Source organism: Epinephelus lanceolatus, chromosome 14 (assembly GCF_041903045.1).
Source record: "Epinephelus lanceolatus isolate andai-2023 chromosome 14, ASM4190304v1, whole genome shotgun sequence".
NCBI classification, from domain to species: domain Eukaryota; kingdom Metazoa; phylum Chordata; class Actinopteri; order Perciformes; family Serranidae; genus Epinephelus; species Epinephelus lanceolatus.
The window spans coordinates 7,471,134-7,691,985 of record NC_135747.1 but is presented as its reverse complement, the minus strand read 5'-3'; the positions used below and the strand labels follow the sequence as shown (position 1 = coordinate 7,691,985).

The 220,852-nt window shown below is 42.5% G+C and overlaps 3 protein-coding genes across 3 annotated transcripts; all 3 read left to right on the top strand.

The window, feature by feature from the left end:
• The first annotated feature begins 40,919 nt into the window (after positions 1-40,919).
• On the top strand, positions 40,920-98,304 carry LOC144466904 (uncharacterized). Its single transcript, XM_078174826.1, has 38 exons — positions 40,920-41,229; positions 53,291-53,405; positions 53,970-54,602; positions 56,303-56,899; positions 58,283-58,876; positions 66,160-66,783; positions 66,879-67,466; positions 67,583-68,188; positions 68,726-69,307; positions 69,919-70,521; positions 70,613-71,215; positions 71,570-72,163; positions 72,345-72,929; positions 77,366-77,959; positions 78,194-78,793; positions 79,058-79,651; positions 79,886-80,485; positions 80,750-81,343; positions 81,578-82,177; positions 82,442-83,035; positions 83,270-83,869; positions 84,134-84,727; positions 84,962-85,561; positions 85,826-86,419; positions 86,654-87,253; positions 87,518-88,111; positions 88,346-88,945; positions 89,210-89,803; positions 90,038-90,637; positions 90,902-91,495; positions 91,730-92,329; positions 92,594-93,187; positions 93,422-94,021; positions 94,286-94,879; positions 95,114-95,713; positions 95,978-96,571; positions 96,806-97,405; positions 97,670-98,304. Exons 2-38 carry the CDS (start codon positions 53,321-53,323, stop codon positions 98,302-98,304), a joined length of 21,657 nt encoding a protein of 7,218 aa, XP_078030952.1. The 5' UTR covers positions 40,920-41,229; positions 53,291-53,320.
• Positions 98,305-98,574: 270 nt separating this feature from the next.
• Positions 98,575-133,002, top strand: LOC144466903 (uncharacterized). The gene is made up of 40 exons (XM_078174825.1): positions 98,575-99,097; positions 99,362-99,955; positions 100,190-100,789; positions 101,054-101,655; positions 101,893-102,481; positions 102,746-103,339; positions 103,574-104,173; positions 104,438-105,031; positions 105,266-105,865; positions 106,130-106,723; positions 106,958-107,557; positions 107,822-108,415; positions 108,650-109,249; positions 109,514-110,107; positions 110,342-110,941; positions 111,206-111,807; positions 112,045-112,633; positions 112,898-113,491; positions 113,726-114,325; positions 114,590-115,183; positions 115,418-116,017; positions 116,282-116,883; positions 117,121-117,709; positions 117,974-118,567; positions 118,802-119,401; positions 119,666-120,259; positions 120,494-121,093; positions 121,358-121,951; positions 122,186-122,785; positions 123,050-123,643; positions 123,878-124,477; positions 124,742-125,335; positions 125,570-126,181; positions 127,280-127,861; positions 128,126-128,719; positions 128,954-129,553; positions 129,818-130,404; positions 130,651-131,245; positions 131,510-132,103; positions 132,338-133,002. The coding sequence occupies exons 1-40, from the start codon at positions 98,575-98,577 to the stop codon at positions 133,000-133,002; spliced, it is 23,847 nt and encodes a 7,948-aa protein (XP_078030951.1).
• A 270-nt stretch (positions 133,003-133,272) lies between these two features.
• On the top strand, positions 133,273-198,661 carry LOC117251369 (uncharacterized). The gene is made up of 75 exons (XM_078174824.1): positions 133,273-133,795; positions 134,030-134,629; positions 134,894-135,487; positions 135,722-136,321; positions 136,586-137,179; positions 137,414-138,013; positions 138,278-138,871; positions 139,106-139,705; positions 139,970-140,563; positions 140,798-141,397; positions 141,662-142,255; positions 142,490-143,089; positions 143,354-143,947; positions 144,182-144,781; positions 145,046-145,639; positions 145,874-146,473; positions 146,738-147,339; positions 147,577-148,165; positions 148,430-149,023; positions 149,258-149,869; positions 150,968-151,549; positions 151,814-152,407; positions 152,642-153,241; positions 153,506-154,099; positions 154,334-154,933; positions 155,198-155,791; positions 156,026-156,625; positions 156,890-157,483; positions 157,718-158,317; positions 158,582-159,175; positions 159,410-160,021; positions 161,111-161,692; positions 161,957-162,550; positions 162,785-163,384; positions 163,649-164,242; positions 165,604-165,609; positions 169,140-169,751; positions 169,916-170,539; positions 171,771-172,352; positions 172,480-173,088; positions 173,188-173,522; positions 177,344-177,422; positions 177,583-177,728; positions 177,830-177,922; positions 178,032-178,085; positions 179,401-179,472; positions 179,595-179,621; positions 179,730-179,774; positions 179,948-180,001; positions 180,100-180,162; positions 180,450-180,515; positions 180,640-180,693; positions 180,788-180,823; positions 180,924-180,986; positions 181,252-181,314; positions 181,552-181,614; positions 181,946-182,008; positions 182,518-182,568; positions 183,711-183,746; positions 183,885-183,947; positions 184,255-184,317; positions 185,499-185,531; positions 185,644-185,680; positions 185,791-185,802; positions 185,907-186,400; positions 186,537-186,639; positions 187,702-188,403; positions 188,549-188,651; positions 188,748-188,803; positions 189,406-189,666; positions 189,881-189,967; positions 191,767-191,952; positions 194,792-194,851; positions 195,783-195,968; positions 197,834-198,661. Exons 1-75 carry the CDS (start codon positions 133,273-133,275, stop codon positions 197,872-197,874), a joined length of 27,195 nt encoding a protein of 9,064 aa, XP_078030950.1. The 3' UTR covers positions 197,875-198,661.
• The last annotated feature ends 22,191 nt before the right edge of the window (positions 198,662-220,852 follow it).

Sequence of the window (220,852 nt, the reverse complement as noted above, 5' to 3'; positions counted from 1 at the left end):
AGGCCAGTTGGGCTTAGGCACCCAGTCACATGGATCCTATGTTATAGGAGAGACAAGTGATGCATGACATCAGAGCAATTAACTCAGAAGTGACAGCCCTTTGTTAATACCTGCATGTAAGTCTTGTAGGAACAAAAAACATTGGGAGGTCTGTTTAAAGTTACAGCAGCAGCATAGGAATGCAAAGCCTTCAAAAACATTTTTTCTGAGTTGATAATTGATGCAATGTTGATTTAAGGGTACTAAGTGGTAGAATAAAGTTGTAAGACTGCTGTTTGCTCAGTGGGCGGGTCGCCCTTCTTACTCAGAGAGCAGTAAGGTTCCTCAGATGAAGCCAAACATTTACACACGGGATAACAACTTGGAAGACAAAGTTGCAATTGTTTTTATGTGTCGAGGTCATTACAGTTACTCTAATGTGATGTGAGAGCAGAGTTGGAAGAAGTAAGCATGGTCATCACAAAGGAAACTGCATCAGTTGTGACAAAATGTACTTTTAAAATCTGATTAGGGCAAATTTGGAAGAATACAACTGAATTTGAAAATCAAAATGACTGAATTGAGAGAACTTGTCTTTGTTCATTTATTTATCTCATTCTGCTCTCATAAACAAAAGGATTTACTCCCATTTTCTTCCTCCCTACAAAAGGTTGATTTTAGCCATGTGACCCATCCAGCAGTCCAGCTTTCATGTTTGCTCAACCAGCAGGCCCAATCATCTTCAAAGAGAGTATAAACAAGAACACAGTCTTTTATCTTTTATTTTAATTTTTTCTACACTTCACATTTTTGTGAGTTAAATTACATTCTTGTGTTTGAATGTGTACAGTAGTTATTTTTATTCAAAAACAATAAAGACTGAGCTGGTACTCAGGGCAGTATCCTGCTTACTGAAGTAACCTTTGGCATTTGTATTTTCAGCTCAGGCATGGCAGTCTGAGAAAAAAAACAACCCAGTCTGACACAGTCCTGTCTTTTCTTTTTTTTTTTTTTTTACATCAGGTGCACATGTAAGGCACAACATAAGGTACCCTGTAGAGTTTTTGTACACCAGTGGTGCTATCAAGCAATATCAAGCAATCAAGCCTTCTGAATGACAATGCAAGCTGGCGTGTTGACCTTCATTCATAGAACAGATGGTTACCTTCTGTAACCATCTGTTCTATTTCATATCAGGTCAACACACCACCATATGGGTCAACTGAATAGCAAATAAGATCAGGCAGCAGGTGTAGTGAGGCTAAAAACACTCAGGACAACAGTTCACTGATCAGAACAGATTTTGTCTTTATTGAAGAAAAAAATAAAGCCTCAGGGGACAACAGCCAAGACCGACGAAAGTCACCTGCTGCAAAGGAAAACACCGTCCACCTTTTCTGTTCCCCTTTTTATGAACAGAATAAGGCCCATATTAAACACAACCACCGGGTGAACACTAACCCTGAAGCCATGACCCCGCATGGCAGGAACCACACACCTCACTGTCCTGCTTGGACAGGACAACAGAGACTGAGCTATCTCCTTGCACAGCCACAGATCGTCAGGTGCTGGTAGGCAGCAGGAACGTAAATCATAAGATATGCAAAAAAATCCTCCGCACACTGACATAGACTTTACTATCGAACTTTAATGAAGGGAACAACGCGTTCACCTCATCAGGACCTGATGAGGTGAACCTGATGACGCTAAACGCGAAACGCGTTGTTCCCTTCATTAAAGTTCGATAGTGAAGTCTATATCAATGTGCGGAGGATTTTTTTGCATATCATACAGATATAAATGTTTAAACTCTTGTCAATTTGGAGATGCTACACATTGTTAGCTCAGTTAGATTCTCCATGCTTCACTTGAAACAATGAGCACTATAAAAGTCATTCCAAAATCATTCCAATTTAATGGCATGATGAGAAGAAAATGGTGACTCCCTTCCTCTGAAGCGGTCATAAAGTCTGAATACGTTTCCATTCCTTGATTACCTGGTAAGTTATTCATATTCCTTTAGTCTGTAAGGGCCCACTGATAAAAAAGAATGAAAAGGGTTTGTCATATGAACTAATCTAAGTTATAACAGGATAAAGTGGTGCTGGGTCAGTATGTCGGGTACCACAGAGTGCTGTAAAAAGAGTGTCATAATGTTCTCTCTCTAATGCCTTGTCTGTTGGAGCTAGATGAAATGAATGATTTGCAATTGATTTGTTACTTGAAGCCTAATTTTTATATAATATTCATACTGGTTCAAATGATTTGATCCTTTTTTCCATCTTTGCTGAGCAACACTTTTGTGTAAAAGGAATTAAAAGCCTCTCTCATATAGATGCCTGTCCCAAATGTGAGCCTGGTGACTTCAGTGATTCAAGCAAATAATAGCCTAAGCTACTAATTTAAGTTTTACAGTAATTCTTGTTTCCACCACAACAGAAGTTTCTCATTGACTTTGCATTGGCATTGTTTCCTGTTTCCATAACACAGTTTAAATACATTTTTTGCCACCCACCACATAATGTGTTGTTAAGAGTTTAGAGTATCCAGTGGAGTAGATGTAGAGTATCCATTTCACATATTTCAATGAGACCAGGCTGGATCGACAGTTAGTAGCAGTAAAGCACAAAGAAATGTAGCAATGTGCCACAAAAGGCAGCGAAAAAGAGTGGATACAAACATGGATACAAACAGTAAACAATTTTAAATATATAAAAAATGGTTTTGCAAATGTTTTATGAGGAAGAAAATGCATTCAACCTGTTTGTTGGACCTCAAGGATTCCTTCTACTCCACTACATGGAAACACTGCATTGTTTTTTAGAAATAAAACTCCACAGTTCTGTGTTACGGAAGTGCACTGAAATGAATTCACTGAATGTGAATTATGCAAGAAATCAGAAACCTGTGTAAACAACTGTCATGTTTATATGTTTTTGAAGGCAGATGTCTTGTGTAATTTATAACAGTGGTTCCCAGGCGGTCCAGCCACGGGGTCCAGATTTCTCCTTAGTTATTAATTCAAGGTCCACACAGTTTAATACATTCATCGTCATACTGGTGTTTGGCCATGTCATCGATATAGTTTGCTGTCTCTGTCAAGTGGTTGTTCAATAGTCACTCACTCCGCAGCATGAAACAGCACTTCAAAATAAAAGCTCTGTGCTGAAAATTTACTGTATTTGAAAATAAAGTGTGTTTTGTACAGAGGTGACACATTGGCCAGTCACTTGCAGTCCATTCAGAATGGACCTGTGACTCACTTTTTAAGTCACATGTATGTGTCACACGCACTGAACTGTTCAGAATCATAAATGTACAATAACTTTTCTTAATACCTTTAAATCAAATTTAATTATTGATGCATTACTGTTGAGGCATTCAAGTCCCGACAATGTTCACAATGTTTACCTATAAATACCTACTAGAAGTCAAAGCTTTAAAAAACAAGCATGTTGATAGGACCGTATTTACCAAGTTTCTGAAAACATTTGACATTTTAAGATAGCTGGTGATGATTTAACTTGCCAGATGAGTGGAAACCTCCCCAAAACAACAAGAACTTCAAACAGTCTTTGAATTCCATGAGAAAAAACACTACAACAAAGGTTTGGCTTCAGCACAGTCAGTTCCTGCAGTTATCTTCTGGTGTGTGTTAGCATTAAATTCCTCCCATATTATGTTGGACATCATCCAGTGCAAACAAGCTAGTGTATATAAAAATCCTGGACTTTGCACGATCAACAGGTCTGTATGTTTGATTTCCACTTTCCCTGTACTGACCTGCAGAACCAGAGCTATTTAAAGGGATAGTTTAGATTTTCTGCAGTGGGCCTGTGTGGGGTACTTATAAATACTCAGGGTATTACAAACAGGAGTTTAGAGAAGCGACAGGAGTGCCAAAGCAGAGCTAAGCAATGTACTGTTGTGGATGGGTGCAGCAGCAGAATTTATTTTAGCCACCTTAAAAAGTCCCAACTAAAACAAGTCTCACCTAAAAAAATCAAAAACAGCTAAAGTGTGCACTATATTGAAAATATTTTCCTCAATTTACCTTTCCATCAGACATCCCTCTCTGACAGGGAAGCCATTCGTTGCTTCCGTTCCCCAACCATGCACTCATCAAAACCATCAGACTCCACTGAAAAAAAAAAAACAGTAATTTTGGCTTGTTGAACACAGAAGCTGCTGGTCTACCACTACCTCCATCAGTTAGTTTATTTGTGTTCGTGTTTGACTTTGATCAATTTGATCTAACCCTTTAAAACACCAAATTTACACAACAGCACAAACATAACCATTTAATTACTCAGTATAGCCTGGCTTTGAAGAGAGTGTTAACAGCTGGGCCAGATTATCCAGTGGGCATTCTGTGCACGTGTCCAGGGGCCCACGCCACTTGAAGGCCCATGCAAGCAGCACCAATAAAAAAACAAAACAGGAGTTCTTTTCAAAAAGGTCATAACACAATACATAACCAATAAGAACCACATTCATATTTTTTTAACCTAAACAGTATGATATGATTGGTCAGATACATCAGTGGCAGTCTGTGTTGCATTTGACCCTGCTACACCGTCCAGATAAATCGTCTCTCCCAAACCGTGTCAGCCAGGTAATGTTAGCCAGCCAGGCCACAGCTGCAGTAGTTTGGAAAATGAATGAAACAAGCAGCAAAAGTGTGTGAAGGAGAAAATGAGATAAAGAAGAGAGGGAGCCGTCACTATTAAGAAGTGTGCCATCAGTTGACACATTTTTCATTAAAGAGTAACTAAACCCCCAAACGACTTTTTATTAGTTGAAAAGCAATGTATTTGGGTATTTAGTAGTGTTGTTGGTTGATTCAGGTCCAAATCTTGACATCTGAGTGTGAATTCGACATATTATGTTAATAAAAAATATATCCATAGTGCTTGCCTCCTACAGGTTGAAACCCGGCTATTGCAATTGAATTTTGCTATTCGCTGTTCTGGTGCCAAGTGACGTATATGAATCACAATGAAAAGTTGTTAATAAGATGAGGTGCCTACAGTTAGCACTTACAGCAGCCAGCACAACCAGAGGCTAACTGTGGCAGCAGCTCATAGTGACTGGATTTACAAGACATCTGACCTGGTTCTGTGGCTGTGGAAAGAGGAGAGGAGGAGATCATCAGACAGATACAGAGTCAGCCACTGGAGAGCAGATGAGGAGAACAAGAGAGAGGTCGACATATATTATCCATTGTCAGATACTTGAAGCAATTTAGGCAAGTTTGGTTAGTCTACTTTCAATGGTTACCTTCAGTGGTGGAATGTGCTTTACTGAAATATTGACATTTTGTGCTTCGTCGTACTCCACTACATCTCAGGCAAATATTGTTCTTTTAACTCCACTACATTTGATTGATAACTTTAGTTACTTTACAGATTTAAATTATAAATAAATTAAAAATCAACTAATAAATTATGATCTATATAATTGTAGGTTCTACCCAGCAGTAGGCTGTATGAAGTGTTAAACCTAAAAGTCCCCCAATTGGGGACTTTGAGAGCAACTTTGCAAGCACAGTGTGAAATAATACACTGATCACGAACAATATAGTGATAGTGTACATCAAATTAAACAGCAGAACCTGGGCTACAAGGCTGTAAAAACCCTTTTTACATGCCCCAAACACAGCTCAAACAACAACTAAATAAACAACAACAACTAATTCCAACAACTCCATACAGCACAGATATCCCGACCCACTTGGTATATTTTGGGCTCTAACTCAACCACACATTATGCAAAACACATGCCGTTCATCTCAAATGAAAGCTGAGACTCCGCTGTTTCCACACATATGCCAAATCACTCTAATCCAAACCATCAGAGAGCTAGAGGCCAAAGAACAACAGAAATCTTTTCGCCAAAATATGTTGTATGTAATATCTCTCTTACCTTGTTGTTTTTGCCATGAAAAGCACATTCTGTCGTTGAATCACGCTTCATTTCCATTTTACCGGATGTGGTCCGTCATTCAAATGAATCCGGGTGGAAAAAAGGTTCCGGGGAAAGCATAACATTAGGTGCGTTTGAGATGAGCCAGGCCTGCACAGATTCAATCACCGGAGATTGGCGCACAATGCATGCCGGTTAGTTTTGTGTCCGACTTCATCCCGACTTGCTCTGACGTACTACAAAAGTGGACGGCGATAAAACCGCGAGAGCGAGGTGGCCACAGTTTTTAGAGCCAGGCGCTGCAGTTGCTCTCCACCGACTGCACCGCCTGGCTCTCACCTGTTCTAACAGCTGATTGGTTTAGATGTCGACTTAACAATATGATGTTTTAGATAAACTACTCATTTTTGTTGAATTGTAGAGATTAAGATTGTATTTGTCTGATCTGAAGGTTTATTCTGTGAACAGAAAACATGTTGTGTGACTGATGGTGAAGTTTAGTTGTCAGAGACTAAATAGGCCTACATTCATCATAAACTATACAGAGTATACTGTATATTAATATTGGACTGTTTTAATTATTGAAGTCCTATTTAGCAACACAGAGACTGGTGGTCAGTAGGATGTGAGGATTCTTAAAATAACATAATACAACATGTACAGATGTGAAGCCCTGACTGTATCTGACTGAGCCTTAATGGAAGCTGTTGTCTTGTATTTCTTTTCCTCTGAAAATATGAACCTTATAGTCAAACACAATTTATTCAGCCTGTGTAGTTGAGGGGACAGATCAAACTGATATGATGCTGATTTACAGAATTCATGTCAAATGGAGGATAAACCATGAACATAAACTACAGATCACCTGAATAAACTAATCTATCATAATTAAAACAACTGAAGACTGAAAACAAACTGATATATGGGTCTGATCACTTTTTTAATGAACTGACATCATTCCAGACAGGATGTTAGTGTGTCTGGGACTTCCTGTACGGACGGAAGACTGCTGGAAACTGTTGGGAAACTGTCCGCAGCTTTTTGTCACCGCCCCCCGCTGCAGCTGCCTGCTCTCGTCTACTTTACAGGAGAGGCGCAGTTCATCTCGAATGAGCCTTATGACCACTCACAGCAGCTGACATCACCCCAAAACTCGTTCTGCTGACTCTGATTGGCTTACAGTGCTGTCAATCTCGTTTTGGTGGGTATACCGTCATTCTATTGGCTCTAACAAATCAAACGAGGTGTCAATCACTCGAATCGGCCAAGCCGTCACAGAGATACGGGCCTCCAAAACTCAGAATAGAAACTCAGGTTCAAATATAGTAGGTGTATATTGGTCAGTTTGGAGTGGGAAATAGTGGAAAAAAACGAAACGGACAGTTGTATGTGTATATCCTAAACATCAGTAGGGATTTACAGAAACAAAAAATGAAAGATATAGGATTGTACATGACAAAAATCACATGCAAACATGGTGCAATTTTGGAGAGCTCACCTGAATTTTCTGTACTAAAACCTCTCTAATATTGTTCTGCTTCACTTTATCAGAATCAACCTTTGCAGAGTTAATGTTCACATATTGTACTATGATTTGATAGAGGTTTAGAGCTGCAGCTGCATCATTCCAAAGGGATACTCATCCTGAAAATGCTTTTTTTTTAAGGCGAACCTCAAAATATTTCATTTGTGCTGTGTGCCATCTTCATTTACTCTTCACATATAACATATATAAAATATTAAAAGGTTAAAAATTAGCTCCACCTTTAGCAGCTGCAGCATTAAAGTAATGACCACATTAATGAATGAATGAATATAATCCAATAATATGTGTGATTGAAGGGATAATTGAAATGACCCAGTCTTGCATTGTACCTCTTTAATACTGTTCTTTGTTAAAGAAGAGTACAGTACAAGAATACAGGATTTTAACATGCATTCTAGTATTTTTACACCAGTATTTCTATTTTACTTAAGTAAAAGAAATACTTCCTCCACCACTGGTTACTTTTAATTTTCCATATGAATTAGAACTGTTTTGTCCTGTATGCCATATATATATATCTATATATATATATATATATATATAGATATATGTGCATATAAATATAGATATAGATATATATATAAGACATTAAAGAAAGAAAGAAAACCTGACCACCACACCAGGGGCCCATCAGACTTTTGTGCCCAGGGGCCTGTAACATGATGATTCGGGCCCATGGACTGTATATACAGATGAATGACATGACAGCTCCCCAAAAGGGAAGCTGATACATCTTCATTGCCTCCTGGTGCCTGGCTGCAGAAAAGGTCATAAAGCCTGCCCCTTCCATGTTAGTGAATGGGACATGGGCCAAACAAAAAACTCAAAGTACATGTCAAATACTTCTTTCCCCAAAGATTCTTAATCCAGCTGCTGTATGTTCAAGTGTTTTTTGATAAGTTTTGTTTCAATTTGTTATTTAATGTTATAAAACAGGGATTTTTTTTTTCTGGGATATTTTTGTTTCACTTCTGTACAGTTGGGGTAAGTGGAGACACGTCATTTATCTTTATGGTCAATCTATGTTTTGGACTGGGTAAAAGGTTCCAGTTCCCAATCGAAAATCGCTGTCTAATAGTACGGTAAAGCAGTGAAAATATTCTAAATATAGTGCACACTTTCACAATTGAGAGTGACTTTTTTAGGTGGTACTATTTTTTAGGTGGTTAAAATATGTTTTGTTGCTGGCCTCTCCAGCCTGCTTCATTCAGACTAGTGGTGTGCCAACTGACATCCACTGTATGTAATAAACTTACTGTTGATTAGTACTTCATACATCTCCACTTCAAAAGATCCAAACAATCCCTTTAAGGCAACTTGAGACAAAGGAGATGCATCTCATGCAATACATCAGTGCTACAGAGCCCCCAGTGTCACAGTTTTCATTTTCTTGCAATATTTTTTACATTATGTGTTGGTCCAGTCAATTCAACATACATTGCCAATTCAGGGAAACGGTCTGCAGATACTACTCAAGGGAAGCAGGTTTTGACACTGTACATGATGCATTTACCCCTCTCAAAAACGGGAACTCCAATGGCATACAGCTGCTGGCTGCAGCTGCTCTTGTTGTACCATGTGAAGCTGTGGCTACAGCTGTGGATATGGTTATTGCACAGGCCACGTCTGCATTTGTGGTTGAATCCGTGATGCTATGGATATGGTTACAGTAGCTGTACTGTTATAATGCTATACTGCTCCAACAACGAATTGTAAAGCCACACAGTTTTGAAGACATGACAGTGTTACCAGTACACCCCAGGAATTTAGCAATCCAGAAGCTTCATTACAACACTAGACAAGCAGCCCAAAGACCAGAGGAAAATATTGCCATTTTAAGTTTCTGCAAGACAGGAATATGTTACATTTGCACGCTTCATACGTATGTGTCATGTCAACATTTCTAAAGTTGGACTGTATATAAGCTGACTTTGTCATCTGTAGGGGGAAGGGATGGTGGATGGCACAACACCTCCACACATTCTAACACCAGCCTCATCACATATCGACATTTGGTCATTAACCTTCCACACCCACATATGACATGCAAGATACAAGCACTGTGAGTTTTCAAAATACACTTCTGCTTACACAGGAAATGTACAGTTTGCACACAGTCTCTTTCAAAATAAATGCACTACGTTGATATAGCACTGTGAATTGATGTTTTTTTTTCTTTCAACAACAATGCACATGGTTATGTTTAGCCAACACACACACGGTTGGGTTTAGGCAACAAAAGCACGCGGTTAAGTTTAGAAAAAACAGAACAGGGCTTGGCTTAACATTCAAATGGTAAGTGAACATCGGCCTCCTGGGTGAAAGTTGGTAGTAGTTTGACCCGTTCCCCACCCCTCCCACCAGCCCTGCTTGGACTTTTTGCCCCCCTGCCAGGTGCCATCAAACAATAACAGTGACCTGCCACATATCATGAAGATGTGAAAGGACTTTTTTTTCTCCTTTGGCATCTGATGCTGAAAGTCACTGCTCAAGCTCCACTATTAGATGACTTTGGAATGAGCCCATGTTGGACACCCAGATGCCTGCCAAGCTGCAGACCACTGTTCAAGACCAACAACAAACAAAACAGGTGGTGCTTTGATTAGTCATTGCTGTCTTTCTAGGGGCACCAAATGTGGGCATTTTGTAACAACCCGAGTTTCTGTTTCTATAGGCTTTTAAGGCACAAAAAGCAGTTGTATTTCCAAAGCCGCTTCTGCTTTTTCTGATCTTTTTCTAGCCAAGCAGTGTTTGTGTCTAAATCTAACCACAAGTTAACCAGCATTGCTACATGCTAACACACAAAATGTAACATAACCCTGGTTTGCAGGAACGTACAATGCCAACCTTTTTTTTCTGATAATTGGGATGAGCTCAACATTGTCACTTTGTTGCACACACACTCACTTGTGCGGTGCTCACAACCAGTGGCTGTCTACTACTGAATTTAAAGTACTATATCATAATACAGCTCAGCCTTTCTCTATTGATCATGGTCTTTTGAGGACTATGTAGTGGGCATGTGTATAGGAAACCTTTGGCCAACTGGTTTTAAATTCCCAGTTGGTGTACACACTGCACGGACCCAAACACAGAGAACACACAAGACAGTGATAGCAGCTTAAGTACCTCTAGCTAACAAATCACGCTTTGAGTTTTTATAAATCTTTATTGTTTTGTTCAACTTAACTTAACGTTAACTTAACTTTTATTCAACTTAATCAACCTTTAGATTTGTAATGATCAGTAAAATGGAGATGGTACAGATGAAGATCTGATATACTTGTAGTCCTAAACCCCTTTCACAACTGGTTTAAACTAGATCTTTGATACAAATGTGGGGCCAAACATTTGAAATGAGTGAAAGAATTTAACTCAACCCCAAAATTTTATCAACATTTTGTTCTCTTGACCAGACATTATGTGAAGTATTTTCCCTATTGTGAGATTAGGCTCTTTTAGTATAAGCATTCACTTTGATATGGACCTGCTCATTATCTCCTCCTGGTTTATCATTGGAATTTTGGCCCTCCTCTTCAGTAATCATTGGAAAGCAGGAAAAAGGCCTCTTTCAGTGCAGTGCTGTGATGAAGCAACAGGAAATGGTCACTCCCCCCCCCCCCCCCCTCCAGAAACCAGCCACACAAAGGGCCACACAACATTTTTCTGTACGCAGTAAAACACCATCCCATTGTACGTGTTTTATACTGAGTGCCTGAAAAGTTTTTGGTTTTGTCATAAATCTGACTGTTTCCAAGATATTGCACTACACGGCAGGTGGAAACTGGTGGTAATATTGTGGTCATCAACCTATTTGAACTATTGCATCGCACTTAAATCACACTTAAAAGTGAAGTAAGTCTGTGGAAAGAAACAGAGATATCAATTTTATAGTCAAAGCTTCTTTGTGTGTTTTCTAACAGGGATTATGGAGCCAAGGGTTTTATGGGAATCCCCCATTTAAAAATGTTGGAGGCTTTACGCTGGATAAGTTTCCTTTCACACATCCAGATGGGCACTGCTGGCCAGCAATGCATTTTTTTCTTATGTGAAAGCTGTTTGGACCAAATGACAAAGGCTTATTGTAAAGACAGCTTTAGTACTGCAGCACACATGGGTCTTTTACAGAGTGTCACATGTTCCCTATAATAAAGGAACAACTAAAAATGTCACTCTTTTTCTCTTTCTGGTGTGAAAGTTTTTTTTGTTCGTGTTGACTATTCTGAGTGTGAAAGAGGAAAACAAAGACCAACAGAGGAAGTGGAAATCCTCTTCAGTGTAACTGGTCTGAGGCATCAGTCAAATGACAGCATCAATCATTCCATAAAATGACCAATTACAGCATATGTTTATGTTCAAATGACGAAGCCCTCTAGCGGCAGCAAGAAATATGAATCTGCATCTGTCTAAAGCGAAAACATAGGACACTGAGATGGCAGAACACTGTCTGATTCCTATTTCCTAAAGTTAGTGTTGGTTTCTTTAAACCTTGACTACAATTTTTTCCCAACCCTGACCAAGTAGTTTTTGTGGCTAAAGCTAAGTTAACCTTAACCATAGCAGTGTTGGATCAGAAAACCTTTAGTTTTGCTCACAAATGACTGAAAAATTATGTTGTTGTACCCAACACAGTCTCACTCTGAAGTTGTCGAAAACCAGCGCTTGGTCAGTAACTTCTGGCGTGAAACACTAACGCATGTTGGCATGATACGTGGCCAGTCAGCGCAGCCAGTCGCTATTATTGTTTAATGACACCGGGTGGCATCAGGGGGAAATGCGACAAGAAAACAACAAAAGAAAGGGGGTGAAAAGTCTGAGTAGGGCAGGTGGGAGTTGTAATGGATGGGTCCAACAGCCACCGATTTTCAATGAGGAGATCAGTGTTCACTTCTTGTTTGAATGTAAAGCCAAACCCTGTCCTTTTTTCCCTAGAGCCAACCGTGTGCATGTGTTGGCTAAATGTAACCACATGTGTTTGTTGTTGAAGGAAAAAAAACGTCATTTGCAGTGTTGTACCAATGCAGTGTGTCTATTTTGAAAGAGACTGTGTGTAAACTGTACATGTCCTGTGTTAAATGGAAGTGTATTTTGAAAACAGACAATGCATGTGACAGGCTGAAGTTGACACGGCATCACAGAATGTCAACAACAACGAACAACAACACTCAGGGTACCTTGCACATCATATCTCGACATGGAAAGTCCATGACCAAACATCGATATGTGATATGTGAGAATGTGTTGTTGTACCCCTAGGGACGTCTAGAGGGCATCTGCAAAAGATGTATTTTTTCCTTCAGCTTGGTCGACTTATACTTAAGTACTATAATGTACTGTTTAAGGACCTTTAATATTAGATACCAATGATTCAAACCAGGCCTGAGTATGATTGACCCTTCCTACTGCTCAGCTTTCACATTGGTAATGTTGTTCTGTACATGAGTACACTTGCATTATTTGTGTATATTGTTATATAATGAAGGACACCACAGCAATCGCAAGATTGCAAGTCCATACAATAAAGTCATCCTCAGCATTATACCTATTATAGTTTATATTTTGATGACAATGTCAAGAGCAACCCTCTAGCCTGCTCTCCTTTATCACTCATGGCTGTACAGCTCATAGGATGACACTGACATGTGCTGCCCACATTTGCAGAAAGAGGGGACCGGTGACGTTGAGAAATACCTTAGCACCTCTACTCCTCAACTGCTACTTCAGCTATGTAGATGTCCACTCCACTGTTTGGGTTTTCACATCTGGTGTGAACCACACCAGATGACACATGAACCGTACTTCATACCACCTTTTCAAGTGTTTGGATCAACGAACCATGCACGGGTATAATACACAGTGTTCACACATGACAAACAAACTAGACTTTGCTGTCAGGTCCCTGTGTTACAGCCTCCTTGATATAGTTTGTTGTGTTGCCAGCCTTGATAAAGTCGTGATGGCTGGTATTGTTTTATCCTTGTGAGTGTGTGTCATCTTAGCAAAATGTGGTCCCAGGGACAAAAATTATAACAGGAAGTACCAAAGAAGCCATTTCGACTAATTTACCAGGTGTTTATATGTCTGTCTGTCTGTCTGTCTGTGGATATATTATTTTGTCACCCAATAGCGTCACATCCGTGCATGATGTTATCTAGAAGTTTACAGGTGTGTAGTTAAGATCAAAATGAAGACCGACTTCAAAGATGTGTGTGGTCCAAGCAAGCAAGGCAGAGGTAGGGGGGTAGGATGTAGGAGGTAGGGAAGCAGCCATTGGGCCCCCACGTTATGCCCTTAGCCCACATTCATTTGAAGTAGTGAATTGAGTGGAGTGATCCCATCACAAGAAGTTGCCTATTTTCATTTTCCATAAATGCTTATCCTGTTGGGGGTCACAGGGGGCTGGAGCCTATCACAGCTGACATTGGTCAAGAGGCGGGGTACACACTGGACAGGTCGCTAGCCTTTCACAGGGCTGACACGTAGAGACAGACAACCATTCACTCTTACACCTATGGCCAGTTTAGAGTCACCAATTAACCTGGATGTCTTTGGACTTCCAGACTTAGGTTTAAAATAGGTCTGTCCATTCAGACTTATACAGCTGACAGCACTGTCTTTAAAACAATGTGAAAGCTAAAAAGTGACTCTTTTCTACACTGCATTAGGTCAGGTAATAAAAGCTTTTTCACTGAACTGTGGGAGTAACAGGGACACTCAGGGCTCTATGTCTATACCCTGCATGACGTAATGATGACAGGACACTCCCAGTATGATTGGAGTTACATGCAAATGAAGTAGAATAAAGCAAGGTGAAATTGTTTTTTTTGCCATCTGAGGATGAGTTCTGTTTTAAGTGCAGCAACCTCAGTTGACAATAATGGGATTGCATCAGCAAAACCAAACTATGAGTTGGAAATGCTCAACACTTAGATACTAAATATTGTGACTAAACACTTACAGTAAAGGAATAATAAAACGTTTTGGGAAACATTGCTTCCTTGCCTAGACTTAGATGACAAGATTGATACCACTCTAATGTCTGTGCAGCTAAGTACACAACTATCAGCTGGCTAGCGTCGCTAAGCATAGAGACTGAAAACAGGCAAAACGCAGGACTGTGCTGATATAAAGAGTAATGAGTGGTTCCTACTAGACGTAACTGCTTAGACCTGAAAACCCTCCTCTTCAGTTTATCAGGTTCCTTTAGCCATTGGCACATATGAATGACATCTGCACCTTTGAATTTGAAATGCAACACAAATGCACAGCACCATTACGTGCAAAGATTTTCCTTTACCTTGAACCAGATGCTGCACGGTCCTGTATATATCAAAATGGTCAGGTTTAACAAAGAATTATACCAGCTTTGTGTTGAAAAAGACATGGTGTGGGATGGGGAGATTCTGGGAATGCAATTTAATTGGAAAAATCTTTAAATTAAAAATTCCCTTTACACTGTATTATCACACGTCCTCAGGGTCTGCTGTTCCCACCAATGTTTTCTCCACAAGGTTAGCGGGGGCAACAGCTGTGTGCATCATCATGTTCTTTCCAAGTTCTGGCAAAAGGGCCACAAGATCTCTTGCAGTGATCAAGCTGTGTGTGTTGTTTCAATTCAAAAATTGGTGAGCAACCAGCAAAGGGTAGCAAAGACTGGAGTAATGAGGTCTCATCTCTTAGAGAGTGTGAACAGGCTGGCAGCAGCACTCTGCACTGATTGGAGACGGGAGATATTTCTCTTGCTGAGTCATGGATAAAGGGAGATACAGTATGAGCTTGGAAATAATGCAAGCACGAATAAATCTCTTCATGCAAATAAAAGAACACCTAATCTTGCTGATACACCTTAGCCGAAGAAAGCATACTAGGTCTAAATATCACACTATTATGGGCCTCAGACTTAAAGGATGATTACTCTGTTTTGCAACATGGATACTATTTTCAGAGGTTTGACCATAATTACCATCAGTCATGATTACATTATTCTCACCAGGTTAAGTACTGACTGAGATCTGGGAACATGACAGTATTGCTAAAAATACATCAAATGTAGAAAGAAACATGAGCAGTCAGATGATCAAACAGGTTTTAAACAACCCTCTTAGGTTGGCCAGATGTATTTGGATGAAAAAACAAAAGGTGTAAAATAATTGCATAAACTGTCCATTGTAAACATCTGTCACAATTTACAGACTTCCTGCTTCCATTATGACCTGCCTTACTTGTCATGTGCACACACAGATTGTGTATTATAGTAACCAATTATTACAAGCACTTAATACACTAACTTTGGGTTTTATCTACAAATAGTTGTTTTTAAGTTGTTTTAACCCTTTGGGCCCTAGGCGTTTTTGGGGTATTTTTTACTGCCTTTACTTAAGCTCATATCACAGTCATTATAAAGGCTACATACACATGCTATATCTTGTTTTTTTCAGGACAATCTGGGCTAGCCAGATTTGCCATCATTTTGTGTCCTTCTATGTGCCTGTATTTTATATTAATTTTTATATCAATGAAAAAAACAAATCTTTGTTACTAAATTCTTACATTTTTACATGTATCTCAGCATAGCAAGTTGGAAGTTGACATATTCTGCCATATATGAAGAGGGGAGACTCTCTGGAATCTGGCAATATAAGAACCACGATGGTGGGACATTGTGTCACTTCACAGCTGTCCAAAACATGTGGTTTGTGCCAGGTGGAAAATGATTGCCAGTATTTTTTCATTATTGCAAGAAATTCCATTGACTCATTCACAAGTCAAAAATGTGTTTTATCTGAAAGAAACATGCAATATTTACATCTAAGATCATAGAAAAATAGTCAACCAAGTGCAATAATGTCCTCCAAGATAATATTTGCCACTTTGTTTGCAGTAAACAAAGTTTGTTGTTGTTGGTGGGGGGGCACGTGTCCCCCTCAATGTATATGGTGACTACGGCCCTGTCATGCATGCATAATTAGGCTACAGTTGTCTAGGTGCGCAAAGGTGAAGTGCGCTGGTCTTGTCATACAAAGTTTGATGGAGTGTCAACTGGACAATATGGAGATATTTGCATCTTGAAAGCAGGACTACAAATGTGGATAGACAGGGAGAAACACACACAAGCTTAAGACGTGGTAAGATACGATATTTCTCACTATATGAAGTGACTGATAACAAGATCTATATGATGGATCGTAAAGAAATTCGTCAGGTGTTTATTTTGTAGACAATCTGTATTTACAGTGTGATGGGATGACAGCACAATGATATGTGGTATTGTAAAGCTCTGCTCCTGCTCTTTCATGTGATATGCGTGGCATTTCTGTGCGAGCCTGTGTTCGGGAGTAATCCATCCAAGAGTAATGTGTGTGCAAAGCTGCACGAAAGCTCTGTTATTCATGATTTTAGTGTAACTTTATCATTTTTTTTCGCTGTGAAAACATTGGACTACCGACAAGTGGTCTTGGTCTTGTCGGAAAGCTGTGATTCTGCTGTTTCACATGATATGCGTGGCTTCTCACTATGACGCACGGTCGCGGAGAAAGTCAATAGAGAAGAACAGGTGTGAATTTGGACGCACTATGCGTCGTTCGGGCCCATAGGGTTAAGAATATAGCTTTGGGGCCTGAGTCCACATAGTGTTTTTTCTGAGCATCAGTGTCTTTTTTTTCAATTGTTCCCAATGAGGAGGGAGCATATGTGGCTGCATGTGGCCGCCTGGAGAAATGGCACTGCACTCAGCTTTTTTTTTTTTTTCATTAAGAGAACTCAGCTTTTGTAATTTAGAGCACTCTGGCTTTTTGTGCAGCCACTTGTTGCGCTTCTAGTTGAGAATCTCTGAGTCTTTCAAAAAGGCACTGGTGTAGTCCCTGTTGCTCCTTTAGCCACTGTCGATCCTGAGCTGTATATATCAGTCAAAAATGATCACAACAAACACAGAAAAGCCCTTTTGCTTCATCAAAAAAGCGCTCAGCGCTGGCATAAAGGACTCCCACAGTGCCCTACCAGCACTTGTCTGCCAGAGAAAAACTCTATTTGTTACAAGCTGCCTGCTTGTTTGATTGGCTGAGCTTCTTGCCTTGTGGGCAACCTGGTCTCACTCCAAAGTCGTCGAATATCGGCATGGTCAGTGACTTCCGGTGTCAGAGAGCGCCGACAAAAGCCGCACTTTTAAGTTGGTGTGATACACGGCTGGTCGCTGTTATTCTGTAATGGTGCCGGGGGTGTCAGGGGGAAACGTGGCCGGACAACAATGTCAGTTAAGGGGGTGGAAGTCCGAGTAGGGCGGTGGGAGGGGTGGTGGATGAGTCCAGCAGCCACCAACTTTTACCCAGGAGGCTGGTGTTCACTTCTTGTAAGATTGTAAAGCCAATCCCTGTCCTTTTTACCTAAACCCAACCATGTGCTTTTGTTGTCGAAATCCAATCACTTGCGTGTGTTGGCTTAATGTAACCACGTGTTTGTTGCTGAAGGAAAAAAACGTCAGTTTGCTGTGTTGTACCAATGAAGTACGTAAGTTTTGAAAGAGACTGTATGCAAACTGTACATTTCCTATGAAAGCAGAAGTGTATTTGGGCTAAATGTTAAATGAAAATAATTCTAAAATTAAAATGAATAAGTTAATAATATAATTTAAAAATTCTTTTGAAAATTGATATAGGCTCAAATTACTTATTTGTTGCTAATGAGTATACTGCATTAAACCTTTTCTGTCCTGTACTGGGCAGACAGACTCAAAAACAACCTCTCAGCAATGAGTCTACATATTAATCGATATAGCTAACAAGTTAGCAAACAGTCAGATACTGACGCATAAAGACAGACAAACAGGAGTATCTCTTTGAAGTCCAACATTCATGATGTGGCACTTCGTCAGTAAAATATCTTGGTCTCCTCACTCAGATAACCATCACAGTAAGCTAAAAGTTGCTGGAAAAAAAAAAGTCAGTTTGCTGTGTTGTACCAATGTAGTACGTGTATTTTGAACAGTGTTGGGTAAGGGTTACTTTAAAAGTAATCAAAGTACATTACTGCGTTACTTTTAAAAAAAAGTAACCAGTTACTTTACTGCGTTACTCCCTGAGTAAAGTAACTCAATTACTTTAAAAGTACTTCCAACGTTACTCCCTGAAAAGTAACTCAAGCACTTTTAAAGTATTTTTGAGTATTCTACATTTCCTATTGGCCAATGGACCACAGGGCGCTAAGCCTACATTTTTTTGTCTCCAAAATTAAAGTTAAGGACCACTTGCCCTTCACTGAGATCCACTTCTCCCATCACAGCCGTCACTTTGACCAGTAGAAACACAGAACGATCTGCTGCCGTAGACAACTGTATGACAACAACACCCCAGCGTTTTTAATATTTCCTCTAGGGATGTTACCACACAGAGTAAAAGGGGGAAATGATGGTGTGAAACAGCAGAGGCACTTTGTCAACCCGCTGAGTTAACGTTACTGTCATTAGCATCAAGCTAGCAAACAATGTTACATCCTCACAGTCGGACATAAAGTAATAACATTAACAAATAGCAGCGGGGCTTTTACTCACCACAACTGCAGAGGCTCCCAGCTTCATTTGAAACAGACTACATTATAGACGCTCCGTTATTTATTAATCCCTCTGTGTGTTTATATTTACTTTTTATCCGCTCCATTGTCTTTGTAAAGTTAACATATTGCACCGTCATTTCAAACTCAACAATTGTTTCAAATTAAAAGCCCCTTATAACCTTGGCTGAGAGAATCATAGATATATATACATAGATGCTGCATTCAACGGTGCTCCTCATTGGAGCGATACATCAACGTGGCCGCCATCTTGCCCAGGTGGAGCCGCGCTGCCTAATGCATGTATGTCTATTGAGGCAGGAGATTATTTATGATTAAAATCATCATTACTCGCTGAATTCTCAACCGATTTTCATGCGGTTTGGTTTGTTTGTTACAATTGTCAGACATGTAGTTATGATACAGGATACTTGGTTAAATAAAAAATGCAGCTTTTCATACCAAAATATTTGATCTTATGTAGATAAAGTAACAGTAATAGTTCTACAACACATTTAAACTAAACTTTCCCCATGTAATAAATATAAATAAAAGTAAATAAAAATAAATAAAGTAACTGTCCTGATCTGGTCCTAATGCCAAATTAAGCTAACGCTATGTCACACAACTTAAAGAAAAAAGGTTAACCTTTATATAATAACGTTATTACTTATAAAATTATGATGCTTTGTCAAACAGCTATGTCGGCGAATGTGTTATTCCAAATTGTCAACTATCTGCTTCATGGCACCAAAGTGACATAACGCAGTATAACGTTAGTAGTTAACTTGTGGCCTGAATTGTAACGTTAACTACAAATTGGAACTGCGTTTTTCTGACACACTTATTTTGTGTGTAGTTTCCCAAAAAACACAGATAGGAGACGAGCATGGGTAGCAGCAGTGTGGAGAAAGGACTTTGTCCCGAATGACTCCTCAGTCATCTGTAGCTGTCACTTCAGACCTGAGGGCTTCGACAGGACTGGGCAGACTGTCCATTTTAAGGGATGGAGTGACTCCTTCTGTATTCAATTTTCCCGAGCATCTCTGCAAAAAATAATATTACTGTACACTGTGTATATTTTTTTGTAAACATGACCTAATAATGTAAACAGTTCTGTGTCCAGGCTCCCATGGGCACTGTGGTGTTATACATATGAGATTAAAGCAAAATTTTGTGTAAACATGCAACTCTAAGTCATTTATTTTCACTTGTACAAAACCAACATTTGTTAATCAGAATGTGTAACTACACTGCAGCTCGGCACAAACCTGCTGATACACTATTTTTTGCACATTGTGTGACTTAAAATGTGACTAAACATTTATAGCTAATCAAAATTAATAATTAAATGACATCATGGTGGGCATTGTACATCTAGTAAGAAAAAAAGAATATTTATTACATGGGGAAAGTTTAGTTTAAATACGTTGTAGAACTATTACTGTTACTTTATCTACATAAGATCAAATATTTTGGTATGAAAAGCTGCATTTTTTATTTAACCAAGTATCCTGTATCATAACTACACGTCTGACGATTGTAACAAACCAAACCGCATGAAAATCGGTTGAGAATTCAGCGAGTAATGATGATTTTAATCATAAATAGTCTCAACCGATTTTCATGGCAGGCAGATGGCAGGCATAAATATATATACGTAGATGCCGCATTCAACAGCGCTCCTCATTGGAGCGATACGTCAACGCGGCCACCATCTTGCCCAGGTGGAGCTGCGCTGCCTAATGCTGACGCTTTTAGGTGACTACAACAACATGTCGGCTGGCACATGACTATCGAAGCGAATCGTGACCAATATTTAAATTAAAATGCATTTGCAGAAATGCTTTTTCATTTTAAGAATGTGGCTGCATTATTTGACTCATAAATAAATAATCATCAGTCATCCTATTTGCTATTTCATTTTCGTGGTCTGCCCTGCAAAATAGTGCCCATAATTCGAAAATGAGTTGGCAATCTGATAGGTTTAACGTTATCTCCGTTATTAGAACCAAACGACAGCTGTTGCTGTTTCGGAGCTGAAGGACCAGCGTTCTAAAAGTAACGGAAGTAACTGATGTCTTGTTTGAAAATGTACTTAAGTATTTGATTACTCAAACAGCAAACTAACGCGTTAGGTTACTTGTTACTGCAAAAAGTAACCAAAGTACTCTTACTTTGTAACGCGTTATACCCAACTCTGATTTTGAAAGAGACTGTATGCAAACTGTACATTTCCTATGAAACCAGAAGTGTATTTTGAAAAGACACAATGCATTGAAAAGGATGTAGATTGACATGATGTCTGGGAATGTCAACAATAGAGGCAGGAGGATACCCAATATATTTTGACATGAAAGCTGACTGACGAAATAGCGATATTTGATGAGTTGGGATGAGAATGCTTTGATTATTTCCTCTAACGCAGATGCAGAACATATCATTCGTGTTAGTTAGCCATTGGCTGTAATCTTTGTGGTGTGTTCAGGTGCAACTCTTTGGCTGAGACACAACGTTAGAAGACTTAAGAGTCGCCACTAGTTCTTTGATGTTGGTTTAGTGTGCCTGGGCCTTAACTGTGTGGAACTGTAAAGTTGGGTATTGACTCTCATTGAGATTGTCTGTGTGATCAGATTCAAAGCACAACTAAGGATCATTTATTTTATGATAAAAATTGAAACTACGGGCAAAGGGGGTTTCACGTGGTCCAAGTGTTAATGGGTATGGAATTACAAAATTTCCTTGAGAAACCTCAAAGCCATTTAATATTCTTAGTATTGGGTCACCTGGAAAATGGGGACACCACTTAGGTCAGTTTTCAGCTCATACAAAAGAGGAGGATGAAGGAGGAGGAAGAAAGAATAGAGATGAGGACTGGCCGTCTAATGGATGTGCAGTGACACACTGAAAAACCACAATCACAACAAATCATTTATATGATGCAGAGAAGCCAAGGTTAGGTCACTGAAACCCAGTTACCCAAATTGGACAATGACCTTTTGCCATACAAAATACCACCATCCTGAAGTGGCTGTTCTTTGTTATATACTGTACAACACTGTGTGTAAATGCAAATGTAGGTCTGGAATATGGCAATCCATTCTTTCAAAGTGGTGTTTACTTTACTCCCATGTTGAAGCATTTGTCATGCCTCTTCCATTATGTAACAGCTGCTCCCACAAGTGAACCTGTAAAGCAGAACATCCAGAGTCTTAAACATTATTCCGCTCTGTCAGAAAGCTGGCTACCTCCCCTCTACCACACTGTGCATCTCGCTGCATAGTTCAGGCTTTTTATGATTACCCATGCTACAGATTGTAAGTTACCTTTTGTGTCATGACAGTGAGTTGGATGCTCTTTTAAAATGAGTCATGTTTGGCTGCAAACTTTGTCCAGTTGCAAACAGCTGGTTCAGTATCCATGTCGCTTAACTTTAGTTGCAACAAATTTTGCACATTAACAAAATCACATGGAGGGTTAAACTATGTAATGCTTCAGAATTGCGTAACTATCAATTTCAAACATGTCAGCACACAAGTCTGGTTGTCTAATCCCCCGTTATCCCCCCACAGTGGTGTGAAACACTGTCAGCACTGTACTTGACATTAAGAGAGATGGGAGAACAAAACTGTTAGCCTGATGAGCATAAATTATTTCCAGATGTCATGCAAACCAACTAATTTATCCAAATCATGGAAATTATAACTTCTCAAGGTAAATACCACTCATGGACTAAGGGTGGAAAAGGCGACGGTATAGTGAGTCAGCCCCTAAACATCTGCATCTCTGAAGGGCCTTTTCAGGACAGCTACGGACTATGAGACAGAGTCCGACCACGTTTCCATCTTGAATCAAGCTGAAAATGTATTCTCATTCATGAATATGTACGTATGTAATTTATTGTGGAGTAGTCATGGCAACTGGCTACAGCATTAATAGATTCCAGCTGTCAATTAAAGACACCCATAGAGAGTTCAATGGTGGGCATTGTTCAGCCAGATTGGTGAGTCAGAGGAGCACCGGAGGCGGGGGGACTGTGCGGCTGCACTTGGCAGAGCAAGAGGGAGATGTGATACACCAGAAGCAAGTTACAGCAACGGTTAAGTGTTGGAAAGACATTCAGTCCCAGCCTCTTTGTGGGGACGAGTGGGAGCCAAAGAAACAGCAGCTACTTTTTTCGTGGAATAGACATTTGTGGAAAGCTTGTATAATAAACGTAGGTATGCCCTTAAGTTATCAGAACCAGAAGTTACATTTTACCTAAATAAAAACCACTGATAACAGAACATTAGTAGTCCACAACATAGTTTAGAGGGATTTGTTCCTGATTGTGAAATGATAGTATCTGGTCCTGTTTTTGAGCTTACCTCCCAGTGAGATTGAGTGGGTGGTGTGGGAAGAAGGTGTGGTCAGTTACTCCATCGTTTTCATGTAAGAAGAGGTGTAACAGGGTCTGAGGTTGGCCATGGGAAAACTAAGAGAGGAATATTCCAGAAGGGCTTTCCAAACCCAAAATGGGATGGAAATATGTGTGCATCACGTGACTGACCATGTTAGTGGGCTCTTTTGCTCAAAGCGGTTTGTTAAAAAAAATACTGTTGGAGCCATGTGAATGTATTTCAAAGAGAAATTATTGAGTAATGACACTTGGACAGAGATGACTGGTTCCTTCAGATTTAGGGGCTTGCATATTCTGCAGCCTTAGTAATCCTCTTATCCAAATAAAAGCCCAGACAACAGACACATTAAAGTTAAATCTTTTATTTTAGATAATGGTTTCACTTTCGGTGTTGATTCTGTTGTGTTTAGCATGTATGCCTAGTTACTAAAGTGTCACCTACAGAGATTTCAACAGTTTGATAAGTTTAGTGCAGTGACGCTGTGCAACATGGATCTGATAGACTTTAGATGTATGCAGACTGTATGATGACAGTGCCTACTGAATTGCAAGCTACGATGTACGATGCAATATCTTCCCATACTGAGTGCACAAGGATACTGCACCAATTATTACTTTTTTAACAGTGAAGCACAACATAGATGGTCACACTGTTAAATTTTTGTGGGCACAATATACTGCAGTGCGTCTGTGTGTTTGCTAGCTGCTAGGTTGCTCACCTGGCACTGGCAGCTGCAACTCTGCCGCTAATTCCTTCCATATTTCATCCTTCTTTACGTGATCATGGTAAGAGCTGAAGGACTCATCATACAGGCAAGTCTTCTGCTGGCACAACTCCACAAGGTCGTCTTTGCTGAATTCTACACATTTCTTTTAGCATGTTTTGCCTCCATGGCAAGCTGCTCACCATCTATTTGTTTGGGTTTAGCACCAGTGCATCATTTCATGCTGCTTTTCTATTGGTTGGTTAGCAGACGTAGGTTGTAACAGCATTTAAATTTGACACTGTCAGAATTTTACCCCAGGTTGTCTTAAAATCGCAAGACTGTGACAACAGCCATCTTTGAACCTCTTTCACTGTGTGACGTAGGATGATCGTTTTAGAGCCATGACCAAAGATATTGCCACATTTCTTTAATGTTTCGCCTGGGATAGTCCAAAACTGCACAGTGTGCACTGGGCTTGAGATGGCTAAATGTTTAAATGGGGTTTCAAAAGAGGCCAGGGGTGCCCCAAGATTTATTGTTGTTCATTTATTGGAAAGACCTTAGAATTGCATCTCTGCTCTTTGCAGATGATGTGGTTCTGTTGGCTTCATTAGAGTGTGACCCCAGCATGCATTGGGGTGGTTTGTAGCTAAATGTGAAGCAATTTGGATGAGTGTCAGTACCTCCAAGTCTGAGGCCATGGTTCTCTGCTGGAAAATGGTGGATTGCCCCCTCCGGTTTGGGAGTGAGCTGCCTCAAGCAAAGGAGTTTGAGTATCTCAGGGTCTTGTTTACAAGTGAGGGTAAAATGGAGCTTGAGATGGTCAGGCAGTTTGGTGTGGCATCGTTAGGTAGTGACAGAAAGAATGAGATTATGGATACAAGTAGCTGAAAGGAGTTTCCTCTGCAGGTTGATTGGGTAAGGAGTTCAGACATTCAAAGGGACCTTGGAGTAAAGCCACTGCTCCATCGCTTTGAAATGGGCTAGTTGAGGTGGTTCTGGCATCTGATCAGGATAACTCCTGGGCACCCCCTGTGGATTTCTGGGCACACCCAGATGGTAGGAAGCCCCAGGGTTGACCCAGAACATGCCTGAGGGATTATAAATCCCATCTGGCCTGGGAATGCCCCCAGGTGGAGCTAGCAGTGCTGGGGAGAGGGACATCTTTAATACCTTGTTAGCCTGCTGCCCCTGTGATCCGGTCTTGGATAAGTGGATGAAAATGGATGGATGGACTTGGATGGATGGTTGTATTTTTGAATTCTAATTGATGATGCACTTGAACAACTTGTTTGAAGGCATCAAGACATAAGAAAAGTTTGAAAAAGACCCAGAGTGAACTAAAATGCTTTAATTTCTCTTTGTAAGTTTGTATAACTTGACTGTTTTGGAGTGTCTGCACATATGTGGCCAGCCAGATGACGATCCAGGTATGTAGCTGAGAGGCCACGTCAGTGTAATGTCCACCAGTGTGGATCATCTGGACTGCTTTGTGTCATTCCAAAATATCAGTGTTTAATCTCGATAAGAGTTAGGGTAGGGAAATCAAAGGAAATGAAGGATGGTATGCAGCTGTGCTCCTCATGTGTGCAACACATTTCCATTATATAACTCCTTGTGGGCCTAAAACATTTCTTCTTTTGATTTTTTCCCCTCTTGGCCAGCTGTTAGGCCTGTCTGCTTCCTATTTAGCTTTTGTCTTTCAAAAATCTTTCATTTCTTAGTGACCCCATAGAGGGTGTCAAAAATAATGGCAAAAAAATCATTAGTCTGTGTTAATCACATAGGCTCAAAAAGGACATATGTTTTTGTTTATCTACAAAATACAAAGAACGGTCTGTATCTGAATGTGTTAGCTCTCAGCGGTGAGCTGTACTGCACCTTTTTTTACTCTCTTTATGACTGAAACTGACTTTATTTAGTTTATGAATGCTCGGTGCACATCATGGATTATTAACATTCATCCATGTTTTTCCAATTATTGTTGCCATTGTTTGTTTCACAAACAACATGCCTAAATAAAAGACATTAAATCCCCAAAACAGAGGTAGGTGGGAGCCTCCCACTGTGCAGAAATAGCTAAATAAAAGACTGTTTTATGCCTTCCGCCTACCTCAGTAAAGATTACATGTTTCAGTGTTTGTCTGTAACTTCCTCAGATGTTAAAATGCTGAGCTTTGAAGCTGGAGATGATGAAGCAGAAAAAAGGACAAGGCACATGGCTCTCCCTGATCATTATTGCTGATCTGAGATTATACAAATATTTGAGATAAAGCACAGCTTTTGGAGGATATGAGATTAAACAGATGCACAATTTGATGAGTACATCAGCAACTGAATGTCAAGTCATTTGGCAGATTTAAGGGGCTGGCTTCTTCCCTGCAGAGGAAATGGCCTGTATAAATAATTTTTAGCTGTGTTTCTGTCTATGTCCCTTAGCAACGGCTCACAGACAGAGACACACATACACACAGAGAAAAAACAACCCGGTGTCATTCCGAAGTCTTTGACTACCAGCAATTGGGCAATGACTTCCGGCATTAGACACAGATTAAAAAAGCTGTCCTTTCACATTGGCATGATACCTGGCCGGCCATTTTATAACGGTGCCTAGTGGCATCAGGGCGAAATGCGGCCAGACAACAATGTGCAGTAAGTTAAGGGGCCAAAAAGCCCAAGTAGGACAGGTGGGAGGGGTGGTGGATGGGTCCAACAATCACTGCTTCACCGTTCACTTTCTGTATGACTGTAAAGTCAAACCCTGTTATTTTTTTCGAAACCTAACCACATGCTTTTGTTTTCTAAACACAATCATGTGCGTGTGTTAGCTAAACGTAAACCACATGCGTTTGTTGCAGGAGAAAAATGTCAATTTGCAGTTTTGTACCATTTACCTCATTTATTTTGTATAAAAACTGTACATATCCTGTGAAAACGGAAGGGTAGTTTGAAAACACACAGTGCATGTAACAGGCTGAAGTTGACAGGACGCCCCAGAATGTCAATAACCAGTGCAATCCGGGTACCTTGCATGACATGTCGACATTGGCAAATTCATGACCAAGCATTGATATGTAACGAGGTAGGAGTGAAAATGTGTTGGAAAAATACATACATATATATATTTCAAAAACTTATATTATGCATAACCAAGCACCAACGTAGAGAGTTTCAAACCCACATTTCTAATTTGGTACTTTGTGAGGACCCTGACTGATTAAATGCATTCCCTAACCTTAAAGAAACAGTTCAACTTTCTGCAAAATACATGTAATTGCTTTCTTGCTGAGAACAAATAAATGGTAGAAAATAAATGGTAGAAAATATGAAGCTACCCAAGGGCGTAAGGTTGCCACTGAACATTAGAGACATGTCTCCATCAATATTTTGAGAAGACAGAATTTTCCCTTCCAGTATTTGAGTCAACTCATTGGCATTATGCCAATTAATTGCGTCGCGTTTTGTTTCGATACGATATTATATATACAATATACTCTATTGTAGAGAAATTTGTCTCTGACTCAGGAGCTGCACCAGTATTGCTGCCTTACAATAATAGTCCAGAAGCAATGAAAAGCATACACCATAGTTAAAAAGAACATAAAAACACAAACCACACATAACAGTATTGCACATCAGACACTCATGTATTGCACATAACACCAGCACACAACAGGGCACCATAAGCAAAACACAACACAACCTCTAAGCATCAGGCAACATTATTTATAATCTTAATTGAGGTTGGTACAAATTATTTTTTTTAATGGTTCAGCTTAAATCTGGGCATCCTGTATCATCTACCCAAGGGTAAAAGCTTGTACTCGGTATGGAGAATGTGGGAAGAGTCAGACAGTATTCTCTGTGCTTGTCTGAGAACACACTATTCATACAGTGTCCGGAGGGAGTGGTGTTCTAATTGGTGTTTCAGTAAGGGACAGTTCATTTTAGTTTTCAATATGGGTGATCTTGCATTATGCCTGATAAAAAGCATTTTCAGTTAGTTTTGGTATTCCACCTCTGCTGAAGAGCAGGGCATGGCCCCTCTTGTCTAGAGAGAGTCCCAAACAGGGCTTTGTGTCTGTCAGACAGTCTGAAGGGACGACTACCATATCAGCAGAGCAGTAACGTAATGCAGAGCAGACTATAAAGCAGGTAGATTTTTTTTTTTTAAACATTATGACTTTATTGTCATTAGATTACGAGTTTAATCTCATAATATTACAACTTAATTTGCAACTTCTCAGAGAATGCAGATATGCTGGATATGTTTAAAATGTGCAGACAGTTTTGAACTTGAGCAGAAGTCTTGCTGAAACACATATATGCTCGTAAAATCCAGCGGTTTATGGACTAAATGAAATTAATGAATTGTTTATTATCAATGTGAATCGGTGCCACATGCACATTTAAAGAGGTGACTTTCTCAAACTAAAGACACAAAGTAGGACGTAAAAGTAAACAATCACGCCTACATGTGTGCTGACTCAGCAGAGATAACATTAAATGAAAAAAGTTGATCTATAGGAGGATAAATATTTGAAAGCAATTCAGAATGTCTGAGAGCTGTACTGCATCATATTCCAATGTATTTTTATATTTTGCATTGTTACCTATTGCCTCTATTTTGTGTTTTTCTTTACATTAAAAAATATATTTCCACTATAAATCACCACATGAAACTTCACCAGAATGCAGTGAATGAAGTGTTTGATGCTCAAAATGTCCTGGGGGAGGGCCAGACCACCCACTTAATTGGTGTCGCCACCAGTGTTGAGGTAAAACCTACTCCTGTGAAGATACCACCAGCAGCTGCTTAATTTAGCACAAGACTGGAAATAGGGAACGAGTTGCATGGCTTTGTCTAGAGGTAACAAAATAAAATTCCATTTCACCTGCACATGGCTGTGAAGTGTGAGTTAATATTGTTTCAATACCCAATCCATCATTGTTTCACTGCAACCCATTGCCTCACATTTCCTATCATAACTGAGTGTACATAGTCCATAACTGAATTTGGATGTCAAAGTCAGACCACCATTAACTATTAAGGTATTTATCTTAAAGCAAAACATGTTAAACACAAAAACATTTAAAATAATAGGTACTAATATCAACATAAACTCAGAGTTTTGATTTTGTAACGATAGTGCTACTGTTGACTCGTAATAGAAGTCGTATCATTATTCTATTTTCAGCCCTAAAGCTAAAACCCAACGTCTGGCCAAAATGACTTCACTTGACAAAAATGTTGCTATCTTAATGGTCGAAAACACAAATTGGTTTACACAAGAGTAGCAAAACACTCATGCACCCAAGTACAGTCTATACACAGACACACACATTCGGACACAACAAGAGAGGGACAACGTAGACAGCAAAAAAGGCAGTTTTCAAAAAATGCCTGGTTGGCAGGAGAGTTAAGTTTCTGTTTCCCCACTCAGGGAGGACCAGTGTGTTCCCCCTCTACTGTCTTCCGCCCTCAATCCCCACTCTGCTCTTCCTACCAAGGTCATCTGTAAGCAGTTTGCTTTAACACCTGAACACACGCGCACACACACACACACACACACACACGCACACGCACACACACACACACACACACTCGTACATCTGGTGCATCTGTCAGAGTTATGAGCTACATCCAATTCTGTATCTCCTTCCTAATGGGAATAGCAGCCCCGGTGACAGCATTAAGGTAAACTTTGTAAGAGTACTCTACAACTGGAAAGTGGAAAGTCTTAATAGGAGGAAATATGCAGATAATCTGTTACTGCCTAGACAGCTGTAACTTTGACATAATGATTTGCTCTTTTTGTGCTCAGAATGGGGAGCTGTGTTCTCAATAAAGAAAAACCACTGACTGCTGTTGCACCCTGCATGCATTCATTTTTATAAAAGAAGTCCCAGCGAGGGCAGTTTAGAGTAGGAAACACAGATGTCACCACTGATTCATAAAGAGTTTTACAAAGAATGATTTTTTGTTATGAATTGTGGCAGCTTAGTGAAAAATGTCTTCTTCCTTGGTGTCCATTACAAGTCCCCTATACAACACATCAACTAACATTTAACACATTTAAAGAAGTATTTCACTGCTGGAAAGTCTTTTCATAAAACTAGCTGTCCTGCCATCTAGCCATTTGTGACTGAGGGAATAGAAAGAGCAGTATTGGTAACACTTCAGAATCTTCACATTTTTCAAAGGTCTCATGCTGAGTAGCCAGCCAGTGATAGGAACTATAGTAACAGCATGGGAGGACGTGCTCCGTTGTGGTCAGCGCTCGGTTCAGTTTGTCTTTTGCTAAGCGATATTTATGCATACATACAGATATACAGATACAGATAAAGTTGCTGGACCCATCCAAATAAACAGTTTGATAGAATTTCACATCTTTGCTGAGTAAGAGTTTTGTATTAAAGTTATAAAAGGTCTGTCCCATATAGATGCCTGTCCCAGATAGACCTATATACTGTTTAAGTTCAATGTTTGAAACAAATAAAAGCCAGAGGTATGAATTGGAGTTGTATGGTTACCAGGCCATAAGCATTTTTTTTATGTATATGGGGGATATGAATAAACCACTGTGCTCATGTAAACACCATACCTCAAATATGATTATAACCAGGATAAGCCTCATAAACAGGTTATTATTATCAGTGTAAATGCACTCATTGGGTTTGCTGCGTTTGGAGCTGACAAGCTTTGAATCTTTTTTGGGACAAATAGAATGAAAGCCCTTGAGCCTCATAAGGCTTAATTTGCCCATCTCTAACATAAACAGGAAAAAATAAAGCTGAGGGCAAATAGGATTATAACAGCTGATAAGACCATTTCAACTAAACTACAAATAAGACAAAACAGGACAATCAGTCTATCAGTGTAAATATTTCAGCAAATAGCCAAAACAAAAAGCACATACAAGCTAATAAACTCAGATACAACTAAATGCTTTTTATATCACACTCTTATCCCTTTTGTTTGACTATTTAAACTAATATATAGTAAGGGATTGGTAGGAGCCAAGAGATATTGCAAAGAAGAAAGAATGGACTGAGGATTAGAGGGGAAAGGATGTGATGTCTTTGGTTGAACTTTCTCATAATTGCAACATTATTTGTTGCAGCATTGCAATATGGTCTTTTGAGGCCCATTGTCTGAAAAAGTGATATTTTTTCAGCCTCTGTGATAAATTGTTTCCTGTACAAATGTCTCTGCAACATTATGTTCATGTTTCACAGCAAACTGCAAGAATTTGAACTGAACAATGCAGATTAGCAACAATGGCCCAGATATGCATGGTACAACGTAATAAACATCAAATGTGCTAATGAGCAAACAAAATATATATTCATAGGGCACTTGTTAATGTACTTAAGTAAATGGTATTCCGTTTTCATTTGGCACTATTACAAGTACACTCAATTCTACTCTTGTGAAAAAGACCTTTCACTGTACAAACCTAGAATAACATGAATATTTGTAGAAATAATATACATAAAATCTGTGAGGGGAAATCACTGCTTAACGTCACACTCAAATTGCCATGTACACAACAAAAAGTGGCAGCATGGTGGTGCATTGTCAGCATTGTTGCCTCATAGTTAGAAGGCTTGTGGTTCGAATCCAGGATTAGGTAGCCCCTCTGTGCAGTGTCTGCGTGTTCTCCCCTTGTCAGCATGGGCTTTCTACTGGTACTCCGGCTTCTTCCTACAGTCCAAAGGCATACAGGCTAGGTTAATTGGTGACTCTAAATTAACTGTAGGTGTGAATGTGAGCGTGAATGGTTGTCTGTCTCTATGTGTCAGCCCTGTAATAGTCTGGTGACCTGTCCAGGGTGTACCCTGCCTCCTACCCAACATCAGCTGGGATAGGCTCCAGTTCCCTCATGACCCCCAACAGGATAAGCGGTTACGGAAGATGAATGAACAACAAAAAGCTTCCTAAGCATTAGCTTGACCTCCATCTTCCTGCCGAGCGAACTTAGAGATATTACTCAGCATTTTACTCCGGACGAATGAAGCCTAAGATCTGGCCACTTATTCAAGTCAGGGCTCACCAGAATTGCCTTTAGATAAGTTCCATATTTAGACTGATGCCTTGGCTTGTAGGTCCAGATGTGATCGCTATATCCTACTTCAGGAAATGAACAGTAGCTTGGGCTTTTGATATGGCCAAAAAGTAACTCAAAGACTTGCCCTCTCTACATGCTTACAGTGCAGATTCTATCGTTAAGTCACATCTAAGACACTAGATATCACAATAGATTTTGTTCACTTTTATTGTCTTGTTATTGCTAAACTGATCAGTACATTATGTACTAATGCGGAGTTAGTACCACCTCTGCAATTCATAGTAGAAGAGACCGTAGGTCCTGGAGTAAAAAAACAAAAAAATGCTTGTTTCATAGGAGTCTCATATTTTCATGAGTCATTGGGCGGTACTGAGTCAAAGTCATTCAGAAAGTGGAAAGTACAGCACATATGCCAGTCAGCACTATACCATGCAGGATATGAAAACCACAGAAAAGATTTGACTATGATTTTGTGCTTCAGCCATCCATGTTACTGGTCTTTTGTCAAACACAGCAGACCAGTATGATTACCCAAACGGTTATTAGAAGCAATGTAGACTATTCTGTTGGATTGAAGCCGACTTGGGGCTGTGTAGTGTCTAGTGCACCACATGCTTGCGCTGTCATAAGAGACTGAACAATAATGCTTGTGTGATCCAGCTCAAAAGAAAAAGCAGATCACCTCACCAGGCGTATCACTGGCTTTCATTTAAATTCTCAGCAGACCTCTGGTGTTCTTTTGAACCTGTCCAAAACTGAATATTTGGCATCTGACCTCCTATCCTGAACTCATCCCTGCTAGAGGTCAGTGTACACACATTTTTGACTCTTCTCACGTGCTGACATTGATTGAATCATGCTGTCATGTTGATCTCAGATTACAGGAATTTTTGAAGAATCCTACCTTTTTGTGAGGCCAGAAAGTTACAGAATGTAGGTAAAACCTACACAGTGTTAGGGCTGTCACGATATATTCTAAATTTGAATTTACATTTCGAATTTGAAAAAAAAATGGACCTTCGAATGTGAAAATTGATATTCGATTGTGGAGAGAGAAAAAAAACACCACCGTAGCTGTCCTCTTTGCAAGTGGGCGTTGGCATCAGACGCGCATTTCTCCACGCTGGTTGACAAGCGGTTCTGCTCCCAGCTGTTGTCTCCGTCACCCGGCTTGACACATTCGCTCACGGCTTGCGCAGAAAATAGACCAGACGCCGAAACGATCGCTGCAGGGCGCGAGCCGGTCATTGTCCGGTGGATCGAGGCTATTCGCAGCGCTTCCGCTGGTGGTGTGGTCACAGGTCAGAGAGGGGGGGCGAGCGAGAGGTCCGCGGTCGTTTATAACGTAATGTTATAGATAATTGTTTTATGTGTTTTAATGTGTAGGTATGGAAATGTTTTCAAAAACGTTTATGTTGAAATAAAAATACCTACAGGTAGTTATGTTTCATATACAAGTATGTTTCCTTGTATTAGTTTGCCCTCTTGTGGACATAATGCGGAAATTTTTTTTTCCGAATGGTTCGAACCTATGAGATATTTTTAGAAGGAATATTTGAACGTCATTTTTGAGCAATTTTGACAGCCCTACACACTGTACAGTGTGCATCATTGGTATAGTGTACATTGTATTTGCTTAACTAAACAAAACTAGACTAATAACATCAAAATTTACAAAACTTCATTTTTTTTTAAACTCAACTGCTTGTTTAGACTTTTAAAACTTAGTGAATTTGCTTATTAGGGGACCCAAAGGGCTGAAGCCCTATATTTTATTATTGTAAATAATTATTAATTTCTTATTCTTTTTTTCATATTCCTGTGAGACTGTACATCAAAGTCACATGATTTCACGTTTTCACCAATGAAGCTGGTACCTAATACTATTCAACAAATATGACCCCAATCAACTTGTCCAATATACATGAAACTTGATACAGACATTTATCTATAATCACTGTACAAATTTGCCTCAAGAACCACTGGGCTAGGGTTGCACATTGCACCCATATAGGATGAGTCCTTTGCAGCAGTCAACTCTGACTTGTGGCCCTTTGCTTCTTTGCTGCATGTCATCCCTACCCTCTCACCCAACCTTCCTGTCTGTCTGCAGCTGTCAGTAAAGCCAAATTACCCCAAAGAATAATCTTTAAAAATGGAAAAGAACCACTTAAGTGAACCTGACTAGAGTTTCCATAATGTTTGATTTGATATAACCAATTTGACTGTTTAGTTTGGTTCTTTTGGACTGTGATGAAAGCTTTAGATTGAACCCTGGTATGAACTAAACAACCGAGACCACATTAAAAGTTGGGTCAGAGTTACAAGTGAACTCGCATGCAGTTTGTTTGTGGTGTGAACATTGGCTTTAAAAATAAGGGACATAGCTACTGCAACGTCACCCATTGGTTTGTGGTTTGTGAAGTGACCATATTTGAGTGAGAGGGTGGCACTGCAGAGGAGTGACGCCAGATTTCCACTGGATGCGTGTCCGCTGGTTATCCGCTGCGTGCTCCGCCGTCCGTCAATACCCACCGGCTGCGTTTGCTGTGCGGTGCAGCTCCGCCGGAAGACATCTCGGTGCACTGCCATGATTAATATCTCCTCGTCCATGGTGTTCACGGGGTGAAATGACGTCTGAAAACCTCTGACCTGTTGACTTCAGGCCTGCCTCTGCCCATTATGTAGTTTTCAAGGTGTAGTGCAGGGAAATATGATCCGCGTGAACACTGTGTATTTTGTTTTGAAAATTAACCGGATGTTTTATTGTGTTTCTGTGCACGACTTCCTGCCCCGCACGATCTGCTCTGTGCTGAATTGCTGCGTTGTGCTCTGGTGTCCGGCAAAAATAGAAGTCCTGCGTATCTGTTGCGGAGGGCTCCGGAGTGCCGGAGCTGAGACGGAGCCGGAACGCAGCACAGCCGCAGCCGGTGGAAACACACACATTGACTAGAATGGAATCCTATCGGCTCCGTTGCCGTGCCAGAGCGCAGACGCAACCAACACGCATCTGGTGGAAATTGGCCTTGAGGGGTTGATCTGACTGAGAAGCTGAGGACATCATCAGCAGACAGCTTGTCACTCAAAGTGGCCTGTAGTTACGTGTAATTCTAAACCTTAATATGATTAATGTGAATGGGTGAGTTATATATAAATCACTTCTGTACAGTTGTCATGAAGTGGGAAAGTAGTTCTATAGACCATTTTTTTGTACCAGGTTGTAAATATATTTATTTCTGCTGTAAAATAAGGCATTTTAACATGGGGGTCTATGGGGACTGACTCAGTTCCAGAGCCAACCTCAAGTGGTCATTAGTGGAACTGCAGTTTTTGGCAATTCCATGTTGGCATTTTTCAGCCCCGGAGGCTGCTGCTTAGTGTGAAAGCAAAAAGGATTAGCACCCAGATTTTATGACAATAGATAGGCTCTATGTTATGTTATATTATGAATTTAAAAGAAATCCATCTACAGGAAGGGGCGGCAGTAGCTCAGTCCATAGGGACTTGGGTTGGGAACCGGAGGGTTGCCTGCTCGAGTCCCCGTCCAGACCAAATATGGAGCGTGGACTGCTGGCTGGAGAGGTGCCAGTTCACCTCCTGGGCACTGCCGGGGTGCCCTTGAGCAAGGCACCAAACCCCCCAACCACTTGGGGTGCCGGACCAAGGCAGCCCCCTCACTCTGACATCTCTCCACTTTGTGCATGTATAGGTTCCTATTTCTGCATGTGTGTGTATTTCAGACCTGTGTGTTAATGACAAAAAGAGTGAAAAAAAAGAATTTCCCCTCAGGGGGATTAATAAAGTATATAAATAAAATAAAAATACAACTTGAATTAACTCGTAATCAAAAATCAATAACTTGCTCTCATGCTACTCATAAAACCTTGAACAGAGGACAAGGATAGAAGTACTGTTGTCAGTATAATGTTCCTATGCAGATTAACCTGATATGCACTTTACCTTTCTACTAGGACGCAGGACGCGTATGTTGTGTCACGGCTGAAGGAAGGCAGCTTTATAAAGGAAAAAAAATTGCTCAGTGTTATTCTCCCTTTTTTAGCACCTCCTTCTGTTGAGCATGTACCACTACTGTGAGTATTAATACTTTCCTCATCAGACACGGTTGAAGTGAGGTAAGGCCAATCTATCTCCACCCATTTATTTGCTTATGCTGCAATGGAAATAAGTGTGTTGATGGAATCAACACATGCATTTTCCTCAAACTGGCCAGTGAACAGTTTGTTCCTAATGGTAACGTCTTCACAGGCAAGGAAAGCAACTTCCAGAAACCAGATTGAATACTCCAGTTATGTGGAGGGGAGTCTCATGCTTTTATTTGAGAATAGAATAAACACTGAGTGTGTATTCACGGTTTTATAGAGCTTAAAGACACATTTCCTATGCTTTTCATAATTTCCACATACTGTAGAAACATTGTGACATTACAGCCACACCCAAAAACATCATCTGGATGCTTCAGAAAATGTCCATTTGTTCTAGTTTTTATCTTAAAAGTGATAAAAAAGAAGTTGAACGATCTTCATTCATCCTAAGTCACATACCTGTCTGTGTTATCAAAGCTGGCAGTTATTAATAAGAGAAACAAGAGTGAGGGCAGCTTTTAAAAAAGCATCACAGGAAACAATCTGCACTTTCATCCACCCACATGAAGTCACCTTGGTGGCATGCATCAGAGAATCCCTTTACCACAGATGTCAACTCTGCTATGCCTTGACATATCAGGTAATTGTTAAAAGCTGTAAGCGTGACATTAACATCAACCAACAATATTGTTATTAGTCCTTGTCCCATTGTGAATGTGAAAGGTTTTGATTTTGTAGGGTCTGTGTTGAGTTAGTGTGCACTCACAAGGGAACGTACACGTATGTGAGACTTGTTTCCTAAATGATGACGGAATATTTGGATGTAGTTGATCTGCCCGATTCTTGCTTTGATCTCAACTTACAACATAGATCAACATATTATATAAAAAGTGATACTCAGTTTTGAAACAAAAGGACAAACTTAGTCACCAATCATCATTAAACAAACATTTTAATTATTCAGCATAATGGGCCAATCTAGTTGCTTATCACATTTTCTCTCAGAACATATACCAGCTTGTAACTCAATGAATATTACAACACTGGTTGCCTAGCACCACCATAACAGTGCAATGCTTTGCAGGAAATATTGAAGGGGTTTGAGTAATGACCTACAGACAACAGAACATGGATGCAGTGGGCCAGTGTTCTAATTACTTCCATATGGTGCATTTTGGAGCCTCTTATAGGCATGTAAGAAATACAGTGCATATGCCAAGATGGTTCTGCGGCAACTCAATCACTAGGAAAAATCTGAAGTGATTTAGACCACACTTTTCTTGAAGATGGTTAATTAATGCAGCCCTAACGCCAGAAAAAAATGTCACCATTGCAAACCATGGATACGTTACATTTGAATGTTATTATGTCATGGGCACATTGAAACGTTCTATTTCTACAATGTTGTGGTTAATGTGTGGTTAAATTAAGGCCTTAGAACAACTTGATTATGGAACAAAAACATGTTTTGCCTTAAAATACCTGGTTTTAAGCCAACAATCTCTGCTGGAAAAGCAGCAATGTCTTGGTACAAACAATCGCTTTTTTGTGTCACTATCCCCACTGTAGAAAACAGCAACAGGTCGCTACAAAACACGCATGTTTGGTGCCTAAAAAGCTGCTGGAAACACAGCAATGACTCACTAAATCAAAATCAGTTCTGTTGTTTGTTTGTCTCAAACAGTGGTCTGCAGCTTGGCAGGCATCCTGCTTACATAAAACACTCTGCCATCCCCTCGAGCCCTTGCTGACAAAGTCAGCTCATATTTGACTTCACTTTAGAAATGTTCATATGATGTGTATGAAACATGCAAATGTAACGTTTCCGTGATTTGCAGAAATGTACAAGGCCAAAATTTTCTCCTGGTGACTGGGCTGTTGGGTAACAGAGGTTACTTTGCCTGAAAATCAACTGCTGTTAGAACTCAGCTTTCGACTTTTATTCACACTGATGTGAGGAAGTTGATTTCACAGCATACTGACCTTTGGGACCAAAGTCTGTTTTTGCTCACTGACAGAAAAATGCTGTTGCAACCCTCCCTTTATTTGGCCTGAACTTATACTGCTGAGGACTCTCTTCCTGTTGACAGATACTGTAATAAATTGGGTAGTCCACTGTGTATATATATATATAGATATATATAGATAGATAAAAACATGCATGCTTTTTATACATTCTATTAATGCTTTAAAATATACACTAATGTTCTTGTTGATATTATATGCACAAGGTATGCACATGAATACAGCAGTCAAACTGTGTTTTCATTTCATAAGAATAAGCTGAAATGTTTAAAGCTGCAGCTGGACCATGCAGCAGAATATACCTCAAAACACATATACAATATATGTCAAATATATATATCAAATATGTTAGCAGCAGACACAAAGCAACATTAGCATTCATGTGAGAATGTGTTATTGTGTGCCTGAAAATTGTGAGGAAATTATCTTTCCCTCCTTTAGCTCTTTTTTGGTCTCCACCATCTATGGACTGAAATGTTTCTTTAGATGCTCAATGCTTCATTATGTTTACCAGCTAGTTGCTAACTTTCTCTGTTTGCTGCCCAGTGGTAGGGAAGTATTGTGTAGTATGTTTATTTAAGCTTTTTTTTTTTTGCTGCAAACAGCACCCCAATGTGGCTGGAAACAAAGTTGATGAGAGCAAATTTGCAGCCCAGAAAACCAAAACAATGAGCACAAACTGGCTAAACGGTTTTGTTGGACTAAAGGAAACTGCAGGGCGCAGTGATGAATCTCTGTGGGTTCATCATTACGAACATCCTTTTCAACATTACACAGCCATCCGAAGACTTATTATTTTTTGTTTTGTATACCATGGCCAGGGCATCCTCTGACAACACATCAGCAGCCCACTCAAAACTGAATGATTTTAGTATACATGCTGGAATTTGACTATATTCTTTCTTTAGCTGTTCTTCCCAGTGTGAATGCACTACACTTTTATATACAAGGTTAATTCACAGTATGCAGTTGGGACACAGCTCCAGTCTCTCATGTACTCCAACATGTGTTTTTTCCATTAGCTAAATCTAAACAAGGCCCATATATTTTGCAATGTTTGGCTGTGTGAGAGTGTTAGTAATAAAAATGAACTCATATGTAATAGGCTGTGTTTGTTGAATGCTAATTTTATTGTTGTGGGGCAGTTACATTCATGGCACTGTGTCATTTCTCTTACTTAACAGCATTCACATTTTCAACCTCTGCCAGAGCGCTGTCGTGCAAATTCCTTCGTGGGAGATTTGTGAGTTGATTTGTTCATTTGGTAAGACTTCACAGATTGGTCCACAGATAATACAGATCATATTTATCAGCTGATGAGACAATTGGATATAAATTGACAGATGATGTAGTCAGTCATTAATCAGCTCAGTTGCCAGAAGAAAATGTTGCCACTGTACATTTCTACACACCACTGGTAGATCACATTTGGAAGTTCATATCTATCATATGAGCATTTTTTAAAGGATGTAGCAGATGAAATGACCTTGTCATTGGATGATGGATGGCATGACACCTAGGTGAGGTGATTGCAAAGCTGTAGACCTCTGTTTGAGACCAACAACCCTGGCTTTTGTGCCACTGAATGTGGGTGTATTGTTAGCAACTTGTTGACCCCTTTTCTTATGCCATTTATGCTGCCAAACATAGGTGTTTTTTTAGTTACCCATTATTGCTTTTCCAGCGGCTTTTGTGCCAACGAACGTAGGTGTTTTTCAGAGACCCATTGCTGCTTTTCCAGCAGCTTTTGTGCCGCAGAATGTGGGTGTTTTGTCAGCAACTTGTCGACGCTTTTCTTGTGCTTTTTATACTGCCAAACATAGGTATCTTTTTTTAGCAACCCTTTTACTGCTTTCCCAGTGGCTTTTGTGCCACCGAACATGGGTGTTTATCAATGCACTGCTGCCATTTTTCCAGTGGCCTTTGTGTAGTTGTACACAGGTGTTTTTCAGCAACCTGTTGCCGCTTTTCCAGTGGTCTTTTTTTTTTTTTTAATGACCATGTTTGCTTTTTCCAGGGGCATTTATGCCACAGAACGTTGGTGTTTTCTTTTAGCAATCCTTTTATGTTTTTCCTGCAGCATTTGTGAATGACATTTTCTTTTTCTAACATGGCAAACTGTTTTGTTTTGTACCTAAACATAACCAAATATTAATGACAGGTAAATAATTTTCATTGCTACATGGTAACATATCCGTGGTTTGCAGAAACGTACAATGCCAACATTTTTTCTGGCGATTGGGTTGTATTAATTAACCATCTTCAAGACATATGTGGCCTAAATTACTCTACCAATTTATGCTAGTTACTCAAACCACAGTATGCTTTTACTTAAGTGTCATTATAGTGTAACAATGAACATCCAAACAATGAAATGTAAGGGAAAAGGACCCACAGAGGTAGAGGGAGAAATGGCAGAATGTAGGAAAAGGTAAGGAGAAAATCCCACTCCAGATTTGTGACATCATCCTCCCCAGTGCTCACATCCAGACCAAACAGGGCTATGTGTCTGGTTTTCATTTACTACCCGCTCACCCTCTCCTCTCCTCTTCTCACCCTCCTCTCTTTCTTTTTTTCCTCTCTTCAGAAAGTGGGAGGAGGAAGAAAGAGGTGGCAGCACTCCAGAAGTTTGGAAGTTTGTCCCATCCCAGCCTTGAACTCAGCACCACAGCTCGTCTGGTTTGAGACCGGGAGTGTGTCTGTCTCTTTCTGTCTCAACCATTTCCTCCCTTCACTCAGGACCTCTTTCTCTGCACATCTCTTATCAGTGACCTTATCACAGCTTTGCCCAGGCGCCTTCCTCTGGGAGGTGCTGGAAAAGCCAGCAAGGGGAATTTACCCAGAGGATAATGACCAAAAGTCCTTTTACATAACTAATATTACTTTTTTCTTCAAAAACAAATACAGTGGAGTACAGCTGCTTCAGCTCAGGGTAAGTTTTGAATTTGCAATGTTCTTTAGTTGATTTATGTTGCAGAAAGAGGATTCTGCTTGGTCTTTACAAAGGCACACTTTATTTATATTTTTTTAAAGACTGACCTTGATTGCACTGTATGTTGATTCTAAATAGTGCAATGACCTTAGCAAAGTTTCTAGTCATAACATGTAAGCTTATGATGGGTGTCATAATCACAGGGCTGCACAGAGATTTTGGCTTATAGGTCATAAATATCAGAGAGCATGCGTTTAGCAGCATGAGTGAAACCTATACTTTAGTGGTGAGAGAGCTGCAAGGGCAAGAGGTGAGCCGCACTTAGGGTGAAGGAGGAGACCTCAGCAATGTTATGTACGATGCATGTGAGTGTAGAGGGATGTGTTCCAGTAGTCTCTTTTTCTCTTCAAAAAATCTTAAAATGCTTTGCTTCTGTTTGACATTCTTGGTTTGTACAGAGTTTAATTAACTGCATAGGTCTGAAATAAATGTGGTGAGATAAAAGTAAAATCCCCAAGACGCTACTTCTGAAGTCTCAAGTTGTGATTCCAGATCAGTGTTAGAGCTATGAACCTGTAAGGACAGAAATGTCATTTTATAAAAACTTTGTGATGTACTTTCTATGGTAGGTTGTGGATTTTGTGTAATTAATCTGTCACATAATGCAAAAGATTATTTTAAGTCTCCTATCTTAAGCCGCTAAATATGCTGTATGTTATGTCAAGATTTACGAAATGTCAGTGATCATCTTCCAATGGCTCATTTTTTCACACTGTATTCGTATTCTGGAAGGATCTGTTGGACATTCAATCAAATCTAAATAGGGAATCTCTTGGTAATGGTACAGTCACATCCAAATGTATAAAATCTCCACACCCACATGTGAGCTCTAAAGAAGAGTAGTTGGATGGGTAGATGTTTCCACTGCAGCAGTAGCCCAAAACCACACCCTCTCTGAAATGAGTGCACGAGTGGAAAAGTGTGGAGAAGTGTTTTCCACACTACTGGCCAGAAGAATCAGGAGAACCAGGATTTTTTTTTATTCCATTGGACAAAAGAGGTGGGGTGGGTGGGTGGTGGGCTGCACTGTTAAGTGAACCAGGTGTGAGCCATTAATCTTCCTACATGACTGTAAAAACAGAGACAGAGGAGTTCAGCTGTGTCTTCATTGCTGTGTGTGCATGTGGGATTTGATGCACAAATTAAGTTATTTTATTGTGACTCCCAAGTCAAAACATAATAAAATTACATTGGAATTAAATCTCATGAGCTGCTGCCTTTACACAGTTTTATGTTTGCATGTAATCTGTTGCTATGATACAACAGAACCTGGTCATTTTTCAAAAGCGAGAGGAAACTTGGTGTGCGCTCCAGATTCGGTTTTATGTGTTTGAAATATTTTCACATAATTTACTACCAGCCTTACGACAATGCAACAGCTCCCCATCGAAGCTAATATCTATGTTGTTACTGGCAGAGTTACATCAGGAGGATTTTTAACAAAGGGTTTTTGGATATACTGTGTAAATCAGCATTAGTATGTTTTATGACTACTGAACTCTGTCCAGGTTTTTTGCCTTTTTCCATGATGCAGCACAGATGTCTGGAAGGTTGGAACATTTGTCAGAAAGGTCTAGCCTCAGAACTACTGCTCCAATGTTCTTTTTTAAGGGAACATGCGCAATACTGTAACTGCAACCACGTACATGCAATTATCCATGTCATGCCCCTTTTTTTGCCACCTGGGAAAAAGTCAACAGTAATCCAGCTGTCCTTTTGCTCATGGCCAGTCTTTCTATAAAATCTCAGGCAAGTCTGTAAATCCATTATGAAGTTATGTGCCTTTTTGCGATAGGCCCTTCCCATTTTTGCCAAATTGCAGAAACATAAAAACTTATGTTTACACCTTCACACACTTTTCCTCCATGCCAGATTATTTGCTCCTAGGGCAAAAACTTTGCCAGCCAAGAGGTGGGGAAATTTTTGTCGACTGACCAAAAGAGTGACCTATAGAGTTGGTGGTTGCAGCTACAAACCATCTATAATTACAACTCGCAAGGGATGTAAGTCAGGAGTAACCATTGACACTACTGTGTATGTAAGCACCAGGTCCATGGGTTGTCAGGTTTTTGTTAACGTTGATAAGAGATAACAGGACCCCCACTTGGCTAAAAGGTGTATCAGGGGAAAAATCTTAGAAATGAACTTGTCCAACTAACTGATCTCACTGAGCTGTTCCCATAGTATATTCCATCTTTGCTACAAGCCATCCCCATGTGTTTCTCTCCAATCCTAACCAATTGTGCATGAGTGTCACATTCAAAACTCGAACTCAGCCTGCAGGCTGACATTGGCCACGATGCTTAAACACACATCTGCTAGGTGTCAGACGGACTAATGCACACCAGCTGTGAGGAGCTGCCCGCCCGGCCTGCCTCCCCCTCCCTCTTTTATACTTTATCATTGATCCTCCTCTCATCTGTGCCACATATGTCACGTCACATCCTTCCAGTTGGAGGGTTGGTTGGGTGTGCAGGTCTGCACCAGTGAGTGGCAGTGTAGAGTTGTCTCACTCTCAGACGCTGCATTATAATGTAGAAATGACTCATGTCCCCCATGACTTCACTTATTTTACTGATCTCTCAGCTTCAAATTTGTCAGCGGTTGGTGAAGTGATGTCTTGTGCACAGAAAAAAACAGGTCTTTAGAATTTATTGATGCACATTAGCATAAATAACTGTTGCTGACAGTATAATTGATATGTACAAGGATTTCAGTCTGTAATTAAGTGTTAAGGGAGCTGCTAATGTTGAGCCAAGTTGACTATGACCCATGAAGCCCAGAGCGTAACGTGTGGTTGGACATTAAGGTTTCTTATTAGATGCGTATCATTTTGGACAAATTCCACTTGCTTAATGTGAACTGTGCAACGACACAATTAAAACAAAAATGAAATAATACTACACAGCGTCTACAGGTGGTAGGGAACATATTTAACATCTTTAATGATGTAATTTCAGCTGCACTGTGGCTGAGGAGTTGGTTGCCACAAGAAATGCAGCTGTGCCACTGTGACAGGATCTCCATTATGCTCACATGCAACTTTTTTGGTGTTGGAAAATATTTTTGGGGGGCAAATGTCACTGCCCCTGTTGGATGTCTGTGTCTGTATTGGCAAAATGTTCACATGTAGACATCACACTATGTCAGAAATTCTTTTTTTGAGTAAAGCAAGTGTTTGTTCAGGGTGTATGGGAAAGGTCTGTATTTCATTGTAATTTGACTTATAGAATCTAGACTTGAGTTAAAGCAGATTTTTTGGCCACTTGTGGCAGTGGAAACCAGCTGTGAACACAAAACTTTTAAGCTGATATGCAAACTTGTCAGCAAACAATTGTGTTTTTACACATTTAGAGCTAGATTAGTGTTTGTTTAGAGTAATGTTTCTGACCACCTGATGAATGTGAATTCATCTTTCACTCTCCTTTGTGCTCTGGTCCCCACTAACTGAAATGTCAGTGTGAGTAGTTTTTTGTCTTGTAGCTTTTGCTCAGTATAATTTAAGGGACACCTTTTAAAACTCTGTATTTAGAGTATCTTAACCAATGTGAACATTTACCAATTGCAGCCACCCTTTGTGCACAAAGACCTTTTCTTCTTTTTTTTTTTAGCAGCTTTTGTTTTCTATCCTAGGAGGTCTGCTTGGTGTAGCTGGTGTAACATGCAGTCAATTATACTGCTATCTGTCATTGAGGTTGATGAAATTTTGTGCTGTGCTGCACTGTGTGTGTTTATGTATGTGCATGTTTATGTGTGTGTGTGTATGTGTGTGGTCTTTGCTGTAAATGATTGTGTGAGGTCCAGCTGGGAACATGCTTCTAAGTGCTCACAGGCACATTGCAGCGTTTATATTGCTGTGTAAATGCAAACTGACAGTATTAACAATAAATACTAATAAATACTAATAATAGCCTACCTCTGAGCGAGATATGCTGTTATATGCGCCATACGGTGCAGCGTGTTCTGCTCACTGTATAACATAAACTGCTTAATGCTTAAACGACGAGTTCCCATTGAAGCCAGTCACCTTAATGTGGTGACTGAATAAATGATGACTCAGCATATCATAGTGGCACACAAGTGGACCTCAGCAGATGAAAAAACAAACAAACATGCTAACAGATCATGACTCATCTTTTAAATCTATTTGTCATGGTAAGCCATCATGATGTTTTACATATAGTTGTCCGCTCTGCTAAACGGCCCAAACATGCGCTTTAATAGATGTACTTGGATGGGCCATGCAGGCTTAGTGCTCATTTATACTCCCTTTATGTATGAAAATAGATACATCTGTTTCAAACGTTGTAAACGTCACTGCCCTCATACTTCCATGCATCCTTTATGATGGCAAAGATACAGCCATAGATGGCACTAGAGGGCGGAGTCAAAAGCTTCTCATAGAAACAGACAACGCAATGGAGGCAAGGTTGTAGTACTGTACATTTAAACAGAGGCAGCGTTGTAAATACATACATTGCAACATGTGGATGGAGGATTCTTTTCACTATAAACACCAATTCAGTACGGTCTTCAATTTTTTTAAATGACTCGGTCGTATCTCACATGAACTACACTACACTGCCTCTATGATCTCTGGTAGTACTGCTCCATTTTTATCCCTAACCATAAATAATTTTCAGGAAACCTGCACAAATATGGACAAAATATTCATTTCAAATGTTCAGAATCAACATGTATTGAAAAGTCAATATTTTTGACAACACCGATATGGAATGAGCGTAAAGCAGCACAAAGACTGATGCTAGTTGTTACTGTCACTTTCTGATTCATCTTCAAACAAAAATGTAATAATTTTAAAGATGTTCGTCACATAGGGGCTTTGGGTTTGGAGGGATGGCAGTATTGAGGCTGTGACCTGTATCTCACATGCGGCTGAAGTATATGGAACATGCAGTGAGTGAGAGAGAAAGGTTTTCTGAAAGGACAAGAGCTTAACAATGGACTTATTGAGTTCCTTTGGAATGCCAGAAGCATGTTTGGTACAGATGATTTGGGCTGAGACCTAGTGATCATTTTTGGGAGGTGTTTGCCAGAGAGTTTATGTAATAATCAAATTCATCAGTGAGGAAGTTTTCCCTACAGTTTGTGAGCTCCTTCTCTCTGCTGTTGCACTGTCCCTGATAATATTTTGCAGACATACTGGATCTTAAAGCTGCATGACAAATTGTATATTAAAGCTGCACTTATCAACATTTCTTATTCACAATGGATGAAAGACAACATGTAATGTGAAAGGGGTGGCTCGTAGTGATGAAGCCACACTGAATTATCAACCAGCTCTGCAGTTAATTATTCACAACTGAGCATTTCTGCATCTCTTGTGTCCTTTTATTTTCACTGCTTTGGTTCACTCTCTTTGCTCTAATGAATCTCATGTCCAGCAGCAGCAGCAGCAGCAGCAGCAGCGGCAGCAGCAGCAGCAACAGGCAGCTGTTTCAATGAAAAAAACCCACTGTGCATGACCTACCCACCACCAAACTGCTGACAGACAAAGTTAACAACTAGGTGGTGAACATAGTTGAGCTTCAGCTAAAGAGCCTGATGCTTCCGTCAGGAGTTGGTGAAGACCAAATTGTTGCTATAAACAGAGGACCAAACAAACACAAGTGTTTCTCTATGTCTGTTGCTAACATGTTTGCCATAACAACTTGCATAAGAAATAAATGCAGCTTTAAGTTAGTGAAATCATTTGGAGATGGCTTATTTTTTTACTTTCACTCTTAATTTTCTCACTTTTGTAACTCCCCTTGCTGCCATTGTTTTGGCTGCTTGTATCAGGGAAAACAGGACTCCACTGTGCTACTGTGTTTTCCTCTGTGGTGGTGAGGGGAAGCCATAGTGTTGACACATTGGCCAGGCCTGGCAAACTCTGCAGTGGCTTTTGAGTGACCTGAAATCACATGAGCATGAGTGGAGAACACAAACATCTGTTTCAGTATCCAAGAGAGCTTAGATTTCCTTGAAATAAAGGAACTTGGTGATTTAGGTCCTATATCTGGAGAGTGACAGCACTGGGGGGCTGAAGTGAAACATATGTCTAACTGCAAGTTGCAATATTTTCTCCAAGTGCTTAACATGTTTGTTTTATAAGGCAATGCTTATCACAGAAAGTTCTTAAATGCAATCATGATCTTGTCAGCACCATAAAATGACCCCACCCAGTTCACAGTGGGCAGACACTGAAATTTTGTGTGCCATAACTTTGCAGCTGCCTTCTAATATTTTTAGTTCAGTAATTTTCCTCACTCTTAAAGTTGTTTGTTAAGTGTGTTTGGTCAGTGTGTTTTCATTATCACACTGATGTGCCTGTCTAAAAATTGAATACAAATGTCATTGTTACTGCTTTTTTCCTCACCAGATCAGAGTTTGATTTTCATCTGCAAAGTGCAGTCTACATAAACAGTAGACACAGCAAAGTATAAACATGGAGACTCAACGCCTGCAGTGTTGCATTAAATTCAACAGCCGTGTGTTTATAATTCATTATTGCTGTGTATTGTGGATGGCTTTGATTCAAGCCTAGCTGACCCAGGTTTTCCTATACCCATGAAAGGGTCTCTTTTACTCCACAGCAAATAAATCCTTTAATTTCAATAGGATTGAAGTCTACATTTGGTAAGATCAGAGGGTCCAAGAATCCACTGTAGCCAGATACATTTTTTCCACAACTGAGAATATGGGTTTTAGTTGTTTGCGAAGATTTAGAACAAAATGAATTTTAGCATGATCTAATTTGCATTCCGGCATAAAACCTGTGCAGCCTGTGCCTTGTGTTAATTTGGTCTATGTTTTATTTGCTTGTCAGAATTTTCTCTCTCTTAGTCTTCATTTCAAATTGCTGCAATGGTAAGCCCAATTAGTGTTTCAATTATAGCACTATTCAAAAATTGAGTTTGCTGTATTGAAGAGGTAGCCTAAAGTTTAGGGAAGCACTGGAGGGTTGCCAGTCGGATCCCTGGAACAGTAGAATAAGTCTGGATGGGGAGGTACCCTTGAGCAAGATTGTGAACCCCCAGCTGCTCAACCCCAAACATATTGGGTTGCAGTTGCCCTGGGATTATTTGTTGGAGTGTTTTATTTTGGGTATGCCCAAACAGCAAAAATGAGCCACCCCCACAGCTTGGTATAACACTCAGCTGACCCATAGGCAGGTAAAAAACCCTACCAGCACCTGATGTCACCAGTGCAGTAGAGATCATGTCCAACTTCACTGAAAATAATTGATGGGCTAATCTGAGAAAGCACAAAATGGGAGGGATAGAATTAAATAATCATACTGTAAATTAGGCAGTCTCCCAAGCTTTTTCACTCACACAGACTTGGGTATCTGTTCTATATTATCTAATTCTTGTTGTGTCTTATTCATATTCCATTAAATAACCTGATTAAAGATAAATGAACAGTGCATGTGCTATTTTGTTCTAGAAAATCAGGATCTATCATAGTGTGTTATCCCTACAATCTCCACTAGAGGGCATTAGTCCTTTTCAGCCATGTCCCAGTTGTGCCTCAGTGTCTATGATACCCTCTTCCATCATTGTAAATTCATAATGGAGAAAGAAAGCATAGCTTATTATCATTCCTTTTCTGGCACTTCAAAATGCAAACTCCTTGCACATTGTTGAAAACCTCATCTTCTTTTATTGCCAGTGAAGTAGTCATCTAGTAAATCTGTTATTACCTAAATACCACTTTGAGCTCACTCATTAGAGCTGCCCTTCAACGCCAGCAGGCATAAGACTGACATAAAGACTGTTAAAGAGATTCCTCTGGGACTTTAAGAGTTATTCACTGCCCCATCATTAGCCTAATGGTAAAGACTTCATTCGTAATTGGCCATATGTGCCATCTAACACAATTTTATTTTTCAGGATCCCCTTTTTATTGTAGTTAAGTCTTTAAATGCTTGTGTGAAAATCATTCCTTATAGCAGGGTGGCGAAGCTGCCACATCACAGTGGGGAGTTTGGGTTTATTTGGGTGGCATTTCTTTTTCTCACATCAGAGTTTTGTAGTTTTAAGTTTCCGTCAGTGTAATTAAAATGTAATTGCCCTGGCTGCTTTTTTTTCTGGACCCATATTATCACCTCAGGGTGGTCTGAAATTGAATAAGTTATGTGTGTTTTTGTGCTCTTGACATGTATCTTTGTGAGGACTGTGGTGAGTTTGAGGCCTGTAGGAGTGAAGGAATTCCTCACTTCTAAGAGGGCTGTTTGAGGGTTAGTTTTAGGCTAGAGTAATGACTTGAGTTTACCATGTAGCTGCAATAGTTCACTGAAGGGATACAGGCTAGGGACTGGTATGGTCTAAGTATTGAAGTACAAATGTGTGTGTTTGAATCTTTATATTTATGTGTGTGTGTGTGTGTGTGTGTGTGTGTGTGTGTGGTAACAATTGTGCTTGTGACCTGAAATTAGAGAAATGGTTAGGTGAGACAACAGAGGTTACACACAGTATTTAAAATGTAAGTTAGATTTAAAGTTTGAAATATTTCTTGTACAATAGGCTTAATAAATAAGCATGAAAACCTGCATGTTCTCTCTGTCTTCTCTCAGGGTTACATACATATTGTACATGCATACCTTCTCAGTAGTGGGCCACATATGACCTTCCTTTCATTTCCTGTGACATTACCTAACATCACAATGGGGGAAAATCTGAATAAATAGAAAACACACACCCCTGCTGTGAAACTGGACTTTCCAGTCCAACACCCCTCTTAAGAACACTTTATTTTGTGAGCTGGAAAATTCCATCCTTGCCAAGCAGTTAATTACTAAAGCACATTGGCTGGTAGTTTTAACAGGTGGTTTTGATCATTACCACTCTGTGCTTCAGGTCTGCTACTGATACACCAGCACACACTGCTGCTCCCTCATATACAAACTAAAACTAGAAGGTTAAAAATGTCTGTTATCAGAAGTGCTTGAGACTGGAATTTTTATTTATTTTCATTTGTTTTTATTTACTTATTTTTCCTTTGAAACATTGTGGCCTTTATTGACAGATATCATGTCTGTTTTAAAGCTTGGCCAGGATGTGCAGGATTGCTGCTGCCTTGTGTTAATGTGAAAAATGCTCCAGCCACAAAATGATCATTTGTGCAACAATTACTTGTCCTGCGTTATGTTGAATTTGTGAAGAAAACATTGCTTTTCTTGCATGCTTCCAGGGTAAACAAAGAATCCAATTCATGATAAATTGGAGTAAAAGCAGTCTGTGTTTAACAACATGTCTATATCTATTAACAAACTCTCACACAACTCATACAGTAAAATCCAAGTTTCATATATCCAGTGATATGCTCAGTACTGTCCAAATATTTTAGCTAAAGCCTTGGTATTTAAAAGACTCCTGCATAAACAGTCTCGTGCACAGATTCTCCATTCATCATAGAGGCATGCAGTGTTGGGTAAGGGTTACTTTAAAAGTAATCAAAGTACATTACTGCTTTACTTTTTAAAAAAGTAACCAGTTACTTTACTGCATTACTCCCTGAGTAAAGTAACTCAATTACTTTAAAAGTACTTCCAACGTTACTCCCTGAGAAAAGTAACTCAAGCATTTTTAAAGTACTTTTGAGTATTCTACATTTCCTATTGGCCAATGGACCACAGGGCGCTAAGCCTACATTTTTTGTCTCCAAAATTAAAGTTATGGACCACTTGCCCTTCACTGAGATCCAATTCTCCCATCACAGCCGTCACTTTGACCAGTAGAAACACAGAACGATCTGCTGCCGTAGACAACTGTATGACAACAACACCCCAGCGTTTTTAATATTTCCTCTAGGGATGTTACCACACAGAGTAAAAGGGGGAAATGATGGTGTGAAACAGCAGAGGCACTTTGTCAACCCGCTGAGTTAACGTTACTGTCATTAGCATCAAGCTAGCAAACAATGGTACATCCTCACGGTTGGACATAAAGTAATAACATTAACAAATAGCAGCGGGGCTTTTACTCACCACAACTGCAGAGGCTCCCAGCTTCATTTGAAACAGACTACATTATAGACGCTCCGTTATTTATTAATCCCTCTGTGTGTTTACATATTTACTTTTTATCCGCTCCGTTGTCTTTGTAAAGTTAACATATTGCACCGTCATTTCAAACTCAACACTTGTTTCAAATTAAAAGCCCCTTATAACCTTGGCTGAGAGAATCCCTCCATTTTCTAAATAGGCTTTTATTCTGAAACATTTGTCAGAACTTCCTGTGGAAGATACAGTAGCTTGATAGTTTATATATGGCGCTTCAAATGTAGCTCCTGCCATCTGCTGACACTTTTAGGTGACTACAACAACATGTCGGCTGGCACATGAACAGACACAGTGACTCAAATAATAGTCAAAGTAATAAAAATAGGACAAGAATAACTCGATGACATCACACACGCCGTGAAAGACGACCGGGGATAATTGGTTGAGTACCAGCGTGTAGCATGGGGTCCATGTCATTGGTCCAACAGCCCATCTTATTTTTGGCAATAATCCAAAAGCCAATGGAAAAATCCCATAGGCTTTTTGATTAGGGAACCTGGGAGAAGCTAACTTCCAAATCGGCCTACAGAAAACGTCATCTTTGGTGGACTATTCCATCACCATGCACACAAAGAGTATAGAAGCACATCAAGAGACAGATCCGCCCCTCTTTCTCACTCCAATTCAGCCTGAAATCCGATCAAATGGTAAAACTAACCTGTGCTGTTTGAATATAACAAGATTATGTGACTGTATTGCCTATTTCTCGCCTAGCCTGGAAATCCAGACCCAAATCTAGAAAGATTTAGGGTCTGGCCATGAGTAATGAAAATGGCCCAACTCGAGGGGCAGCACCAAGCATTTGAAAATATCACTGCACGCAACTGGATAACACTACGACCAATCAGAACAATACATGGGGTGATGTATACACTTAGCTACCAGCGGAGCTAACTGGTAGATTAGACTCTTGCCGTAACAGGTCGGCAAAACAGCAAAAACGTCCTTCTTGCTAAGGAAAGACTCGAGCGCTGTCTTCTGTTCCTCTTTTAGAGATAAAGCCAAATCTAACTCGTTCATTGTAGTGGCTAAAGCCATTTCAACCAACTGGCGTTCATCCATAGCCATCTTGCAATGTTTACTGACTGATTCTGGACTTCGTCAGTGCTGTCGTCATCTGTTTAGCTTGCCTCTGGCCCGCCTATATCAGATACACTGATGTGATTGGTGCAGCTCGGCCCCAGTGGCATGGGTAATGAGCATCATTACTGATTGCCAGAGTGACTCGCTGAGCAAATTCAAATTGTGCTCTTGCGAGAACTCTGGATTTCCTACAGTGTTTAAAGAAACACATTTTAGTGCCCTGTTCAATAGTAGTGAGAGTTTGTGAACAGAAAGTGGGTGCCATACTGCTCAGTGAAAATGGAGGTTGGAGATGAAACGATAAAACTAAGCAGCATTAATAAAATATAAACTAAGATTCTGTCACTGAGTTGCCTTTTTTTTTTTACCTCAAATGTTTTCAGAAACACATTTTAGCTTACTGTTTAACTGTAATACAATACAAGATCAGTTCTTGGCAGCTGGCTGCCATTGTTTCAAACAGACGTGTTCACACCGTCACCCACCATCTGGTGTGGCTCACTGCATTCTGGTGGTTGTAGTTTTTCTCCCTCTTGAGCAAAAGCCTGCTTTTTTCTCAGTTTTTTTTTTTGTCAAAAGTATTTGCGTATTTCTACTGCATAGACATCCTATTTTTATTAAAAGGCCATCTATCCAGCAGTGAACTACTTCTTTAACCTTAAACCCGGCCTAGTTTCCACTGGATTGAGCATTTTTATGTAGATTGTGTGCTGTGTGGACACACAGTAGGAATTGTATTATAATAATTATGTAACAACAGTTGACTCATTTGAAGTGTGACATGTTGGTCAGGTCTTGTGATATTAGGATAGAGCAGCTGGTTCATATTCATATTTGTTTCTGGTCTCACAGGTGCCCCCTTTGCTGTTTTGGTGATAGACGATGAGGAGGCATCGGTTGTTACCGCTATGTGCCCTCCTGGGTGTCCTGTTCGCAGGACTCCTCCCTAACCTTGAGGCTCAGGAAGGTAAGTTGAACTCATCTCAGCTGCAGTTAGCAGGGTGTGCTCATTTTGCAGATGATCTGTCTGCTTGTAATGGTTTTTCCAGTTTTCAGCAATGCTCAGTGGGATACATGAATTTTTTCACATATATCTACGGCTGCATCTGGTCATACATTGCAAAGAAAGAGCGAGATTTATAATATTCTAAGCAAACCAAAACATTAATATAGATGAAGTAAACACATTTTTTTCACTTCTAATGAGCAGTGTTGGTAAACTGTCTATTTTTCAGTTATTGATTACTGTAATTATTATTATTATTTTTTTTCAATCTGAATTATAATGTGTATCCCAATATTGGACAAAAGTTACAAAAGACGCCTCAGGAGTTTTTGAGTACTGAGTCCAGTCAGATGCTTTTGATAAATAAAGCAGAATGATGCTGTCAAACTTAGAATTACCCTTAATATTTTAGTTGTATTGTGCAACGGTATTAGTGTTAAGCACTTAAACAATACTTTGGTACCAAACACCAAAGCACCTTTTCACTGGTCTTCACTTTTGTCCTCCAACCACTCTCCTTCGAAGATTGTGCACAAGGGTTTGGAGCTGACATTTACTTTCTAGTGGATTCATCCTGGAGTATGGGAGTGGAGAACTTTGAGCATGTCAGACAATTTCTATACAGCTTGATACAATCACTGCACCACGTTGGAGGGGACAGATTTAAATTTGCCCTTGTGCAGTACAATAATAAGCCTCAAACTGAGTTCCAGCTCAACAGCTACCCAACAACAAAGGGAGTCCTGTCACACATCAATGCTATGCCGTACCGTGGGGGGGGCACCCGGACTGGCCTGGGCCTGGATTTCCTGATTCGTACACACTTGACCACTGCTGCGGGCAGCCGTGCTGTTGAAGGTGTGCCTCAGGTGGTGGTGGTGCTAACAGACGGGCGCTCCCAAGATGACGTGGCCGAACCAGCTCAGGTGCTGTGGCTGGCAGGCGTGGAGGTGTTTGCAGTTGGAGTTCAGGACGCAGTTGACTCGGAGCTCAGGGAGATGGCTAGCAAGCCTCATGACACTCATGTATTCAGTGTAGACTCTTTTCTGACTTTGCGGGATATAATCCAAGATTTAGTAGTGGGGCTTTGCGGTGCAGTGACGCAGTCAGGGGGTGGTCCTGTGGCAAACGAGGCCCCCGTGGCTGGAGGAGGGACAGGTAATGAAATGGGACCAGTGTCACTACCATTACTAACGTGTCTACATGTGCAGGACGAAGCTGCTGCATATGTGGCCGTGACTGGATTTTATTATTAACACAATCAAGTATTTTTTAACCACAATAACCTTTCCGTGTCCACCTGCAAAATTAACATCACTTGTTTTGTCTTACCACACTTAATATGACCCTAATGCTTTAAAAATCACAATAAGATCTGCATGTGATTGACATTCTGACAGCCTCTAAAGTATAAAAAGGTGCTTTTACATTTGATAGTGATTTGAGTCCTGTGTTGGCACACAGCCATAACCTCATTCATAACTTAAGACAACATCTTTAGATAATGCTTGTTTGTATTAGACACAGCTGTAGGTGAGAGGACACAATACAGACAGCAACAGAATAACATTGTAAAATCAAGATATTGACACCTCAGACTGACATTCCTTCAGAAAACCTTTGGAAAAGAAAATGGACTCGAGGATGCCTTGCCTCTTAAGACGTCACAAAATCAATCAATGAGCTTTTAACAAGAGCTAACCATGCACCACTGCTTGTGTGTCTTGCATTTCCTGTGTTTGTCTTTATCAGTCACAATGTCTATCTGTGTAAAATATGTGCAATATTCTGTATTTGAAACAGTGATGAACCTGCTTGGACTCATCCTTGACCTGCAGAAGTACTTTGAGAATAAATGTATATATAGATGCCCAGTAATTATATGCGTTATGTTACAATAAGTAACTGGGAGTTGCTGGAATATTTCCTTGAAGCAGCTCCGTAATACATTTCCTATGAAACTACATACATAAAAAATGAAGTGTCCCAAAGATGGCATTATCTTTGCCAGTATACATGATTCAAATTAGAATGAATTAGAAACATCACTTATGTACAAATTTTACTCTTTTTACATGGAATCACATGCAATTTTTTCTCAAGTACTGTAAACTTGTAGGCCCCAAGGATATGCCACAGGGTCATGACTGGTCACTTAATCTGAGGTCCATAACAAGAGTCTGCATGGAATGGCTGAACTCAATGGAGCTTACAGTATAAAAGGGATACAAACCACACAGATTTAATAAGGATTTTGTTATAGGTTTAAAGATAAAACAGTGTAATATTTCTTTTTATGCATTGTTTTTCTTTTGACTTGCAGTTGTCATCATAGTATGATCTTATGATAGAGAACCCTTGGTTTTAAATAAATTTTATTCTGAATATTCCCTGACCAATTATGCATGTTTTTGAACTTTTTCCTCTGCAAACTGATTCTGTAACAAATAATGATTAAGTTTTAATAAATTGTTTTATACATATTTAATTTTTAAATTAATCATTCTGAACAATTAAAATAATTTATAATATTTTTTATACATCTTTAATACTATTACAAATTTTCCCTTCTTAAGACTCTATCTATCTATCTATCTATCTATCTATCTATCTACATTTGGGAAAAGAAGAAAAAAAATGAACAAATGACATAACTTTAGGAAATCTCCTTGGTTCAGCCTACATGCAGTATGATGTGTTTTGCAATGTTGTTATTGATTTGTTCACTTTCAGTGTTACTTGACACATGCAATGATATGCTAGCACGAGTTCTTTGATTGGATTCTTTGTCTCTGTCTCACCATGTTAACGCTTTCACAAGTTCCATTTTGTTTTGTTTTCTCTCTTTCTCCTTAAAGCACAAGATTCAGCCGACCTAATATTCTTAATTGATGGATCACAGAACATTGGAGCAGCAAACTTCCCCTATGTGCGTGATTTGGTTGTGAGAATCATTGAGCAACTTGATGTGGGCAGGGACACTGTTCGGGTGGCTGTGGCCCTGTACAACGGCAGCCCAGACATAAAGTTCTATCTAAATAGCTATGACAGCAAGTCATCAGTCCTGGAAGCGGTGAAGGGCCTTGCCTACTCAGGGGGCGACGAGTCTAACCTGGGGTACGCCTTGGAGGAAGTGGCCAGTAGCCTTTTGAGCCAATCTGCTGGGGGCAGGGCAGACGAGGGTGTGCCCCAGATGTTGGTGGTTATCAGTGCTGGGCCATCCACTGATGATACTGGTGCTGGTGACCGGGCCCTTAAGAGGGCTGGTGTTATCACATTCGGCGCAGCAATTGGTGACACGGCCACAACAGATCTGGAAGCAGTTGCGACAGATAAAAGTTTTGTCCTGTCAGCCTCTGATTTCAGAGCACTGTCAAGCATGGGTGACCAGCTGCTCCCATACATTAACGGGGTGGTCCAGCGCACCATTATAGTTCAGAATGAGTTCACAGAAGGTATGTAACTTTTCTGTAAATGTTGACGAGGCAATGTAGTTGTGAAAAGGGACTTAAAAAAGGAAAAGAGCTCATAATTATTAGAATATAGCATGCCAGGTAAGATATGCTTGTGCTAAACTTGAAATTGCTATATTCTCAATTGTAAAAAGGTGCAATTTACAGCTGTGGTAAAAACACATTTAAAGCAGGAAATACTAACTCTTGTTAGTGTTCCTTACTTGGAATTTGACTCAGCTGCTGCAAAGGTACAGATTTACATACTTCGATTAATCTATTGAAAAGAGACTCAAGTCAAAGATCCGAAAATCTGCATAGGATTGCTGAAGTGGTTGTGTCCAAATCACATCACAGGGCATATGTGATATATTTACTGGATATATATATATATATATTCCATGATAAATCTTAAAAATTTTGTAGTTATAAGATCCTGCATTCGAGATGAGATTAGACTTTGGGTGCGTTCCTAAATTACACCTTACACTCTACACTAAAATGAGGACACTGCTGCTCGAAGTAACAGAGCTTTGTATTTCTACATGAATTCACAAACAATTAAGATCATACATTAACACTCTGCTCCGTCTCCCCAGCTGGAGTGCCAAGAGTGCGCTCTGCTACTCTGAGAGCCGAATAACCAAACAGTACGTTCCAACACCGCTGCAAATTTACAAACAGTCCAATTTGTTCCAGAGTGCGCTCTAGCACTGAGTTTTTCCGAATGCACCCATAATCAATCCCACAAGTTAACAATTCTGTTTGAATGCAAAAAGCATGCAGCTTACTTCTGAATACTTCTTGTTGTCAGCCTGTGAGAAAGAGAACAATCACTGTAATGGTGAGAACACCCTTCAAGTATATGACCCACCTATATTAGGCCTTATAAAATTAAATTTACGAACTATACGAAAGACCTAAAAATAGGATTTAGCAGGTTAAAAAAGCTGAGCTCAAGTGTCACTTTCAGGCTATGTATTTATAATGCCCATTTTGTTTATTAACTATTATTACTGAGCATTTCTATTCACATTCTAAGCTTAATTTATACCTTTAATGGTACAATATATCTTCATATAACATCATAGCCATATGCATATGTCTAAACATCAGTTAATTTTTTAAATTCTGAGTGCAAATATTATTTTATACCTTATAAGAACGTCTTTAAGATGTACCATTTAGAAGGTGACTATTTTTTTCTCTTATGTCAATATCTGTTTGCACATATTCCAAATAATCTAATATAGATATAAAATATGAATCTTATTATAGAATATATTTGGTGGGCTTTGTACGCCTTTGGTACTTAAAGATTTATTATTGTAACATCTCTCAAAATCAGTTTTTATTCTCATATTAATGTTTTTCTTTTCTTTTCAGTCCTGGCAGTCGGAAAAAGAGACATCATTTTCCTGATCGACAGTACAATGGGTGCCACCATCATCAACTCCGTCCGTGAATTCATCAAGCGGTTTGTCGACATCATGCCAATTGGTCCAGACCAAGTTCAAGTGGGTGTGGCCCAGTTCAGCAATGTCCCTCGACTTGAGATGGACCTCAACACCCATGGATCCAAAGAAGAACTAGTTGCGGCTTTGGGCACTATCAAACCAAGACCCGGACAGACAGTCAACATTGGAGCAGCTTTGGACTTTGTGCGGACAAACATGCTGCGGTCTGAGAGAGGCAGTCGTCTTCAACAGGGTGTACCCCAGGTTTTACTGTTGATGACAAGTAAAAAGTCCAGTGACAGTGTGGATGCACCTGCTTTGGCCCTGCAGCGAATGGGTGTATTGACTTTAGCTGCAGGCTCCAAAACTGCTGATGAGCAGGAGTTGAGACGCATTGCCTTTGCTGACAGTGTTGCATTCGCGATGAGGGACTTCCGCATGTTGCTTCGCAACCCAAAGGCAATTATTGATGCGCTCTCCACTCTAGCCGGGGTGGTGGTAACTGAAGTACCCACCGAACCAGGTAACGCTTTGTGTTCTATACACATTCAGTAATTTTAAGAGTGATTCAGTGAATTAACTAAGTGATGAAATGGAAATTTACAGATGAGTGACAAGTTAAAGAAAAACCTCATAACCTAATAAATATGGGGAAAAACAACAAATGCAGATGCTTCCGAAGGGTACTGCATGAAGAAATTAAACCATTAAATTCCTGCATGCTCTTTAATGTATGAAAAACCCAACTAAACACAACTGGGAAACTCTGGATCAACTTATTTGACAGCATTTTCTGTCACTACCTTTTGGAAGAATGGCGGCCAATGAAACAGCAGATTAGAATACTCAAACATGTTCTCATTCCAAGCTGTCACATATTGCTGCTTTGTCAGTGGCCAGGTTCAACTATTTTGCCTTAAGGCTAATTTATACCCCCTTTGCATACGAAAATAGATACGTCCGTTTCAAATGTTGTTAACGGGCCCTCATACTGCCATGCGTTCTTTATGATGGCATGGATACAGCCAATAGATGGCACTAGAGGGCAGAGTTAAAAGTTTCACACAACAAACAAGGCAACGGTGGAGGAGGTCATAACATTGTACTTTTAAATGAAGGCAGCTTTGTGGACAGCAATGGTCTGTGCAGCAATTACATACATCCTGACATGTGGACGGAGAATTCTTTGTACTGTTTTCATCATATATTATTCTATATTACTTATTTGTTCCATTTCGCCATTAATTAAATTTCTTTACCATGTCCTACAGTCCTATCTTGCTTAAAATATGCTGCACTGCCTCCATGATCTCCTGTAGTACTGCTGTTTTGTCCGTATCTGTAAGCTTTAAGAACACGTGCTCAAATACAGACAAAATAAACGCAGTTTATGGACAGAAGGCTCCCTCCGTCACCATATCTCACATTGAGCAAAATGAGCCCCTACAATACTGCATTTTTATTTTTAAACTTTTCCAGAGTCCAGTGAGTTGACACCTCTGCTGTGTCATATCCATTCGTACCTATAGTTGTACCGTGCTTATCACAATCATGATTACTCTATGTGTGCATCCTTATAGGGGGATATGTTGATGACAAAAAGACTCTCTGTATTCAGTTGGCAGTGTTTTTCTATCTTGTCAGTGTGTGAAGTTTAGTTTGACTCTTAAGGAAATACTTTAACTCTCCAACTGACTATTTGTATATCAACTACTCTACCTGTGGTACATTGGATTTGTGAAGAAAACTTTATTTTGCTCGGATGCCTCTGGTGAACAAAAAAAAAATCAAACAATATATACTTTATTTTTTTATTTTATTTTATTTATTTATTTATTTTTTACACATGTGAAACATGAGAACTAACAGTGCAATACAAGTGACCAACAATAGTGGGATACAAAAGATCAGCCTGAAAACAGCAAAATGTCAAGAAGAGAGAAAATCCTTGATGAATTGAAATCATAGGGGTCTGTGTTAAACAACAGCAAAATTATGTCAAGTGTAAATGGATGTTTGATGTAGTTTTGCTGTTGTTAAACATGGTCCCCAGTGACTTCAATTCATCAATAATTTCCTCCAGTTTGGGGATTTTTCACAAATGCAATGTTAAACAGGGAGAGAAATGGGTGTATAATTACATTTGGGGGGAAGGATTCCTTTAAGTCCCTTTGGTTCTTCATATAACAGACATCAGCTGTAAGCTTTAAGCTGTTTTGATTTATTATTAATTTAATCTATATACTCGCTAGCAGAAACTGAACAGTTCTTGCTGCTTTAGATTAAAGCATACTAAGCATACTGCTCTGAGACCTTTATCATAAAGCAATTTCAAGAAAGCCAAGATTTACTTTGTTATCTGTGGTATATCTCAATAAAAACCGACCTACCTTACTAGATAAGAAAAAAACAGTGAGTGGGTAATTTTAAATATTCCAGAAAGGAACAGGCACGGGGAGCTCTACAGCTGAAGAGCTGGAGTTGACAAGTTCTTACTGCAGTTTGTGTAAGCCAGCACATGTTCAGCACACTGTGGAGTCAGTTGCTCATGTTTCAGAGTGAGTACCCCCTTCCACCACCTGAACCTTGTCACTCATCTGTAAGGAGAATAGCCTCTCTGCAAGCTGAAAGTTGCAGTGGGCCTAAGTGTTGTTCACTATGGGAGGGAGGGGCTACACATTTTATGAATTGTCTCTCACTGGTGAAGAGAATAGCAAAAATTTGATGACTGATGCTGATGGCTATAGGCAGTAAACTTGTAATATAGGCCTAGTGTGTTTGCTGGCAATGTCTAACATTGCAGCTAGCGCTACCTTTGCTGCATCATCAGCTTAGTTATAGTTATACATAGGCCTATACAGTTTTCGGGCATTTCCTGAAACAACAGATGATGTCGTTTTTGAGTTAAGGGTGATTTTTTTTTTAAAAAAAATACTGCAAGCTACTCTGCTTTCTGTTCGTGACACGTGTCAGGTTAACTTGTTCAATGTCTCTGTAGCTAAAGTGCTAGTTAGTTAGTTGAATGTACTGACCTATAGCATTCAGCATCTCAGAGATTTCTGTGTTTCCATGCTGAGAGACCGTGTCCTCCCAATATGGCAACTTTGTTAGTAGAGTTTCTCGACTAATTATAACGCGCTAGGTACCCTTCTCCATCTGTTGTAGATGTTCCAGGACAGCTTCACTTTATGCTTGTTACGCGCAAACTGTATTTTCAAAATACACTTCCGTTTTCACAGGAAATGTAAAGTTTCTACTCATTACATGCCTACAGTCTTTGGTAATGCTTTCTATCTATAATGCATTACAAGGGCATTCATAGTGAATTATAATGCATTTGTAATGTTCTATGACTGCACTCATAAACACACATAATGCTTCCTCATGCAATATATCAACAGTCATAAAACATTATAGATGTGACTTATAATGAATTACAGGTGTCAAGTGTCTTATGGATGCTCTTGACGAGTTACAAACTAGAGGCTGGCTGATGGGGCTTATAATGCATTTTACCTATACTCGCCTATACACACCTAAACAATCAACTGTAGTAAGGACTCATAGTATGTTAAAATAGTCCATGCCAGTTATAATTGTATGTGTTAAGTAAAGTGAAGAACATATTGATGCATCTACAGTGGTGGAAAAAAGTTTTCGGACACCCTTAAAATTTTACACAATCTCAAATATTGTCATGAAATATTTGTGGAAAAATCTTTTTTGTGTTTCAAAAGGTGTGGCTGCATTAGACAGATACAAACAAATACAAATTATATTTTTTTGTTTATTGTTTACAAGAAAAACTAACAAAACTAAATTCTTGACAGTTTCAATATGTCAGTTCTCAACATTGTCGGTATCAAAGTCAACAAATAACAGAGAATGTGTTCAAAACTGAACAAAAAATAAATAAACCATCACATCATCAAATTAATATTTATTAGTCCTGCCGTTGGCACATAGCAGAGCTCTAATCCTGACTGGCATGTTCCCCACGAGCCTTTCACACTGTTGAGGGGTAATCTTGTCCCATTCTTCTTGAATTACTGCTTTTAATTCTTCTAAATTCTTTGGTTTATGCTTTGAAACAGACCTTTTGATAATCCACCACAGATTTTCAATGGGGCTCATGTCCGGGGATTGAGCTGGCCACTCTAAGACCTGGATACTATGCTCCTGCAGCCAAGTTCTACTGGCCTTGGATGTGTGGCAAGGGCCATTATCTTGTTGAAACATCCAGTTTTTACCTCGACGGAACAGTGCACGCGCAGAAGGGAGCATGTGGGTTTCGAGAATGGTACAATACTTGGTAGAGTTCAATGTGCCATCACAGACAGTGAGATGACCAACACCAGCAGCACTCATGCATCCCCAAACCATGATACTGCCTCCACCATGCTTGACAGTAGGTACTGTACATGCTGGAGATAATGCTTCGCCTGGCCTTCTGCGTACCCTCACATTAGTAGGAGGAAGATAAAGCTGGAAACTGACTCATCTGACCACAAAATCTTCTTCCAATTCCTGGCTGTCCAGTTCTTGTGTGCCTGGGCCCAACGACGCCGGGCTAACCTCTGTCTGTCTTTGATTAGGGGCTTCTTGATAGCCTTGTAGGACCTTAAGCCATGATCTAAAAGTCGGCCACGTACAGTGCGGAGGGAACACTGGACACCAGTTTGGTTTGACCACTGCTGCTGAAGCTCCTGTGATGTCATTTGGCGGTCATTTCTTGCTGAAGAAACCCTTGGACGCCCAGATCTTGGTTTGTCTTCCAAGCTGTTGGTTCGTCTGTATTTCTGCAGAGTGTATCCAACTGCTGAAGGACTGCATCTGCACTTCCTGGCTATCTGGCGGCAGCTGTACCCTTCCTGGCTGAGAATCTTTATCTTCAGGCGTGTTTCCTGCGTTAGGTTCCTTGTTTTAGCCATTTTTGTGTCTGAAGAACTTTCAAATGTGCTGGCTTTATGTAGACATGAAGCTTGGCAACAAAAATTGTGTCTTTTAATAAAAAGAATGACCTTCATCACTGGTACCAAAATGATCCAATACTCAAAATCTCTTATGTATTTTCATGGAACCAATCAATTTTAAGTTTTTAATGGCTTTTTTAGGATTTATTTAGTATTTTGGCTGTGACTGTACTAAAAGAAATTGCACTTGAAGACCTAAGAGTTATTCTTAATGCAATATTTCACAAATGCATGGGGTGTCCGAAAACTTTTTTCCACCACTGTATATAGGCTAATGCACTGCATTAATAATGCATTTTAAAATACTAAAGTCTGATACCCTCTCACACCTAAAGACAATGGGGTCTAGTTTTGCAGACCGGGCGAGGCGGGGGCACAGTGCACCTGCGCTTCGCCAACTGGGTGTGGCCAGGCGGATTTTGCAAGTTTGGCACACCGTGCGTACTGGCGCAGCTACTCCTCTTTCCCACCCTCGTCCCTCCTACCTGCGCAAGTCGGAAAGAGGGAGGAGAGAAGGCGTGGAGTTTGTTTTACACACATCACACCAATCAAATGAGCCCCTCTATCCTGCCTGATATTCTGGAAACCTGCCTGTGAGGTTTTGGTGACGTGTGCGCACTGTCCGCCGTCAGCCAAACTTCGGCTTACACCGGCTGTGCTCCGCCTGCGCTGACAGTAGACATGGTTTCAGCTGGCGAGCTTTTAGCGCACCTTCGGGGAAGCCTTTTGGCATGAAACTGTCACTGCGCCAAGCTGGATCTGTCGACACCTCCCCCTGCTGCGTCGCCACACCCATCTCAGCGCATCTTGGTCTGTCAAACTGCCAAACTGAGCACGCCTTGGGTTGCGTTGCTCAAAAATAGCTCTGCGCAGGGTTCACCACCCTGTGCCACCCTGCGCTGCGCCAGGAAAATAGAGCCCAATGTGTCATGAGTCAGAGTTTATAGTCACAGAAGCAGATTTTACAAAGACTGGGGATCTTGGACAGAAATGGTTGGTTGCAGCCCTCGACATCCCCAGTGCTAGCTATAGCATATAGCATGGTTACCTAACTAGGTACTTGTAAACTAACGTTAGCTTCTTGAATGTTTACTATTTACATATAAGCCAACCATACATTTCAGCTGAAGATTTCTAGCCTCACTCATACTAATGGTTACATGATGTGATTTTGAAGCAAGTAATCTTTACTTGAAACATACTGTATGGTTTGCTTATAAGCTAATAGCAAACAATCCAGTAGCGTATTGCATATTTACAGGAAATTTTGAGGGCTGCAGCAAATTCTGTCCACTTTTTTCCTTCTCCTCTCTATTGTGGCACAAATGTGAGGGAATGTTAAAGAAAGCAGAGTTGTGGAGTGGAAAGGAATGCCTCTTTGGCATGTCCTCACATTTGTGCATTGATAGCGTTGTGAAGGAAAGAAGTGGAAAGAAATTGCTGCAGCCCCTGAAATCACCTGTAAGTATGCTATATAGCTAGCTAGCTAACCACTGTAGGGGCTACTTGCAAGCTATTGTGACCTACTTAAATGTTTGCTAGTAGCTTACAAGCTAGTTGTACATTTCAGCTGAAGATTGCTGGCTTCAAAAATTACATCATGTAACCATAAATATGAGTGAAGCTAGAAATCTTGAGCTGAAATGTATGGTTAGCAAACATTCCAGTAGGTAACCTTAACTTACAAACAGCATTGTTTGAAATGGGGAAAGTGTTTAGCTAGCTTGCTAGCTACTGCAAAACACATACTTCCTGGCAATTTTGAGGGCTGTAACAACTTGTTGAAGCTAACAATCTAGCAAATAGTGATTATGCAAGATACCCAGTTTTTACAAAATCCATCCAATCCTAAAAACTCTCAGACTCATGACACATTGTCTTAAGATGTGAGAGGGTGTTTTGAAATTATTTTCAAAGTATTCTAGTGTATGGTTGGCATTAATCACTTTTGAAGCAGCATTGATTCTTTTAAATACATGAAAAGGTATCACACTTTACTTAGCACCAACAATGAAATGTTATAATGAAGCATGCATAGATGCATCAATATGTTCTTCAATTTACAATGATAACTTACACTGCATGGACTATTTTAACATACTGTAGCGTCCTGTCTGGACGGATGCGTTGAATGAACAGCAGGACTGACCTGCCTGCAACTGAGTGTTGATTCAAGAACAGACTTGGTAACTGTTGGCTGTAACCACGCCATACAAAACACACATTAGCCTCACTTGCTAGGTCCTGCTGCTTCTCTCCCCTGCCCCGGAACAACAACAACGTCACTTCCTGCCTGCTTAGAACATAAACACCTCTTTTTACGTTATTTCCTCGTACAACAAAATCAAGGATTAGGTTTATAAAAAAAAAAAAACCTACAGAACTTGTCAACATTTTATATTATGTTGTTGCTGACAGCGTTACAAACTGATGCCGTCTGGCAGCGTTACAAAGTGACAATCCCCTGCAGCATATCATACCGCCGCGAAAAGTGCTTTTTTGCGTCAAGGTCTGATGCCAAGATCACTGACAAAGTGGTGGTAGTTCATGACATGGGAATGAGAACAGGCTGGAGAGACAACAGAATCAACTTTTTCAGTGCTGGGCAGTGCTAAATGTGTAGCCTCTTCCTTAACTCAGCTTCCAGTGACAGGTTCTTGTCAGGAAATGCTCAAAACAAAAAACCTTAAAGCATTAACAGATAACAATTTCAGTGGACTTCATTTTACATTTTAATATGTCACTAAAAGTGCTACATCTTCTAGGTCCTGAAAGTAAATGTACATGGTATTACATAAAGGATAATCTGTTTTGCCTTTGTGCTTTTCCCTAGTGGTGGAGATAACAACAGTGCAAACTCAAAAAGTGGTTCGAGACATTGTCTTCCTCATGGATGGCTCTAACTACATTGGCAGCAGTAACTTTCCCTATGTGAGAGACTTCATAATCAACGTGGTCAACCAGCTGGATGTACGTCCTGACAGGGTCCAGATTGGTTTCCTGCAGTTTGCTGAACATCCAAAAACTGAATTTTATCTGAACTCCTACAACAACAGGCAAGATGTTGTGAATAAGATCTCCCAAATCAGGCTGACTGGAGGTTCAGTTTTGAATACAGGAGCTGCCCTGGATTATGCCCTCTCCAACATGTTCCAGCCATCAACTGGCTCACGCAGGAGGCAGGGAGTCCAGCAGGTGTTGGTTCTGATCACAGGCGGTCCGGCCCAAGATGAGGCTAAAAGAGTAGCTGATAAATTGGCTCTGGCTGGTGTTTTGACCTTCACAGTCAGTTCTGGGCAAGCCGATGAAGGACTACTGAGAACAGTTGCCTTTGTTCCAGATTTAGCTCACCATGAAGCAAGCTTCTCTGATTTACCAGCTATGGCTGAACTGATCATGCCAAAATTGATAACAGTGGTTGGAGATACAGATGTGACGGAATTCCCTGAGGAGACTGGTGAGTTTTGTACCTCTGTTTCTGTTAATGAACTAGATGTGTGTATGTATATATAAAGTTTTGCTTGGTAACATTTTTTTAAATTTTTATTTCAGTTGTTGGAGCTGAGAGGGATGTTGCCTTTCTCATTGATGGCACAGAAAATGTTCGAGCAGAATTTGGCTACATCCGGGATTTCATCATTAAAATCATTGAACCGCTTGATGTTGGGATTGACAAAGTGCGAATATCAGTGGTTCAACACAGTGAGAGGCCAACTCCAAGTTTCTACCTTAACAGTTATCAAACCAAAGAGGAGGTGATAAATGCTGTCAACTCAATGTCAGTGGCTGGTGGACGCAGCCTAAACACAGGAGCTGCTCTAAAATTCATGAAGGACACCATCTTGTCTGAAAGGCATGGTAGCCGGGCTGCACAAAATGTACCGCAGTTCCTGATAATTTTGGCTGGAAGCAGGTCCAGGGATAACGTGAAGGATCCTGCTGGTGCACTGAAGACAGAGGGAGTCGTACCGTTTGGTGTTGGTGTCAAGGATGCGGACCCAAAGCAGATTGAGGCCATTTCACACAACCCTTCCTTTGCCTTCACCGTGAGGGAATTCAGTGAACTTAGCAGCGTACCACAAAAGCTTAATAACTACGTGAGCCTTCCAAGGGAGGAGCTGGCCATAGTTCTACAGCAAGGTAAGTGAAATCTTTTTTCTGAGTGGCGTGTTGCACTTGCATTAAGAAAAACAACACTTCTGCTGATATTTTTGCTGCTTTATCAGAATAACTGAATGTTATTTGTTGTGTCTTAGTACAAAGCAATGCTGCAAAAAGAGATATTGTCTTCCTGCTGGATGGCTCTGATAATACAAGAAATGGATTCCCAGAGATAAAACTCTTTGTTAAGAGCATAGTGGAGAGCCTCTCTGTCAGTGAAAACCAAGACAGAGTATCTGTGGTTCAGTTTGCTGATAACCCTGAGGTCAACTTTTATCTGAATTCTCACAAGGCAAAGAATGACACTGTAAATGCCATAGATAATATAAGGCACAAGGGTGGGAGGCGCCTTAATATTGGGAGAGCTCTCCAGTTTGTGAGGCACAATGTCTTCACATCTGCCACGGGCAGTAGACGACTAGAAGAAGTGTCCCAGATTTTAATTCTTCTAAGTACTAAACCATCCACTGATAATGTGAGAAGCGCAGCTTTTGCTCTTAAAGAACATGGCATTGTGTCAGTGGGGGTTGGAGTAAGAGATGCCAATCTTTCAGAGTTGGAAATAATTGCCTTCAAACCTGGTTTTACATACAAGGTCACTGATTTCTCAGAGTTGCCCTCACTCCACTCACAACTTGTTGCAACACTGAATATAAACAAAGACACTGAGGAAACCATAACTGGAATCTCTGATTTAGTAGGTAAGAACATCACACAGGAATATATGCCTAAAATTTGAGTACATCTTTACATTATCTGTCTTCAGAATAACCCTTCTTTACTTTCTTTAATACTCTTTCTCACAATAATATTCAGTATACTATACATTTCTAATCTAATGATAAACAGTTATGAATTTTTTGGCACATTTCTGTTGCATAACATGGATAATTACCCTTATTAGAAAATCAGTTCTGTTTGATAAAAGAAGTGTTCTGTATTTCCTACACTTTCAAGAATGTCGCCCTCTTTTATACTTCTTTCAAACTGTCCACATCGATGTAACTGTGAAAATGAGTCAAGAAATTCTTTCATACATCTTTCTGATAAAAAGATGGTTCTCTAGCAGTTTGACTTGAAATAACACTTTCAGAGCAGCGGCTCATCTTTCTTTCCATGCTCAGTTCATTCTTCTGAGCTTGCTCATGCTTATAAATATGCATGAGTGTAGAAAAGTCTTGAACGCACAGTCCGTGAATTCTCTTTTTGTCTTTCCGTGTATCACCTTGTTGGCACAGGGAGCGATAAGAGGGACATAGTGTTTCTCCTTGATGGGTCGGATGACTCCAGAAATGGACTACCCGCTATTCGTGAGTTCATCAGAAGAATGGCAGAGGAGCTAGACATTAGCGAAGATAAGGTTCGAGTGGCCGTCGTACAGTATAGTAATGACACCATGGTTTACTTTAACCTAAAAACTCACAGATCCAAAAAGGCTATCATCTATGCTGTTAGAAGTCTACGTCATAAAGGAGGAAGACCTCGGAACACTGGAGCTGCTCTACAGTATGTGCGAGACCATGTTTTCACAGCTTCATCTGGGAGTAGGCGCCTGGAGGGAGTCCCTCAGATTCTGTTTTTATTGACTGGTGGAAAATCCAATGATGATGTTTCAAGAGCGGCATTAGACCTAAAACAAATAGGTGTTCTATCTTTCGCCATTGGAATGAAAAACACTAAACAGGGGGAGCTTCAAAAAATTGCCTTCTCCCCCAGATTTCTTTTCAACCTTCCTGTCTTTGGTGAACTTTTGTCCATTCAGCCAGAGATAGCTGCATTTGTCCAGGCTGAAATAAAAATTGAGCCTCCCACTGTTGTAGGTAAGATGTGTCACAGATTCATATTTAAGAATCAAACTGACTCGCCACTTATGATTTAATACATTTGGCCTTTCATAGTTTGAATTTCAATGAAACTGCATCATCTTCTGAAGAATGTCAGTTGATCAGTTTCATGGTTCTCAAACGGTCTCCACTGGCTAGAGGCAACCTATTGGTAATGCTGTTTCTTGTTTGGCTCTCATCCTTTTTCTTCTCTGGAGTCTTTTCTTGACAGCCCCACATCAGCAAATGTAATGCTCTTCCTTGAGCCAATGATAATCACATCATTGATGGAATATTTAGAGTTAAAGAATATTGAAATCTTTTTCTCAGCTTTCTCCATCTTTCTTTTGTGAAAGAGGAATATGCTCCTTATCTTGTAGTTCATGTAGTCATTTCCAAGTTTCTCAATAACTTCTTCATCTACCAGTTGTCTTAAATGTTCTTGCATCTAACACCCTGTTTATTACTGAAATTTGTTTGAATTTCAATTACTAGCTCTTTGGCTTTGCTAGCCATCAAATGTTAAATAATTGCACCACAATATACTGTATTTTAGCTTATGTATTATCTGTCTGATTCTTAAACAAGATTTTCCTATTCTTTTCTAGTTGAATTAGAATCCCCACAAAGAGACATAGTGTTCCTACTGGACGGGTCAGATGACACACAGAGTGGCTTCCCAGCAATTAAAAATTTTGTCCAAAGAGTGGTAGAAACACTCAGTGTTGGAGAGAACAAAGACCGTGTGTCTGTTGTCCAGTATAGCAGAGATCCACAGACACATTTCAGTTTGAACACTTACAAAGACAAACAAAAGGTCCTTGCTGCTGTCCAGCAGTTGAACCATATCGGGGGCAGACCCCGCAACACTGGAGCAGCTCTTGAGTATGTGAGGAATAATGCTTTCACTGATTCTTCTGGGAGTCGGCATCAGGATGGTGTCCCTCAGATACTGATTCTGTTGAATGGGGGAAGATCTCAAGATGATGTTGCAAGTGCTGCTGTGGCTCTTAAACAGGACAAAGTTGTTCCATTCTGCGTAGGAACAAGAAATGCAGACATACTCGAGCTCCAAATGGTTGCACATAACCCTTCCTATGCTTTCTCTGTGCTTGGGTTTGATGATTTTGGGAGCATCCATCAACAACTTGTGTCATTTGTTAAAAGGGTGCCCCGACAGCTGCCAAGACAAAAACCACAGAATGAATTAGGTAAGACTATCTATCTATCTATCTATCTATCTATTTCATAATGTTTTTTTCATTACTAAATAACTGACCATCGTTTTTGTGTCTGTTAAAGTTTCTACAGATCAAACTGAATCCATTCAGCGTGATATTGTATTTTTACTGGATTCCTCAGATGAAATGCAAAATGACTTTCAGGCAATGCTTGGCTTTGTTGAGAGAATGGTGGACAATTTCAGCGTGGATGAGAACAAAGATCGTGTTTCAGTGGTGCAGTACAGCAGAGAACCCTCTGTTGAATTTTTTCTGAACACATTCAAAACAAAGCAAAACGTTGCTGACAATGTGCAAAATCTGAGGCATAAAGGAGGCAGACCCCTCAATACTGGCACAGCCCTTCAGTACATCAAGGATAATGTTTTGACTGCCTCTTCAGGAAGTAGGCACCAGCAAGGTGTCCCTCAGATTGTGGTTCTCTTTACTGGAGGACAGTCCAGTGATGATATCAGAAATGCTGTAGAAAACTTAAAAGGAATTGGTGTGATGATATTTGTAGTGGGAATAAAGAATGCAGACATCCTTGAGATTCAGTCTATTTCACAGGATGCCAGTCATGCTTTCTTTGTGGCAGACTCCAGTGATCTGTCAGGCATTGAACAACAAATACTTTCTGTCATCAAGAAGCCTGAAACCCCGGCTATCAAACCAGCATTGTTCGGTAAGAATGTAGACATTACTGACTTTGTGTTGTACGCCATGTGCATAACTTCACAAACTGTCAGATTGATGTTAACCTCAAGTCATTCATTCCAGCTGAGGGTGAATGATGGACAACAACAGACTTGTGGCCTTTTGGTCATGGTAACTGTGTAGGCTTTGCTTCATGTTGTTTTGTTAGTTGTGGTCAATCCTGTCAAGCAAAGAGTTGTGCTGCACTGTTCCAGTGCTGGGGATTGTGTCATCAGAAATGTTGAGCAAGTTTGGCACATGGAGGTTGCTGAACATTTGCAGGAATGAAAGTTTTCATTACAAATTTCATCATCAATTTGTTTAAATGCTTGTGTGATTACAGATCCCAACAGAAGAGACATTGTATTTTTGCTTGATGGAACTGATGATTCTCAGCGAAGATTCACAGCTATTAAAGATTTTGTGCAAAAAATAGTGGCGGACCTAAATATCGATGCGAACAAAGATCGCATGGCTGTGGTGCAGTACAGCAACACGGCAGAGACTGATTTTAACCTAAGACGTTATTCAACAGAGGATGACATTCTTAATGCAGTAAGAGGCCTAAGTCACAAAGGAGGCTATCCTCACAACATTGGAGCAGCTCTCCAGTATGTGAGGGACCATGTATATACTTCTGACTCAGGAAGTAGACTTCTTGAGGGAGTCCCACAGATACTCATACTACTGAGTGGTGGAAGATCTGAAGATGACATAAGAATCCCACTCAGAAGGCTGAAAGAGACTGGTGTCATTTCGATTGCCATTGGAACATCTGAAGCTGACACTCTAGAGCTGCAGACAATATCTCATGAACCTAATTATGCAGTCTCTGTTACTGATTATGAGGAGCTTCCCACTGTTAAGCAGAATGTGTTGTCATTTTTAAGAGATGCTTCCCACCATGTAGAGCAAACGGCTCCCACAAAGGATTCTGGTAAGATGCATTATTTTAACCCTTAAGTTAAAACATTATTTTTAGTAAAGACAAGAGGGGAATGGGCTCATAGTGGACTGAAATGATTTCTATGACTGAATTACATGGTACTGTGACTATAGATACTAACTTGCAGAAAATCTCATTATCTTTGTTTTTACATCTTTTGTCATTGTTGCAGATTCTGAGAAACATGATATAGTATTTCTTATTGATGGATCATATGACTCAAGAAATGGCTTTGAAGAGATACGAGGCTTTGTTGAAAAAGTGGTTGAAAGTTTAAATGTAGATGAGAACAGAGACCAAGTGGCTGTTGTTCAATACAGCCGTGATGCCACAGTCAATTTCTACCTGAATTCCTATTCATCAAAGAACGATGTGCTCAATTCCATTAGAACAATAAGGCATAAGTTGGGGAGACCTCTCAACGTTGGCAAAGCACTTGAGTTTGTCAGAGACAATGTCTTTGCTGCTTCAGTTGGAGGCAGACGTGAAGAATCAGTTCCTCAATATCTGTATGTGTTTAGTGGTGGGAGATCAGGGGATGATGTCAGAGGACCAGCACAGTCTCTCAAAGAAAATGGGATAAAGACTTTCACTATTGGAACAAAGAATGCAGATACATTGGAAATGCAAACCATCTCTTTCACGCCAGCACATTATTTTCATGTCACAAACTTTAACATTCTGCAAAGCATACATCCATCTGTGGAAGCCACAATGAGGGGTGCTCATGAAACAACTGAATTTCCCACTGTCATTGGTAAGACAGAGAAAAATAATTTCATCGTTTTAGAGATCATTTTTTCTATATGGTTGTAGAAGTTGGGGAAAATTAAAAATGTTTCTGTCTACAGCAAAAGCTGGCTTTGTAAAATGTTTATTTGTATTCATTTCAGACACTTCCACAATTGCAGAATTAAAACTGCAGAGTGCCGATGTTGTTTTTCTCCTTGATGGATCTAATAATATGCAAGGAATTGAAAAACAAATTTTGGATTTTGTCAGAGAGCTTGTCAAGCAAATGGAAATTGGGCCTAGCAAAGTGCAAGTTGCTTTGATTCAGTACAGCACAGAGCCCACCACTGATTTTCTCCTGAACACGCACTCTCTCAAAGACGATATCTTGAATGATTTAAGTAATGTAAATCTGAAAGGGGGGTTCACTGTGAACACAGGTGCAGCCCTTGATTATGTGAAGAACAATGTGTTCACTGCTTCAAGCGGAAGCAGAGCTCAGCAGGGTGTCCCACAAATACTTATTCTCTTAAGTGGGAAAAAGTCAGAAGATGATGTCTTAGGTCCAGTGGACAGACTGAGGAAAGCCGGAATTGTCCTTTTTGGTGTTGGAGTGACTGATGCAGATAGGGAGGAGATGGAGCAATTAGCTCACACCCCTCGAGCAAAGTATACCATCAAGGAGATTTCTGAATTTCCTCTTGTGAGAGAACAGTTGCTGTCAGACATTGCATCTCACAAAGGCACTGGTGTAGGTGAGTGAAAATAAGAATTAATTTTACTTAACTTTATTTCTTAAAATTTCTATCTTTCTTTAAAAGGCACATCTAATAATATCTATATCCAGTATATTCAAATGTTGTAAACTACATACTATACCAACAGAAAACAGATTTCTGTTAAATTGTTAACTAACACAATTTACATGATTGTGGACTTTTCTAGGTTCAAGCTCCAGTGCAAATAGAGATGTTATCTTTCTCATTGATGGATCTGATGATGTCAGAAGTCGATTCTCTGCCATACGTGAATTTGTTGCAAACATTGTTGACAGCCTTGATGTGAACCAAGGAAAAGATAAAGTCGCTGTTGTACAGTATAGCAACAATGCTGAACTCAATTTCAATTTGAATACTTACAACACAAAAGCTGATGTTCTTAAGCATGTTGCAAGCTTAAAACCAAAAGGCGGAAGGCCTCAGTATATTGGGGCGGCACTGCAGTTTGTGAGGGATAATGTCTTTGTTCCAAATGCTGGAGGACGACATCAGGAAGATGCAAAGCAGATACTTGTTATATTGGCTGGTGGAAGATCTAGAGATTCTCCACGAGGCCCAGCAAGTATGCTCAAGGCTGCGGGGGTTGTTACATTTGCAATTGGGTCAAGACTGTCAAATTCAGCTGAGATGCAAGTCATTTCCTCTGACCCAAAGTTTGCTTACTCAGTCCCTGACTTTGTAAATCTCCCTCGTGTTCAACAAAGTTTGATGAATCATCTTACTCAAATGGGGGTTGAGGAGGAAGCTAAAGCAGGTAAGAATTTAGATTATTTGATCAATTATTTAAATCATCTTTGGGTGTGATATATTTATTGTGAAATTGTGAATAACATCACACAAATTATATCCATTTTTTTGTTAACAGAGCAAAGTGATGAAAAGGGAAGAGACATAGTTTTTCTTTTGGATGGATCTGATAATACCAGAAATGAATTTTCAGCCATTCAGGATTTCCTGTACAAAGTAATAGGTAGATTTAACATTGGACCAAATGAAGACAGAGTTGCTGTGGTTCAGTTTAGCAATGTGGCACTAGCCAATTTCTTTTTGAATTCATTCATGAGGAAGGAGGATGTTCTAACAGCTGTCAGAAGACTCTCACACAAAGGTGGAAGACCTCTGAAGACGGGTGCAGCTCTAAAATATGTTAGGGACAATGTATTCACAGCTGCCTCAGGGAGCAGATACACTGCAAATGTGCCACAAATTCTCATTGTTTTAAGTGGTGGACCATCATCTGACAGTGTAGAGTTGCCTGTTGCTTCTCTAAAAGAAAGCAGTGTCACAATATTAACCATTGGAACAAAAAACTCTGACCCCAAGGAAATGGAGAAGATATCACATGCCCCAAGCTACATCATATCAGTTTCTGAAGTAGCAGAACTTACAAATATACAAGAGCAGGTTGTAGGGGCAATAACAGAAGAAAAATTGAAAAATGAAATTTCAAAATCAGAAGTCACTGGTAAGAATGATCCCATAGATACTGTATACTGCATGATTTATTTTATACCCAAGTACACGTAGTTCAAGTACACATCTAATTCATGTTCAGTTTGCCATTTTAACATGATCTCAATGCATGGATCCTCATAAACACTTACTATTAGGTATTATTTGTGTCTGTTACTCTGATACACAGAAAGAGGTGTCCAATACCAGGGTCAGAATCACCAATATCAATACAGAGACCAATACTGCTAAATTATTTGTCAAACATTAACCATTTTGTTTAACTCTCCTTCGTTAAATATAATTAAACTCCAGGCCTTTTGTAGAAGAATAGAACCAGTGTTTCGTGTGTGAATTATATGAACTAATCAGGGGATCACTGTGCAGACGCATAAAACATCAGCAGAAAAGCAAAGTGCAAGCTCTGTTTTTTTCTAATACAGTATCAACACAACACAAGATATAACAGAAAACTTAGTATGCTACCACCCCAAATGGAGACTGAATGTGAATGACACTTTTCTATTGTGGTCCTGAGAGCTCAACATGCTGCAAATAACAACAAGACACAAACAGGCACAACACAAGCAAATAAAGTTCTCATCATCTCCTCCAATTTGACAACACGTGCAGTATTTAGAAAACATCACATCGTTGTCAGCACACGAGAACATCAATTTGATGACACAATTGGCAGCACTTAAAAAAAAGTTCTGTGAGAAGCCCACAACACAGCAGAAGCTGGTTCCAGGGGGCACTAAAAAGAGGTGCGCACAACTATGACATCATAGACTGTATTTGACGATGGATGATGCATCTACACTTCCCCTCAATGTACAAAAATGAATCTGCAGTAGTGATCTCAGCTGTCAATTTCCTGCCCAAACACCCTTTCGTTCCAGCTGTGAGCAGTGCCATTGATTGCAAACACACTGATTAGCACACATAGCTGTCAGTCAGGATGTCAGATGTCCCCTTCTTATAGTATCAAATAACTAAATAAAATCAAACGAATGAAAAATGAACAATTGGACATACAGCAGTGTGATAAGAACACTGTAAAATGACAAAAACCATATTTAATAAAATTTATTTGAGGTGTACTTTGCGTTATTAGTTTGGCTCGTGTCCCAACTGCAAACATGGAGAGGGCAGGGTTTGTAGTAGTCATGTTTGGATGCAAATTCAACTGTATTAGTGTGTACACTCAGTTCAGGTCATCCAGTTCCACTTTGACAAAACAGTTGTGCCAGCATTAATATAGGAAATGTTGTAAACCTTGAGGTTAGCTTTCATTGTGTGACTTTTGCATGGCAAATGTTTGACACATGAACCTAAATATGTCTCAAATTCTATGTTTCCCTAGTGGAGAGACAGACACTAGGAAGGGATGTTGTGTTCTTGCTGGACGGATCCAATGGCACTAGAACTGAATTCCCAGCTATGCGAGATTTTGTCCACAGACTAGTAGAGAAACTCAGTGTGGATGACAGCAAAGACCGTGTCTCAGTGGTTCAGTACAGCAGAGATCCAGCTGTCCAGTTCTATCTGAACACGTACACCACAAAGGGCGAGATCCTTGACACTGTCAGAGGTTTGAGGCACAAAGGCGGAAGACCCCTCAACACTGGAGCAGCTCTCCAGTTCTTGAGGGATAACGTCTTCACGGCCTCTGGCGGAAGCAGGCGTCTGGAAGGAGTTCCACAGATCCTGGTATTGCTAAGTGGTGGAAGGTCTTTCGACAGTGTTGATGCACCAGCCTCTGCTCTCAAACAGCTGGGTGTCTTGACCTTTGCAATTGGAACCAAGAACTCTGATAGCAGAGAACTGCAGAAGATATCCCGCGATCCCAGTTATGCTCTGTCTGTGTCTGAATTCACTGACCTTCCCAGTGTCCAACAGCAACTTCAGTCCTCCGTGGAGGCTGTGGTTGCTGAAGTCACCTCAGAACCACCAACTGTACTTGGTATGTTGACAAGCACAGCTTCTTGCTGGCCTGAAAGTCTACCTGACTTGTTTCACCTAGACTGAGGAAAAGCATTTGAGTGCAATATACATGTTTAGCTTCACGTGCGCATTTAAATAGAGATGGTGGTGTGCTTTCCTTTGGTTACAAATTGAAATAGGCAATGCTAGATGTTTTGACAAAAATAGTCCACCACTTGATGATGAGTCCAGGAGCGTACTTTTGGCAAAGGTTTTTATTTTTTCTCTTCCTGTCTTTTCTCAGTTGACACTGCCAAAAAGGATATCGTATTCCTTCTGGATGGTTCTGATAGCACAAGGACTGGCTTCCCTGCCATGCGTGATTTTGTTGAGAGGGTGGTGGAGAAGCTCAATGTGGGAGAAAACAAAGACCGTGTCTCTGTAGTCCAGTACAGCAGAGATGCACAGGTCCATTTCAATCTGAAAAGATACACCACAAGAGAGGATATTGTGGATGCGCTCAGAGGGCTGACACACAAAGGGGGCAGACCCCTCAACACCGGGGCCGCTCTCCAATATGTCAGGGACAGCGTCTTTACAAACTCCTCCGGGAGTAGGCTCCTGCAAGGCGTTCCACAGATGTTGATCCTGCTAAATGGTGGAAGGTCTTATGACAATGTAGATACCCCAGCGTCTGCTCTCAAACAGCAGGGCATCTTTGTGATTGGCATTGGAACAAGGAGCTCTGACAGCGGAGAGCTGCAGAAGATATCACATGAGCCTAGTTACGCTCTATCAGTGTCTGAGTTCACTGACCTCCCCAGTGTCCTAGAACAGCTCTCCTCTGTAATGAACAGAGTACTAACGAGGGTCACGCCCATGACACCAACAGTAACTGGTAAGAAAGTGACAGATTTTTACAATCCAACATTACGTTAGGATGCAAATTCAACAGTTTGAAAGTGTACTTCACTAAGCTGAGATCAACCAGTTCCACTTTGACAAAACAGTTGTGCCAGAATCAGTAGAGTTAATGTTGTAAACCTTGAGGTTAGCTTTCATCGTGTGACTTTTGTATGGCAAATGTTTGACACATGAACCTAAATATGTCTCAAATTCTATGTTTTCCTAGTGGAGAGACAGCCACTAGGAAGGGATGTTGTGTTCTTGCTGGACGGATCCGATGGCACTAGAACTGAATTCCCAGCTATGCGAGACTTTGTCCACAGACTAGTAGAGAAACTCAGTGTGGATGACAGCAAAGACCGTGTCTCAGTGGTTCAGTACAGCAGAGATCCAGCTGTCCAGTTCTATCTGAACACGTACACCACAAAGGGCGAGATCCTTGACACTGTCAGAGGTTTGAGGCACAAAGGCGGAAGACCCCTCAACACTGGAGCAGCTCTCCAGTACTTGAGGGATAACGTCTTCACGGCCTCTGGCGGAAGCAGGCGCCTGGAAGGAGTTCCACAGATCCTGGTATTGCTAAGTGGTGGAAGGTCTTTCGACAGTGTTGATGCACCAGCCTCTGCTCTCAAACAGCTGGGTGTCTTGACCTTTGCAATTGGAACCAAGAACTCTGATAGCAGAGAACTGCAGAAGATATCCCGCGATCCCAGTTATGCTCTGTCTGTGTCTGAATTCACTGACCTTCCCAGTGTCCAACAGCAACTTCAGTCCTCCGTGGAGGCTGTGGTTGCTGAAGTCACCTCAGAACCACCAACTGTACTTGGTATGTTGACAAGCACAGCTTCTTGCTGGCCTGAAAGTCTACCTGACTTGTTTCACCTAGACTGAGGAAAAGCATTTGAGTGCAATATACATGTTTAGCTTCACGTGCGCATTTAAATAGAGATGGTGGTGTGCTTTCCTTTGGTTACAAATTGAAATAGGCAATGCTAGATGTTTTGGCAAAAATAGTCCACCACTTGATGATGAGTCCAGGAGCGTACTTTTGGCAAAGGTTTTTATTTTTTCTCTTCCTGTCTTTTCTCAGTTGACACTGCCAAAAAGGATATCGTATTCCTTCTGGATGGTTCTGATAGCACAAGGACTGGCTTCCCTGCCATGCGTGATTTTGTTGAGAGGGTGGTGGAGAAGCTCAATGTGGGAGAAAACAAAGACCGTGTCTCTGTAGTCCAGTACAGCAGAGATGCACAGGTCCATTTCAATCTGAAAAGATACACCACAAGAGAGGATATTGTGGATGCGCTCAGAGGGCTGACACACAAAGGGGGCAGACCCCTCAACACCGGGGTCGCTCTCCAATATGTCAGGGACAGCGTCTTTACAAACTCCTCCGGGAGTAGGCTCCTGCAAGGCGTTCCACAGATGTTGATCCTGCTAAATGGTGGAAGGTCTTATGACAATGTAGATACCCCAGCGTCTGCTCTCAAACAGCAGGGCATCTTTGTGATTGGCATTGGAACAAGGAGCTCTGACAGCGGAGAGCTGCAGAAGATATCACATGAGCCTAGTTACGCTCTATCAGTGTCTGAGTTCACTGACCTCCCCAGTGTCCTAGAACAGCTCTCCTCTGTAATGAACAGAGTACTAACGAGGGTCACGCCCATGACACCAACAGTAACTGGTAAGAAAGTGACAGATTTTTACATTCCAACATTACGTTAGGATGCAAATTCAACAGTTTGAAAGTGTACTTCACTAAGCTGAGATCAACCAGTTCCACTTTGACAAAACAGTTGTGCCAGAATCAGTAGAGTTAATGTTGTAAACCTTGAGGTTAGCTTTCATCGTGTGACTTTTGTATGGCAAATGTTTGACACATGAACCTAAATATGTCTCAAATTCTATGTTTTCCTAGTGGAGAGACAGCCACTAGGAAGGGATGTTGTGTTCTTGCTGGACGGATCCGATGGCACTAGAACTGAATTCCCAGCTATGCGAGACTTTGTCCACAGACTAGTAGAGAAACTCAGTGTGGATGACAGCAAAGACCGTGTCTCAGTGGTTCAGTACAGCAGAGATCCAGCTGTCCAGTTCTATCTGAACACGTACACCACAAAGGGCGAGATCCTTGACACTGTCAGAGGTTTGAGGCACAAAGGCGGAAGACCCCTCAACACTGGAGCAGCTCTCCAGTACTTGAGGGATAACGTCTTCACGGCCTCTGGCGGAAGCAGGCGCCTGGAAGGAGTTCCACAGATCCTGGTATTGCTAAGTGGTGGAAGGTCTTTCGACAGTGTTGATGCACCAGCCTCTGCTCTCAAACAGCTGGGTGTCTTGACCTTTGCAATTGGAACCAAGAACTCTGATAGCAGAGAACTGCAGAAGATATCCCGCGATCCCAGTTATGCTCTGTCTGTGTCTGAATTCACTGACCTTCCCAGTGTCCAACAGCAACTTCAGTCCTCCGTGGAGGCTGTGGTTGCTGAAGTCACCTCAGAACCACCAACTGTACTTGGTATGTTGACAAGCACAGCTTCTTGCTGGCCTGAAAGTCTACCTGACTTGTTTCACCTAGACTGAGGAAAAGCATTTGAGTGCAATATACATGTTTAGCTTCACGTGCGCATTTAAATAGAGATGGTGGTGTGCTTTCCTTTGGTTACAAATTGAAATAGGCAATGCTAGATGTTTTGACAAAAATAGTCCACCACTTGATGATGAGTCCAGGAGCGTACTTTTGGCAAAGGTTTTTATTTTTTCTCTTCCTGTCTTTTCTCAGTTGACACTACCAAAAAGGATATCGTATTCCTTCTGGATGGTTCTGATAGCACAAGGACTGGCTTCCCTGCCATGCGTGATTTTGTTGAGAGGGTGGTGGAGAAGCTCAATGTGGGAGAAAACAAAGACCGTGTCTCTGTAGTCCAGTACAGCAGAGATGCACAGGTCCATTTCAGTCTGAAAAGATACACCACAAGAGAGGATATTGTGGATGCGCTCAGAGGGCTGACACACAAAGGGGGCAGACCCCTCAACACCGGGGTCGCTCTCCAATATGTCAGGGACAGCGTCTTTACAAACTCCTCCGGGAGTAGGCTCCTGCAAGGCGTTCCACAGATGTTGATCCTGCTAAATGGTGGAAGGTCTTATGACAATGTAGATACCCCAGCGTCTGCTCTCAAACAGCAGGGCATCTTTGTGATTGGCATTGGAACAAGGAGCTCTGACAGCGGAGAGCTGCAGAAGATATCACATGAGCCTAGTTACGCTCTATCGGTGTCTGAGTTCACTGACCTCCCCAGTGTCCTAGAACAGCTCTCCTCTGTAATGAACAGAGTACTAACGAGGGTCACGCCCATGACACCAACAGTAACTGGTAAGAAAGTGACAGATTTTTACATTCCAACATTACGTTAGGATGCAAATTCAACAGTTTGAAAGTGTACTTCACTAAGCTGAGATCAACCAGTTCCACTTTGACAAAACAGTTGTGCCAGAATCAGTAGAGTTAATGTTGTAAACCTTGAGGTTAGCTTTCATCGTGTGACTTTTGTATGGCAAATGTTTGACACATGAACCTAAATATGTCTCAAATTCTATGTTTTCCTAGTGGAGAGACAGCCACTAGGAAGGGATGTTGTGTTCTTGCTGGACGGATCCGATGGCACTAGAACTGAATTCCCAGCTATGCGAGACTTTGTCCACAGACTAGTAGAGAAACTCAGTGTGGATGACAGCAAAGACCGTGTCTCAGTGGTTCAGTACAGCAGAGATCCAGCTGTCCAGTTCTATCTGAACACGTACACCACAAAGGGCGAGATCCTTGACACTGTCAGAGGTTTGAGGCACAAAGGCGGAAGACCCCTCAACACTGGAGCAGCTCTCCAGTACTTGAGGGATAACGTCTTCACGGCCTCTGGTGGAAGCAGGCGCCTGGAAGGAGTTCCACAGATCCTGGTATTGCTAAGTGGTGGAAGGTCTTTCGACAGTGTTGATGCACCAGCCTCTGCTCTCAAACAGCTGGGTGTCTTGACCTTTGCAATTGGAACCAAGAACTCTGATAGCAGAGAACTGCAGAAGATATCCCGCGATCCCAGTTATGCTCTGTCTGTGTCTGAATTCACTGACCTTCCCAGTGTCCAACAGCAACTTCAGTCCTCCGTGGAGGCTGTGGTTGCTGAAGTCACCTCAGAACCACCAACTGTACTTGGTATGTTGACAAGCACAGCTTCTTGCTGGCCTGAAAGTCTACCTGACTTGTTTCACCTAGACTGAGGAAAAGCATTTGAGTGCAATATACATGTTTAGCTTCACGTGCGCATTTAAATAGAGATGGTGGTGTGCTTTCCTTTGGTTACAAATTGAAATAGGCAATGCTAGATGTTTTGACAAAAATAGTCCACCACTTGATGATGAGTCCAGGAGCGTACTTTTGGCAAAGGTTTTTATTTTTTCTCTTCCTGTCTTTTCTCAGTTGACACTGCCAAAAAGGATATCGTATTCCTTCTGGATGGTTCTGATAGCACAAGGACTGGCTTCCCTGCCATGCGTGATTTTGTTGAGAGGGTGGTGGAGAAGCTCAGTGTGGGAGAAAACAAAGACCGTGTCTCTGTAGTCCAGTACAGCAGAGATGCACAGGTCCATTTCAATCTGAAAAGATACACCACAAGAGAGGATATTGTGGATGCGCTCAGAGGGCTGACACACAAAGGGGGCAGACCCCTCAACACCGGGGCCGCTCTCCAATATGTCAGGGACAGCGTCTTTACAAACTCCTCCGGGAGTAGGCTCCTGCAAGGCGTTCCACAGATGTTGATCCTGCTAAATGGTGGAAGGTCTTATGACAATGTAGATACCCCAGCGTCTGCTCTCAAACAGCAGGGCATCTTTGTGATTGGCATTGGAACAAGGAGCTCTGACAGCGGAGAGCTGCAGAAGATATCACATGAGCCTAGTTACGCTCTATCAGTGTCTGAGTTCACTGACCTCCCCAGTGTCCTAGAACAGCTCTCCTCTGTAATGAACAGAGTACTAACGAGGGTCACGCCCATGACACCAACAGTAACTGGTAAGAAAGTGACAGATTTTTACATTCCAACATTACGTTAGGATGCAAATTCAACAGTTTGAAAGTGTACTTCACTAAGCTGAGATCAACCAGTTCCACTTTGACAAAACAGTTGTGCCAGAATCAGTAGAGTTAATGTTGTAAACCTTGAGGTTAGCTTTCATCGTGTGACTTTTGTATGGCAAATGTTTGACACATGAACCTAAATATGTCTCAAATTCTATGTTTTCCTAGTGGAGAGACAGCCACTAGGAAGGGATGTTGTGTTCTTGCTGGACGGATCCGATGGCACTAGAACTGAATTCCCAGCTATGCGAGACTTTGTCCACAGACTAGTAGAGAAACTCAGTGTGGATGACAGCAAAGACCGTGTCTCAGTGGTTCAGTACAGCAGAGATCCAGCTGTCCAGTTCTATCTGAACACGTACACCACAAAGGGCGAGATCCTTGACACTGTCAGAGGTTTGAGGCACAAAGGCGGAAGACCCCTCAACACTGGAGCAGCTCTCCAGTACTTGAGGGATAACGTCTTCACGGCCTCTGGCGGAAGCAGGCGCCTGGAAGGAGTTCCACAGATCCTGGTATTGCTAAGTGGTGGAAGGTCTTTCGACAGTGTTGATGCACCAGCCTCTGCTCTCAAACAGCTGGGTGTCTTGACCTTTGCAATTGGAACCAAGAACTCTGATAGCAGAGAACTGCAGAAGATATCCCGCGATCCCAGTTATGCTCTGTCTGTGTCTGAATTCACTGACCTTCCCAGTGTCCAACAGCAACTTCAGTCCTCCGTGGAGGCTGTGGTTGCTGAAGTCACCTCAGAACCACCAACTGTACTTGGTATGTTGACAAGCACAGCTTCTTGCTGGCCTGAAAGTCTACCTGACTTGTTTCACCTAGACTGAGGAAAAGCATTTGAGTGCAATATACATGTTTAGCTTCACGTGCGCATTTAAATAGAGATGGTGGTGTGCTTTCCTTTGGTTACAAATTGAAATAGGCAATGCTAGATGTTTTGACAAAAATAGTCCACCACTTGATGATGAGTCCAGGAGCGTACTTTTGGCAAAGGTTTTTATTTTTTCTCTTCCTGTCTTTTCTCAGTTGACACTGCCAAAAAGGATATCGTATTCCTTCTGGATGGTTCTGATAGCACAAGGACTGGCTTTCCTGCCATGCGTGATTTTGTTGAGAGGGTGGTGGAGAAGCTCAGTGTGGGAGAAAACAAAGACCGTGTCTCTGTAGTCCAGTACAGCAGAGATGCACAGGTCCATTTCAATCTGAAAAGATACACCACAAGAGAGGATATTGTGGATGCGCTCAGAGGGCTGACACACAAAGGGGGCAGACCCCTCAACACCGGGGCCGCTCTCCAATATGTCAGGGACAGCGTCTTTACAAACTCCTCCGGGAGTAGGCTCCTGCAAGGCGTTCCACAGATGTTGATCCTGCTAAATGGTGGAAGGTCTTATGACAATGTAGATACCCCAGCGTCTGCTCTCAAACAGCAGGGCATCTTTGTGATTGGCATTGGAACAAGGAGCTCTGACAGCGGAGAGCTGCAGAAGATATCACATGAGCCTAGTTACGCTCTATCAGTGTCTGAGTTCACTGACCTCCCCAGTGTCCTAGAACAGCTCTCCTCTGTAATGAACAGAGTACTAACGAGGGTCACGCCCATGACACCAACAGTAACTGGTAAGAAAGTGACAGATTTTTACATTCCAACATTACGTTAGGATGCAAATTCAACAGTTTGAAAGTGTACTTCACTAAGCTGAGATCAACCAGTTCCACTTTGACAAAACAGTTGTGCCAGAATCAGTAGAGTTAATGTTGTAAACCTTGAGGTTAGCTTTCATCGTGTGACTTTTGTATGGCAAATGTTTGACACATGAACCTAAATATGTCTCAAATTCTATGTTTTCCTAGTGGAGAGACAGCCACTAGGAAGGGATGTTGTGTTCTTGCTGGACGGATCCAATGGCACTAGAACTGAATTCCCAGCTATGCGAGACTTTGTCCACAGACTAGTAGAGAAACTCAGTGTGGATGACAGCAAAGACCGTGTCTCAGTGGTTCAGTACAGCAGAGATCCAGCTGTCCAGTTCTATCTGAACACGTACACCACAAAGGGCGAGATCCTTGACACTGTCAGAGGTTTGAGGCACAAAGGCGGAAGACCCCTCAACACTGGAGCAGCTCTCCAGTACTTGAGGGATAACGTCTTCACGGCCTCTGGCGGAAGCAGGCGCCTGGAAGGAGTTCCACAGATCCTGGTATTGCTAAGTGGTGGAAGGTCTTTCGACAGTGTTGATGCACCAGCCTCTGCTCTCAAACAGCTGGGTGTCTTGACCTTTGCAATTGGAACCAAGAACTCTGACAGCAGAGAACTGCAGAAGATATCCCGCGATCCCAGTTATGCTCTGTCTGTGTCTGAATTCACTGACCTTCCCAGTGTCCAACAGCAACTTCAGTCCTCCGTGGAGGCTGTGGTTGCTGAAGTCACCTCAGAACCACCAACTGTACTTGGTATGTTGACAAGCACAGCTTCTTGCTGGCCTGAAAGTCTACCTGACTTGTTTCACCTAGACTGAGGAAAAGCATTTGAGTGCAATATACATGTTTAGCTTCACGTGCGCATTTAAATAGAGATGGTGGTGTGCTTTCCTTTGGTTACAAATTGAAATAGGCAATGCTAGATGTTTTGACAAAAATAGTCCACCACTTGATGATGAGTCCAGGAGCGTACTTTTGGCAAAGGTTTTTATTTTTTCTCTTCCTGTCTTTTCTCAGTTGACACTGCCAAAAAGGATATCGTATTCCTTCTGGATGGTTCTGATAGCACAAGGACTGGCTTCCCTGCCATGCGTGATTTTGTTGAGAGGGTGGTGGAGAAGCTCAGTGTGGGAGAAAACAAAGACCGTGTCTCTGTAGTCCAGTACAGCAGAGATGCACAGGTCCATTTCAATCTGAAAAGATACACCACAAGAGAGGATATTGTGGATGCGCTCAGAGGGCTGACACACAAAGGGGGCAGACCCCTCAACACCGGGGCCGCTCTCCAATATGTCAGGGACAGCGTCTTTACAAACTCCTCCGGGAGTAGGCTCCTGCAAGGCGTTCCACAGATGTTGATCCTGCTAAATGGTGGAAGGTCTTATGACAATGTAGATACCCCAGCGTCTGCTCTCAAACAGCAGGGCATCTTTGTGATTGGCATTGGAACAAGGAGCTCTGACAGCGGAGAGCTGCAGAAGATATCACATGAGCCTAGTTACGCTCTATCAGTGTCTGAGTTCACTGACCTCCCCAGTGTCCTAGAACAGCTCTCCTCTGTAATGAACAGAGTACTAACGAGGGTCACGCCCATGACACCAACAGTAACTGGTAAGAAAGTGACAGATTTTTACATTCCAACATTACGTTAGGATGCAAATTCAACAGTTTGAAAGTGTACTTCACTAAGCTGAGATCAACCAGTTCCACTTTGACAAAACAGTTGTGCCAGAATCAGTAGAGTTAATGTTGTAAACCTTGAGGTTAGCTTTCATCGTGTGACTTTTGTATGGCAAATGTTTGACACATGAACCTAAATATGTCTCAAATTCTATGTTTTCCTAGTGGAGAGACAGCCACTAGGAAGGGATGTTGTGTTCTTGCTGGACGGATCCGATGGCACTAGAACTGAATTCCCAGCTATGCGAGACTTTGTCCACAGACTAGTAGAGAAACTCAGTGTGGATGACAGCAAAGACCGTGTCTCAGTGGTTCAGTACAGCAGAGATCCAGCTGTCCAGTTCTATCTGAACACGTACACCACAAAGGGCGAGATCCTTGACACTGTCAGAGGTTTGAGGCACAAAGGCGGAAGACCCCTCAACACTGGAGCAGCTCTCCAGTACTTGAGGGATAACGTCTTCACGGCCTCTGGCGGAAGCAGGCGCCTGGAAGGAGTTCCACAGATCCTGGTATTGCTAAGTGGTGGAAGGTCTTTCGACAGTGTTGATGCACCAGCCTCTGCTCTCAAACAGCTGGGTGTCTTGACCTTTGCAATTGGAACCAAGAACTCTGATAGCAGAGAACTGCAGAAGATATCCCGCGATCCCAGTTATGCTCTGTCTGTGTCTGAATTCACTGACCTTCCCAGTGTCCAACAGCAACTTCAGTCCTCCGTGGAGGCTGTGGTTGCTGAAGTCACCTCAGAACCACCAACTGTACTTGGTATGTTGACAAGCACAGCTTCTTGCTGGCCTGAAAGTCTACCTGACTTGTTTCACCTAGACTGAGGAAAAGCATTTGAGTGCAATATACATGTTTAGCTTCACGTGCGCATTTAAATAGAGATGGTGGTGTGCTTTCCTTTGGTTACAAATTGAAATAGGCAATGCTAGATGTTTTGACAAAAATAGTCCACCACTTGATGATGAGTCCAGGAGCGTACTTTTGGCAAAGGTTTTTATTTTTTCTCTTCCTGTCTTTTCTCAGTTGACACTGCCAAAAAGGATATCGTATTCCTTCTGGATGGTTCTGATAGCACAAGGACTGGCTTCCCTGCCATGCGTGATTTTGTTGAGAGGGTGGTGGAGAAGCTCAATGTGGGAGAAAACAAAGACCGTGTCTCTGTAGTCCAGTACAGCAGAGATGCACAGGTCCATTTCAATCTGAAAAGATACACCACAAGAGAGGATATTGTGGATGCGCTCAGAGGGCTGACACACAAAGGGGGCAGACCCCTCAACACCGGGGCCGCTCTCCAATATGTCAGGGACAGCATCTTTACAAACTCCTCCGGGAGTAGGCTCCTGCAAGGCGTTCCACAGATGTTGATCCTGCTAAATGGTGGAAGGTCTTATGACAATGTAGATACCCCAGCGTCTGCTCTCAAACAGCAGGGCATCTTTGTGATTGGCATTGGAACAAGGAGCTCTGACAGCGGAGAGCTGCAGAAGATATCACATGAGCCTAGTTACGCTCTATCGGTGTCTGAGTTCACTGACCTCCCCAGTGTCCTAGAACAGCTCTCCTCTGTAATGAACAGAGTACTAACGAGGGTCACGCCCATGACACCAACAGTAACTGGTAAGAAAGTGACAGATTTTTACATTCCAACATTACGTTAGGATGCAAATTCAACAGTTTGAAAGTGTACTTCACTAAGCTGAGATCAACCAGTTCCACTTTGACAAAACAGTTGTGCCAGAATCAGTAGAGTTAATGTTGTAAACCTTGAGGTTAGCTTTCATCGTGTGACTTTTGTATGGCAAATGTTTGACACATGAACCTAAATATGTCTCAAATTCTATGTTTTCCTAGTGGAGAGACAGCCACTAGGAAGGGATGTTGTGTTCTTGCTGGACGGATCCGATGGCACTAGAACTGAATTCCCAGCTATGCGAGACTTTGTCCACAGACTAGTAGAGAAACTCAGTGTGGATGACAGCAAAGACCGTGTCTCAGTGGTTCAGTACAGCAGAGATCCAGCTGTCCAGTTCTATCTGAACACGTACACCACAAAGGGCGAGATCCTTGACACTGTCAGAGGTTTGAGGCACAAAGGCGGAAGACCCCTCAACACTGGAGCAGCTCTCCAGTACTTGAGGGATAACGTCTTCACGGCCTCTGGTGGAAGCAGGCGCCTGGAAGGAGTTCCACAGATCCTGGTATTGCTAAGTGGTGGAAGGTCTTTCGACAGTGTTGATGCACCAGCCTCTGCTCTCAAACAGCTGGGTGTCTTGACCTTTGCAATTGGAACCAAGAACTCTGATAGCAGAGAACTGCAGAAGATATCCCGCGATCCCAGTTATGCTCTGTCTGTGTCTGAATTCACTGACCTTCCCAGTGTCCAACAGCAACTTCAGTCCTCCGTGGAGGCTGTGGTTGCTGAAGTCACCTCAGAACCACCAACTGTACTTGGTATGTTGACAAGCACAGCTTCTTGCTGGCCTGAAAGTCTACCTGACTTGTTTCACCTAGACTGAGGAAAAGCATTTGAGTGCAATATACATGTTTAGCTTCACGTGCGCATTTAAATAGAGATGGTGGTGTGCTTTCCTTTGGTTACAAATTGAAATAGGCAATGCTAGATGTTTTGACAAAAATAGTCCACCACTTGATGATGAGTCCAGGAGCGTACTTTTGGCAAAGGTTTTTATTTTTTCTCTTCCTGTCTTTTCTCAGTTGACACTGCCAAAAAGGATATCGTATTCCTTCTGGATGGTTCTGATAGCACAAGGACTGGCTTCCCTGCCATGCGTGATTTTGTTGAGAGGGTGGTGGAGAAGCTCAGTGTGGGAGAAAACAAAGACCGTGTCTCTGTAGTCCAGTACAGCAGAGATGCACAGGTCCATTTCAATCTGAAAAGATACACCACAAGAGAGGATATTGTGGATGCGCTCAGAGGGCTGACACACAAAGGGGGCAGACCCCTCAACACCGGGGCCGCTCTCCAATATGTCAGGGACAGCGTCTTTACAAACTCCTCCGGGAGTAGGCTCCTGCAAGGCGTTCCACAGATGTTGATCCTGCTAAATGGTGGAAGGTCTTATGACAATGTAGATACCCCAGCGTCTGCTCTCAAACAGCAGGGCATCTTTGTGATTGGCATTGGAACAAGGAGCTCTGACAGCGGAGAGCTGCAGAAGATATCACATGAGCCTAGTTACGCTCTATCAGTGTCTGAGTTCACTGACCTCCCCAGTGTCCTAGAACAGCTCTCCTCTGTAATGAACAGAGTACTAACGAGGGTCACGCCCATGACACCAACAGTAACTGGTAAGAAAGTGACAGATTTTTACATTCCAACATTACGTTAGGATGCAAATTCAACAGTTTGAAAGTGTACTTCACTAAGCTGAGATCAACCAGTTCCACTTTGACAAAACAGTTGTGCCAGAATCAGTAGAGTTAATGTTGTAAACCTTGAGGTTAGCTTTCATCGTGTGACTTTTGTATGGCAAATGTTTGACACATGAACCTAAATATGTCTCAAATTCTATGTTTTCCTAGTGGAGAGACAGCCACTAGGAAGGGATGTTGTGTTCTTGCTGGACGGATCCGATGGCACTAGAACTGAATTCCCAGCTATGCGAGACTTTGTCCACAGACTAGTAGAGAAACTCAGTGTGGATGACAGCAAAGACCGTGTCTCAGTGGTTCAGTACAGCAGAGATCCAGCTGTCCAGTTCTATCTGAACACGTACACCACAAAGGGCGAGATCCTTGACACTGTCAGAGGTTTGAGGCACAAAGGCGGAAGACCCCTCAACACTGGAGCAGCTCTCCAGTACTTGAGGGATAACGTCTTCACGGCCTCTGGCGGAAGCAGGCGCCTGGAAGGAGTTCCACAGATCCTGGTATTGCTAAGTGGTGGAAGGTCTTTCGACAGTGTTGATGCACCAGCCTCTGCTCTCAAACAGCTGGGTGTCTTGACCTTTGCAATTGGAACCAAGAACTCTGATAGCAGAGAACTGCAGAAGATATCCCGCGATCCCAGTTATGCTCTGTCTGTGTCTGAATTCACTGACCTTCCCAGTGTCCAACAGCAACTTCAGTCCTCCGTGGAGGCTGTGGTTGCTGAAGTCACCTCAGAACCACCAACTGTACTTGGTATGTTGACAAGCACAGCTTCTTGCTGGCCTGAAAGTCTACCTGACTTGTTTCACCTAGACTGAGGAAAAGCATTTGAGTGCAATATACATGTTTAGCTTCACGTGCGCATTTAAATAGAGATGGTGGTGTGCTTTCCTTTGGTTACAAATTGAAATAGGCAATGCTAGATGTTTTGACAAAAATAGTCCACCACTTGATGATGAGTCCAGGAGCGTACTTTTGGCAAAGGTTTTTATTTTTTCTCTTCCTGTCTTTTCTCAGTTGACACTGCCAAAAAGGATATCGTATTCCTTCTGGATGGTTCTGATAGCACAAGGACTGGCTTTCCTGCCATGCGTGATTTTGTTGAGAGGGTGGTGGAGAAGCTCAGTGTGGGAGAAAACAAAGACCGTGTCTCTGTAGTCCAGTACAGCAGAGATGCACAGGTCCATTTCAATCTGAAAAGATACACCACAAGAGAGGATATTGTGGATGCGCTCAGAGGGCTGACACACAAAGGGGGCAGACCCCTCAACACCGGGGCCGCTCTCCAATATGTCAGGGACAGCGTCTTTACAAACTCCTCCGGGAGTAGGCTCCTGCAAGGCGTTCCACAGATGTTGATCCTGCTAAATGGTGGAAGGTCTTATGACAATGTAGATACCCCAGCGTCTGCTCTCAAACAGCAGGGCATCTTTGTGATTGGCATTGGAACAAGGAGCTCTGACAGCGGAGAGCTGCAGAAGATATCACATGAGCCTAGTTACGCTCTATCAGTGTCTGAGTTCACTGACCTCCCCAGTGTCCTAGAACAGCTCTCCTCTGTAATGAACAGAGTACTAACGAGGGTCACGCCCATGACACCAACAGTAACTGGTAAGAAAGTGACAGATTTTTACATTCCAACATTACGTTAGGATGCAAATTCAACAGTTTGAAAGTGTACTTCACTAAGCTGAGATCAACCAGTTCCACTTTGACAAAACAGTTGTGCCAGAATCAGTAGAGTTAATGTTGTAAACCTTGAGGTTAGCTTTCATCGTGTGACTTTTGTATGGCAAATGTTTGACACATGAACCTAAATATGTCTCAAATTCTATGTTTTCCTAGTGGAGAGACAGCCACTAGGAAGGGATGTTGTGTTCTTGCTGGACGGATCCAATGGCACTAGAACTGAATTCCCAGCTATGCGAGACTTTGTCCACAGACTAGTAGAGAAACTCAGTGTGGATGACAGCAAAGACCGTGTCTCAGTGGTTCAGTACAGCAGAGATCCAGCTGTCCAGTTCTATCTGAACACGTACACCACAAAGGGCGAGATCCTTGACACTGTCAGAGGTTTGAGGCACAAAGGCGGAAGACCCCTCAACACTGGAGCAGCTCTCCAGTACTTGAGGGATAACGTCTTCACGGCCTCTGGCGGAAGCAGGCGCCTGGAAGGAGTTCCACAGATCCTGGTATTGCTAAGTGGTGGAAGGTCTTTCGACAGTGTTGATGCACCAGCCTCTGCTCTCAAACAGCTGGGTGTCTTGACCTTTGCAATTGGAACCAAGAACTCTGACAGCAGAGAACTGCAGAAGATATCCCGCGATCCCAGTTATGCTCTGTCTGTGTCTGAATTCACTGACCTTCCCAGTGTCCAACAGCAACTTCAGTCCTCCGTGGAGGCTGTGGTTGCTGAAGTCACCTCAGAACCACCAACTGTACTTGGTATGTTGACAAGCACAGCTTCTTGCTGGCCTGAAAGTCTACCTGACTTGTTTCACCTAGACTGAGGAAAAGCATTTGAGTGCAATATACATGTTTAGCTTCACGTGCGCATTTAAATAGAGATGGTGGTGTGCTTTCCTTTGGTTACAAATTGAAATAGGCAATGCTAGATGTTTTGACAAAAATAGTCCACCACTTGATGATGAGTCCAGGAGCGTACTTTTGGCAAAGGTTTTTATTTTTTCTCTTCCTGTCTTTTCTCAGTTGACACTGCCAAAAAGGATATCGTATTCCTTCTGGATGGTTCTGATAGCACAAGGACTGGCTTCCCTGCCATGCGTGATTTTGTTGAGAGGGTGGTGGAGAAGCTCAGTGTGGGAGAAAACAAAGACCGTGTCTCTGTAGTCCAGTACAGCAGAGATGCACAGGTCCATTTCAATCTGAAAAGATACACCACAAGAGAGGATATTGTGGATGCGCTCAGAGGGCTGACACACAAAGGGGGCAGACCCCTCAACACCGGGGCCGCTCTCCAATATGTCAGGGACAGCGTCTTTACAAACTCCTCCGGGAGTAGGCTCCTGCAAGGCGTTCCACAGATGTTGATCCTGCTAAATGGTGGAAGGTCTTATGACAATGTAGATACCCCAGCGTCTGCTCTCAAACAGCAGGGCATCTTTGTGATTGGCATTGGAACAAGGAGCTCTGACAGCGGAGAGCTGCAGAAGATATCACATGAGCCTAGTTACGCTCTATCAGTGTCTGAGTTCACTGACCTCCCCAGTGTCCTAGAACAGCTCTCCTCTGTAATGAACAGAGTACTAACGAGGGTCACGCCCATGACACCAACAGTAACTGGTAAGAAAGTGACAGATTTTTACATTCCAACATTACGTTAGGATGCAAATTCAACAGTTTGAAAGTGTACTTCACTAAGCTGAGATCAACCAGTTCCACTTTGACAAAACAGTTGTGCCAGAATCAGTAGAGTTAATGTTGTAAACCTTGAGGTTAGCTTTCATCGTGTGACTTTTGTATGGCAAATGTTTGACACATGAACCTAAATATGTCTCAAATTCTATGTTTTCCTAGTGGAGAGACAGCCACTAGGAAGGGATGTTGTGTTCTTGCTGGACGGATCCGATGGCACTAGAACTGAATTCCCAGCTATGCGAGACTTTGTCCACAGACTAGTAGAGAAACTCAGTGTGGATGACAGCAAAGACCGTGTCTCAGTGGTTCAGTACAGCAGAGATCCAGCTGTCCAGTTCTATCTGAACACGTACACCACAAAGGGCGAGATCCTTGACACTGTCAGAGGTTTGAGGCACAAAGGCGGAAGACCCCTCAACACTGGAGCAGCTCTCCAGTACTTGAGGGATAACGTCTTCACGGCCTCTGGCGGAAGCAGGCGCCTGGAAGGAGTTCCACAGATCCTGGTATTGCTAAGTGGTGGAAGGTCTTTCGACAGTGTTGATGCACCAGCCTCTGCTCTCAAACAGCTGGGTGTCTTGACCTTTGCAATTGGAACCAAGAACTCTGATAGCAGAGAACTGCAGAAGATATCCCGCGATCCCAGTTATGCTCTGTCTGTGTCTGAATTCACTGACCTTCCCAGTGTCCAACAGCAACTTCAGTCCTCCGTGGAGGCTGTGGTTGCTGAAGTCACCTCAGAACCACCAACTGTACTTGGTATGTTGACAAGCACAGCTTCTTGCTGGCCTGAAAGTCTACCTGACTTGTTTCACCTAGACTGAGGAAAAGCATTTGAGTGCAATATACATGTTTAGCTTCACGTGCGCATTTAAATAGAGATGGTGGTGTGCTTTCCTTTGGTTACAAATTGAAATAGGCAATGCTAGATGTTTTGACAAAAATAGTCCACCACTTGATGATGAGTCCAGGAGCGTACTTTTGGCAAAGGTTTTTATTTTTTCTCTTCCTGTCTTTTCTCAGTTGACACTGCCAAAAAGGATATCGTATTCCTTCTGGATGGTTCTGATAGCACAAGGACTGGCTTCCCTGCCATGCGTGATTTTGTTGAGAGGGTGGTGGAGAAGCTCAATGTGGGAGAAAACAAAGACCGTGTCTCTGTAGTCCAGTACAGCAGAGATGCACAGGTCCATTTCAATCTGAAAAGATACACCACAAGAGAGGATATTGTGGATGCGCTCAGAGGGCTGACACACAAAGGGGGCAGACCCCTCAACACCGGGGCCGCTCTCCAATATGTCAGGGACAGCATCTTTACAAACTCCTCCGGGAGTAGGCTCCTGCAAGGCGTTCCACAGATGTTGATCCTGCTAAATGGTGGAAGGTCTTATGACAATGTAGATACCCCAGCGTCTGCTCTCAAACAGCAGGGCATCTTTGTGATTGGCATTGGAACAAGGAGCTCTGACAGCGGAGAGCTGCAGAAGATATCACATGAGCCTAGTTACGCTCTATCAGTGTCTGAGTTCACTGACCTCCCCAGTGTCCTAGAACAGCTCTCCTCTGTAATGAACAGAGTACTAACGAGGGTCACGCCCATGACACCAACAGTAACTGGTAAGAAAGTGACAGATTTTTACATTCCAACATTACGTTAGGATGCAAATTCAACAGTTTGAAAGTGTACTTCACTAAGCTGAGATCAACCAGTTCCACTTTGACAAAACAGTTGTGCCAGAATCAGTAGAGTTAATGTTGTAAACCTTGAGGTTAGCTTTCATCGTGTGACTTTTGTATGGCAAATGTTTGACACATGAACCTAAATATGTCTCAAATTCTATGTTTTCCTAGTGGAGAGACAGCCACTAGGAAGGGATGTTGTGTTCTTGCTGGACGGATCCGATGGCACTAGAACTGAATTCCCAGCTATGCGAGACTTTGTCCACAGACTAGTAGAGAAACTCAGTGTGGATGACAGCAAAGACCGTGTCTCAGTGGTTCAGTACAGCAGAGATCCAGCTGTCCAGTTCTATCTGAACACGTACACCACAAAGGGCGAGATCCTTGACACTGTCAGAGGTTTGAGGCACAAAGGCGGAAGACCCCTCAACACTGGAGCAGCTCTCCAGTACTTGAGGGATAACGTCTTCACGGCCTCTGGCGGAAGCAGGCGCCTGGAAGGAGTTCCACAGATCCTGGTATTGCTAAGTGGTGGAAGGTCTTTCGACAGTGTTGATGCACCAGCCTCTGCTCTCAAACAGCTGGGTGTCTTGACCTTTGCAATTGGAACCAAGAACTCTGATAGCAGAGAACTGCAGAAGATATCCCGCGATCCCAGTTATGCTCTGTCTGTGTCTGAATTCACTGACCTTCCCAGTGTCCAACAGCAACTTCAGTCCTCCGTGGAGGCTGTGGTTGCTGAAGTCACCTCAGAACCACCAACTGTACTTGGTATGTTGACAAGCACAGCTTCTTGCTGGCCTGAAAGTCTACCTGACTTGTTTCACCTAGACTGAGGAAAAGCATTTGAGTGCAATATACATGTTTAGCTTCACGTGCGCATTTAAATAGAGATGGTGGTGTGCTTTCCTTTGGTTACAAATTGAAATAGGCAATGCTAGATGTTTTGACAAAAATAGTCCACCACTTGATGATGAGTCCAGGAGCGTACTTTTGGCAAAGGTTTTTATTTTTTCTCTTCCTGTCTTTTCTCAGTTGACACTGCCAAAAAGGATATCGTATTCCTTCTGGATGGTTCTGATAGCACAAGGACTGGCTTCCCTGCCATGCGTGATTTTGTTGAGAGGGTGGTGGAGAAGCTCAATGTGGGAGAAAACAAAGACCGTGTCTCTGTAGTCCAGTACAGCAGAGATGCACAGGTCCATTTCAATCTGAAAAGATACACCACAAGAGAGGATATTGTGGATGCGCTCAGAGGGCTGACACACAAAGGGGGCAGACCCCTCAACACCGGGGCCGCTCTCCAATATGTCAGGGACAGCATCTTTACAAACTCCTCCGGGAGTAGGCTCCTGCAAGGCGTTCCACAGATGTTGATCCTGCTAAATGGTGGAAGGTCTTATGACAATGTAGATACCCCAGCGTCTGCTCTCAAACAGCAGGGCATCTTTGTGATTGGCATTGGAACAAGGAGCTCTGACAGCGGAGAGCTGCAGAAGATATCACATGAGCCTAGTTACGCTCTATCAGTGTCTGAGTTCACTGACCTCCCCAGTGTCCTAGAACAGCTCTCCTCTGTAATGAACAGAGTACTAACGAGGGTCACGCCCATGACACCAACAGTAACTGGTAAGAAAGTGACAGATTTTTACATTCCAACATTACGTTAGGATGCAAATTCAACAGTTTGAAAGTGTACTTCACTAAGCTGAGATCAACCAGTTCCACTTTGACAAAACAGTTGTGCCAGAATCAGTAGAGTTAATGTTGTAAACCTTGAGGTTAGCTTTCATCGTGTGACTTTTGTATGGCAAATGTTTGACACATGAACCTAAATATGTCTCAAATTCTATGTTTTCCTAGTGGAGAGACAGCCACTAGGAAGGGATGTTGTGTTCTTGCTGGACGGATCCGATGGCACTAGAACTGAATTCCCAGCTATGCGAGACTTTGTCCACAGACTAGTAGAGAAACTCAGTGTGGATGACAGCAAAGACCGTGTCTCAGTGGTTCAGTACAGCAGAGATCCAGCTGTCCAGTTCTATCTGAACACGTACACCACAAAGGGCGAGATCCTTGACACTGTCAGAGGTTTGAGGCACAAAGGCGGAAGACCCCTCAACACTGGAGCAGCTCTCCAGTACTTGAGGGATAACGTCTTCACGGCCTCTGGCGGAAGCAGGCGCCTGGAAGGAGTTCCACAGATCCTGGTATTGCTAAGTGGTGGAAGGTCTTTCGACAGTGTTGATGCACCAGCCTCTGCTCTCAAACAGCTGGGTGTCTTGACCTTTGCAATTGGAACCAAGAACTCTGATAGCAGAGAACTGCAGAAGATATCCCGCGATCCCAGTTATGCTCTGTCTGTGTCTGAATTCACTGACCTTCCCAGTGTCCAACAGCAACTTCAGTCCTCCGTGGAGGCTGTGGTTGCTGAAGTCACCTCAGAACCACCAACTGTACTTGGTATGTTGACAAGCACAGCTTCTTGCTGGCCTGAAAGTCTACCTGACTTGTTTCACCTAGACTGAGGAAAAGCATTTGAGTGCAATATACATGTTTAGCTTCACGTGCGCATTTAAATAGAGATGGTGGTGTGCTTTCCTTTGGTTACAAATTGAAATAGGCAATGCTAGATGTTTTGACAAAAATAGTCCACCACTTGATGATGAGTCCAGGAGCGTACTTTTGGCAAAGGTTTTTATTTTTTCTCTTCCTGTCTTTTCTCAGTTGACACTGCCAAAAAGGATATCGTATTCCTTCTGGATGGTTCTGATAGCACAAGGACTGGCTTCCCTGCCATGCGTGATTTTGTTGAGAGGGTGGTGGAGAAGCTCAATGTGGGAGAAAACAAAGACCGTGTCTCTGTAGTCCAGTACAGCAGAGATGCACAGGTCCATTTCAATCTGAAAAGATACACCACAAGAGAGGATATTGTGGATGCGCTCAGAGGGCTGACACACAAAGGGGGCAGACCCCTCAACACCGGGGCCGCTCTCCAATATGTCAGGGACAGCATCTTTACAAACTCCTCCGGGAGTAGGCTCCTGCAAGGCGTTCCACAGATGTTGATCCTGCTAAATGGTGGAAGGTCTTATGACAATGTAGATACCCCAGCGTCTGCTCTCAAACAGCAGGGCATCTTTGTGATTGGCATTGGAACAAGGAGCTCTGACAGCGGAGAGCTGCAGAAGATATCACATGAGCCTAGTTACGCTCTATCAGTGTCTGAGTTCACTGACCTCCCCAGTGTCCTAGAACAGCTCTCCTCTGTAATGAACAGAGTACTAACGAGGGTCACGCCCATGACACCAACAGTAACTGGTAAGAAAGTGACAGATTTTTACATTCCAACATTACGTTAGGATGCAAATTCAACAGTTTGAAAGTGTACTTCACTAAGCTGAGATCAACCAGTTCCACTTTGACAAAACAGTTGTGCCAGAATCAGTAGAGTTAATGTTGTAAACCTTGAGGTTAGCTTTCATCGTGTGACTTTTGTATGGCAAATGTTTGACACATGAACCTAAATATGTCTCAAATTCTATGTTTTCCTAGTGGAGAGACAGCCACTAGGAAGGGATGTTGTGTTCTTGCTGGACGGATCCGATGGCACTAGAACTGAATTCCCAGCTATGCGAGACTTTGTCCACAGACTAGTAGAGAAACTCAGTGTGGATGACAGCAAAGACCGTGTCTCAGTGGTTCAGTACAGCAGAGATCCAGCTGTCCAGTTCTATCTGAACACGTACACCACAAAGGGCGAGATCCTTGACACTGTCAGAGGTTTGAGGCACAAAGGCGGAAGACCCCTCAACACTGGAGCAGCTCTCCAGTACTTGAGGGATAACGTCTTCACGGCCTCTGGCGGAAGCAGGCGCCTGGAAGGAGTTCCACAGATCCTGGTATTGCTAAGTGGTGGAAGGTCTTTCGACAGTGTTGATGCACCAGCCTCTGCTCTCAAACAGCTGGGTGTCTTGACCTTTGCAATTGGAACCAAGAACTCTGATAGCAGAGAACTGCAGAAGATATCCCGCGATCCCAGTTATGCTCTGTCTGTGTCTGAATTCACTGACCTTCCCAGTGTCCAACAGCAACTTCAGTCCTCCGTGGAGGCTGTGGTTGCTGAAGTCACCTCAGAACCACCAACTGTACTTGGTATGTTGACAAGCACAGCTTCTTGCTGGCCTGAAAGTCTACCTGACTTGTTTCACCTAGACTGAGGAAAAGCATTTGAGTGCAATATACATGTTTAGCTTCACGTGCGCATTTAAATAGAGATGGTGGTGTGCTTTCCTTTGGTTACAAATTGAAATAGGCAATGCTAGATGTTTTGACAAAAATAGTCCACCACTTGATGATGAGTCCAGGAGCGTACTTTTGGCAAAGGTTTTTATTTTTTCTCTTCCTGTCTTTTCTCAGTTGACACTGCCAAAAAGGATATCGTATTCCTTCTGGATGGTTCTGATAGCACAAGGACTGGCTTCCCTGCCATGCGTGATTTTGTTGAGAGGGTGGTGGAGAAGCTCAATGTGGGAGAAAACAAAGACCGTGTCTCTGTAGTCCAGTACAGCAGAGATGCACAGGTCCATTTCAATCTGAAAAGATACACCACAAGAGAGGATATTGTGGATGCGCTCAGAGGGCTGACACACAAAGGGGGCAGACCCCTCAACACCGGGGTCGCTCTCCAATATGTCAGGGACAGCGTCTTTACAAACTCCTCCGGGAGTAGGCTCCTGCAAGGCGTTCCACAGATGTTGATCCTGCTAAATGGTGGAAGGTCTTATGACAATGTAGATACCCCAGTGTCTGCTCTCAAACAGCAGGGCATCTTTGTGATTGGCATTGGAACAAGGAGCTCTGACAGTGGAGAGCTGCAGAAGATATCACATGAGCCTAGTTACGCTCTATCAGTGTCTGAGTTCACTGACCTCCCCAGTGTCCTAGAACAGCTCTCCTCTGTAATGAACAGAGTACTAACGAGGGTCACGCCCATGACACCAACAGTAACTGGTAAGAAAGTGACAGATTTTTACATTCCAACATTACGTTAGGATGCAAATTCAACAGTTTGAAAGTGTACTTCACTAAGCTGAGATCAACCAGTTCCACTTTGACAAAACAGTTGTGCCAGAATCAGTAGAGTTAATGTTGTAAACCTTGAGGTTAGCTTTCATCGTGTGACTTTTGTATGGCAAATGTTTGACACATGAACCTAAATATGTCTCAAATTCTATGTTTTCCTAGTGGAGAGACAGCCACTAGGAAGGGATGTTGTGTTCTTGCTGGACGGATCCGATGGCACTAGAACTGAATTCCCAGCTATGCGAGACTTTGTCCACAGACTAGTAGAGAAACTCAGTGTGGATGACAGCAAAGACCGTGTCTCAGTGGTTCAGTACAGCAGAGATCCAGCTGTCCAGTTCTATCTGAACACGTACACCACAAAGGGCGAGATCCTTGACACTGTCAGAGGTTTGAGGCACAAAGGCGGAAGACCCCTCAACACTGGAGCAGCTCTCCAGTACTTGAGGGATAACGTCTTCACGGCCTCTGGCGGAAGCAGGCGCCTGGAAGGAGTTCCACAGATCCTGGTATTGCTAAGTGGTGGAAGGTCTTTCGACAGTGTTGATGCACCAGCCTCTGCTCTCAAACAGCTGGGTGTCTTGACCTTTGCAATTGGAACCAAGAACTCTGATAGCAGAGAACTGCAGAAGATATCCCGCGATCCCAGTTATGCTCTGTCTGTGTCTGAATTCACTGACCTTCCCAGTGTCCAACAGCAACTTCAGTCCTCCGTGGAGGCTGTGGTTGCTGAAGTCACCTCAGAACCACCAACTGTACTTGGTATGTTGACAAGCACAGCTTCTTGCTGGCCTGAAAGTCTACCTGACTTGTTTCACCTAGACTGAGGAAAAGCATTTGAGTGCAATATACATGTTTAGCTTCACGTGCGCATTTAAATAGAGATGGTGGTGTGCTTTCCTTTGGTTACAAATTGAAATAGGCAATGCTAGATGTTTTGACAAAAATAGTCCACCACTTGATGATGAGTCCAGGAGCGTACTTTTGGCAAAGGTTTTTATTTTTTGTCTTCCTGTCTTTTCTCAGTTGACACTGCCAAAAAGGATATCGTATTCCTTCTGGATGGTTCTGATAGCACAAGGACTGGCTTCCCTGCCATGCGTGATTTTGTTGAGAGGGTGGTGGAGAAGCTCAATGTGGGAGAAAACAAAGACCGTGTCTCTGTAGTCCAGTACAGCAGAGATGCACAGGTCCATTTCAATCTGAAAAGATACACCACAAGAGAGGATATTGTGGATGCGCTCAGAGGGCTGACACACAAAGGGGGCAGACCCCTCAACACCGGGGTCGCTCTCCAATATGTCAGGGACAGCGTCTTTACAAACTCCTCCGGGAGTAGGCTCCTGCAAGGCGTTCCACAGATGTTGATCCTGCTAAATGGTGGAAGGTCTTATGACAATGTAGATACCCCAGCGTCTGCTCTCAAACAGCAGGGCATCTTTGTGATTGGCATTGGAACAAGGAGCTCTGACAGCGGAGAGCTGCAGAAGATATCACATGAGCCTAGTTACGCTCTATCAGTGTCTGAGTTCACTGACCTCCCCAGTGTCCTAGAACAGCTTTCCTCTGTAATGAACAGAGTACTAACGAGGGTCACGCCCATGACACCAACAGTAACTGGTAAGAAAGTGACAGATTTTTACATTCCAACATTACGTTAGGATGCAAATTCAACAGTTTGAAAGTGTACTTCACTAAGCTGAGATCAACCAGTTCCACTTTGACAAAACAGTTGTGCCAGAATCAGTAGAGTTAATGTTGTAAACCTTGAGGTTAGCTTTCATCGTGTGACTTTTGTATGGCAAATGTTTGACACATGAACCTAAATATGTCTCAAATTCTATGTTTTCCTAGTGGAGAGACAGCCACTAGGAAGGGATGTTGTGTTCTTGCTGGACGGATCCGATGGCACTAGAACTGAATTCCCAGCTATGCGAGACTTTGTCCACAGACTAGTAGAGAAACTCAGTGTGGATGACAGCAAAGACCGTGTCTCAGTGGTTCAGTACAGCAGAGATCCAGCTGTCCAGTTCTATCTGAACACGTACACCACAAAGGGCGAGATCCTTGACACTGTCAGAGGTTTGAGGCACAAAGGCGGAAGACCCCTCAACACTGGAGCAGCTCTCCAGTACTTGAGGGATAACGTCTTCACGGCCTCTGGCGGAAGCAGGCGCCTGGAAGGAGTTCCACAGATCCTGGTATTGCTAAGTGGTGGAAGGTCTTTCGACAGTGTTGATGCACCAGCCTCTGCTCTCAAACAGCTGGGTGTCTTGACCTTTGCAATTGGAACCAAGAACTCTGATAGCAGAGAACTGCAGAAGATATCCCGCGATCCCAGTTATGCTCTGTCTGTGTCTGAATTCACTGACCTTCCCAGTGTCCAACAGCAACTTCAGTCCTCCGTGGAGGCTGTGGTTGCTGAAGTCACCTCAGAACCACCAACTGTACTTGGTATGTTGACAAGACCAGCTTCTTGCTGGCCTGAAAGTCTACCTGACTTGTTTCACCTAGACTGAGGAAAAGCATTTGAGTGCAATATACATGTTTAGCTTCACGTGCGCATTTAAATAGAGATGGTGGTGTGCTTTCCTTTGGTTACAAATTGAAATAGGCAATGCTAGATGTTTTGACAAAAATAGTCCACCACTTGATGATGAGTCCAGGAGCGTACTTTTGGCAAAGGTTTTTATTTTTTCTCTTCCTGTCTTTTCTCAGTTGACACTGCCAAAAAGGATATCGTATTCCTTCTGGATGGTTCTGATAGCACAAGGACTGGCTTCCCTGCCATGCGTGATTTTGTTGAGAGGGTGGTGGAGAAGCTCAGTGTGGGAGAAAACAAAGACCGTGTCTCTGTAGTCCAGTACAGCAGAGATGCACAGGTCCATTTCAATCTGAAAAGATACACCACAAGAGAGGATATTGTGGATGCGCTCAGAGGGCTGACACACAAAGGGGGCAGACCCCTCAACACCGGGGCCGCTCTCCAATATGTCAGGGACAGCGTCTTTACAAACTCCTCCGGGAGTAGGCTCCTGCAAGGCGTTCCACAGATGTTGATCCTGCTAAATGGTGGAAGGTCTTATGACAATGTAGATACCCCAGCGTCTGCTCTCAAACAGCAGGGCATCTTTGTGATTGGCATTGGAACAAGGAGCTCTGACAGCGGAGAGCTGCAGAAGATATCACATGAGCCTAGTTACGCTCTATCAGTGTCTGAGTTCACTGACCTCCCCAGTGTCCTAGAACAGCTCTCCTCTGTAATGAACAGAGTACTAACGAGGGTCACGCCCATGACACCAACAGTAACTGGTAAGAAAGTGACAGATTTTTACATTCCAACATTACGTTAGGATGCAAATTCAACAGTTTGAAAGTGTACTTCACTAAGCTGAGATCAACCAGTTCCACTTTGACAAAACAGTTGTGCCAGAATCAGTAGAGTTAATGTTGTAAACCTTGAGGTTAGCTTTCATCGTGTGACTTTTGTATGGCAAATGTTTGACACATGAACCTAAATATGTCTCAAATTCTATGTTTTCCTAGTGGAGAGACAGCCACTAGGAAGGGATGTTGTGTTCTTGCTGGACGGATCCGATGGCACTAGAACTGAATTCCCAGCTATGCGAGACTTTGTCCACAGACTAGTAGAGAAACTCAGTGTGGATGACAGCAAAGACCGTGTCTCAGTGGTTCAGTACAGCAGAGATCCAGCTGTCCAGTTCTATCTGAACACGTACACCACAAAGGGCGAGATCCTTGACACTGTCAGAGGTTTGAGGCACAAAGGCGGAAGACCCCTCAACACTGGAGCAGCTCTCCAGTACTTGAGGGATAACGTCTTCACGGCCTCTGGCGGAAGCAGGCGCCTGGAAGGAGTTCCACAGATCCTGGTATTGCTAAGTGGTGGAAGGTCTTTCGACAGTGTTGATGCACCAGCCTCTGCTCTCAAACAGCTGGGTGTCTTGACCTTTGCAATTGGAACCAAGAACTCTGATAGCAGAGAACTGCAGAAGATATCCCGCGATCCCAGTTATGCTCTGTCTGTGTCTGAATTCACTGACCTTCCCAGTGTCCAACAGCAACTTCAGTCCTCCGTGGAGGCTGTGGTTGCTGAAGTCACCTCAGAACCACCAACTGTACTTGGTATGTTGACAAGCACAGCTTCTTGCTGGCCTGAAAGTCTACCTGACTTGTTTCACCTAGACTGAGGAAAAGCATTTGAGTGCAATATACATGTTTAGCTTCACGTGCGCATTTAAATAGAGATGGTGGTGTGCTTTCCTTTGGTTACAAATTGAAATAGGCAATGCTAGATGTTTTGACAAAAATAGTCCACCACTTGATGATGAGTCCAGGAGCGTACTTTTGGCAAAGGTTTTTATTTTTTCTCTTCCTGTCTTTTCTCAGTTGACACTGCCAAAAAGGATATCGTATTCCTTCTGGATGGTTCTGATAGCACAAGGACTGGCTTCCCTGCCATGCGTGATTTTGTTGAGAGGGTGGTGGAGAAGCTCAATGTGGGAGAAAACAAAGACCGTGTCTCTGTAGTCCAGTACAGCAGAGATGCACAGGTCCATTTCAATCTGAAAAGATACACCACAAGAGAGGATATTGTGGATGCGCTCAGAGGGCTGACACACAAAGGGGGCAGACCCCTCAACACCGGGGCCGCTCTCCAATATGTCAGGGACAGCGTCTTTACAAACTCCTCCGGGAGTAGGCTCCTGCAAGGCGTTCCACAGATGTTGATCCTGCTAAATGGTGGAAGGTCTTATGACAATGTAGATACCCCAGCGTCTGCTCTCAAACAGCAGGGCATCTTTGTGATTGGCATTGGAACAAGGAGCTCTGACAGCGGAGAGCTGCAGAAGATATCACATGAGCCTAGTTACGCTCTATCAGTGTCTGAGTTCACTGACCTCCCCAGTGTCCTAGAACAGCTCTCCTCTGTAATGAACAGAGTACTAACGAGGGTCACGCCCATGACACCAACAGTAACTGGTAAGAAAGTGACAGATTTTTACATTCCAACATTACGTTAGGATGCAAATTCAACAGTTTGAAAGTGTACTTCACTAAGCTGAGATCAACCAGTTCCACTTTGACAAAACAGTTGTGCCAGAATCAGTAGAGTTAATGTTGTAAACCTTGAGGTTAGCTTTCATCGTGTGACTTTTGTATGGCAAATGTTTGACACATGAACCTAAATATGTCTCAAATTCTATGTTTTCCTAGTGGAGAGACAGCCACTAGGAAGGGATGTTGTGTTCTTGCTGGACGGATCCGATGGCACTAGAACTGAATTCCCAGCTATGCGAGACTTTGTCCACAGACTAGTAGAGAAACTCAGTGTGGATGACAGCAAAGACCGTGTCTCAGTGGTTCAGTACAGCAGAGATCCAGCTGTCCAGTTCTATCTGAACACGTACACCACAAAGGGCGAGATCCTTGACACTGTCAGAGGTTTGAGGCACAAAGGCGGAAGACCCCTCAACACTGGAGCAGCTCTCCAGTACTTGAGGGATAACGTCTTCACGGCCTCTGGCGGAAGCAGGCGCCTGGAAGGAGTTCCACAGATCCTGGTATTGCTAAGTGGTGGAAGGTCTTTCGACAGTGTTGATGCACCAGCCTCTGCTCTCAAACAGCTGGGTGTCTTGACCTTTGCAATTGGAACCAAGAACTCTGATAGCAGAGAACTGCAGAAGATATCCCGCGATCCCAGTTATGCTCTGTCTGTGTCTGAATTCACTGACCTTCCCAGTGTCCAACAGCAACTTCAGTCCTCCGTGGAGGCTGTGGTTGCTGAAGTCACCTCAGAACCACCAACTGTACTTGGTATGTTGACAAGCACAGCTTCTTGCTGGCCTGAAAGTCTACCTGACTTGTTTCACCTAGACTGAGGAAAAGCATTTGAGTGCAATATACATGTTTAGCTTCACGTGCGCATTTAAATACAGATGGTGGTGTGCTTTCCTTTGGTTACAAATTGAAATAGGCAATGCTAGATGTTTTGACAAAAATAGTCCACCACTTGATGATGAGTCCAGGAGCGTACTTTTGGCAAAGGTTTTTATTTTTTCTCTTCCTGTCTTTTCTCAGTTGACACTGCCAAAAAGGATATCGTATTCCTTCTGGATGGTTCTGATAGCACAAGGACTGGCTTCCCTGCCATGCGTGATTTTGTTGAGAGGGTGGTGGAGAAGCTCAATGTGGGAGAAAACAAAGACCGTGTCTCTGTAGTCCAGTACAGCAGAGATGCACAGGTCCATTTCAATCTGAAAAGATACACCACAAGAGAGGATATTGTGGATGCGCTCAGAGGGCTGACACACAAAGGGGGCAGACCCCTCAACACCGGGGCCGCTCTCCAATATGTCAGGGACAGCGTCTTTACAAACTCCTCCGGGAGTAGGCTCCTGCAAGGCGTTCCACAGATGTTGATCCTGCTAAATGGTGGAAGGTCTTATGACAATGTAGATACCCCAGCGTCTGCTCTCAAACAGCAGGGCATCTTTGTGATTGGCATTGGAACAAGGAGCTCTGACAGCGGAGAGCTGCAGAAGATATCACATGAGCCTAGTTACGCTCTATCAGTGTCTGAGTTCACTGACCTCCCCAGTGTCCTAGAACAGCTCTCCTCTGTAATGAACAGAGTACTAACGAGGGTCACGCCCATGACACCAACAGTAACTGGTAAGAAAGTGACAGATTTTTACATTCCAACATTACGTTAGGATGCAAATTCAACAGTTTGAAAGTGTACTTCACTAAGCTGAGATCAACCAGTTCCACTTTGACAAAACAGTTGTGCCAGAATCAGTAGAGTTAATGTTGTAAACCTTGAGGTTAGCTTTCATCGTGTGACTTTTGTATGGCAAATGTTTGACACATGAACCTAAATATGTCTCAAATTCTATGTTTTCCTAGTGGAGAGACAGCCACTAGGAAGGGATGTTGTGTTCTTGCTGGACGGATCCGATGGCACTAGAACTGAATTCCCAGCTATGCGAGACTTTGTCCACAGACTAGTAGAGAAACTCAGTGTGGATGACAGCAAAGACCGTGTCTCAGTGGTTCAGTACAGCAGAGATCCAGCTGTCCAGTTCTATCTGAACACGTACACCACAAAGGGCGAGATCCTTGACACTGTCAGAGGTTTGAGGCACAAAGGCGGAAGACCCCTCAACACTGGAGCAGCTCTCCAGTACTTGAGGGATAACGTCTTCACGGCCTCTGGCGGAAGCAGGCGCCTGGAAGGAGTTCCACAGATCCTGGTATTGCTAAGTGGTGGAAGGTCTTTCGACAGTGTTGATGCACCAGCCTCTGCTCTCAAACAGCTGGGTGTCTTGACCTTTGCAATTGGAACCAAGAACTCTGATAGCAGAGAACTGCAGAAGATATCCCGCGATCCCAGTTATGCTCTGTCTGTGTCTGAATTCACTGACCTTCCCAGTGTCCAACAGCAACTTCAGTCCTCCGTGGAGGCTGTGGTTGCTGAAGTCACCTCAGAACCACCAACTGTACTTGGTATGTTGACAAGCACAGCTTCTTGCTGGCCTGAAAGTCTACCTGACTTGTTTCACCTAGACTGAGGAAAAGCATTTGAGTGCAATATACATGTTTAGCTTCACGTGCGCATTTAAATACAGATGGTGGTGTGCTTTCCTTTGGTTACAAATTGAAATAGGCAATGCTAGATGTTTTGACAAAAATAGTCCACCACTTGATGATGAGTCCAGGAGCGTACTTTTGGCAAAGGTTTTTATTTTTTCTCTTCCTGTCTTTTCTCAGTTGACACTGCCAAAAAGGATATCGTATTCCTTCTGGATGGTTCTGATAGCACAAGGACTGGCTTCCCTGCCATGCGTGATTTTGTTGAGAGGGTGGTGGAGAAGCTCAATGTGGGAGAAAACAAAGACCGTGTCTCTGTAGTCCAGTACAGCAGAGATGCACAGGTCCATTTCAATCTGAAAAGATACACCACAAGAGAGGATATTGTGGATGCGCTCAGAGGGCTGACACACAAAGGGGGCAGACCCCTCAACACCGGGGTCGCTCTCCAATATGTCAGGGACAGCGTCTTTACAAACTCCTCCGGGAGTAGGCTCCTGCAAGGCGTTCCACAGATGTTGATCCTGCTAAATGGTGGAAGGTCTTATGACAATGTAGATACCCCAGCGTCTGCTCTCAAACAGCAGGGCATCTTTGTGATTGGCATTGGAACAAGGAGCTCTGACAGCGGAGAGCTGCAGAAGATATCACATGAGCCTAGTTACGCTCTATCAGTGTCTGAGTTCACTGACCTCCCCAGTGTCCTAGAACAGCTCTCCTCTGTAATGAACAGAGTACTAACGAGGGTCACGCCCATGACACCAACAGTAACTGGTAAGAAAGTGACAGATTTTTACATTCCAACATTACGTTAGGATGCAAATTCAACAGTTTGAAAGTGTACTTCACTAAGCTGAGATCAACCAGTTCCACTTTGACAAAACAGTTGTGCCAGAATCAGTAGAGTTAATGTTGTAAACCTTGAGGTTAGCTTTCATCGTGTGACTTTTGTATGGCAAATGTTTGACACATGAACCTAAATATGTCTCAAATTCTATGTTTTCCTAGTGGAGAGACAGCCACTAGGAAGGGATGTTGTGTTCTTGCTGGACGGATCCGATGGCACTAGAACTGAATTCCCAGCTATGCGAGACTTTGTCCACAGACTAGTAGAGAAACTCAGTGTGGATGACAGCAAAGACCGTGTCTCAGTGGTTCAGTACAGCAGAGATCCAGCTGTCCAGTTCTATCTGAACACGTACACCACAAAGGGCGAGATCCTTGACACTGTCAGAGGTTTGAGGCACAAAGGCGGAAGACCCCTCAACACTGGAGCAGCTCTCCAGTACTTGAGGGATAACGTCTTCACGGCCTCTGGCGGAAGCAGGCGCCTGGAAGGAGTTCCACAGATCCTGGTATTGCTAAGTGGTGGAAGGTCTTTCGACAGTGTTGATGCACCAGCCTCTGCTCTCAAACAGCTGGGTGTCTTGACCTTTGCAATTGGAACCAAGAACTCTGATAGCAGAGAACTGCAGAAGATATCCCGCGATCCCAGTTATGCTCTGTCTGTGTCTGAATTCACTGACCTTCCCAGTGTCCAACAGCAACTTCAGTCCTCCGTGGAGGCTGTGGTTGCTGAAGTCACCTCAGAACCACCAACTGTACTTGGTATGTTGACAAGCACAGCTTCTTGCTGGCCTGAAAGTCTACCTGACTTGTTTCACCTAGACTGAGGAAAAGCATTTGAGTGCAATATACATGTTTAGCTTCACGTGCGCATTTAAATAGAGATGGTGGTGTGCTTTCCTTTGGTTACAAATTGAAATAGGCAATGCTAGATGTTTTGACAAAAATAGTCCACCACTTGATGATGAGTCCAGGAGCGTACTTTTGGCAAAGGTTTTTATTTTTTCTCTTCCTGTCTTTTCTCAGTTGACACTGCCAAAAAGGATATCGTATTCCTTCTGGATGGTTCTGATAGCACAAGGACTGGCTTCCCTGCCATGCGTGATTTTGTTGAGAGGGTGGTGGAGAAGCTCAATGTGGGAGAAAACAAAGACCGTGTCTCTGTAGTCCAGTACAGCAGAGATGCACAGGTCCATTTCAATCTGAAAAGATACACCACAAGAGAGGATATTGTGGATGCGCTCAGAGGGCTGACACACAAAGGGGGCAGACCCCTCAACACCGGGGTCGCTCTCCAATATGTCAGGGACAGCGTCTTTACAAACTCCTCCGGGAGTAGGCTCCTGCAAGGCGTTCCACAGATGTTGATCCTGCTAAATGGTGGAAGGTCTTATGACAATGTAGATACCCCAGCGTCTGCTCTCAAACAGCAGGGCATCTTTGTGATTGGCATTGGAACAAGGAGCTCTGACAGCGGAGAGCTGCAGAAGATATCACATGAGCCTAGTTACGCTCTATCAGTGTCTGAGTTCACTGACCTCCCCAGTGTCCTAGAACAGCTTTCCTCTGTAATGAACAGAGTACTAACGAGGGTCACGCCCATGACACCAACAGTAACTGGTAAGAAAGTGACAGATTTTTACATTCCAACATTACGTTAGGATGCAAATTCAACAGTTTGAAAGTGTACTTCACTAAGCTGAGATCAACCAGTTCCACTTTGACAAAACAGTTGTGCCAGAATCAGTAGAGTTAATGTTGTAAACCTTGAGGTTAGCTTTCATCGTGTGACTTTTGTATGGCAAATGTTTGACACATGAACCTAAATATGTCTCAAATTCTATGTTTTCCTAGTGGAGAGACAGCCACTAGGAAGGGATGTTGTGTTCTTGCTGGACGGATCCGATGGCACTAGAACTGAATTCCCAGCTATGCGAGACTTTGTCCACAGACTAGTAGAGAAACTCAGTGTGGATGACAGCAAAGACCGTGTCTCAGTGGTTCAGTACAGCAGAGATCCAGCTGTCCAGTTCTATCTGAACACGTACACCACAAAGGGCGAGATCCTTGACACTGTCAGAGGTTTGAGGCACAAAGGCGGAAGACCCCTCAACACTGGAGCAGCTCTCCAGTACTTGAGGGATAACGTCTTCACGGCCTCTGGCGGAAGCAGGCGCCTGGAAGGAGTTCCACAGATCCTGGTATTGCTAAGTGGTGGAAGGTCTTTCGACAGTGTTGATGCACCAGCCTCTGCTCTCAAACAGCTGGGTGTCTTGACCTTTGCAATTGGAACCAAGAACTCTGATAGCAGAGAACTGCAGAAGATATCCCGCGATCCCAGTTATGCTCTGTCTGTGTCTGAATTCAATGACCTTCCCAGTGTCCAACAGCAACTTCAGTCCTCCGTGGAGGCTGTGGTTGCTGAAGTCACCTCAGAACCACCAACTGTACTTGGTATGTTGACAAGCACAGCTTCTTGCTGGCCTGAAAGTCTACCTGACTTGTTTCACCTAGACTGAGGAAAAGCATTTGAGTGCAATATACATGTTTAGCTTCACGTGCGCATTTAAATAGAGATGGTGGTGTGCTTTCCTTTGGTTACAAATTGAAATAGGCAATGCTAGATGTTTTGACAAAAATAGTCCACCACTTGATGATGAGTCCAGGAGCGTACTTTTGGCAAAGGTTTTTATTTTTTCTCTTCCTGTCTTTTCTCAGTTGACACTGCCAAAAAGGATATCGTATTCCTTCTGGATGGTTCTGATAGCACAAGGACTGGCTTTCCTGCCATGCGTGATTTTGTTGAGAGGGTGGTGGAGAAGCTCAGTGTGGGAGAAAACAAAGACCGTGTCTCTGTAGTCCAGTACAGCAGAGATGCACAGGTCCATTTCAATCTGAAAAGATACACCACAAGAGAGGATATTGTGGATGCGCTCAGAGGGCTGACACACAAAGGGGGCAGACCCCTCAACACCGGGGCCGCTCTCCAATATGTCAGGGACAGCGTCTTTACAAACTCCTCCGGGAGTAGGCTCCTGCAAGGCGTTCCACAGATGTTGATCCTGCTAAATGGTGGAAGGTCTTATGACAATGTAGATACCCCAGCGTCTGCTCTCAAACAGCAGGGCATCTTTGTGATTGGCATTGGAACAAGGAGCTCTGACAGCGGAGAGCTGCAGAAGATATCACATGAGCCTAGTTACGCTCTATCAGTGTCTGAGTTCACTGACCTCCCCAGTGTCCTAGAACAGCTCTCCTCTGTAATGAACAGAGTACTAACGAGGGTCACGCCCATGACACCAACAGTAACTGGTAAGAAAGTGACAGATTTTTACATTCCAACATTACGTTAGGATGCAAATTCAACAGTTTGAAAGTGTACTTCACTAAGCTGAGATCAACCAGTTCCACTTTGACAAAACAGTTGTGCCAGAATCAGTAGAGTTAATGTTGTAAACCTTGAGGTTAGCTTTCATCGTGTGACTTTTGTATGGCAAATGTTTGACACATGAACCTAAATATGTCTCAAATTCTATGTTTTCCTAGTGGAGAGACAGCCACTAGGAAGGGATGTTGTGTTCTTGCTGGACGGATCCGATGGCACTAGAACTGAATTCCCAGCTATGCGAGACTTTGTCCACAGACTAGTAGAGAAACTCAGTGTGGATGACAGCAAAGACCGTGTCTCAGTGGCTCAGTACAGCAGAGATCCAGCTGTCCAGTTCTATCTGAACACGTACACCACAAAGGGCGAGATCCTTGACACTGTCAGAGGTTTGAGGCACAAAGGCGGAAGACCCCTCAACACTGGAGCAGCTCTCCAGTACTTGAGGGATAACGTCTTCACGGCCTCTGGCGGAAGCAGGCGCCTGGAAGGAGTTCCACAGATCCTGGTATTGCTAAGTGGTGGAAGGTCTTTCGACAGTGTTGATGCACCAGCCTCTGCTCTCAAACAGCTGGGTGTCTTGACCTTTGCAATTGGAACCAAGAACTCTGATAGCAGAGAACTGCAGAAGATATCCCGCGATCCCAGTTATGCTCTGTCTGTGTCTGAATTCACTGACCTTCCCAGTGTCCAACAGCAACTTCAGTCCTCCGTGGAGGCTGTGGTTGCTGAAGTCACCTCAGAACCACCAACTGTACTTGGTATGTTGACAAGCACAGCTTCTTGCTGGCCTGAAAGTCTACCTGACTTGTTTCACCTAGACTGAGGAAAAGCATTTGAGTGCAATATACATGTTTAGCTTCACGTGCGCATTTAAATAGAGATGGTGGTGTGCTTTCCTTTGGTTACAAATTGAAATAGGCAATGCTAGATGTTTTGACAAAAATAGTCCACCACTTGATGATGAGTCCAGGAGCGTACTTTTGGCAAAGGTTTTTATTTTTTCTCTTCCTGTCTTTTCTCAGTTGACACTGCCAAAAAGGATATCGTATTCCTTCTGGATGGTTCTGATAGCACAAGGACTGGCTTCCCTGCCATGCGTGATTTTGTTGAGAGGGTGGTGGAGAAGCTCAATGTGGGAGAAAACAAAGACCGTGTCTCTGTAGTCCAGTACAGCAGAGATGCACAGGTCCATTTCAATCTGAAAAGATACACCACAAGAGAGGATATTGTGGATGCGCTCAGAGGGCTGACACACAAAGGGGGCAGACCCCTCAACACCGGGGTCGCTCTCCAATATGTCAGGGACAGCGTCTTTACAAACTCCTCCGGGAGTAGGCTCCTGCAAGGCGTTCCACAGATGTTGATCCTGTTAAATGGTGGAAGGTCTTATGACAATGTAGATACCCCAGCGTCTGCTCTCAAACAGCAGGGCATCTTTGTGATTGGCATTGAAACAAGGAGCTCTGACAGCGGAGAGCTACAGAAGATATCACATGAGCCTAGTTACGCTCTATCAGTGTCTGAGTTCACTGACCTCCCCAGTGTCCTAGAACAGCTCTCCTCTGTAATGAACAGAGTACTAACGAGGGTCACGCCCATGACACCAACAGTAACTGGTAAGAAAGTGACAGATTTTTACATTCCAACATTACGTTAGGATGCAAATTCAACAGTTTGAAAGTGTACTTCACTAAGCTGAGATCAACCAGTTCCACTTTGACAAAACAGTTGTGCCAGAATCAGTAGAGTTAATGTTGTAAACCTTGAGGTTAGCTTTCATCGTGTGACTTTTGTATGGCAAATGTTTGACACATGAACCTAAATATGTCTCAAATTCTATGTTTTCCTAGTGGAGAGACAGCCACTAGGAAGGGATGTTGTGTTCTTGCTGGACGGATCCGATGGCACTAGAACTGAATTCCCAGCTATGCGAGACTTTGTCCACAGACTAGTAGAGAAACTCAGTGTGGATGACAGCAAAGACCGTGTCTCAGTGGTTCAGTACAGCAGAGATCCAGCTGTCCAGTTCTATCTGAACACGTACACCACAAAGGGCGAGATCCTTGACACTGTCAGAGGTTTGAGGCACAAAGGCGGAAGACCCCTCAACACTGGAGCAGCTCTCCAGTACTTGAGGGATAACGTCTTCACGGCCTCTGGCGGAAGCAGGCGCCTGGAAGGAGTTCCACAGATCCTGGTATTGCTAAGTGGTGGAAGGTCTTTCGACAGTGTTGATGCACCAGCCTCTGCTCTCAAACAGCTGGGTGTCTTGACCTTTGCAATTGGAACCAAGAACTCTGATAGCAGAGAACTGCAGAAGATATCCCGCGATCCCAGTTATGCTCTGTCTGTGTCTGAATTCACTGACCTTCCCAGTGTCCAACAGCAACTTCAGTCCTCCGTGGAGGCTGTGGTTGCTGAAGTCACCTCAGAACCACCAACTGTACTTGGTATGTTGACAAGCACAGCTTCTTGCTGGCCTGAAAGTCTACCTGACTTGTTTCACCTAGACTGAGGAAAAGCATTTGAGTGCAATATACATGTTTAGCTTCACGTGCGCATTTAAATACAGATGGTGGTGTGCTTTCCTTTGGTTACAAATTGAAATAGGCAATGCTAGATGTTTTGACAAAAATAGTCCACCACTTGATGATGAGTCCAGGAGCGTACTTTTGGCAAAGGTTTTTATTTTTTCTCTTCCTGTCTTTTCTCAGTTGACACTGCCAAAAAGGATATCGTATTCCTTCTGGATGGTTCTGATAGCACAAGGACTGGCTTCCCTGCCATGCGTGATTTTGTTGAGAGGGTGGTGGAGAAGCTCAATGTGGGAGAAAACAAAGACCGTGTCTCTGTAGTCCAGTACAGCAGAGATGCACAGGTCCATTTCAATCTGAAAAGATACACCACAAGAGAGGATATTGTGGATGCGCTCAGAGGGCTGACACACAAAGGGGGCAGACCCCTCAACACCGGGGTCGCTCTCCAATATGTCAGGGACAGCGTCTTTACAAACTCCTCCGGGAGTAGGCTCCTGCAAGGCGTTCCACAGATGTTGATCCTGCTAAATGGTGGAAGGTCTTATGACAATGTAGATACCCCAGCGTCTGCTCTCAAACAGCAGGGCATCTTTGTGATTGGCATTGGAACAAGGAGCTCTGACAGCGGAGAGCTGCAGAAGATATCACATGAGCCTAGTTACGCTCTATCAGTGTCTGAGTTCACTGACCTCCCCAGTGTCCTAGAACAGCTCTCCTCTGTAATGAACAGAGTACTAACGAGGGTCACGCCCATGACACCAACAGTAACTGGTAAGAAAGTGACAGATTTTTACATTCCAACATTACGTTAGGATGCAAATTCAACAGTTTGAAAGTGTACTTCACTAAGCTGAGATCAACCAGTTCCACTTTGACAAAACAGTTGTGCCAGAATCAGTAGAGTTAATGTTGTAAACCTTGAGGTTAGCTTTCATCGTGTGACTTTTGTATGGCAAATGTTTGACACATGAACCTAAATATGTCTCAAATTCTATGTTTTCCTAGTGGAGAGACAGCCACTAGGAAGGGATGTTGTGTTCTTGCTGGACGGATCCGATGGCACTAGAACTGAATTCCCAGCTATGCGAGACTTTGTCCACAGACTAGTAGAGAAACTCAGTGTGGATGACAGCAAAGACCGTGTCTCAGTGGTTCAGTACAGCAGAGATCCAGCTGTCCAGTTCTATCTGAACACGTACACCACAAAGGGCGAGATCCTTGACACTGTCAGAGGTTTGAGGCACAAAGGCGGAAGACCCCTCAACACTGGAGCAGCTCTCCAGTACTTGAGGGATAACGTCTTCACGGCCTCTGGCGGAAGCAGGCGCCTGGAAGGAGTTCCACAGATCCTGGTATTGCTAAGTGGTGGAAGGTCTTTCGACAGTGTTGATGCACCAGCCTCTGCTCTCAAACAGCTGGGTGTCTTGACCTTTGCAATTGGAACCAAGAACTCTGATAGCAGAGAACTGCAGAAGATATCCCGCGATCCCAGTTATGCTCTGTCTGTGTCTGAATTCACTGACCTTCCCAGTGTCCAACAGCAACTTCAGTCCTCCGTGGAGGCTGTGGTTGCTGAAGTCACCTCAGAACCACCAACTGTACTTGGTATGTTGACAAGCACAGCTTCTTGCTGGCCTGAAAGTCTACCTGACTTGTTTCACCTAGACTGAGGAAAAGCATTTGAGTGCAATATACATGTTTAGCTTCACGTGCGCATTTAAATACAGATGGTGGTGTGCTTTCCTTTGGTTACAAATTGAAATAGGCAATGCTAGATGTTTTGACAAAAATAGTCCACCACTTGATGATGAGTCCAGGGGCGTACTTTTGGCAAAGGTTTTTATTTTTTGTCTTCCTGTCTTTTCTTAGTTGACACTGCCAAAAAGGATATCGTATTCCTTCTGGATGGTTCTGATAGCACAAGGACTGGCTTCCCTGCCATGCGTGATTTTGTTGAGAGGGTGGTGGAGAAGCTCAATGTGGGAGAAAACAAAGACCGTGTCTCTGTAGTCCAGTACAGCAGAGATGCACAGGTCCATTTCAATCTGAAAAGATACACCACAAGAGAGGATATTGTGGATGCGCTCAGAGGGCTGACACACAAAGGGGGCAGACCCCTCAACACCGGGGTCGCTCTCCAATATGTCAGGGACAGCGTCTTTACAAACTCCTCCGGGAGTAGGCTCCTGCAAGGCGTTCCACAGATGTTGATCCTGTTAAATGGTGGAAGGTCTTATGACAATGTAGATACCCCAGCGTCTGCTCTCAAACAGCAGGGCATCTTTGTGATTGGCATTGGAACAAGGAGCTCTGACAGCGGAGAGCTGCAGAAGATATCACATGAGCCTAGTTACGCTCTATCAGTGTCTGAGTTCACTGACCTCCCCAGTGTCCTAGAACAGCTCTCCTCTGTAATGAACAGAGTACTAACGAGGGTCACGCCCATGACACCAACAGTAACTGGTAAGAAAGTGACAGATTTTTACATTCCAACATTACGTTAGGATGCAAATTCAACAGTTTGAAAGTGTACTTCACTAAGCTGAGATCAACCAGTTCCACTTTGACAAAACAGTTGTGCCAGAATCAGTAGAGTTAATGTTGTAAACCTTGAGGTTAGCTTTCATCGTGTGACTTTTGTATGGCAAATGTTTGACACATGAACCTAAATATGTCTCAAATTCTATGTTTTCCTAGTGGAGAGACAGCCACTAGGAAGGGATGTTGTGTTCTTGCTGGACGGATCCGATGGCACTAGAACTGAATTCCCAGCTATGCGAGACTTTGTCCACAGACTAGTAGAGAAACTCAGTGTGGATGACAGCAAAGACCGTGTCTCAGTGGTTCAGTACAGCAGAGATCCAGCTGTCCAGTTCTATCTGAACACGTACACCACAAAGGGCGAGATCCTTGACACTGTCAGAGGTTTGAGGCACAAAGGCGGAAGACCCCTCAACACTGGAGCAGCTCTCCAGTACTTGAGGGATAACGTCTTCACGGCCTCTGGCGGAAGCAGGCGCCTGGAAGGAGTTCCACAGATCCTGGTATTGCTAAGTGGTGGAAGGTCTTTCGACAGTGTTGATGCACCAGCCTCTGCTCTCAAACAGCTGGGTGTCTTGACCTTTGCAATTGGAACCAAGAACTCTGATAGCAGAGAACTGCAGAAGATATCCCGCGATCCCAGTTATGCTCTGTCTGTGTCTGAATTCACTGACCTTCCCAGTGTCCAACAGCAACTTCAGTCCTCCGTGGAGGCTGTGGTTGCTGAAGTCACCTCAGAACCACCAACTGTACTTGGTATGTTGACAAGCACAGCTTCTTGCTGGCCTGAAAGTCTACCTGACTTGTTTCACCTAGACTGAGGAAAAGCATTTGAGTGCAGTATACATGTTTAGCTTCACGTGCACATTTAAATAGAGATGGTGATGTGCTTTCCTTTGGTTACAAATTGAAATAGGCAATGCTAGATGTTTTGACAAAAATAGTCCACCACTTGATGATGAGTCCAGGGGCGTACTTTTGGCAAAGGTTTTTATTTTTTGTCTTCCTGTCTTTTCTTAGTTGACACTGCCAAAAAGGATATCGTATTCCTTCTGGATGGTTCTGATAGCACAAGGACTGGCTTCCCTGCCATGCGTGATTTTGTTGAGAGGGTGGTGGAGAAGCTCAATGTGGGAGAAAACAAAGACCGTGTCTCTGTAGTCCAGTACAGCAGAGATGCACAGGTCCATTTCAATCTGAAAAGATACACCACAAGAGAGGATATTGTGGATGCGCTCAGAGGGCTGACACACAAAGGGGGCAGACCCCTCAACACCGGGGTCGCTCTCCAATATGTCAGGGACAGCGTCTTTACAAACTCCTCCGGGAGTAGGCTCCTGCAAGGCGTTCCACAGATGTTGATCCTGTTAAATGGTGGAAGGTCTTATGACAATGTAGATACCCCAGCGTCTGCTCTCAAACAGCAGGGCATCTTTGTGATTGGCATTGGAACAAGGAGCTCTGACAGCGGAGAGCTGCAGAAGATATCACATGAGCCTAGTTACGCTCTATCAGTGTCTGAGTTCACTGACCTCCCCAGTGTCCTAGAACAGCTCTCCTCTGTAATGAACAGAGTACTAACGAGGGTCACGCCCATGACACCAACAGTAACTGGTAAGAAAGTGACAGATTTTTACATTCCAACATTACGTTAGGATGCAAATTCAACAGTTTGAAAGTGTACTTCACTAAGCTGAGATCAACCAGTTCCACTTTGACAAAACAGTTGTGCCAGAATCAGTAGAGTTAATGTTGTAAACCTTGAGGTTAGCTTTCATCGTGTGACTTTTGTATGGCAAATGTTTGACACATGAACCTAAATATGTCTCAAATTCTATGTTTTCCTAGTGGAGAGACAGCCACTAGGAAGGGATGTTGTGTTCTTGCTGGACGGATCCGATGGCACTAGAACTGAATTCCCAGCTATGCGAGACTTTGTCCACAGACTAGTAGAGAAACTCAGTGTGGATGACAGCAAAGACCGTGTCTCAGTGGTTCAGTACAGCAGAGATCCAGCTGTCCAGTTCTATCTGAACACGTACACCACAAAGGGCGAGATCCTTGACACTGTCAGAGGTTTGAGGCACAAAGGCGGAAGACCCCTCAACACTGGAGCAGCTCTCCAGTACTTGAGGGATAATGTCTTCACGGCCTCTGGCGGAAGCAGGCGCCTGGAAGGAGTTCCACAGATCCTGGTATTGCTAAGTGGTGGAAGGTCTTTCGACAGTGTTGATGCACCAGCCTCTGCTCTCAAACAGCTGGGTGTCTTGACCTTTGCAATTGGAACCAAGAACTCTGATAGCAGAGAACTGCAGAAGATATCCCGCGATCCCAGTTATGCTCTGTCTGTGTCTGAATTCACTGACCTTCCTAGTGTCCAACAGCAACTTCAGTCCTCCGTGGAGGCTGTGGTTGCTGAAGTCACCTCAGAACCACCAACTGTACTTGGTATGTTGACAAGCACAGCTTCTTGCTGGCCTGAAAGTCTACCTGACTTGTTTCACCTAGACTGAGGAAAAGCATTTGAGTGCAATATACATGTTTAGCTTCACGTGCGCATTTAAATAGAGATGGTGGTGTGCTTTCCTTTGGTTACAAATTGAAATAGGCAATGCTAGATGTTTTGACAAAAATAGTCCACCACTTGATGATGAGTCCAGGAGCGTACTTTTGGCAAAGGTTTTTATTTTTTGTCTTCCTGTCTTTTCTCAGTTGACACTGCCAAAAAGGATATCGTATTCCTTCTGGATGGTTCTGATAGCACAAGGACTGGCTTCCCTGCCATGCGTGATTTTGTTGAGAGGGTGGTGGAGAAGCTCAATGTGGGAGAAAACAAAGACCGTGTCTCTGTAGTCCAGTACAGCAGAGATGCACAGGTCCATTTCAATCTGAAAAGATACACCACAAGAGAGGATATTGTGGATGCGCTCAGAGGGCTGACACACAAAGGGGGCAGACCCCTCAACACCGGGGCCGCTCTCCAATATGTCAGGGACAGCGTCTTTACAAACTCCTCCGGGAGTAGGCTCCTGCAAGGCGTTCCACAGATGTTGATCCTGCTAAATGGTGGAAGGTCTTATGACAATGTAGATACCCCAGCGTCTGCTCTCAAACAGCAGGGCATCTTTGTGATTGGCATTGGAACAAGGAGCTCTGACAGCGGAGAGCTGCAGAAGATATCACATGAGCCTAGTTACGCTCTATCAGTGTCTGAGTTCACTGACCTCCCCAGTGTCCTAGAACAGCTCTCCTCTGTAATGAACAGAGTACTAACGAGGGTCACGCCCATGACACCAACAGTAACTGGTAAGAAAGTGACAGATTTTTACATTCCAACATTACGTTAGGATGCAAATTCAACAGTTTGAAAGTGTACTTCACTAAGCTGAGATCAACCAGTTCCACTTTGACAAAACAGTTGTGCCAGAATCAGTAGAGTTAATGTTGTAAACCTTGAGGTTAGCTTTCATCGTGTGACTTTTGTATGGCAAATGTTTGACACATGAACCTAAATATGTCTCAAATTCTGTGTTTTCCTAGTGGAGAGACAGCCACTAGGAAGGGATGTTGTGTTCTTGCTGGACGGATCCGATGGCACTAGAACTGAATTCCCAGCTATGCGAGACTTTGTCCACAGACTAGTAGAGAAACTCAGTGTGGATGACAGCAAAGACCGTGTCTCAGTGGTTCAGTACAGCAGAGATCCAGCTGTCCAGTTCTATCTGAACACGTACACCACAAAGGGCGAGATCCTTGACACTGTCAGAGGTTTGAGGCACAAAGGCGGAAGACCCCTCAACACTGGAGCAGCTCTCCAGTACTTGAGGGATAACGTCTTCACGGCCTCTGGCGGAAGCAGGCGCCTGGAAGGAGTTCCACAGATCCTGGTATTGCTAAGTGGTGGAAGGTCTTTCGACAGTGTTGATGCACCAGCCTCTGCTCTCAAACAGCTGGGTGTCTTGACCTTTGCAATTGGAACCAAGAACTCTGATAGCAGAGAACTGCAGAAGATATCCCGCGATCCCAGTTATGCTCTGTCTGTGTCTGAATTCACTGACCTTCCCAGTGTCCAACAGCAACTTCAGTCCTCCGTGGAGGCTGTGGTTGCTGAAGTCACCTCAGAACCACCAACTGTACTTGGTATGTTGACAAGCACAGCTTCTTGCTGGCCTGAAAGTCTACCTGACTTGTTTCACCTAGACTGAGGAAAAGCATTTGAGTGCAATATACATGTTTAGCTTCACGTGCGCATTTAAATAGAGATGGTGGTGTGCTTTCCTTTGGTTACAAATTGAAATAGGCAATGCTAGATGTTTTGACAAAAATAGTCCACCACTTGATGATGAGTCCAGGAGCGTACTTTTGGCAAAGGTTTTTATTTTTTGTCTTCCTGTCTTTTCTCAGTTGACACTGCCAAAAAGGATATCGTATTCCTTCTGGATGGTTCTGATAGCACAAGGACTGGCTTCCCTGCCATGCGTGATTTTGTTGAGAGGGTGGTGGAGAAGCTCAATGTGGGAGAAAACAAAGACCGTGTCTCTGTAGTCCAGTACAGCAGAGATGCACAGGTCCATTTCAATCTGAAAAGATACACCACAAGAGAGGATATTGTGGATGCGCTCAGAGGGCTGACACACAAAGGGGGCAGACCCCTCAACACCGGGGTCGCTCTCCAATATGTCAGGGACAGCGTCTTTACAAACTCCTCCGGGAGTAGGCTCCTGCAAGGCGTTCCACAGATGTTGATCCTGCTAAATGGTGGAAGGTCTTATGACAATGTAGATACCCCAGCGTCTGCTCTCAAACAGCAGGGCATCTTTGTGATTGGCATTGGAACAAGGAGCTCTGACAGCGGAGAGCTGCAGAAGATATCACATGAGCCTAGTTACGCTCTATCAGTGTCTGAGTTCACTGACCTCCCCAGTGTCCTAGAACAGCTCTCCTCTGTAATGAACAGAGTACTAACGAGGGTCACGCCCATGACACCAACAGTAACTGGTAAGAAAGTGACAGATTTTTACATTCCAACATTACGTTAGGATGCAAATTCAACAGTTTGAAAGTGTACTTCACTAAGCTGAGATCAACCAGTTCCACTTTGACAAAACAGTTGTGCCAGAATCAGTAGAGTTAATGTTGTAAACCTTGAGGTTAGCTTTCATCGTGTGACTTTTGTATGGCAAATGTTTGACACATGAACCTAAATATGTCTCAAATTCTATGTTTTCCTAGTGGAGAGACAGCCACTAGGAAGGGATGTTGTGTTCTTGCTGGACGGATCCGATGGCACTAGAACTGAATTCCCAGCTATGCGAGACTTTGTCCACAGACTAGTAGAGAAACTCAGTGTGGATGACAGCAAAGACCGTGTCTCAGTGGTTCAGTACAGCAGAGATCCAGCTGTCCAGTTCTATCTGAACACGTACACCACAAAGGGCGAGATCCTTGACACTGTCAGAGGTTTGAGGCACAAAGGCGGAAGACCCCTCAACACTGGAGCAGCTCTCCAGTACTTGAGGGATAACGTCTTCACGGCCTCTGGCGGAAGCAGGCGCCTGGAAGGAGTTCCACAGATCCTGGTATTGCTAAGTGGTGGAAGGTCTTTCGACAGTGTTGATGCACCAGCCTCTGCTCTCAAACAGCTGGGTGTCTTGACCTTTGCAATTGGAACCAAGAACTCTGATAGCAGAGAACTGCAGAAGATATCCCGCGATCCCAGTTATGCTCTGTCTGTGTCTGAATTCACTGACCTTCCCAGTGTCCAACAGCAACTTCAGTCCTCCGTGGAGGCTGTGGTTGCTGAAGTCACCTCAGAACCACCAACTGTACTTGGTATGTTGACAAGCACAGCTTCTTGCTGGCCTGAAAGTCTACCTGACTTGTTTCACCTAGACTGAGGAAAAGCATTTGAGTGCAGTATACATGTTTAGCTTCACGTGCACATTTAAATAGAGATGGTGATGTGCTTTCCTTTGGTTACAAATTGAAATAGGCAATGCTAGATGTTTTGACAAAAATAGTCCACCACTTGATGATGAGTCCAGGGGCGTACTTTTGGCAAAGGTTTTTATTTTTTGTCTTCCTGTCTTTTCTTAGTTGACACTGCCAAAAAGGATATCGTATTCCTTCTGGATGGTTCTGATAGCACAAGGACTGGCTTCCCTGCCATGCGTGATTTTGTTGAGAGGGTGGTGGAGAAGCTCAATGTGGGAGAAAACAAAGACCGTGTCTCTGTAGTCCAGTACAGCAGAGATGCACAGGTCCATTTCAATCTGAAAAGATACACCACAAGAGAGGATATTGTGGATGCGCTCAGAGGGCTGACACACAAAGGGGGCAGACCCCTCAACACCGGGGTCGCTCTCCAATATGTCAGGGACAGCGTCTTTACAAACTCCTCCGGGAGTAGGCTCCTGCAAGGCGTTCCACAGATGTTGATCCTGTTAAATGGTGGAAGGTCTTATGACAATGTAGATACCCCAGCGTCTGCTCTCAAACAGCAGGGCATCTTTGTGATTGGCATTGGAACAAGGAGCTCTGACAGCGGAGAGCTGCAGAAGATATCACATGAGCCTAGTTACGCTCTATCAGTGTCTGAGTTCACTGACCTCCCCAGTGTCCTAGAACAGCTCTCCTCTGTAATGAACAGAGTACTAACGAGGGTCACGCCCATGACACCAACAGTAACTGGTAAGAAAGTGACAGATTTTTACATTCCAACATTACGTTAGGATGCAAATTCAACAGTTTGAAAGTGTACTTCACTAAGCTGAGATCAACCAGTTCCACTTTGACAAAACAGTTGTGCCAGAATCAGTAGAGTTAATGTTGTAAACCTTGAGGTTAGCTTTCATCGTGTGACTTTTGTATGGCAAATGTTTGACACATGAACCTAAATATGTCTCAAATTCTATGTTTTCCTAGTGGAGAGACAGCCACTAGGAAGGGATGTTGTGTTCTTGCTGGACGGATCCGATGGCACTAGAACTGAATTCCCAGCTATGCGAGACTTTGTCCACAGACTAGTAGAGAAACTCAGTGTGGATGACAGCAAAGACCGTGTCTCAGTGGTTCAGTACAGCAGAGATCCAGCTGTCCAGTTCTATCTGAACACGTACACCACAAAGGGCGAGATCCTTGACACTGTCAGAGGTTTGAGGCACAAAGGCGGAAGACCCCTCAACACTGGAGCAGCTCTCCAGTACTTGAGGGATAATGTCTTCACGGCCTCTGGCGGAAGCAGGCGCCTGGAAGGAGTTCCACAGATCCTGGTATTGCTAAGTGGTGGAAGGTCTTTCGACAGTGTTGATGCACCAGCCTCTGCTCTCAAACAGCTGGGTGTCTTGACCTTTGCAATTGGAACCAAGAACTCTGATAGCAGAGAACTGCAGAAGATATCCCGCGATCCCAGTTATGCTCTGTCTGTGTCTGAATTCACTGACCTTCCCAGTGTCCAACAGCAACTTCAGTCCTCCGTGGAGGCTGTGGTTGCTGAAGTCACCTCAGAACCACCAACTGTACTTGGTATGTTGACAAGCACAGCTTCTTGCTGGCCTGAAAGTCTACCTGACTTGTTTCACCTAGACTGAGGAAAAGCATTTGAGTGCAATATACATGTTTAGCTTCACGTGCGCATTTAAATAGAGATGGTGGTGTGCTTTCCTTTGGTTACAAATTGAAATAGGCAATGCTAGATGTTTTGACAAAAATAGTCCACCACTTGATGATGAGTCCAGGAGCGTACTTTTGGCAAAGGTTTTTATTTTTTGTCTTCCTGTCTTTTCTCAGTTGACACTGCCAAAAAGGATATCGTATTCCTTCTGGATGGTTCTGATAGCACAAGGACTGGCTTCCCTGCCATGCGTGATTTTGTTGAGAGGGTGGTGGAGAAGCTCAATGTGGGAGAAAACAAAGACCGTGTCTCTGTAGTCCAGTACAGCAGAGATGCACAGGTCCATTTCAATCTGAAAAGATACACCACAAGAGAGGATATTGTGGATGCGCTCAGAGGGCTGACACACAAAGGGGGCAGACCCCTCAACACCGGGGTCGCTCTCCAATATGTCAGGGACAGCGTCTTTACAAACTCCTCCGGGAGTAGGCTCCTGCAAGGCGTTCCACAGATGTTGATCCTGCTAAATGGTGGAAGGTCTTATGACAATGTAGATACCCCAGCGTCTGCTCTCAAACAGCAGGGCATCTTTGTGATTGGCATTGGAACAAGGAGCTCTGACAGCGGAGAGCTGCAGAAGATATCACATGAGCCTAGTTACGCTCTATCAGTGTCTGAGTTCACTGACCTCCCCAGTGTCCTAGAACAGCTCTCCTCTGTAATGAACAGAGTACTAACGAGGGTCACGCCCATGACACCAACAGTAACTGGTAAGAAAGTGACAGATTTTTACATTCCAACATTACGTTAGGATGCAAATTCAACAGTTTGAAAGTGTACTTCACTAAGCTGAGATCAACCAGTTCCACTTTGACAAAACAGTTGTGCCAGAATCAGTAGAGTTAATGTTGTAAACCTTGAGGTTAGCTTTCATCGTGTGACTTTTGTATGGCAAATGTTTGACACATGAACCTAAATATGTCTCAAATTCTATGTTTTCCTAGTGGAGAGACAGCCACTAGGAAGGGATGTTGTGTTCTTGCTGGACGGATCCGATGGCACTAGAACTGAATTCCCAGCTATGCGAGACTTTGTCCACAGACTAGTAGAGAAACTCAGTGTGGATAACAGCAAAGACCGTGTCTCAGTGGTTCAGTACAGCAGAGATCCAGCTGTCCAGTTCTATCTGAACACGTACACCACAAAGGGCGAGATCCTTGACACTGTCAGAGGTTTGAGGCACAAAGGCGGAAGACCCCTCAACACTGGAGCAGCTCTCCAGTACTTGAGGGATAATGTCTTCACGGCCTCTGGCGGAAGCAGGCGCCTGGAAGGAGTTCCACAGATCCTGGTATTGCTAAGTGGTGGAAGGTCTTTCGACAGTGTTGATGCACCAGCCTCTGCTCTCAAACAGCTGGGTGTCTTGACCTTTGCAATTGGAACCAAGAACTCTGATAGCAGAGAACTGCAGAAGATATCCCGCGATCCCAGTTATGCTCTGTCTGTGTCTGAATTCACTGACCTTCCCAGTGTCCAACAGCAACTTCAGTCCTCCGTGGAGGCTGTGGTTGCTGAAGTCACCTCAGAACCACCAACTGTACTTGGTATGTTGACAAGCACAGCTTCTTGCTGGCCTGAAAGTCTACCTGACTTGTTTCACCTAGACTGAGGAAAAGCATTTGAGTGCAATATACATGTTTAGCTTCACGTGCGCATTTAAATAGAGATGGTGGTGTGCTTTCCTTTGGTTACAAATTGAAATAGGCAATGCTAGATGTTTTGACAAAAATAGTCCACCACTTGATGATGAGTCCAGGAGCGTACTTTTGGCAAAGGTTTTTATTTTTTCTCTTCCTGTCTTTTCTCAGTTGACACTGCCAAAAAGGATATCGTATTCCTTCTGGATGGTTCTGATAGCACAAGGACTGGCTTCCCTGCCATGCGTGATTTTGTTGAGAGGGTGGTGGAGAAGCTCAATGTGGGAGAAAACAAAGACCGTGTCTCTGTAGTCCAGTACAGCAGAGATGCACAGGTCCATTTCAATCTGAAAAGATACACCACAAGAGAGGATATTGTGGATGCGCTCAGAGGGCTGACACACAAAGGGGGCAGACCCCTCAACACCGGGGTCGCTCTCCAATATGTCAGGGACAGCGTCTTTACAAACTCCTCCGGGAGTAGGCTCCTGCAAGGCGTTCCACAGATGTTGATCCTGCTAAATGGTGGAAGGTCTTATGACAATGTAGATACCCCAGCGTCTGCTCTCAAACAGCAGGGCATCTTTGTGATTGGCATTGGAACAAGGAGCTCTGACAGCGGAGAGCTGCAGAAGATATCACATGAGCCTAGTTACGCTCTATCAGTGTCTGAGTTCACTGACCTCCCCAGTGTCCTAGAACAGCTCTCCTCTGTAATGAACAGAGTACTAACGAGGGTCACGCCCATGACACCAACAGTAACTGGTAAGAAAGTGACAGATTTTTACATTCCAACATTACGTTAGGATGCAAATTCAACAGTTTGAAAGTGTACTTCACTAAGCTGAGATCAACCAGTTCCACTTTGACAAAACAGTTGTGCCAGAATCAGTAGAGTTAATGTTGTAAACCTTGAGGTTAGCTTTCATCGTGTGACTTTTGTATGGCAAATGTTTGACACATGAACCTAAATATGTCTCAAATTCTATGTTTTCCTAGTGGAGAGACAGCCACTAGGAAGGGATGTTGTGTTCTTGCTGGACGGATCCGATGGCACTAGAACTGAATTCCCAGCTATGCGAGACTTTGTCCACAGACTAGTAGAGAAACTCAGTGTGGATGACAGCAAAGACCGTGTCTCAGTGGTTCAGTACAGCAGAGATCCAGCTGTCCAGTTCTATCTGAACACGTACACCACAAAGGGCGAGATCCTTGACACTGTCAGAGGTTTGAGGCACAAAGGCGGAAGACCCCTCAACACTGGAGCAGCTCTCCAGTACTTGAGGGATAACGTCTTCACGGCCTCTGGCGGAAGCAGGCGCCTGGAAGGAGTTCCACAGATCCTGGTATTGCTAAGTGGTGGAAGGTCTTTCGACAGTGTTGATGCACCAGCCTCTGCTCTCAAACAGCTGGGTGTCTTGACCTTTGCAATTGGAACCAAGAACTCTGATAGCAGAGAACTGCAGAAGATATCCCGCGATCCCAGTTATGCTCTGTCTGTGTCTGAATTCACTGACCTTCCCAGTGTCCAACAGCAACTTCAGTCCTCCGTGGAGGCTGTGGTTGCTGAAGTCACCTCAGAACCACCAACTGTACTTGGTATGTTGACAAGCACAGCTTCTTGCTGGCCTGAAAGTCTACCTGACTTGTTTCACCTAGACTGAGGAAAAGCATTTGAGTGCAATATACATGTTTAGCTTCACGTGCGCATTTAAATAGAGATGGTGGTGTGCTTTCCTTTGGTTACAAATTGAAATAGGCAATGCTAGATGTTTTGACAAAAATAGTCCACCACTTGATGATGAGTCCAGGAGCGTACTTTTGGCAAAGGTTTTTATTTTTTCTCTTCCTGTCTTTTCTCAGTTGACACTGCCAAAAAGGATATCGTATTCCTTCTGGATGGTTCTGATAGCACAAGGACTGGCTTCCCTGCCATGCGTGATTTTGTTGAGAGGGTGGTGGAGAAGCTCAATGTGGGAGAAAACAAAGACCGTGTCTCTGTAGTCCAGTACAGCAGAGATGCACAGGTCCATTTCAATCTGAAAAGATACACCACAAGAGAGGATATTGTGGATGCGCTCAGAGGGCTGACACACAAAGGGGGCAGACCCCTCAACACCGGGGTCGCTCTCCAATATGTCAGGGACAGCGTCTTTACAAACTCCTCCGGGAGTAGGCTCCTGCAAGGCGTTCCACAGATGTTGATCCTGCTAAATGGTGGAAGGTCTTATGACAATGTAGATACCCCAGCGTCTGCTCTCAAACAGCAGGGCATCTTTGTGATTGGCATTGGAACAAGGAGCTCTGACAGCGGAGAGCTGCAGAAGATATCACATGAGCCTAGTTACGCTCTATCAGTGTCTGAGTTCACTGACCTCCCCAGTGTCCTAGAACAGCTCTCCTCTGTAATGAACAGAGTACTAACGAGGGTCACGCCCATGACACCAACAGTAACTGGTAAGAAAGTGACAGATTTTTACATTCCAACATTACGTTAGGATGCAAATTCAACAGTTTGAAAGTGTACTTCACTAAGCTGAGATCAACCAGTTCCACTTTGACAAAACAGTTGTGCCAGAATCAGTAGAGTTAATGTTGTAAACCTTGAGGTTAGCTTTCATCGTGTGACTTTTGTATGGCAAATGTTTGACACATGAACCTAAATATGTCTCAAATTCTATGTTTTCCTAGTGGAGAGACAGCCACTAGGAAGGGATGTTGTGTTCTTGCTGGACGGATCCGATGGCACTAGAACTGAATTCCCAGCTATGCGAGACTTTGTCCACAGACTAGTAGAGAAACTCAGTGTGGATGACAGCAAAGACCGTGTCTCAGTGGTTCAGTACAGCAGAGATCCAGCTGTCCAGTTCTATCTGAACACGTACACCACAAAGGGCGAGATCCTTGACACTGTCAGAGGTTTGAGGCACAAAGGCGGAAGACCCCTCAACACTGGAGCAGCTCTCCAGTACTTGAGGGATAACGTCTTCACGGCCTCTGGCGGAAGCAGGCGCCTGGAAGGAGTTCCACAGATCCTGGTATTGCTAAGTGGTGGAAGGTCTTTCGACAGTGTTGATGCACCAGCCTCTGCTCTCAAACAGCTGGGTGTCTTGACCTTTGCAATTGGAACCAAGAACTCTGATAGCAGAGAACTGCAGAAGATATCCCGCGATCCCAGTTATGCTCTGTCTGTGTCTGAATTCACTGACCTTCCCAGTGTCCAACAGCAACTTCAGTCCTCCGTGGAGGCTGTGGTTGCTGAAGTCACCTCAGAACCACCAACTGTACTTGGTATGTTGACAAGCACAGCTTCTTGCTGGCCTGAAAGTCTACCTGACTTGTTTCACCTAGACTGAGGAAAAGCATTTGAGTGCAATATACATGTTTAGCTTCACGTGCGCATTTAAATAGAGATGGTGGTGTGCTTTCCTTTGGTTACAAATTGAAATAGGCAATGCTAGATGTTTTGACAAAAATAGTCCACCACTTGATGATGAGTCCAGGAGCGTACTTTTGGCAAAGGTTTTTATTTTTTCTCTTCCTGTCTTTTCTCAGTTGACACTGCCAAAAAGGATATCGTATTCCTTCTGGATGGTTCTGATAGCACAAGGACTGGCTTCCCTGCCATGCGTGATTTTGTTGAGAGGGTGGTGGAGAAGCTCAATGTGGGAGAAAACAAAGACCGTGTCTCTGTAGTCCAGTACAGCAGAGATGCACAGGTCCATTTCAATCTGAAAAGATACACCACAAGAGAGGATATTGTGGATGCGCTCAGAGGGCTGACACACAAAGGGGGCAGACCCCTCAACACCGGGGCCGCTCTCCAATATGTCAGGGACAGCATCTTTACAAACTCCTCCGGGAGTAGGCTCCTGCAAGGCGTTCCACAGATGTTGATCCTGCTAAATGGTGGAAGGTCTTATGACAATGTAGATACCCCAGCGTCTGCTCTCAAACAGCAGGGCATCTTTGTGATTGGCATTGGAACAAGGAGCTCTGACAGCGGAGAGCTGCAGAAGATATCACATGAGCCTAGTTACGCTCTATCAGTGTCTGAGTTCACTGACCTCCCCAGTGTCCTAGAACAGCTCTCCTCTGTAATGAACAGAGTACTAACGAGGGTCACGCCCATGACACCAACAGTAACTGGTAAGAAAGTGACAGATTTTTACATTCCAACATTACGTTAGGATGCAAATTCAACAGTTTGAAAGTGTACTTCACTAAGCTGAGATCAACCAGTTCCACTTTGACAAAACAGTTGTGCCAGAATCAGTAGAGTTAATGTTGTAAACCTTGAGGTTAGCTTTCATCGTGTGACTTTTGTATGGCAAATGTTTGACACATGAACCTAAATATGTCTCAAATTCTATGTTTTCCTAGTGGAGAGACAGCCACTAGGAAGGGATGTTGTGTTCTTGCTGGACGGATCCGATGGCACTAGAACTGAATTCCCAGCTATGCGAGACTTTGTCCACAGACTAGTAGAGAAACTCAGTGTGGATGACAGCAAAGACCGTGTCTCAGTGGTTCAGTACAGCAGAGATCCAGCTGTCCAGTTCTATCTGAACACGTACACCACAAAGGGCGAGATCCTTGACACTGTCAGAGGTTTGAGGCACAAAGGCGGAAGACCCCTCAACACTGGAGCAGCTCTCCAGTACTTGAGGGATAACGTCTTCACGGCCTCTGGCGGAAGCAGGCGCCTGGAAGGAGTTCCACAGATCCTGGTATTGCTAAGTGGTGGAAGGTCTTTCGACAGTGTTGATGCACCAGCCTCTGCTCTCAAACAGCTGGGTGTCTTGACCTTTGCAATTGGAACCAAGAACTCTGATAGCAGAGAACTGCAGAAGATATCCCGCGATCCCAGTTATGCTCTGTCTGTGTCTGAATTCACTGACCTTCCCAGTGTCCAACAGCAACTTCAGTCCTCCGTGGAGGCTGTGGTTGCTGAAGTTACCTCAGAACCACCAACTGTACTTGGTATGTTGACAAGCACAGCTTCTTGCTGGCCTGAAAGTCTACCTGACTTGTTTCACCTAGACTGAGGAAAAGCATTTGAGTGCAATATACATGTTTAGCTTCACGTGCGCATTTAAATAGAGATGGTGGTGTGCTTTCCTTTGGTTACAAATTGAAATAGGCAATGCTAGATGTTTTGACAAAAATAGTCCACCACTTGATGATGAGTCCAGGAGCGTACTTTTGGCAAAGGTTTTTATTTTTTCTCTTCCTGTCTTTTCTCAGTTGACACTGCCAAAAAGGATATCGTATTCCTTCTGGATGGTTCTGATAGCACAAGGACTGGCTTCCCTGCCATGCGTGATTTTGTTGAGAGGGTGGTGGAGAAGCTCAATGTGGGAGAAAACAAAGACCGTGTCTCTGTAGTCCAGTACAGCAGAGATGCACAGGTCCATTTCAATCTGAAAAGATACACCACAAGAGAGGATATTGTGGATGCGCTCAGAGGGCTGACACACAAAGGGGGCAGACCCCTCAACACCGGGGTCGCTCTCCAATATGTCAGGGACAGCGTCTTTACAAACTCCTCCGGGAGTAGGCTCCTGCAAGGCGTTCCACAGATGTTGATCCTGCTAAATGGTGGAAGGTCTTATGACAATGTAGATACCCCAGCGTCTGCTCTCAAACAGCAGGGCATCTTTGTGATTGGCATTGGAACAAGGAGCTCTGACAGCGGAGAGCTGCAGAAGATATCACATGAGCCTAGTTACGCTCTATCAGTGTCTGAGTTCACTGACCTCCCCAGTGTCCTAGAACAGCTCTCCTCTGTAATGAACAGAGTACTAACGAGGGTCACGCCCATGACACCAACAGTAACTGGTAAGAAAGTGACAGATTTTTACATTCCAACATTACGTTAGGATGCAAATTCAACAGTTTGAAAGTGTACTTCACTAAGCTGAGATCAACCAGTTCCACTTTGACAAAACAGTTGTGCCAGAATCAGTAGAGTTAATGTTGTAAACCTTGAGGTTAGCTTTCATCGTGTGACTTTTGTATGGCAAATGTTTGACACATGAACCTAAATTTGTCTCAAATTCTATGTTTTCCTAGTGGAGAGACAGCCACTAGGAAGGGATGTTGTGTTCTTGCTGGACGGATCCGATGGCACTAGAACTGAATTCCCAGCTATGCGAGACTTTGTCCACAGACTAGTAGAGAAACTCAGTGTGGATAACAGCAAAGACCGTGTCTCAGTGGTTCAGTACAGCAGAGATCCAGCTGTCCAGTTCTATCTGAACACGTACACCACAAAGGGCGAGATCCTTGACACTGTCAGAGGTTTGAGGCACAAAGGCGGAAGACCCCTCAACACTGGAGCAGCTCTCCAGTACTTGAGGGATAACGTCTTCACGGCCTCTGGCGGAAGCAGGCGCCTGGAAGGAGTTCCACAGATCCTGGTATTGCTAAGTGGTGGAAGGTCTTTCGACAGTGTTGATGCACCAGCCTCTGCTCTCAAACAGCTGGGTGTCTTGACCTTTGCAATTGGAACCAAGAACTCTGATAGCAGAGAACTGCAGAAGATATCCCGCGATCCCAGTTATGCTCTGTCTGTGTCTGAATTCACTGACCTTCCCAGTGTCCAACAGCAACTTCAGTCCTCCGTGGAGGCTGTGGTTGCTGAAGTCACCTCAGAACCACCAACTGTACTTGGTATGTTGACAAGCACAGCTTCTTGCTGGCCTGAAAGTCTACCTGACTTGTTTCACCTAGACTGAGGAAAAGCATTTGAGTGCAATATACATGTTTAGCTTCACATGCGCATTTAAATAGAGATGGTGGTGTGCTTTCCTTTGGTTACAAATTGAAATAGGCAATGCTAGATGTTTTGACAAAAATAGTCCACCACTTGATGATGAGTCCAGGAGCGTACTTTTGGCAAAGGTTTTTATTTTTTCTCTTCCTGTCTTTTCTCAGTTGACACTGCCAAAAAGGATATCGTATTCCTTCTGGATGGTTCTGATAGCACAAGGACTGGCTTCCCTGCCATGCGTGATTTTGTTGAGAGGGTGGTGGAGAAGCTCAATGTGGGAGAAAACAAAGACCGTGTCTCTGTAGTCCAGTACAGCAGAGATGCACAGGTCCATTTCAATCTGAAAAGATACACCACAAGAGAGGATATTGTGGATGCGCTCAGAGGGCTGACACACAAAGGGGGCAGACCCCTCAACACCGGGGTCGCTCTCCAATATGTCAGGGACAGCGTCTTTACAAACTCCTCCGGGAGTAGGCTCCTGCAAGGCGTTCCACAGATGTTGATCCTGCTAAATGGTGGAAGGTCTTATGACAATGTAGATACCCCAGCGTCTGCTCTCAAACAGCAGGGCATCTTTGTGATTGGCATTGGAACAAGGAGCTCTGACAGCGGAGAGCTGCAGAAGATATCACATGAGCCTAGTTACGCTCTATCAGTGTCTGAGTTCACTGACCTCCCCAGTGTCCTAGAACAGCTCTCCTCTGTAATGAACAGAGTACTAACGAGGGTCACGCCCATGACACCAACAGTAACTGGTAAGAAAGTGACAGATTTTTACATTCCAACATTACGTTAGGATGCAAATTCAACAGTTTGAAAGTGTACTTCACTAAGCTGAGATCAACCAGTTCCACTTTGACAAAACAGTTGTGCCAGAATCAGTAGAGTTAATGTTGTAAACCTTGAGGTTAGCTTTCATCGTGTGACTTTTGTATGGCAAATGTTTGACACATGAACCTAAATATGTCTCAAATTCTATGTTTTCCTAGTGGAGAGACAGCCACTAGGAAGGGATGTTGTGTTCTTGCTGGACGGATCCGATGGCACTAGAACTGAATTCCCAGCTATGCGAGACTTTGTCCACAGACTAGTAGAGAAACTCAGTGTGGATGACAGCAAAGACCGTGTCTCAGTGGTTCAGTACAGCAGAGATCCAGCTGTCCAGTTCTATCTGAACACGTACACCACAAAGGGCGAGATCCTTGACACTGTCAGAGGTTTGAGGCACAAAGGCGGAAGACCCCTCAACACTGGAGCAGCTCTCCAGTACTTGAGGGATAACGTCTTCACGGCCTCTGGCGGAAGCAGGCGCCTGGAAGGAGTTCCACAGATCCTGGTATTGCTAAGTGGTGGAAGGTCTTTCGACAGTGTTGATGCACCAGCCTCTGCTCTCAAACAGCTGGGTGTCTTGACCTTTGCAATTGGAACCAAGAACTCTGATAGCAGAGAACTGCAGAAGATATCCCGCGATCCCAGTTATGCTCTGTCTGTGTCTGAATTCACTGACCTTCCCAGTGTCCAACAGCAACTTCAGTCCTCCGTGGAGGCTGTGGTTGCTGAAGTCACCTCAGAACCACCAACTGTACTTGGTATGTTGACAAGCACAGCTTCTTGCTGGCCTGAAAGTCTACCTGACTTGTTTCACCTAGACTGAGGAAAAGCATTTGAGTGCAATATACATGTTTAGCTTCACGTGCGCATTTAAATAGAGATGGTGGTGTGCTTTCCTTTGGTTACAAATTGAAATAGGCAATGCTAGATGTTTTGACAAAAATAGTCCACCACTTGATGATGAGTCCAGGAGCGTACTTTTGGCAAAGGTTTTTATTTTTTCTCTTCCTGTCTTTTCTCAGTTGACACTGCCAAAAAGGATATCGTATTCCTTCTGGATGGTTCTGATAGCACAAGGACTGGCTTCCCTGCCATGCGTGATTTTGTTGAGAGGGTGGTGGAGAAGCTCAATGTGGGAGAAAACAAAGACCGTGTCTCTGTAGTCCAGTACAGCAGAGATGCACAGGTCCATTTCAATCTGAAAAGATACACCACAAGAGAGGATATTGTGGATGCGCTCAGAGGGCTGACACACAAAGGGGGCAGACCCCTCAACACCGGGGCCGCTCTCCAATATGTCAGGGACAGCGTCTTTACAAACTCCTCCGGGAGTAGGCTCCTGCAAGGCGTTCCACAGATGTTGATCCTGCTAAATGGTGGAAGGTCTTATGACAATGTAGATACCCCAGCGTCTGCTCTCAAACAGCAGGGCATCTTTGTGATTGGCATTGGAACAAGGAGCTCTGACAGCGGAGAGCTGCAGAAGATATCACATGAGCCTAGTTACGCTCTATCAGTGTCTGAGTTCACTGACCTCCCCAGTGTCCTAGAACAGCTCTCCTCTGTAATGAACAGAGTACTAACGAGGGTCACGCCCATGACACCAACAGTAACTGGTAAGAAAGTGACAGATTTTTACATTCCAACATTACGTTAGGATGCAAATTCAACAGTTTGAAAGTGTACTTCACTAAGCTGAGATCAACCAGTTCCACTTTGACAAAACAGTTGTGCCAGAATCAGTAGAGTTAATGTTGTAAACCTTGAGGTTAGCTTTCATCGTGTGACTTTTGTATGGCAAATGTTTGACACATGAACCTAAATATGTCTCAAATTCTATGTTTTCCTAGTGGAGAGACAGCCACTAGGAAGGGATGTTGTGTTCTTGCTGGACGGATCCGATGGCACTAGAACTGAATTCCCAGCTATGCGAGACTTTGTCCACAGACTAGTAGAGAAACTCAGTGTGGATGACAGCAAAGACCGTGTCTCAGTGGTTCAGTACAGCAGAGATCCAGCTGTCCAGTTCTATCTGAACACGTACACCACAAAGGGCGAGATCCTTGACACTGTCAGAGGTTTGAGGCACAAAGGCGGAAGACCCCTCAACACTGGAGCAGCTCTCCAGTACTTGAGGGATAACGTCTTCACGGCCTCTGGCGGAAGCAGGCGCCTGGAAGGAGTTCCACAGATCCTGGTATTGCTAAGTGGTGGAAGGTCTTTCGACAGTGTTGATGCACCAGCCTCTGCTCTCAAACAGCTGGGTGTCTTGACCTTTGCAATTGGAACCAAGAACTCTGATAGCAGAGAACTGCAGAAGATATCCCGCGATCCCAGTTATGCTCTGTCTGTGTCTGAATTCACTGACCTTCCCAGTGTCCAACAGCAACTTCAGTCCTCCGTGGAGGCTGTGGTTGCTGAAGTCACCTCAGAACCACCAACTGTACTTGGTATGTTGACAAGCACAGCTTCTTGCTGGCCTGAAAGTCTACCTGACTTGTTTCACCTAGACTGAGGAAAAGCATTTGAGTGCAATATACATGTTTAGCTTCACGTGCGCATTTAAATAGAGATGGTGGTGTGCTTTCCTTTGGTTACAAATTGAAATAGGCAATGCTAGATGTTTTGACAAAAATAGTCCACCACTTGATGATGAGTCCAGGAGCGTACTTTTGGCAAAGGTTTTTATTTTTTCTCTTCCTGTCTTTTCTCAGTTGACACTGCCAAAAAGGATATCGTATTCCTTCTGGATGGTTCTGATAGCACAAGGACTGGCTTCCCTGCCATGCGTGATTTTGTTGAGAGGGTGGTGGAGAAGCTCAATGTGGGAGAAAACAAAGACCGTGTCTCTGTAGTCCAGTACAGCAGAGATGCACAGGTCCATTTCAATCTGAAAAGATACACCACAAGAGAGGATATTGTGGATGCGCTCAGAGGGCTGACACACAAAGGGGGCAGACCCCTCAACACCGGGGTCGCTCTCCAATATGTCAGGGACAGCGTCTTTACAAACTCCTCCGGGAGTAGGCTCCTGCAAGGCGTTCCACAGATGTTGATCCTGCTAAATGGTGGAAGGTCTTATGACAATGTAGATACCCCAGCGTCTGCTCTCAAACAGCAGGGCATCTTTGTGATTGGCATTGGAACAAGGAGCTCTGACAGCGGAGAGCTGCAGAAGATATCACATGAGCCTAGTTACGCTCTATCAGTGTCTGAGTTCACTGACCTCCCCAGTGTCCTAGAACAGCTCTCCTCTGTAATGAACAGAGTACTAACGAGGGTCACGCCCATGACACCAACAGTAACTGGTAAGAAAGTGACAGATTTTTACATTCCAACATTACGTTAGGATGCAAATTCAACAGTTTGAAAGTGTACTTCACTAAGCTGAGATCAACCAGTTCCACTTTGACAAAACAGTTGTGCCAGAATCAGTAGAGTTAATGTTGTAAACCTTGAGGTTAGCTTTCATCGTGTGACTTTTGTATGGCAAATGTTTGACACATGAACCTAAATATGTCTCAAATTCTATGTTTTCCTAGTGGAGAGACAGCCACTAGGAAGGGATGTTGTGTTCTTGCTGGACGGATCCGATGGCACTAGAACTGAATTCCCAGCTATGCGAGACTTTGTCCACAGACTAGTAGAGAAACTCAGTGTGGATGACAGCAAAGACCGTGTCTCAGTGGTTCAGTACAGCAGAGATCCAGCTGTCCAGTTCTATCTGAACACGTACACCACAAAGGGCGAGATCCTTGACACTGTCAGAGGTTTGAGGCACAAAGGCGGAAGACCCCTCAACACTGGAGCAGCTCTCCAGTACTTGAGGGATAACGTCTTCACGGCCTCTGGCGGAAGCAGGCGCCTGGAAGGAGTTCCACAGATCCTGGTATTGCTAAGTGGTGGAAGGTCTTTCGACAGTGTTGATGCACCAGCCTCTGCTCTCAAACAGCTGGGTGTCTTGACCTTTGCAATTGGAACCAAGAACTCTGATAGCAGAGAACTGCAGAAGATATCCCGCGATCCCAGTTATGCTCTGTCTGTGTCTGAATTCACTGACCTTCCCAGTGTCCAACAGCAACTTCAGTCCTCCGTGGAGGCTGTGGTTGCTGAAGTCACCTCAGAACCACCAACTGTACTTGGTATGTTGACAAGCACAGCTTCTTGCTGGCCTGAAAGTCTACCTGACTTGTTTCACCTAGACTGAGGAAAAGCATTTGAGTGCAATATACATGTTTAGCTTCACGTGCGCATTTAAATAGAGATGGTGGTGTGCTTTCCTTTGGTTACAAATTGAAATAGGCAATGCTAGATGTTTTGACAAAAATAGTCCACCACTTGATGATGAGTCCAGGAGCGTACTTTTGGCAAAGGTTTTTATTTTTTCTCTTCCTGTCTTTTCTCAGTTGACACTGCCAAAAAGGATATCGTATTCCTTCTGGATGGTTCTGATAGCACAAGGACTGGCTTCCCTGCCATGCGTGATTTTGTTGAGAGGGTGGTGGAGAAGCTCAATGTGGGAGAAAACAAAGACCGTGTCTCTGTAGTCCAGTACAGCAGAGATGCACAGGTCCATTTCAATCTGAAAAGATACACCACAAGAGAGGATATTGTGGATGCGCTCAGAGGGCTGACACACAAAGGGGGCAGACCCCTCAACACCGGGGTCGCTCTCCAATATGTCAGGGACAGCGTCTTTACAAACTCCTCCGGGAGTAGGCTCCTGCAAGGCGTTCCACAGATGTTGATCCTGCTAAATGGTGGAAGGTCTTATGACAATGTAGATACCCCAGCGTCTGCTCTCAAACAGCAGGGCATCTTTGTGATTGGCATTGGAACAAGGAGCTCTGACAGCGGAGAGCTGCAGAAGATATCACATGAGCCTAGTTACGCTCTATCAGTGTCTGAGTTCACTGACCTCCCCAGTGTCCTAGAACAGCTCTCCTCTGTAATGAACAGAGTACTAACGAGGGTCACGCCCATGACACCAACAGTAACTGGTAAGAAAGTGACAGATTTTTACATTCCAACATTACGTTAGGATGCAAATTCAACAGTTTGAAAGTGTACTTCACTAAGCTGAGATCAACCAGTTCCACTTTGACAAAACAGTTGTGCCAGAATCAGTAGAGTTAATGTTGTAAACCTTGAGGTTAGCTTTCATCGTGTGACTTTTGTATGGCAAATGTTTGACACATGAACCTAAATTTGTCTCAAATTCTATGTTTTCCTAGTGGAGAGACAGCCACTAGGAAGGGATGTTGTGTTCTTGCTGGACGGATCCGATGGCACTAGAACTGAATTCCCAGCTATGCGAGACTTTGTCCACAGACTAGTAGAGAAACTCAGTGTGGATAACAGCAAAGACCGTGTCTCAGTGGTTCAGTACAGCAGAGATCCAGCTGTCCAGTTCTATCTGAACACGTACACCACAAAGGGCGAGATCCTTGACACTGTCAGAGGTTTGAGGCACAAAGGCGGAAGACCCCTCAACACTGGAGCAGCTCTCCAGTACTTGAGGGATAACGTCTTCACGGCCTCTGGCGGAAGCAGGCGCCTGGAAGGAGTTCCACAGATCCTGGTATTGCTAAGTGGTGGAAGGTCTTTCGACAGTGTTGATGCACCAGCCTCTGCTCTCAAACAGCTGGGTGTCTTGACCTTTGCAATTGGAACCAAGAACTCTGATAGCAGAGAACTGCAGAAGATATCCCGCGATCCCAGTTATGCTCTGTCTGTGTCTGAATTCACTGACCTTCCCAGTGTCCAACAGCAACTTCAGTCCTCCGTGGAGGCTGTGGTTGCTGAAGTCACCTCAGAACCACCAACTGTACTTGGTATGTTGACAAGCACAGCTTCTTGCTGGCCTGAAAGTCTACCTGACTTGTTTCACCTAGACTGAGGAAAAGCATTTGAGTGCAATATACATGTTTAGCTTCACATGCGCATTTAAATAGAGATGGTGGTGTGCTTTCCTTTGGTTACAAATTGAAATAGGCAATGCTAGATGTTTTGACAAAAATAGTCCACCACTTGATGATGAGTCCAGGAGCGTACTTTTGGCAAAGGTTTTTATTTTTTCTCTTCCTGTCTTTTCTCAGTTGACACTGCCAAAAAGGATATCGTATTCCTTCTGGATGGTTCTGATAGCACAAGGACTGGCTTCCCTGCCATGCGTGATTTTGTTGAGAGGGTGGTGGAGAAGCTCAATGTGGGAGAAAACAAAGACCGTGTCTCTGTAGTCCAGTACAGCAGAGATGCACAGGTCCATTTCAATCTGAAAAGATACACCACAAGAGAGGATATTGTGGATGCGCTCAGAGGGCTGACACACAAAGGGGGCAGACCCCTCAACACCGGGGTCGCTCTCCAATATGTCAGGGACAGCGTCTTTACAAACTCCTCCGGGAGTAGGCTCCTGCAAGGCGTTCCACAGATGTTGATCCTGCTAAATGGTGGAAGGTCTTATGACAATGTAGATACCCCAGCGTCTGCTCTCAAACAGCAGGGCATCTTTGTGATTGGCATTGGAACAAGGAGCTCTGACAGCGGAGAGCTGCAGAAGATATCACATGAGCCTAGTTACGCTCTATCAGTGTCTGAGTTCACTGACCTCCCCAGTGTCCTAGAACAGCTCTCCTCTGTAATGAACAGAGTACTAACGAGGGTCACGCCCATGACACCAACAGTAACTGGTAAGAAAGTGACAGATTTTTACATTCCAACATTACGTTAGGATGCAAATTCAACAGTTTGAAAGTGTACTTCACTAAGCTGAGATCAACCAGTTCCACTTTGACAAAACAGTTGTGCCAGAATCAGTAGAGTTAATGTTGTAAACCTTGAGGTTAGCTTTCATCGTGTGACTTTTGTATGGCAAATGTTTGACACATGAACCTAAATATGTCTCAAATTCTATGTTTTCCTAGTGGAGAGACAGCCACTAGGAAGGGATGTTGTGTTCTTGCTGGACGGATCCGATGGCACTAGAACTGAATTCCCAGCTATGCGAGACTTTGTCCACAGACTAGTAGAGAAACTCAGTGTGGATGACAGCAAAGACCGTGTCTCAGTGGTTCAGTACAGCAGAGATCCAGCTGTCCAGTTCTATCTGAACACGTACACCACAAAGGGCGAGATCCTTGACACTGTCAGAGGTTTGAGGCACAAAGGCGGAAGACCCCTCAACACTGGAGCAGCTCTCCAGTACTTGAGGGATAACGTCTTCACGGCCTCTGGCGGAAGCAGGCGCCTGGAAGGAGTTCCACAGATCCTGGTATTGCTAAGTGGTGGAAGGTCTTTCGACAGTGTTGATGCACCAGCCTCTGCTCTCAAACAGCTGGGTGTCTTGACCTTTGCAATTGGAACCAAGAACTCTGATAGCAGAGAACTGCAGAAGATATCCCGCGATCCCAGTTATGCTCTGTCTGTGTCTGAATTCACTGACCTTCCCAGTGTCCAACAGCAACTTCAGTCCTCCGTGGAGGCTGTGGTTGCTGAAGTCACCTCAGAACCACCAACTGTACTTGGTATGTTGACAAGCACAGCTTCTTGCTGGCCTGAAAGTCTACCTGACTTGTTTCACCTAGACTGAGGAAAAGCATTTGAGTGCAATATACATGTTTAGCTTCACGTGCGCATTTAAATAGAGATGGTGGTGTGCTTTCCTTTGGTTACAAATTGAAATAGGCAATGCTAGATGTTTTGACAAAAATAGTCCACCACTTGATGATGAGTCCAGGAGCGTACTTTTGGCAAAGGTTTTTATTTTTTCTCTTCCTGTCTTTTCTCAGTTGACACTGCCAAAAAGGATATCGTATTCCTTCTGGATGGTTCTGATAGCACAAGGACTGGCTTCCCTGCCATGCGTGATTTTGTTGAGAGGGTGGTGGAGAAGCTCAATGTGGGAGAAAACAAAGACCGTGTCTCTGTAGTCCAGTACAGCAGAGATGCACAGGTCCATTTCAATCTGAAAAGATACACCACAAGAGAGGATATTGTGGATGCGCTCAGAGGGCTGACACACAAAGGGGGCAGACCCCTCAACACCGGGGCCGCTCTCCAATATGTCAGGGACAGCGTCTTTACAAACTCCTCCGGGAGTAGGCTCCTGCAAGGCGTTCCACAGATGTTGATCCTGCTAAATGGTGGAAGGTCTTATGACAATGTAGATACCCCAGCGTCTGCTCTCAAACAGCAGGGCATCTTTGTGATTGGCATTGGAACAAGGAGCTCTGACAGCGGAGAGCTGCAGAAGATATCACATGAGCCTAGTTACGCTCTATCAGTGTCTGAGTTCACTGACCTCCCCAGTGTCCTAGAACAGCTCTCCTCTGTAATGAACAGAGTACTAACGAGGGTCACGCCCATGACACCAACAGTAACTGGTAAGAAAGTGACAGATTTTTACATTCCAACATTACGTTAGGATGCAAATTCAACAGTTTGAAAGTGTACTTCACTAAGCTGAGATCAACCAGTTCCACTTTGACAAAACAGTTGTGCCAGAATCAGTAGAGTTAATGTTGTAAACCTTGAGGTTAGCTTTCATCGTGTGACTTTTGTATGGCAAATGTTTGACACATGAACCTAAATATGTCTCAAATTCTATGTTTTCCTAGTGGAGAGACAGCCACTAGGAAGGGATGTTGTGTTCTTGCTGGACGGATCCGATGGCACTAGAACTGAATTCCCAGCTATGCGAGACTTTGTCCACAGACTAGTAGAGAAACTCAGTGTGGATGACAGCAAAGACCGTGTCTCAGTGGTTCAGTACAGCAGAGATCCAGCTGTCCAGTTCTATCTGAACACGTACACCACAAAGGGCGAGATCCTTGACACTGTCAGAGGTTTGAGGCACAAAGGCGGAAGACCCCTCAACACTGGAGCAGCTCTCCAGTACTTGAGGGATAACGTCTTCACGGCCTCTGGCGGAAGCAGGCGCCTGGAAGGAGTTCCACAGATCCTGGTATTGCTAAGTGGTGGAAGGTCTTTCGACAGTGTTGATGCACCAGCCTCTGCTCTCAAACAGCTGGGTGTCTTGACCTTTGCAATTGGAACCAAGAACTCTGATAGCAGAGAACTGCAGAAGATATCCCGCGATCCCAGTTATGCTCTGTCTGTGTCTGAATTCACTGACCTTCCCAGTGTCCAACAGCAACTTCAGTCCTCCGTGGAGGCTGTGGTTGCTGAAGTCACCTCAGAACCACCAACTGTACTTGGTATGTTGACAAGCACAGCTTCTTGCTGGCCTGAAAGTCTACCTGACTTGTTTCACCTAGACTGAGGAAAAGCATTTGAGTGCAATATACATGTTTAGCTTCACGTGCGCATTTAAATAGAGATGGTGGTGTGCTTTCCTTTGGTTACAAATTGAAATAGGCAATGCTAGATGTTTTGACAAAAATAGTCCACCACTTGATGATGAGTCCAGGAGCGTACTTTTGGCAAAGGTTTTTATTTTTTCTCTTCCTGTCTTTTCTCAGTTGACACTGCCAAAAAGGATATCGTATTCCTTCTGGATGGTTCTGATAGCACAAGGACTGGCTTCCCTGCCATGCGTGATTTTGTTGAGAGGGTGGTGGAGAAGCTCAATGTGGGAGAAAACAAAGACCGTGTCTCTGTAGTCCAGTACAGCAGAGATGCACAGGTCCATTTCAATCTGAAAAGATACACCACAAGAGAGGATATTGTGGATGCGCTCAGAGGGCTGACACACAAAGGGGGCAGACCCCTCAACACCGGGGTCGCTCTCCAATATGTCAGGGACAGCGTCTTTACAAACTCCTCCGGGAGTAGGCTCCTGCAAGGCGTTCCACAGATGTTGATCCTGCTAAATGGTGGAAGGTCTTATGACAATGTAGATACCCCAGCGTCTGCTCTCAAACAGCAGGGCATCTTTGTGATTGGCATTGGAACAAGGAGCTCTGACAGCGGAGAGCTGCAGAAGATATCACATGAGCCTAGTTACGCTCTATCAGTGTCTGAGTTCACTGACCTCCCCAGTGTCCTAGAACAGCTCTCCTCTGTAATGAACAGAGTACTAACGAGGGTCACGCCCATGACACCAACAGTAACTGGTAAGAAAGTGACAGATTTTTACATTCCAACATTACGTTAGGATGCAAATTCAACAGTTTGAAAGTGTACTTCACTAAGCTGAGATCAACCAGTTCCACTTTGACAAAACAGTTGTGCCAGAATCAGTAGAGTTAATGTTGTAAACCTTGAGGTTAGCTTTCATCGTGTGACTTTTGTATGGCAAATGTTTGACACATGAACCTAAATATGTCTCAAATTCTATGTTTTCCTAGTGGAGAGACAGCCACTAGGAAGGGATGTTGTGTTCTTGCTGGACGGATCCGATGGCACTAGAACTGAATTCCCAGCTATGCGAGACTTTGTCCACAGACTAGTAGAGAAACTCAGTGTGGATGACAGCAAAGACCGTGTCTCAGTGGTTCAGTACAGCAGAGATCCAGCTGTCCAGTTCTATCTGAACACGTACACCACAAAGGGCGAGATCCTTGACACTGTCAGAGGTTTGAGGCACAAAGGCGGAAGACCCCTCAACACTGGAGCAGCTCTCCAGTACTTGAGGGATAACGTCTTCACGGCCTCTGGCGGAAGCAGGCGCCTGGAAGGAGTTCCACAGATCCTGGTATTGCTAAGTGGTGGAAGGTCTTTCGACAGTGTTGATGCACCAGCCTCTGCTCTCAAACAGCTGGGTGTCTTGACCTTTGCAATTGGAACCAAGAACTCTGATAGCAGAGAACTGCAGAAGATATCCCGCGATCCCAGTTATGCTCTGTCTGTGTCTGAATTCACTGACCTTCCCAGTGTCCAACAGCAACTTCAGTCCTCCGTGGAGGCTGTGGTTGCTGAAGTCACCTCAGAACCACCAACTGTACTTGGTATGTTGACAAGCACAGCTTCTTGCTGGCCTGAAAGTCTACCTGACTTGTTTCACCTAGACTGAGGAAAAGCATTTGAGTGCAATATACATGTTTAGCTTCACGTGCGCATTTAAATAGAGATGGTGGTGTGCTTTCCTTTGGTTACAAATTGAAATAGGCAATGCTAGATGTTTTGACAAAAATAGTCCACCACTTGATGATGAGTCCAGGAGCGTACTTTTGGCAAAGGTTTTTATTTTTTCTCTTCCTGTCTTTTCTCAGTTGACACTGCCAAAAAGGATATCGTATTCCTTCTGGATGGTTCTGATAGCACAAGGACTGGCTTCCCTGCCATGCGTGATTTTGTTGAGAGGGTGGTGGAGAAGCTCAATGTGGGAGAAAACAAAGACCGTGTCTCTGTAGTCCAGTACAGCAGAGATGCACAGGTCCATTTCAATCTGAAAAGATACACCACAAGAGAGGATATTGTGGATGCGCTCAGAGGGCTGACACACAAAGGGGGCAGACCCCTCAACACCGGGGCCGCTCTCCAATATGTCAGGGACAGCATCTTTACAAACTCCTCCGGGAGTAGGCTCCTGCAAGGCGTTCCACAGATGTTGATCCTGCTAAATGGTGGAAGGTCTTATGACAATGTAGATACCCCAGCGTCTGCTCTCAAACAGCAGGGCATCTTTGTGATTGGCATTGGAACAAGGAGCTCTGACAGCGGAGAGCTGCAGAAGATATCACATGAGCCTAGTTACGCTCTATCAGTGTCTGAGTTCACTGACCTCCCCAGTGTCCTAGAACAGCTCTCCTCTGTAATGAACAGAGTACTAACGAGGGTCACGCCCATGACACCAACAGTAACTGGTAAGAAAGTGACAGATTTTTACATTCCAACATTACGTTAGGATGCAAATTCAACAGTTTGAAAGTGTACTTCACTAAGCTGAGATCAACCAGTTCCACTTTGACAAAACAGTTGTGCCAGAATCAGTAGAGTTAATGTTGTAAACCTTGAGGTTAGCTTTCATCGTGTGACTTTTGTATGGCAAATGTTTGACACATGAACCTAAATATGTCTCAAATTCTATGTTTTCCTAGTGGAGAGACAGCCACTAGGAAGGGATGTTGTGTTCTTGCTGGACGGATCCGATGGCACTAGAACTGAATTCCCAGCTATGCGAGACTTTGTCCACAGACTAGTAGAGAAACTCAGTGTGGATGACAGCAAAGACCGTGTCTCAGTGGTTCAGTACAGCAGAGATCCAGCTGTCCAGTTCTATCTGAACACGTACACCACAAAGGGCGAGATCCTTGACACTGTCAGAGGTTTGAGGCACAAAGGCGGAAGACCCCTCAACACTGGAGCAGCTCTCCAGTACTTGAGGGATAACGTCTTCACGGCCTCTGGCGGAAGCAGGCGCCTGGAAGGAGTTCCACAGATCCTGGTATTGCTAAGTGGTGGAAGGTCTTTCGACAGTGTTGATGCACCAGCCTCTGCTCTCAAACAGCTGGGTGTCTTGACCTTTGCAATTGGAACCAAGAACTCTGATAGCAGAGAACTGCAGAAGATATCCCGCGATCCCAGTTATGCTCTGTCTGTGTCTGAATTCACTGACCTTCCCAGTGTCCAACAGCAACTTCAGTCCTCCGTGGAGGCTGTGGTTGCTGAAGTCACCTCAGAACCACCAACTGTACTTGGTATGTTGACAAGCACAGCTTCTTGCTGGCCTGAAAGTCTACCTGACTTGTTTCACCTAGACTGAGGAAAAGCATTTGAGTGCAATATACATGTTTAGCTTCACGTGCGCATTTAAATAGAGATGGTGGTGTGCTTTCCTTTGGTTACAAATTGAAATAGGCAATGCTAGATGTTTTGACAAAAATAGTCCACCACTTGATGATGAGTCCAGGAGCGTACTTTTGGCAAAGGTTTTTATTTTTTCTCTTCCTGTCTTTTCTCAGTTGACACTGCCAAAAAGGATATCGTATTCCTTCTGGATGGTTCTGATAGCACAAGGACTGGCTTCCCTGCCATGCGTGATTTTGTTGAGAGGGTGGTGGAGAAGCTCAATGTGGGAGAAAACAAAGACCGTGTCTCTGTAGTCCAGTACAGCAGAGATGCACAGGTCCATTTCAATCTGAAAAGATACACCACAAGAGAGGATATTGTGGATGCGCTCAGAGGGCTGACACACAAAGGGGGCAGACCCCTCAACACCGGGGCCGCTCTCCAATATGTCAGGGACAGCGTCTTTACAAACTCCTCCGGGAGTAGGCTCCTGCAAGGCGTTCCACAGATGTTGATCCTGCTAAATGGTGGAAGGTCTTATGACAATGTAGATACCCCAGCGTCTGCTCTCAAACAGCAGGGCATCTTTGTGATTGGCATTGGAACAAGGAGCTCTGACAGCGGAGAGCTGCAGAAGATATCACATGAGCCTAGTTACGCTCTATCAGTGTCTGAGTTCACTGACCTCCCCAGTGTCCTAGAACAGCTCTCCTCTGTAATGAACAGAGTACTAACGAGGGTCACGCCCATGACACCAACAGTAACTGGTAAGAAAGTGACAGATTTTTACATTCCAACATTACGTTAGGATGCAAATTCAACAGTTTGAAAGTGTACTTCACTAAGCTGAGATCAACCAGTTCCACTTTGACAAAACAGTTGTGCCAGAATCAGTAGAGTTAATGTTGTAAACCTTGAGGTTAGCTTTCATCGTGTGACTTTTGTATGGCAAATGTTTGACACATGAACCTAAATATGTCTCAAATTCTATGTTTTCCTAGTGGAGAGACAGCCACTAGGAAGGGATGTTGTGTTCTTGCTGGACGGATCCGATGGCACTAGAACTGAATTCCCAGCTATGCGAGACTTTGTCCACAGACTAGTAGAGAAACTCAGTGTGGATAACAGCAAAGACCGTGTCTCAGTGGTTCAGTACAGCAGAGATCCAGCTGTCCAGTTCTATCTGAACACGTACACCACAAAGGGCGAGATCCTTGACACTGTCAGAGGTTTGAGGCACAAAGGCGGAAGACCCCTCAACACTGGAGCAGCTCTCCAGTACTTGAGGGATAACGTCTTCACGGCCTCTGGCGGAAGCAGGCGCCTGGAAGGAGTTCCACAGATCCTGGTATTGCTAAGTGGTGGAAGGTCTTTCGACAGTGTTGATGCACCAGCCTCTGCTCTCAAACAGCTGGGTGTCTTGACCTTTGCAATTGGAACCAAGAACTCTGATAGCAGAGAACTGCAGAAGATATCCCGCGATCCCAGTTATGCTCTGTCTGTGTCTGAATTCACTGACCTTCCCAGTGTCCAACAGCAACTTCAGTCCTCCGTGGAGGCTGTGGTTGCTGAAGTCACCTCAGAACCACCAACTGTACTTGGTATGTTGACAAGCACAGCTTCTTGCTGGCCTGAAAGTCTACCTGACTTGTTTCACCTAGACTGAGGAAAAGCATTTGAGTGCAATATACATGTTTAGCTTCACGTGCGCATTTAAATAGAGATGGTGGTGTGCTTTCCTTTGGTTACAAATTGAAATAGGCAATGCTAGATGTTTTGACAAAAATAGTCCACCACTTGATGATGAGTCCAGGAGCGTACTTTTGGCAAAGGTTTTTATTTTTTCTCTTCCTGTCTTTTCTCAGTTGACACTGCCAAAAAGGATATCGTATTCCTTCTGGATGGTTCTGATAGCACAAGGACTGGCTTCCCTGCCATGCGTGATTTTGTTGAGAGGGTGGTGGAGAAGCTCAATGTGGGAGAAAACAAAGACCGTGTCTCTGTAGTCCAGTACAGCAGAGATGCACAGGTCCATTTCAATCTGAAAAGATACACCACAAGAGAGGATATTGTGGATGCGCTCAGAGGGCTGACACACAAAGGGGGCAGACCCCTCAACACCGGGGTCGCTCTCCAATATGTCAGGGACAGCGTCTTTACAAACTCCTCCGGGAGTAGGCTCCTGCAAGGCGTTCCACAGATGTTGATCCTGCTAAATGGTGGAAGGTCTTATGACAATGTAGATACCCCAGCGTCTGCTCTCAAACAGCAGGGCATCTTTGTGATTGGCATTGGAACAAGGAGCTCTGACAGCGGAGAGCTGCAGAAGATATCACATGAGCCTAGTTACGCTCTATCAGTGTCTGAGTTCACTGACCTCCCCAGTGTCCTAGAACAGCTCTCCTCTGTAATGAACAGAGTACTAACGAGGGTCACGCCCATGACACCAACAGTAACTGGTAAGAAAGTGACAGATTTTTACATTCCAACATTACGTTAGGATGCAAATTCAACAGTTTGAAAGTGTACTTCACTAAGCTGAGATCAACCAGTTCCACTTTGACAAAACAGTTGTGCCAGAATCAGTAGAGTTAATGTTGTAAACCTTGAGGTTAGCTTTCATCGTGTGACTTTTGTATGGCAAATGTTTGACACATGAACCTAAATATGTCTCAAATTCTATGTTTTCCTAGTGGAGAGACAGCCACTAGGAAGGGATGTTGTGTTCTTGCTGGACGGATCCGATGGCACTAGAACTGAATTCCCAGCTATGCGAGACTTTGTCCACAGACTAGTAGAGAAACTCAGTGTGGATGACAGCAAAGACCGTGTCTCAGTGGTTCAGTACAGCAGAGATCCAGCTGTCCAGTTCTATCTGAACACGTACACCACAAAGGGCGAGATCCTTGACACTGTCAGAGGTTTGAGGCACAAAGGCGGAAGACCCCTCAACACTGGAGCAGCTCTCCAGTACTTGAGGGATAACGTCTTCACGGCCTCTGGCGGAAGCAGGCGCCTGGAAGGAGTTCCACAGATCCTGGTATTGCTAAGTGGTGGAAGGTCTTTCGACAGTGTTGATGCACCAGCCTCTGCTCTCAAACAGCTGGGTGTCTTGACCTTTGCAATTGGAACCAAGAACTCTGATAGCAGAGAACTGCAGAAGATATCCCGCGATCCCAGTTATGCTCTGTCTGTGTCTGAATTCACTGACCTTCCCAGTGTCCAACAGCAACTTCAGTCCTCCGTGGAGGCTGTGGTTGCTGAAGTCACCTCAGAACCACCAACTGTACTTGGTATGTTGACAAGCACAGTTTCTTGCTGGCCTGAAAGTCTACCTGACTTGTTTCACCTAGACTGAGGAAAAGCATTTGAGTGCAATATACATGTTTAGCTTCACGTGCGCATTTAAATAGAGATGGTGGTGTGCTTTCCTTTGGTTACAAATTGAAATAGGCAATGCTAGATGTTTTGACAAAAATAGTCCACCACTTGATGATGAGTCCAGGAGCGTACTTTTGGCAAAGGTTTTTATTTTTTCTCTTCCTGTCTTTTCTCAGTTGACACTGCCAAAAAGGATATCGTATTCCTTCTGGATGGTTCTGATAGCACAAGGACTGGCTTCCCTGCCATGCGTGATTTTGTTGAGAGGGTGGTGGAGAAGCTCAATGTGGGAGAAAACAAAGACCGTGTCTCTGTAGTCCAGTACAGCAGAGATGCACAGGTCCATTTCAATCTGAAAAGATACACCACAAGAGAGGATATTGTGGATGCGCTCAGAGGGCTGACACACAAAGGGGGCAGACCCCTCAACACCGGGGTCGCTCTCCAATATGTCAGGGACAGCGTCTTTACAAACTCCTCCGGGAGTAGGCTCCTGCAAGGCGTTCCACAGATGTTGATCCTGCTAAATGGTGGAAGGTCTTATGACAATGTAGATACCCCAGCGTCTGCTCTCAAACAGCAGGGCATCTTTGTGATTGGCATTGGAACAAGGAGCTCTGACAGCGGAGAGCTGCAGAAGATATCACATGAGCCTAGTTACGCTCTATCAGTGTCTGAGTTCACTGACCTCCCCAGTGTCCTAGAACAGCTCTCCTCTGTAATGAACAGAGTACTAACGAGGGTCACGCCCATGACACCAACAGTAACTGGTAAGAAAGTGACAGATTTTTACATTCCAACATTACGTTAGGATGCAAATTCAACAGTTTGAAAGTGTACTTCACTAAGCTGAGATCAACCAGTTCCACTTTGACAAAACAGTTGTGCCAGAATCAGTAGAGTTAATGTTGTAAACCTTGAGGTTAGCTTTCATCGTGTGACTTTTGTATGGCAAATGTTTGACACATGAACCTAAATATGTCTCAAATTCTATGTTTTCCTAGTGGAGAGACAGCCACTAGGAAGGGATGTTGTGTTCTTGCTGGACGGATCCGATGGCACTAGAACTGAATTCCCAGCTATGCGAGACTTTGTCCACAGACTAGTAGAGAAACTCAGTGTGGATGACAGCAAAGACCGTGTCTCAGTGGTTCAGTACAGCAGAGATCCAGCTGTCCAGTTCTATCTGAACACGTACACCACAAAGGGCGAGATCCTTGACACTGTCAGAGGTTTGAGGCACAAAGGCGGAAGACCCCTCAACACTGGAGCAGCTCTCCAGTACTTGAGGGATAATGTCTTCACGGCCTCTGGCGGAAGCAGGCGCCTGGAAGGAGTTCCACAGATCCTGGTATTGCTAAGTGGTGGAAGGTCTTTCGACAGTGTTGATGCACCAGCCTCTGCTCTCAAACAGCTGGGTGTCTTGACCTTTGCAATTGGAACCAAGAACTCTGATAGCAGAGAACTGCAGAAGATATCCCGCGATCCCAGTTATGCTCTGTCTGTGTCTGAATTCACTGACCTTCCCAGAGTCCAACAGCAACTTCAGTCCTCCGTGGAGGCTGTGGTTGCTGAAGTCACCTCAGAACCACCAACTGTACTTGGTATGTTGACAAGCACAGCTTCTTGCTGGCCTGAAAGTCTACCTGACTTGTTTCACCTAGACTGAGGAAAAGCATTTGAGTGCAATATACATGTTTAGCTTCACGTGCGCATTTAAATAGAGATGGTGGTGTGCTTTCCTTTGGTTACAAATTGAAATAGGCAATGCTAGATGTTTTGACAAAAATAGTCCACCACTTGATGATGAGTCCAGGAGCGTACTTTTGGCAAAGGTTTTTATTTTTTGTCTTCCTGTCTTTTCTCAGTTGACACTGCCAAAAAGGATATCGTATTCCTTCTGGATGGTTCTGATAGCACAAGGACTGGCTTCCCTGCCATGCGTGATTTTGTTGAGAGGGTGGTGGAGAAGCTCAATGTGGGAGAAAACAAAGACCGTGTCTCTGTAGTCCAGTACAGCAGAGATGCACAGGTCCATTTCAATCTGAAAAGATACACCACAAGAGAGGATATTGTGGATGCGCTCAGAGGGCTGACACACAAAGGGGGCAGACCCCTCAACACCGGGGTCGCTCTCCAATATGTCAGGGACAGCGTCTTTACAAACTCCTCCGGGAGTAGGCTCCTGCAAGGCGTTCCACAGATGTTGATCCTGCTAAATGGTGGAAGGTCTTATGACAATGTAGATACCCCAGCGTCTGCTCTCAAACAGCAGGGCATCTTTGTGATTGGCATTGGAACAAGGAGCTCTGACAGCGGAGAGCTGCAGAAGATATCACATGAGCCTAGTTACGCTCTATCAGTGTCTGAGTTCACTGACCTCCCCAGTGTCCTAGAACAGCTCTCCTCTGTAATGAACAGAGTACTAACGAGGGTCACGCCCATGACACCAACAGTAACTGGTAAGAAAGTGACAGATTTTTACATTCCAACATTACGTTAGGATGCAAATTCAACAGTTTGAAAGTGTACTTCACTAAGCTGAGATCAACCAGTTCCACTTTGACAAAACAGTTGTGCCAGAATCAGTAGAGTTAATGTTGTAAACCTTGAGGTTAGCTTTCATCGTGTGACTTTTGTATGGCAAATGTTTGACACATGAACCTAAATATGTCTCAAATTCTATGTTTTCCTAGTGGAGAGACAGCCACTAGGAAGGGATGTTGTGTTCTTGCTGGACGGATCCGATGGCACTAGAACTGAATTCCCAGCTATGCGAGACTTTGTCCACAGACTAGTAGAGAAACTCAGTGTGGATGACAGCAAAGACCGTGTCTCAGTGGTTCAGTACAGCAGAGATCCAGCTGTCCAGTTCTATCTGAACACGTACACCACAAAGGGCGAGATCCTTGACACTGTCAGAGGTTTGAGGCACAAAGGCGGAAGACCCCTCAACACTGGAGCAGCTCTCCAGTACTTGAGGGATAACGTCTTCACGGCCTCTGGCGGAAGCAGGCGCCTGGAAGGAGTTCCACAGATCCTGGTATTGCTAAGTGGTGGAAGGTCTTTCGACAGTGTTGATGCACCAGCCTCTGCTCTCAAACAGCTGGGTGTCTTGACCTTTGCAATTGGAACCAAGAACTCTGATAGCAGAGAACTGCAGAAGATATCCCGCGATCCCAGTTATGCTCTGTCTGTGTCTGAATTCACTGACCTTCCCAGTGTCCAACAGCAACTTCAGTCCTCCGTGGAGGCTGTGGTTGCTGAAGTCACCTCAGAACCACCAACTGTACTTGGTATGTTGACAAGCACAGCTTCTTGCTGGCCTGAAAGTCTACCTGACTTGTTTCACCTAGACTGAGGAAAAGCATTTGAGTGCAATATACATGTTTAGCTTCACGTGCGCATTTAAATAGAGATGGTGGTGTGCTTTCCTTTGGTTACAAATTGAAATAGGCAATGCTAGATGTTTTGACAAAAATAGTCCACCACTTGATGATGAGTCCAGGAGCGTACTTTTGGCAAAGGTTTTTATTTTTTCTCTTCCTGTCTTTTCTCAGTTGACACTGCCAAAAAGGATATCGTATTCCTTCTGGATGGTTCTGATAGCACAAGGACTGGCTTCCCTGCCATGCGTGATTTTGTTGAGAGGGTGGTGGAGAAGCTCAATGTGGGAGAAAACAAAGACCGTGTCTCTGTAGTCCAGTACAGCAGAGATGCACAGGTCCATTTCAATCTGAAAAGATACACCACAAGAGAGGATATTGTGGATGCGCTCAGAGGGCTGACACACAAAGGGGGCAGACCCCTCAACACCGGGGCCGCTCTCCAATATGTCAGGGACAGCGTCTTTACAAACTCCTCCGGGAGTAGGCTCCTGCAAGGCGTTCCACAGATGTTGATCCTGCTAAATGGTGGAAGGTCTTATGACAATGTAGATACCCCAGCGTCTGCTCTCAAACAGCAGGGCATCTTTGTGATTGGCATTGGAACAAGGAGCTCTGACAGCGGAGAGCTGCAGAAGATATCACATGAGCCTAGTTACGCTCTATCAGTGTCTGAGTTCACTGACCTCCCCAGTGTCCTAGAACAGCTCTCCTCTGTAATGAACAGAGTACTAACGAGGGTCACGCCCATGACACCAACAGTAACTGGTAAGAAAGTGACAGATTTTTACATTCCAACATTACGTTAGGATGCAAATTCAACAGTTTGAAAGTGTACTTCACTAAGCTGAGATCAACCAGTTCCACTTTGACAAAACAGTTGTGCCAGAATCAGTAGAGTTAATGTTGTAAACCTTGAGGTTAGCTTTCATCGTGTGACTTTTGTATGGCAAATGTTTGACACATGAACCTAAATATGTCTCAAATTCTATGTTTTCCTAGTGGAGAGACAGCCACTAGGAAGGGATGTTGTGTTCTTGCTGGACGGATCCGATGGCACTAGAACTGAATTCCCAGCTATGCGAGACTTTGTCCACAGACTAGTAGAGAAACTCAGTGTGGATGACAGCAAAGACCGTGTCTCAGTGGTTCAGTACAGCAGAGATCCAGCTGTCCAGTTCTATCTGAACACGTACACCACAAAGGGCGAGATCCTTGACACTGTCAGAGGTTTGAGGCACAAAGGCGGAAGACCCCTCAACACTGGAGCAGCTCTCCAGTACTTGAGGGATAACGTCTTCACGGCCTCTGGCGGAAGCAGGCGCCTGGAAGGAGTTCCACAGATCCTGGTATTGCTAAGTGGTGGAAGGTCTTTCGACAGTGTTGATGCACCAGCCTCTGCTCTCAAACAGCTGGGTGTCTTGACCTTTGCAATTGGAACCAAGAACTCTGATAGCAGAGAACTGCAGAAGATATCCCGCGATCCCAGTTATGCTCTGTCTGTGTCTGAATTCACTGACCTTCCCAGTGTCCAACAGCAACTTCAGTCCTCCGTGGAGGCTGTGGTTGCTGAAGTCACCTCAGAACCACCAACTGTACTTGGTATGTTGACAAGCACAGCTTCTTGCTGGCCTGAAAGTCTACCTGACTTGTTTCACCTAGACTGAGGAAAAGCATTTGAGTGCAATATACATGTTTAGCTTCACGTGCGCATTTAAATAGAGATGGTGGTGTGCTTTCCTTTGGTTACAAATTGAAATAGGCAATGCTAGATGTTTTGACAAAAATAGTCCACCACTTGATGATGAGTCCAGGAGCGTACTTTTGGCAAAGGTTTTTATTTTTTCTCTTCCTGTCTTTTCTCAGTTGACACTGCCAAAAAGGATATCGTATTCCTTCTGGATGGTTCTGATAGCACAAGGACTGGCTTCCCTGCCATGCGTGATTTTGTTGAGAGGGTGGTGGAGAAGCTCAATGTGGGAGAAAACAAAGACCGTGTCTCTGTAGTCCAGTACAGCAGAGATGCACAGGTCCATTTCAATCTGAAAAGATACACCACAAGAGAGGATATTGTGGATGCGCTCAGAGGGCTGACACACAAAGGGGGCAGACCCCTCAACACCGGGGCCGCTCTCCAATATGTCAGGGACAGCATCTTTACAAACTCCTCCGGGAGTAGGCTCCTGCAAGGCGTTCCACAGATGTTGATCCTGCTAAATGGTGGAAGGTCTTATGACAATGTAGATACCCCAGCGTCTGCTCTCAAACAGCAGGGCATCTTTGTGATTGGCATTGGAACAAGGAGCTCTGACAGCGGAGAGCTGCAGAAGATATCACATGAGCCTAGTTACGCTCTATCAGTGTCTGAGTTCACTGACCTCCCCAGTGTCCTAGAACAGCTCTCCTCTGTAATGAACAGAGTACTAACGAGGGTCACGCCCATGACACCAACAGTAACTGGTAAGAAAGTGACAGATTTTTACATTCCAACATTACGTTAGGATGCAAATTCAACAGTTTGAAAGTGTACTTCACTAAGCTGAGATCAACCAGTTCCACTTTGACAAAACAGTTGTGCCAGAATCAGTAGAGTTAATGTTGTAAACCTTGAGGTTAGCTTTCATCGTGTGACTTTTGTATGGCAAATGTTTGACACATGAACCTAAATATGTCTCAAATTCTATGTTTTCCTAGTGGAGAGACAGCCACTAGGAAGGGATGTTGTGTTCTTGCTGGACGGATCCGATGGCACTAGAACTGAATTCCCAGCTATGCGAGACTTTGTCCACAGACTAGTAGAGAAACTCAGTGTGGATGACAGCAAAGACCGTGTCTCAGTGGTTCAGTACAGCAGAGATCCAGCTGTCCAGTTCTATCTGAACACGTACACCACAAAGGGCGAGATCCTTGACACTGTCAGAGGTTTGAGGCACAAAGGCGGAAGACCCCTCAACACTGGAGCAGCTCTCCAGTACTTGAGGGATAACGTCTTCACGGCCTCTGGCGGAAGCAGGCGCCTGGAAGGAGTTCCACAGATCCTGGTATTGCTAAGTGGTGGAAGGTCTTTCGACAGTGTTGATGCACCAGCCTCTGCTCTCAAACAGCTGGGTGTCTTGACCTTTGCAATTGGAACCAAGAACTCTGATAGCAGAGAACTGCAGAAGATATCCCGCGATCCCAGTTATGCTCTGTCTGTGTCTGAATTCACTGACCTTCCCAGTGTCCAACAGCAACTTCAGTCCTCCGTGGAGGCTGTGGTTGCTGAAGTCACCTCAGAACCACCAACTGTACTTGGTATGTTGACAAGCACAGCTTCTTGCTGGCCTGAAAGTCTACCTGACTTGTTTCACCTAGACTGAGGAAAAGCATTTGAGTGCAATATACATGTTTAGCTTCACGTGCGCATTTAAATAGAGATGGTGGTGTGCTTTCCTTTGGTTACAAATTGAAATAGGCAATGCTAGATGTTTTGACAAAAATAGTCCACCACTTGATGATGAGTCCAGGAACGTACTTTTGGCAAAGGTTTTTATTTTTTGTCTTCCTGTCTTTTCTCAGTTGACACTGCCAAAAAGGATATCGTATTCCTTCTGGATGGTTCTGATAGCACAAGGACTGGCTTCCCTGCCATGCGTGATTTTGTTGAGAGGGTGGTGGAGAAGCTCAATGTGGGAGAAAACAAAGACCGTGTCTCTGTAGTCCAGTACAGCAGAGATGCACAGGTCCATTTCAATCTGAAAAGATACACCACAAGAGAGGATATTGTGGATGCGCTCAGAGGGCTGACACACAAAGGGGGCAGACCCCTCAACACCGGGGCCGCTCTCCAATATGTCAGGGACAGCATCTTTACAAACTCCTCCGGGAGTAGGCTCCTGCAAGGCGTTCCACAGATGTTGATCCTGCTAAATGGTGGAAGGTCTTATGACAATGTAGATACCCCAGCGTCTGCTCTCAAACAGCAGGGCATCTTTGTGATTGGCATTGGAACAAGGAGCTCTGACAGCGGAGAGCTGCAGAAGATATCACATGAGCCTAGTTACGCTCTATCAGTGTCTGAGTTCACTGACCTCCCCAGTGTCCTAGAACAGCTCTCCTCTGTAATGAACAGAGTACTAACGAGGGTCACGCCCATGACACCAACAGTAACTGGTAAGAAAGTGACAGATTTTTACATTCCAACATTACGTTAGGATGCAAATTCAACAGTTTGAAAGTGTACTTCACTAAGCTGAGATCAACCAGTTCCACTTTGACAAAACAGTTGTGCCAGAATCAGTAGAGTTAATGTTGTAAACCTTGAGGTTAGCTTTCATCGTGTGACTTTTGTATGGCAAATGTTTGACACATGAACCTAAATATGTCTCAAATTCTATGTTTTCCTAGTGGAGAGACAGCCACTAGGAAGGGATGTTGTGTTCTTGCTGGACGGATCCGATGGCACTAGAACTGAATTCCCAGCTATGCGAGACTTTGTCCACAGACTAGTAGAGAAACTCAGTGTGGATGACAGCAAAGACCGTGTCTCAGTGGTTCAGTACAGCAGAGATCCAGCTGTCCAGTTCTATCTGAACACGTACACCACAAAGGGCGAGATCCTTGACACTGTCAGAGGTTTGAGGCACAAAGGCGGAAGACCCCTCAACACTGGAGCAGCTCTCCAGTACTTGAGGGATAACGTCTTCACGGCCTCTGGCGGAAGCAGGCGCCTGGAAGGAGTTCCACAGATCCTGGTATTGCTAAGTGGTGGAAGGTCTTTCGACAGTGTTGATGCACCAGCCTCTGCTCTCAAACAGCTGGGTGTCTTGACCTTTGCAATTGGAACCAAGAACTCTGATAGCAGAGAACTGCAGAAGATATCCCGCGATCCCAGTTATGCTCTGTCTGTGTCTGAATTCACTGACCTTCCCAGTGTCCAACAGCAACTTCAGTCCTCCGTGGAGGCTGTGGTTGCTGAAGTCACCTCAGAACCACCAACTGTACTTGGTATGTTGACAAGCACAGCTTCTTGCTGGCCTGAAAGTCTACCTGACTTGTTTCACCTAGACTGAGGAAAAGCATTTGAGTGCAGTATACATGTTTAGCTTCACGTGCACATTTAAATAGAGATGGTGATGTGCTTTCCTTTGGTTACAAATTGAAATAGGCAATGCTAGATGTTTTGGCAAAAATAGTCCACCACTTGATGATGAGTCCAGGGGCGTACTTTTGGCAAAGGTTTTTATTTTTTGTCTTCCTGTCTTTTCTCAGTTGACACTGCCAAAAAGGATATCGTATTCCTTCTGGATGGTTCTGATAGCACAAGGACTGGCTTCCCTGCCATGCGTGATTTTGTTGAGAGGGTGGTGGAGAAGCTCAATGTGGGAGAAAACAAAGACCGTGTCTCTGTAGTCCAGTACAGCAGAGATGCACAGGTCCATTTCAATCTGAAAAGATACACCACAAGAGAGGATATTGTGGATGCGCTCAGAGGGCTGACACACAAAGGGGGCAGACCCCTCAACACCGGGGTCGCTCTCCAATATGTCAGGGACAGCGTCTTTACAAACTCCTCCGGGAGTAGGCTCCTGCAAGGCGTTCCACAGATGTTGATCCTGCTAAATGGTGGAAGGTCTTATGACAATGTAGATACCCCAGCGTCTGCTCTCAAACAGCAGGGCATCTTTGTGATTGGCATTGGAACAAGGAGCTCTGACAGCGGAGAGCTGCAGAAGATATCACATGAGCCTAGTTACGCTCTATCAGTGTCTGAGTTCACTGACCTCCCCAGTGTCCTAGAACAGCTCTCCTCTGTAATGAACAGAGTACTAACGAGGGTCACGCCCATGACACCAACAGTAACTGGTAAGAAAGTGACAGATTTTTACATTCCAACATTACGTTAGGATGCAAATTCAACAGTTTGAAAGTGTACTTCACTAAGCTGAGATCAACCAGTTCCACTTTGACAAAACAGTTGTGCCAGAATCAGTAGAGTTAATGTTGTAAACCTTGAGGTTAGCTTTCATCGTGTGACTTTTGTATGGCAAATGTTTGACACATGAACCTAAATATGTCTCAAATTCTATGTTTTCCTAGTGGAGAGACAGCCACTAGGAAGGGATGTTGTGTTCTTGCTGGACGGATCCGATGGCACTAGAACTGAATTCCCAGCTATGCGAGACTTTGTCCACAGACTAGTAGAGAAACTCAGTGTGGATGACAGCAAAGACCGTGTCTCAGTGGTTCAGTACAGCAGAGATCCAGCTGTCCAGTTCTATCTGAACACGTACACCACAAAGGGCGAGATCCTTGACACTGTCAGAGGTTTGAGGCACAAAGGCGGAAGACCCCTCAACACTGGAGCAGCTCTCCAGTACTTGAGGGATAACGTCTTCACGGCCTCTGGCGGAAGCAGGCGCCTGGAAGGAGTTCCACAGATCCTGGTATTGCTAAGTGGTGGAAGGTCTTTCGACAGTGTTGATGCACCAGCCTCTGCTCTCAAACAGCTGGGTGTCTTGACCTTTGCAATTGGAACCAAGAACTCTGATAGCAGAGAACTGCAGAAGATATCCCGCGATCCCAGTTATGCTCTGTCTGTGTCTGAATTCACTGACCTTCCCAGTGTCCAACAGCAACTTCAGTCCTCCGTGGAGGCTGTGGTTGCTGAAGTCACCTCAGAACCACCAACTGTACTTGGTATGTTGACAAGCACAGCTTCTTGCTGGCCTGAAAGTCTACCTGACTTGTTTCACCTAGACTGAGGAAAAGCATTTGAGTGCAGTATACATGTTTAGCTTCACGTGCACATTTAAATAGAGATGGTGATGTGCTTTCCTTTGGTTACAAATTGAAATAGGCAATGCTAGATGTTTTGGCAAAAATAGTCCACCACTTGATGATGAGTCCAGGGGCGTACTTTTGGCAAAGGTTTTTATTTTTTGTCTTCCTGTCTTTTCTCAGTTGACACTGCCAAAAAGGATATCGTATTCCTTCTGGATGGTTCTGATAGCACAAGGACTGGCTTCCCTGCCATGCGTGATTTTGTTGAGAGGGTGGTGGAGAAGCTCAATGTGGGAGAAAACAAAGACCGTGTCTCTGTAGTCCAGTACAGCAGAGATGCACAGGTCCATTTCAATCTGAAAAGATACACCACAAGAGAGGATATTGTGGATGCGCTCAGAGGGCTGACACACAAAGGGGGCAGACCCCTCAACACCGGGGTCGCTCTCCAATATGTCAGGGACAGCGTCTTTACAAACTCCTCCGGGAGTAGGCTCCTGCAAGGCGTTCCACAGATGTTGATCCTGCTAAATGGTGGAAGGTCTTATGACAATGTAGATACCCCAGCGTCTGCTCTCAAACAGCAGGGCATCTTTGTGATTGGCATTGGAACAAGGAGCTCTGACAGCGGAGAGCTGCAGAAGATATCACATGAGCCTAGTTACGCTCTATCAGTGTCTGAGTTCACTGACCTCCCCAGTGTCCTAGAACAGCTCTCCTCTGTAATGAACAGAGTACTAACGAGGGTCACGCCCATGACACCAACAGTAACTGGTAAGAAAGTGACAGATTTTTACATTCCAACATTACGTTAGGATGCAAATTCAACAGTTTGAAAGTGTACTTCACTAAGCTGAGATCAACCAGTTCCACTTTGACAAAACAGTTGTGCCAGAATCAGTAGAGTTAATGCTGTAAACCTTGAGGTTAGCTTTCATCGTGTGACTTTTGCATGTTTGACACATGAACCTAAATATGTCTCAAATTCTGTTTCCCTAGTTAAGAGACAGCCACTAGGAAGGGATATTGTGTTCTTGTTGGACGGATCCGATGGCACTAGAACTGAATTCACAGCTATGCGAGACTTTGTCCACAGACTAGTAGAGAAACTCAGTGTGGATGACAGCAAAGACCGTGTCTCAGTGGTTCAGTACAGCAGAGATCCAGCTGTCCAGTTCTATCTCAACACGTACGCAACAAAGGGCGAGATCCTTGACACTGTCAGAGGTTTGAGGCACAAAGGCGGAAGACCCCTCAACACTGGAGCAGCTCTCCAGTACTTGAGGGATAACGTCTTCACGGCCTCTGGTGGAAGCAGGCGTCTGGAAGGAATTCCACAGATCCTGGTATTGCTAAGTGGTGGAAGGTCTTTTGACAGTGTTGATGCACCAGCCTCTGCTCTCAAACAGCTGGGCATCTTGAACTTTGCGATTGGAACCAAGAACTCTAATAGCAGAGAACTGCAGAAGATATCCCACGATCCCACTTATGCTCTGTCTGTGTCTGAATTCACTGACCTTCCCAGTGTCCAACAGCAACTTCAGTCCTCCGTGGAGGCAGTGGTCATTGAAGTCACCTCAGAACCACCAACTATATTTGGTATGTTAACAAGCACAGCCACTTGCTAGCCTGAAAGGCTACCTGAATTGTTTCATCTACACTGAGGAAAAGAATTTTAATTCAATATATATATTTAGCTCCACGTGTGCATTTAAATAGAGGTGGTGGTGTGCTGTCCTTCTGTTTTGAATTGAAATATGCAATGCTAGATGTTTTGACAAAAATAGTCCACCACTTGATGATGAGTCCAGGAGCGTACTTTTGGCAAAGGTTTTTATTTTTTGTCTTTCTGTCTTTTCTCAGTTGACACTGCCAAAAAGGATATCGTATTCCTTCTGGATGGTTCTGATAGTACAAGGAATGGCTTCCCTGCCATGCGTGATTTTGTTGAGAGGGTGGTGGAGAAACTCAGTGTAGGAGATAACAAAGACCGTGTCTCTGTAGTCCAGTACAGCAGAGATGCACAGGTCCATTTCAATCTGAAAAGATACACCACAAGAGAGGATATTGTGGATGCGGCCAGAAGGCTGAGACACAAAGGAGGCAGACCCCTCAATACCGGGGCTGCCCTCCAATACGTCAGGGACAACATCTTTACAAACTCCTCCGGGAGTAGGCTCCTGCAAGGCGTTCCACAGATGTTGATCCTGCTAAATGGTGGAAGGTCTTATGACAATGTAGATACCCCAGCCTCTGCTCTCAAACAGCAGGGCATCTTTGTGATTGGCATTGGAACAAGGAGCTCTGACAGTGGAGAGCTGCAGGAGATATCGTATGACCCCAGTTACGCTTTATCAGTGTCTGAGTTCACTGACCTCCCCAGTGTCCAAGAACAGCTCTTCTCTGTAATGAGCAGAGTGCTAACGAGGGCCAAGCCTATGACACCAACAGTAACTGGTAAGAAAGTGACAGATTTTTACATTCCAACATTACGTTAGGATGCAAATTCAACAGTTTGAAAGTGTACTTTACTAATCTCAGATCTACCAGTTACACTTTGATAAAGCAGTTGTACCAGCATTAATAGAGTTAATGTTGTAAACCTTGAGGTTAGCTTTCATCGTGTGACTTTTGTATGGCAAATGTTTGACACATGAACCTAAATATGTCTCAAATTCTATGTTTCCCTAGTGGAGAGACAGCCACTAGGAAGGGATATCGTGTTTTTGTTGGACGGATCTGATGGCACTAGAACTGCATTCCCAGCTATGCGAGACTTTGTCCACAGACTAGTAGAGAAACTCAGTGTGGATGACAGCAAAGACCGTGTCTCTGTGGTTCAGTACAGCAGAGATCCAGCTGTCCAGTTCTATCTGAACACGCAAACAACAAAGCGCGAGATCCTTGACACTGTCAGAGGTTTGAAGCACAAAGGCGGAAGACCCCTCAACACTGGAGCAGCTCTCCAGTACTTGAGGGGTAACATCTTCACGGCCTCTGGCGGAAGCAGGCGGCTGGAAGGAATTCCACAGATCCTGGTATTGCTAAGTGGTGGAAGGTCTTTTGACAGTGTTGATGCACCAGCCTCTGCTCTCAAACAGCTGGGTGTCTTGACCATTGCAGTTGGAACCAGGAACTCTGATAGCAGAGAACTGCAGAAGATATCCCACGATCCCAGTTATGCTCTGTCTGTGACTGAATTCACTGACCTTCCCAGTGTCCAACAGCAACTTCAGTCCTCCGTGGAGGCTGTGGTTATTCAAGTCACCTCAGAACCACCAACTGTACTTGGTATGTTGACAAGCACAGCCACTTGCTAGCCTGAAAGTCTACCTGACTTGTTTCATCTACACTGAGGAAAAGATATTTACTGCAATATACATGTTTAGCTCCACGTGTGCATTTAAATAGAGGCGGTGGTGTGTTGTCCTTCTGTTTTGAATTGAAATAGGCAGTGCTAGATGTTTTGACAAAAATAGTCCACCGCTTGATGATGAGTCCAGGAGCGTACTTTTGGCAAAGGTTTTTATTGTTTGTCTTCCTGTCTTTTCTCAGTTGACACTGCCAAAAAGGATATCGTATTCCTTCTGGATGGTTCTGATAGCACAAGGAATGGCTTCCCTGCCATGCATGATTTTGTTGAGAGGGTGGTGGAGAAGCTCAATGTGGGAGAAAACAAAGACCGTGTTTCTGTAGTCCAGTACAGCAGAGATGCACAGGTCCATTTCAATCTGAAAAGATACACCACAAGAGAGGATATTGTGGATGCACTCAGAGGGCTGACACACAAAGGAGGCAGACCCCTCAACACCGGGGCTGCCCTCCAATATGTCAGGGACAACGTCTTTACAAACTCCTCCGGGAGTAGGCTCCTGCAAGGCGTTCCACAGATGTTGATCCTGCTAAATGGTGGAAGATCTTATGACAATGTAGATACCCCAGCCTCTGCTCTCAAACAGCAGGGCATCTTTGTGATTGGCATTGGAACAAGGAGCTCTGACAGTGGAGAGCTGCAGAAGATATCGTATGACCCCAGTTACGCTTTATCAGTGTCTGAGTTCACTGACCTCCCCAGTGTCCAAGAACAGCTCTCCTCTGTAATGAGCAGAGTACTAACGAGGGCCACACCTATGACACCAACAGTAACTGGTAAGCAAATGACTGATTTTTACATTCCAACATCACATTAAGATGCAAATTCAGCAGTTTGAGGCTTGGTGGCTTTTGGTATTGGAATCAACCTAGAATTTCCAACTTCACCTGGTATGTTTACAGTGAAGGCTCCCTGATTTATTTAGCTTTTTATGATTTAAAAACACTGCATTTCATAAACACCAAGTGAATGACAGTACTTATTTTATTTAGGTAGCATTAGTACAATCAGCATGAGCAGTGTTCTGACACTGGAATTTGTCTTTCTTTTTTAATTCAGATGGGGCAGCGTTATGCATGTTATTGTCAGTCTGGGGGAATTTGGGTGGCAGTGAATACAGATCCTTTAAAACTACCTCTTTCTTCTGTTAGGTCATCTCTCTTGCAATTTGGGTACATTGTTGACAACAAGAAACCAAATAGTCCAAGAAAATGTTAACAAATTACCAAATAAAGTTGAATTAAATCAACAATTATAAATTCATGCTTTCTAAATAGTAGATCCATTTTGATATAATATATTAATCATAAAACTTTAATATACAGTACAGGCCAAAAGTTTGGACACACCTTCTCATTCAATGCGTTTTCTTTATTTTCATGACTATTTACATTGTAGATTCTCACTGAAGGCATCAAAACTATGAATGAACACATGTGGAGTTATGTACTTAACAAAAAAAGGTGAAATAACTGAAAACATGTTTTATATTCTAGTTTCTTCAAAATAGCCACCTTTTGCTCTGATTACTGCTTTGCACACTCTTGGCATTCTCTCCATGAGCTTCAAGAGGTAGTCACCTGAAATGGTTTCCACTTCACAGGTGTGCCTTATCAGGGTTAATTAGTGGAATTTCTTGCTTTATCAATGGGGTTGGGACCATCAGTTATGTTGTGCAGAAGTCAGATTAATACACAGCCGACAGCCCTATTGGACAACTGTTAAAATTCATATTATGGCAAGAACCAATCAGCAAACTAAAGAAAAACGAGTGGCCATCATTACTTTAAGAAATGAAGGTCAGTCAGTCCGGAAAATTGCAAAAACTTTAAATGTGTCCCCAAGTGGAGTCGCAAAAACCATCAAGCGCTACAACGAAACTGGCACACATGAGGACCGACCCAGGAAAGGAAGACCAAGAGTCACCTCTGCTTCTGAGGATAAGTTCATCCGAGTCACCAGCCTCAGAAATGGCAAGTTAACAGCAGCTCAGATCAGAGACCAGATGAATGCCACACAGAGTTCCAGCAGCAGACCCATCTCTAGAACAACTGTTAAGAGGAGACTGCGCCAATCAGGCCTTCATGGTCAAATAGCTGCTAGGAAACCACTGCTAAGGAGAGGCAACAAGCAGAAGAGATTTGTTTGGGCCAAGAAACACAAGGAATGGACATTAGACCAGTGGAAATCTGTGCTTTGGTCTGATGAGTCCAAATTTGAGATCTTTGGTTCCAACCGCCGTGTCTTTGTGTGACGCAGAAAAGGTGAACGGATGGATTCCACATGCCTGGTTCCCACTGTGAAGCATGGAGGAGGAGGTGTGATGGTGTGGGGGTGTTTTGCTGGTGACACTGTTGGGGATTTATTCAAAATTGAAGGCACACTGAACCAGCATGGCTACCACAGCATCCTGTAGCGACATGCCATCCCATCCGGTTTGTGTTTAGTTGGACGATCATTTATTTTTCAACAGGACAATGACCCCAAACACACCTCCAGGCTGTGTAAGGGCTATTTGACCAAGAAGGAGAGTGATGGAGTGCTGCGGCAGATGACCTGGCCTCCACAGTCACCGGATCTGAACCCAATCCAGATGGTTTGGGGTGAGCTGGACCGCAGAGTGAAGGCAAAGGGGCCAACAAGTGCTAAACACCTCTGGGAACTCCTTCAAGACTGTTGGAAAACCATTTCAGTGACTACCTCTTGAAGCTCATGGAGAGAATGCCAAGAGTGTGCAAAGCAGTAATCAGAGCAAAGGGTGGCTATTTTGAAGAAACTAGAATATAAAACATGTTTTCAGTTATTTCACCTTTTTTTGTTAAGTACATAACTCCACATGTGTTCATTCATAGTTTTGATGCCTTCAGTGAGAATCTACAATGTAAATAGTCATGAAAATAAAGAAAACGCATTGAATGAGAAGGTGTGTCCAAACTTTTGGCCTGTACTGTATATTATAAATATCAGGGACCACATGCAATGATTTTCAAATTCATATGAATGATTCTTACGGTATCTTTTATCCATTGCTGCATTCCTTTCTCATTTAAGTATTCTGCATTTTCCATTTTGAGAAGTACTGCAATCCATTCCAGTACTTTGCAATATTTACATAGACTTCTTCTAACTTTCTTGATTTTATGACATGTAGTGTTCTACTGGCAATCTGGCATACTGCGATAAACCCCCATGGAACATGAAATCCATAAGGATTTGTTCAGACATCCGGCCCTGTCTGTCTCTTGTCTTGCCCTCTCTATGTGCCATTCATTTGGGGTAGACACAACAATGTGCTGCATTTGTGTTATGGACTGGTCTTACCGGCCAGTCACGACCAAGTTACTTGAACTTGCTTTCATCATTGGCTCCAACATCCCATACACTGTCTCCACTTTGCAAAATGACTTCTTTCATCATCAGAATTTCATCAGTTCAGTCCACAAACATTTGGAAAGTCTAGAAGAGCTGCAAAATGGAATAATTTCTTCCCCATTCAAGTTGGCATAGGGCTAAACCAGAAGTTCATTATGAGAAACCTCTGGTGCGAATGCTCTGCCCTTAGAGCATATGCCGTCATTATCTGTCAAAGAACATAAAACGGCACAAATCTTACATTCCTACTAATTCTTACTTAATGAAAGCAGGTGAAAATATGTCGCTGAATAAATACAATGACAATGTGAAAGAAAAAGTGTAAACTAATGCATTTTACATACAGAAGGTATGTTATACATTTTAAAACATGCCAAATAAAACAAGCAGTTATTTCTCATCTTTCAACAGGACACACAATACATATTGTACAAATTAAGTCAACCCTCACATTGTTTGTATTGCAATGTGCAAATTGTATTAAAAAATAAGGTCATTTTTTATTCTGAGAAGGCTCTTGAGTCTGAGTTTTGGTATAACAATGGCAACGTTACAACTTGTATCTCACAAACGCACACATGGCATCTTTTTAAAGCAACATTCTTTCCATTACCAACAACCACTTGTTTTCTTTTTCATCTTCCATTTTTATATTCCTGACGTTCTTTTAAATCCTATGCATAGACTCTTTTTGATCATTGTTACTCATATTCACATCCACACTGTGTCAGTATCTCATGGAAAAATCATTTCTACTGAGTCTGAATAGAGGAGAGCAGTCATAATATTTTTTCCATTTCCACTTCTTGTCAAAAGGCCTGTCTTTCTACATTCCAGCAGTTCTGTGGAACATTTTTCATTTTTTTAACTTGAGAGTTTTTTGAATGATAAATGATGAAGATCATCATGGACAGTCAAATGAACAGGTTTCGTTGTATCCGTAAGGGACAAAAAAGCTGTTGTCTAGAAATGTAAAGTCATAAATATTACATTTTCAAGACTAAACCAATTTAGAATTACATGACAGACATTGTTAGCCCAAATTTTAATCAATACAAGAAACAGTTGTGTTAATTTTAAATTGGATTTCTGTTGTATTTTTGTCATGGTTTGTAAAGTCTGACATTTTCAAGTTGTTGTGAAGTCAGCTCTGACAGATATGAGAGTTGGCTGCAAAAGAGCTTACATATGCTGGCTTTGTTGTTGGAAAACACATCTCACAAGCAATGACCTAATTTCCACATTGATAGAAGGATGATATCAGCCTTCAATATATTGTGCATTTCTGGTAAATAACAAATTATAACAGCAGAGAGATAGTAACATGCACATAGAATTAAATTACAAAAATGTAAAGCATTTTTTGAAACTGTTTTTAGTTTTCAGGGATGTTTTAAAGTAAGATAATAGGGTTGCCGGGTTGATCTTCATATTTGTCAGAATAATTCCAGCTCTGGGAAATGCATTTGGAACCAGTGTAGACTTTCGAGGAGGTTGATGTTTCGGATGACTTAGCTCTAGCTTGTATATGCAATAGATGGAAACCCTGAAATAAAAGATCCTGTTGTAACATAAAACTCATTCTAAATACACGCAAGCAGCTATTGTAAAGCAGATCAAATGGAAGTTATGTATTCATGGCATTATTAGAGCATAGCAGCAGTATTGTGCACTAGCTAAAGTCCTTTAGTTTAGGACTACGGCAGCTATACTTATAAGAAGTAGTTCACAAGTTTAAGGAATGTTTATTGTGAAAAATGCAATCATCAAAGCGGTTCATCTTGAATCTTTAACTGGTCTGACTTCTAGCTGCCAGGCTCAGACTTCTCTCTGTTGATCTTTTACAGTCTAATGTAATGAAAATATGTGTGATGTAGGCTGAATATGACAAGCTTCTTCTGACATCCATCACATTCACTAGAAATCAAACTTTTTTTTTTAACCAATTTAACCTTCATTATTTTTCATCCAGATTTTATGCTGGAAGACACTGTTCAGCAGTGTTTACAAAGTACACTTGCAATGAGGAGAATTCAGAATATACAGTAATTTCACACACACACGCACAAAAGAAAAAATTGGAAGAAAATGTAAAAGCATTCCTGAATATGCACCAGATTACCATACATTTGGCAGCTAAGCATACAGTCTGGTTTAGGAACATATTATGGGCTTACCTTTTCAAAAATGTATCATATATTGATGTATAATTGCCACTGATACATAACTTTGACCTTTTTTTTCATATTTTGATAACTTCTGAAGCAGATTGTCATATTACTTGTTCTCTGTCTCTTTCAGCTGAGACGCAGGGCCCCAAGAAGGATGTTGTTTTCCTCGTTGATGGATCTGATGGTGTTGGACGGGAATTTCCTATCATCCAGGAGTTTATCCGCAGGGTTGTGGAGAGTCTCAATGTGGGCGAGAATAAGATTCGGATTGGCGTGGTCCAGTATGGTGATTATGCTCAGGCTGACATGTTTCTGAACACGCATACAACCAAAGAAGGCGTTTTGAATGCTGTCAGGGGATTGAGGCAGCGAGGAGGAAGACAACGGAACCTGGGTCAGGCTTTGCAGTTTGTCAGCGGGGATGTTCTTACAGCAGCACGTGGTAGCAGGAAGCAAGAGGGTGTACCGCAGTTTGTAATTGTCGTCTCCAGTGGGTCTTCAACGGATGATATCAGTAGTGCAGCAACTTCACTCAAACAATCTAGAGTTCTTCCCTTCAGCATTGGGACCAGGGATGTTAACCCAACAGAGCTCCAGGTGGTGTCATATGTGCCTAACTTTGCCTTCACTGTAGATGACCTCCCTGGCCTGTACACAGTCCAAGAAAACTTGATCACCACTCTGACTGAGCTATCAGATGATGACATCAACAGAATGCGTCCAGTTTTCCCAACCACTGAAGGTAATGTAATTCAATTAAGTCATTTAAAAAATAGTTTACAGCCTTACACCCACTTTTCTATACGATATTTTACTTTCTCAGTCATACTGTATGTTCTCAATATCTACTAGAAACTGTAATTAGTAATCATACCTTGTTATTGTGCTTGCATTCTTTTTGAGCAGTCATCCCACCACAACCCACAGAAGGAGAAAAGAGGGATGTGGTCTTCCTTATTGATGGCACAACAGCAGTGCGTAGTGAGTTCCCTTCCGTCCGTGAAATGATAAGAAGAGTTGTGGAGAAGCTGGATGTAGGATTGGATAAGGTTCGAATTTCAGTGGTACAGTACAGTGATGACGCCAGAGCAGACTTTCTTCTGAACGAATACTCCACCAAAGACGAGGTGCGCCAGGCTGTGACAAGACTTCGAAGCAGAGGTGGGACCCGTCTAAACACAGGTCGTGCTCTTGAGTGGGTCTACAGAAATATCTACCAGAGGGCAGCAGGAAGCCGCATTGAGGACGGTGTGCCTCAGTTCCTCATTCTAGTCACAGGTGGCAAGTCTACAGATGATGTATCCACTGCAGCTGACCAACTTAAGAGAAACCAGGTTGCACCTCTAGCCATTGGTTCAAGGAATGCAGACCCTGATGAACTGAGAAAAATTTCCTTGAAGCCTGAACTGATATATAGAGTTGACAGTTTCCAGCAGCTTCCAAGAGTGGAGTCACAGCTCATTGATTCAGTCAAAACAATATCCACCGCTGATATCATCAGTAGTTATACTACTCCCGCAGTGGATATAGGTAAGACAAAGCTTTGGTCATTTACTATCGTTTCCTTTTTAGCATTGTTTTACATTCCTTTAAGGATGCACCAGCTTTAAAATTTCTGGTACTGATACTGATGTTTAAAATAATAATTTGGCTAATATTATTGTTTTTCTGTTATTTATTTCCCATTTGTGCCAGGGAAACAAATACATTTACACTATAAAAAATTATTATATAGTGAATTACACTATCTTTGAATGAGCACAAATTCAATCATCTAAATTTATGAAACAACCTTTACTACAACATTTACATCAAAACATCTACCCAAAATTAACTGCTTCAAAAGCTGTTTTACTATATCATAATTCCCTCTCTTTTATCTGTTTTATATTGCTGTGAAAGCACCCACAAATTTGTCCGTTAAACAGCTGTATTTATTCAAGATTCTCGCCAAAAATGATATTATACAAGGTTACATTGAGCACATCATTAGAACGTTAAAATTTACCTTCATCCAATACTCATTTTTACTGAACAGAGCTTGAACACATTAGAATGTAACTCAAAGCAACCTCTGCGATCTGTAGTTGCGGCCACAGCTGCTAACAGGAAACATGTACTAACTTCTGCTGATTGGAATACAGATTTATTGTTCACAGTGCATTATTTTCAGGGAAACAATAAGGTGCATCCTCTGACGGGATGATAGTGAGTTTATTGCATCCCTTCATCCCAAAGGCATCTCAGGGAAGGTCTTTTCCAACCCCAACATGTTTTCTAGGGATGCCGGGATGCCAGCTGCTACTAGCCATATCATCACACAACAGTGAGATCACAGAGCCCATTTGCCAAACAGTCACTGTATTCTTCTTGTACCAGCTTATTGATTGCGCACAATTGATGTAACACAACAGAAAAAACATTGGCCACTGCCATCCGTAAATGTCATCTTATTCTCCAATAGGCCACTAGAGGTCAATATGGCGAGTATGGGCCAATACCAGTTTTGAGCCTATAAATAAGTGCGTCCCTACATTCCTCATGTAATTTAGAAAAAAAAAAAGACAGCGGTTAGGGTGCACTGACTGCAGGGGTAGTGTCACCCACCTACCACTGCAAAGCCCCAGAGCTTAATTCTCTTCTTTTAGAGTTCTGTTACAGTAGTAGATTTTTTTTAATACATCAGTCTGTTTTAAATGTATATTTCAAAATGAAGACTATATCCCTTACTCTTTGTTTGCTTGTTTTGCAGGCATCCTAGATCTTGGGAAAAAGGACATTATCTTCCTTATTGATGGCTCAGATAATACAGGTCCTGCTGGCATTGCTCATATCCGTGACTTCATCCTGGACATTGTCAAACAACTTGATGTGCAGCCGGATCAAGTGCGTGTGGCTGTTGTCCAGTATGCAGACAGTGTTAAAACAGAGTTCTCACTTAACTCTCACAACAACAAGCCAGCTGTAGTCTCTGCTGTCAAAAGACTTCGTCAGATGGGTGGTCGGTCATCAGATCTGGCTGATGCCATTCAATATGTTATCCAGAATGAGTTAAAACCTGCTGCTGGTGTTCGTCCAACTGAGGCCTCCCAGCATCTTGTGGTTCTCACAGGTGGACGTTCCTCCCAAGATGTTAACCTCTTTGGACCTCTGCTTAAGGGCCAACGGGTCAACTGCATTGGTGTTGGAGCTGCTGGTGCTGACACAACACAGCTAAACCAAATTGCCACCACCCCAGCTGATGTTCTCCAGGTTCGCGACTTCCGTGGCCTGCCAGCAATCCAGCAGGGGGTTATTGACAGGTTGAGTGGGAACATCCCTGAGGAAATACCTACAGATCCTTGTAAGCTGTGCATAAAATTTACACATATTACAGATATTTAGATAACACATGTTCTACATAAATATGGTTAAACTCACTCACTCATCTTTACCTTGTCCTCATCAATATCTCATCTTCCTTCTCACAGCACCAGACATGCCACCCAAAAAGGCTGATATAGTGTTTTTGGTGGATGGCTCCATTAACTTGGGCAGGGACAACTTTAAAAAAGTGATGGTGTACATCACGAGCTTACTTGATCTGTTCTTCACCGATAAAGACAACCTGCGGATCGGCCTGGCACATTATGCAGCAGATGTGAATGACGTCTTCTACCTCAACACATACAAAAACAGGAAAGACATTGTAGATGCCATCAACCGAGCAGAGTACAAAGGTGGACGTACACTCAACACGGGTGCAGCCATTCGCCACATTCAAGATGTTCACTTTACCAAAGAAAAAGGCAGCAGGATTGATGAGGGCACTCCTCAGATCCTAATGCTTTTCACTGGAGGACGCTCAGCTGATGATGGAAAAACAGCAGCCCTTGGTCTGAAGCAAAAAGGTGCAAGAATCTTTGCTGTAGGAGTGGGTAACGTTCAGAATGAGTTAGAAGACTTAGCAAGCGAGTCCACAACTGTGGCTCGACAAAGGAACTTTGAGAAACTTGAGGATCTTACTGAGCAAATCCTGGAGACTTTGGATGATGAAGTGAAAGGGAAGCTGTGTACTGGTGTGCCAGAAACATCTAAACGTAAGAGACATAGTCTTTTTTTTTTCTAGCTAATGAACTTTATTGGTAAGCTGTTTCATGTTTCATATGTTTTCTGTGGTTCAAAAAATTTTTTTACAGCCTGCAACATAGAGGTGTTGGTGGGCTTTGACGTTTCTGCCCAGAACATCTTCAGTGCTCAGACCAACCTCCAGAGCAAGATGGGGGCCATTTTGCAGAGGATTTCCAAAATGGCAGCTATCAGTTGCTCATCTGGGCAGATTCCCTCTGTGCAAGTGGGCATGCTGGCTATGGACTCTGCCTCTGAGCCTGTCCAGCTGGACTTCACAGACAATGCTGATGAGCTCTTTGAGGCCTTCAGAGCCCTACGGAGTCGTGGCCCCTTTGTCCTCAATGGCAAGACCATTGCAGCTTACACCAATAGGTTCAAAACCAGACAAGATGACGTTGTCAAGGTTGGTTACTGAAAAAGTTTTAACTAGAGATGTCCTGAGCCAAAATAACATAGGAAATGTACATGGTATGTCTAATCTCAGACTTTGACTCTGTCTTAATCAGTGCAAACACTGCAAAGGGCAGTGTACGAAACAGGTAGTAGCCTCTCTTGTTTTTAGCAAGTGCTAACCGTTGCTTCTGTCGAGGCAAGTCCTATTGGCTGTTGCTTGTTAATGGTAATTCTTTATCCTTTATTCCAGTTCTTCAGAAATAAAGGACAAAAAAGTAAGAGAGACTTACAGGGGAACTCCGCACATGTTATTCCTATGGTCTAAGACAGTTCAAAAATATTACTAAAAATGAACAACTCTCTCTCAAATCCTAAAACTAAAGTGTTAAAACTCAAATTTGTGATGTCATAGAGTATAAAGTCTAGAGATGCTCCATAGACAATAAGGTGAAAGATATTCTAGATGACACTGAAAGCACCCAGGGGAATGTTCTGAGTATATGGGTACATTTTCTGTTTCAAAACCGAGAACACTACACTACATAGCATAAGGCTCATTTAAGAATAACAAAGGAAACAAACATTCTGTAGATCCACAAAATCAGGTTCCCATCCATTGCCTGTGAAGCATTATCTAACCTATGCCATCACAAGTTTGAGACTCACATCTCTGGTTTCCGGCTTTGAGAGAGAGAGAGTAGCTCACATACACAAACATTGAATGAACTTTCCTTGGCCATGGAAATAATATATTGGAATTTTTAGTTTAGGTGGTGTTCCCCTTTAACTAGTGGTGCAGGCAACCAGGGATATGACACAAATAAGTACACAGTTTTACATTCAGTGATGTTGGATGCCCATAAGTTACAGCCACAAAGCCATGCCAAACATTACCCAATTATTCCACACATGACAACAAAGTAGTGTGAAAGCAACATGTGTTCTGCTGCCATTAATATAATAACTTAAATACCCAACCAGACAAAGCAGTCTATAACATAAGCAGCAGCAATATTACGAGAAAAAACTCCTAACATTACAAGAATAAAGTCGTAACTGAGAAAAAGTCATAATATTACGAGAATAAAGTCATAATTTAATGAGAAAAAAGTCATAATATTACGTAAATAAGGAAACAAACAGATTGGGTTAGAGGATGAACCTGCTTGTGGCAGCTGCTCTTCGTCTCAGGTGTGTTGCCTCGACACACACATTTGGAGGCAGGGCTGGAGTGGGACTCATTTTCAGCCCTGGAGTTTCATCAGAATCAGAATCAGAATCAGAAATACTTTATTGATCCCCGAGGGGAAATTATTTATGTTACAGGTGCTCCTTGCAAGAGAGGAAAGATACGTGAAAATATAAGAAATTTAAACAATAGTATTAACAAATATATAGTTAAATAAACAGGAATTATTAACAAACATAAACGTAAATATATATATATATATACATATATATATTGTAAACTGAACAAGATTATTTACACAAACAGAATATATACAGTCAGGGTGAATGGGGTTATTGCACAAGTTAAATTAAATTATTGCAGTGTGTGAAAAAGTCTCAGGACCACTCAGAGGGAGGAGTTGTACAGTTTGATGGCCACAGGCAGGAAAGATTTCCTGTGGCGCTCAGTGGTACATCTTGGTGGTATGAGTCTCCCACTGAAAGTACTCTTGTGCCTGACCAGCACATGGTGGAGTGGGTGTGAGACATTGTCCAAGATAGTTCGTAGTTCGTAGCCTCAGACCGGCCCACTTTAGATAACCTTACATGTTAAGTCTACAATAGCGCATTGTTCTCTAAAGCCTTGTAATTCAGTGTATTTTTCTAAAATATTTCCAATTCAGTGCAAGTAAGGGTTGCTTCACAATGTAGATTTATTTCAACATGAGTGCACATCTCCAACATTATTCTTTACAACACAACATCCTTTTCAACAATATCAGAATCTATATTCTGTTCAAATACAGTCAGGTCCATAATTATTTGGACAATGATACAGTTGTCATCATTTTGGCTCTGTACACCACCACAATGGGTTTTAAATGAAACAATGAATACCTGCTTAAAGTGCAGACTCTCAGCTTTCATTTAAGGCTTTTTTCAAAAATGTAGTATGAACCGTGTAGGAATGACAACCATTTCTTCACACAGTCCCCCAACTTTAAGGGCTCATAAGTATTTGGACAAACTAACATAATCATCAATTAAACAGTCAGTTTTAATACTTGGTTGCAAATCCTTTACAGTCAATGACTGCCTCAAGTGTTGGACACATAGGCATCATCAGATGCTGGGTTTCTTCCCTGGTGATGCTCTGCCGGCCCTTTACTGCAGCCGTCTGCACTTCCTGCTTGTGTTTTGGGTGTTTTGCCCTCAGTTTTGGCTTCAGCAAGAGAAACGCATGCTCAACTGGATTCAGGTCAGATGATATGACTTGGCCATTGCAGAACATTCCACTTCTTTGCCTTAAAAATGTCCTTGGTTGCTTTTGCAATATGCTTCAGGTCATTGTCCATCTGCACTGTGAAGCATCGTCCAATGAGTTTTGAAGCATTTAGTTGAATCTGAGCAGATAATGGTGCCCCAAACACTTCAGCTTTCATATGCTTTGTTAATGAAGAGGTGTGTCGGTAAACGACTCCAAAATTCATCACCGGAGATACGCGCATAATCGGAGTGCAGCTCGCACAGCCGCGCAGAGCCAGTGTCTCCAATTCAGAGGGCGCCAGTGAAGGCGGCCCAGAGATAGCGGTAGCAGCATACATGATACCCAGTGCCTAGACTCACAAGTCAGTCTTTAGACGCTTTGCTTAACTAAAGACTGATGTCTTTCTCCCTGATTTTGTGTTTAGATGGGTGGATACAATTTCAGAGTTTAAAAAAACTCTGTCTTGTAGCCCCCCAGAAGCAAGATGCAGCACCAAGCACCAGCCATAAGCCCACAAGTCCAGAGTGGGCACTACTTATTTGAACAGAATATAGATTCTGATATTGCTGAAAAAGATGTTGTGTTGTTAAGAATAATGTTGGAGATGTGCACTCATGTTGAAATAGATCTACATTGTGAAGCAACCCTTACTTGCACTGAACTGGAAATATTTTAGAAAAAAACACTGAATTACAAGGCTTTAGAGAACAGTGCGCTATTGTAGACTTAACATGTAAGGTTATAATAGGTCGGGATCTAAAGTGGGCCAGTCTGAGGCATGAAACTCCAGGGCTGAAAATGAGTGCCACTCCAGCCCTGCCTCCAAATGTGTGTGTCGAGGCAACACACCTGAGACAAAGAGCAGCTGCCACAAGCAGGTTCATCATCTAACCCATTCTGTTTGTTGTTGGTTATTTCCATAAAAGCTACGACTTTATTCTTGTAATATTATGACTTTTTTCTCATTAAATTATGACTTTATTCTCATAATATTATGACTTTTTCTCAGTTACGACTGTATTCTCGTAATATTATGAGTTTTTTCCTTGTAATATTACAACTTAATTCTCGAAATCTCCAAATTTTTTCTTCTTCAATGTGGCCCTAATACTCCGTTGTAAATATGAAACAATTTACCAATGATGTTTTCATCCAGCGGCTGTCACTTTGAATTAAATACAGTAAAAAAGCAATCTATTGCAGCCTACATACAAAACATTTCCAATATCCAAAAACTCACATTTAAACTTGCCAGACTCAAGCATACAGTAGGCTTTGGCAGTATCTAATTTTTCATACCTTCATACCATCCGAGGTATATGACTGTTTAAGTCATACTCAAATTTAATGGAAAACGTAAGGAAGCGTTAAACTGAATTGTTTTTCCTCTGAAGGTTGTCATTCATCTGACTGATGGTATTGACGCCCCATTCCCTGAAATGAAAAGGCGAGTTGAGGAGCTTCGGGGGTCAGGTAAAGAGATGATACCGTACAAACGGCCCTTCATGATTATCTGTCCTTAAACTTCTGTGAAATTATAGCAATATCATATTTAGATATGATAGGAAGATAAGAAGATAAGATTTCGATATTTAGGTAATTAGCTTCAAAAATTCTTGTATGTGCAAAACAGGAGTGAACAGTTTCATCCTAGTCGGGCTGGAGCGGGTGCCCAAATTTGAGGAGGCCTTGCAGCTGGAATTTGGTCGCGGCTTCAGGTACACCAGACCGTTACGCCTCAATATCATGGACTTGGACTATGAGCTAATGGAAGAACTGGTGAGTACTAATCAGAAGTCAGAGGACTTTTATGAGCTTTCTTTTTTTCTCTTTGAAGTATTTAATTTTTTTTTTTTTTTTTTTTTTTTTTTGCTGTATAGGACAATATCGCAGAGAGAGAGTGTTGTGGAGTGCCATGCAAATGTACTGGCACCAGAGGAGACCGAGGAGCAGTTGGTCTTCCAGGTGCTAAGGTATGCAATGTTCACAGAAATAAGAAAAGATAAATTTTTAGACCGTCTTTAATTTAACCAGAAAATAATTGTTTATCAGAGGCTAATACTTTGTTGTTTTGTCTTCCAGGGCAGCCCAGGAGCAGCAGGAAGCCAAGGACATCCTGGAGATGAGGGTGGACCTGTAAGTTTGAATAGCTTACTTACATATGTAACACTCTGACAATGTTTCCACGAAAGCCTTGTATCCTAGAAATTATACAACAAATTAAAAACAGCAGATATTTTTGTGAGGGAAATGTAAAGGCGAGCAAATTATGTTTTGTATCAGCACTATGAGGAAATGTTGTGAATTAACGTGCCTGGCAGGTCGCAAAAATGTTGCTGCTGAACCTATTAGCAAAATGTTCACTGACAATTTATTTATTTGTTTTACACCAATATAGGCAATTGTGCAATATATTATCCAGTTGTTGTGACTAAGTCATTATGTTTTTATTATTACCTTTTTTGTTAACATTTAACCCAAATCACAGTCTATTCCTAACCATAACCAAAGTGCCTCTGAAGCAAAAACCTGTCATCAGACAGGAGTCTGGATGTGAACCAGAGATTCTGGCGTCACAGTCCTGCCATATGTCCACCATCCCCCTCTCTATGAATCCAGAACAGTACAAAACTGTAGTGTTTCATTAACTTAAAAAAACATTGTCTTTGAACATTATCCAGGCAGTGATTACATTCTCACCACAATGTAATAGAGTGCTGCAGGGTTGATGTTTTCTGTAGAATGATGCGGAAGTTAGCATCGCCCTGGTTCCCTCATCAAAAAGCCTGTGGGATTTTTCCATTTGATTTTTGGATTATTGCAGGAAATAAACTCCATGGGAAACAAACATTTATAATACTTACACATTTTTTTCAGAAAGATTATCTTCACAAATGAATATAATTTTGATGATTTCTGAAGATTAAATGCAATCTCAAGAAGTGAGAAGCTAATGTTAGGCTATAAACAAACCACACCACTGTCACCACAGTGAGACTGTAAAGCCGTTTTCAGCGTGATGACAGTTTGTAGTCTCATTTAGCCACTTGTTAGCAACCACCTTTTTTAAAGACACATAAAAGCTGCACAATTCACGAGTGGGGTATTTACTGATGTATTTTATGTCATAGAACAAACTGTGAAAATCTCTTAAGCTTATATTAACTATAGACCTTATTTCAGACATCTAATCAAAAATCCATCAAAAAAAAAAAACCTGTTGACTTTAAGACGAGGGAGCCGGAACTGCTAAGATACTAACATAATTTCTAGTATTCAGGGATGGTTTAGACACCTGCTGTAAACTGTCCTGATCCATAACTGTTGTTAAATCTTTTTTATTCTTAAGGAGTTCAGAGACAACTGTCATTTTTCTGTCAATACTTTGTATTCTTTTATATTGTATTCTGTTCTTCTCATAATATTAATTGTCTTCATTGTGTACTGACAGGGAGAGAGAGGTCCTCCTGGTGTGAATGGAACTCAGGGTTTCCAGGGATGTCCTGGACCAAGAGGTCTCAAGGTAAAGGCTTTGATATTAACTGTAACATTCAAATTAAATGTATCTGGCACTTTGAATTCAAGTCAATATCATTTTATCTGTTTCTTCAATAAAATTATGTATCACTGGCTTTTTTTGTTCAGGGTGGCCGTGGCTACTCAGGTGAAAAAGTGAGTATCTTTCTATTTAATTCATTAAAAAAAATCAAAAAAGTCTTCATTATTAGAAAAAGAAAGGTTGATACACTGATTACTTAACCAACTGTTGCTGTGTTGCAGGGTGAATTTGGAGAAATTGGGCTTGATGGCATCAATGGAGAAGAGGTAAGTGTATATTATTATTATTATCATTATTATTATATATCATGCAGAATTATGTACAATTGCTTCCTGTCTTAGGCTGGTGGCAAGATGTGTTCATGTGGCAAAAACATGTTAATGTGCTTTGGTTTATGAATGATTGTGGGCTTTAATTTGCATTTGCTGTATGTTTTCAGGGCAAAAGTGGAGTGGCTGGACCCCCAGGAGAAAGAGGAAACCCTGGCATGAGAGTTAGTGACTGAATACAATTTTAGCTCAGCTTTTTTCTGTCCATTTTTCATTAAAAATCTCAAACAGTTAGAGCTGAGAAATGCTTGTTTGCTTTTAGGGTCCCAAAGGTATCAAAGGACAAGCAGGAGACAGAGGAGAAATGGGAATCAGAGGAGACCCTGTGAGTATTATGGAAATTGTTTATATTACCATGTACAAATTCCTAGACCAGCTTGGATTGAAACGACATCCATCCATTCATTTATGGCCACTGTTCTAATGTATGCTGTATTAGCATTCAATTTTGGCCAGTGTTTAAAAAATAAAATGGTGGTGTTTGATCGTTCAGCATATGATTGTCAACATCCCTCTCAACCTGCCATTACCCTCCCATGCAGTTTGTATACATACATTCTTCGTCAGCATTTGAGTGTAGATAAAAATGAACAAGTGATTTCTGTTTAACAGGGTACAAGTGGACAAGATAACAACAGCCCAGGACCTAAGGGAGACCCTGGTGATGCTGGACCAGCGGTAACATCCTCCTATATACATTGTATTGCTATTGAAAAAATCCTGCTCATGTATTATTAACATTATATGGTTGGTTGTGTTTGTATGTGTTTATTTTACTGGGACATCTGCTCTGAAATGACAGGGAGAGCCTGGTGAGGATGGAAAGAAGGGAGGCCCTGGTGAAGTCGGAAGACGGGTAAATAATTTTACTGTCTTCATTATCTTTACTAAATGGTGATTTGCCACTGTTTGTTGTTAATCAAGACTTATTTCTACCCCCACTTAATTAGGGAGCTGATGGCAGAAGAGGCCCACCTGGTGCAGCCGTAAGTCGCTTTTTGGTGATAACATACATAATTTGATACTTAGACAGTAACTCTTGTAGGTGCAGTGATTGTGACATTTGCTGCTCGCATGTCATTCAAGGGAGTTCCCGGACAGCCAGGAGCTGATGGTGTTCAGGGAGAGCCTGGTATTGGAGGATCTAGAGTAAGTTTGTCATTCTTTTCATGGTATTTACACATTATTCAATCTATGACCACACTTGCCAAAACATGTATTATAGTGGATATTGTCATCACTGTTCATGCTTTTCTTGGCTGCATTAGCAATGTGAATATTGTTTTGACTGGACTGTGACTGGAATATTTATATATCTAGAAATGTGTATTCATTCTTCACTTGTGGGTTGGAAGTCCAGCTCTAATATGTAAGAAACTGATGCATTGTCGATGTCTGCTTTGTGTTTTTTAAGGGTCCACCTGGACCACCAGGTGCACCTGGAACCGGCGGAGAAGCTGGAAACCCAGGACCCAGGGTGAGTGAATCTGTTAGGGCTATCATAGATATTAATGGATCATATCCAGCATCAGTTTTAAATGATAAAATGCAGATAGCACAGACCAGGCATTAAAATCTCACTTATAACCTATGTCTACACCACATTACCACAACAAAAATTGTTAAACTGACTGGAAATCATGTGCGCAATATTTTGAAAACGTCTGCTTGCCTTTGTTCTTGTCCTCTGATGGCTAAATGTTTTGTTTTCTAGGGTCCTGGAGGTAAACCAGGTCCCGCAGGAGCTAAGGGAAGGAGAGGAGCTCTTGGTCGCAAGGTATTGAGTGGAACGTAATTCGGCATGGCTTAGATTCTTCCATAACAGGCTTGTTTCATTTATAAACATGCTGGCCTAAGCCTAGCTCTCTCACATTACTGGACACACGTGTAGTCTATTTGAGCAAACATGAAAGCACTATAAGAAAACATCAAGGCTCAGCTTGAGATCTACTGCAGAAAAGGCATAGTAACTTAATTAAATCTATAGACGGCTTAAAGAAATATTTGACTCTTAATTTGAAGCCTTCGCATTCTTTAAATCTCTAACTATTGTGTACTGCATGTCTCTGTCTCATTCTCTGTATCTGTCTATCTCTGTGCCTTTGTAGGGAGAGCCGGGAGAGCCAGGACCTAAGGGTGTTGTTGGCCCTCTTGGTCCCCGTGGAGAGCCTGTAAGAATGAAACCTTATCTTCCTTGCATGGACTGTAATGTAATACTGGTGAAAATAAGCAAGATAAAAACTTTCTGCTCTCCTAGATAACAGAGCTGCATGGTTTGTCATGTTGTTTGTGAAACCTAATGTGTATACTTACAGTAGATGGTTATTAGAAAATCTTCTCAATAACTGTCCGGTGAAAGAGGATGCCTTGGCAGGAGAAATTCTGCTTCAGGCTGCAAGTTGAAGAGGCTATATTCTTTGCAGCACTGCCATGTGTGGTTTGGAGCAAGACTTATATTGCCGTGTGTTTTATATCTGAAGATGTGAGGTATGCAGTATGTTTTAATGAAGGAATTGGTGTTTTTGCTGAGAAGGATCTTATTACACATGTTCTGTCTTGAATGAGGACCATAACATTGCTTAGTATCATGTAACAACAGTTATATTGGGACAGGGGGTGTTTCCCTTGTTTCCTTTTTACTACCAAGCACTTTACACCCTTACTCTTATTTCTTTTATAGGGTGACGATGGTAGAGATGGATTTGGCGTCACAGGGCCTAAAGGAAGAAAGGCAAGTGAATTTTGACCCCTAGTAGTAAACAGCACAGGTAAAGTTAACATTTTTAGCCTTCAGTACGCACTGATATTTTAGCAATTAAACTAAGAGAATGTTAAAATTATGAACGGAAATGAAAAGAAGTATGAAAAGAAGTGGTTATAGAACTGTCAGTCTAACTACTATGCAAGGGATAATGTATAGCGAGCAGGTCCTTATTGCAAAATGAATCCCAATAAAGGTAATGCAGAACCCTATTGTGCAGCAGAGTGGTCTTGACTCATCCGGAACAGGTTCATTTTGCAACAATGACCCATTCACTGTACATTTTCCTGCTTATTACACAGCTACTTACTCGAGCAATCAATAATTTGACAAATAATATTGATTTAAAAATTATTTTATTGACTCTGCTAAGCATCTATAATCAGAGCTGCATCCAGCATAAACTGTATAAAATGTGGAGATAGCTACCATGACATCACCCATTGGTTTGTGGACTCCTGTTTTGAAGCCTTAAGTTAAAGTTTTTGGCTGTCACCATCTTTTTGGAGCTAGAAGTCACAAAATTTGGAGGGGGTGGAGCTGTGGAGGAGGGAGGGGCAATCTGACCGAATTATTTGTAACTTCTAATGTAAACGGGGATATAAAAAAATAAATAAAAATAAAAATCTCTAATCATCTGTAGAGACCAAAAGCGTTTTTTGTACCAGACTGTAAACTTATTTCTGCTGTGAAGTTGGGCATTGTAATAAAAGGTTCAGTTGGGATTGACTTGCTTTTAAAACCGGACTCGTGGCCATTCAAGGAACTGCCCTTCCTCGTTGGCTTAATTTTTCAACCCCTGAGGTTGCAGCTTGGTCCAGAGCAACAGTCTATCATTCATACCAATGGCCTGCTCTTCAGAAAAGAAATAACCAAATCAGAATCAAGTATTCAACAAAGCCATGTAACAAGTTAGTCTACTGTCCAAACACACACACAGCACATCCCATCTGTGATGATGAATAGCACTATAAAGAGTGGCTTAAGCCCATTAAAACAATTATCAGTGAACCACTCTTAAAAATCTCAGGACAAATAGAATTATACACTCATTCAATGAGACAATTATCATACAAATAATACTTAAAGTATGTTACCATTTTCATCTACAGGGTGATGAGGGCTTCCCAGGATTTCCAGGACCAAAGGTAATGAAAACATTGACTCTTGAGGTGTAACTTCAATAAACTTTGCATGTGATAGTGTTGCGTTGCACATTGTGGCCAGTTGGCCTTCCTTTTAACGTTGGTCATTTACATTCATTCTCTTTACTTCCATCATCTAAGGGAGCGGCCGGTGACCCTGGCACCAAGGGCGGACCTGGACGCAGAGGAAATCGTGGACAGAGGGTACGTTTTCACACCCATCTTACAGTAGATTAGGCTATTATGAGCATATATTCTTGATGCAACATACTATATGGTATCACTACAAACACCAGAGATCACTGGATATGTGTTCAGCTTGATGAGTTAGAGGACTAGTTTTTAAGTTTATTTCCAATATGAATTATGGAATTCTAGCAGTGAGGGAGTTGCACGAGCATGGACGTTAATGTTGACACTTGAATGAATAGAGTGAATATTGTAAGTCAAGCTTTTTATTGACAATCGAATAGGTCCAAAAATTAAATCTTTTTCTCTTAATTCTTTCCAGGGTGTCTCTGGGGAGATTGGTCCACCTGGACAAAAGGGAGAGGTTGGATATCCTGGGCCATATGTAAGTAACATGAAATTATACCCATTGCTAAAAAGCTGTGTAAAGTCAGTATAAATGTCATGGAGCCACTGGAGCAGAATATGTGTAGCTGTGATTAACAATATAAACTATCTTGAGTGGTCAGTTAATGATCATGTTTTGTCTTCTCTTGTCAGTAAAACGTATGATATGTAGTATACACTGCAAAATGTAAAATTGTTAAGTCCTTAACACGATTTAACAAAAATATGGACAATGTTTTGTCTATTTTGCCTCAAAAATGTAATTAATTACTCATTACACTTTTGAAAAGTAACATAAGTACTGTACTTATTTCTCCATGTCAACAGTAATTTATTACACTCTTTGTTATATGACTTTTGCATTACACCCTACAAAATTGGAAATTGGGTCATTTCTCCTCAAAATTTAGATTTTGCATGTGCACCTCTGTGTGAATGCCAGGTTTATCTCCATTAAGCACAACTAAGGCTAGCTTGATGGGGGTTTTTTTTTACCCTCTTTGATACCTGTGACATGTATGAAAAGTCAACTGTGTAGATAGGCAACATTCCATACACCACACATCCAGCCATAAGCTTCAATAGTTCTTTGTAGCCTGCAGCTGTCCCACGATTAAAAAACAGTTTTGGTTGTTTAGAAAGTGTTGGGCTACAGCCAACCTCCACAGCCGAAGTGGACTCACCTTTGGTGGGGCGTATTTCCTAGAGCTTTATGTTGTTGTGCTGTCGGTTGTAGTAGGTGTTTCACAAGGTTTAAGGTTGTGGTTTTCGCAGTGAAAAGAGTCTTAGTACCCATACCTGCAGCAATAAAATCAAAGTAATGGCAATATGTCTAGCTGCTGAATATAAGCATTTCCATCTTCCATGCTAGCTTGCTGCATGGTGATGTGGATGCGCAATGTTAATGAAAATGAATCCATCGATGTGGTTGATTGTTGGATTTCAAATCATTAGGGGGTTGACAAGTAAGGATGTAACAAATGATATGTTTTTGGGGTAATTGTTATATTATTACTGAAATGTTATGAGTTCTTCCTTACACTACTTGTTACTGGAAAAAGTAATATTACTGCTATAACATGTTACTACCCAACACTGTATATAAGCAATGCCAAAATAAAGTGCTTTTTTATCGTTGGCCATGTCTAGCAGTTAACACAACTGTTTTTGTTCCAATAGGGTGAGAAAGGACCGAGAGGACCAGGGGTTGTGGTATGTGCTCATTAATCAGACTGTTTAAAAATGTATTGAATGAACAAAGCAAAACTCATTTCTGGTGCCTGTGATCATAATTATTTTTCTCCAAATTTCTCTTATTCCTCAGCAATGTGAGCTGGTTAAGAAGATCAGGGATAACTGTCGTGAGTATAATTTCATAAGAACCAATAATATAATTCCATGACAATGATAGTCATGTGTCATGTGCTCCAAAAATCTCTCACCACATTTTTTTGTCCTGTTTTTCTACCAGCTTGCTGTTATGGTAAGTACCATAAAATAGTGCTCATTTGATAATAACTGTTTGAGTGTTTATATACTGTATGCACTACTATACAAGGATAAAATTCTCTGTGTGTGCAACATTAGGTCAGCAGGAATGCCCACTCTACCCCACTGAGCTGGCCTTTGTCCTGGATGTTACTCAAGGCATTGGCCGCCCAGTCTTCAACAATATGCGTGACACAGTCTTGCGCCTAGTCAAAGACATCACCATCTCTGAAAGTAACTGTCCGAGAGGAGCTCGTGTTGCTGTAGCCCTGTACCATGAAGACGTGTTGACTGACGTCCGCTTTGCTGATGCATTGAAGAAACGTGCCCTGGTGCAGCGCATCGAGGGCCTGCAGATCCCACAGAACACCAAGAAGCGCAGCCTGGAGACGGCCATGAGCTTTGTGGCCCAGAACACCTTCAAGAGAGTGCGCAGTGGCTTCCTCATGAGGAAGGTGGCCATCTTCTTTGTTGGTGGATCTGTCAGTCAGACACAAGAAATTACTAATGCAGCTCTTCGCCTCCATGATGCTGGAATCGCAACTCTATTCTTGGTCAGAGGTGATGACAAAGCACTAAGCAGCGCACTGCAGGTAAAACAAAGCTGAGATCTCAAAGGGAAACTTTGCAGTACATACGATTGTTAGGCATATTCACGTATCTGTCTCCAAAGAATAAAGTGAACATTGTATTTTCAGTAGTTTTAAATATTGTTTTTTTGTACACCAGGTCAACAACACCGCACTAGCTCAGGTGATATCCCTTCCCAACCCTGGAAGTGCACAGTACGATTCAGTAATCCAAAAGGTGATGCACTGCCATGTCTGCCTAGGTAAGAGCTCTGTGTTTGTGTATTAATGGCATCACAGTTATGGCCTATTGTTTTTATTATTATTATTTTTTTTTTTTTTTTATTTTTTTTTTCACATTTTTACTTTCAACGTTTTTTTAAGTTTGTCTTGATCTGAATTTAAACAATAGCTTTATTTTCTGTAGAAATTGCTATGCTTTTGTTAAGAAAATTCTGTAGGAAAAAAAGAGGAATAAACCAAATGCAATGCCAGATTTCTGCTACAGACAATAGCTGTAGCTGGAGGCATTGTGTTTTCTGATTGTCCATCTGTCCGTCTGTCCGTCCGTACCTCAAGAGTGCCTTGAGGGAATTTATTCAAATCTGGTGCAAACAACAATGAACTGAGCAGATTTTGGTGGTCAAAGGTCAAGGTCACTGTGACCTTGGCTGTCTCATTCTTGTGAATACAACATCTCAAGAACATCTTGAGGATGTATTTATTTATTTATTTATTTACAAATGTGACAAAAAAGTTCACTCAACAATGAACCAAATAGATACAAAACATGTTTTTGGCCATAACTCAAGAATTTGTATGGTAATTATGACAATCTTCACACAAACGTCTAATAGGATATAATAATGATTTGGTGACTTTTTATATCCAAAAGGTCAAAGGTCAACTTCACTGTGACATCATAACATTCTGCATAAAACACTTTTCTGCCATTAATCAATGTTATATCTCAGGAACAGAGGGGGAGATATTTGGTCCGATACTAAATTAGTGACACTAACCTGGGGTGTCCACCTTGAAACTGTGCTGATTGTAAAGATCTTCTGTATTACCAGGGGAAGATGTGCGTGAAGCATCCATGTTTTCACAGACATGGATATAAACTGTAAGAGAAATTTGACTCGTCCACAGAGGCATACAACTGTGAGGCCGTAATTCTTGTTTCTGAAAAAATAAGAAAGATTAGCCCAAATTTTAACCATGTGTGACTCAGATTTAAGCAAAAATCCCAATACATTTCCTGTTGATTAGAAACACAATGCTTCGATGTAGCAATGATAGTATATTACCTTTTCTTTTTGTAGACATCTGCTCTCCAGACCAAATGTGTGACTACAAGCCTCCACCATCCAGCCGAGATAGGAGGTCCTCCACCACAGATGTTGACATCGACATGGCTTTCGTCATGGACAGCTCTGAATCTACCTACCCGACCGTCTTCACTGAGATTAAACGTTACATCGCGCACATAGTGGATCAGCTACAGGTTTCTTCACATCCCACATCATCCGTTCACCAGGCCAGAGTGTCTGTGATCCAGCAAGCACCTTACCAGTTCATTCACAACAAAACTGGCTCCCCCATCCATGTGGATATTGGCTTGACTGAGCATAACTCAGCTCAGGATATTGTCAAATTTCTGCTGGAGAAGACACCGCAGTTAGAGGGCGGCCGTGCACTGGCAGTGGCTATTGAATCGACAGTGGAGCAGGTGTTCGAGAAAGCTCCTCTCCAGCGTAACAGGAAAGTACTGATGCTCTTTGTGACAGGAAGTGTGGAAGAAGAAGAGGCGCAGCTGGTGCGTATTGCCACTGAGGTCAAGTGCAGAGGCTACTTCCTGGTCATCCTGGGTGTGGGTGAGAAGCTGAGTGCTGGAGACGCTCGCGTCTTGTCTCGCATGGCCAGTGAACCATCAGATGTCTTCTTTAAGCGGTTGGACAGCATCTCACACTTTTACGACAAACACATCCAGACCTTTGGCACTCTGCTACCAAAGTATATCAGCAGTAAGTTCAAGTTAGATAGCTGTCAGTCAATCCATTTTATTGCCTTTTTGCAAAAACTATATACTTTTTTAGGTTCATAACAATTGCATCAGTTAAACTAAGCCCTTGTGAGTGACAAACTGTGTTCTCTTATTTTTCTTCTTAGTTGAAAATGCTTTCTACATGTCCCCTGAAGTGTCCAAAAACTGCAAGTGGTTCCAGAGTGACCAGCCACTAAAAAACCCCTTTACATCATCACGCCAACAGGAGTAAGTATTGTTGATTTTTCAATGCCCTATCATTTGTTTCCATTCATTGTTGGAAACACTGATGGTTTGATTCACTATTTATTGGTACATTTATAGAAAACATCAGAAACATCATGAAAACCACCAGGAAGTTCATCACAGACAGCACAAAGGTAAGATTGTGGATGTACTAAAATGAACTTAAAATACTTCAGCAGGCAATGCAAGTTCAAAGAGCTGGACCATGGATGTGTAAAGAGAACTGAATACAGCACTGAAGGTGGGGTCCATTAAAAAAATGCAAAAAAAAGTTTGACTTATGGGTATAAAATTAACTGGATCTTCCATATCCATGGGTCCACTGAGCAAATGCACTAGTGTTTCCTTTATCCCTGCCCTGGTCTTGGTCTTGCTCACAATGAATGACAGTTGAAAATAAGTCTTGATTCGGCTATTAGTGACTTTTACCACTTTTAGGACATGTTGATTTAAATAAGGGCTATTTGAGTGTTTATACTGGGAAACTGATGTACCTAAAAAATGCGAGTAATGCATAGCTAACCGCTAACACTGGCTGCCCATATATTAGCATTCACCATCATGTTCATAACAGGGAAAATTACCTCAAAAATTATGACTGGACATGAAAGTAACATTATCTTAGTCATACTGACATGTACCCACAACAGCTACTGGCCTGTTGTTGTTTTCTGCAAACTTTTTAATTTTATTCTGCACTGTCCTGCTTTGACACTGTTTTATCTTACCCCCTCAGACACAGATGAGCTGCACGTCTCTAATGTCACCTCCAGCAGCTTGAAACTGCGTTGGACCAGCCCAGACCCGAAGCTCTTCGTCTACTTTGAGATTGTGGTGACACGGTTGCACGACCATGCCCTGGTGCTGAAGACCAATGTGTCAGGCACAGAGCTTTCCGTGGACAACTTAGAGAGTGCTCAAACATATCATGCTGTGGTCACTGCCCACACTGCAGAGGGTCAAATTGTCTCCACCCGCAAAGGCATCATGACTACCAGTAAGTCCATAAACACAACAATACAAATATATTGTGGGTTTCTTCTTATCCCACAAGATGACATATTATTTTAAAAAGCCATAAGCCATATTTTCCCTGCCCCATAACACAAAGGATAGCAAAATGCAAATATATAAACTAAAGCTAAACTAATTTAAAACTAAAACTTAATATTAAACACTCTCCTCCATGATTGACGGTTTCATTTTGACAGAAACAGCAGAGCTGAAGCCAGCGCATAAGCCAGCCAGCCAAGGCACCAGTACTGTAAATACCGCACCACTGGACAAACCAGAAACTGGTGAGTGACTGCACATGCATTTGCATATGCATGCACATTTGTGTATACATTATATTTTTCTGCTTTTACCTGTATTCTGTCATGTTTAAAACCTGTTAATTAGCAGAAAAAAAATGTGGTGTCTTTAAACTTTCAGCAAAAATCTATTCAATATGTATTCTATATTTGCCTGCTCCGTTAACATTCATGATGTATTTGTATTTTGTATTTGCATTATTTATTTCTCTTAGGCAGAATGTTAGTCGCATGAATTTAATCTGATTGTTCAACTCAAAGAAAATCAAGTGCTATAATACAGCAGTATTTCAACTCAAATACTACACAAAATGTGTTACTAATCAACTCACTAGTACATGCCAGAGTATACTGGGAAAGTTTCAGGGAAACTTCCGAAATCTACTAGTTTGCAGATTTAATCTTTTCCTTAATATGTTGTGACAATCAAAGGAGTTGAGGTTGCACTCTCTGTGTCACTTTTGAGTGAAAATGCCTCTTGTTAGTGGGAAAATGGAACAAATGACAAGTTTTGTGTCTTCTAAGAAGCAGCAGCTCTACAGCTTCACTCCTAAAACAAATCTGTATGCTGTAAATCCTTCAGGCATAACTGAACCAGCTGTAAATTCAGGAGGCTCTTTAAGGAGGTCCTGCTTTCATTCAGTTAGAATTATCAGAGTAGCAATGCTGTCTTTAAGACTTTGATAAGCTGATGTGAGCAAGAGCATGCTTTTTACTAGCAGCCTGAAGTTTGCAAAATAATGTCCCAGAAATGAACTTACAGACGATGTAGGCAAGAGTCCAGCGGGTTTTCTGTCATAATTAGTTGTGGCATAGTATTTCTAGGGGGTCCATTTCTAGCCCAGTCGCCAGAACAATATGCTGGCATTGTATGTTTCTGCAAACCACAGTTATGTTACATTTGTACATTTCACAAGTATTATATCAGCATTTCTACAGTGATGTAGTTCAAATTACATGTACACTGGCTGAGCTACTAATTAGGAGGAGGAGGGGATGGTAGAAGGTATGAGACCTTGCGAGACGGTTGCCAAGCAGGCTGCCAACCAGCAGGCCACTGTTTGAGTCCAGTGACATTTCCAGCCATGGTTGTGGCCAGTCTTTTACGCCAAAAAATGAGCTTTTCCTAGTCATAACCAAATGGTTTTGTGCCTAAACCTAACCACATGTTAACCACAGTGTTGTCTCAACACAGAAATGAAAATAAAAACACAAAAAGACATACAGTTTCATAAGTTTGTAACATATAAAACATACAAATTTAATGTATCCATGGTTAGTAGAAATGTACTACATTCATGCTGACAAGAAGGGTTGTAATTCTGGGACGCAGGTAACCTGGGACCCAGCATGAGACATGCTGAGCTTAGATGACTAAAATGAACTAACAAACAGTAGCTCTAGTTATAACTAACTTTCCTATTCCCCAATGAAAACCTAACTTAAACCACTTTCTTTCTACTGACTGCTTGATTTTTCAATGTCCAACCTCCCAATAATGCCAGTAGCCTGAGCCCTCTGAAGAATGTAATGCCATTTTGAATGCCATTTCCATTGCCCCATGAGAATGAACCGTATCAGCACTAAGACTCATTTGACCCCATTAGACCAATCTCAACACCCCTACTCTTCTAATGTGAATGTATCCATTACCAGCATCTTCTTTAACAGCACACAGTAACTGCTGCCTCATGTAGTTTTTAATTTAATCTTGACGCAAACTTTTCTCTCTCTGTCTGTCGTCCATCAATGCTGTTGTTTTTTTTTCTTTTTGCATGTTCTAGTTAATGAATTTGCAGACCCATGCTCACTTGACTATGACCCTGGAATGCCGTGCAAAGACTATCAGGCTAAGTGGTTCTTTGACAAAAAGAACGGGATCTGTACACAGTTCTGGTATGGAGGTTGTGAAGGCAATGAAAATAGGTTCGACACTGAGGCCCTCTGCTTGAAAAACTGCATGAGGTCAGGTAAGTGGTTGTCAGTGTGAGGCATTCTGAGGGAATGTGCCACTCCCTGGTGTGATGGCGCAATATAACGTGGCATATTATAAGCTTCAACTCCAGATACAAAACCGTGGATGTGTTATTAGATCTGGATACCACACCCCAAGGTGGCGAGTTTTCAGTTAAAGCATCCACTATTCAGTGGAACTGCTCGCCTGGCATATATGCCAAAAATGTTTCTAGCCTTTGGGTTTACCTCCAGGGTATGTGGCCCACTGAATATGCGCAGCAGTGTTTTTCTCCTATTGCCATGTTCACGCATTTCTGCTGGGCTTATAGACTTCATATTGTGATGACAGATTTTTTTAAATTGCTTATCTCGGCTTCAGAAAAGTTTTACAAATATAAAACCTACATGGATTAGGCTTGTGCTGGTTTGAAAATTTTCCAACCGGTTTGATTTAAAGCCAAATATCTAACCGAACCGATATACCGAATTATATACCTAATTTTACCACTGGGGGTCGCATTTGAGCTATTTTTCCCAAAAAAAAGCCCATAATAGGTGTAATGCACTTCCAATCCACTAGGTGGCGGTAATGCTGTATTAACTGCCAATACACACAAGGTTACACAAGAAGAAGAAGACGCAGAAGGACACCAAGGAACCTTCCTCCGACTCCGCTCTCTCAGTGGAGACACGGTGGTTGAGAGGGCCGAGCGAGAGGATGTCCCAGTAGTAGTTCCAGCCCCCCAAATAGTACCAGGAACTTCTTCAGTGGAAACGGGTTACTAGGGCAACAAACTTAATGACTGCTGACCCCCTCGCACTTTTCCCCGCCCCCAATAAAATTTGATCTCTCGCAGCAGCAGCAGACAGCTGAGCGGAGCGGAGCGGAGCTGCGGAGGAAGCCTCTGAGACAAACTAAACAAAACACTTGTAGGCTCCTCCACTTCATTTATAAACATACATAAACCTTATTAAGTTGTCATAATGCATGTTACAATGCAAGATAAGTTGAATATAGTCCCTTGACACGCTGCCGATGTGAAAAGCGTTTTTTTTTTTGTTTGTTTTTTTTTCCCTCCGGTTTATCCGGTTGAGGTGAATTAAACCGGGTGGAGCTCTTAAACCGGACCGAACCGCTTAAACTGGAAATCGGCACAAGCCTAACATGGAAGAATTCATCTTTGAAACAGTCATAACAGCTGGTTTGCAGTTTGGGGTGTTCGGTCAACATTTTTACAGATGTCTCTTTTATAATGGTGGTCTATGGGGAAAATGCCTTTAGGTAAATGTACAAAACCTACAATAACTTGTTTGCTAAACCTCGCTCCAGAGCAGCGAATGTCAAATTTTTGCTTAGCAACCATAACAAGGGCCATCAGGCCTGTCAAGCTCTGGATTCCTCCGCGTGCTTAAGCGGTGTGCATTTTTATAAGAGGTATTCTTATTTGTGGGGTGTTTTTCTTTATTTTCAATCACCACACCAAAAGCAAAAAGAAAAGGGGAAAACTATAAATTCTAGATGTAACAGTGTGTTTATCTGCTCACATGCAAGCTGCAAACCCTTGCATTACTAGCATTAGTGTGCTTTTAAACCATTGAATGGCCCTTAGAGCAAATATTGTTTCAATTATGTTTATTTATGACTAGCTGTAACCTGGAATACATAAACAACAGTGTTTTTTTAAAAATGCATTTTCAGAAGATTTTGAACAATGTCATGTATGTAGCCATCAGGAACAACACCCAAATTAAGAATTACATTATGTTATTTTAGTGGCGAGTAAAGATCAATCAGTATTTTTGAACATGAGCTACACTCTTTCAAAACCAGAAACCAGAGAAGTAGGTCTCAAAATGGTGATGTCACAGGGTACAGAGTCTAGAGCTGCTCCATAGGCCTAAGAACGTTTGTTTACTTCTTTATACCCAGATGAGCTTTCTTCTATTGTAGTGTTCTCTGCTCTGAAACAAAAAATGTACCCATATACTCAGAACATTCCTGTGGGTGCTCTCAGTATCTTTCCCAATTCATTGTCTATAGAGCAACTCCAGACTTCACACCCTATGTCATCACACATTTGAGTTTTAGCGCTCTAGTTTTTGGATTTGGGAGACAGTTGTTGATGTTTACTAACTAATTGTTTACTACTAAGACCATAGGAATTACATATGAATGTTGAAGATGGGCATATTTCCCCTTTAATACCCTTTATATCTCTGGTGTTTCCAACCAACTCACAAAGCTGTAGCTGTAGCAGTTGTGTTTGCTGGATAGCTATAGCTGATAAAACCTACAAGCCACAGTTGTCATTTCAACTGACAAAACCCATGGTCACTGGCTAGAAATGAGACACTTGCCCTTGTTTGTGTGTAAAAATAAAAACCCATTGTTTCAAAAATTACTGCAAAATTTCAGCAGTAAATTGACCACTGTTATCATTGTAAACTGTGTGAGGATGCAAAGCTTGAGAGCAACAGTAATTTAGGGAGCAGGGCTTAGCAAACAGTCAAAAAATGCATGCAATTCATACAAGCTAAAGAAATGTTACTCTTATTTCTGATAACTTTTTATATTTTCAAATTGAGGGAATATTGAAACTGTCCTATAAACTGTGACTGATCACAAGGAAAATGTGGCTCACGTCCTTCATACGAATGATGATTGTGCTGGAAGTCAAAGTAGGAAAAGAAAAGCAACCTGATAATTGTGACTGATAATGACAAATGTGTCTGAGTAAATATCTGTGGTCATTAATATCCATTTTCCACCATGTTAAAAATCCTCCTGGTAGTTTTCCTGCAGCTGGGGAAAGTATGTTTCTGTAAGCTGAAACTACTTTTATGTTTCCACAGTGCCAGAGCCTCAGCCAGAGGTGCAGCAGGTTGAACAGGTGGAGATCATCCCGGCTCCTGGTGAGATCTGATATACACTCACTAAATAACATGAGGAGTTTTCTGTCGGTCTACAGTATTATGTGGATGTTCCTTCCCTTCTCGCTCCCTGTTTTGAAGCCATAACTGACTTTGATGTGGGTGCACGTGTATGCTATGCAAATTGTAGCCAATAGCAAAGAAAAAGCACTTCCTTCCTAGTCTAGGTTTAAACAAGCAATCCACATCCTCAAAACATGATTTGAATCAAACTTTGTCAAACCACCTCTAATATTGGGCACATATCTGGACATCAAGTCACCAGTCATGCATCTTCTGTTACATAATTCAATTTCCACAAACTGTGCTCACTTTGCAAAACAATAAGTTCTTTGTATTCAGCTGGAAACCCTCCTCTGCTGCCCCTCAGATGGTCTAAATGACTGATGGAACAAGTAAAAAGCCCAGCATGGAAAACTGAGAAGGTTATGCTTTTGTCACAGGAGCAGGCCAAGTCATAACCACAGAGACAATAAATGGAAAGCCTTGTTCACTGGATCTTTGTTTTTTTGGCAGTAGTCCTCATACAGAGCACGTTCAATTTGTCAGTACTGCGTCAGCATTGGAGTAAATTGGCACAAGATACTGTAGATACAGTAATACAAAGTCTGTGCTATATCTCATGATTATGAAAGAATTAAAGTCTGCTCTGATGGAAGCACTTTTGTTCTTTCCTTGAAACATTTATAAGCTGATTTCCTTTCCACAAACTAGTCACTGGCAAAATACTGCCATTATCTCTTTATTACTAGACATTATGTGTGATGGTAATGATATATTTATGCTAATTGCACCGCTCATTGTTGTTCATATATAAAGTCTAATTTAGCCATTTAGTTAAAGCATATGGCCTCATATGTGCTCTTCTAGTTGCATGTATTCTCAAACTTTCTGATTTTCACTTCCCTCACAGCGGCCTCTACAGCTGTGGACATTTGCCAGCTTCCCAAAGAGGAAGGTACTTGTGCCAAATTTGTTCTCAAGTGGCACTACGATGCCGCTAGCAAGAGCTGCACACGCTTCTGGTATGGAGGCTGCGGAGGAAACCAGAATCGCTTTGACACACATCAGCAGTGTGTGAAGGCTTGTGGAAAACCAGGTACATGTCTTGTTCATGTTTTCAATGTACAGGCTATTGACCAATGAAAGGAAACACCTGGGTCAGAGCAGCACTGTAGATTATGCTGCAGGGTGATGGGTACATGTAACAACACATTAAGTCTCAGTGTATACAAAATACAATCGATCATGGGGAGTAATCTTTGATTCACATCATTGAATCCTCAACAGAAAATATTAAAGAACCTTTATCCATGTGAAATGTGGCACAGTGGTAGAGGGTCATGGGAGGATGCGAATGAAGCAATATTACATCAACTGGCCAAAGGGGGGCGCTATAGCAACCGATTGAAATTGCAAACTTTGAATGGGCATATCTCATGCCCCCTATGTTGTAGAGACATGAAACATTGCACAGAGATGCCTCTCCTCATGAGGAACAAATTTGCCTCAAGAACCCATAATTTCCGGTTATATAGATTACACTTAAAACACTTAAAATCGATATCTTCCTAGGAAGTTTGACCGATCTGCATGAAACTTGGTGAACATAATCTAGGGACCAATATCTAAAGTTCCTTCTTGGCAAAAGTTGGAAAACTTACTAAAACTGAGCTTCTATAATGCAATGAATATTGCGGGGCGCGTGGCTCATCACATAAAGGTGTATAATGTCTCAAGGGTTTCACCCATCACCACGCAACTTTGTAGGCATATGACCACACATAATCTGAGGGGACCCCTCCATTATTGACCCCATCAAACAAAATGGGGACGCTAGAAGGCTAATTTCTTATCTAGGCCTAACCACCATATCGATTTTTACTAAACTTGGTAGATATGTAGAACAGGATGCCTCAAGGTGACTGGAGAAATGTAACTCTAATTGGCAACTGGGTGGCGCTATAACAACAGAAAAATGCTTAAAAATGGCTAAAATGCGACCGATCGCTGTGGCTCCCCCTGTGGACCAATGTTGTTGGAGTTTTTTTTCAAATTTTTGGTTTGACTAAGTCATGGTATGGTATGCTGTGCATAATCACGGAAACTGTCAGTGTGTCATTCTGTCAGTCAGCCAGTCATTCTACCAGCACGCCCACTTTTATGTCAATACAACATATAAACACTTCAATTATCTGCTTTTCAACGTGCTACCTCAACTACTAATGTACAGTTTTAGCCCACTAACTATCCCACTATTGGCAATGGTACCACTGTACTTTCAATAAAGCAATCATACCATCAAATTCACAAAAGCTCTGTCTGAATACATTGCTCTTCTTAATGGGTTCAGTTGACTATTTAATCTGCAATTTCCTATGATCTGTATCCCAAACACACACCATGTGAAACTGTACGTGGGCAACTGTGCACTCAATGGGTATGGACTAGTTTATTAAAAATGCACAGTTATAATTTGGTATGTGCACTATGAGATTTTTTTTTTGTTTTAAAGTTTTATATTAAACCATCTACTGAGAAGATGGTTTAAGTAAGTGATTCCCAGCTGGTCCAGTCCCAGGGTCCAGATATGTCCATTAGTCTAAGATCTACACAGTTTAATATGTTCAGCATCACACTTGCATTTGGTCACGCCATCAAGCTAATTTGCTGTCTCTGTCAAGTAGCTGTTTGTTAGTCACTGAACCTACAGCAAGAAACATCACTTCAAAATAAAAGCTCTGTGCCGAAAATTCACCATACTTAAAAGTAGAACATGCTTTTTTCCAAACTTGACACATTCACAAGTCACTTGCGGTCCATTCAGATTGGACCCATGACCCACTTTTGGACAGTGAACCATCATTTGGGAACTACTGCTTTTTTAGACATAATCTAAATGTGTGAAGAAGTCTCTTTTCTTATGAAATGACTAATCATGTTTTTTGTTTCCATCATCAACAGCACCCGTCAGCCAAGGAGTCATCGCTTCTATAAGAACATAGGACACAACATGGCCAGCTTTCCCCTCTGTTTAGGGGATTCTGAGGAGAACCATCCAAATGGCCATACTGTAAAGATGCAATACCAAAGCAATGGTGGCTGCACTGGATTCCACAAAAATGGACTTTATCCCCCAAATTCTTGAAGTAGTCTTTTTTTAAACAACAAGAAAGAAGGCAAAACAATTTGCTGCATGATTTGTTTTAACCTACTGGTGCTACATAGTATGTTTGTTTTACCGATGGAGTTGTTAAGTGCATTCAGTTTTTAAAGTCACATTTTCTGGAACAATGGCATCATATGAGTTTTCATAATTTTTAAAAAGCAGTTTTATAATTAAGCAAGAAACATATATGAATATCTTGGACAGAGATTAGCAATAAATCAGTACATGCAGGACTGGCATTATTCAATGCAGTAATGTTTTTTTTATTGCGTTTTTTACATTCCACATTCACATAGCAACATTGGCTTTTATTGATTTATATTGTTTTAGAACTCACTTGATCCCTGTGGAATCATTACTTCACTATTTTACAGTCACAAAATCCACAGCAATGTTTACACAAGTCTTGTATGGTGGTGTGTGTATTTAAATGACAGTGTCCAAACATTAATGTAATGTTAAGTGCACTTCTGGATCCACTGCCTCAAACACACAATTTCCAGCTATTGAGAAATGGAATGTACTTGTCAAGCTGTTTTTATTTTTTGTTTCATTTGGTTTTACTGAAATTTGTGTTTATCTGGGTATAGGGGAAATAAACATGAATTAGACTTTCTAATAAACATGAGCAACTCATTCTTTTCTTTCTTGTATTGAATTAAGATTTATACACAAGAAACAGTTATAGAGGTGAATATGACAGACAGAAATGTCTATGTAGGAGCTTACTGTATATAAAACTACTTACAGAAAACCTGAATTGATTCCTTTAAGACAACATAAGAACCATGCGTTTGTCATCTAGGTGCATTTATAACAGTCTATAATGACAAGAAAAAAAACTTCTCTGGAGGTGAGGAACCTCACTGACTACAGGACCCATAAACCAGCGGGCCAAACATTGACTGTTGGTTGGCCAAAACGAAGATGGGAGGGACTTGCCTCAACACAGGCCCTCGCTGCCTGTTGAAATCTATAAGTATGGACGCTCCTATTGGCTCAAGTGAGGTGTCAATCAAAAGGTCAGAGTTCAGCGTTCAGCTACCATTTTCACAGCAAGGAGAAGCCATATTTACATGCAAACTGAAGAAATTATGGATAATATTTTGAGAAATATGAATGTTTGAAATGATGAATGATGAATTTCTTCGGATGTAATAATGTAATCAGGATGTGACTCCTAGAGAGAGTCCCACATCCTTAAAACAATCCTTAAAAAGTTTCACCCATATTTGAAACTTCAGCTATAGGGATAGACCGATATGGATTTTTTAGGGCCGATGCTAATACCGATTTTTTTCCATCACCCTTAGCTGATGACCGATTATGGACTGCCGATTTTCTTGAGCCAATATTTGGGGCCGATACTGCTTTTGCTCCCTCAATTTACATAAAAAAAAAAATGACACAATGATAACAAATATTACAGGTCTCAAGTTTAAAATAAGAAACATTTATTGAACAGTAAAAAATACTAAAACAAGATGGAAAGTTGAGGTAGAACAGGTAGAATATTATTATTATTATTATTATACATTCAAATAAAAAAAAGAGTTCAGTGCTCTTAAATCTTACAGTAATGTCTTTATAAAATAAACAAATATTTAAGCTGAAGCATAAATAAAACAACAACTACTGTACACAGTAGGATTCAACAGCTTTGTTCAACTTAACCACATACTTTCAAATGAAAAAAAGTGCCAGGGAAAAATAAATCCGCGAACCCACACGTGTATCGGCCGATGCCGATACAAGTAAAAAACTCAAATATCGGCCCGATATATCGGCCGGCCGATGTATCGGTCTATCCTTAATACTATCACATTCTCTTTAGTATAAGTATATCATATGTTTATTCCCTGTCCAGAATCTGATCCACATTTTGTTAGGAAAAAAATTGTGTTTATGTTCCCCAAAGTAAGCAATCAAAAAGTAAGACTTACAGGAAATATCTTTACTCTGGGGGTATGAGCCATTTGTTTAAATCATATTAGCATATTCTGAGTTGTGGTCCTCATGAGTCATGCATTTGATAATCTTCTGAGATTTTTGTTACAAACAATTTCCTAATTTACGAGACTATCTGATAAAGTCACAATTCGCTGTAAGCAGAGCCACCTTTATTTTTTTTACAATTCTTCCACACCAATGTCCATGTGAGATATTTTACAAGCCACAAACTAAATCACATTAAATTCTGTTTGTTTCTTAAACTCTCAGATGTCCCTGTCATCTGCATAAAGACAGCAATTCAAAAATGAACACCCAGGAAACGTGAGGTTAAGTCATCTCAAATCAATCAGGCCCTTTTCACAGCACACTTGACTTGCCACAGAGAAACACAGGTGTTACTAATATCATTAATGATGATAATGCTCTATTCTACTCAAGTGTCCCAGTAAGTCATGACAGTGTGAGCATGATCATGCACAATACCAGCAACCTGAAACTGAAGCAAATAAATGCAATTCAACCATAGTTTATTACACCTGTGCAAAATGTCTTTTATTAAAAAAAAAAAAAATGGCGGCGTTCTGGATACTTTTTCTTACAAAGTAGTTAGTGTTGCATGAGTATGCATACAACTGAGACATACTACTTCTTCATAACATTGCACCTTGAACTTTTACCATCTTGCTCGTACATCATCTCAGTCCACTTAGCTTTGTGCAGCAATAATATATTAAGGTATTAATTGTACAGGAGTGACAAAAAATATGTTATACTTACACTTAAATGTGCTGTCATCCATCATTGGGCTTCTGTCAGCTGTCAGTAAGCTGTCATCTGTCTCAGATGATGAGGCAAATTTGCTGAGGTGCAGAGGATTGTGGGTCAGAATAGCCAGAAAAGCCAACACATTGTCATCCAAACAATTTACATTCACTACATGCATTGTGTCATTTTTAAAAATACATTTCTTTTTTCTCAGGAAATGTACAGTTTCTGCTTATTACATTCATACAGTCTTTTTCAAAATAACTTACAACATCATGGCTTGGCTTTAAATAAGTACAGTTCTTACTAATGTCATGTAACATCACATGACAAAGGTCACTAACGTAGCATGCTACACATATTAACACAATACTTTGTTATTAAAATAACTACTGACTTTTAGTTTAACATGGTAAATAAACAGCGAGCTCCTGAGTGGAAGTCCAAAGTGTGTTTGAGACATCCACCTACCCTCCCACCTGCCTTACCGGGACTTTCTCTGTCTTTATACTACAGTAGTTGCTGGTGGTGTTAGAAACTGCTTCTGGCCAGTACATTACATAACACCATGAAAGGTGCCTTTGCGCGTCAGTATCTGATGCAGATAGGGTTGCCACATTTGATTTGTGAAAGAACGGGACATTTGACACGTGACACAGGGCGTTAAACCATATTTGCCAATATACTATGTTAACATTTGTAGGACTGAAAATAAAGAGATGATCCGCACACCAATTGAAGCTCCCATAGAAAAATTTATTCAATCATAGTGTGAAGTTTCGAGCCAGCAGGCTCTTCCTCAGACTTAACATTTGTAGGACTACCCATTGCCTCTCTTACATCCATTTGTCCTAACGTGCAGCCAAGTTGATAACAATCAGCAGTCAGATACAGTTGTTGCGCTCCTCTTTGACCATTTATGGATACAAGTTTCACTAACAGCTGACCATTTACTGAAGTAATATGAAAAGTTATTATTGTACAAGTAACGTGAGTATGTTGGGTTTATACCATGTCCATGACAAAAACAGGAGCGCATGATCTCCATTCAGTCTTTAATGGCTTAAAGAGACTGGTTGCCATGGACACAGACGCACAGACCAAGTACATCAGTCACTGATCATACAGTAAACAAACTTACAGAAACCTACAAACCGTTTTTGCCAAGTCGTTTTAGAGCAATCCAGGCTTCTGATGCACGCAGTGATTTGTCAAAGCTGACATTAGACATCTTAATCATCTCAATCAACAGCAGCATGAGACATGAGAGTAGCCTAACTGCAACATTCGGTCAGGGGCTTTTAAAATAAAATAATCTCTGCACTCCAGTTATGAAGTGTAAAGCTCTCATAGTACGACGGAAAATACAGTGGCCTACTAACTGCACAAAATCATGTGAAATGACTGGATAGCCTACCTAAGACAGTGACAGCCCATGCAGCAGTTTCCAGGTGATAAGGTAATCTTTCATATTACTGCTAGTATGCTACCAATGTAACAGATATGGCATATGGCCAGTCGTCACTATGTTCTACTCATTTTTACCTCTTTACAGATATGGGAATGGATGTCTGAACATAAAGAGGGAAAAAACAGAATAGCGATAGAAGAATTCAGTTTTATTTGAAATTCTGACATTCTATATTAGAAGTACATTTTTACAAAAACTGGGCAATTTGTGTCCTGGAAAATAATAGCCATTTTCTAAGGGCAGTCACTCAAAAAGAGAACAATCCCAGGAAAACCAGAAACCATTGTGTGTCAAAACTATTTAATGAGTTTGGTCGTTCTTCCCCACTGTGTCAACAACTGCTGGTGCCTGGAGCGTATCATACCGCCATGAAAGGTGCCTCCGTTATCTGATGCCAAAATGACTGACAAAGTGACAGTATTTGTAGAGTTGGGAGTGAGAGGGGGCTGGAAAAGCATGCTGGCTTCACAAATTGCAACTGGATGCAGTAAGGATAATCTGCTATTGTTGGTTTATTGCATTTGTATTAGGACATACTAAATATTTTTCCGGCCTACTAAATAGTGTGGTAGTATGGGCATTGGAATGCACTGCTATTGTCATAATTAATAATGTTTTATATAGTTCTAATAGGAACTCTTTATTGCTCCAATTATTGCAGCCACCTGTGATTTGGTGACTCTGAACTCCCAGAATATCTCCGCCTGGACATGTGATGCATACACCTCCAGAGACTGGATCCTCCTAGCCTTGTAGCCCACTTATGTGGGTCATTGTGACCTGAAGTCCTCCCTGACTCAAACGGTCTAGCTGCAGAAACCAAAACTCGTGGTGTGTTTGGGCGATATTTAACTCGTAAAGTCAAACATCTCCAAGTTTGTTACCAGTAAATCTACTGCCAAACAGCTGAGAAAGTCCAAATACCAGACTGGATCACACTTGTTAAATAGTGAGAAGCTGTTTTGCAAATGACTACTCTTAGAGTTTGAGAAAGAATTTAGGCCAGAATATTCACAGATGGATGATGTTAAGGCAACAGAAGTAATGCATTTTTGAAAGAACTCCGTAAAAGTAGCTATTTACCACTGGGTATTTGAAAGCTACCACTGAGGACACTGTGTTATCATGATTGTTTGGGAATTTTGAGATGTTATTAACCTGGGTTTTGTTCTGTCATAACAGACATATTGCACCTAGTGGGTCTTTGCATCTGTATCTATAAAAAACAAAAAACAAGCAAACAGACAAACAGAAAACCCTGGAATTACCACTACACGGTTGTACACCTCTGCAAACCAGTCAAGTTACAGTTACAGTCTACATCCATGTCTGTAAAAAAACATTGGAAAAATTGACGCCTCACACACATCTTCCACTTGGCAGCATAAAAGATCTATACAACCTGCACAGTTTTAAGGTGGACACCCAAAATTAGTGTCACCAATTCAGGATCTGACCAAATGTCTCCCCTTCTGAGTTATGAGATTGAGTAATATCCACAAAAGTGTTTTTTGCAGAACATTATGATGTCACAGTGAAGCTGACCTTTGACCTTTTGCATAAATGATGTCATCATTTCATCATCGTGTCCAATTAGACATTTGTGTGAAATGTTAGCATAATAATTCTTGAGTTATGGCCAAAAACATGTCTGTTTGGTCACAGAGAGCTCTGGCCTTTGATCACCATCATCTAATTTGTTCATTCTTGAGTCCAGGTGGACATTTATGCCAGATTTGAAGAAACTCCCTCAAGGACATTTTGAGGTACCAGGTTCTCAAGAATGAGCTGGATGCAAGGTCACATTGACCTTCACCCCTGACCACCAAATTCTAATCAGTTCATTGCTAAGTCTAAGTGGACGTTTGCGTCATATTTGAAGAAATTCCTTAAAGGTGAGATATCACATTCACAGGAATGAGATAGGTGCAAGGTCACAGTGACCGTGACCTTTGACCTATGGCAACCAAATTCTAATCAGTTCATTGTTGAGCACAAGAGAAATTTTGTGCCAAATTTGAAGACATCCCCTTAAGCTGTTTGTGAGATATTGCGTTCACAAGAATGAGACAGATGATCGGTCACAGTGACCTTGACCTGTGACCACCAAATCTAATCAGTTCTACGCTTTATCCAAGCGGGCATTTGTGCCGAATTTGAAGAAATTCCCTCAAGGTGTTCTTAAGATTGCATTCACTAGGATGGAACATACATACACCCATGGACAGATGGACAACCCTTAAACATAAAGTCCCCCAGGGATATAATTTGGTGTTTCTCCACCAGAATGTTCCAGAAGTGTGGAGAATTTTTTGAAATTAATTATAGATAAAGTCATTTTTTTTTGTCAAAGTTTTTAAAAATCAAACATTTACAGGGAGGGGTGGTTGTGCCTTGGGAATTTGGACCTCAGTATTTGTGAGGATGTCTGGCAAAGGTCCACGACCCAAATGCAATGTTTATGATAAATTCAGTAATGACATTGAGTGGGAATCTGACCTATTCTTTCACATGACCTCAGAAAACAACAACAAAAAACATGATAATATCAAAATATACTCAAAAGTATATCAGTGTATGTGTTGAAGTCTGTGCTGTTTACAAGCTGAAAAACTCTGCAAATATACTATTTCCCAATACACTGTATTTAGGCACTACAAAAATGACCATGTTAAACTGTAAACTCCGAGATTTGGACTGTTTGACCAAGGATGTAACATCCCTTGGGAGATCTGACCTAAATCATATACAAGCAAACAAAGTAAAGTAAGAAGTGCACATTTTGTCACTGTCTGGAGAGGAGATTAAATATTTGGTTAGTGAATATAAAAGGCCTGGGGATGTGTTCTTTCTTCAACCCCGGCAAAACGTCCAGATGTCAAACAGCTCATTGTTTTGATTAACTCTCCTGACTTCCTCTCATACTCACCACTTCATCTTAGCATTTCATCACTGCTACATTTCACAAAAGGGTCCATCACTGTTTCCCAGCATGGAGCACAGGCTGTTGTTTGTAATGAAGAATTAAAAAATGTGTCATTAATCATGTTGTCATGAAAATAAGGACTTAAAGCTTTCCTCATGTTCTTTGCATTTGAGGTCATTTCTCATAGTTAGTGTTGTGTGATTTTCATGATTTGAAAACTCATCTTCGCCAAACTCTTTTGGGCAAAATACTAATTTTACCATGCAAGTTGGGTTGGTCTGGAACACTGACTGCCACATCCAGCATTAGTGTTGGACCTTATGAATGCTCTTGTGTCTGCAGCTGGATTCAAACATCTGGTGGAAAGCCTGAAACCAGAAGAGTGGAGGTTGTTACAGCAGCACATTAATCCCCATTGTTTGGGGATGAGATGTTCATGTGTCCATGTACTTCTGGCCATGTAATGTATGTATGCATTAAATAACTGTGACAAGCGGACATAATATATTTTTTGTGACTAGCATACACAGATTTCCAGTCCCTATTCATGATTAATGGAAAACCCCGCACTCTGATTTGGTCATTTTGGTTTTGTATACTTTGCTGCTCAAGCCTCTAGTTATTGTGGGAGTGTTTGAATGCCCCACATCACACAGCATTAAATCTTGTAAGCATAACTATAACATCACACTAGAGAACAATTATTCAAATCCAAAACCCTAACTGAGAGCAACTGCTCACAATTAGTGGTGAGACTTAATGTGCTGTCTCTTTCTCTCTGTGGGTGGTAATTTTTACTTTAAGGCAGATGTGTTAAAGATTCTAACAGCTGTAACGGGCTTGCCAAAGTAATCACTTACATTCACATGTATGTACATGCAACCTCATTGCATTTACTGAACATACACTTGTCTCAGCAGCTATTTCTCTCTCTGTGTGTAAAGCTCCTTGAATTGGTTAGAGTACAGGGGGTCCGCTTTTAACAATAGCACAACTTTATAAAAACATTTGTTCACAAGCTCTCACACAAATTGTGCAGTATCAGCAAAGTCTCGGTTATCCAGTCAGTTCTTCCCAAATACATACATCTTGCTAAAACCTTACGATTTAAAAAACATTCTATATAGGAGTAGTGCACCTGTTAAAAAAAAATAGGAAAATTCAAGTTCCAACAGGGAAATTAAAAAAAAAAAAAAAAAGTCTGCTGGTCAACTCAAAATGACTGCAGATGACGTGTTTGCTTGCCGCAACAGGTGCTTCATCCCCGCTGAGCCCTCTGTGTCCGTCCTCACGGTGTGCCAGACGGTGGGTGCTGCTGCTGCTCGCTGTTTGTGCTTATTCTCTCTCACACACTCACACCCACCCACCCACACCCACCCACACACACACACACACACACACACATACACACTCACTCACTCACTGACTAATTGGTGCCTTTATTTATATTATTGTGGCATATTTATTATGAATACAGTCCATCTGATGTTTTTCATCATTTCATCACTACTACAAACAGACAGACATTACATTTTGGTAGGAATGAATATCAGGTTGATGTTAGAATTTCAGGTTGCGTGGATGCTAAAATTATGACAATTTGTAGATATTGGGTTTTGGTACCTCATGACTAAGTCTCAGTATTCTATGTCAAGATGATGTTAGCGTGAGACGTTTGGAAGATGCATCATCTGGCATCAATATTTTATTTTCAACCTAAATTCAACTAAATACCAACATCCATTAACTTTGGTTGCCAGCTGGGAAAGTATTGTTGTTTCCTCTGTCCTTTCCCATTAATCATCTCTTGACCCTGGAGATGTATCATGTGATCCATTGGAGGAGCCTAGCCCCTAGGTTGTGAACCACTGGACTAAAGCTAACTGTAGTTATAATAGATCTAATATAAATAAGTTAAAACTAGCCCCACCTGGAGCTGCTACAACAATATAATGCTGCTGACAAATTGATGCATTCATGTTAGTTGCAGGGGCCCAGTATTTTTGCTTCTGGAATTTTTTTTTCCAGGCTGGTGACAGTCATGTCTGGAGGCTTTATACACAAATTTACATAAGCCACCATCCACCACGTGGACTCAAGGATGAATTGATTAGATTTTAGTGGTCAAAGGTCAAGCACACTCTTACCTCACAGAACATGTTTTTGGGCATAACTCAAAAGTGTTTACGTTAATTATGACAAAATTTCATGTTAATGTCTAATAGATCACTGTGACTTTGCATCCGTCTTATTCTCGTGAACACAATATCTCAAGAACACCTTGAGAGAATTTCTTCAAATTTAGCACAAACATCTATTTTGATTTGAGTCAAGGATGAGCTCAGTGGAATTTGGTGGTCAAAGGTGAAGGTCACTGTGATGTTGTCCATCACATTCTGATGAATGCAATATCTTCAGGACAACTAGAGGGATTTTTTTCCCCTCAAATTGGACACAAATGTCCACTAAGAATCAACAATGAACTGATTAGAATTTGGTGGTCAGGGGTCAAGGTTAATGTGACCTTGCATCCAGCTCATTGTCAAAAACTTGTTATCTCAAGAAGTCCTTGGGGAAGTTTCCTCAAATTTGGCACAAATGTTCACTGGGACTCAAGGATGAACAAATTAGATTTTGGTGGTTAAAGGTCAAGGTCGCTGTGACCTCACAGAACATGTTTTTGGCCATAACTCAAGAATTTTTACGCTAATTATGACAAAATTTCACACAAATGTCTAACAGCATAAAATGATGAAGTGATAGAATTGTAAAAGGTCAAAAGTCAACTTTGCTGTGACATCATAATGCTCTGCAAAAACACGTTTCTGGCCATTACAACATATCTATCATATTTGGTCAGATACTGAATTGGTGACTCTAATCTTGGGTGTCCACCTTGAAATTGTGCTGATTGTATAGGTCTTCTGTGCTGCCAGGGGAAAGATGTGTGTGAAGCATCCATGTTTTAGGATTTGTTGCTTCTTTGCAACAACATCCATATGTGAAGCATTGCCTGCTGCATATGAGTCTGAACAGACATGAATGCAAACTGTAACGTGACTGGCTGGCAGAGGCATTAAAACTCCTACTGATAATACTTAGAAAATACTTTTACTGACGTAAAGTTATTAATCCAGAGTTTACATTGTTGTATTGGGACTGGGCGGCATGGTGGTGTGGTGGTTAGCACTGTCGCCTCACAGCAAGAGGGTTCAAGGTTCGATCCCAGGTGTGGGAGCCCTTCTGTGCGGAGTTTGCATGTTCTCTCCATGTCAGCGTGGATTCTCCCTGGGTACTCCGGCTTCCTCCCACAGTCCAAAGACATGCAGACTGGGGATAGGTTGACTGGTGAAATTGCCCGTAGGTGTGAATGTGAGTGTGAATGGTTGTCTGTCTCTATGTGTCAGCCCTGCAATAGTCTGGCAACCTGTCCAGGGTGTACCCTGCCTCAGCTGGGATAGGCTCCAGCCCCCCCCCCCCCCCCCCCCGTGACCCCCAAGAGGATAAGCAGTTAGAAAATGGTTGGATGGATGTATTGGGACTTTATTTTAGTTAAGGATCTGAGTAATTCCTTCCCTCTAGTAATTCCACCCTCCCACTTGTAGCTACCCAAGGCAACATGCCAACATCAGTGCAGAACTTTGTTTTTTTTTAACGCAGGGATTTTTTCAATTCAAGATGACAAGTGGGACACAACATGTTCAGTGGACACAATACCATTTTGCTTGAATGTATCTATCATTTTCAGATTTGTTTGATATGACACTGTAAGTATATTTAAAAAAACAAAAACCCTGCCAGTCCTCCATGCGCAACAAAAAACAGAGGCCACAGCAACTGGCTTCTGTGTCAGAATTTCCACAATGAGCAAAAAGTGACTAACAGCAGCTCACTGTGTTACACTGCCGAGGCATTCAGCACACGCCAAAGCAAACCACCCTCTCTCTTCCAACATGCAACCACCCAGCAGGATATGAATTAAAACATATAACCTCAGCACCATTAAACGGAGCAAATCATTATTTTGGTTTCCGTAAAGTGATGAATGGGTCATAAAGAACATGTGAAATAAGGGCAACCCTTCTTTCCTCCCTTTCTCTCTTCACTAATTCATGCTGCCCTTTCACTACTTTCTTCCTCTGTGCAAGACTTTTGTATTTTATTTAAAAGATACCGTTCCTCTCTGAGGGTTTTTTTCCCTTTTCCAAAACTTTCTCTGTCAACATGTTGGCCATTCTGTGGGGACAGGAATGTACTGCACCCAGTCTCTGAACACTTTTGACCATTAGCTTAGTATGCATGGCTTCACATAATAAGCCACTGGGGGTAGTCCAGTAATTTGGTACATTTTTGTAAACGTGAACTCTGCTCAGAGTTTCCACAGCAGATTTCCTGGTGGATATTTTGATGTAGGTCTTTGATAAGTAAATAAAATAAGCTCTGAAGTAAATTAAGACTTATACACACATGTTGTTTGACTGGACAGCCATTTGTTTGCCCTGCCATTAAAAGCCTCTTCACTTACTGCTCTGTAATTCACAAACAGGAACAATGTCAGCCTCATGTGCAACATCATCTCATCCTCTCTGTGACAGCATAATATTAGGAGCTAAACAGGCGAGAAAGGGCTCTCATCTCATCCAACAGAACAGGGTCCTTTGGTTCCACCATATGGTTTCTTTACCAAACCAGTGATTGTGTGGGCATTTCCACAGGCTAATGACTCATATAGGGTGATGGAAGTGCCAGCATAAACATTTTTGGAGAAAAGACTGAGCTTAAATTGTTCAAAGAGGTTTTTCTGAGCAATTTGGAGAAACTTTGGAAACCAAAGGGCATTGGTTTCATCTGCATGAACTTCTCTGAAGATGAGTGAAATAATAATTGGGGGTTGAAACTGTGTTTTGATGTCAGGAAACCCAAGGAAAAGAGCATTTAATGAGGCCTTGAAGCTGAAGTGATCCTCCTGGTGAAAGATCATGTAGCTGCGGTTTGGTCAACTACTTTCCAATTGATGAACTTGGCAAGGTTAAACTACGAGCGTGGGAGCTCTGCTCTGTCTCTGGTGGCTTTGTACTGTATGTGGCCAAAAGAACAAGGGGCGGGGAAAGCAGTGAGGAGTTTTTACTGCTGTAGCAGCACACATGCAGTTGTCCCATCGATGACTCACACCGCTGGCTCTGCGTCTTTCCACAAGACCCATAAAAGTCAGGGGCCTGTAATGACTTTCACATTGAGCAGTAGAGCTGTAAATGCACTCTCACTTTCTGCATCTCCTGAGTCACAGCAGAAACCACCAGCAGACTCATCTCTTCCCTCACCCATTGTCTCCTTTAGCTCCCTTGGCAGTGGCATCCCCAACATGCTGTTCAGCTGTGCCCATTCATGGTCAGGCTAAATGCTGAGCATACAGTCTGCAAATCTCCCTGGACTGCTGAACGTTGCCAAGTTAAACATCATCTAACATGAAAGGGCAAAGACATCTCAAAGGACTGAAAAGCAAAAGTTCCTGGATTTTTTCCTTTTTCGCCTCAAAAATGTTCTAACTTTGTGGAGACAGCAGGGTCAACATGGTTGGCTCTCATAGATAGACACAAAACCAGAGATGATAAAATATATTTGTCAGCTAAAATTAAAAATTATTTTGTGAACCAGAGAAAAATGCACTATATCTTTACAATTATGGGACTATAGCTGATAATCAATAATTAATTAATTATTTATAAAAGGTGCAGTGCAGGGGGGGGATTGATTACCCAGGGCCCCAGTGGGAGGGGGGCCCTCAAAAAGCCTGGAATGAAAAGTTTGGTTTTGCTTGCAATTTTTTTTTCTAATTGGTGCCATAACTAAATTAAAATTGGCTCAATAAACAGCTACAGTCAAGGGAGTACCTGCTTATGGTGCTAGAGCACCAAAGTACACATCTTTCCCCTAGAAAGGGAAATTGGGGCTCCAAAAAAGAAAGGAAAGAAAAAAAGGACAGGGGAAGAAAGCAAACTCACTTTGTTAAAAAAAAAAAATAAGAAGAGAAATAATTATATATAGGTGTGTAAGTGAGACATGGATCAAGAGAGGAAGGGTTGGGAGCCCACAGAGACTGCTTATGCATGAGCCCAGAATTTGGTGCTGTGTCCCTGGTTCAGTGTGGAGGATTCAGTGGCATCTAGCGGTGAGGTTGCAACCAACTGAAACTTCTCCTGTGTGCCAAGCTTGTAGGAAAATTATTGTGGCATATTGACGTTTGGTCATGGACTTTCCATGTCGAGATTTGACGTTCAAGGTACACTGGGTGTGTTAGTTAGTGATGTTCTGAGATGCCATGTCAGCCTTTGCCTGTTAAATGCATTGTCTGTTTTCAAAACACATTTTCGTTTTCACAGGAACTGTACAGGTTGCATACAGTCTCTTTCAAAATAAACGCACTACATCGGTACAACACCGCAAATTTACTTTTTTTTCCCTTCAACAACAAACGCACATGTTTATATTTTGACAACACATGCACATGGTTGGTTGGAGGCAACAAAAGCACATGGTTGGGTTTGGGAAAAATAGCAGGGTATGGCTATACAGTCAAATGTAAAGCAAACACCGGCCATGTAATATTTCATTTCTGCCAATGTGTCCCCCTGAATCCTACACATTGGACCTTCAAATCAAGCGCAGTTTATTTAAATTTAAATTAAACATAAAGTTTTTTCCTGGAGGATGATTTGAAACATATTTACTAAAGACATAATACAATCCATTATTTTGTCAGGACCCATTTTAGGAGATCTTAAGTATTCCTTCAAATAAAAAGAAATGCCTGTATTAGCCTGTTTCCCCAAAGAATAAAAACAGGAACATATTGCTTTGTGCAAACAGTATTGTTGGGAAGGTTACTTTTGAAATATAATACACTACAGATTACTAGTTACCCTGTTAAGATGTAATATGTAATGTAACTATTTAAATTAACTCATCAAAGTAATGGAATCAATGAACAAGTGTTTTAAACTGTGTAATAAAGCTGAAAAAAGTCTATGCTATAGGAAAGCATCCCTGCATGGTGAAAAGATGCAAAGCAACAGAACAAATGTTATATTCTACCCATGAACTTTTTACTTAAAGCATATATTTAGATGTTAACCCCTTGTGATCACAAACCTTTTGATTAGTAACTGTAATTCAAATACATACTTTTTCTCTGGCAACAATTACATTTATTTTGTAATTTAATTAGATGTAAGTAGTTACTCCCCAATACTAACAAACAGATATCCTTTATGTTTGCCTGTCAAATACTCTATACTATAAGCAGTGTTGGGTAAGGGTTACTTTAAAAGTAATCAAAGTATGTTACTGCATTACTTTCTAAAAATGTAACCAGTTACTTTACTGCATTACTCCCTGAGTAAAGTAACTCAATTACTTGACAAGTACTTCCAACATTACTCCCTGAGAAAAGTAACTCAAGCACTTTTAAAGTACTTTTGAGTATTCTACATTTCCTATTGGGCAATGGACCACAGGGTGCTAAGCCTACATTTTTTTGTCTCCAAAATTAAAGTTATGGACCACTTGCCCTTCACTGAGATCCAATTCTCCCATCACAGCCGTCACTTTGACCAGTAGAAACACACAACGATCTGCTGCCGTAGACAACTGTATGACAACAACACCCCAGCGTTTTTAATATTTCCTCTAGGGATGTTACCACACAGAGTAAAAGGGGGAAATGATGGTGTTAAACAACAGAGGCACTTTGTCAACCTGCTGAGTTAACGTTACTGTCATTAGCATCAAGCTAGCAAACAATGTTACATCCTCACAGTCGGACATAAAGTAATAACATTAACAAATAGCAGCGGGGCTTTTACTCACCACAACTGCAGAGGCTCCCAGCTTCATTTGAAACAGACTACATTATAGACGCTCCGTTATTTATTAATCCCTCTGTGTGTTTATATATTTACTCTTTATCTGCTCCGTTGTCTTTGTAAAGTTAACCTATCGCACCGTCATTTCAAACTCAACACTTGTTTCAAATTAAAAGCCCCTTATAACCTCGGCTAGAGAATCCCTCCATTTTCTAAATAGGCTCTTATTTTGAAACATTTGTCAGATCTTCCTGTGTAAGATACAGTAGCTTGACAATTTACAGATGGCGCTTCAAATGTAGCTCCTGCCATCTGCTGACGCTTTTAGGTGACTACAACAACATGTCGGCTGGCACATGAACAGACACGGTGACTCATATCATAGTAAAAACAGGACAAGAATAACCTGATGACATCACACACGTCGTGAAAGATGACCGGGGATAATTGGTGAGTACCAGCGTGGAGTGTGTACCAGGCATAATGCAAGTCCTGAGTCTGAAATATGTCTGTCAGCGAGTCCTACTCCACCTATTTAGACTCCACCGTAGACAATGGCAGCATTTCTCCGACCACGTAGCGAGCCACAAGCTCCGTGGCTTCTTTCAGACTGATAGGTTTAACGTTATCTCCGTTATTAGAACCAAACGACAGCCGTTGCTGTTTCGGAGCTGAAGGACCAGCGTTCTAAAAGTAACGGAAGTAACTGATGTCTTGTTTGAAAATGTACTTAAGTATTTGATTACTCAAACAGCAAACTAACGCGTTAGGTTACTCGTTACTGCAAAAAGTAATCACTCTAACACGTTACTTTGTAACGCGTTATACCCAGCTGTTATCACACAACACTGGTATTATTTGACAAAATGTTGCTGCAAGAAATTTGTAACTATTCACTTCAGAGCTTGTGTTCTGCTTCTCTGTTTAATTCTGCCACACTGGACTGTATCACCCACACAATGTGACATTAACTTCTGAGATTCGTGATGATAGTAACTGTTCCAGTTTCTGGGCCTCTTTTGGCTCCTAGCAGATGCAGCTTTAGGTTTTATTTCACAGGTAAAAGAGGTGATGGGAAGGTTCCACACTGTTACACAGTCAAAAGCAACAAATCAAACAATTTTGTCATGATATGATACGCAAACGGGTGGCATCAGTTTGTAACATCACAGAGTGGCGTCAGCTTGTAATGTAATAAAAAAAAGTACTGGAAGCTCCCTATAGGCCAGGCGAGAAGGGAGCCAACAAATCCTGGACTTTCACCCAGGAGCCTGCTTTGCTTCTCATGTGAGTTGTAAGCCAAACCATGATGGGTTTTTTCTTCTAAACCTAACCATGTGCTTTTGTTGTGCAAAGACATAAATGTCAAAATTAGGTGTTTCACTGATGTGTATTTTGAAAAGACCCCAGATTTTTACCCAGGAGGCTGCTGTTCACTTCCCGTATGACTGTTGAGCCAAACTATGATTTTTATTTTTTTTTTTTCAAACTAACCACATGCTTTTGTTGCCTAAACCTAACCCCTCATTTTTGTAACACAAGGAAACAAGCATTAAAAGGTGTTTTAAGTTTACTTTGACGTTGGTTTTATTTACTAAGACTATGGTTTTAATGAGAAGAGACTGTACATTTCCTGTGAAAACACAAGTGTATTTTGAAAAGATCATGCATGTAACAAGCGTAAACTGACATGCTGTCCTGAAAAGTCAACAATGGATGCAGACACAGAATATTTAGACAAGAAACTCCACTGACAAAGCAACAATATTCGATGATTTGGGATGAGAATGTGTTGTTTGAACTCTCCTCAAGCAGAGCGCAGTCGCACATGTGTTCTTTACAGTGTCTTTCAAATTAAACTATCGTGCTGACAGGAAACGTAGGTTTATCCACCGAAACAACTTCAAGTGAACATGTATGTCACGTGACGTATGCCACATATGTTAGTGACTGTAGCTACATCGTGGTTAAAAAAAACCTCAATGCTGACTCTTTGTTTAACACAGGACACAAACATCATACACTGACCACCTCTCCTGCCCTCTCTACTCAGACATTCTCTTTCTATTGCCACAGATGGGTTTACATTGGAGTTGGGTGAAAGCTTCTCATACAGACGGTATAGGATACCGTGTGCATCAGTATCGGAAGCTGAGGGTCACTGACCAGGCTGCCTTATTTAATGCCCTGGGAATGAGAATAGGTTGGATTACCATGTGGTCCCCAGGTAAAGAATGACGCTCCATATTAAATACAAACAGTTCAGTCAGGACAACTTTAGTCAAAGAAAACTTTATTTCCATTGCAGTATTATATTTGGTGGTATGGCTCTGCTCTGGGGCCTCTCTGCCCTTCCTTGAGCCTGTGCAGAAAGCCTCAGGTGAAGAGAGCACACCTCTCTGCTTTTCCACACGCCTACATAGAGAGCCTAATGTTTTACTCACAGAGTGAATGAAACAATTAGTGTAACGCCCTGAAAAGTCGAGAAATCAATAAAGGTGCTCGGACACAATATTTACAGTGGTACAGAAAGTTATTTTCAATATAAAACATTCCAATAATAACATGTATCCTCTTTTACATTTCAAAATCAACTATCAAATCGAATGTCCTTTATTCTTTTAAATGTAAGTAAACAGGTAATTTAATTCAATTCAATTCAATTCAGTCAATCAATTTTATTTATAAAGCCCAATATCAAAAATCACAATTTGCCTCACAGGGCTTTACAGCATACAACATCCCTCTGTCCTTAGGAGCCTCACAGCGGATAAGGAAAAACTCCCCCCCAAAAAAAACCTTTAATGGGGGGAAGAAAACACGGTAGAAACCTCAGGAAGAGCAACTGAGGAGGGATCCCTCTTCCAGGACGGACGGACGTGTCGTACAGAACAGATCAACATAATAAATTAACAGTAATCCGTATGACACAATGAGACAGAAAGAGAGACAGAGACAGAGAGAGATGCAGGACAGACGATAATGTTAATAGCTTACAACAACATTAATGAAAGTAATAATATTATAATTATAATTCTGGCTATTGTGATACAGTATGTTGAAAGTAAATATTAACATCTGATAGTATATGTATGTGACAATAATCATATGTGTATAATAACAGTAGAAGTATGACTAATGATAACAGCAGCAGCAGGAGGCATCTGGCAGGACCACGGCAGCAGCACAACCACACACGTCAGACTATCCAATTAGCAATTTAACGATCTAAGTAACATTTCCAACTCACTCAATGTTCAGTCCATAGACATATTACAAAGTTCAAGAACATAAATACTCATCTTTTACCTGAAAAGGGGAGAAATCAATAAAAGTGGTCGGACACGTGCTTCTTTTCTGGCAGCTTCATAGAGAATGAGGCACCAGAGCCGAGAGCTCCCCCTTCCGCCCTCTGCAGGCATAACTAATTAATCATGGCATCACCTCAAAATACTAAACAAGTAGATCACCTATCAGCTCATCTGACAGATAAGTGTGTTCATACTTTTTAAGAGTTTTAACCCTTTTAACACTTTTTAAACATGTTAACCTCTTTCACAGGATTTAAGCATTTTAAACTCTTTTACAACACTTCTATGGGACATTTTACATTCATAGTAATGACCTATTCATAAATGAATTTCTCTTGTCCCTATGACTGTTTTAATGGCCTTTCATTGCCTATTGAATATATCAATGATCACCTTTAACATGAAATCAATTTATCACATTAGCATGAGTGACTGACATGTAAGGCCAATGTAAAGACATGATTAGATGCGATAGATGTGACCCGACTAATTCAAAATAATTAAGTGGCACGAATGAAGCGTGTTGGGGGATTTTGCATCATACACTTATTCGCAAATGTTGAAAAATCTAAACTTTAGCGACCAATTCACGCTGCGATAGCCAATCAGCATTAAGATCATGCGCGTGTGACGCAAGTTATTTGCGTGTATGAAGTGAGTCAACACAAAATATTCTAGCGTTCAAACTTGTATGAGTAATACGGCACGAAAATTTGCATTGCTTTGTGTGAACACAACATAAGGTGGAGAGAGCACACCTCTCTGCCCTTTCATGTGCCTACATGGTAAGCCTAAGGCAGGGAGAGCAGCAAAGCTTGCAAAGCAGCTTGCAAAGGAAGCAGCAACAGTACGGAGGCCAAAGCAGTTTAAATAGGGCGCCATGAATGAGATTTGCCAATTAGTTGCATAGAAAGGAATCATGTGTTCTATCAGCTGACTCCCTTCCATCCATCATTCGATTGAGCTGCTTGAGATCAGCCAATGAAGCCGGGATGTGAGCTGAGCTTAACATCGTGTCCTGCTTAATTTTTTCAGCCATCTGGTTGCTGTTCTGCAAAAGTATCAGTAACAGATTAACAGTCAAATGTTAGAATTTGTCTAGATTTCTACATTTGTGTTGGATTATGTTGATCACTTTGCATAATGCAGGAGTAGAGATTCCAGTTGCACATTGTGTTGATAAAAATGTGGAAGACTCGCCACAAATTATAAGTAACCCCTTTCATGAACCATGGAACAATATAACAAATGACACCTCATTTAGCAGTGCAGTATGATCTCAAAACACGATATCCCTCTAAAATCTGAATATGAAATTGTTTCAGTGCAGCGCCTTTATTCCAGTCAGTTATGTTGGTTTATGATGTGTACAGTTCCAAACTGCGTTGTGTTTATGCTCCATGAAACAAACCTAACTGCAGCATTTCAGACATTAGTGTAACAGTTCTTCATGAAGTACCATTCTCTTTCCGCAAATTACTTCTACATTCATATTCTATTAGTTTGGTGAAATTATCTGCATGTAGTTAAGTTTCCATTGAGGTTTCCAACAATAAACACAGAGCAGAACTGATTACATGCTGCACTCAGCTCTGTTCTTAGTGAGTCATTTTAAGGCAAACACATACATTTAAACAATAAACACACATCTTGACTAAACATATGTGTGGTAACAACAAAAATATGTCATTTGACAGTTAAGAAACCTCTCACAAACCACCTCAAATTCTGAAAACCACCCAGCACTGACGACAAGAGACTCCAGCTTCTTCACAGTGACTGCGACTCCTCAAGGTCCCTGACCTCCAGTTAAGGTAACAGCATCGTCGCAGGAGGAATTCAGCTGGATCTCCACAGAGGGTGAGATTAAAAACACATTCAGATAACAGGAGTATTTTCTGACTACATTCTTCAGATTCTCTCAAGGGGGACAGATGTTTTCACTCTGACATCCTCCATATGCAAGCTTGAAAATGTGCACTATTGCAACAAAACACTACATGCTGTTTATGAGGTGACTCAGCAGTGTTTGCCAATTCAGTATTTTACTGCTTATTAGAGTTGAGTGTCAGGGCTGTGAGGCAGACCTAATGCATCTGTGTAAATACATACAAGATTTTTTTTTTCTTTTTGCATCTCTAAAGGTTAACAACAGTTAATTCTTTTTTTTAATTAAAACCTGGGTTTTCTTTTTGTGGGTTTTGGCCATCATTTATACTGATTATGGTTTCTAAACACTCAATCTGATTTTAACAACAAACAAACAAAGATTACCATTTCCCACAGTATGTCACATTTAAGAAATATAGTAATTAGCAAACGATAATACTTTCAAGAAATGTTGAGGATAATGAACTTTGTTGTCATTTACCATCTATTCATTAAAATCATATCAACAACAGTAATTCTAACTATTTTTCTTTGAGTCTCTTGTGGATACGTCTGTATGTGGACACATCTGTTATAACAGCATATTAATGCCAATGCTTTTGGCTTTGAAGTTCAACAATCACATACTGGTGTGCACATACTTTTTGCAAACTGTGTGTAAAGCTCCTGTTAGACCAACATGTTTTCATACCAGCTTGTCAAATATTAGCACTTGGTCAGTGGACTTTCACATCTACGTATGAAGCGCTAAGTACCCTCCTGTTGTTGACATTATGGGATGGCGTGTAAATTCATGATTGTTCCTTGCATATTGTGTCTTTTTAAAATACACTTCCATTTTTTCAGAAAAATGAAGTTTTTGCTTCTAAGATTCATAGTCTTTTTAAAATTAACTGAAAATATCTGTAAAACACCCCGCATAAATATACTGTATATTCCCTTGTCTTACAATAACAAGGAGTTAGGTTTAGGCAACAAAAACATGGGGTTAGTTTAAGAAAAATGTGCTGAAAAATAGTACTGCACACAACTCCCAAAATCTTTGAAAACATAAAAAGGTCACGGTGCTGGGTAAGATAAAAAAAAAAAAAAAAAAAAAAGAACACCGGCACTCACACGATAATTTAGCCATCATTAGCGTCCTCTTTAGCTGAGATGCATCTGTGACTTTTTGTTTATGCCCATATTAAATACGTGAATTCTACCATGAGTGCTTGTGTTCTATCTGTTTCCTGTAGTTTGAGAAAAAAAAAACATGGATTGACTCAACATTCATGGGAGGTAAACAGCAGTCTCCTAGGTGAAAGTCCAGGGTTTGTTGGACCCATCCATTCCCGCCCACCTATTAGGACTTTCAAGCTCCTTAAATTACATTGTTACCTGCCCCGTTTCAAACTGACACCATCTGGCGGCGTATCATGGTGCGGTGAAAGGTGCCTTTATGCATTGGTGTCTGATGCTGAAATCACTGACAAAGCAGTGGTATTTGATGAGTTGGGAATGCGAATGAGCTGGTTTGACTATGAAGCCATGTACTTATTATTTCCCCTGTTCCCAGATTTATAGCACCTGTAAGAGTGGTACAATACACCCTACTCACACCTACATTACTGTTAGTGGTACATGAAGTTTGGCAACCCAACTGCCAGAAAAATGTTGGCACTGTATGTTTCTGCAAACCTTGAATGTGTTACAATAGTAAATTATCATGTAGCAAAAATAGCTTTGGTTAATGTGTGGTTAGGTTTAGGCACAAAAAACACTTGGTTTTGGCATGAATAAAATGGTTTTGGTGGCACAATCCCTGCTGGAAAAACAGCGATGTCTCGGTAAAAAATAATTGCTTTTCATGGCACTATCCCCCGCTTGAAAACCACACTCATTTGGTGCTTAAAAAGCTGCTGGAAACACAGCGATGACTCACTAAAACACAACCAGTTTTTCTGAGTGTTGGTCTTGAACAGTGGTCTGCAGCTTGGCAGGTATCTCACCTACGTGTTACACCATCCAGCATCCCATCCACCTCCTAATGACAGAGTCAGCTCATATACTATGTCACTTCAGAAACTTTGTTATGACGCATATGAAATGTTTAACTTAAACATATTCATGGTTTGTGAAAACGTATAATGCCAACATTTTTTTTTTTTTTTTGGGCTAAGTTCGGTGACCTCATATCAGCGCGGCTCTGCCCAACTTCAACCTGAGTAGAGGTCTAATCAGCCAGAGGTGAAACAACCTGTGTGGGTGTGACGAGGGGAACAGCTACCAAGTACATTACTATGAACTCTCAGACAGTTTTGAAGGTGACCAGGAAAATACCTTAATGCCCAATAAGGGGCCTTAGTCACTTCAAATGCATGCCTGACATATTGGGCAATTCATTTCATCCAAACACAAGCAGCCATGGATGTACAAGAAAACATGGGATGGCAACAAGTGAGGCCAGTCATTTTTCATACACACTGGTTATGCAGTACCCTCTGAAAGGGGTCACTTGAGTTAATTAGAAAGGGCCTTATGAATAAAAAATATTTGGTCAATAATTTAAAAACAGCAGCAAATTGAAAATCTATTTAAAGACAACTTCATTTCTTTGTTTTCGCTTTTTCCACTTCATGCTGCGGCTGTTTAAT

Coding starts and splice junctions, on each gene's coding strand:
- LOC117251369 (XM_078174824.1), top strand. CDS start 133,273: ATGCGTGATTTTGTTGAGAGGGTGGTGGAGAAGCTCAATGTGGGAGAA. Junction 146,474..146,737: donor AGAACCACCAACTGTACTTG/GTATGTTGACAA, acceptor GTCTTTTCTCAG/TTGACACTGCCAAAAAGGAT. Junction 152,408..152,641: donor CATGACACCAACAGTAACTG/GTAAGAAAGTGA, acceptor ATGTTTTCCTAG/TGGAGAGACAGCCACTAGGA.
- LOC144466903 (XM_078174825.1), top strand. CDS start 98,575: ATGCGAGACTTTGTCCACAGACTAGTAGAGAAACTCAGTGTGGATGAC. Junction 99,098..99,361: donor AGAACCACCAACTGTACTTG/GTATGTTGACAA, acceptor GTCTTTTCTCAG/TTGACACTGCCAAAAAGGAT. Junction 116,884..117,120: donor CAACAGTAACTGGTAAGAAA/GTGACAGATTTT, acceptor GTGGAGAGACAG/CCACTAGGAAGGGATGTTGT.
- LOC144466904 (XM_078174826.1), top strand. CDS start 53,321: ATGAGGAGGCATCGGTTGTTACCGCTATGTGCCCTCCTGGGTGTCCTG. Junction 54,603..56,302: donor CGTGGCTGGAGGAGGGACAG/GTAATGAAATGG, acceptor TTCTCCTTAAAG/CACAAGATTCAGCCGACCTA. Junction 88,946..89,209: donor AGAACCACCAACTGTACTTG/GTATGTTGACAA, acceptor GTCTTTTCTCAG/TTGACACTGCCAAAAAGGAT.